The sequence below is a fragment of the Thunnus albacares genome, chromosome 1 (genome assembly GCF_914725855.1).
Source record: "Thunnus albacares chromosome 1, fThuAlb1.1, whole genome shotgun sequence".
In the NCBI taxonomy this organism is placed as follows: Eukaryota; Metazoa; Chordata; class Actinopteri; order Scombriformes; family Scombridae; genus Thunnus; species Thunnus albacares.
The window spans coordinates 1,927,912-2,216,269 of record NC_058106.1 but is presented as its reverse complement, the minus strand read 5'-3'; the positions used below and the strand labels follow the sequence as shown (position 1 = coordinate 2,216,269).

At 39.4% G+C, this 288,358-nt stretch overlaps 4 protein-coding genes across 7 annotated transcripts; 1 reads left to right on the top strand and 3 right to left on the bottom strand.

Annotated features, from left to right (window-relative positions):
- Window positions 1–9,262: 9,262 nt before the first annotated feature.
- abhd17c (abhydrolase domain containing 17C, depalmitoylase) lies at window positions 9,263–46,192 on the bottom strand. Its single transcript, XM_044347646.1, has 3 exons — window positions 45,307–46,192; window positions 23,323–23,502; window positions 9,263–12,192 (listed from the first exon to the last, which is right to left on the bottom strand). Exons 1-3 carry the CDS (start codon window positions 45,789–45,791, stop codon window positions 11,973–11,975), a joined length of 885 nt encoding a protein of 294 aa, XP_044203581.1. The 5' UTR covers window positions 45,792–46,192; the 3' UTR covers window positions 9,263–11,972.
- Window positions 46,193–93,845: 47,653 nt separating this feature from the next.
- arnt2 (aryl-hydrocarbon receptor nuclear translocator 2) lies at window positions 93,846–190,996 on the bottom strand. 2 transcript variants are annotated; one of them, XM_044347479.1, is made up of 20 exons: window positions 190,113–190,996; window positions 177,096–177,207; window positions 168,511–168,558; window positions 166,170–166,217; window positions 163,544–163,757; window positions 160,569–160,782; window positions 153,718–153,820; window positions 147,835–147,900; window positions 147,044–147,129; window positions 143,738–143,814; window positions 140,736–140,870; window positions 137,847–137,921; window positions 130,714–130,865; window positions 116,882–116,957; window positions 115,748–115,871; window positions 115,444–115,546; window positions 115,149–115,287; window positions 110,596–110,746; window positions 98,568–98,713; window positions 93,846–98,377 (listed from the first exon to the last, which is right to left on the bottom strand). In XM_044347479.1, the coding sequence occupies exons 1-20, from the start codon at window positions 190,141–190,143 to the stop codon at window positions 98,279–98,281; spliced, it is 2,199 nt and encodes a 732-aa protein (XP_044203414.1). In that variant the 5' UTR covers window positions 190,144–190,996; the 3' UTR covers window positions 93,846–98,278. The 2 variants fall into 2 exon arrangements, with proteins under 2 accessions (XP_044203414.1, XP_044203494.1); XM_044347559.1 differs by lacking the exon at window positions 166,170–166,217 and having other exon boundaries at window positions 190,113–190,994.
- Window positions 190,997–195,836: 4,840 nt separating this feature from the next.
- On the top strand, window positions 195,837–238,970 carry LOC122979582 (cortexin domain-containing 1-like). Of its 3 annotated transcripts, XM_044347185.1 has the most exons (8): window positions 195,837–196,157; window positions 200,740–200,791; window positions 200,913–200,946; window positions 207,436–207,508; window positions 207,753–207,823; window positions 208,072–208,223; window positions 212,355–212,444; window positions 235,082–238,970. In XM_044347185.1, the coding sequence occupies exon 8, from the start codon at window positions 235,157–235,159 to the stop codon at window positions 235,337–235,339; it is 183 nt and encodes a 60-aa protein (XP_044203120.1). In that variant the 5' UTR covers window positions 195,837–196,157; window positions 200,740–200,791; window positions 200,913–200,946; window positions 207,436–207,508; window positions 207,753–207,823; window positions 208,072–208,223; window positions 212,355–212,444; window positions 235,082–235,156; the 3' UTR covers window positions 235,340–238,970. The 3 variants fall into 3 exon arrangements, with proteins under 3 accessions (XP_044203120.1, XP_044203201.1, XP_044203292.1); XM_044347266.1 differs by lacking the exon at window positions 207,436–207,508; XM_044347357.1 differs by lacking the exons at window positions 200,740–200,791; window positions 200,913–200,946; window positions 207,436–207,508; ... (1 more) ...; window positions 208,072–208,223; window positions 212,355–212,444.
- A 24,867-nt stretch (window positions 238,971–263,837) lies between these two features.
- fah (fumarylacetoacetate hydrolase (fumarylacetoacetase)) lies at window positions 263,838–283,700 on the bottom strand. Its single transcript, XM_044347069.1, has 14 exons — window positions 283,532–283,700; window positions 282,916–283,026; window positions 280,600–280,721; window positions 279,542–279,591; window positions 278,344–278,434; window positions 275,854–275,951; window positions 275,505–275,557; window positions 275,202–275,301; window positions 270,394–270,524; window positions 268,862–268,937; window positions 268,235–268,281; window positions 266,559–266,660; window positions 264,756–264,873; window positions 263,838–264,515 (listed from the first exon to the last, which is right to left on the bottom strand). The coding sequence occupies exons 1-14, from the start codon at window positions 283,610–283,612 to the stop codon at window positions 264,439–264,441; spliced, it is 1,257 nt and encodes a 418-aa protein (XP_044203004.1). The 5' UTR covers window positions 283,613–283,700; the 3' UTR covers window positions 263,838–264,438.
- Between the last annotated feature and the right edge of the window lie 4,658 nt (window positions 283,701–288,358).

Below are 288,358 nucleotides of genomic sequence, written 5' to 3'. Positions count from 1 at the left end.
TATTTACTATTATCTGACCGATCTGCTGATACTGATTTCCAGATATTGTAATTTTAAAAAATGTGATAATGATAATTCTGATCCCAAACAGCTTGATGACAAGAATACACCACACTAGAGATAAGAGTCATACATTTAATCCAAATTCCTCTAATCTGTGTGTGAAGTGTGGCTAAAAAGTAAAAAGTATGGAGTGAAAGCCGAGAGTGGTTTCTATTACTTGTAAAACAAAAATGAAATTTTCAGCAGAGATGTGTATTTTTCAGAGATATCCTATGGGGTGACAGATAATGTTTTCCTCCCTTGTTTATAAGAAGCTCATTTTAAAACCAAAAAAGCTGAGGTGCATACAGACATGCAAAGAAATGATGAAATATGACCATATTTGACTAGAAAAATCAATGTCCAAAGATAACAATATCTATCAGCTCTTTCTGTAAATGTGTCCCGAGCTCCGCCTGCATAGAACGCATCCTGAACTCATACACAGATAACATGTATCATATTTTGTGCAGTTCTTTTATAATCATGAGATGCCATTTACTTTTTGTTGTACTGTTGTTTTTGTTGTGTGTTTCTTATATCATGAAATGTGGGGATTGGTTGGATCGTTTGAGTAGGACAGGAATGGATGTAAATACTGAGCAGGTCTCCAGTCTGAAACAGTGGTGGAGGTGGACTGTAGCTGATTATTGATGAATAGACATTTTATGTATTCTCAACAGTTGCCTGTCTCTGTGGTGAAGAATGTTCACTGAGGTTGTGTTTTAAATCACACTGACTATATTTGTACAAGTGCAAACTGTTGTTCTAGAGAAATCTGAGGAGGAGGACTGGTGTTAGTGTGTGTGATGTTCTGCAGTCTGGTAGAGTGCATTTGGGTTCAAATATCTACAGGTGGTTCTGCAGTCTCAGCACAAAGATCAGGGACCATATTGCTATATTGTTAAAACAGCTAGAAAAGCCGTTGACGGACAGCAGAGGCAGCAGTCTGATTTATAGAACAATGAGGAGTTAGGTTTAGGCTTTTGGGCAGACTGCTTCCCTCTGATGAACATTTTTAGCAGCAGCAGACAAAAGATCCTCAGTTAGAAATTTGTGATCCTTGTGACATCAGGTTATTTGAACAGACTCAGGTGAGCAGGTGTGTATATCAGTGGCAGCTGGTGACTCAAACCAAATTGGGGAGGACAGGAGGAAAACCAACATGGACTCTTAGAACAAACCGCATCATTGCCTCCCACCCAATGAAATCAGAGGGGTGGGGGGCAATTTTATATGCCAATAAAACAATTTGCTTTCAAAAACAAAAACCCCTGAGTGGTGAATAGGCTGCTTCTTTAAAGACATTTAGCATATAGGCTACGTATTGTTTCTAAACAAAGAAAGAGCTCATTTTAGCCATGGAGTGGATCAAATGTGTCATTTTATCAACAAAGTGAAATTCAAATTTATAGTATTGTTCTATTGTGACACCAGATTTATGTTCTCATCAAAAACAGACAACATATCACATGATTTACACGTGTTTCCTGTGTATTTTCTTAGTATACAGAAATATATAAAGTAGCACAAAGCTTATAATGTGATACAGGTACAGATCAGTGCTGAACACCAGAAAGACTGAACACTAAAAACATTCACAGATTTACAAGTATTAATGCATGTATCAAATACATGACTTACACACTCTTATCTATATGCACCACATATAAAATATAGTCTACAAAACTGACATGTTAACACTTGTTATTCTCATTACTTTAAGCTTATTACTCAATATAGATTCATCTTAAAAACCAACTGAAGACATTGTCACAACAAGCAGCCAGACCTCCTGCACACTCATTCACTAATCACACAACATCAACAGCTGACTGAACAACCACTCAATTAAAAACGGGATCAATTCCAAATCAATGAATCCAGACAGCTCACTGTAACTTCAACAAGCAAACTACCTACAACACATTATATGATCTCTGCTGCATTCTTGTTAAGGAGATAAATTCACACAGCAGCCACACAGAGAGACATTTAACCATCAGAGATGAAACTAGCGACCAAAGAGACAGAGAGAGAGAAGCTATATCTGACTCACGTTATCTGATGTCTTCTTCTTTCTTTCATGTAGATGAAGTATTCATGTCATAACATCCATTTGTGGCTGTTGGTCATCTTGTTTGTTAGTTAGCGGAACTTTGTGGCTGCTTGTTAACCAGTCTGATACATAGACTGAATATAAATATGGACGACGCGTCGCCACTTCCTACCGCTACGCAACAGTGAAGCCAAAATATCTCTTTACCGGGAGCTGCCATCTTGCTTCGTGTGACGTCATTTGGAGCCAGAGTGTGCGCAGTAGAGTCGGGCGGCGGGATGACGGCCCGTGGAACACGCCCCCTCAGCCGTCCCACTGCCTGACGGAGGTTTGAGAGCGGCTGTCACCGCTGTCAATCATGACGTCATCCCTCTTTCTATATCGTCAAATAACTAATTACAAACAAACTTACAAGAAAAATGAGCACTTGAACAAACATCGACATGATAAGAACTACCTGAAATGACAGAAACCATTTTTGAGAAAAATTTATTTGACGTGTACTTTGATTTTTTTAGTTGACTCCACTCCATCCACTAACATAGAGGGGGCGGGACTTATGACCTATACTGCAGCTAGCCACCAGGGGGCGATCGAGACGTTTTGGCTTCACTTTTGGGGAGCTGTCATGACGTCCATCTTTATATGCAGTCTATGGTCTGATATCATTAGCAACAATGACAAACAAGCTAACTCTCTTGGTTGTTTCTCCGGTTGCTTCTCTCTCCAGCCTCCCCGGTGGTGTCCTGCTGCTGCTGCACTCCTCCAGATCCTTCAGGGCTGCTACAAGAAGCCAACTGTTGCGTTGGCTAACGCTAGGAGCTATCTGCTGCTCGTTATCTAGGCCTACTGCTGCTACTCTGCCTTACAGTGGAGAGAATTGAAGATGAAATCTGGAAACTGTCATTAGACCAACGTGATGTTAATATTGCATTCTGGTTGTTGATTGGTTAGGGAGGACGTCCTCCTTGGAGCATCATTTCACGTGTCTTGGCCAATCATAGATTAGCATGAAAAAAATGAAGTACATTAAATTGATGTAAGAGATCCTGCCCTGCGGAGGACAGCAGGAGCCCCCCCCCCCCCCCCACCACCACCACCACCACTTCACACACACTGCTCTTTCTCCTCCTCCTTTCTCCTCACACTGCTCTGTTACTGTTGAAGCATTTTAACCAGAATTTCAATAATGGATTTTTTCAAAAGAAGAGAGAAAAATATATTTTATAAATAATACAGGGATTTGGTAATGGTTTGTTTCAACCAAATATTCTTTTTTATATTTTGATTTCCCTCTTGCCTCTCAAAAAATAGAGGAGGATCAACCTCCTCTGCCTCCATGGACCAGCCTCCACTGGTGTATATATAGTGTATGTTTTATGCTGTGCTGTTTTCATGCATGCCCTCTGATGTTATCTACTGTGTCTGAGGCAGAGGCGTTACAAGGTGTGTGTGAGTGGTGCAGACTCAGAGGGCTTCATCTTCCTCCTTCTAGAGGGAATACATCAGGACAGAAAGATGCTGCATTCAGTCTGGATCACACAGACCTGATTACTGAGTTTTATGGCACAAAAAGATTATGACAGCAACTTCCACACAGATTATTGCTGTGAGTTTATCTCATTTAGGATGCAATATTCCAGCCTTTTAGCTCTTTTCCACTACGAGAACCTTGGACCTGAAGCTTCCCATAATCTGAACCTCTGAGAACTTGTAGGGCAAAGGCGGTTGGTTCTGCCTTGCTTTTCCATTGTATTTTACAAACTGAGAAGAATCACATATATATAATATATCAGATATATTTGGACATACGTCATTAAAAAGGCTACAGCAGGACAGACATAGTCATTTCGTAAAGCTGAACCCAGGATCCAAGTCCACCTACGGATCGGTAAGTGTTCTAGGTTTTTTCTTTAAACATTAATATCAACAAGTGATGACAATACACATATTACTGTTGGGTGTGCAAATAGGTTTCAGCTCAGTATTCCTGGGAAATATTTCCAGAATGGACAATCCTGCAGCTCACAGTGCATCTTTGGCGATGCAGGCGGACAGTAACAGTGTGGAGGCTGGAGTGTGTGTGTGTGTTGTATGGAATGCATTCAGCTCTCATGATGAGTGGAGCTCACATCCTGTCATGGTACAACTATTAATGTTGGCTTTTTTTTAACCATTTGTAGTAGTTGTCATACAAGAATACTGTACAAATAAATATGTTGTTTTTAAGAAGTTCTTTATTTACTGATAACATTGTCAGTTAACACAATCTGGGGTTAAGCACACATTCACTTTTGATAGGATTGGTACAATGCAGCACAACAAGCACAGCATTGACACATATTACTTTATAAAGTTGTTACAGCTAATATTGTTAGCAAACAGTCGTTTATTTCCACATCCAGCAGTTATGGAACAACATTATCATTCATTTGGAGTCGTGTTTCTGTCCACCTGGTGAATGTAAGTCCAATATTCACTCTCTTTTAGCTCTGTTTTTGTTCTCCACCAACTCCTGAGGGAAATATCTGGCTCTTTAGCTGCTAAATTCTCCACTATGTTCACAGCTAGTCTACAGCTAACTGTGTCTGTTTTCTGTTTGGTGCTGAGCAGGTAGTGTACAGTGGGTTTATCAGAGCTTCTTCTCTGAACAGTTGAAGACAAAGCTGCTCAGAGTTTGAGAGTGAACCAAAACACTGAAGTTGTGGGCTGTAAAACCAAAACAGTGAGCCGTAAGAGGCTAAAAGTCTCTGTAGACCTGAGGAGAACTGCAGGTGATGATCATTCTCTGAGGCTTTGTCATCGTTAACATAAAAATATGAATTAGAGCAGCTTTAAGGTTTAAGTATAAAGTCCATTGTCTTAAATTCTATATGCACTTTTAGCTATAGCTAATGGTGAAACTAACTGTACTGACTCAAAACTGTTCAATTATTTTGAGATATTGGTGGAAGGGTCCCCACCACAATCACTTTCCTACAGTCCCTTATTTAAACAGACTCAGGTGATCATGCAGGTGTGTATGTAGGTATCATATTCATTGTGTTTTTATGCACTATGATGTTATCTGAGAGGAGATCAATGACACATTTTCACCCATGCAGGATTACAAAGAAGCACCAGCTTTGACCTCTATGATTCCAAGACTTTGGCCTGACTTCACATATTTGTCTCATGTTACTTGTGTGACTTAAACATTGATACCTTCCTTCTATTCTAAACCATAATGGCATGGGAGAGCATAGTACTTCTGCAGGTATATGACGACAGAAAATAGGCAATAATGCAAAAGATATTATTTCACTGAATGAAACAGTATGTTACTGTGGTGGAATGATATGAACAGAGAGCAGTGAGGTCAAGCTGAAACTGAGGCTGGAGCTGTCTCCATCTCACCCCATCAGTTTCTGTTTTCTCTCTCTCTCATTCTGTCCTATCCCTCTCTCTCAGTTCTTCATCCCTCAGTCTCTGTTCCTCTTTCTCTCATGTCCTCCTCTCTCCTCCCAGTCTCACCTTTCACTCTTCTGTCCTTTTCAATCCCTCTCCATATTTCTCCTGTTTAGTCAAGATGTGAAAAGATCGCTGAACTGCTTCAAATGTAACATGATGCTGTTTGTTTAACACTGCAACAGTGCACCTGCAGCTTTTTGATCTTAATTCAGAGACTCAGGGAAACTATGCAGGTTGTTCTAGATCAAATCTTGAGATGAACTTGAAGTTGCACTGCAAAAAATGTAAGGTATGAATGCTTCAGCTTCATCGTAGCAAGCATAATAATCATGTTCTGTTATGGAATCTAGTTTAACAGTTACATTCATTAGTGTAACTGCTGTCTAATCAAACCAACACCAGTGGAAACCCCTAGTGTTGGTTTCTAAATATTTCTCAATTTTCAAAGAATTCCCCTGTTCCAATCAAAACAGTGAGAACATCCAGGAGAAAAAGCACCGCAGGCTGCAAACAGAGTCCAGAACAGAGAATAGTGTGTTCACTCATCATGTCCTCATATTCTGAGGTGATAATGTCGCTGTACGCACTGCTGCTGTCCTAAAAAGCAAGAGACGTTCAACTGCTATCAGGTGTTTCTGTTCCTGTCCTCCCTACATTTACATTAATAAGGTTGGAGACAGTTATGCTCTGTTAGACTGTAGGCAGCAGACTAGAAGTCATTTTAGGCTCCTTCATGTGAGTGCAGTTTACATCACTTTCTGCCAGCAGCTGTTATGATCAAAGCCCATTTTAAAATATCTTCTTACACAGTTTAGTATTGGGCTTCTCTTCCTGATTAAAAAAAGGAAAACCTGAATATTTCCGAATATCTAATAAAGCCAAAGACATACATTTAAAGTACTGCTTTGTAATAATCCTGCAAATTATTTTATTGCAAAATATGTGGACATTGTGGTTCTTTTACTTCCTCATCTTTACTTTTCAAAGTAATGGACTCCTTGGCAAAAGCTTGCCATCATAGTTTTAGATCATTACTGAGGTACTGTCAATGACATTGCAGCTGTTTTTCTGACACAAGAATGATTGTTTTCAGTATATTGACATTATTTATATTTTGATAGCAAAATCTTACATTTATACCAATGTCTCTTACACTCTACAGCATGTAAAGAACCACACGTTTTCCTCTTGAAGACACACACAGAATAACACAGTCCCCTACACTCAAAAATGTGTTTTTCCTCTTGTTCCCTCAGTTGGATGTTTAAGCTTCACTGTGCAGAATGATGTATGTGCAGAGTTTCACACTAGAAGACTGTTTTCACATTCATCTGCTGAAAGTTGAAAGTTTCTCTGTGCTCACTGTAAATCAGATTTGAACAGGTGGGACTATGAGCAGGATTTGTGACATCGTCATCATCACTAGTTTAAAAGCCAATCCTGGTCCAGTGGGCAATTTACACAAGTGTGATGTGCACATACACTGAGAATGGACTTTACAATGAAGGAGAAATCTTGTGTGCAGCTGATAAACTTTTGAAATGAAAGATTTTTTATTGAGGGAGAAGGAGTAGATGCCATTTTAAGGTTTTTAAAGTCCAGATGGAACGGCATTTTCAAAAGTATCTAACTTCCATGTTGTGACGTATTTCTGAGTGAAATAGGACAGACGGGTGGGACATGACGTTGTAAAGAATTTGATTTGAAGGTTAACAAGTGGGCATGTCATAACAAACATAAGCCCTGTGCTGCTAAAAGTTGAAGATTGATTGATGGGTGGATGTCATGATATTATTGGTTGAAACTGGTTGGTTCAAGCCCACATAAGCACACATCATATTTTATTTTACAGGAAGAAAACATGTATTTCTTGTATTTTCTAGGCATATATTGTCATATTGGTGCACAATATGACCGGGGATGTGATCTAAAAGGGTTAAACAGGCATTTTTCATTTCATCTCGACTTGAAGGTGGTTATTTATTTTTTTGTGGAAAAACCATATTAGACAGATATTATTGTTCCAAGCAGAGAATTTATATTTCTATGTCTTAATACATGTCTGGAGGGGATCTTTAACATAGACATCATAACTGAGCAATAAGCAGATCTTCTGCTGGACACTGGGAAGGTAAGAGTGGGAAACTGCATCGCTGACCAGTGAACTGAAGCAGCTGAACATATGAACGTGACGTATTTGGCTGTTAACAAGCTCCAGAAACATTACACAGTACATGGTTAACCAGATAATATTACTTTACTCAGTATTAAAGCTGTTTTCTCTGCTACGGTATTTTCTAATTTATAGTTGAAGAAAAAATGTCTGAACTTCACCAGATGACAGCAACCAAGATTTGGGTGCACTGAATAGTGTATCATGAAGTAAAACCTTTACTGCAGGATATTTTGTGGTAATGGAACAGGTTTTGTTTGTCATGTTGCTGACTTACATAAACAAAGCTCAAGGCTGCAGTGTTTATTAAAACATGCACGTTTGCGACTTGATTTTTTGCTCCTACATATTTGCATATACTGTCATTGTCTTTGTATGAATATCCAAGTTTTGTCCTTCATACAGCTGGTTGTGGATAAGTTGTCCATTTCATTTGTGTAAGAGGATGTTTTCCACATAGAATAAGATAAGTCATAACCTCTACATCTAATTCAATACAACACTAATTCACACTCATCAATTTATCAAAGGTTACAATTAAACATCACATGCAATGCTCATAGTACACTAAGAATGAAGGTGAACATCATTAGGTGAGTGACTGTATTGAATCAGTGTATTGGTTTCTTTTGTATGTTCTTTAGTACCACCTAGTGGTGATTCCAAATAGCTGCATTGAAGAGGAAGTGAGCGAATAGTGAACAGGAAGTACCAGGTAGTATCAGGTAGTACCTCTTTCCCCAAGTTCATAGGTGAGCATCACAGTCCTCTTAATCCTGTGCCTGAAAGTCCATAAAAACAGCTTCATCCGCAAGTCATCTTCTACTTACAGTTCTATTAACATGTTTATGTTACTATTTCTTGGGTTTGACTGCAGTATTTTTGATGATGGTTACTTTGTCAGCTACATTTGTGCTTGGTGCTTTTGTAAATGATATTTACTGTTGTATTTTCATCCTTTATTACACATATAGACCTTTAAGCACCTGTTCACATGGGTTTGTCAATAATCTTTTCTCTACTGGTGTACTGGAGATATTATGTAGTACTTACAAAAGGTACTTACTTTTTACTTACAGGGTTTTGGGGGAATGAATAAAGGTCTAGCTCATCTCATTTTGTGTTGCTTTGGTAAACAGAGCGTTAGTATTGGATCAGACACAAACATTAAATGAGCATCATCGGCCAAAAAACACTTGGATCAGAATATTCTCAGCTACAACACTTCCCTGCTGATTCTGAAAGTCTAACATTTGGTTTTAGAGAAAGCAAGTGTTCAACTTTCATACCAATGACTGCATTAGCAAGTATTATTACCATTATATCATCAAGAGCAATAAGAAAACATTTGTGATATTGAGAAAGCAGAGTTTCAAACAGAGTCCCCAATAAGTTTCATACAAAATGCAGAGGAAGTGGTAACCCACTGGAAACATATTTGACATTAGTTGGTTCACCCAAATTACTTATTAATTATTCTTACTTCCCTAATGTGGTATGTAGCCATGCAGACAGAAACATTAAGGTAAGACACAAACTTTCATGCATCCTTTATTCCATTATAAGCATTAAAACATCCATTGTGTTGCCTTCTTGCAACAACAACCACATGAAGAACAATCTGTTTTATGGCATATTTAAGGCTTTTCTTCTGTTTTACACAATATTATTATCAAAATCTGATTCTACTAGCTTTATCTGCCTTTCATTTGCATATCATGATTCCAGTGTTAAAATAAAAGAGACTAGACTGCCCTGTGTAAGGGCTAATATGTATAGAGAAGATACTGAAGAATACCGTTACAGAGAATTATCGTACAAACCAGCTTCAGAGACAGTGTAAATCTATCAACATTTAGACTGGAAAATCGTAAAAATGTCAGTATCAAAACAATAAATCGGGACTAAAGCAAGGTCTTCATTTCCTTTAAAAAGAGGAGCTAGAGGAAATATACTAGAGAGATGGCCGAGGGCTCATCATCCAACAACATGGCCCATTAACATTAGCTATGATCAGAAAACACTAATACCCAACTGACAAACCACTTCACAGCAGTACACTTATCACAAGTCGCTATGCAAATAACCCTCCAACACAATCCTTCTCTCAAAACATCTTAAGCGTTATACTTCAATGTGATAGTGTTTTACCAATTTTATGTTATTATTTAGCTTCATTTTTTAGTGTTTTACTTTTTTTTTTTTTTCATTTGCTGGGGGTAAAGAAAAATGATTCAAATACAGTCAATACAAGTTGAAATGTCCACAATGATAAGATGTGATTTTGCATGCGGTGCTTAGTTCCACAGCATCCCATTCCCCTTCATGGTTCTTTCAAATGTCTTTGGAGTTTGAGCTGGAATAAAGAGCCGACTGTCACAGAGGGCTCAGCAGACAAAGCTGTTGGTAAAGGAGGGCGGTTGCCTCTCCTACTGCAAACAGGGACACACAGCTGACAGTATCGGGGTGGCGATGGTCAGGTTGAATTTGTTTTTAGTACCTTCCTGTCATTTCCGTATTCCCTAAACTGTCTGGCTTTCACAGTGATTGACTGATTGATTCCTCTGATGAATAGCAGCAGTTATCAGTCCTCCTGAAGACCACGAGAGCCCCGCTGTAGTCGACAGGAACGTTTGGGAGAAATGTCTACATACATAAGGCTTTATTTGAAATGACTGATAAAAGAACCCAGCGACAGCATGTTCACCTTGAATATCTCGGCATGGAGCAGAGTTTACAGTTGAGTGAGGGAACACCAGAGCGCTTGTCTTTCTGTCTGCGGGGATACCCAGCGACATGCTCTCTGGCTTCAGTTTACAGTACTGAGTCAAGAGTGTTTCTGTTTGAAACTGCTGTCAAGTCTTATCACACATGATCTCCAGTTAACAAAAGCACTGCCCTGATAGCTGCTGCTCTCTCTTCTACTGAGGTAAGCATACATATTACCCAACATTTGGGATGTTCATTGCTGCATTGCTTTATGGCAAATGTACACACTTGATGCACAAAATGACCCTCAAAGTTAGATTGAAGGGTTCTAACAGTATTGATGATTCAACAATGGCTTCACCGGGTGCTCAGATGTCTAGATTTGTTTGGATTCCCTGGTAGGTTCAGCATTAAATTCTGCAAGATGACCCACTAATCACAAAGTATGTCGATTAACATCTTTGGTTCACACTGTATACTAATGGTGAACCAGTTCTAAAGATTGAGATTTTATTGAACTGAATGTGCAGAAATTACCAGCAGCTGAAAATGATTCAAGGCCTTCAGTCATTTTCTCACAGAACTGCATTTGTGTTTGCCAATAAGCAAGAAAAATTGTAAATTGCAGGATTTCCTAATGAAGTTCTGCATTATCTTCTCCTTGTAGAAGAGAACAGCTTGCATCAGGGCTACAAAGGTCACCGCTACAAAGGCCAGATTTGCAGCAGTGCACTCTGATTTAACAGCTTTTAAACATACACACCAACTGAAAACACATTTTGTTCTACCTGCAATTAAGAAAAACATGGAATGCCGATAACAAAAAGAAAAACAACATGTACATATATGAACCCAGAAAAAAAAACATTACCTGAAAATACCTGCACATTAAAAGTGCATTTGTTTGATCAACCCTGAATGGTAACTTAAAAATACAGAAAAAGTAAAAAACTTCAATTGTATCTCAAGGTGCAAAATTGATACTTCTTCACCTGGTATAAAAGAATACAAAAATCAAGCTTGACCGTTGCAAAGACTCTCTGTTGAAAGGAAAGCAGGGATCATGGGAGAAACAGAGGATGTGACAGACTGAAGCTCACAGTGACAGACGCTGACACAGAACAGGTGGGGGGGGGGGGGGGGGGGGGGGGGAGTGAGCAGAGGAAGGGAAGGAGGGAGAGAGCGGGAGTGGGAAATGAATCCAGAGCGAGCAGCGAGTGCAAGCACTGTCCAGGCTCGAGCTGACTGGCGAACTGGGTCCACATGTAGGAACGCCAGCCAGGTTTTGGGGACACTACATGTTAAATCTAAGCTCCGTGCCTGGCCTGGCCTTACCCTCAAGCTGCACCTCAACAAACTAAAACCACCTCCTCTTCCAGTCCACTTGACATTCTCACTCTGAAATGGCTCCAAGGACAGGCGAGAATGTTGTAGTGAGTTTCCTCCCGCCCTGCCCCGTCTGCTGAGAGAGAGGAAGTCGGGAGATGATAAGGAGGAGGCTGTGTTGAGATGAACCCTGGCCTGAGTGCTGAGCTCCCCTCAGGAAGTGGGAAGCTCGAAGGAGATGAACTGCTTGAGTCTCTCCAGGTACTGGGCGTAGAGTTCAATGTCATTGTGGCCGGCTCCCTCCACCCACAGGGGCTCCACGGCGCGGGGGCAGCGCTCGTACATGGCCAGGCCGTGGGAGAAGTCGATCACCTCGTCCTCGGTACCGTGGATCACCAGCACTGGGGATGCCACCTTGGACACCTTGTCAATACTGTGGAGGGGAAAGAAAGAAATGTTAGAATGAAAGACAGACAACACTGAGCTGTGACAGGCGCTGATAAGAGGGTCAAAGGATATTGTGTTTGAAGGGTCTGTTGGATTGAAACTGTTTTGACTTGTTATGGTGGTAAAGGCACTGAAGTGGAAGTCCTTTCTTGATACAGAGTATTCTAAAAGGTCCAACTCGTGTCCAAACTCACGAGAATGTGAGGACGCAGTTAGGAAACGATTGGTAAAAACAGCAGCTCAACCAGACTTAGGTGATTACACTTCAACACATCTGTACACGTGTTATCCTCACTGTCATGTATACTTACAATAAAACCAAATCTAAAACCAAACTTTCCACATCAGATTTCTACTCTGAGACCAAAGTTTATCTTGGAAAGGGAATTATATTGTATGTTTAAAACTCTGGAGGCTAGCCTGCAGGTTGTTGGATGCTTTCTAAACAAAAACCGGATGATTGTTGGGATGTATGTTCTGAGTGTTGAACCAGCATGTCACAGTCAGAGTTAGAGCTCATCACGGTGGGGGCTGGAGATTCAACAATACTCTCCGAGGACAAATGGATGAGTGAAAATGGCGACAGTGATGCAGGTGGAAGAGTGCTCCGCTGTGTTATTAACATCATCAGCCTCTCTGCTGCACTGTTAACTCGGGGGGTTTGTGAGGTGAAACAGACTGAACACAGTGATTTTCTTGGCATGAGAGTTGGTTTAGGTTGTTTAATGCTGCAGTGTGTGTGTTGGTCAGCCGGTCTCGTTTATTATCGCTCGATTTCACTGCTCCGCTCTGCTAACGTTAGCCTCTGAGAACGTAGCTAATTATTTACTCATTAAAATCAAAACATGGTTGGAACTGCTGCCTTCTCTGAAGATGAACTCTAGCGTGTGTGTGCACTGTGCAGGTGCTGCTCTGCCCTTACAGTTGAGTTCTGCCTTTTTCATTCTGTCAACATCCAAGTTATTAAATAACATTTAGAAAATCAATTTTTGACATTTGCGAAATGAAACCTGCCCTAAAGGGTAGATACTTTTTTTTTCCTGATTTTATGGCCAAACTCTATTTCAATTCCCCCCCTCATACTACAGAGCTCTGCACCTGGTTGGGTGGAGTCCAGGGCCTTGAAGACTGTAATGGGAGACATTACAGTTATCAGATATTGTTTTATTTACATTTATTGAATTATTGAAGTTGTTTTTGATTTCAACACTGTAGGGTACCAGATGTTTTTGTTAAGGGAGCAGGACACTCTAAACTTGAACTTCTTATAGTTATAGAGCCTTGTTTCAATGAATCTTCTGTTTCATTGGTTGGCTATTCGTGTGCAATTTGTTCATTTAAAGCATGTGTGAAACAATTGATTTAATCTCTGTATTCAGTGGGCTGGGTCTATGTTAGCAGTGTACCTATTAAAGCAAATATGCACACAAGTCATATCATCATCACAATATTGAACAATGTTATTACATATCACAGATATTCCTCATATTGTGCAGTCCTACAAATAACTACATCCTGATACACACTGAGAACTGTAACTGCCAACATAACATTACTCACACTACAAGATCAGAAAAGACGGTGGTGGTAGTATGAAGTTGATCATGACGGTCACACACAGAAGCTAATTTTATGTCTGTAACAACACACACACACACACACACACACCTCTCTCTTCTACACATAACTATGCAGGCTTGCTCTCACTCGCTCTCTGAGTAGAAGCTCACTTCATCTCTTTTTTTTTTTGCACATGAAGTGGCACACACTGAGTATAATTACATTTTTCCTCAGCAGTTCAGGGCATATTTGTACGAACCTGTCCGTTTTAAAAAGTTCACAAAGCTGTGGGAAAAACACCTGCAGAGGCGTCCATGTATAACTCTGTGCTTCTGTCCAGCTTCTAGCACGTATCAAACAGAGACAGGCTTCTTTCCTACAGACCCCCCAGGGGCCATCTTTAACTAAGCATCATCAGTAAATGATTCACTGGCTTCCTCAATCCTTCTGAACCCTTCAGGGAAAAAGAATGAGCGCACAAACATGCAGTAAAATAAAAATGAGAAGAAGAAAAACTAGACTCCTTCAAGACCAAAGCACAACAGGCCTTATTTAAAATATGCAACGTTGAATCCTGTGGGTCAATGTGATTTCAAATTTTAAGACTGTTCATTATTAAAATGAAAAACTTGTTGTGGACTTGGATTTAAAAAGTCTAATTTAATGCTTTTTAAAGATTTCTTTGGGGATAGTAGATAACCAGTATCATCTCCAGCTGTGTGAAACCATCTTATTGTTCAGGCTACTCTGTCTTCTATCATTTAAAATCACCTTTTGGATGTTTTAGTCCAAAAATTCAAAATGCAGAGCAGGTGAGTGGAAGCAGTGTCCTGTTCCAGAGAAAATAACATTTGAATGTGTGTGTGAACAACACAGTCAGTTAGCTAAATGATGATCAGGCCTGTCTTGTGGCCTGGATGGAATTGTGCAAAGCTCCAGTTCCATGCCATGCATACTAATTCCTCACTAATCACCCTCACCCATAACTAGGTGTAGCAGCTCAGCCTCCGCTGTGCCCTGCTATTAAGATAGAGGTTAGTTGGAAGATTAACACTCTGCAGGCTAATGTCATTCCAGATGGAATAAAACTATTACCCTGTTCACTCCATAGCATGCGTGTAATCTCTCCCTACAGTTGTATGAATGTGAGTTTTTGCAGCTACACACATTAAAAACCGTCGCACGGGAAAACATTAGGTTTTTCGATACTGACTTAGAATATTACTACATGAGTTCAGCATCCAATCACAATCATTTCAAATCCCTTATAGATTCTAATGTTAGATGTTCTCTGATTCCAGCTTCTTAAAGTCCCGTCCACTCAAAAATGTGTTTTTCTTCTTGTTCCTTCAAGCTGGATGTTTGAGCTTCATTGTGCAGAGTGAATGTATGTACAGAGTTTTAACATTCATCTGCTGGAGGTGGAAAGTTTCTCTGTGCTCATTGAAAATCCAATTTTAAAAGGGGCGGGCCTACAAACATGCTTTATGACATCACAAATAGTTTGGATCCTGGTCCGATATTCACCTAAACCAGTGTGATGTGGAAACTTGAAGTCTCTAGAGCACAAACACTGAGAACAGACTTTACAGTGGGAGACACCTTGTGTGAAGTAGTCAACTTTTGAAATGAATTTGTGTATTCATAGACCTTGGAAATGTTAATGAGGAAGAGGGAGAAGATGTCATTTGAAGGGTTTTAACATGTTTATACTTTTTTTGTGGATAAAAACACATATCAGTATGAGTATGAGTCTTACTATATGTCTGGAGGGGATCTTCTGCTTTATTTAGTCTTCTACATAGTAAACTAATATCTTTGCGTTGTGGTTGGGACTCTCCTCTCTGACATACTCAAAAATCAAAACGTTAGCTTGTACAGATTTAGTGCAGGAGACTAAAATGTGCCATGTTCCAAATCCCTATTGACGCCCATATTAACTGCTCTTTATTCATGGCACTTTGTGTCATCCACTTTATGTGGACAGAATAGACCTGTTTCACCAGCTCCTTCTGATTCTAACAATGATATTATCTGGGCTCTAGGGCTTATAGTTACAGAGAAATGTGTAATCATGGTGACTGTATCTGTTAAAGCTGCATGACAGACCCTGTTGATCAACCGGTGCTAGTTTCACTCATGCTGACGATTGGTTTGCTAGGTGAGTGGGACACACAACTGACACATAATCACACACACACACAAAAAAAGGTGCTGATATCACATAGACCACATACAGCGCTGTTTAGCCACCCCGAATCACGGCAACAGCCTGCACCCATCTTCACCAACACTGGGTCACATGTGCACACTGAAGCTGTGACTGAGCCTATAAAATCTTATACAATTGAGCCACTTTGGCGCTTCAGTTTACATACCTTTTTTAAACTATTAACATTACAAGTCTTTCACCAACTCACACACATCTGACCAGAAAAGTATGCTTCTATTTTAATCAATACAGCTGTCTACATAGTGTTTCACACACGTGACCGTGGCACAAAGTGGATTTTTACACTCCAGGTTAGTTCCTCTGTTTTACATGTGACTACAGTCATTATGTGTTGGGTTGTGAGCACTAGCAAAACTTGGGTGACCTATAGTAAATACTGTGCCTGAATGCATCATGTGTACACACTGAGTGTGAGCACTGAAGCTGTGTCAGTGTTTCCCCTATATGCACCTAGCAGCAGCACTATATGACCACTGAATTTTATTTATTTTTTTAGGAGAGGATAGGACAGATGGAGATGAGAGGAGAGGAGAGGAGAGGAGAGGAGAGGAGAGGAGAGGAGAGGAGAGGAGAGGAGAGGAGAGGAGAGGAGATGAGAGGAGAGGAGAGGAGAGGAGAGGAGGAGAGAGGAGGAGAGGAGAGAGGAGGAGAGGAGGAGAGGGGTCTGTCTTCTATCTTTAGAAACTAACATTATTTTGAACTCTGGATGCTTTCTATTCAATTCACACACCTGTGAGTAAAGCATATAAATGAAAAACTTTGCGCTTACCTTATAATATCAGCACAACAATTATAACAACAAGCACCAGGTTGGTGTCAACATTGAAGCGAGCGATGCTGATTGGACTCAGGATTATCATTCTGCAACTTCACACAACTATCATACAATAACATTACAGCAAACACATTCATTTAATAGGAATATGCAAGGAAACATATCTGTGAAGATCCATCTTGATACAAAGATAGCAGATATTCCACATGCATTGATTGTTTTCTCCTTCCTGGAGGTGGCTCTTACTATGCATGAGGGCCACAGTGACGCGCAAAAGCTGTCAATCTCAAAGACAACTGACAGATTCCCTCACAGAGATATTAACATCACATGTTATTTGGATAGAATTTCCTTAAAGAAACATCCATCCATCTTCTTATCCGGGATCGCATTAGACTGAGTAACCCAGACATCCTTCACTCCAGCAACACTCTCCAGCTCCTCTCGGGGCATCCGAGGTGTTCTCAGACCAGATGACTGTGTTTATCCACACAGTCATTTATTGAGGATGGCCGCCAGCTTTTCTGAAGTGACCACCTGTACAAGCATGCTGCCATTGAACACCATCGAGACAGTGTGAAGGTACGTGCTGCACTGATTCAAGGTCAAATGAATGTGTCTTCATTTGAACCTGTTCAGAAAACTCTCTCAGGCTTATATTAAAACTGTTTGTCTTTGTTGTTATTTTACATTTGAACAGGGTTCTCAGTGCTGCTTGTCTTGGAATTCCACACATCCTGATTTGCAGTTTTTTAAGTAAATGGTAAGTAGTAAATGAACTGCATTTATACAGTGTTTTTCTACCTTAAAGGACAAAGTGCTTTACAATTTCACCTCTCATTCGTTCATCCATTCACACACACACACACACACACACACACACACACACACACACACACACACACACACACACACACACACACACATACACAGTGGTGGAGCTGCCGTGCTCCCACTGTTTAGCTAGTTGTGTCTTGCTCAAGGACACTTCAACATGTGGACCTATGGAGAGACCTGTGATTAGTGGATGAGCCACAGCTAACTGTCATTAACACTCAACAACAACCCAACTACAGCTGACATGATTCATCAAGAGAAAGACCCGACACGAGACAAAGCCCCTCTCTTTATTTCAGGCATCACAGACGTCATCTTTAGTTAACACCAGTATGTGGAGAATACTGATGAATTAGGTGCAACTGACTAAATATGCCAGTATTACAGTAATACAGCTGACATGTTCAAACTGCACTCTTGTACATGGTTATTCTGATACAAATATGATCCAATCTTCAGCCCTACTTCTTATCTCTTAATAAAAAACAGATTTTTTATTACTCCAGCTGAAGCCAGCCAAAATTCACACACTTTAAATCATATTCAGTACCGTGTCCAAACTTTTGACTGGTCCTGTCCAATAAAACAAGTAGACTTGTATCCAAGTTCAACTCAATCTTCAGTTGAATCCACTTGGAATCACAGAGTATTGGATCATACAACTCCAACTAAATATGAGAATCTGAATCTTTATTGATCAAGTATGTTTATGCATAGGAGGAATTTGACTCCGGTTTAAGTGGCTCTCAATGTACTTACACAAAATAATAACACAACAGAAATAGAACGGGAGTATTGAAGACCGTACTAATAAACAAACAAAATAAGAAATACTAGAGAGTGCATCATGGTGCTATCTTGGTTTGACATAGATTGAACTGTCCTGTACATAGAGGCAAGCTGACCTCACACAAGCCTGTCAGTGTCATGGCTGATCATCTGGAGCAATGTAAAAGAAAACTGAATCACAGGTTATCATTTGATGTATTTCTTCAATATATCATACATGTTTCAGACAGTGTTTAAGTTCAGTTTAGTGTTAGTTTGTGTTTCACACATGTTCTAAATTCTTCTGTGCTATGTCTATTCTAAACTTGGTTCTTTGCTGTGTAAGATGAGGCAGTTGTGTGTTTAACAGTTAAGTTTATTCTATTATACCCTTACCTGAGCCAGTGATAAGATAAACTATAGTTATGTAGATGTTTATGTGTAAAACTGATAAGCTTTAGAGGATAGTGTGGTTTGTCCTTAATTTAATATAGTAGTAATGTTATTTTGTGATGTTACTGTCATATATGGTCGTGAAGAAAGACTGTTCCTAGGTTAGCTGAACTTTTGACTTATGTTTCTATCTGAGGGTTGCTGACCTGTAAGGTTAGTAAACAGATGTCATAAATTCTGTACGAGTAGTATTTAAGGGACTGGTTAAGTGCCAACCTTTCAGACAAAGAAAAGATAGCTAGGTGGTATCTTTGTCTCCAGAACTATGATGCTTTATACTTCTGATTGTATTATTTGATTACACTATTTCATAACCTGACAATGCTCTCTTTGTGTGTTTATTGAGTGATCAGCAATTTCCCATTACAGCAACGACTGAAATGGCAATGAAATCAGCACTGGGAGGATGAAAATCATAAATATCAATAAAATGATGACTCTCAGCTCTCCTCTCACTGCTCTGTCAAAAGGTAGACTGCCTCACCCCGCTAACACACACATCTATAGATCCTAAACACAGATCTAGACAACGATGAACAAGCAGGTCTAAACATGGAACACTTCCCTGATATCTACATTTAATATTCCTAACCATTCTACACTGCAGACCACGAGTCTGTGGAGACACAGCAGACTCATTAAATTTTAACATCCTCTGACTGTTCATAATTTGGTCACACAAGCTGTGATCCCTTGTGTGACCAAATTATGAACCAACTGAGGTGGCATAATACAGTGATAACAACCTGGTATCATAATAACCTCTCCTCAGCTGTGGAGAAGTCGAAATATGACACAACTGTTGGATTAAAAAGAAAAACATGGTACATGAGGTGTTTTGTGCTCGTGTGGTTTAAACACAGTCAGCGCTTGTGAGGCTTGTGAGAGTGATCAGTGTTTGGTAGAGAAACACAAAGTGCACAAGCGCTCCCCCACTAATCACCTGATTATCAGTTTGACAGATACATGGTCAAGATGAAAAATAACACTGCTGCTACAGTATTTCCATATTCAATTACAGTTGAGGAGCTTTTTGTTCATTGATCCATAAAGAAATAGTGTCATTTGTTATTAGGGTGAATGTTTTTCAAACAACTTGAGGAGATGTCGTCTAAAATTCCAGGTCTGATGATTATATAGAGACTGATTATTGACAAGGCCTCCCACCCCCCCCTGAAAAACATCCTGTCAGTCATCATTATTAAAGATCAGAAGGATGATCAGTGATGAATCTATAGAGCTCATATTGAAACAGACTTTACAAAGTGTTTCATTGACAGGGAAGTAATGGCTTTAATAAAATTCATACATTTAATTACAGCATTTATGTGTTGACACTGTTTGGATGCTTTCAACAAACAAAATGAGAAAAGTAGATTATTGTCATTTTTTATCCAGACAAGTGCCTTTAGTGCCTGGACAAGTGAAAGTTAATGTCCTGAAATGGATCCAGACAAATAATATTCTGCTCCCAAACTCACTGATGTGACAAGATGTCATTCCCATGTGTGTAGGTTTGGGTCTGGACGGTAGGGACATGATGTCCCTAACAGTATCCACATGTTGCTGGATTGTCTCTACCAATATTTGACTGATCGCAAACAAACAATCTAGCTGCTTTAACTCCACGTAATGTTTTCTGCAAATAAGTGCGCTGTTATGATAGAGAGTGACAGAGCAGGATATGAGAGATACTTGACCTGATGATTGTACAACACTCAACTTCAAGCAGCAGCAGCAGCAGCAGCCGGGGGGGGGGGGGGGGGGGATGGTTTGAAATTGAATTTCAGGTGTCAGGTGTTGTTAGCTCAGACTTGCTGTCTAATTAAACAACTTCATTTCTGTTCCAAAAGCAAATGAAGACATCTGCTCTTTTTTTAAAGAAGAACTAAAGTGTCAGTAACAGTTCAGCTTAATTAATAACAATGATCCAAACATTCATCTTTGAAATAAGTGGGAGAAATATTTACTATTTAATACCATCTCTCCCCTTTTCTGTGAGTGTATCAAGAACATATGTGTCATTAAGACATGAACATTATTTATAAGCTCAATTCTCCACAGCTTGTCCTGCTGAACTATTTGTGACTGTCAGCATCATCTTGAGCAGCAGAGACACAGAGGTGAACTGCAGCCTTTCAGGTGAGCTCTGATGTCATAGTGAAAGATCCAAGTTCAGGAGTTGAATGAAAAATAATACTAAGAGAAGTTTTTGAGATGATTTAAAGGTAAAGGCATCAGTGTGGCTCTGTCATGGAGCTGTTGAATTGTCTCGCCCACGTCTACAAACTAAAAGGACAGAATCTCAGGTGAGGTTTGAATGACAACAATGTTTTTCACAGTGTCTTTAGCCGTATTATGCTGAGAGTCTCTACCACGTTATAGTCACGCTAGCTTCTCTTGTCTTCTGCTCTCTGCACACACACGGAGCAGAGGGGAGAGACAGACAGCGGTGGACACAGTGAACCAGGTGAAGATAACATGTTACTCCAGTTGATGACGTGTGGTGTATTTTCATTAAATGTCATTGGTGTGCTTAAAGACAATATTAAGCTATGCAGATTGATTTTATAAGTTTATAAGCAATAAGGGCTAGTGTGATACAATTTGTATTGGTGTAGTTATAATCTCATGAACCATATTTAATCACACTGTACGTATAGAGGCACGGTAGAAGAATCATAATCATACACTGGAGAAATTTGAGTGTGTTTGTATTACATGTCACTTTGCTTGGGTCTGCATTAAAGTCTTCACCTTTTAAAAAAAAAACCCTCTGGAAGAGATCAAGAAATAAGGGTGTAAAATGACTAGAATAACTTATAAAAATAAGAGGCCAGAAGACAACTGGGCAATAATGGTGTAAAATGATTCCCAATACTTATATATAAGAATTGGATATAATCAGGAAGAATTATGTATGCCAGTACATATCCTCAAACAGCTCAAAAAAATGGTCTGAAGAGTTTTGACCAACAACAAGTGACGAGATAAAAGTAACATAATAATTGGTCAAAAATTAGGGAGGGTGGATGATAAGGTGTGACCTAAGTTGACCCAAGGACATAAAAACAATGCCCCAAAGAAAAACCTTTGGAGCGATTTGGTTCTTTGTAAAAAGTGCTATTTTGCTCTCCTTTTATTCGCCAGCAATAAAAGAACACTTTGCTGTTTGGACCTCTGACTCCCTTTTTATTATTAAGAGAGAGTTTTTGCTCTGATACATTTTTCTGCAACAATTCGACACAACAGACGATGCTCGTTGCTGTATGTGCAATAAAAGCTTCCCGAGTAAAAAGCAAATTAAAATAACTGATCCATCCCGTGCTTTGTCTGCAGTCTCCTGGTATGTTTTACACAACCACAGCACGCTGGTCAGGCTAACAGCTGGAACTGTAATGAACAAGCTAAAACCAAAGCTGTCTGTATGTAGTCACACTGATTTAGTTTGTCATGTATAGGCAGTGTTTCCCCCATAATTGTACAGGCCAACAATAACCCCCACCAGGCCAAAATATATTGCAACCCTAGTCACATATATCAAAACTAGTCAAATTCTTGTAAAATCACCTACTGGCTGATACGGCAGCCCCTCCTCCCTCTACCAGCCGTACCTGCAGCAGTGAATCAGACCATGCTATAATTGAAACATGAGAAATGCTCCACAGCCAAAACTTAACTGCATTCATTAATGAATGTATTAATTCGTACGTCGTACAGTCTCCTGTCTGTATGAGAATAGTTCCACTGTGTAAGTATTAACGTCATGTCTCCAGCGGTGGAGAACAGCCTCTCTGAGCTGCATGCATCCCATCAACTTCAGCTACACTCAAAATGAAACTCTACAGATATTCTGCGTGGGAGGCGTTTAAGGAGCATTGGCAAATTGCAGCGTCTAACCGATAGCCTGCATGTGAGGTGTTTAGGGAACATGTGTAAATTATAGCGTCTACTGATAGTCTGTATGAGAGGCATTTAAGGGACGGGCGTTATTCTCTCTAGGTACTGAGAAATCAGCACCCGTTCCGAACAGGCACATTTTGAACGAGCGCTGCACTAGTCTCGTTCAAAATTCCACCGATTTTTGCGATAATGCAAATGACTAAAACCCTGGACCATAGCCCATGGCTCATATTTAAAATAATTCCATCCAAAGTCTGACTAAAACAAAGTAGCCTGTAAAAGTCTAATAAATCAGTTTCCACTGCTGAGCATTTGTTTATGAGGAAGAGCTTCACTCTGTCTGTCTCTCACTGCGCTGTCAGACTGCTCCCAACAAAATACTGAGTGAGAGATTGTGTTGAGTTAGAAAAGCTAGTTGAACAACAGCTCTCTATACTCCTTCCTGGTCAGAAAGACTGCACACTCACATAAGGACACAGTGTTTCCATATGTCTGCCAACAGTGGCAACTCCATTGTATAACAAGGTTACTAGTTGCCCAGGTAGCCATGGCTGTGGTGTGTGTGTGTGTGTGTGTGTGAGACTCACCTGGGGAAAGCATCAAAGCAGTAGGTCTTGCGTGTATCAGGGAAGGCCACTCGTAGTCCTGACATGAGTGGGGAGTGTAGGATGACCGCTGCACATTCATAGCGAGCAGCCAGGTCGATGGTGGGCACGGTGCCGATGCTCTGACCGTACAGGATGATGTTCTCAGGTGTTACACCGTACCTGTTCAACACAGAGACCAGCCACGTTCAATAAGATCTCACATAGGAATAACAGGACGGTGTATGTTCAGTGTTTTTAGAGCGTTTGTGTGTCGATGCGGTTACCTGGTCTCGCCAGTTTTATTACATTTTGTTGATTTTGAGAGTTAAACTAATATTATACTGTTGGCTTTTACCTATTAACACAATCTGTGAACTGGGACCAGGGCTTTCCACAAAGATATGTAGCAGCCAGCTGGAAGGAAAAGGTAGCCAGCTAGAATATTAATGAGCATTCCTGCCCGACTGTAAACATGTAGTGAATTATTGTAAATGAGAATTAAGCTTCTTGTGTGTTTTAGCACACACAGCCTGTAAATGTGTATATATATATATATATATATATATATATATATATATACCTGACTGATCAGAACTTTTGTAATTAAGAATCATTAGACCTTATTTATTATTGATTTAATGATACTTACTGTGAGGTTTATCAAGACATGTCACCATGATGGTTGATGTATTGTTTTACTACAAACATAAAGGCACTCTTATTCAACAAATATAAACAAGGATATTTTATGGGGGAACATGTTTTTATCTAGTCTATGTATTGGTTTTAAATCAAATTATTTATACAATAAACCAAGGCCAAAAAACATGTGAATCACTTGACTCAAATCATGTGAATCTACAACTTCACTTCTAGTCATCTTTGTCTTCATTTTTATCTTCACTATCATCCTGAGTGTGAGGCTGAGTCACAGTCTTTCTCACTTTCCTCACATGACACAGGCCTCTTACTTTGACAACACTGCCTGTTTTTGTGTGTTTGCAATGTGTCTTAGAGATGGCTCTGCTGTAAAAGTCACAATGTCAGTGAAGATCATTCATTCATTCATTAAGCCAATAAACGTCTATGTTTGTCTCTTTCGCTTGTGCTCTCTCTCTCTCTCTCTCTCTCTCTCTCTCTCTCTCTCCTTTTTTAAAATGAGTCGGGAAGCCGACAGCAGAGTCTATCTTTACTTTAAACATTACCAAACAAAGAGAAATGTCCTCCCCTCCTCCTTGTAATGTCTTTGTCCTCCCTCATGGTAGAGTTTACGACTCTGATCAGTCTGATCTCTGGGTGTGATTGGCCACCGCAGCCTTCAGCCGCAGTGACGTCAGGTTGCGTTTCTCTAAAAGTTGACTCTGGCTCAACTGTTCGGCCGTAGTCCAGTGCGGCGCCACAGCGGACAAAACAGCGGCAGCCAAAACGCACTACCCCCATTCAGATGAATGGAAGACATTTATTATATTATATTATATTCACCTGATTTGGTGTGAATACGGCCTTAACTAGAAATCCTATATGCGACACATCTGTTTCATGTTATTTTAACCTGTTACAATGTTGCTGTTTTATTGCATCATCCATGACAAACAAACTAATAAAATGTTTTTTCTTTTTTTGCATACATTTACAGGCGTTGTACATTAACAAACTCCACCCGGAGATTTAACCTGAGCAACTTGGTTAATGTCAACTTCAGACCTTTGCAATGAAAAGTTATCAAAATATCTTGCAGCTTTAATTAACATTAATTCTGTAACAGCTAAGGTGAAAAATGTGTGTTCTGTGATTAACATGCTCCTTGCAACTATATGTGATCTAGAGCTCAGACGATTAGTTGACTAATTGATTAGTTGATCAACAGAAAATTAATTTCATTCATCAAAATCATTTTAATAAATCCACATGAACTCCTGGTGCCAGATGGAAATATGAGCTTTTCTCTGAGTCTTTCATGATAGTAGACTGAATATCAGACAAAAGACATGTGAAGACTTCACTTTGCATTCTGGGAACTTATGATGAAGAATTTTTTGACGCTAAGATTTAACACTAGCAAGCAGTGTAACATGTGGGAAGGAAGGAATAGACTGGTATGAGAAACTGAAGACAGGTATCAGACAGTAAGATATGAGGGGAAGAAGCAGATATGAGATGAGCCGAGTATAAAAGGAGTGTTGCACTGCAGTGATGAGACTATTCCGCCATCAAAATGGAGATGATACTCCCTGATAACCGGCAGCTGTTGAAAGACAATGCTCTAAAACATCAGCACAATGAGCTGTCTGAGACAGAAAGGATGATTCTTCCTCTCAGGAACACAGCCTACACTATCAAATTCAACTTGATACATTAGACATCACAGGTATCACAACATCAGATCTCTTGGAAGATTTCTACCTGTGATAGGGATGGGAACTGAGAACCGCTTCCAAGACCCGGTGCTGACCCAGTACTGTGACCAGGCCAGGCGATAGGAAGAGCTGCTGTTCTGTCAGTCTGTTGCTGGAGCTAACAGAGCTAATGGAGCTAACTAACGGACAGAGGACCGTCAGCTGTTACCGACTGGGGCTGACGGGCTAGCTGATAGGCTACTGACTCACCATGCTGCAGTGCAGTAATACTGAGGGTGATCTGCAGCATGCTACTCCACTTCTACACCATGTTCAGAGATAATACAATAGTTGCATTGACGCTGAAAACCTGTATAGGCCTACTTTTTTTGCACACAGAAAAATGATGAGGAATCAATAAGGGAACTGATGAAGAATTGGACCTTTAAGCAGAATCCATAATGGCATACCAATAAAGTCTCAGAGTTTCCCCTATAATCATACTGGCGTGCTGCCAGGCCAAAAAAGATATTTTTTTAATGCCAAACGTCATGACGACGTGAGTCAACTATTGGTAGCATAGCTCCTTTTAAGGAAAAGGGTAGTGCGTAATGTGTGTGCATAGCGAGTGAGTGGTTAAGTGAGAGAGCCAGCGGCAGAAAAATGAAGGGGAAAGCCAGTGGAACAGAGAAAAAGGTTATCAGTGAGTTGTCAATCTGGCAGTAAATGTACAGTAGAGACTACAGTGTGTCAGTTAATAAATGCTGCAGCTTCTCAAGACCAAGAAAGTCTCGTCCGTTGTTTCCCCAACTGCTGGTAAAGTGAAGGGGCTTATCAGATTTGCTGAGATGGTTGGAGCTGACGTGGACGTGACTGTTCATGAAAATGGGATCCAGGATCAGCTGTTGTATATAACTTTACACATGACAACTGCACTCTCAGAGAGAATAGTTTGACTTTGAATCATCTATAATCAAGATCCACTTCCTTGGCTTTTCTGGAGCTTTCAACTGCAGCTTACAGCCTTTGGTGGACGGCTAATAAACTCCATAAAACCTGAGCAAACTCCACTGACTGATAAAGACTTTGAGATGAAAAATTCAATAAGTGAACCTTGAATAAAGATTATTTTGTCAAAAACAAGTGTAACATCTTTGGACACTTTTTTCTCACTATTTTTTTTTAGTCTATTTTAAACATATCTGACATTTTATTCACCAACAGTTGTTTAGATTTCTCTCAATCCATCTTTCCTTACAGGATTTCTTCAGAGTGCACTTGAACAATCTTGTAGCAGCCGGGGGGGGGGGGGGATATGTGTGGTGTCAGGAGTGCACTGGGTGGTGCACAGAGGCATGGGTTTTCCCCAGCTATTTTGCTGAAGTACTTGCAGGATGAGAGGCAGCACTGACAGAAACAGGCCTGTGTGTACAGTCTGTCAGGGAGAGAGCCGGGATGGAATGTTACCTTGCCAAAAGTCTCAATCTGGGGAGGAAGCTTTAAGCAAACCCTCCCATCTCAATGCAGGGGGAGGCATGCACACACACACACACACACACACACACACACACACACACACACACACACACACACACACACACACACACACACACACACACACACACACACAAGGATTAGACCCTTGTGTAACAGACAGCCATGACAAAGGATTGGGACAAGAGGGTTGTATGTGGCCTATGAAGTCATGCCATCATAACAGCTCTTCAGATAACAGCTAGGGTGTGACTAATCTGTTGGCTTGTACAAATCCTGCCTCCGATAAGCAGTGACTGAACTGAGCAGTTGTCCTGATAGCAGATTATGACCCCACATATGGATGGACGAAGCGCCCACAGGTTGCCAGCTGACTCACAAGACACTGGACTTTGGTGCGTCTGACAGCACGGTTTTGACAAGAGGCTTATTAGACGACTTGGTGATTACAACCATAGTTTTGCAATGGTGACAGTCAGTATCAGTTGTTCTGGTGAAGGGCCGGTTTAAGACTCCAAGTATCATGATCATACTGACACCATTATAATCATTTCTAACATGTTATTTATGGGGATACCAGCGCTCTTTTTTCCCCCCAAAATGTAAAATCTGATACAAGTTAATCTGTTAGATATGTGTAAACTAGCAACAGACTACTTACTCTAAGTGGAGACATACTTGCAGATGCCACTTCGGACCCAATAGATGCTAGTTTGGTCATTGCTCTTCAAAATCCTTGTTAGCGACACACTGTCTGTCCATGACTTGTACTTACAGCAGTTTATTTACTTTGTTTCCAGTGAGACATTAAATTTTGCAGTTAATCCGCGGTTCACATGTGTGCCGAAGCGTTGGGGGGGCGATCTGTACAGATAAACTACGTTCCGTTACACCGCTACTATTTTATGGTTGCAACACCATCCCACTAAATCAACATAAATACAGGTTGGTGATGGCAGCTGTACTGTATCATCAGCTTTATCCGCATTAAAAATGAGTGGTCTGAAAAAGTTAGAAACAACAGAAAGTTGTCCTCTCAACTTATACACTGAAATGTCAAGCCAGTGTGTTAAGATTTATACACTCTGGAGGCTGTTTTGGGCAAGAAAAAGACAGTTTTAGTCTGGACAGAGGACTGAAAAAGATGTGATTACACATTTACTTAGCAAAGACACACTCACAGTTCCCCTAAATTCTGAGCAGCTCTCTATTTAGACTGCAGATTTATTGTATGAAATTACTGCCATGTATCAAACCAAATGTTCCAAATTTTTCAATAAGCTGTATCAGGAAATGGCAAGTGTGTGTTACACCATGTGATCAACTGTGCACAGCAAGAGGGGGAAGATACAGTGAAAAAAAAAGCTTTGCAGGAGCAACAAAACAGTCAGAACCAAAGAATAATGGTGATAGTGAGATAGTTACCAACATGCCTGATAGGTAGGGCTCCAGACTAACTTTTTTCACCACCATCCCGGAACCATCCCGAAAAACTATTTTTAACCATCCAATGTATGTAAACCATCCCATAATCAAAATGTTGTTTCTTTACTTTGTAAAGCAAGGACCCCCAAATCACTAAATCCCACCCGTTGATGTACGAGTGTTTCATTTAAAGATTTACTTTAAAGATTAGGGATGCTGCTTTCAGTCATTGTAAACGTTTCCATGGTGAACTGGGCCTTTGCTATACAGTTTTATATTTATGTAGCCTACCCTGTACGCTGCCTGCAGCTGTGCTGCTTCTGCTTTCTGATAACCCACGCAGTCTGGACAGACTGTAGCGTACCAAGTGCACCAATTTCCCCAGCAGTCTCTCTTGTATAATAGTATAAACAGTTGTTATTAGTGTCTGTATATTTCTTAGTATCCTCCCTTGTTAGTTTGCTTAGTTGTGAGCAGGGATGGGAATTGAGAACCAGTTCCAGATCGTATTGTTGGAGCACTACTCCTCCTGCTCATTTTGTTATCCTCATACTGACAGGAGACTGTACAATGCTTTCAAATTAATTCATACATTAATTAACGCAGTCAATTTTTGGTTGTGGACCATTTATCTCAGGGTTCCACATTAACCATGGCCCGAACAAAAAGTTACTCTTTGGCCACCAAATATTCCAGGTAGGTGTTCCCCTGTGTCCACCAAGTTTTATCCCCATGCTGCCAGCCTTCGCCAACACAACTGGGAATCCACACAGGAAGCCAGACGTGAGCGATACGGTAACTGTTCAGTCCACACTTACTCCGACCTGAGTTCAGCATCTCTGACCACAGAAACAGTTGTCTGACCAGTGGCCAGTTAACCCGCCTTCACCAGGCTGACTGACAGCAGAAATGAACTAAACCAAAATAGTTTCATGTCGGTTCCATGGGAAGAACAGTGTTAGTATTTATTGATTCATTGATTTTATTTCCCCACCCACTGTAGCGAGTGAATATGTCTGTAGTGAAACAGGCAGCTCACAGACAGACTGCGAGCCTTAATCAATCAATGTAGATACCGTTAATACGCTCAAAACACATACGCAGCGGGATATTGCACACATAGTTTAAGTCAAGTTTAATCACCATTCTAAATTCATCCACTACCCAACCTGTAACCATAGCAACATTAAAAGAGCACTGCTGTGAAAGCTTACATGTTATGAAGTTCTGCAGAATGGGACGCAGCAGAGGAAAAAGAAATGGAGAAGAAAAGAAGGAAACCAAGCAAAGAACAGCACAAGGAAGTGACACCTGAAGAGCTTTAAATGATAAAGAAAGAGAAGAATGAGATGAATACAAAAAAGGCAAGAAAATGGGCAGTTAATATACTACCAAAAACAAAAGAACACTGATTTTACTATGTGGTTATGCTTAATGACACCTTACATGAATTCTATACCTTGGTTCAGGCTGGCAGTGAGTACAGTGTGGCAAGTTGTCATGACAACAGTAAACTCTTGTGTCATAACCTTTCGATTTTGAGTGTAAAACATTCACCAGACAGCTTGCAAGTCATCACCACCAACAACAACAAGGAGAACTTGCTGCACATAACGTGCCCCAGTGACAACACTCACACACATACCAGGACAATCCACACACACACACACACACACACTCCAAAATGTAGACTTGTCTAAGTACAATTAATATCGTATGTTCATATGTGTGTGTATATCATATGTGTGTTATGTGCTTTAGACTTTTATTCCACTGCCTTTAGGCCAAGAAATGTACCAAGAACAGAATTCCATTATCCTTGATAAAACTAACATCATGTTTAGTACCATTCTGCTTGTTTCACTCTGAAACTATCAAAAATGCAAAATTAGGAATCATGCAATTGTTGAGTTGTAAATACTTTGATCAAAAGAATAACCACATTCAGAAGTTGCACTGGCCTGTCCATGGACAGAAAGGATTGTGCTGGGACTGGCCAGGACGCACCTTTTGGGCGAGCAGACCGTAAATTTAAAAAAGTCTCTTATCTGAGACCCTTGGCTGGTTTTTCTTGCTGGTTTCTTCTTCTTCTTCTTTTGTCTTTGTCTTCTTGCTTTCTGCCATGCCAGTTGAAAGCTTTTAGTCTGAAGATGTGATTCAGAACAATAGGGGGTGAAACCTCAGAATCCAGAGTCATGAGTTAAGAATCAAGACTAGGAGAGCCTAGTCACTCAGATCCTTACGCTTACCCATTTTTCCTGCTTCCAACACATCAACTTCAAGAACTGACTGTTCATTTGCTGCCTAATATATCCCATCCCTAGACAGGTGCCATTTTAATGAGATAATCAATGTAATTCACTTCACCTTTCAGTGGTTTTAATATTTTGTGTAATTGGTGTGTATACACAGGAGGGTCCAAGGATGGGGTATACTGTATCGATCTCACCTTCTTGCAATGTATTATAGTCTAATCTACCCTCATCTCACTTAAGTTACTCTATAATATCACATGGGCAAGTACATATTCCTCAAATCTTAAACTGTTTATAGTTCATAAGAAAGGTATTAGATAAGCTTCCTCCTCTCAGTGTCATCAATCATCAGCTACACTGATGGTACCTCATTCATTCATATTCTAGACAGTCTGACCATATTTCTTTGTGTTTTCTTGAATTTGCATATTGCTTATTGTCCAACACTAATCATCTTTACTTGCTTTACTTGCAACAACTGGAATTAAAAATGATGGTATCCACCTATCCAGTCTTTGTACAAGCTTTGATCTTCCTACCTCTCCTGCCAAAGCCTTTCTTTACTTTCAACTCATATATATTATATTATATAAAAGTGTGTTTTTATACATTTATAATATGTGAATGTCTTTGTGTAAAAATCATATTATATAGGTATATAGGTATCTATTTTTAAACCCTCACCAACTTCAGTGTAATAGGACCAGAAGATAGAAAAAAGATATAAAAGAAAAAAAAATGAAGTTATTAAATGATCCCTAAGAAGCTCACCAATACCCCTATAATTACAATAACTGAAACTATTTAATGGATAAATCAGTTTAGTTTGTAATGAAATTATTGTAACACAATTACATATGACTTAATCCATTATTTCCCAGTGTGTGGTGATGGAGACAGTCTGTAAAACAAGACAGGCAGACAGCTTTGGGTATAATCATGTCCTCATAAATATGTGATGACAAACACAGTACCAAAGCCTCAAGGTCAATACAGTGGGGTCAATTAGACAAGTAATTCCCCAGCTGCTTTGTAGCTCTCTGAGAAAGACAGTTGTACACTGTACACAATGACTGCCAGAACTACTGGCTGCTGATGGGAAGAGAGCTTCCATGAAGAGACCTCAAAACAGAAGAAAGAGGAAAAACAGAGTGATGAAGCGAACAGCCTGTTTGACCACAGATCCAGCTGAAGTGATTTAGCTCCTTCATCTATTACCATTGGCCACACTGTACTAAAACAACATTATCCAAAACCAAGTGTCAGCCGTTTTTTTTCCAAAAGAGAGAAAGTCAGAGGGTTGGTAGTTAAAAAGTTTCCAGTGTTGACTCAAGCTCATTCAGAGCCAAATGTAATGTTCAGCTCATCTGTTTTTTCATACTGTTTTACAGTAGTCCTCTGCCTAATAAGAGTATCAATAAGTATCGGTATCAATAAGCAGTATCAGTATCCTTATATAAGGCTGCAGTCAACCAAAGCAAATCTTGGTCGACTGAAATTGTACATGCTCTTTCTCCATTCTCTATTTTTATTTCTCAGGAAAGAATGGATGAATCCTGGAGGACTATTGATGTAGCACTTTTCTCCTTAGGAAAGTAACAGTGATTATTCGACTAATGAGAATTGGTCAGACAAGAGCATATCAACCAACTAGACCAGGAGACTACAGCCCTATTGGTATGGATAAAATCCTAACGAGATCCCAGTGTACACGGTATCGACTCTGATCATGTCTTATGTCACAATCATTGCGGGTAAAACAGTGTGTTTTAAAGGAGAAGAATGTCAACTGTGAGGTGAAAAGAATCAATGTTAGGAACAAGTTAAAGGAAAAGGAGAACAAGGAGCTTTTTTTGATGTGTGTACACAGTATCAACTGTCAAATAGTCAACAAAAAGAAAGAAAAAAGTTCTGACGGGAATTGAAGCCGAAATTATTTCAAAAAATCTACAGGATTTTATATTAAATTATATTTAAATTTATTATTAATATATATTAAATAAAATACAGAGTAAATATGTTAAACATTTATTTTTTGTTACCCAGTTGGCTACAGAAGATTGGTGTGAAGTGAAGTGAAGTGAAGTGAAGTGAAGTGAAGTGAAGTGAAGTGAAGTTCCTATGTGTTAATAATAATTAAGGGCTGAGAGACCCCCTTAAATCCCCATATTTTGCTCACTGGTGTTTTCATTTCATGAAGGCATCAAAATGAACCTGACTGTTTGTCTTAAGGTTTCCACGTGTGTTTATTTGCATGAACCTTTTTCAACTCCCCACACAGTGTCACTGGCCATCTTTTGAGTGTCTGAGTAAGGATGGGCAGTACCACTATTTTTTTCAGGAATCAATTCGCAATTAATGATATGCTGTCATATCTCTAGCACTGGAACAGGCTGTAATAAGGCATCTTTGGTTCAGGGTCAACAGACTAGGGCTGTAGTCAACCAAAGAAAATCTTGGTCAACTGGAAGCATACATTATCATCAACTAATCGATTAGTCGGGGTGAGGGGGGGGGGGGTGGTGGGTCCATGAATCAGACTAACATACCTTGATTTTCACAAAAAAGGTGCTAATACCACAGAGATGGCATACTGCCCTGTTGAGCCACCCTGAATCACCGCAGGGAAAATGACCTCACCATGACAGCCCTAGTTGAATGAGAGAGGAAGACCCAATGAACATATGTGTAAAGGGCTACAACTTCAAATAAGAGGCTATAAGGAAATCCACCTCTTTTAATGCTTAAAGATCCCTCAAGACATATATTGAGACATTAAAAAATACTCGGTATTGTGAAATGTTTCTGAGAGTCTGAGTCTAAGAATATTCAAATATTGTTTCATTTAAGTTTAACTGCTGGACACAAGATGTGTCTAACTTCACCAAAGTCCATTCTCAGTGTATGTGCACTGGAGGTTTCCACATCACACTTGTGCAAGTTGAATACTGGACGAAGATTGGTTTCAAAAGTAGTTGTGATGTCACAAATCATACTTGTAGGCTCAACCCTTAAAATTGGATTTTCAATGAGCACAGAGAAACTTTCCACTTTCAGCCTTCTATAGTGTCAAACTCAAGGAACAAGAAGAAAAATATGTTTTTGAGTGGAGGGTGACTAACTCTTAAAACTCCCAGTTTAAGGAGTGGCATCATTTGGAATGAAGGGAAACAGAAACACTATGTTTAATGAAAACATTTCTCCAAGCACTTGAGACTGTGAATGGAATGCTGCTTCTAAAGAAATAAAGATGGAGGGATTAAAATCTCACAAAACCAATCATGTTTCAAAAAAGGAGACAAACAAGAGCTCAACATCTTTGAATGGTCTGGCAGGTCTTTCATCTCAGTAAACTATCATTTATTGATAATGATATAAAAAGCATCAGGTGTGGTTCAGCAGGACCGGAGCTCAAATGTCTCGATTATTATTTTTGGCAGGCCAGTCTCTCTGGAAGGACACAGGAAACACATTACAGAGTCCTTTCAGATGAGAATGAATTCAGCAGACATTATGTCACTTGTTTCCTGAACAGCACTGATAAAAATCAGAGCTGTGTTGTTTAGGTTGGATTGTGCTACTTCATTAAAGCCTTATGGGGAAACTGTATGAAAAAGGATTTAGTAGAAAAGTGGCAACCAGCATTACAAATCAGTTTTGACTACAATTAGTAAATAGTCCTAGCTGGTGGGCATGCCCTGACTGATGCCTGAGGCATTCAGGTGGATTGCCAGCGGCAATATTATGAAGGTTGAAAACAAAATCCATATTTTGAGATGTGAAGCACAGTGCAAATTGATTTCAAACCACCCTGTATGAAAATACAGTCATTAACAAAACACTTCCAACAGCTCATCATTGCTCACAAAGGGGAATGGAAGGAGAATGCAAACAACATCACACCAAAGACACTCTTTGGGAAGCTCTCCAAGAGCTAGAATTATTTGGATTCTGCTAAATTTACCACTGATGACAGTGTTTAAGTTGTCAACAAGGTAAATAATTGATGGAAACGTATGAACATAATTATGTAATTACATAATTTTTTATGAGCAAAATTATGTACGAGTAAGATGAATCAAGATTTTTGTAGTAGCAAACAAACCTTTGTGCCCCACTCTGTATCTGCTGCCGAACACACAAAGTTTAATGGTATTTGATTCTGTATGAAAGTTACAACTTTTTATGAGTTTGAGAGTTATAGCCTATGCTCCTTTATGAAAATCAGCGTCCACTGTCAAGACCTGTCCCACTTACTCAGAGAAAAGTTGAACTAATCTAGCACTGTTCTTTTTGCAAAGCTACAGCAGGATTTCTGTCAGTGTTTTGCAAGATGTTTTCTAAACTAAAAAGTGTTTTACAAGTAGCGTAGATCTTTTATGGACAGCAAAACATAAGTGGTGGTTTCCTGAGAGCTGAGAAACTATAAGAAGAAAGACTGCAAAGCATAAAATACTCAGCAATCTTCTTAAAGGTAACTTTCTTTGGTAAATGGACTGCATTTATAGAGCGCCTTTCTAGTCTTCCGACCGTTCAAAACGCTTTACACTGCATGCCAAAAATTCACCCATTCACACACAAATTGATTCTCTGATGGCAAGGGCTGCCATGCAATGTGCCAGCCTGCTCATCAGGAGGAATATTTAATGCATTCATACAGACTCACACACCGATGGCACAGCCTTCCGGAGCAATCTAGGGTTCAGTATCTTGTCCAAGGACACTTCAACATGCGGACTGGAGGAGGCGGGGATCAGACTGCCGATCTTCCGATTAGTAGACGACCCGCTCTGCTTTGCAGCTTCTCGCTAACAGCTATGTGTGTTTACAGCAGAGTGCAGGAGGGAGGACAGACACCTCACTCTGCTACTCTGTGCTGCCACTCTGCTGCTGCTGTGGACGGACACGGAGCAAACACTTTCAGTTTATAACTGTAGCGTCCGACTAAATATTGATAACATGCTTAGTATTGTACAAATTAGAGTTTTTTATTTGATGACGTGAAAATGACTCTCTAAACACAATCACTGAACAACTGTTCAGACATTTCTAGTTGATTATTTATTTTTAGTTTTTTGCTTGCCATGCCCAATATTTCCATAATTATTTGTCCAAATCCGTCAAATTTCTAACCTGCAAACATGTATTAAGCCGTTGAAGGTAATGCTGCAAGTAAGGGGCAGTCAATATATCGAATTCATTCTAAATTTTTGTTTTGCAGAATAGAGTCTGTGCAAATATGTGCTTTCTCTTTTGTCTGTCAAACAATACCAGTGCTACAAAGTGATATAAAAAGTGACAGAAATAGTGGTGTTATGAATGAAAAAGGAGAGCTAAAGAGACGTTCCTGACTCCTTTCTCACTGGAAACAGAAAGTTACAAAAATGGCCCTGCACAGCCCTGCCCAATCTGCTGTCAGAAAGATATGTACGCATGTGTGGTGGTGGTGGTGGTGGTGGTGGTGGGGGGGGGCTTTCCAAAGCCATTCCACCATCTGACAGGCACATCCGAAGGAGTATACTGACCCTCTACACATGGCATGACAATGACAGAGCCAGTGTCTCCCTGCTAGCAGAGAGATGCTAATGAAGAGGGTGAACCTCAGGATTGTCTTGGGGCATCTGAGCCACCGTGCAAGGCTGAGGCGGTGTCTGAGAAGAAGAAAACTCTAAGAGGTATCTTCAGGAACAAAGTGGCAGCAGCCTTCTTCTGCCGTCAACTTACTGGTCTCCTGACACAGACCCCACATCAAGGCTGGAAAATGCATTCAAAACAACTTCCCAAGATTGAGTAATTTGACAGGAAAATACATCAATCCCTGCAGCAAGTAACCCCCTCAGAGAGACTCTTTGTGTGGGTGGGAACATGTGCCGAGCCAGAGATAGGTAGATAGGTTTCTCAGCAGGAAGACAACTTGTGACAGAATACTGTGTGACAGCGCTTTTCTCATTTAGCTTCTTCTTCAAATCAGATACAGCCTCAGACATTTGTTCAAAAATGTGCACATAGCCGACAGCCCTGTGCTGTTATTCTGTTGTTCATGCACAAATAACTTTTTTTCCCCCCACCAGAGATATCCCAGCCAGGGTACTTCAAATGTTTTTATTTTCTCTCAAAAACTATTTTCTGTTATTGTTGCACAGCTACACTCTTCAACATTGCTATAAAACAGCCTACTAGAAACCTCTCCTACTCAACAAAAAGCAAGGTGCAAGTTGTGCTGTTCTTTTGTTACTGTAACACTGTCATTACTCATCTTTTCTCCAAACAAAGGTACTTACATTTATTTAGAATTCATATTTTAATTTAGCAAATACTGCACAGTAGCATCCTTGCAAGTGGTTATTTGGTCATTGTTGCACAGCTGCTCTTAATGTATAATGTTCACTTTATATGTTTAAACTATGTAAAAGGAAAATAACCTTCAAAGAAGTGCTTTGGTTTATTTTTTTTGGTCTTGTACATGTGGGACTAGTACAGTGGAAACCTGCATCATTTTAAAAAACAAAAAGGATGATCAGTGAGTAAGGATGCTGTATAGCAATACTGGATTTAACCTCTTCCACTCCCGCCCCCCTACCATAGACCCATTTTTGGGAGGAACAGGGGATGTTAGGGGGAGATAGCAGGTCAACAGTATATGCCACATAGAAATGGTTTACATCATCTGAAATCTGGGAGCCTGAAGATCAATTTGAAATGCAGTTCAGCACTTTTCTGGTAATGAATCTGTAATGAACATTGTGTTTTGGTTAGGCGCCTATTCAAATTTTTAGAGTTTAGAGTGTATAAAGGCTTGGAACATTATAATGGTAGTATATGATGGCCATTCCCATGCTCAATTATGTCTCATAAGTTGTTGCAGCAGTTTTTGAGTTGATACCATTTATTACACAGATTTGGTGCAAAACTGAACCATTTTTGAAGACTCAAGAATTGATAAAAATGATCAAAAATCATTTACAAAATACCACATTAAAAACAGAGATAAGTCCTTAAACACCATAGAAAAATTCATGCTGTGATTTGGTATCAAAATCTTTTGACATTTGGAGATTTCTGTAAGAATTGCATTTTTCAGCAGCATTATGGCTAACTGCATAGGGAACTACATCATTTATGTCTGAGGCTGTAGATAACTCAGTGTCCGTTCATGCTAAAGAAGTAATAACTTAGTAGATAAGTAAAATGGTTCGTGCCTGCAAGTTTCCAAGCTGTAAGGATAAAATGACAAGATACACACTGTGTAGTTTTCATGGACTTAAATATTGTAATTCCTCTCACAGTTACGTGTTGTAAATGTGTGGAGCTGCACATTTGATCCAGCTGGCCTCACTCTTTGCAATTCCGATTTTTTCAGTTTTTTACAAGTGGGTCCCCATCTTGTTTTTCTTGTGCCACATGCTCAAGGACGAGCTGCCAATGGCTTCACACTATTACACTGACCTTCAGCTGGCTGTAATGCTCCAGGAAATGCAGCGGCATGCCAAGAAAGGAATGTGTGTGTGTGAATGAAGGATTTAAAATAAAAGGATGTTAAAAAAATAGGCTTTGCAAATATTTTTTGAGCAAAGAAATGTATTCAGCATGTGTCTTAGACCTCACAGATACACACAATTAATTTTGGTAATTGGCGCTCTATGTAAAATTAACTTTTGTTTGTTTACAGGAAAACTCAACAAGGCATCTTTAAAGAACTCAGTAATGGCACTGCCCCAACATACTCTACTTTGGCACCATAGTTCCAAAGTAAGGTGTTTAATGCATTCAATGAAGCACATAATATATGGGAAAAATAGTGAAATACGCTGCAGCATGGGTACTTTATCACCGTAACTTGGTTTTGTCCTCTTCCCCCGACACTTTCTTCTCAAGTCAATCAATTCAGGGTCATGCTGCCTGTTCTTCCAACCCTCGCCACATCAGACACCGTGCAATGACAAGCATGGGCAGAATGAAGCCTGAAGCTCAAAAGGCAAAAAGATTTCCATGGTTCCATTTTTACATCTCAATAAAACCAGAGGGAGCTCAGCCCGGGCTGCTTTCAAAAACCAACAACAAAGCCCACATTCACAGCGATGTGATGAGGTTTCTGCAAGGCTAAAAAACGATGCTCATTTAAATTGGCTTATTGGAACGTGGTTAATGAAAATGGTGATACTTATTTCTTTTAGAACACACTCCCTAATTTGTTATTGCAATCTAAATCCCCAAATTTCTTTCCAGCTCACATTGATGTTCTGAAACAGTCTGTGTGAGTGAAGACATCATTGGCCAGTACAACAACATCAGGGAGTCTATCTTCAAAGCCTGGTGGAAGGACTGTCATTTCAAAAGAGGAAGAACAAGTGTAATAAACTCATTTAACGATTATCAAACAGTCAAGCCAACTGATCTTCGCAAACAAATATTTATCTTCAAAGTCTTTCTTGCTGCTCCGATTCAGCTGAGCCCTGAAGGCTGAGTAATACAACTATGAAGTCAAATTAATGTTTAAGGGCAAATTCTTAATGATTTTCCACAAAATGTAATTAAAAAGATATTGAATAAACATAAACTTCCTCCTCAGGTGCTTAGCACCCGTAAGGAGAGCCTAATGATTAACACTGGTTTATGCTTGGGCAGGTTACTCTCGGTCAGGGAACAATGAGAGGTTTGATTTTTATTGCTAGGAGGTGAAGAGACGCTCTTGGTTTCCTTTCAGTGGCATTTAGACTATGTGTCAGATGGAACATTAATCAGAGGCATGTATATTTTATATGGAGTAATAAGCAGCCTTTGGCTTGTATTATAATATCAGACCTGCCAACCCTGGATCAATTTTTTTGAGTACCACTTCGGCGACGTAGATGCGTCAGATGCAAATAACTGCTGTTTGCACAATGAATTTATTGTACATTATTTGCATATGCACACATACAGAGAACAGTACATCATTTGCACACATGCAGCAGTCAAACAGACTGTTTGACTGCCTGTCTAACCCTGGCTAGCTTGACTTTTAGCTCACCCTTCTTCATCAAGTTGTTTTTCAATGCTTTCAGTCACAGTAGCTCTCAATGGTATAACACACTCAGGCTAGAGGAACAGAGCTAGCTCTTTCAATCCCTCGCCCTTTACTACACTGCTTGGCAGCATATCGGTCTCAATCATTTGGCACACTGACTGGGTGATGGCCTCAGACCAGCACCCAGTCAGTGTGCCCCCCCCCCCCCCCCCAGCTAGCAGTGACGTGATGTTTGGCTGCAACTACGAGCCGTCCTCAGACATGGCAGTCGGTTGCTTGTCCTTAATGTGGTACAGCATAGTGCTGAATATAAGGTCACCCTGATAATATAAGACAAACAGTGAATGTTTACGAGGACAGTCATTCTGGCGCAACTGTTGTGGAACTTCGGCGTTTCGACCTACCATCACACTTGTGCCATCACTGCCCAGCCCAACGGCCCGAGCCATAGCTACACCACAGCCCAAACAATTCAACTCATTTTAAGATACTTCACTGAATGTTCGTTGAGAGCTTGTACCGTCTCCCGTACTGATAGAGTTTATTGCACTTATGGCAGTGAGCAGTCGTAGTCAACTCAAATAAAAAATGACTTAAAAGTCAGTTTATAGGTGTGTGTGTGTGTGACAGACAGCAGAGGAGAGAGAGAGACAGAGACAGAGAGGCAAAACTCCAACTCTCTCACCACAAGCTCCAGTCAGCTGCTCAAAGCGGGGGAAGTGTGGTTTGCGTTTGTTGTGATTATTGTGTACAATGTGAAATTTGCAGCGGTGGCACAAACACGGAGGACACGCAAGTGAGGGAAGCGAGGAAGCACATTAGCTGAATGAAAAGCACCTCATCAGTGCTGTAACACCAGCTGTGACTACAGCTTGGGTGCTTTTCATTTGGCTGACGTGTCTCCTCGCTTCCCTCACTTGTATCCCATCCCTGGATCCCGGCTCTTCCCAGTGAGGACGCGAGAGAAAGATGCCAATAAGAGAAAGTAATTCATCAAAGTGGACGTCCCCGTTCACTCCAGCGTCAGTTTGACAAGATGACAACTACTCATGACGCACAGCACCTCAACTGTCAAATATGAAGAAATCAGATATCAATATGTAGAAATTACTAAAAGGCCCCATGAGTTGAAAAATATATTTTCCCAGTTTGTTAATGGTTCATTTATCTCTTGTTATATGCCAAATATATCAAAAAAATCACTATCAGAGTATTTTTACATTAAAAATCTTTTCTTTTCCTGTAAAATGCTTTCAAATGTTTGATGACTCATCCTCAGGGGTGTTTACAACAGTTCATCCAATCACATGTGACTTTGGGCGACTAGCTAGCCACAGCCATCATATAAGACTGTACTGCACCTTTGGGTAGCTAGTAGCTAACAGACAGACAGAGATGTATATTTGGACATCACTGGGCAAAAACTTTGTTTTCATTTCCATGGGGCCTTTAAGGAACAATTTAAACTCTAAAGTTTAAACTTAAATTTCATGTACAATTAAATAAGACTTTAAACTGTTACATAGTGATAGCTGGAAGGAAAACACCTGATAACTGCTCCAGTTTTTTGAACATATGATTATCTATAGCAGCGTCTGGCTGTCACAGAATGAGACAAATAGACAGCTGTAGCCTGCAGAATATGTCTAAATAAAATAATGCTTATTTCATTTGTCAAAGTCTGACTTCCTTTTCAGGCTCAGGATGATTTTATAGGAGACGCACAACTGTGCGTCATCATATTTCCTGAAGGAGCTGAGACGTACTTGAAACGGAAAAGAAGACATGAGTGGCTTACAAAGAATGATGTGCTGTATTACAACAGCAGCCTGACTGTTAATTGTTCCGTCAGATCAGCTGACCATTCAAGAGAGACATTGGATCAAAGGGGTGTTGCTGTCCGGGAAAAAACATCTGCAGAGGATACAGCTGTGGTTCCTCGCTCTAAGGCTCCAGACTGCCACCATTTAGTCACAGTTTGCCAACATTTCTGGAGACAGTGCTGCTAAATTTTATAACTATTCAATGTGTATTTTTTAAAAATGTTTATAAATGTGTTGGCTAACATTAGTGAATCTGGCCGTTCTGGTCTTGGCCTCCCTTCAGATGAAAATGAAAGGCTTTTGTCACATGTGATAAAACACAATCTCACGTTCAATGTGCTGATGTTAACCTCCAACGTTACAATACCAGAAATGGCAGAAAGCAATGCAACCACAGAGATCAGCACTCCTGACATAAACCAATCAACAGACGAGTCTTTTCTTGATCTTAAGGAACTGACACCTTACTGCTACCCTTTTCCTCTGCTGCACTCACATCCATCCTCACTTTTATGCTGTTTGCTCAACCACACACTCCCTAAGCACACATCACACACTGTTCTAAGATGAGATGAGGTCACATGACGTGAGATAAAATGAGAAATAAGATAAAATGAGGTGAAAGCAGATGAGGGTAGATTATATCGATGAACTGAGTGCAGATGAGAGCAATAAAAGAGAGAGAGAAGATGTGGTTAGATTAGCGAAGTGAAATAGAAGAGGTGATAACAGAGGAGAAAAAGACAAAGGCTAGATAAGAGAGAGGGGATAATATGTGATAGATGAGAGGAAATAAGAGCAGAGCAAATGAGATAAAATGACAAATTGGAAGATAAGATGCACATGAGGTTAAATCAGATGAGGTATGAGGTAAGATGAGGGGAGATTATATAAGATGAAACGAGAAGAGGAACGAAGATGAGCTGCCATAAGAGGAGAGAAGAGAAGCTGGGATGAGATGAGACAGGAGAGTTGAAGAGAAATTAAAGGTGAGATGAAAAAAAAATGCTGACATCAAATATGATGATAGATGAGATGCGGGAGAATAGATTTGAGGAGATCAAATGAGATGAGAAATGAGATAAAATTAGATTAGATGAAATAACATAAGACAAATGAGTTGAGATGAAAGCGCTGACTTCCACATTGGACAACAGACTTGGCGTGCTCTCTGTCCCGCTCTCTACAAGGCCAGCGCCAGTGATGTCAATGTTGACAATGTTAATAATCCTCAAGATTCTCAGACAGGTGACGCTAACGTTATTAAGGTGAAGCAGCGGTCCAAAGACAAGTTTCAGGCTAACTGGCTCAAACTTAACGGTGAAATGAGCTGCTCAGTTTGTAAAATGTACGGTGCTGCACCTTTTGTGTTGTTACAAAACGTCAACTTTAAGTCAGCGCTCAGATGGCGTTTCTCATACAGCAGCCTTGAAGAGAACCCATGAAGAACGTGATGGCTAACGCAGCTGCAGTGTGAGGAGGAAACTAAGGGACTTCTCAAAACCGCCTACCTCATAGCTGAAAACAAACTGGCCAACTCAAAATTTGGTCATCTGGTTAAATTCATGAAAGACATGGAGTGTCCTTCTTTTAAAAAGCTGAAATGTCTGTCAGAAATGCACCAAGCTATTGCAAGTACACTTGTGGATGATGTTGACAAGGCTGTGCTAAGAAGTCCTGTGTTTTCCTTAGTACTGGATGAGTCCACACCCATAAGGAACAGTAAGCAACTCATTACACATGTCAGGCACATAGATGACAACAAGACTAAAACTAAACTGTTCAGGAACTCTGAAATCATAGATGGAAGAGCACCATTTTTGAGGATGTGAAGAAATTGCTGACAGAGAAGAATTTAGATGGGGGGGGGGGGGGGGGGGGGGACTTGCAGCAGTTTGTAGAGAGAGGAATTCAGTGGTGTGTAGATCAATGAAAGCCCTGAGAGATGTCCTAGACCACATGGCTGCCTCCAACACTCAGGACACTGACACTTCAACTGTGTGGCCCTCGGTCACATGATGAAGTCTATCTCTCAAAACATTTTTAAAGAGAAGATCTGGACTTCTCCACAGTCCAACCAATGGTTGAAGGTACCAAAGAGGCCCTGAGAGAAATAATAGTCCACCCTGGCTCTGCAGAGGAGGAGTTCTTTAGCTATCTTAATAGCAACAAGTTGAAATGTGACAAGCCTTTTGACTTTCAGACTCAAAAACCAGCCTTTGATGACATGAAAAGTGTCAGTTATTAAGTGAAAAGAGATGAAGCAGAGGAGACAAGTGTACAGAGAAAGTATAGATGATGAAGATGAAAGAAGAGGGATCCACCGAAACAAAGACTAAGGACACTGATGCAGCTCAAAGAGAGGAGAGAGAGAAAGAGACAACAAATCACAGCAATGTATATAGTTCAGAGACTCAGGAGAGCGACAGAATGCAATCTGAGGTAAGAATAGGACAAGACCTGTAGTTAAGCTCACAAGTAGCATCCCCCACAAAGTGTAGAAATCCCCCTATTGAAAGCATTTAAGGGGGGATTAGCTGTTATCTCCGGTTGCACCACTAGGTAGAGCTTCTTACTGTTTAATAAGATGGTAATTTTAAAACAAACGCACCTCCCTGCTATCTAAGGAGGAAAAGACACAGTGGCCTAACTCTGCTCACAGAGGCAGTCTTGTTGATGTACACTGCAGCATAAAGTTACTGTCTGGTGACTGTCCGCTTTAACTAGCTATCTGAGCTTTAGTTAATGCTAAACTATCATCTTCAACAGAAACAGCGAGCAGGTCGGGACAACCAGGACTGTAATTACACGTTTCCAACAAAATCAACACAAACGTGATGAACTGTATAAGTTACACTCCCCCTGCTTTGAGTATAAATGCATTTTAGTGGTGGCAATAGGTCTAAAAGCTTTCCTGGATTGATAAAATAGGACCTCTATAGCAGCTGGACCAGCACTCACTCCTTCATGTAGATCAGGTAAGAGTATTATTTCATATAAAATCAGGGAGATGAGGGTTACCTGTTTTACATTGATTTAATAACGTTGCAGGTTATTTACTGTTCAAGGCTGCAGAAATTTTGATTAAACGTTAATTGATTGAATTGTTGAATAGACAGTGACAGATGGGAGTGAGCACTCTGTAATTTTTAAATGAAATCATAATTTTATATTATTTATCATTCAGGTAAACTTAATGTTTACTTGACCTGTTCTTTGAACTCCTAATGTACTCTGAGTTTGCGTCAAACACACGTCACGTCAGTGGTTTCAATGGTTTTATAATGGAAAAAACTCACCACCGTACGCCATAAATTATTAATGATTAATCGATAATCAGTTGTTAATGCTGCGGCCTTGTGAGATAGCGGAAAATACTCACAGCAAAGGAGTATAACGTTACATAATATTTGACAGTACTAGTCCACAGAAACTATTTCTATCTGACACAGCGCTTTCTAAATCCGAGTTATTTATTCAGCTTCAAACTATTTTGGATTAGGCCACCAGTATGTGACAGCTTCCTGTGCAACTGTATATTATGATTGTATGAAAGGAGGAACATTTCCAAGCATATTTTAGGCTGAGCTTACATGCTTAACACCTGTCTGCTGATCCACAACACTGTCCTGGTTCATACTCACTTGTTCCTCAGGACCTGCCAGGCCGCCTCGATGTCCGCATACAGGTTCTTCTCAGACGGCTTGCCGGTGCTGACTCCGTAGCCGGAGTAATCATAGGAGAACACGTTGCAGTTGATCCTGGAGCCGAGGCCGATGTAAAAACTACACATCTGCCCCAGATCCACGGCGTTACCGTGTGAAAACAGCAGCGTGTACCGACTATTCGGGGCGCAGCGAACAAACATGCAGCCGACCCGGTTACCCCGGCTGCTTCTGGTGCTGAACATCTCCACCGCATCGAGCTCTCGCTGGGAGTACTGCCAGTCCGCCCGTTCCGTTAAATGCAAGCTAGTTACCCCGTTAGCATCGGTGTGCACCGAGTACGTGGGTTCCGGTGGGAGAAAAGCTAGCTTGGCCGCGATGCGACTGGGACAGGGCGGACAACAGAACAGCCAGCACAGTTCGCCGAGAGAAAACCCATTCATCCTGGGGCCTTGCTCGGGCATTTAGGCGCGGGATAACCCGGGCAATTAACGTCTACAGAGCCACAAAGACAGTTCTGTTCTGGTCTGAGGTCCTACTTGTTTCCCATCAGCAGGCTGCAGGTTATACTTTCGGGACGACAGGTGTCTCGGTCTCTCAGCTTTGTAGCTAACGCGCTAGCCGACTGGCAGGTAGCTAACAACAAAACTCAGACTTCATGTAGGTTACAGATGAACTAAAACGATGCATTTAAGTTCATACTATTTTACAGCAAAAATGAGTGCAGCGACTGGTCTCAGTTGAATTATTCCGCCCTTCTAACACATTACTTACTAAACGCCAAGGTTGTTGCTAACGTAGTGAAAGAAAGAGAACGGCCATTCCTCTGTTCTAGAGACAAGCCGGTCTTCCGGTACAACCGGATATCCTCTTCGACAATTATTTCGTTTGTTTGGGATTTTTTATGCCAATTTGTTTGTACTGGGTGGATTTTGGATATTCATTGTTTATTAAATCAAGTAGAGTTGCCAAGTGCTGCTTATATTTAAGCATACTATGCAAAATTGAACTAGAATAAGAAAATTAATAATACTTGTATTTATTGTTTCGCGCGCGCACACACACACACACATTGGGATTACAGGCTGTCACTATGCTGTCTTGGTTGAGAATATTTTGAGAATGACAGCCCACTTTGACATTATGGAATAGTTGCAAAGTGGGCTGAGCAGCAGGTTCTGGTGATATTTTTCCTACTGCTTTTCATTACAAACCAAATCTGGTGCACATGGTGTCATGTTTCTGCTGATGATGGATATCATGCAGTTTGATTGATGTGATTTATTTCACACTTCATCTACAGGATACCTATAGTGTATGGAGCCAGAACAGTGACAGTTACATTTTGGTAGCAAAAATAAAATTTGGTATTGAAAACAAAACCTGAACTGAAAAAGGAAACATTGGTATTGAAACACTTGTATTGGAAAAAGTTGTATTGGCACTGAAAAAAGTTCCACTGAAAACTAAAACATGGACATTAAAAAATTACAATCTACAATCTTATTATCTTATTTTATTTTGATATTTTACAATGTGTTTTTCAATTTCAATCTTCAGATTATTTCTTCATGTCTGTCTTTTTTCAGTGTAACTGTTTTTTTCAGTGTCAATGGTTTTCAGTTTCAACTGTCTCTTTTTCAGTTTTTAACTTTCTGCTACCGTTTTGGCGTAGAAAGGAGGTCCCTTGCTGGGCCTACATTACCCAGTATCACTTGCGGTGCCACGAAAAGTGGATATCCACAGGCGATGGCATCATGGCAGAGATTTTGAGCAAGACTGTTGTAATTTTCGCTCTAAGACTGTTAAACTTAAACATTAATTACTAAACTATGTGACCATTTACAAGATGAGAAAAACTACGTTAGAGTTATGGCTGAAATAGTGTCAGTCCGATCATGACTATTATGTCATCTAAAGCTGGAAATCCCTCCATTTCAAAACTCATTCCTGCGCTACCGTCCTCAACACACCTACCTGACTGAACTGTGACAAAATAATCTCAACTCAAAGCTCCACTAACACTTTTTTTCTCACAAAAAAGTAGTAGGGGGTAGTTTCTTCATAATAAAATGAGCATTATTTGTGGTAAATTGACCCACTTGACCTCTCTCTGGCCTTGTTTAGTACTCCAAAGCTGCAATAACCTTGCTCTACATAGGCAAACTCTACAACTCTACAGAGCTCTACAGATCCTTAGTAGCACCTGACAAATTTATAAAATTAGACAAATGACCGTTACGTACCTGTCAAGTTAACATAAGAGACTGATAGTGACTTCCTGGAAAGAGTATCTGCAATAGGAATGTCCTTGCCTGGTCTGTGGATGATGGTAAAATTGTACTTCTGTAGTTGAAATATCATCCTCTGTAGCCTTGGAGACGCTGCTGCAAGTGGTTTTCGCATAATGGACTCAAGTGGCTTGTGGTCACTTTCTACAATAACATGACAGCCATAGACATACTGGTGAAACATTTGCATCCATACAAAATGGCATACAAGTCATACCAATATATTCTATGTGAATACAAATAGGCATTTATTTGGATAAACAGACCATATATTGGAAATCAACATGGTTACTTTCTCACCTGAAAAAACATTTAATCTAAATAAAGTGACATATTAACAGTCTTAGAGCAAAAATGACAACAGTCTGGCTCAAAATCTCTGCTATGATGCCATCGCCCTTGGATACCCAATCTTTGTTGTACTGCAAGGCATAATGGGTAATGTAGGCCCAGCAAGGGCCCTCCTCTGTACACCAAAATGTCACTGAAAAAAAACATAATAAGATTGTAAGATTGTGATTTTTTAATGTCCATGTTTTAGTTTTCAGTGGAACTTTGTTCAGTGCCAATACTTGTTTCAGTGCCAATACAACTTTTTCCAATACAAGGGTCTCAATGCCAATGTTTCCTTTTTCAGTTCAGGTATCGTTTTCAATGCCAAATTTTATTTTTGAGGCCAAAATGTAACTGTCACTGTTCTGGCTCCATAAACACACAGATCTACCTTTTAGTTGGCTATAATTGCTACACTAGCTCATTGCTCATTTACATAAAGTTGAACTCTGCTCGGCTTTTGTCATGTCCCCAAATCGCTGAGAGCAATTGTGTGAGCACATGATCATACTGAATATTCCATTACCCTAAAAAGTACAAAACACTTTAAAATGATCCCCATGAAAATTTTAAGAGGAGGAAAACACACAGTCATTCAGGTTTTTGAGTTTTATATAAATTCTTTAGTTGAGTAATAGGACATTCTGGACATTCTGGACACAGAGAATTGAATCAAGGTTAAATGCCATGCCTCATATAATGTAAAAATGATTGCATTAAATGTAATCTGGGGTTTAGCAGTGTCATCCAATATCAACACTATGCACAGCAGTCCTAGGAGGTCAAGTGTTTGAGTACAAAGCACAGGACTCTTACACCAGAGACTGGTTTTTGCATTCTGTGTCGCACATGTTGTTAGGGACTTTTTAAATATTTAACCAAGGCCATCATCTATTCCTTTACATCAAAGGTAAGTCTGGTGATATACTACTTTTTTCTTAATGTCATCAAATACCCCATCCACATCCAAACCAACAATGAACTGATCCTTGAACATATTGTGTGTGTATATAATCCTGATATATCTTATTCCTCTGTGCCATAGATCTCCACTGTTCAATGAGCCGCACTGTTGCGCTGGGTGACATGTTCCTTACAATAAACACACACACACTGTAGTTTGTTTTGATTCTATCCCACACACACCATCCTGCTGCCTAAAATACTCAATAGAACACCAAATGTGGATTAAAGGCCCCCTTTACACTGTGCAATTTTGTGCTGTCTGAGATGAAAGTTGACAATCATGAGAGAAACGTGGTAAAAATCTTTCGTCAATCCAAAACGGTCATAGATCACACTGTGAGACATGGCCACTGACAGCCAATGTGGAGCTTTGGTGACCACAGCAACCTGAGGCAAAACCCTGATACTGTCAGAAATTTAAGACCAAATTCTCCCACTGTGAATGCCGCTACGACCCACATCTACAAACAAACAAATCAGAATACAACATTAAATGACACAGAACACTGGGCGGCATGACATTTTATAATTGAAGTTTTTTTAATAAAGTTCAGGGAGAAAACACACTTGTTCTCCTTAATATATTCATGGCACACGACTAAAACGATGGAAGTGAAACAAAAAAGAACTTTGAGTGACTTTGCTGCATTTTCAGTGGTGCAGATGGATGAATAGCTGATGATGTGCCTCTGCTTTCATATATTTTTTTCTATATATATTGTAGCATTAAAATTCACCACACATTCAGCGCACAATATGTTGTCTCACAATCTAAAGGTGCCTTAATATGCCACTGAAAATAATCCCAAACAAATGCCTCCTCCTATGTGTGTAAAGTTTGCTAAAAACTAGAGCAACCAGCTGTTTTAGGACATTTATGAGCTTGTGACAGTAGACAAAAACAGCTGACAAGCATATTGTCAGCTGTTTTTGTCTACTGTCTTCACTAGAAACCAATGGGCTTGGGGCTGAGTGCAACAAGCCCTCCAAATCAAATGAAAAGAATTTGTTGTCGGTCAATGCACTCCAGCACTCTGAGCACTAATCAGCAGGACCACATCATTTGTCTGTGCTTTCCAAAACTGTCACAAATCACTGTTAAAAAATAAATATGTGTCATGATGTGACAATGCTGTGGTTAAGGTCTGGTTAGGTTTGGGCACAAAAACCACTTGGTTAGGTTTAGAGAACGATCATGGTTTGGGTTCAAACTATTAAGGTAAGGGAAACATCGTGGTCATGTTTTTTTAAAAAACATGTTGACTTGCTGTTGGAAACAAACAGTGATCTCCCTTGTAATAGTATAGATATTTTGTTGACCAATCCATCCCCCCTGACTTCCTCCCCACACACAGTTTGTTGCTATATAATAACATCACCTTATTTCTAAACATATGTTGTTTTGGTGCACTCTCTTACTGGACTGATTCTGTCATTTCTCTTGAGAGGACAGTGTCACTGAGAGTCATACACACTTATCCTTCAACCAAGTGCTTTTAATTGCATATACTTGTACACTGACAGCAACATTTTTTTAGATATGGTCTGTGTAACAATTTATTTATGCTGATAGAAAAAATAATCCTGGCAGCATCATGTTACCTACAAAACATATTTGTGAATGCAAATTAGTTGTACATGAAGACTGTGTTTTCGTCACAACATTTAACACTCCTATCTGATAAACTCATACACCAACAAATATACGACAGGCAGTACACTCACAACGCAGAACATAAGATATCATTATTATAGTACATCACAACTGACGAGTGCAGTAAACCATAAGAGACACTTCAGATCCAGTGACAGCAGATACATGTGTCCTTAGATAGCTGAGGCACTTCAAACACACCTGAGACGGAGAGGAGAGGAGGATTGGCTACACGCACACTTTTCAGCACTGTCACTAATAACCATATGGAGACAGGAGCTGGCTGCATTTGTCATAGCCTGGAGGAGGAAAACCATTACTAGATAGTCTAATGTGTTAGAATCCAACAGACTGCAGAGATGGAGTCTGGCCCAAGCATCCAATACAAACACAGCAAAAATAAGTGCCATTTCCTCAACACCATGTCTAATTTTTGGAACAGATATGTAAAAGTAAATTTTTTTCCAAGCATAAGTAGAATATTTATGAGTCTGACACCTAACCTTAAATGTCTCACTCATACAAATGTATTCTATGGCAGAGTCTGGAACAAAGCCTCTGTACAGACACATTTCTGGGCCTGTTGGACACATTATTTATTTAGAAGAAAACAAGACAATATGGGATCATGAACCTGCCAACTTGAAACATCTCAAGTCCAATTAAATTCAACCCTTCACCTTATAATCTGATGATTAATTTAAATGTAGATATGAAGCGTTTGTTCTCTTTCTTGCCCCCATTGCGTCCATGCAAGTGTAGCTAAAAACAAAATGATTTGTAAGGATGACAAGTATTAAAAAGGTCACTCCTTCTTGCCTGACATAAACACAAGACAAAAGTGAACCCTGATTTTCAATGTATTTCAGCTTGTTGTTAGTTGATGACTGACACTTTTTTGAGTTTGAAAATTATATACAGCATCAATTTACTACTTCTTTATTGTACTATGAACTGACTCTGGTCTAAATCTTGAGTGTTAATTGCAACAGCAGTTCTTCGCCTTTCTTAAAGATAACTGAGTATTAGTGCACTTCAGACCATAAAAAAATAATAAAATGGTAATTGAATCCCCTAGAAGCTGGTTTGCCTGCTGGTTTGCCAATGGACAACTTTTAATGTGCTTTCCCTTTGTCACCAGCACAGACACACATGTTTAGCCAATTAGTTTAGAGGAAGACATGGCTGGGTTTGACAGAGGAGACCACTGCAGGTTGGCTGCATTTGGCTCTGCATCCAGGAAGGAGCTACTTTGCTGTGAGGACACAGTGGAAATGTGTATGTTCCCAGTTTGGCACGATTCAGCTCGATTAAAGCAGGCTAAACTGGGCCTGTGGAAAAACAGCATAGAAGCCCTGACAGCAGAAGCATTCTTACCTTTGTGGCTTAATCTTGACCTTAGAAGGAATAAAGAAGAAAGCATCAAGAATCCATTAAATGATAAGGCGGGTGTTTTTCTATATTTTCTAACTGTCAGTTAATCACATGTACAGAGCCAACAATGAACTGATCTACTAACAAGCACTGTGTGTGTATCCAAAGTCTGATATATCTTATTCCTCTGTGCCATATGGCTCCATTGTTGTCCAGAAACTATTAAAAACACATCAGTGAGCCATACTGTTGCACTGGGTGACATGTTCCTTCATTACCATGAACACACACACACACAATCCTGCTGCCAGAAATACTCAGTAGAGCTCCAAATGTGGATTCATTCACTGCTGAAAATCCACTATTTTCTCCTGTTTGAGTAACATTTACTAAAAACTACAGTTACCAGCTTTTCTAGGGAATTACTGAAATTTTTATCATTTTTGAGCAGTTTTAAAAGATTTATGTCTTCAGTGGAAACCAATGGTCTTGGGGCTGAGAGCCACAGGCTGAGATAGTAAAGAGAGACAGACAAAAACATTGTTGGTTTTGGTCTTTTCATGGGAAACTAAGACAACAATAGGGACAGTCTTATCCTTTACCCTTTGACAGCTGTATAACTAGGCACAAGGCCTTGAAGAGCTTTGAAAGTTATCAATAAAATTCAGGTTTGGGTGGGGAGTGCAGGCATGTATGATCTGCTGATGAACCCTGCTGAATCCTCCTATCTCCAGCAGGAAGGGTCATGACATGAACTTGGTTCCAGCACCCGAGGGTTGATATGATATCAGTCCACTGACAGATCTCAGGCCTGTTTGGGCTCATCCATTTCAGGGTGTTTCCCCTCAGGCTCTGACTGAGTGTCAGTCTGTAAATAAAACAGTATTTGAAGAGAATGTTTTTGGAGATTAGATCTGGCTAAGGACATTTCCCAGGCGGGACAGTGGGAGGCAGGATGCTGGGCTCCCTGCATACTGGTTTATCTAGAGGCAAGGACAACTGAAAGCTGGAGGCCAACAGCAAGCCAATGACTCCAGCTATGAGACACTACATGTGAAGCCTCCTGTGAGCCTCACATCTAAACTGGCCTTTAAATGGGACCATATCAGAGAGCAAGTTTGTGCTTAAATTATGATCATCTGCTGGAGGAGTGTGACTGTCTGCACTGAAACACATTCAGAGAAAGTCTATTCTGAAATGGCACAAATTCATAGAAATTCATCAGTTGTGTTTAAAAAAAAAACAAAAAAAACCCTCTGGACTTTCAACAACATATCTTTACAATACTGTATTATTAAACATGACAGGATAATAACAGATAAAATAACATGTCCATTCGCTTCTAATAACCAATTGAGTTTGATTGCTTTACACATTGCTAATTTCATGATGTCATAATGACAATGTAAAAGTGTTGAATTTCTGGTGAAGCAAGAATTTATGTAGTCATGTTTGTGTCCATCTTATAAATGTTAGTTCAATATTCACTCTCCTTTAAGCTCTGGTTTGTCCTCCACCGATTCCTGAGGGAAATATCTGGCTCATAAGCTGCTAAATGCTTCACCAGCTAGTCTCTAACTTTGCTGTTTGGTGCTGAGCAGGAAAAACTGCTGCCTACTGCTGCTGTAATCAAGACTGATGAAAACAAAGTTTGTGGGCTGAGAAGCAACAATCAGCAAGGCCCCATTTACACCTTGGATTAACATGTGATCTGTATCTGGATAATGACATCCAATCTATGAGCCTTTGCATTTACACTTGGTATTAATAAGAACTCTTGTTATTGTGAAGCTACCCACATAGTGATCTAAATATGCAAATTAGCTGGGTGGGCTGATGGACTTGACAACAAACATGGTGCAGCCCACGTCAGGGAAAGCAAAGCTGTGGATGGATGTCACTGATTTTCTGTGAGGAAAACATAGCCTCGCTCTCCTGTTTCTTACACTTGTAGATTCTCTCTTCCTTCAAACACTTTGCACACACATTGCACTTCTTCATGCTCTACAAGTCCTCCTTCCACTAATAATGTACAAATCTCTGAGCTAGAAGCTTAATTTTAGGCAAATCAATTTTTCCTTAACAAAATATCATTTTGTGCTGTGTGTTTCAGAGATCCTCCACTGGCTCTGTGGTTAAGCCCTGGTAATGGTCAGCTTTCCCTGTCATATAAGCAAGGTTTGATACCGGCTCATGGCAGTGCTCCTCATAACATTGCTCTTATGAACAAAGTTGTGACTACAGCTTCCCTTATCATTATAAGAATCTCAGAGCTACATATTTAGAGCTTTCTAAATATGAAAATCTGATCTTGCTTACTGTTAGCTGTGTGACATGTTATCTTAGTACATAGCATGCTGTCTTGCAAACATAGTCATAGATTCAATCTCACCTGCAGGCAACATTAGGCTTGGTAGATTTTTAATACTCTTCAGCCTCAAGCAATGCAATCTAAATCAGCTTTCAGCAATGACACACAATTTCTTCAGAAATTGCATTTTCTAGTTGCTCCTTATAATCAGAGTCTGTGACTCAACTGCTCTGTATGTTTCCTTTCTTATTCTTATGGATGTTTTTTGGCTGGACCGGCCGTGGACCAGCCCTATAACCATGGTTGTCCGTGAGTGAGTGCCTGAGTGAGTGGAGTGATGAAGGTACACCTGTGGTCGGCTGGCCCAGTGTTGGAGTTTCCTCATTGGCCGTTGCTCTTTCAAAATGAATCAGCACGAGATGATGGAAGCAGCATGACACAGGGAGACTGTGTTTCCTGCTCCAAGCCCTGACCCTCTCAGCTCTGGTGTTAAATGCTGCAAAGTCAGCTAAACGCATGCACAGTTAAAGTACCCCAAATAACAATCACTCTGACAAAACACTCAATGCAGAATGAAAAATGAGAGACATCTGCAGAGTGAAACAGATGAAAGAGCAGTGGGAGTTAATAGATAATTAGAATAGTTATGATTAGAATTAAAATATGTTCTCTTTAACATCCCAAGATATGAGTGGAAAGTATTGTTCTTGCAACTGTTTTGTTTTGGGTTTTTTTTGACTCAAACATAGCCTAACCATGTCATGTGATATCCTACTTCAGTACACTGTACTAGCAAATATTACCGGGACCACAACAGAAAATTATAGACACTACCACTGACTAACCCTGTAACAAATTGGCCACAATTTCACACACTGACCATACACAGTCCAGCCACATACTAGGTTTTGACCTAGTCTTTTTGTTTCCGGCTCTCTCTTGAACCAGAGATCATGAACTCAATGAGACTATCTGATGAAATAAAGGCTGAAATCAAAAGAAACATTCACCATATAAAATATCTGCCTGGACAGCCATTGACTCAATCCATTTAAGTAATATACATTTCCTTGCAAGTAACAAAAGTTTCCCCAAAAATTTAAATTCAGTTTCATCTAGGTCTAATGTCCTCTTATTAACATTAAGAAGAAGAAGGGATGGATGAGCATTTATATTCCGATGGAAGATTAAATTGAGTTCCACAGAGATACCATCCTAAAAAAATTTAATTATAGGTTGAGACCAAAAACAATGTATATAAGAGGCAATGTGGACATTTTATGCACAATGGAGAGACCTGGGAATTGAAGATGTAAAGTGGAGGCTATGAAAAACCTTAAACTTTGTTCTAGTAGCCTATTATAGATAAATACAGAATTAAATGAGTTTATGGCTTCATACCAATCATCTTCATTCAAATAAATTTCCAAGTCTCTTTTCCACGCTGATTTGTTTTTTTTTCAATAGTTTCTGTGGCAAGGGAACACAGCATTTTTCTCTCTTTTTGTTAACAGGAATTTCTCCATATTGTGTAAAGGAGGCATTTTACTTAAAGGTTCTATATATAAGAATAACTCCAGCCCATCCTGTCTCATAATATCACTTTGTACCTCAAGAGGCGATAGTGAGTCATTGTAGTGTCCAGTCTGCCCTCAGTCTAACATGAGAGGTTGAAGAAGCCTACTCTTTACAGTGAACCTGCGCTATGGCATCGTCAGGATATCAAAATGCCAAAATCTAATGCAGACATTAAAGCCAGCAGTAAATTACCAAAGAGCTGCACAGATCAGTTCATCAGATCATGTTCTCCCCAGTATGATGACATGTTGACAGGTCGATCATCTCAGGAGTCTAGCTGCTAGAGGCTAAGATTACTGGCTGGTCTCACCTGACCAGCGGCTCCTCACATCTCCAAAAACGTCAGAGCAAATTTGAAAACAGGCATTATTTCGATAAACTGACCACGTATTGGGAATCTAAATGGTTACTTTCTTGCTTGAAAAAATATTAAACTTAATAAAGTAACATCATAATGGACTTGATCAAAAACTAAAACAGCTTTGCTCAGGGCAGCGCTACTTCTTCATTCTCATGTTGGACTGAGGGTGGACTGGACACTACAGTGACTCACTATCATGTCTTGAGGTACAAAATGGTCTAAACTTGCCAAAGATGTCAGCCCACCAAACCAAAACAGAAGACATCTGGAGATATTGGGAAAGAGGTGGAATACCACATACACGCACTTAGTGCAGATATGCCCATTCACATGTGTGTGAATCTGAGTGGGCGTCACATAGCACAGAGACTCCCACTCAAATTTGATTCAAGATAAGTGAATTTGAGAAGCATCCCACCATTCTTCTATAGAATTTGGCATTGCCAAAGAGTCTAGCAAAACTGGATGAGACTTGTCACACAACATGAATACATACACACACATAGCCTGTCTTCAGTATAAAAAGCATGTCACGTTCTGTAATGTTGGAATTCTGTCTGTCTACGTTGTTGGCGAGCCGTTGTGAAATAAAAGAGATTCCCCATCTGACACCTGTGTCTCGACCATCTGATTCCTCTGTCGTCCACCTCTTTCTGCCACAACATAACTGCCATAACATAATTGGTGACCCTGACGTGATCGAGTTTGGATCCCGGGCTGAGAGGGAGGGGAGGATGTAAGATGCAGGCAGGAACAGCGTACATTGAATGCCATAACCAAGTGGCTGGCATAGTGTACAGGAACATCTGCACTGAGTATGGGCTGGAAGTCCCAAGGTCAGAATGGAAGACACCTCCTAAAGTGGTTGAGAATGACCAGGCCAAGATCCTGTGGAACTTCACCAGCTTGTCAGATCCAGACTGACAAGCTGGTGATGGCTAACCAACCGGACATCATGTTGATCGACAACAGAAGAAGGCAGTGGTGACAGACGTAGCAATCCCAAGCGACAGCAACATCAGGAAGAAGGAACACGGGAAGCTACCAAGGGCTGAAAGAGGAGCTAGAAAAGATGTGTGGAGTAAAGGCAACAGTGGTGCCAGTGGTAATCGGAGCACTGGGGGCTGTGATCCACAAACACTAATTTCACAAGCCCCAATGTACCCTCTCAATGAACCTGACAGTTCATTTCAACAAAGAAAGCGTGATTAGCATACCAGTAGCATCCCTGCAGTTAGCTACAGTGAAGCTATCCCTGCCGTTTATCCATGCTCTCCCTACAATGCCTTGTGTACATTAGGCAGCAGCCCCCAGCCGAACCATCACACAAAACTTGCTCCTCCTTTCTTTAGTACTTCCTCTCAATGATGCCTAGCAACCTCAGCACTATTTTTTCCTTCTTTAGTTATTTGCAAAAGTTATATTCTTTGCTTTCTTCCTTTTTAAATGTTACACTGTTAACTTTGACTTGACAGATGTTCCATATATAGTCTGAATCTGATGAAATGAGAAACTATTCTCTGTAATAAATCATTAATGATCATCCTTTATTGTACCACTGATTAAACATAGTGCCCTCCATACCTGGTAACAATTCAACATTTACTATTATAGGGATAAGGAGAGACACCTTGTTATATTTACCATGGTATTTTGTAATCATGCCAGGAACATATAGTACTACTTATTCACGGATGCAAACTCATCAGAAAAATGTGGATATAGGGAAAATGTAATGAGGGACTGCAGGACAAATTAACCCAGGGCTGAAGGCAGAACAGCAGGACTTGACCAGATGAAGGGCAGGAAACAGGGGCCGGAGGCAGAGCAGGTAAGACTGGAGGGGAGATGAGACAGGTCTGGAAACAGGCTGATCAAAAAAATGCAATTTGCAAAGACGCAAAGATGCTTGAAATGTAGCAGCACTAACTGGTAGCAGAGATTATGATCTGGCAGGATTGAAGTAGCAAGTCTTGATTATTGAGATGAGGTGCAGCTGGTGTGGCTCTGTTCTGACTCACCACACCTGCAGATAATCACACGATGATGATGATGATGATGATGATGTATCAGAAAAACTCACCTTAGAATTAATTTAATCTTACTGCTACAAAAGTAATGTAAGGGGGACATCAGTTCAGGGCAGACAGTCAGGAGAGTGCAAAGCCGGGCCTAAAATTGTATTAAAGTGCATCGGAGGAGGTAAGCCACTGCACAACAGTTATGGCATGATTAGAATGATGGAATTTTTGAGTCTTGTACACTGCAGACTGACAATTACATTTTTTTTTATTTGCAGAAGAGTGATTTTGACAAAGTTGCTCAGACCTTTCTTGAGGATTTTTCTGACTATCCAGAGGTGTGCAATTACTTCAAGAAGTACTGGGAACCAATCAGTCATACATGGGCTGATTTTGGACAATGCTATGACCATGGGGATTCATAGACCAACAACTTGCTGGAAAGGTAATTTCTTTATGTAAGAAAAAAGCATAATTCCAACCTATATAACATTCCCAACAAATAGAATAGAAATAAGAAATAAGACATTTTACTTCAAATGTACACTTGCATATTATAGCACTATTTTCCTGAAGGTTCAGATGGTTTATTTGTACTGTATGTTTTTAAAAGTTTAAATGCCTTATCTCCTATTAAACTTGTGTCAATAATGCTGTATCAATGTATTGATAGAGAGAGAGAGAGAGAGAGAGAGAGACATAGACATATTTTTTATAATCTTTAACACTGATCTCCTGTTTTTTAGGTTCTTTCATCGACTCAAATATCAGTTTTTATCTGAAGTAAGAAATCGTCATATGGATGACTTACTGACTGCTCCTCTCTGCAAAACAGAGACTTATTTTCAGATTATAAAAAACCCGCAATTGGCCGGAAGGACGGCTAACAGGGTCAAAAGAAGATCTGAAGAAACACTTAACAAAGCAGCTGGACTTTTGGCAAAGGGTTGGATCATTTTTCACTACAAGGAATCTATAAGAGTCACAGATGTTTGTGTGACTTACAATGGTAAACAAGTCAGTATTAAAGGATAAGTCTGATGTATTTTTTATTGTTTATATTTTTGTTATTGTCAGCATGGCCTCTCTTATGAATAAGTATGCTTTAACTATCTAGAAAAACTACAGTGTTCCTGTTCATTTTATTGATGAATTAGTCTGACCACAGTAAAATTAGGGCTCTTTTATTATCTTTACCCTTTATTGTTGGTGAACAATATTCTAGCTAACCCTGTAGTAGCTCACACAGCTACAGCTCCAGGTAGGTACTAGTCTGTAAAGATAAATATTAAATATTAAAGACATGCAGTTAAGGATTTTGTTCACTTTTCTGACTATTAATAAATTAATAAATTGATAGATTAGGAAAACTTAGCTTACCTCTGAAGAAAAGAAGCACAACTGTCTCTGGCTGTCTCTGGGGCCACAAAGAAATTTTGAGAGAAGCACAGAAGGAGCACAGTGATGATGTCAGAGGGCTGTGATTGGTTGATCGCAATGCTGATCCAGGACCGCAATGTGGATGTTCATCCAGGAACACGTCCTACTTGGCTAAATCACGTCATGTGTACATGAGTGTATTTATGTGTGTGTGTAGAATGCAGTAGCGTGGTGAGAAACTCTGTCCCAGTAATAATTTCCTCCCCTCACTGTCCACAACTACGGCCAATCATCCTTTAGCACTCCTCCTTTTGTAATTGTATTGTTGTATTGTAAAGTATTTTTACATTTTTCAACCATTTTAAACAAATTAGATTTAATAAATGTCCTGTTTGAATATCTTGTTAATTCTACTTAATACATTTTGTAATCTTGGGGGAATTCCTCATCTCTGTCCATCATTTATTGTCATATGTATCATTATAAAGGATCTGTGGGCTTTAAGCTGGTTTGCGTTCAGTATTAAGGGGTCAGTGTAACCTATATTTAAAACCAAATCTGGGCCTTGCCATGGCCCAGCCACATCAGGTTTGGTGAAGAAGACAGAGTGGTCCACCTTCTCCCAAACCTTGAGAAAACTTTTGTCTCCAGACCTCTGGTGCTGGAGGCTTTCCATCCGCCTCTGTGCCTTTCTGCAGAGGCTGAGAGGGTTCACAGTTTGTGCCCAGTGAGAGCCCTCAGGTGCTACGTCAACCGCACTAGGTCCTTACACTTCTCAGACAGGCTTTTTGTCTTAGGTTACTTAGAAATATTAGGTTACTTAAAATACTTGTCTTGGGTCTTTTAGGTTTGTCCTACATTAGGCAGGCCTTTGACGAAGCAGCAACATTCAAATCGTATGTGGCTGCATGATGTGTCCAACCACAGACACACAGACAATTATATCTTTATTACTTATAATAAGTTCTGATATCATTTTCATAAATGTAATGATTTGTTGTTAGGTCTGAGGAATTTAATTACCACTAAACCAGCTACAAACAGGCCACAACATACACTGAATGCCACTGAATGCGGTTGCCAATAAGGAAAGATTTCAGGACTTCCCGTTGCTGCCCTAATCATGGTGTGGTAGGGGGCTGGCCCAGTCCTGTCCTCTTCTCATCTTAACAACTGTGTGCTGAGATTGCTATTGGTTTCAGTTTAATCAGGACAACAAACACAGAGACGGCAACAAAATCAAAATATTTGTTGATCACAGTATCACCAAAAGTTGCTCACATCTCTACTCCCTCTCTCTCATCTGCCCTCTGACAGGGTCATATTTGGTAAAATCATTTATCAAATTATCAAATTATCATTATCAGTTTTAAATGACAACCTGTTACCATGGTGATACAATACCACAAGAAAAAGACAAGAATTGGCCTTTTCATTTCCTGAGGAGGACCATCACTGACTGTGAGCTCAGGCTGCTGGTAGAAAGGGCTTCATGATCCTCCTTCAAATGAAATGCAAACAGTGTCCATTTAAAGAAAATGTGTGGGCTGACTAGAAGAAGCCATTAACTGTGGTATTTGAAAAAAGGACAAGGCATTAGTATCACATCCTTACACATAGAAAGCTCCAGTAGCACTCAGGAAATACACTGACATGGCGATCCAGAGCTCTAAAAGTTAACATGACAACAAGATGAGCATTTTTACCTGTAATCAGCTTAATAGGAAGAGTAGGTTGTTTAGCAAATAGAATTACTTTTGGTACTGTAACAGGTAACTGAGTTCTAATTACACAGCATGTCCATTACTCCCATTAGACAGCATATACTTGACGTCTGTGGTCCAGACTGTGTGAGCATACAGTTTAAACATAAACATAATGGAATTCACCCATGAGCCATGAATAAGACAGATTGATACAGCCATTGTGTTATCAGAATAGGATGAGTCTTTGAGGAGGGAGGTGTGGGGGATATTGCCTTAAGCACCAGTCCACATGTGAGGACAGAGTGAGATCCACTCTGCCTCCAGCTGGTGCATCATCCACAGAGACTCATGAGCCGGAACCACAACCACTGGTCAGTTTCATCGGGTTGGGGGTGGGGGGTTCAAAACCTGAACAAGAAAAATATTCTTTTGACAGCCTCACCATTCCTGCTCCAGCAAGCCGTCAACAAAGAGCCACACTACAGTGAAGCTGATGACAGGAGTCAGGAACACTGAGTGTAATTGGAGTCCTGGGGAGTAGTCAGCTGAACAAAGAGTCCCAGAGCTTTAAAGTATGCGTCAGAGTAAAGTGAGCGCGGCAAGGCTTTGTTGCTTTTTCTTCTTAGAAACCATCAGTGCTCTGACAAGGTGGCTATTAATCACAACCAATTAGCTCTTAAAGCTCTGGGGACGAAGAGAGAAACAAGCAACCAGTGATGTTTTATGATGGTTTCAGTCTACATGTTCTCGACTGCTGCACTACATTAGCTGTACTTTGTAATAACATAATTGCAGTAGAGGCCTGTTGAACACTGCATGTGTCGTCAGAGGACTCCCAGGCTTTTCATTTTTTACCACAGTTTTCACTGGTGAATGATTGCTGCTGAAGGTAGAAAATAATGAGAACTGTTGACAGTAAGGTTTTTCATATGTATCTTTTTTTTTATTCTTTGAGCACCACAAACTAATTCCATATTAGGGTGGAGGTAGAAGTGTTAGCAGCAGAGATCATATAACCACAGTGATGAAGCCAAAACTAGACACCACTTGAGAGGAATATGTTCGTTATTTGGGTGACTGATCCTTTTATATATTATGTTAAATGGTTGTCTTGAGCTAGTGAAGGACCATCTGCTAGCCAATCAGAACCAAGAAATTTTGGGGAATAATCATGGTCCACTAGCTTTTTCTATCAAGTTTTTTCTTTTTCAGCAAATGGCAGTCATATATGTATGGAAGGCCAGACATGAGATAAGAAGATTACAAGACCCTGGACTGAGTGGACTCTAGAAACTAGGGCTGTGCAATATGATGATACATATTGTGTGACGATAGAAAAACATCTATCATTTCTCATTTGTGCTCTATTGTTTATTTCATTGTGTCGCAAATCATATTTTACAGCAATATTTTCATCATTTGGAGTGCGTCCATCTTGTGTGTCCACTCGAGTACTTCACGCGGTTCACTGTCTCTCCTCTGCTCTGATGTGTGTGCAGCACACACACACACAGAGGGCTCAGCTCCGCCCTCACTGAACCACAGAGAGCAGAGGAGAGTAGCACGGCCAGAAATGACAGCAAAATGCAGAAGAGACTATGTTTACTTATGTTATTTACCTAATTTATGTGCACTGTTTCATTTCAGCTCAGTGTGAGAGTCTCTACTGCGTTTTGCTGTCATTTATGGTGATGCTAGTCTCCTCTGCTCTCTGTGGTTCACCGCAGGCGGGGCTAAGGTCACACACACACACACACACACACACAGCAGAACAGAAGAGAGACAGTGAACCGGGTGAAGTACTCAACTACATTCGTTACGTTACTGTGAGTGCAAGAAAAGCTTTGTGAGTAAAAAGCCAAGAAGAGTAATTTATTAATGTAATCCGCACAAAAGATGGACAGATGACGGGGGAGGAGGGTTGGGTGGATGGTGCAGAGTTGATGATGATGCAGCAACAACATCAAATACTATTGCAACATGCAATATTATTGACAGAAAAGATGAGACTATAATACAGCTTAAAAATAAAAAACTTTAGAGGAAAACAGACTTCAGGTCACGTTTACATGTATATAGTGCGAGTGAGATGTGAGCCATTACATGGCCCATGTTGACAGTTGTATTGATTAAAATAGAAGTGTATGACATTATCTTTCCTTATCATGGTTGTTGTTATTCTAGCAAACCTTGCCTTGTTTAAACTTTATACTTTTTTTTTCTTTTCTTGTTAGTGTTCATGAATAAACTACCTTATGAAGGAGGTCCCCACACAGGGTCTTGAACTAGAGTTTCTCAGATCATAGACAACTGCTCTGACTACTGAGCTAAATCTTTATTCATTACCTCATTGCAGACAGACCTCTACTTATTTATACACCCAAAACACAGAGACAGCACACCGTGTAACATGTAGGGAAGAACTTCAAAGGCAATTCTTGCTTTGCACTTTTCATTTATCGCCTATTTTTTACAACCTAACTTTGTGGAAAGGAGAAGAAGAACAACAGGTTATGGAGAGTCCCTTGCGAGCACTTCACGTGTCAGTAGCTCAGCTTTATCTCTGGGGAACACCCCCAACTCCGAGAGTGATGTAAAAATTAGGAAATGTGCGTCATGCAGCAGGTGGATGTGACTCCCCTCGTTAAGACCTGCTGATAGACGTAACAGTGGATCAGAGGAGAGAGATTGAGATGCACACTGGTATTAGACATTGTTTTTTTCTTCTTCCCGGAAACAAATCATTTTAAAAAATATTTGTATGAAACAAATATCCATAAAAACCCACTATTTGTGCTTTGCCGAATAACATATTTGTATTCGGGCACACTCCTGTATACAGTATTCTTTTCAATTTTATTAGGCTAACTACCTTATTTCCATTGTTCAGAACAGAAAGGTTTGTCATGTACTTTGGGTAACCAAAAAACTGGCTTCAAAACATTTTGTTGTCTGTACAGCTCTCATTGTTCAATAATAGCTTGAAAGAGAGTATTGGGGCCCCCATTGTTGAATCATGTTGGTACAAAATAAATATACAATAAATCAGAACATGTTCCATGTCTGGATGTATTCCTTAAATTGATACCATCAGACCAGAGACTTTCTGCAAAGCTGCATTCTCATCATTCAACCTGTGTATTTTATCAGATAATAAAAAGATAAAATTTTATGTGAAATAAATTTGACTAAGATGACAAAAAATTATTGCTTTTGGAAAGACTAGATTGACTGAAATGTTCGATATGATCTGATGGCTGAAAAAGACTAAAACTATAATAAAATAGTTACAGTTTTCTTTGACTTAGATAAGAGTAAAATGTGCTGACTTTTAGTCAACAAAAACATGAATTAAAAAACAGGATGTGGTTGACTAAATATGATAAAAACCAACAAGGACATTTGACACTAAGACTAAGAGTAAATAAAAACATAGCTGACAAAATGAACACTAAAGCTAGTAAGCGGACCATTAACTTGAGGGATACTATGACATAAAGGACAAAACTCCTGCCAAAGTAAACCCTCTTAAATATTGTTATTGCTACTGTTATGTGTGTTGTTGAAGTCTGAGAGAGCAGTGCCTGTGGTGCTGGTAAGTTTTATAAAGCAACAAGAGGAGGAGGGGAGAAACAGAGAGTTTACAGATGTCTTTGCTGGCATTGTTGGTGGGATCAAAACTGAGTTTCTTGTCAACCTTTTCAACTGCTTTACTGTGGGTGGAGATGGAGGTGGTGGTGCGTGGGTGGTGGTCAGACCAGTGCCAATGACCAGTTCTTTTGTTTTGTTGACATCCAGCTGAAGGTAGTTACTGTATTTATACACTGTTGTGTGAGGAGAGAGATGGAGTGTTGATAGGCTGTAACAGTTATTTTCAATGAGTAGTATAACGCCCTTTTTGGTAACATTGCTGGCTTCATGAAGCTGTTAAAGTGATACTTTTTGTCTTTCAGATGTAGGTAACTTTTAGGTTAATGTTCCTTACAGCTTTATTCAGATGTGACAGGACATGTCTGGAAAGAGACGATGTTTGCATGATATTTGGCACATGGTGCACAAAGGGGAGCATAAAGAGGGAGGTGAGTTTAAAATGTTCTGATAGCAAAGAATTTTTTTTGTTTATTCACAGGCTGCACTGATGGAATTTAAAAGTGTTTTGCTGTTTAAGTCTTAAGTAATGATCATCGCAAGTGCAAGGGACATTAACCACTGCTTCTCTCAATGAGTCCACTGATAGATTTTCATTTTCATTTAATGTTATTGGAGAGAAAATTCTGCTGCTGTTACTCTTTGACCTGATTCAGATATTCAACTTATTATAGTGGTGTTGGAAGATGAGACAAGATGCGCATTTCTCTCTCTACATGTTTGACTGTACGCTGTTGTGTTTTTTTATGTTTATCTGACAGCATGTAGTTCAGACTTGTGTCGTGTTGACAGTGATACAGAAATGTTTACAGGTTACCTGGTAAAAGTGACTTGGGTGCTTATTCAGACATGATACCAACATGTTAAATTGCCAACAGATTAACATAAAGGGCTGCATGTCTGAAAAGGGCTTTTATATGGAAGTGTCATAATATGTGTATTAGTCAATGGTGTTAAAACATCTGGAACTATAATGTGTTTTAGTAGTTTTAATGCCTTATGAATGTGAGATTAGATGAACTCAATAATGAAAAAACTGTGTAACCAACTGTTGAAGAGGAAAAAAACAAAAACAGTGTTTGTGTGTTATGAGACATTTAGGGAAGAAGGACGGTGTGTAGTTGTCCTGGGGTCTATTTGTTGTTGACTTGTGGCACCACTTCATTCCTCGCAGCACCTGCATGATCACCAGAGGAAATGTGGTCAGACAGATTACACTCAGTTTTCATATCCAGTCCCATATGCACACTGCAAACACAGAGTGCTGCCCAAGCATGATGGGAATATGAAGGGAGGACAGGGCTGGGTGGAAAATAATAAAGTTGTGTTGGGCTGGAGTGTGTAGCCGTAGGTAAACAGGCAGCAATGTTGATGGGCACAGTGGGTTGTGTGTGTGTGTGTGTGTTTCTCTCTCTCTCCAAACACTCTGTTGTCAGAGTGTTTGGAGGAGATTCATGGCAGCATGATTTAAGATAGACCTGTCAGCATGGAGACACACTGACTGCAGACAAGCATGCAGCTATGCTCCGCCAACCACAATGCACGCACACATACATACACACACTGCATAACATCTCAGTGGCTTATGCAAATTGAACACTATCTTACACATACACACTCTGACACTTACAGCACAGCAGAGGTTCCAAGCGATGGTTTCGGGGGCCTGAGGCGAGGCGCTGTAAAGAGAGACCAGATGCCATTTGAACACTATTTACAACACTTGAGTTGGGACTTTTTCCAAATAAACACCATCTCTGCAGTTATCAGCTAATGACAATCAGGCAGGAGATGTGGAGTGTAGCCAGACGACAGCAGCATGTAGATGCAGAATGAAGACATCCTGAGAATGAAATGTTCCTCTCTTTCTCCTCCCTACCAGTCTATCACAAACGCTGCAGAGCTTAGCAGATGTCAGAGGGGAATTTAAGAGGCTAATCGGAGTGCATGTCATGTCAGGAAGGAATGTGGGAAACTATTTCTTTTCTAATCACCTTCCAGTTTGTTCAAGAGCCGATACTGAAGAAAGATGTTAAAGTGCCAAGTGGCAGTGATGCCAAGAGCTGCCAGTTTGTGTTTATGAGAAAACTGATCTGAGCTTTGGCATTCCACACATACTTGACAGGCTTTAGAAAACTTTTTCATGGCTTATGTGGAGCTGATACAGGCCGAGTGGGAAGATGAAATGCCACAGTACATTTTAAGTATACGAGCTGTGTTTTCACAACATCGGTGATGTTGTGCAGGTGTTGAGAAAATCAAAGTTCAAGAGCTAACATCTAGTATTTACTCACACATACACTTCACAGGTCTTCTCTTTATGTTACCAGTCATCTCTCAAGTCTCTCAGAACAACTTTCACTCTGTATGTTTTTCAGGTCTCTGGATGCTGACTATCAAAGCAGAACTGTATTACTAATATCACAATCTTTCTCTTACTCAACTGAAATGATGAATTCATAAACGCAAAAAGCACCATTTCTTAATTTGATTTACACTCTGGTGTTTTGCTGCTACAGTCTTACTTGGTCTGGTATGATCAGTAGCTTATGGAGGCTATAGTTAGCTAATGTTAGCAAACTTTGGATAGATATTGTTGTGACACTGCTGAGTCAATTCGCTGATATTACAGCCCCTTTCAGACATGCACTCCTTTATGTTAATCTGGTGGAAATTTAAAAGACTGCCAAGTGTTTAGGGTTTGTCCAAATACACTTTTGCTAGTTTAACAGCAGAAAAATGGTCGCAGCGCCAGGTGCATGATACAAAAGGAATGTCCTTAGTCTCTTAATTAATCATGGGTGTGTTTTGTGCGTAACATGCAATAAAACAATCAAGAGTGTCATCTTCCATTCCCTTTGAAAGCCAGGTGCGCTTGCACCTTGGCGGATTGCTATTATAGTGGCGCATTTGCCAAGTAGTGAGAGGGAGCGCTTCTCTGCAGAGGAAACAGATCTGCTTGTGCACAAAGTGAAAGCGCATGATGCATAACGAGCACACTGGCCCCTGCTGCTACTGGACCCCCCCCCCCCCTAATTAATTTTAATCATGTAAAAAATCATCATACACAGTTGTCAGGCGCTGATCAGCTGCTGGCAGCAGCTAGGAGCTGTGCAGATCTCTTTCTTTCTTTAGTTTAATCATTTTCACCTCATTTATTTCCTCATGTGTTCCTCATGTCCTCATGTACTGATGTAGCAGGAAAGTCGATCTGATCTGTTTAAATATCTACGTTTTGCGACGATTTGGTCAAATAATTAGAAAATTCCATCTGTCATTACTGCAATTAGCTAATTCTGATAAGTATTATGACTAACCATTATTATGTATTGTTTAAAATATGTTGATGTACACAATAATAATCCTTCACATTGTAATCCTTTTATTTGTAATTTTTTGCATGTTTGTGCGCTGCTGTGCGTCCATGTGTGTTCACACATTGTGCACCCACCTATGTAGACGTATATTACTATCTTGATAATGTGCCCTTAAAATAACAGTCAAACACTGCGCCACTGACTTCAGACCAGGTTTTTGTTGGTCAATTACGCAACCACTTTCTGCTGCCTCAAGATAGCAACGTGCCAACTATGTGCCTGACCACACCCCATTTTAAGACCAACCCTATTTAAACAACATAGGCGCTGGACGGGAAAATGACAGCTTCATCGGTCTTAAATTACCAAAGACACTTCCGTCACGCTTGGCACCGCTTTGTGCTGAGTGTAAGATAGGGCCCCCAGTGACAGAAGCAAGACGTTATTATAGAGTGACAAAATCAGTTGGCCCTATTTTAACTGCACAAATGCAACAACAAGTGAAGCATGGTAGGTCTTGTGCGCACAGACAGTGAGGGCGTCCCCATGCGCATCTGCTGTGTAGTTAACGTGCGCAGCATTGTAAAGTGCAAAAGGGCTGGATGAAGATGGATATAGATCAACAGATGTGGTGATTATTAAACACTCTCTCAGCCAGTCACATCACTGCCCTCATAGCTCTGAAACAGCTAAACCAAACACAGTTAAGCATGATGACAGCTCAACAAACGGAAAGCTTTTCTTCAGGGAATGTCAATCACAGCTGTCGATCAACGCACTACCCTGGAGTCAGGGAAAAGATAGCCAATTCACTCTCAAAATTTACTACAACAGCAAGATGGCTGAAGTCACTTGACATGACCGAGCACATGGCATGCAGACAATATGGCTGACAAAAAGACCTACACAGAGAAGGTGTAGGTCTCTAGACCATGTGGTTTCTTGAGACCACGTGTGCTGCCAGAGGCAAAGTGTGCAAAGCTAGGTTATAAATCTCTTCACTATGTGGTTCTCTGTTTAAGGTCAATTGGTGTAGGCTAAAGGTGCCAGGTTAGGAAGAGGTTGGTTGCATGCAAGGCCTAGTCACTGGATGTAATGTGTGTTAAGTATGCTAACGTTATCTTGGTAGTGTGACCGCTGTCTCCAAGTGCTTGTTCATGGGGGAATTGTTGGGTCTCTGTAAATTAAAGAGTACGGTCTTGACCTGCTCTATGTGAAAAGTGCCCTGAGATGACTTTTGTTGTGATTTGGTGCTATATAAATAGAAATTGATTGATTGATTGATTGATTGAATAGTTCACTGAATAATATTAGACAATCAATACATGTACAGTACAATGATTGAGTTAAACACTCTTGCTTAGCTGTGCTATGCTACACTATATTTTGCTAGGCTATGCCTAGTTGTTACAGAGTCCATGGAGAGAGAGAGATGCGCTGTGGTGTGCTGCTTTTTAGCTGGTGAATCCATGGATGAGTCAGACTGAGAAGAGTTTGGCTCCAAGGCTGAAGGATGCAAGCTTTGCTGGGGAGTCAGTGGTCCAGTCGTGCAGGTCAGAGGGCCCAGGTCACTCCTTTGTACAGTCCTTACAGAGCACCTTACCTGTGCTTGTTAAATCAGCCAGCAGACTAGTGTAGTAGCTGCTGGCACTGGATAACTTAGTTACTGAGTCTTAGGCAGGCTCTCACATCTTCTGCCGTAAAGAATAGAGTTCTGTGTGAGTTTGCTGTGGGCAGGCCACACAAGAGAGCAGAGAGCTGAGCAGCAGAGCTGTGAGGGGAAAGAGAGGGAGAGGAGGGGAATCTCTAGTTTTGTTAACCTGGGTCCATAGGTGGGGTTCACACTTAGGTGCAAACAACCACAGACTCTGGAGAGATTGAGTTTCTTGAGGACTCGCTTTGTTTCTTTGAGTCTTGAAACGTAGTTGTTCAGTGAGACCCAACAGAAGCATATTCATTTTTCAACAGTGATTTGTTTTGGTTTTCAAAGGCACAGACAAATGATGTTGTCCTGCTGATAGAGGTGCAGATCAGAAAAATATTTGTGTCTTTCTGGAGTTCATGGACCAATGACGTATTTTTGCCGTTTTAATTGGAGGACTTGTCGTGATTTAACATGTTCGTTCATGTCTGAAAAAGCATCTTTTTCACCACCCAGAGGGAGGGGGGTGGTACAAAACGGGGAGGCATATCAAATATTTTTCTAAGCACTGGGGAGAGACTTCTATTTTTTATTTTGACTTAGGAGAGGAATATACAACTTTAAATGGTTGCATTATATATTTATTTTAAATATGTTTTTTCTTTTCAAAATATGTGTTTTACCGCCGTATGGTGACAGGACTCAAAAAACATTTCTGAGGAAATAAACCATTCAAACCTGCCTATTCAGTTTGTATTGCAATGTGAAGTGTTAAATGAAAGAAGCCCCTTTTGTCAGGCTATCAGAATTTCGCCCCTCCACAGTTGCCGGGAACAAAATGCTGCTTTCAGCTCTGTGATTGGTGGTCCAGCTATAATTTTACAGAGGGTCAAGTAATTCAAATGACAGTAAAATTGACCAATCATAACCACATCTTCCCTCTAAATGGGCAGGCTTTGTTGTCGCTATTTCATGACAAGTTCAGCCTGCTGTGCGCTGTGAATGAGTACGCACCATTAACACACTGGTACACCTGTGATGCACTGAGTAGGCAGAATCTGCACACCATTGGACAGTTATCATAGCTGGCAGATAGGACTGATCCGCCACCAAAATTCAGCGTTGAGAGCAGTGTTGACGTCACCATGACTACATGGCCCATATAAATAAAAACAAGTCAAAGAAGACTGATAAGACAGAGAACTGATGAATGTCATTTAGGCTTAGAAAATCATATTGTGAACATTACTGTCCATGCTGGCAATTATTTATCAGCTAGGAAAGCTACCATGGCTTTTGCTCTGTAGGCTGACGTTTTGTCAGCTCACAATTGTGTGGTTGCTGCTGCTGGCTGACAGATTGCACTCCATTCAAACACATAGTTTACACAGTTTTCCTGGCCTTCACCGTTAGATGAAGCGGTGCACCGGTTTTACAAATCAACTAGTTTTCTTGTTAACTGGTTATCTTTGTTGGGCATTTCTCATGGTGACAGCAGATGTTCCAATCATGGAGAGGAAATGTAGCTGACCTTGCAAATGGCCTGATTATGATTTATATCACTCATAATTTCGTGGACTAGATTATCTTTCTTAGCTTATTGATGGTTTATAGAGTTTAGTGCAACTGAGGGATCAGAAATATTCTTTATCATAATATGACATTTTCTTCAAAGTAAAACTCCCCACCCTGATTTTAAGTCTAGAGGAAAATGTACAAAGAGCGTGCTACACCTTGTGCCCAAACACATAGCCTATTTTGAAGAGAACTATATATATTGTCTCTGGGGTCAAGTTATTAACTTGTGACCACTGTTATTACAGTGATAGCAACCACACAAGCCCAGTTTGTTGCACCTCTGAAGTTAAACATTTTCCAAAGATCAGAGGTTTTTATTTTCTCCCATACTACCTAACTTTGGTATGAATATAATAAAATATGGTTATTTATGGTGGAGGAAGGGTCATGCATTTTCCCCCAGTCACTCAGGGAGGCTCAAGGAAAAACATTGTAGCTCTGGGGAGGGTCAAGATAAAAAAAGAAAAACAAAGTCACCTCGCAGCCACCTCCTCCCTCTGATAAATAACAAACAGTCCCTTCCGTAAAAGTCACAACAGTTTTACAAGGTCAGACCTGAAACATTGTTGTATCACTTTCAACACAAATCTATCATAACTGAATGCTGTCAGATAAACATAAAGAACACAGCAGCACAAAGTTAAACATTCCACCTGCTAATATCACTGTAATACATCGTTTATCTCTATCTTCATCTCTTATGCACAAAGAAAATAAAATCAGAAGATCAGATGAAATTATATGAAAGACCCTGTTTTACATTGCTGAACAGACTCTCCCACAATAGTAATCTGACAGCACTCTCCCTATATATTTTCATTCATGCCAACCACATGGACTTATAAAATTGAATGAGGAAAATTATGTGAAAATGTATCAGTGGATTCACTGTGAGGAGCAGTGGAAAGTGTCACTTAATGCTCATGATGGTCATTACAGCTTTAACAGTAAAATAAGTTTTGAAATCCATCAGTGACGCAGCCTGTGAAGGAACGAAAAACAGTCTTTATTAATTGGATCTTTATTCATCTTAATTGGAAGATTTTTAACTCACTGCTGCTCTCTCTCTTTCTCTCTCTCTTGCACCAGGTGTAAGATATGGCACTTGCATGCAGCTATTTCCATCATCTCCTATCATGATGTTCATCACTCCACCCTAACTGCATGTGGCTTTTAGTAGTTAGACTGTTTTTGCGACAGGGTTTATGTGCATAGAAAGGGGCCAATTTTGCGCCAAATGTATGAATGTTACATACATACATGGCCCCTTCCTATGCACATAAACTGTTGCATAGACAGTCTAATTCACAAAGACACTAATTGCTAATTGCCACACACAATTAGGGTCAATCAGTCAGACATTTTGGAGGGGGACATTCAGCTACTTAAAAATAAAAATGTCCTGACAGCTCTGATCCATACAGTGAGGGGCTGCTTTATTACAAACAATTCCACCATATAAAGCTGAAATGTGTGTGTAACAGCTGACCTGTGTAGATGTGTAGCAGAACATTAATTATCGTCAGATCCTGACCGATCCGGTGTTAATGAACTTACCATTACTGGGCCAGGTGTGTAAATGTGCACAGCCTCTTTCTCAGTTTGGAGACACACTTATGGTTTCAGCTGCTGTGTGATGCTGCAGCCAGCTGTGACACACAGCCAGCTGTGGGCAACAAACAGAACATCAGCACTGATGTTTCTGTGAAATCCCGGATACATTTAGTGACACCTGAACAACATTATTGTTAGATTCAGACATTAATCTAACACGTTTAAGACCTGCCTGAATCACATTAATAACTGTAACCTATTTTGATGGACATTTCAGTAGATTATGTTATAGATGTGAAATATTACAGAAGTAAAAGAAACAAAATATATGAAAGTTTTTTGTGATTGTGGAGAACTGTGTGTGTGTGTGTGCATCTATGCTAATTAAAGACATGCAGTTTGTGTTGGCCAGTGTTATCTTCTTTGCTGTGGTGTCCTGAGGAGGTAGCATCGGGACATGTGCTGCCAACAAACTGGGCAAGATGGTGAGGAAGGCCAGCTTTGTGATGGGGATGGAACTGGACAGTGTGGAGGCAGTGACAGAGAAAAAGATGAGAGGGAGGCTGAAAGCTATCATGGACAACCCCTCTAATCCTCCTTATGCCGAGCTGAGGTGGCTCAGGAGCACGTTCAGCCACAGTGTGTGATACATTCAGGGCACGTAACATACGGACATTTCACATGTGATAGATTCAGGGTACATGCGGTTTTCAGACGTTTCACATGTGATGCATTCAGTGCACATGTAGTTTTCGGCCGTTTCACATGTGATGCATTCAGGGGCACATGTGGTTTTCCGACGTTTCACGTGTGAAGCATTCAAGGGCACGTGGTTTTCGGACATTTCACATGTGGTACATTCAGGGGCACACATTGACAAGTCCCTTATTTGATCTTTCCTCGCTCCTCAATCCTCACTTGAACCAGAAATTGTTCTGGTCTGCCATCTTGAAGGCCGTCTCAAGTCTCCTATCTCTCCTCTGAAATGCGAGGAGCGAGGAGGAGTTATAGGTGAGGAAACACAAGAGCAGCCTTCATGGAAGTCTTTTACCAGCCGATACACCCCCTTGTTAGATATCAGCTATTGACTGGACACTGCAGCCGGTTGGACTGATCTGATACATCACTGCAGTTTCATAACGGAGTGAAAACAGATAACAGAGTAAACTCAGATGTATCACTCCCAAGTTTTATATTTTATTTATCTAATGTTAATTGTCAGTCTGATCAACAAAAGAACCATAAACAACTTCATTCATTTATTAGAAAGATTTTTCTTGTCATGATCTGTTATTTCCCCCATTAACTGTTATTATAGATCAAATTAAAGTCAGGGAGAGTCTGTCTGTCAGCAAGAAAGTTTAAACACATTTATATTTGACATAATTTATCATCATTTCCATTCAGTCACATCTCAGGCTGAATACTCCTGAGCGTCTGGTTTGATATAAGTTACATAATTTCATTTTTCCCTGAAACATTTAGCCCAATAAACCATTTCCAGTGTTCGAAAGACACCCTGAGCATATTCTGGGTTATTAAATAATGAATTCACTATCAGGATACCAATAAACAATGAATAAACAATATAAACGCATTCTGCCAGTAAAAATGGTTCATGTGCCTCTGAGCAAGACACAGTACAGAGTATAAATACAGAAGCGTACAGAGTGTTTCCTCCGATGAGTTCAGTATTTAATCAAACCTCACTGTATGTTAGGGAATAACTCATGTTGATCTACAGCATCTCACATTATTTTGGAATGAAAGAAATCAATGACAAGTGGTACCAATGATGACACTGTGATGAAAGCATCTGTGGCAAGGTAACTATTGGTGAATTAAGCTTACGTCTGATTCTGGCTTTTAACCCTCAGGTCTTTAAGCCTCTGAGCCATGCAGGCCTTTATGTCTGCCTCTGCAGTGCCTGGAAAGTGTCCTTGCACTTGAGCTGTCAAAATAGAAAGACAAATATTGTAAGAAAGAAAATAAGATTCATATCACAAGAGGAAAGCACTGTAAATGGTTTCAGGATAATGATGATGCAGAGGTTTTGTATAAATACAAGGACAATTTCAATTCAAACCTCTACCTGAGACATGCCAGACTGGAGAAAAAAAAATCTAAATCTAAATCTAAATGGAATATAGATCAAAGTATGTGCTGGTGAATCATTGTCCTTTCAGCAAGTAACATTGCTTATATCAAAGCTCTGAAAAGGCCGAACTCTCAACAAATGGACAAAAAGCTTCTCAGTGAGATTATATTATTGTCAGAATGAACACACAGCCATAAGCAGACACTGTGAGATTAGTTATTTAGTTCAATGACAATAGAAAAAAAAAGAAAACAAAAATACTTTGTTAAAACCATTTATATGATTTTTATCAATCCTACCCTATTTCAATCATAATCCAACTGTATCTCACGTCGTAAATGATCACGTTTGCCATCATGCATTTAAAAACTACAACATGTAACACCACCACTGGACAGGAAACAGGAAACAATGGCATGCAGGATTGATGAGCCCCAGTAATACAGGTTAACGGGCAGGACAAGGCACAAAATTAGCACCAACCACCAGCCAAAAAACAATGATAATCTATTGAGTGGCTGGTGAACAAAAAAGGTAATTTTGCACCCTGTTAACAGGTTACAGGTAATATGAGTTAACCGACCAGTTTAATGTGTGTAAAAGTATGTGTGATTATTTTGTAGCAGTCTTGTGTTATTGAATATAATAATATAAAATTATATAGCTAAACACAGTGGATGTTCATGCATAATGTCACTGCACTCTGGCACAGTACTTCTCTCTGCTGGCTGCAGAGTACTTAGTTAACATTTTAAGTCAGTTGTTCTGAAACTAGATTTCGATGTTTTCTGCACTTTCTGTACAAGGGGTTGTTTAGAGACACTGAGACCAAAGACTTTTAGCAACTGAAGTTAAAACCACTAAGGATGAGCTACATTGTTTATCACTGCACATCACAGCAGCTCGGCGCTGTTTGGCAGGTCTGTATCTGTACGAAGCGGCAACCTCCGGGGCTGAAAAATGAAGCCAATGTGGAAGTGCCAAAAACTGCAGTTCCTTGAATGGCCACTTGAGGCTGGCTCCAAAAGTGAGTCATTCCCCGTAGACCCCCATGTTAAAATGCCCAACTTTACAGCAGAAATAAACATATTTACAGCCTGGTACAAAAAACAGTTTTGAAGCTAATTTCCCTTTTAAGACAACTGTATAACTTACCCATTGAAATTTTATTAAATTTTATTAAGCCATAAAGCCATGGCTTGTTTCAGCCATTTGGCCCGCCTCTTTGCCCATTTTGGATTGGCTGGCAGTTAGGCAGCGTCATGCACTGCCAAGATGGCGACAGACGGTTAAGCTCTCTTTGCGCATCCAAACCGCTCTTTAGAAACCAACGGGTGATGTCACGGTAACTCCGTCCATATTTTTCCAGTCTATGATCTGTACACAGCACCAGTAACACTACAGCAGGAACTACACAAACTACACAATAAATACTAATAAAGATTACCTTTTTGGGAGCCTCTTCCACGTTTTGGAGGAGCTCTCTGCTCCGGCCACCTCCTCTCCAAGGTTTTTATGTGAGCAGAGTCTTCTGTAATAAAAAGTGGATTCTTGGTTGACTGTTAAAGTGGCTTAATGAAAAGAGATGGCCTGGCCTATACTTTAACCTCAGTGTGGTGGGGCCTTATAAGATCTCTCCCTCCCTCTCTCCCAAAAGTAATCTGGCACTTTATTTCAACGTTAGTTTAATAGGGTGTATAAATTATATTAGTCACTAACACTGAATACAATTCCCATCCCAATTTATCTCTCAACCTAACTTGGTTAGTATTTCACTCTATGCGTTCTGTCCCAGCTTTATCTACTTCTGAACTGTGACTGTAACATGGACTCACTGTATTCCGGTCATCACAGTATTCCGGACACTTGACCTTTTCCCACATATTCTGTAAATAAATACTTCCAGGTCATGAGCCATATATATATTCATCTTCATCATCCAGAGGCAGTCATTTGAGAGAAATAACGCGAGTTTCCATTGTGCACGTATGAACGTTCAGAAAATTGCGAGAGGGTCTTCCAGCATGACTCGACAGGGCAGGGAGAAGTATATGTACGGAAAGTACCGGTTTTAAAACATGATCACCCGTCAGCAAAATGACAGAAACGTTCTTAAAATCTCATAGAATATTAAGGAGTTAGTTATTTTTAGTTTTTTGACTTTTTGAAGGGATAACTTACACACATTTACAGTCATTGTCCGACATGAATATGAGCACCAACGGCATCTCACTGCACCAAAACACACACTATTAAAATGGGTTATTTCAACACATCTGTAACATTATTAAAGTTAACTTTTCAAGCCATAACATTAACGTAACATTACTGTGTACGAACAACACATATTTAATAACTGTTAACACTAAGTGAACTTAACAATATAACGTTAACTTAACGTTAGTGTACCGTTAAAAACTGTTAAAATGTCAAATTCATATGTGGAGACCCGATAAAAAAGGAGTTTAAGTTAACTTTAAACTTAAAGGAACTCATTTAATTAAAACTAACAAACAACAGTTAAACAAACATGAACGTTAAAATTAAAATTACTAATACAAGTTAAAGTTAATTTAAATAAAACAATTTTAAAAATTAAGAAGACTGCTGGTCATGTGGCAGAGATAACAAAATTGAAATTCTGTTGCTCCCACCACACACAGCTCACATGCTTCAGCCACTGGACATAAGCATATTCAACCCCATGAAGGCTGTCTTCAGCACCCTGGCCAGTCGCATGGGCCTGGTGAGAGGAGACATGGTTACTGGAAAGAAGCATTTCTCCTCAGTGCTGAAGCACGCCCATGAGAGGGCTATCCAGTGCAGCTGCTGTACCCACCTCCTCTTCCTGCAGTGGTGCTCCAAGCACCTCCACTGCTCCAGAGGCCACTCTCTCCATGACTTACCGTTGCTGGGTATTTTCGCCATCCCCCCCTTGTTGGAGCCGTGCTCCACTAGCCTGATCATGTCAGGGTCATTCAGCATTTTCTTCTTTGATACACATTTTCCTTTAAATATACCAACTTGGTCGTCGTCTAACCGATAAATCACTGCATCCCGATCCATTTCTCTGTCTCCGTCTGTGGCGTTAATCTGCCTCCAACGGTCAAAGATGATGATTCATTCAAGTGCACCATCCAAGATTCGTTTTCATCAAGAGCTTGTCTCACATTTACTTACAGAGAATAATAGACATATTATGTAAAGTAATTTTTTGGTGCAGATTTTACTAACGTAATACGGATTAAATGAAATGAATTAATGAAATGAAAAAATAGGTCAGACATATAATTGATCAAATAATAACTACAGAATGTATGAACGGTATTACAAAAATAAACCTACCCTATTACTCCTTAGTAAACATCAGAAATGGGATATGTTATTTACAGCCTATAAATGCGACACCTCATATTATAGTAATATATGCATTTTTGAGATCGTTGTTGTTCACGTTTATGATCATTTATGTATTACACTCGATAATTGTAATATTTCCGTGAGGTCCCAAAGGCAGCATGGCGAACCCAGAGTGTATAGGCGGGAAGCGCGAGCTCCGTGGCTCAATACTTTTATTCATACATTCAATACACTTAGGTGGCGGTAGTAAAATGTCCAGGAAGAGAACATTTTACAAAGAGTACCTTTTCGATCCAAAAATCAAAATTCCTCTTGAAACTTGAAACATGTCTTTTATAACATGTTAAATCATGTCACATGTGAAATATCTCAGTTTATATGGAAGAAAAAGCTCGAGTTTACATGTGAAATCAATCTATGAGATGTGTCAGTTCACATAGGAAATGTTGATTTTCACATATAAAAGTTTGCATTCAAAACGTCTTTTATCACATGAAATCACAACATCACGTGAATATTTCATTTCACGTGTGACTTTATCCCTTTCACATGCTAAGTGAGCATTCACATGTAAAACTAAAAACTTTTTTTTTTCACATGTGAATTTAAGATACACACTTAGGTTCACATGTGAAACCACAACATCATGTGAAATGTTTCACTTCACATGTGACATTATCTTTTTCACAGGTAAAGTTTGCAATCACATGTAAAGCTGAAAACATATTGCCTTTTTCACATGTGAATTTTATATACATATATACATATGATTTTCCAAATGTGAAACTTAGGTTCACATTTGAAAATGTTTCACTTTACATGTGACACTATCCTTTTCACATGTAGAGCTAAAAACATGTCTTTTTTCACATGTGAATTTTAAGATGCACATGTGATTTCCAAATGTGAATTTTAAGTTAACATGTGAAATCACAACACCACATGTGAAATGTCTCATTTCACATGTGAAAGACTGAATTTCACGTGCTTCTTTCGTAATGCAATCCAATACAACAGCTCTGCCATAAATTCTACATTTACAAAGCTTACATTTTCAGTTTTTGTTGAAAATGTCAGAAAGGTGGTAATTCTACTTTATGTTTATTATTGAGGCTATACCATGCCAATATACATCGCATTCCAGAAAGCACACGGCCAGAGGAACGGCAGAGATAGGGTGACTGTGGCCGGACTCCTGACAGACCTTAAGATATGACTGTAAAAGTTACTGTTAGACCTGAGAATTTGTGCTACCTACCTGGACCCAGTGAACCTTTCTTTTCCCTCCATGTAGGCTCTCTTCTTTGTTTTTTTTCATGTTGAACTGGGTCCACATGGCCAAAGGACATAATGGGTGTAATGTTGCTGAAACTAAAGGGATATTTTAGACTAATTTGGGCTTGGAAAAGAAGATGTAGTCTATTCTAAATGAGTATGAATTTATTTCCCCACTGTCATTAGAGGTTTTGTACCCATTTATGAACTCTATGAACAACAAATGAAAGTGGGAAAAACTGTCTTTTCATATAAAATAATGTTCTTGTTTATGAACACACTTCGTAGATTTTAAAATGCCACAAATTAGGTTGCTACAATAATTATTATTATTATTATTATTTTTATTTTTATTATTTTTATTTATTTATTTTTTTCAGTTAAAGGGATACATTTATGGAACAGTTGCCGTGAGCAACTGAAAACGCAGGTTTAAAAATAACTTGTTGAACATTTAACGTAAGGTGGCATAAAACGTTTTACTTTTCTGCTCTCTTCTGTTCCCTTAGAGTTTCATGTTCTAATGTGGGGCTTAAAAATAATTTATTGAACATTTAAAATAATGTGGCATGTTTTCCGCCTTCTTCCCCCCCCCTTAGAATAATATTTAGGTTAAAGGGACCGTTGGGCCCCTGGCACTTTCGTGCTTGGGCCCTAATGAGTTAACGGTATTCGAGATCTATTTGACTGTATATACAAATTAGTCACAGATATACATAGTGGGAGCGACTCTATATACTCGCATGCTGTTCACCACACAAATATGGGCAACTTTTGGTCCCATAATTACAGCCACATCCACCATCTTGTGGCAGGGGTTACTTAGTGATAAGCCCTTTTTCCACATACTGCGATAATGTTGAATATCTTTTGTAACAGTATAGAGGTTGCAGTAATTGGAAGCTTACCGTTAGGTGCTTTGTTTACGTCTTATGCTTTTTCTTTTGCACACAAGATTTTATATATGTTTTTTTCTCTGTTTAAAGACCTCTTACAAATATAAGGAAAAAAAGCTTAAATAACCCAATAAAAAGGAAGTGGATACTCCAAAAACTTAGGAAAGAAAGAGGAAAAATATTTTTTCCTCAGGAAACACACTTGAGCAAAGTGAAACATGCAAAATTGGAGCTATTAGCCTCAGCCCAAGTGTTTTCCTCCTCTCACACAACAGCTAAAAGAGGAGTGGTAGTTCTCATTAAAAATAATATCATGGTCAGTAGAGGAAAATTTATCAGCGATGAGGAAGGAAGTTACATGTTTGTAACTGAGGAAATAGAGGAACAACACATAACTCTTATTAATGTATACAATCTGCCTGGAAAAGGAACAGATCTTATGAAACGAATCCTATCCTTGCTAATGACAGATGTGAAGGGAACAATCATAATGAGGGGATAGTTCAACCTGGTGATGAACCAGAAAGTAGACACTCATAGTAGAATAAAACATAAGTCAAAACAAGCAGCAGTGTAACTGGGAAAAGCTTAGAGTCGGGACTACTGTCATTGTCTACACCCCCCAGAGAAGGCCTTCACCTGTTACTCCAACGCACATAAGATGAGACTAGATTAATACTTCATGTTTAAAAACAAGATTTCAAAGGTTATAAAATGTGAAATTTTACCCATAACTCTAGCAAACCATACACCAGTCATAATGGTATTAAACTTGAAGAGGAGACAAAGGGAAACTGTATGGAGGTTAAACAACTCCTTAGTTGATGATCAGTGTTTCAAGGAGAAAATAAAACATAGCATGAAGTCTTATTTTGAAATGAATGATAATGGAAGAGAGATATCTACAATACCTTGGGAAGTGCAAAGGCTACAATAGGAGGACAAATAATAGCATGTTCATCTTGGAAAAAGAGGCAAAGAGAAAGAGAAAAGACAGTATTGGGAAATAAAGTAAAGACAAATACAGGACGAGCATAAAAAAAAAGGATGAACAAAGATATACAGATACAATTGAATGCAGTTTAAAAAAGCACTGGAAACAACAGAAGTACATGAAATTGAAAAGAATATCATGCTCTGTAGGCAAACCTATTATAACAGTCCAAAAGCACTGAAAACATTAGCAATTACATTAAAGAAACAGAGAGAAAAAACTGTGATAGCCACTATTATGGACAAAAACTCCACATGTAAGAGGGGGAAATCAAAAATAGCATCATGTTTTAGGGATTAATATCAAAACTTCTATACTCCAGAAGTAGTAGATGTAGACACACAAAAAATTAACGAGTACCTAGAATTTTTAAACTCCCCACAGTGACCGATAAACAAAATAACATCTTAATACAGCCAATAGTAGAAATGGAAATTCTAAAGTTTACCCAGAAATGTAAAACCAGATGGAGTCTTCATTACGAGTTACTGTACCCAAAGATTACGGCTCACCAAGGTTTAAAATGCTCAACACAAACCACAAGCACAGAAAGCCAAGCATCACGCTTTAAGATCACCCAGTGGAAAGCCAAAACAAAATTTAATTGCCTAAGATGAAATAAGACATGGTAAAATCTTATTTACCTCACTGAGAGATTTCACTATCAATTTGATAATAGCACAGCCAAGGTTTGTCTGTCTATATTACTTAATTTGCAGAAATAGTTGATATACTATCTGCCTCGCACGGGGCACCAATTATGTTGCGGTATTATTACTACATTTAGCATTAAATTTTGCACTCATAAGAAAACCGGGCACCACCCTTCAACTGAAGGGAAATACATAAACCAATTTAAGCAGTCTCATAACCAAAGTTGATCTATAGTCTCTGCTTTGAAGAAATATTCACAGACAAAAACTTGGCAATAAATCAAACATTTATTGATAGTTAAATCTCTATCAACAAATGAATAAATGAAGTAGTAATAATGAAACTAACAGAGAAAAAAAAAGAGTTAAGAGGAGCCTGAGTGAGCAATTACAGTTCCTCCAGGATACAGAGCGAGATTTGTTTAATTCCATTCATTGACTCAATGGAATGTGTATTCAGTCTCATATAAATAAACTCAAGTCTCTGAAAGTAATCCTTTTAGTTTATCTGTGTATTCAGACCTTTTCCTGTGGTTTGTAGTCAGATGAATCAAAGAAAGAGTCGTTAAGTGGTTCCAGTCCTGCTGTTAATCTTGTTATCCTGACAAGGCATAGCTCTCTCCCAGAGGCGGAGAGCCCCGGTGCTTAGCCTGGCAAGTGTCAGATTGACACTTTTTGCTATTGAGAGGTGAAAAGCCAGTTTAGATCAGGAGGAGTCTAAGCAAAACAAAGTGTATTCACCGCCCTGTGGAATTCCACAAAATGAAGAAAACAGTCCTCACTACTATACTGTTACAGTAGCAAACGTGTATAAACAGTACAGCGTAACAATTTGACTCATATAAATATAATGTATGTTTATCTTCATACCCACTTGTTTGTAGTCATATGTCTGGTTGTCTTTGCTTAGCTTAGTGAATATGAACATTAAAGCTTCTCTGTTTAATAGTGCTTTTCAATCACTGAAACCAACTCTCTCTTATAAAGAGTTTGCGGTGGTAAACTGTCAGCTGATCAGGTCTCAGTTCTAATCATGTCTGAAGGCAGTCAGGTCTAACAAAAGAAAATAAATGAAGTGCAATATTTGTACACCTCTGTTATTGATGGGCCTTTACTTTATACACTGATCAGTCACAACATTACAACCATCTGCCTGATAGTGTGTAGGTCCCCCTTGTTCCACCAAAACAGCTCCGACCCATCGATGCATGGACTCCACAAGACCTCTGAAGGTGTTCTCTGGTATCTGGCACCAAGATGTTGGCAGCCGTCCTTTAAGTCCTGTACATTGCGAGGTGGGACCTCCATGGATCGGACTTGTTTTTCCAGCACATCCCACAGATGCTCAATCAGATTGAGATCTGGGGAATTTGGATGCCAAGGCAACACCTTGAACTCTGTCATGTTCCTCAAGCCATTCCTGAACAATTTTTGCAGTGTAGCAGGGTGAATTATCCTGCTGAAAGAGGCTACTGTGAATGGCCTCTTTCAGAGAATACCGTTGCCATGAAGGGGTGTAATTGGTCTACAATAATGTTTAGGTAGGTGGTACATGTCAAAGTAAAATCTACATGAATGGCAGGACCCAAGGTTTCCCAGCCGAACATTGCTCAGAGCATCACACTGCCTCCACTTGCTTACGTTCTTCCCATGGTGCATCTTGGTGCCATCTCTTCCCCAGGTAAACGACACACACACACCCGACCATCCACATGATATAAAAGAAAACACGTTTCATTTAATGGACTACCCTTCTGAGGTACTTTGTAGAGCTCCTTGAGTGTTTGTGTATGAGGATAGTTGGGAAAATCTGATTGTCTTTTTGGTTTGTTTCTGTTGGAGGGATTATTTGTATGACGTTAATCATGTTTTCATTTTGTTGTGTTTGCAGTTAGTGAACCACTGCCTTGGTGTATCTTTTTTTTTTGCTTATTTTGATTTAATTATCTTTTTATTTTCAATTTCAATTTTCAATTTTATTTATATAGCACCAAATCATAACAAAAGTTATCTCAGAGTACTTTTCACATAGAGCAGGTCTAGACCGTATTCTTTAATTTACAGAGACCCAACAATTCCCCCATAAGCATGCACTTGGCAACAGCAGCAAGGAAAACTCCCATTTAACAGGAAGAGACCTCAAGCAGAACCCGGCTCTAGGTGGGCAGCCATCTGCCTTGACCGGTTGGGTTAAGCGAGAAAGAGGGAGGGAGAGGTAGAGGGGGGGGAGAGACACAGGGAAGCATATTAACAGCAATACTAACAATAACAACAACAATAATAATAGAGATCACTAGTAATAATAATAGCAATAATAGCCGGAGAAGGTGTCAAGGCCGGACCATGCTGTCATCACTCATGCTCTGGAGTTTCCTGTGAGACAAGAAAGCACAAAAACTCTGTGGAAGAAGCCAAGTTAGTAACATGCATTAATGATACATGAATGCATACAGATGGAGAGGAGGAGGAGACAGGAGCTCAGTACATCATGGGAAGTACCCCAATAGTCTAGGCCTGTAGCAGCATAACTAAGGACTGATCCAAGGCAAGCCTGGCCGGCCCTAACTATAAGCTTTATCAAATAGGAAAGTTTTAAGCCTACTCTTAAATGTAGAGAGGGTGTCTGCACCCCAAACTAAATCCGGTAGATGGTTCCACAGGAGAGGAGCCTGATAGTTGAAGGCTCTGCCTCCCATTCTACTTTTGGTGACTATAGGAACCACCAGTAAGCCTGCATTCTGGGAGCACAGTGTTCTAGTGGGACAATAGGGTACTATGAGCTCTTCAAGATATGATGATACCTGACCATTAAGAGCTTTGTAGGTGAGGAGAAGGATTTTATATTCTGGGGAGAGATTTTGGGAGAAATATGATCTCTTTTCCTAGTTTTAGTCAGTACACGTGCATCAGCATTCTGGACCAGCTGGAGAGTCTTTAGAGACTTGTTAGGGCAGCCTGATAATAAGGAATTGCAATAATCCAGCCTTCCTCTTTTTGAGACAGGATGTGCCTGATTTTTACAATATTATGTAAGTGAAAAAAGGCAGTCCTTTAAATTGTTTTATGTGGGAGTTAAAGGACATATCCTGATCAAAGATAACTCCCAGATTCCTTACAGTGGTGCTGGAGGCCAGGGTAATACTATCTAGAGTAGATATATCATTAGATAATGTGTTTCTAAGGTGTTTAGGGCCAAGCACAATAACCTCAGTTTTGTCTGAGTTTAGTAGCAGAAAATTGCAGGTCATCCAGGTCTTTATGTTCTTAAGACATGCTTGGAGTTTCTTAAACTGGGTTTAACTTGGTTTCATCTGGCTTCATTGATGAATATAATTGGGTATCGTCTGCATAACAGTCAAAATGTTTCCAAATAATATTACCTAAAGGAAGCATATATAAGACGAATACTATTCACCTTATATAGTATTAAGTATCTAACTTTTGTGTGCATGGAGGATTCATCATTAACATGTACAAACTGAAATAGATCTGATAAATAGGATTTAACCCAGTTTAATGCAGTTCCTGTTATGCCAATTAAATGTTCCAGCCTCTGTAATAGGATGTGATGGTGAATGGTGTCAAATGCAGCACTAAGATCTAACAAGTACAGATAAGTCCTTTGTCTTTTGCAGTCAGGAGATCATTTGTAACTTTCACCAGTGCTGTCTCTGTGCTATGATGCGCTCAAAATCCTGACTGAAAATCCTCAAATAAACTATTCTTATATAGAAAGTCACATCACTGATTGGTGACTGTTTTCTCAAGGATCTTAGAGAGAAAGGGAAGATTAGATATAGGTCTATAGTTGGCTAAAATGCCTGAATCAAGAGTAGGCTTCTTAAGAAGAGGTTTAATTACAGTTACTTTATACATAACCTGTTACTAAAGACAGATTGATGATATCTAGTAAAGAAGTGCTAACTAAGGGTAACACTTCCTTAAGCAGCCTAGTTGGGATGGGGTCTAAGAGACAGGTTGATGGTTTAGAAGAAATCGTTGAAGTTAGTTCAGGAAGGTCAATTGGAGAAAAACTGTCTAAATATATATCAGGTATTACAGCTGTTTCTAAGGTTCCTGTGTTTGGGGATAAATCGATGCCTGTTGAAGGCAGGAGGTGATGAATTTTGTCTCTAATAGTTAGAATTTTATCATTAAAGAAGCTATAGGAACACATGGCTAAATAGAGTTATGACTCTTTGTCAGCCTGGCCAAAGTGCTGAAAAGGAACATAGCGCTGTTTTTATTCTCCTCTATTAATGATGAGTAATAGGCAGCCAGACTAAGGGAGATTCTTCTGGTTTGGTGGTGTGGGCCTCATACTCCATGTACATGAGACAGGCAAGCCTGCATGCAGTCACAAAGCCTGATAACAAGGAAGGGCACCAAGTCAAACAAAGGGAGTCCAAAACAGACTACATCTCCCAGCATGCTCTCCTCAGTTCGCATCTTGGTGTGAACTCTGCAGGAAGTCCAAAACTCTCGTCTCTCATTGGCAGAGAGAGAGGAAGCTTTGCTTTTTCCATGAGCAAGTTTACTAAAGGAGTTAACCCCGGGCATATGTCCCCCTCACCAACTGAAAGATTCTCCCCTTGCTGGACGAGCTGAGACTTCAACCCGTGTTCACCCGAACACAATCACCGGATCTGAGAGCAGACCACTGCTGCAACCCAGTGCTCTCACTGCCTGCGGAAGGAAGAAAAGTATTTCCTCACAAAGATGCGGTTAACTTCTCTGCCCCACTCTTCTTCAACTGAGTCGACTCCGCTGTTTTCTCCACCACACCACCGAGGATCAGCTTGCCGTGAAACCTGGCGACAGAGCGTGAGGATGGCCCTGTCAGCATCCGAGCCGAGGAACCGAGCCGAAACCCAAAGATGGACTGAAACACACACCTACTCACTTTCTGAAGCCACCAAGTAAGAGGCTTAAGTCTGGGCAGAGATAAGTTATGAAGGTGTGTTATTTTCAGCTTCAGTGCTGTTTGCTGTGCGAATCGATAGACCACCAAGTCCCTTTTTTGTTTGTCCCACTCAGGACTGCTGTGTTTGTGCCATCATGAGTGAGAAAGTAAGTTGTGTATCAAAAATCAGACAACGTGCATTGCAGACTGTCGTCCATACACGTGCTCTCTGTGGACAAAGCAACCGCGTCCTGCACCCGCCTGCATGTGTTTTCACTGTACATACATGTATGTTTGCGTAGGTAGAATTTAGATAGGATAGTGATTTATTGATCAAAGCATTGGCTAACTTTGTTAATTTTGTTATATCTTTAAAGAGAAGTTCTTTTGTCATTATTGTGTTTATATATTGTGAAAAGTGGCTGATTGAGAGAGTCAGAGCTTGAACTCAAACCTTTGTTCACCTGTGAACGTTGATATCCCTCAGATATTAGCATTCTAGGGTGAACTCTTTTATGAGACTACCTTATTGTCAGGCTATTGGTTTCCGGGTGGTCCCCCATTATTATTATTTCATATTAATAATTTATTAATTTTAATAATTAATAATTATCTCAGATAATTATTAATTATTGCTAATAACCAGCTGTGCTCCTCCCAGATCCAACAGTGGAACGCCAAATCCTTTCAAATTTTCATGATGTTTGCTTTAATTTGCAAGTTTGGGAGTTATACCATGGAGCTAACCTCTTATGGTTTATTAACTTCCTTTTCAAAGGGGCGATGGAGTCGAGTGTTATAGTCCCCTCCTCCTCCTCTCCATCTGTATGCATTCATGTACCATTAATTTATGTTAGTAACTTGGCTTCTTCCCCAGAGTTTTTTGTGCTTTGTCATCCTGCAGGAAACCCCGGGATACTGTGAGCCTTCGCCATGAGGATGGTGGCACGGTCCTGATGGTGTCCTTCAGCAGCTATTGCTGTTATCTGTTATTGCTAGTCATATCTCTATATATTATTATTGTTGTTATTGTTATTGGTCTGATAAAATAAGATTTTGTGGAAAAACTATTAAATGTTCAATTCCGATACCGTAAGTCAGAACAAGATTGAGGGTGTAGTTAAGACAGTGAGTGGGTTTATTTACACTCAGAGAAGCCAATTGACTCTCATAATGAGATAAATGCAGTGCTAAGACTGTCATTATCGATGTCCACATGAATATTAAAAATCACCTACTATAATTACTTTATCTGTAATGAGGACTAAGTTTGATAAAAACTCAGAATTCAGATAAAAATTCAGAGTACAGGCCAGGAGGATGGAACACTATAACAAATAGAACTGGCTGTTTAGTTGGTGTGATAACCCTGTCGGCACTATAGAGCACACTGCCCAGTATAGATTGTGAGCTCCTCTTGTACTAGTTTATGTGCTGTTTTTCTCTGTGAATCTGATCCGGATGTTGTTAGATGGGGTGCATGTGACCCTTAATGTATTACTGCCAACCAACTTGCTGTTTGTGCTCAATGTAATTTTATGTAACCATATTTTAGAATAAAAAAGATTGGTATTTTTAATATAACATTGTTCCCTATTTGTCTTTGCCTTCACAGCATTTGAACCTGCTGTCTGTGGCTGGTGGGTACCACATTATTTATGTGTATTATTTATTAATGTGTCGTTTATGTACCAAATGAGAATAAAAATGTCCTGTTTTCAATACAGGATCCTTTGCTGAGTTCTATGAGTGGTTGGGTGAAATAAATTCAACTGTGAATTACCACCATTTTGGGAATACCGAGAAGACTATGTATATATGATCATTTGGGTGGGGAAGCAAACAGGGACAGGAAGTAAAATATTGGTATCAGGCAGAGAGGAGAGACATATTGCAGATATTGAAAATTTTGAAGGAAATATATGGGCAGCCCTCTTCCCTGACCAGGTTGCAAAAACAAGTTTTTGATAGGAAACAGCGTGGAGAAGAATCCATCTGCACATTTGCACACACTTATGGCCATTATTGATGATATCAACCATTGTGATGTCAAGCAGACCTGATGCAGTGATTTTGCTTTACATGATCAATTTGTGGAGAATGTTCGAGATTTCACTTCATGCAGGGAGTTAAAATGGGCTGTTTGGCAGAATTCTAAACTAACTCATTTATCTATGAAAGGAGGTGGTGATGTGGGAGGGTGTTGATGCCAGGGATGGTCAGAAACGACAGGTAGTAAGCTTGTATGAAATTGAGGTGAAAGATGTTGAATCCAATGCAGGCTGCTCCTCCTAAATCTAACCCAGTTATGGTGGAAATTTTGCAAATTTTAAAGCAGCAGCAGGGCCTAGCTGAAAGCACATTGAAGCAACAGCAGGCCCAAATCACTGATTTAGCACAGGAAGTGTCTGATTTATCAGACATAGGGGCAAGGCAAGCAGGAGATTGTGGGGAACAGCCAAGATTTGATGCTAATGGTCAGTCTATATGCTTTTAATGTCGGGTAGCTGGCCATATTGCATAACAAAAAGTAGCTTCTGCACTGCACACTGCAGTCTCTTGGGATAGGTCGGCCAATATAGCTGAGCAGCAGGAAAACTTTCTCCACCTGTGGTGATGAGCGCAGCTTCAGGTGAGGTTAAAGTGGACTCACACTTTTAGGTTTCAAATGTTGTTGAATATGAATGTTTAGTTGGCAAATGCCCAACTTTGGACGTTTTATTAGGTGATGTAAAGGTTAAATGCCTCCTGGATACTGGGTCAAATGTTTCAACTAATCCAGAGATATTTTCCGAGCAGCATTTCAATCCGACACTCACAAACTGAGTGGTTCTCCCTGTCTGCAGCCAATGGTTTTGGGCATTCCTTACCCAGTTGCTGAGTTGCTTTGAGAGGGCTAGTTTGCAGAATCACAAAAGGTAGAGGAGTTTTTGTTGTCCTGAATTGCACAGATGCCGGAGCATTACATCATAAAAGAGCTGTCCCTTGCATATTGGGCATGAATGTGATAAAGATATTTTATGAGATGGAGCAGTTAGTGTCAGGGTCTGAGCAGGATTCAAGCCCTTCGTCGGTCTTCTATGAAGCTTTGCCTATTCATTGGGAGGGGAGCCTTCCATGTGAGTTACTCGTCTCCAATGCATTAGTTCCAGTTAAGAACGGACATGTTGCTGTGCTGGTGGCAAATGTAGGTGGTGTAGATGTGCACCTTGAGCCTTAGACTCAGCTTGGCTCCTTGCATGTTGTGGATGTTGTGTCCTCTAATACTGCCCCTGTTGTGTTTGAGTGAGTAGGTCCTCAGGAAGAGCAGGTCTTGTTGTGTGGACAGGCTTGGGGTTGCCACCAGAGTTAGCTGCAAAGGAATTCCCAGGTCTTACTGTTGTCTAGAAAGTGAGGCAGTTTTTGAGTAAGCATTATGGAATTTTTTCAAAGTCAGATATGGATTTAGGATGTACCAGTATGATAGAGCATGAAATTCCAGTTCTAGATGAGGTGAATACCCCCAAGTCAGTATGAGGAAGTCAAGATACACATAGCACAGCTGTTGCTGAGATCAGAAAACATTCATGAATCATTTTTGCAACAGTTGTATGGGTCATTTTGGAAGCTGACAGGGAACCTATTTTATATTTAATTTAGGTATTAGGACATTATTATCTACCCACTACTCACTATTATCTACCCCACCCCCTTTCACATGAATGCACATTCTGGGTGCGGTCTATGTAAAACAAAAAATTAGTCACATACACACACACAGGGTGTGGTCTATGTAGGTGCGTAGTACATGCACAGGACGCAGAGAATGCAGCCTCCTCTGCTCCTTCGATGCAAAGGAAGGGGGACAAAAGCTCAAGAGCTCAAAAGCCATAGGGCTATAGGCTGTAGGGAAATATGCCACATTTGGGTGCAACATAACCTCGAAGCCATCCAAGCACAAGAGGGATGCACAGATAAACCATGAAGGTCAAAGTGGGAAGCAGTGCAGTTTTGTATGAAAGAAATTTCATATCTACAGACTCATTGGGCTCAAAGGGAGGCCCACAAAAGCACCAATGTTAAATCCCATGAGGGGACGCTGGATTTAACCACAGGTCTCAGATGGCAGACTTCCTTTAAGAAACGCAGAGTGAGACTTTTAGAGAGAGTTTTAACAAGGAAAATGAATGGGTTCCTCCCTGCTTGTTTAGGAAACAAGCAGTTTAGGAGTAGGAAACCACTGTTGTATTGTCTGTCCTGATCAGAACATACTGGCCTGTCAGAGCCAGACGAAAATACTTTAGAGCTAAGAAAGTCACCAATCGCTTCAGGTGGTTGATGTGGAACTTGCATTGTACCAACAACCAGTGCCCTCTCACTGCTGCACCATCACACAGAGCCCACCACCCCCTCAGGGAGGCATCTATGGACACCATATTGTGAAAAGACACCCTCCTTATAGGGGTGCCCTTGTGTAGTAAATGGGGTTCTCTAGGAACTCAACCAATAACTCATAGTGAACCGTTCTCTCTACTCACTTAGAGGCTGCGCACGCACACCATTGAGAGAAGTGAACTGCTAGCCAACTGACCTGCAGCACTGTAGGGGAGGGGCTGTCATCCTCTGGCATGCCGGGGGGTACAACATCACCAGTCTGCCCTGGTTTATTTGATTTGCAGTGTTTTGAGTACAAAATCTACATTTCATTGGATTCAACAATTGAACATTCATGATGCTGGTAGCCCAAACTTGTGACTGGCACTTCCCTCTTGAGGGGAGCCGGTGGTATCGCAGGCTTGCGAGCGCTGCCTGGCACTTGGGTTTCACATCACATCTGGGGAAGATGCTGTACAGAGCTCCTGCCCGCTTCTTCCTCAGCTCAAACTTCACCTGAATAGCTTGAGTGAGTGCCCAAACAAACCCTCAGCAGACATTGGCTCATCCAAATTAATGGCCCTATCCCTATCTGGACATCAAAGAGAATCAGCCACAGGTGTCTCTATGCCACTTCTGTAGATGCCATCCCTCTGCCAAGGGAGAGCACTGGACAATCCCACAGCGGGACACACGAAGGACATAATCCATGACAACTGTGACCTTGTTGAGAAGAGGTGCCAGTGGACTGTCAGGTGCATCTGTTGTCCAAGCTCACACATGGCTCATGGCTTAATATGTCTGAAGTATGGTGACGGAGCTCAGTGCACGAGTGGTGCCTGCCTGCACCTGGTAAATCTTCTCAAGCTGACATGCAGAGAACCTGCAGTGCTTAGATGAAAGGGCTGTGGTGCCCCCCACCATGGTTGAGGGATCCGGCAAGATAAGCTGCTAGGGATGGCTCCATAGGCAGAGGATTGAACAGACTACTTTTTCAGCTCCATCCAGATCCAAATACTGTCCATACCTGGGCACTGTGATGTGAGTAGACAGCGGTTTGTTCCATGTCAAGTCCAAGCCTGGAAACATGGGCAAGTGACCGTTGTCGACTCAGGGAGAAGGAAAAACCCTGTGAACGTGACGGTTTCTCAGCCGGAGGAGGAGAGGGCCACTCCACCTCCAGTTTCCTAGCTGCACATCGGTACAGTGAGAAGAAGAATGTATCATCCTGGCCAACCGATAGCAGCAGAGGTGTACTGGCCAGACGATAAAGCCTCCTGTTCATCCTCTGATAAACCATGCATGTCCAAGCCACTGTTCAGCACATCATCGTCATCATGGCAAACGGCTAACTAAAGCTGCAGCTGGCTAATGCTCTCGGAGGGCTCCGGCTCATACTTTGCCAACCCCTCAACATACTCCATGTGGTCAGCCCAGTTACCTCCTTGCTGTCAGACTCAGATGAAGCTGGGTCTCTCAACTCGGAGAGGTTACTGCCATTTGCCGTTTGGTAGTTTTTCCCAGCACTTTCTCCACGAATGTGACCTGCCTCTGCATGGTTGAGTGCCAGAGCTGCTGAAGAGACGCATCAGACTCAGGCTCAGTCAATGGTCTTCTGGTATGGACAATCCCCAGACAGACGGGACATGCCTTGTGCTCGTCTTTTTTGTTCAAAGTGAAGTTGCATCCCTGAGGACAGGGGCGGACAGAAGACTCCTTCTTTGCCTGTTTAGGCTTGGTGCTCATACCGAGACACAAAGTCCATAGATAAAACACACACAAAAGTAGTGCTCCGCAGGTAGCCAGCAGCTAACATCAACAAGGGGTATTAAGCTAACTTCGAGCTGGCAGTAGCCTACTACAGAAACAGAGCTAACTAGCTGTAGCTAGCTAGCCTGACTCAGCGGAGGTGTTCTTCGCAAGGTGAAGAGCGTAACAACTGAAGGATGGGCCTGAGGTGTCTTCAGTCAGGTCACACGGGGGCATGATATCCCATACTATATGAGTTGTACTGAGTGACTTGACTGAAAGAGAACCAAGTACAGTATTTGAATACATGTACTAAGTTATGTTTCACCACTAACAAACACACACATAAACACACATTATCTGCTTTTACATCTCATTAAAATATGGCGTATGACTGTGAAAACTGTTTCTTATCTACACTGATGCTTCTTTTGGTCAAAAATAAACACTCTTCAAAAATCTAAATGCAATCAAAATCAAAGTTCAAAATGTGAAGCATGGCCAAACAATGGAGGACTAAAACTTTGAATGGAAGCCACGTAACCAATAAGAATTTATTGTCACAAGCACAATTTGTTACACAAAAATAATGGGTCACATTTACACAATTTATACAGGTCTAGAACTCAATGTACAATTGACAGACTAACTAAGTACCAATAGTTAAATATGTACTCACATTGCACACAATATTATTAAAACCTACACAAAAAACATGTACTGTGTGAAAGTAACACAAGTCGACATAAAAATCACATTATTTACAAAAAACATCAATTTGAGATCTTTAGCAAAAGGACTCCAATGTCTGTTCAAGGTTCTCCCATCCGCCTGTCAGAGACATTATACAGTCTAGAAAGTATTATTCAGTCTCTTAATAGTTGAAAAGATTATAAAGTAATAAAGTCAAGCAGCAAGAGCTGAAGAACACCAAATACACTAGTAAATACTGCGCTTTGCTAGGACGGTATGGCGGTTTTTCCCTTTTAAAGCAGGCTGGTGAGATTAGCAGTTAGCTTTATGAAGTGCACTTTAAGCCTTAGCTTAGCAACTGTCTGCAATGAGGTTTTTTTTTCTAATTTTGTTTAATTTATACACAGAATCCTTCCATCCTCGCATCAGGTTTTTCTCTAGAGTTATGGACATCACTACATATAGGTGAACTTTACACAGTAAGGTTGATGAGGACAGTGAGGACAGCAGCTTCTCCTCTCTTGCTGCTGTTTGGCAGAGTCAGTGATGGTGTGCAAGGGGCTGCATGAGGCAGATGGGGGTGTACATATTCAATGCTCACAGAAGTCTCACTGTGTGTCTGTGGGAACAGATGGTAGGGCTGTGATATGACCAAAACCTCATATGCTGATATAGAGGTCATTTCATATCCAGTTAATGATACATCTCACAATATAGCAGATTCACTGTAAAGTCAATGAATAAATAGTTTCTGGTCTGTCAAGATGGTCAGTCAGACTTTTCATTCCCAAACTGACAGAAGTAGCCCCTCTTTTAGGTACAAGCTCCTTGATTTGTCTTTGTCCATCTTTTGCATGGATTATACTAATAAATTACTCTTACTGGCTTTTTACCCGTGAAGCTTTTATTGCACTTACAGTAACATAAAGAGTGTAGTCATCTTCAACTCATGTACTTCACCTGGTTCACTGTCTCTCCTCTGCTGCGCTGTGTGTGCAGCACACACGAAAGGCTCGGCCCCACCCTCCCTGAACCACAGAGAGCAGAGGAGAGTAGTGCGCCCATAAATGACAGAAAAACGCAGTAGAGACTCTCAGACTGAGCTGAAATAAAACAAGTGCCCATAAACTAGGTAAAGTAGTGCAGTGCCCGTTCAAAACATACCTGTTTGGAACAGGCTGATTGCTTATTATTTCTTGAGAACAACATATATATGTATCAATTAAAATGATGATAAATTCATAAATTAAATGGTTTTAATCCAGACAGAAACTTCACCAGTAAGACTAAACTGAGGTTGAACTGTAAAAACAATTTATGGCCTTCCATTGTTTGATTCTGTTGCCAGTCAAACATGTCTGTGCTCCTATTGGCTTGTTTTACTTCCTCTACCTGTTTTCTTCTCCTGTGTGCACTTGTTTGTCTCTCTTGGGTAGTTTAACTGAGCAGGGCATATGCCTTTGTCCCGCTCAGCAAGTCAGAGCCCAGAAGCCCCGTCCCGCTGTTATGTGATGGTGTTTATATCAAACAGCCCCTGCTGCACTCAGAAATGGAGCTGAGTGGCTCACTGTTTGCTTGTTCGTTCTAAGTTTATTAAATGTCTCACGTGTCCAAATAACTTCACACTCGACACTGCCCTTCCTTGTGTCCTCAGCAGCACACCCGCCAAGTGTGAAGTCCAGTCTGAGCCCAGAAGCCCTGGCTCACTGTGATGCGACGTTGTTTATATCAAACAGCCCTCGATGCACTCAGACGTGGAGGTAAGCAGCTCGCTGTTTGCTTGTTCATTCAATATTTATTAATATTAAATGTGTTGCGTGTCCAAATTGCACCAAAAGAGCATCTGTCTTCACAGTAAATCACCTGTTGAGTGTTTGATGGTTGTTGTGCTTTAGAACATAACTGCCGTGAAACAATCAGGAAATAACGATTCACAGGCTTTCTCTTTCTCAGAGAAAACTTTCTAGCACTGTCTCTCAGTTCGCCCGCCATCTCTCTCTCTTTTTCTCGTCTTTTTAAAAATAAGTTGGGAAACCTGCAAAAAACCCAAACTTTTAATGCTATTAAACGAAGAATGTCATGCCCTCCTCACTCTAATGGCAGGGTTGTACAGCTCAGATCATGAGATGCAGTAGCAAAGCCCAGAGGCCCTGCCCTGCTGCTGCAGAGTAGAGCGGCTGATGGCTTGTTTATTTAGAGTTTAAATTTATTAATATTTATCATGGCGTGTGTCCAAATTGCACCAAATTCGACATGGCACTCCCTTTGTTCCCCAGCCATACACCCTCCAAGTGTGGAGTCAATCGGATAAACAGTTCAAGAGATACGCAAAGGACATACAGACAGAGAGTCATTCCTTTAGTAGATAGATTACAAATAAATAAACATAGGCTCTACTGCGTTTTGCTGTCATTTATGGTCGCTACTCTGACAGTGAACCAGGTGAAGTACTCGAGTTGACAACTACACTTGTTACTTTAATGTCAGTGCAATAAAAGCTTTGCGAGTAAAAAGCCCAGAAGAGTAATTTATTAATGTAATCCATACAAAAGATGGACAGACTCCAAGTGACGAAAAATATTGCCGTAAAGAGTTTGATTTGCGACACTGAAATAAACAATATAGTATAATAACGACAGACGTTTTTCTATCATCACACAATATGTATATATATATATTGTCATATCGCACAGCCCTAACAGATAGTGTTGGGATTTCTTGGCATTTCCATCAGCATGATTCTCTTTCCAATCACTGCAGTTATTACCAGAGGAGATTGGTCATTTCTTACTGTACTGTGATATAAATGACGTCCTGTCTAGACTGACACCAAGGCCTGATGCATAAAGAAAGATACAAAAAATCTGTTTGCACACACAGCAGAACTATGCATACACAGCTTTATGATTCAGCTGAAGAGTGTGTGTCCACATTATTTTGTCTCAGTCATTGTGAAATAAATATACATCCTCTAATAACACTAGAGCAGTCACTGTGACATTATGTACTGACACATGTGAGCCACACCAGCCTTCTGACTGATGACACCAGCAGGTCAAACATGTGACCCAGCGTGGGTTATTGCCACATCACTGTACAAACTGGGTGACCATGTATGACAATACTACGATATAAAGTAATCATGCTTGGAGGTCGAGGACTGTCGGTGCGCACATCTAAACACCAACAGTTACTGTACGGAACTTCTGAGACTATAGTGAGACATACAGCAGGATGTGATGATGTGATGCTCACACTCAGTTCAGCTCATTCATTCTAGTCTCTGTAGGCCTCCAGTAAAATGTGCACATGTACATGAACTCTCTCAGGATCTTTTCATTTGAAAAATACCAGCAAGTTTCAATGTGCACAGGGCCAGCCAATGTTTTCTCCTCAGTGCTCCAATCACAGTTGAGCAAGATCTTTGACAACTTTGGGCAACTTCTCTGAAGTAGCTGAGGCCTAAATTCCTCAACAGTTAAGTAATGACTAATTGATGCAGTGTTACCGTCTCTTTATAGTTAAATGAAATGTGATACTGTGCAGAACTCCACGTCAGCTCTAAATCAGCACCATCACTGAGATTTAAATGTTAAATCATCTGAAAACATATTTCCTGTTCAGTCAACAGGAATATTTAGGTAAGATTTAGTGCAGTGTGTGTTCCAGAAACTGGAGTTAACTTAATCCAGTCAAATCTGAAAAGTAAAATCTATATAATACTGTATAACACTGGTACTAGTCCTTTACAATTACAGCTATGATGACATGACTGACCTCCTCTAGTCATACTGACACTGACTGTACAGAGCTTCACTCTGGATTCTTATCTCGACAATTTCAGTGACTTGAACATCACAGACTACACTTTTAACTTCGTCTGCGTTTGTTCAGAGCTTGAGACAATGTCCATCACTGTGAAGACAAACAGCTGATACATGTTGACTGATGTAGCTTCCATCTGACAGCAGGATTCCTCTTGCAGCAATGAGGTATGTGTATGTTCACAGATACATACTGCAGGCCTTGGAGCCTGAACATGAATGGATTGTGTGTGTGTGTGTGTGTGTTTGTATGTGTGCGTGAATGACAAGTGCACCCAGACATTCACAGTGCTGCACATCAGCTGTGTGTTGGTGATCCAGCAATATAGAAACATGAGACAGAACATAAGAGATGAAATGCAAATATCAGTCCAGTTCCTCCACTGTCTATGGTGGCCAGGGCAGACCAACAGGGTGGGGGGACGGAGAGGGGGAGGGGTTACTCAGAGAAGGGTGGGAACATGCCGAGGTCAGCGAAGTCCTCAATGTTGTAGTTGGCTGTTCCCTGTGTGGGATCTCCAGCCATGGGTAACATATCCTGCAGAGACACAAGGGGGGAGGGGGATGGAGGGGGGGGTCAGAGGTCTGGGGTGTGCTGAGGACACACACCTCTTATCACACATATCAAACACACTCTCTGTGTAGACTGGTTAGCAGCCAGCAGCTGGAAGACACTGACACACAGAGGAGTCCAAAAGCAGCACAGCCTTAGTGTGAGAGTGTGTTACCTGGAAGACTTCAGTCTGGCTGGGGTTGGGGTGTGTGTGCTGCTCCCCGGCCTGCTGGGAGTGATGCTGGTTCTGCCACTGGGACCAGACCTCACTGGGACGACCTTGGAACTGGGCTCCACTCTGACTGCTCTCCCCTGACACATCTTGAAACAAACAGAAGGTTACACGCATACTTCAACCAGATGCACAAAAAAAGGTCTACTTAGTGTCTTCAGTGGCAGCAATACAGTTAGGCTGATTAAATAGTTATTGTAGAATGACTGTTATTTTGCTTATGAACACAGAAAAAAATAGTGATTTCACTGATATTTCTCCATCCAAACCACATTAGACCAGGTCTAGATCAAAAAACACTTGTCAAATCTGGACTAGATTACCAAGGAGAATCCAGAGAGTCATTAAAACACAGTTTCAGATTTGTGAAACCTTTATTATATTTGTAAAAACACAAAAAAGGTAGATTTCACTGATCTTGCAGATAGAAATTCACAGCATGATTTAATGACACTCCATTTCATTGGTTATGGCCATGTAGAGCTTCTCTTTCTCACTTAAAAACAAAGGTAGAAAAGCCTTTTGAAATACAACCACACTATATGTTTAAAAGGTACATTTTTTAAAACTGTCTAATGTGGTCTGGATGGGGAAAAAGCAGTGACATTGTCAGGTTTCACAAATCTGAAACTGTGTTTTAATGAGTCTCTAGAGTCTCCTTGGTAATCTAGTCCAGATTTAACAGGTCTAAGTACAGTGGTTTTTAATCTAGACCTGGTCTAATGTGGTCTGGGTGGAGAAATAGCAGTGAAATCTCCCTTTCTTCTGTTTTCATAGGCAAAATAAAGGTTTCACAAATCTGACAGTGAGTTTAAACAGTGTTAAGGCTTTTGCTACGATGTCTAACACTTTTTCATAAGTGTAAGTGGTAAAAAAACAGGGAATCAGCTGCTAAATATCATTATTTATGTTCCCCTTTGTTCTCTCAAGCATCTGCCTGTCTTTGACTGTGCAAGTGATCAAACCAAACAGCCAATCAATGGTCATGGTCAGTATTCTAATCAATCAAAGAAGCAGTCTGTGTATTCCATCCCTGCCTCCAAAGTCTCAAAAGTTAATTTGACAAGTTAGCGAGTGTTGAGCAGTTGCGCTGGTCTTAGGCCTGTACTCACAGGACCACATTTGTGCATGTGGAGCAGAAATGCTCTTTTATGAAGATGCTTTTCTGCTTGTGGATACTGTTCTGTGCACTTGTATCATATGCACGTGCCTGTTTTTTATGTGCACTCTGGTTTTGAAATGGATGAAATGCCATATACTCTGTAATGCAGATATTTGGTTAAACTCGACAAAGCTCCTCTAGAGCTACAGAAGACGTTATACAACTGTTTTCACAGGCTGATTAGGACTTATGACAAGTAAACTGATCTTCATGTGTAAAACTGGGTGGAATACTCCTTTCAAATCAATGCTCTTGCTGAATTAATGAAAGAACACAATTAGTTGAATTATCACTAAGCCAGTTTACAGAAAATTAATCAGCAACAATCTTGATGATAAATTGGAAGAGGACTCCTCTGTGACAGGCATTTTCACTATTTCCTGACATTTTATAATGAACTAATAGACTACAAAGAATAAATGATTAACTGGGTATTTAAAATAATAACCAAATAAAAAATAATATGTATTTGCAGGCCTAGATAGCTGTAGTGGTGGTAATAAATGCAGTCAGGTGTTCCACTTTGCCTTTTCCCACTGAAGGATGTTGAACTACCATGAATGAAACTCTTGCTCTTTGAGTATTTTCACATTAAAAGTCTTGCAGTCCTCCCTTTATAGGTAGGCTTTTAATCTGGAAAAATATTAGGACATGTTGAGCTTTGTTGACGGCAGCTTAACATTGATAATAAATATGGCTAAGAAGTAATGACTGGAATAAACTGGAGTATGAAAATATTGTTTCTGTTCAAATGAAATAAAGTATATGATGTCTCTGTGTCACTGATGGAATTAGTGCTGTGGAAATGTACATTATACCAAATTTAACATGTGAGCTGTTGTAGTAGTAGGCTACAGGTAATTCCTGGCCTTTATTAGTAACTGCTTTTTATTCGTTTGTGTTGGCTACGCCCCCAGATATTATTTGACACTCGGCCTAAGTGACTAAATGAGAATTTAGGGTAGTTTGGAGTGTGGTCAAATATGGTCAAATCTTATAACAATACTTGGTTAAAATGTTCACAACTCCAACAAACTGTCATGTACACATAAACTGAGTAACTGATAGATATAGTCAAATATTCATTCTCTTTTTAAAATGCTTATGAAGCTGACAGATGGTGTTGAACTTCAGCAGACCAAAAGAGGGAGAGGAGGAGAGCATTAGCCAAGGTTAAGGAGGTTCTTCCTCCATGTTAGCAGATACACAAGCGGTTATTAGACTTTTTACACGCCTATTAGAAAAATCCCTTTCTGTGAAGGATGACATTTCTCTCTCATGCTCTGCCGGCTGTAGAGGGGCCAGAGTCTTCCCGTGCTCTTCATCTAATATTCTACTCTAGGTGCTGTTACTCTCACAATAAGAGAGCTTAACTTTGACCCAAAGTTCAAAACATTCCAACTTGCTACTAGTAGCTATTATTCTGGATCTTAGTGGGAAGTATGGTGTGCTGTTATCTTAATGCTTTTTGCACTGTGAGAAGAATACAACTTGTGAGGTAGTGAGAAAATTCTCAGATAAGATGGACTGTATCAAGTAATGACCAAGTTATTCAAATAACAGCTGGGGCTTTTCAGAACAATCCTTTTAAATTCCTGTAAAAGTAGCCAAGACATACCTGAAGTAAACTGAAAGCTGTTCTTGAACCATTAGGAGTACATGCATGGTTTTGGTGTCTTTTCAAAGGTAATACTCTGAAGTTTTTCCCCCAATAGTCAGAATAACTCTAAGTGCTAGTGGCATTGAGTAACAGAAGTATAAGTGTTTTATTTCCACCTGAATATTGAATACTAATTTGCAAACAGATGCCTGCAGATGACCTATAGCTGGGACTTAGGCCCTGTTTACACCTGGTATTAACATGCGTCTTGATCACAAGTGGACAGCTCTAAGTTCATCTGTTTACATCTGGCATTATACCATCTCCACATGCGTCGTGAGTGACCACTTGTGATCAGATGTCACTTCCCCGCTCTATATGCAAATAAAGACGGACATCATTTCTGTTTTCAAAGACCAAATCCGTTAGACCGGACTCAACTTGTTTGATAACAGGATAAATATTCAGGATATGTATAAATATTCATTCAATAATGAATCTAGTTTTACTTTGCAATTTTTTTTCATCAGTGTTAAGCTACTGTCAATAAAACTCAACACTTCCTGCAGGTGTTTTACATTAAAAGCTTACACAGAAGGGTGTAATTATATGCACATCACATAGATGCATGGCTGTTATAAGACAGCACCAATGGAAAAAGAATAATGAAATAGAGTAAAGAGTAATCTTCAGAAGATCTGACTTGGATAGAAAAATTGTGCATTTTAATTAAAATTAAAACTGTGGCTTTGGAGTGAGTGTGTTACTCTTTATTGTTACATTCAAACCAGGAAAGAGTGGGATTATGTCATTTGAGTTGTAATAGAGTGTTGTGTTTCATCAAAAGTAGCTTAACACTAATAGACAAAATGCTAATAGGCAAAGTATTTAGTATCTAGTGAGTGAGGACTGAATGTTTGGAGTTTGGATTATCAGCAATGGCAGCAAAAAGTTAACTAAAACAGGAGTTTCACAGGAACAGTGACAGTGTCTCAGGGGGTCCAGGTCCCTTCAGCAAAACAGGGTTGTACCCCTTCCATGGATTGTACACACACACACACACACATACACACACACACACACACACACACACACACACACACACACACACACGCATCAAAATGTCTAAAAACAACTAGACCTATGTTATATATTATCTTGTAGCACATACACCATTTCCTCCAACATGTGACTGAACTGACAGTGCTGAGCTCCAGCAACACACTTTCCTCTCTATACAAAATATGAATATACAGACAGGCACACACATCCCTGTGAGGCTGTTTTGAGAGTCTACTGAGTACATTAAACCAAAACAGATTGATAAGCTGTCTGCCTCCCCCTGCAGAGGAACATTCTTGCAGTTGCACAATAATAAACAGAATGTTCATCTAATCTCCATGCAGATACCAGGAAGAGGCTGATGGATGGAAGAGAGAGAGAGCACATGTAAAAAATACAAATGGAAAAGTAATTAACCAAACACATAGGAGGCTGCTTGTGTATAGAGTGGAAAGCACGACATAAGGAAAAACAAGGGCTTATCATAAATGAATACTGAAAAACACATGCAGCAACAGAGTAAATGAATGGGTAGTGCTGTAACTGACTTCATCCTTCAAATCTTCTGACAGGGAAATACAGAGATAGAAAGAAAGAAAGAGAAAGTGAGCAAAATGGATGGAGAGTAAAAATCCTAAGTGCCTATAATCAGCCTGAGAGAAAATAAAGGATAGATAGGAAGAGGCTGTAGAGAGAGATATTCCATTTGGCTAATGTGCGTGTCTATTAAAAGGCCATCAAGTAGCCGTTGCATGCTGGACATGTTTTTTTTCCTACAGCAATGTGGACAACAAACAGCAGAAGTCATTAGTAGCTGGTTGATGAGCCATCACTGACTGAACACACACTAATGCATGGCTTCAAATGGCTTCTCAGCCTTTTGTATTCTAGGATTCCTCTTTTAGCCACAGTGGTGTTGTGGCTCTGCGGATGGCAACGTGGGGTCAGTAGAAAGGTCCAGCACCGTGATTCAGAGTCAAATGGTCCGACAACTATTGGATGGATTCCTGTGAAACTTTGTACAGACATTCATGTTCCCCTCATAATGAATTAGGGCTGGGCAATAAATTGACTCATTGATATGAAATTTGTTTTCACGTAAAAAAAATGTGTGCAACAAAGTTTCCAGTCGAAAAGTACTGTAGATGATAGCTGGCTACATTAGTTGAGTCACTACATACCTGTAACATCAGTGGTTGCACTACAAACGCCCCTGTTGCAGTTTATGAGACTGTCATGACTCCAGGTGGCTAGCTGGCTCTGGCTACTGTACATCAAATCTAATGATCACATCTACTAGAGGGACAGACTGAACAAAGACTCTGAACACTTATCTGCACTATTAATTTGTGTTTCTTGACAAAACATCATCTGTGGTTACGAGGAGAAGCTGGGGCAGTTGACTGTACAGCATGAAGATCCTTTGTTCTGTCTATCCCTGCCACGTAGCTAGCAAGCTAACACTAGCTAGCAAGCTAGCACTCTTCAGATATTAAGCTGATGTATTGTCAGGAAGCGCATGCAGCAGGAGTAGATGCATTAGAGTGCGTTTTTGCCCTGTGTTGGAACTAATTGCTTAGTTACAAGTTAACAGAGGGCTAACTGGAAGTTAGCTGGCTAGGCCAGCAGAAGTCTCTGGGTGCACATTAAAATAGCCAGCGCGGGAATGTCCCTCCTGACATGAGATTTAAAAACTCTGTATACTGTGAAATACAGAGAGATTTATCTGGCGCTGATAGGCTTAATCAGCATGTGGTGAAGTCATCTGGGCTTGAATGTAAAGGAGATTAATTTATATGTAAAAGTTCTGCACTGCAGGTTTAAGATTGTAATTGTCTCCACACTTGAAGAAATTGCAATCCTATTTTCTTTGGCCATGTTGGCCACAAATGAATGAAGCATCCTAATATTAGCATTTAGATCAAAGTACCGCTGAGAAGGAGTTGTCTACAGGTTTCATCCGTCCATCGGTTGATTTAATTCTCTTAGGCCATATTCAGAGCAAATCAGGCAGTGCGCCGCAGGGTTGAGTGGTGTGGGGGTGTAGGCGTGTTTGTGCTCTAGAACGTAAACGCTGTGAAACAATCAGAAAAGAACGTTTATTGATCTGATTCACTGGCTTTCTCGCTACCAGCACTCCCTCTCTTCATTCACTCTCCAGCTCGCTCGACCACAGCTGCTCCCTCTTTCTCTAACTGGTGCTCTCACCTCTCTCTTTTTCTCGTCTTTTTTAAAATGAGTCGGGAAGCTGTCAGCAAAGTCTAACTTTACTTTTAACGTTATCAAACGAAGAGAAATGTCCTCTCCTCCTCCTAGTAACGACTTTGTACTCTCTCATGGCACGGTTTTACAGCTCTGATCAGTCTGATCTCCAGCTGTGATTGGCCACTGCAGCATTAAGCTGCAGTGACGTCAGGTTGTGTTTCTCTGGGTCAACTTTCCTCCTGCAGGCCGGTGCAGTGCTGCTACAGCCAAAAAGCCCAAAACTGAAATGCACTACCCCCATTCAAATGAATGGGAGGACTGGCGTTTTTTACTTGTCTCCTTATTTCTCTCATTTGTATCTTATTTCCTCCTTTTCATGGTGCAAAGAAGGAGAAATCTGCTGTCCAATGTTGGTTTTCTTTATAATGAGCATTACATCTTCACAGAGTGGCTGTGGACTCCTGTCTCTGATGTCTTAAGGCCCCAGCAATCTCTTCTGCATTATATTTTTAGTAGCATATTTCAATCAACTATTTAATTTGACTAAGCGTAACTGCTTTGAATATGAAGCAACACAGAGCTTGTATATGTATCTATATCCTCTACAAAAAAGATGTCAACTGTCAAATCAAACAGAATTTATTCAATTTTTTTCATTAGTAGGTGACATCATCAGTCAGAAATTAAATGCAAATTTAAGGAGGAAAAAAATAAGGCTATCTGAAGTAATATGGAGTAAGACACCAGACAGTGTGAGATGAAGTGTGTGTAGGAGGTGGTGTATGTTTAAATGAATGTGTCCTTTGGGCTGAAGCAGATATTGAGTTTCACAACATATATTTATATGTTTGTGTAAAAAGTTAATAGAAAGTAAAGACACATGAATACTTATTTTGTTTGTTAAATTTGAGTGAATAACAATTTCCATAAGGAACCTGGAGATTTTTCAATGTTTAATTGTAATTAGGGCTGCAAATAAAGATAATGTTAATGATAATGTAATCTATAGAAAATACTGAAAAATGGTCATCATATTTCCCCTATGTCCTTGGTGATGTCATCAAATGTATAATTTTGTCCGACCAACAGTCCAAACCCCATAAATATTCATTTTACAATAGAAATATATAAAACAGAGAAAGGCAGCTAATCCTCACACCGGAGAAGTTGGAACCAGAGAAATGTTGGCATTTATTTTTTGATTAAAAAAAGGCTTATTCAATTATAAAAATAGTTTCTGGTGATTGACTAACTGATTAATTATTGCAGCTCTGGAATTATATTTTCAAATTATTCAATTTCAATATGTATTTTTTTTATTTTGTGATTGCTTTAACTAAAAGATGGCTCTCTTAACTCAAAGGTGTGTAAGCAATGTGCTGTCTAAAATCCAGGTGGGTGCTATAAGTGTTGCACTTCCATAAAGGTAAGGGACAGGTCATTTCATCTGTGGTCAAGATGATCACAAAGCAGCAGATGCAAAGATACCCTGAGTTTTACTCCCTTTTATATGTCAAACTCCAAACTTTCTGAATTCTAAAATACACACGATGCAGCTTGATAGCATCTTTCAGTTAGATCAACCCTGCCTGGTAAACAACTTCATCCAACTCCACTGCCTCAGTTTGTGTCATAATTTTGTGGTCCCCCAAGCCCAAACAGAGATACCCAGGTGATGTCACTTGACTGTCAATATCCGTGTATTTATTGAATACTTTAAAAAGCTCAACAATTCATTATTTCTTCTGTGACATATACATACATATGTATGTATATGACTGAGGATTCATCTAGAAGTTACAAATATAGCTCGTATATACAATACTACGGACAGCCAACCCTAATATGAATCCATTTATTATGTATCCATTTTTAAAATGTTCTGTGAGGAAATTGATTGAATTGTTTGCCGAAACAGTTCATCCATGTGCAGTTGTAATAACTGGAAAAATAAATTCCCTACTTTGAAGTAGTATGAATGAATGAAGAAGTATTTGCATTGAAGTGCCATTCATCCAAAAGATGCCCAGCTCACACAGGCTTACAAGACACTAATTACATTATCTATAGGGACAAGAAGGAAAACAAGCTGATACATAGCTGGTATATACAGAATGTAGATATTGGATACAATGCTGACTTACAACTGACTTTAAAGTGTCATATGTTGGTGTCTCTCACCAGCACATGAACAACTCTCCCATCACTGTCTCCACAGCAGGGTGAACCACAACAACTACATTTTCGAGACACTGTCAACACAGATATTGTGTTTCTAAGTAGGTGGGGTTTTTATTTGGAATGTAATGACACTCAGTATTCTTCTACTTTGTGGCCATACACCAACATGCAGACAAGTCGGTGCAGGCAATCTGACACAACATCATTTGTGCAATTCTGTCAGAGGAAAAAGAGTTTTTCCTCAGTAGTGTTAGAAGCACTTATCAGATGCAGCCTTGCTGTGTTATTCATGGAACTCATAAAAAGGCTGGTGTGAATAAGCTGTTAATGCTGTGTGAGGTGAGAAAAACAGCTTTGAAGGCCACACTGAATGATGCGTATAAATGGTGGATGGAACAGTTAATGAGTGAATCTGGCTCAGTCTGTTTTACTTCCCCATACATGTAATAACCTCTACACCAGGACCAAAATAAGCCAGAAGGTTTGAAAGCAAGGAGATGGTTTTCCTAATTGAAGTGAATGCATAGAGACTGTAACCCTGTCTCAGTTTAACATCTTAAGATAGAATCTTTTGTTTTTGGCAGACTGGGATAATTATTCATTTTCATCAGATACATAGTATATGGAGATGGTCTGTGTATACAATAAGCATGTTAATAATATGAAGTATAAACAGCTAATGATAGCTGTACAGCAGCACACTGGGCTGTAGATGCAGAAGATTTCATTACTTGTGGTGGACATTTGGCACTGTGGTATAACTCTTACAATTTATGAGGCCAAATATAGTGCCGTGGAATCAGACACAACAGTGTGGAGGAGGAAGTGACCTCCGCCGGAGCTACGTTACAGACAGAGGCGCCTGCAGCCGGGGTAGCTTTACAGCATTGTCCCGGGCAGAGTGAGAGCATTTGCCGAGAAGCACTTCACCTAAAAGAACAGCGTGAGAGGCTTTTCCTTGAAGGGTGCTAGCCAAAATGAAGCTGCAAACTTCAGCAGAGAAGTGAGTAATATTAACACTGAACTCTATTGAAAAAAAAACACATAATGCTTGATGATGGATCGCTTGTTAACTTGGCATTTAAGTTACATTTCTACTGAAACAAGTCCACATTTACCTACAGAATGGGTGCCAAATTTAACTGTGGCTCCTAACATTACTTTGTTTTTAAAATATCATCCATGTTGCTTGTCCTATACATACAAACAATAACAATATTTTAAATTGTGCATTTCACCTGAGCAGCTGCATCCTGCTTTGCCAGTCCCATTACTGTCATTGATCCACATAACAAATTCCAGCATGTTGTTTGTGTAATAATCCTAACACACTGGTGCATTATCCAGACTTGATGATGAAAAAGGTTTTGTAAATGAAAATAAACCTCGGCAAAATACTTGTACTTTACTGCCCACTGCATTCCATAAACACAACATCAGTAACTGATTGGATGAGATGCATGCAATGCATTCTGGTTGTTGTAGGCACTGCCGGCACGGCTATGCAAGCATGAAAACTCAATATAGCACACACTGAGGAATTCAGTACTTCAATTTACTACATTTACCATCAACACTGATTGGACATCCACATAAAAAGTGGCAAAATTTCCCTTTAATGTAATTCCACTGTCAATAATTATAATATTCAGTTCAATTGAGCCAATGATGGTGTGTAACTGGGGCACAACATATAAATCAGATGGCAGATTAATCTATACACACTGACTGTATAGAGGACTGCAGATTCTGTGATCTTGTTGGAAAGTTGGAAAGTGACCAGCTGGCCTAACTAACAACAAACACACACAAGGCTTGTAAGAATATAAGTAATAATAAGTAATAACAAAATATGGGTCATATATCTGAGCTGCTGAATGATGTTATTATTTGCGAGTATATTACCCGTCTACAAGAATCGTTGCAACCTCTGCATCATATTTCATTACTTTAGTTCTTTCCACCATACAAAGACTTCAGCAACATTATTCACCCCGATCTTGAAAATATTTATCTTTCTACCCTTTGGCCTTTGCTGCCTGTTGTGGTTCCAACAACTTCAAATTTCTACTTACCTTTGTCCACTGGAAAAGGTGACAACATGGGTAAAGTTACACATTTCCTTCTCCTTCTTATATCAGGTTTCTTGTTTTTATTTAAACACTGACACTGTAGAGCCGACAAATGTTCTGCCCATGGACTGAAAATGTATTCATAGAGGCAATGCAAAACCTTATTATAGACCTGAGTAATAATTCAGTATAATCATTTCATGACTTTTAGTGGAACATACAGTGCTGCTTGAAAGTTTGTGAACCCTTTAGAATTTGCTCTATTTCTGCATAAATATGACCTAAACTTGTGATCTGATTTCCATTCAAGTCCTAAAACTAGATAAAGAGACATTGGTTAAACAAATGAGACAAAAACCTTACACTTATTCATTTATTTATTGAGGACAATGATCCAATCTTACATATTTGTGCATGGCAAAAGTATGTGAACCTCTAGGATTATCAAGTCATTTGAAAGAGAAATTACAGTCAGTTGTGTCAATCAATTGGATGACAATCAAGTGTGAGTCTGGGAGGCCGTAACTTATTTAATGAAGAGAAATCTGGGTTTTCACTATCAAAGTCTGAGCTTCACTACACAGGTTTGTGGAAGTGTGTCATGGCTCAAACAAAGGAGATTTCTGAGGAGCTTAGAAGAAGAGTTGCTGATACTCACCAGGCTGGAAAGGGTTACAAAACCATTTCTAAAGAGTTTGGACTCCACCAGTCGACTGTCAGGCAGATCATGTACAAATTGAAGACATTCAACACCATTGTTACCCTCCCCAGGAGTGGTCGAACAACAAAAATCACACCAAGAGTAGGCGTGCAATAGTCCTGGAGGCCCCAACGGACACCAGGGTAACGTCTAGGAAACTAAAGGCTTCTCTTGCAGTGGCTACAGTCGATGTTCATAAGTCCACAATCAGGAGAACATTGAACATCAATGGTGTACATGGCAGAGTTGCAAGGAGAAACCCACTACTCTCCAACCGACCTTAATCCTAAAGAAAGGCTAAAATTCCTCCAAGCAGATGTGCAGGGCTGATAAACAGTTACTGGAAACATTTGGTTGAAGTTATTGCTGCAAAAGGGGGTCACACCAGTTACTGAAAGCAAAGGTTCACATACTTTTGCCTCTCACAAATATGTAAGATTGGATCATTTTCCTCAATAAATAAATGAAAAAAATGATTTTTCTTTTGTCTCATTTGTTTAATTGGGTTCCCTTTATCTAGTTTTAGGACTTGTGTAAATATCTGATCACATTTTAGGTCATATTTACGCAGAAATACAGAAAATTTTAAGGGCTTCACAAACTTTCAAGCAGCACTGTATATTATGCTCTTGGTTTATATTCCTGGTCTAAATGAATTACTTCAAGTTCAGGAGTCTGTACATGCAAAGGTTTGCCTGATGTAATGCATCAAAATTGAATTAATTGAATGACTTTAAATGAAATTTTCCATATTGTGATATAGAGGAACAATATTCAATATTATTGTTGTGGTTTTTTGATCTCAATCTTATAGATTGCCTGTGCTGCTCAGATGTTCTTCCTCAGTTACCATGTTCCTAAGATTTTGTTTGCAGACACAAAGACAGGAACACAAAGACTACCACAAGACATCAATGTTCCACCAAACAGGTGAGACATATAGGATCACTCAACCATAAATGAGGATAGGAAACGAAGGGAAGGCTCACCAAAGGCTGTGCTGCGGTTCGTCAATCCTGAGTAGGCGTTGCCGCTGGGGGAGGAAGTAGCTGGGGATGACAGGGGACTGTAGGAAGCTGGGTCAGTCTGGTAGCTGTGGCCAGAACCAATACCAAAAGGACTGGACTGGGCTTTACTGGACTGGAGAGCAGAGATACTGGTTAGATGTACAAATATAACAGGTTTTAACTGTACATTCACATCAAGGTTCACTATAATACAAGATACAGTTGTTTCCTGAAAACAAACTGGAATTATTTATTCATGCCTTCATTAGACATGGAATGTGCAAAAACTGTATTTTCAAGTTTGAACAGTCCTTGTTTTCTTGTTTTTTGGAACATAGTAAATAAATGAATTCATAGTCATATATTGCATATTTTATACACATGAAAAATGATCTGACACTGTAAATTTATTAGAACATGAAATCAGTCTGCAGTATAACCCTTAAACAATCACAATCTAACATTCCAACATTTCACTGGAACCTTTGCTTTAGATAAATGTGCATTATCCCACTACTGTGCTTGTGTAACATTATTTTCAAACTGGTAGTCAGAAGCACATTCTGGGTTTACTGTCATTTAGAGACACTTATCCGTAAATTACATGTAAAATTGAAATTTACTCGGAAAGCTTTAGGAGACTCACACTGCTTGCTCCAATAGTAGTTAATAAAAGTTGTTTAGCTGGACTCTGTATTTCCTGAATCTATAATGAAGGTGGTGAGTGCAAAGTTAGAACGATCCACAGTGGCAAGTGTTCAGACAGAAAACATGTCTACAGTCACACAGCACAAGGGGCTGTGTTGGTGCGGGTGTAGTGTTTCACATGTTGTTGAGACAATGTCAACACCCTGCTCAGCAGTTTGCAATACTTTGTGGAAAGATTTTACAATTCTGGAAAGTTATCCCAGCAACAGTCGATTTATCTTTAGTCGCAAGAATTGAAGGTTAACAGTAGAAATACGGGAATGGCTACTGAACTCAAGATGAATCATATATTTATATATATATTTATTTATTTATGTGAAATAAATTACCAACAGAGCCGTACAGTATTTCAACACAGCGGGGCATGTTTTTGTGGCATAATCAAAATTCTGCCAAGACAAGTCATTGTTTTCAAGAATAGTTTGGGCAAATGTGCCATTTTTCGAGGGAGCAGATGTATAAAACTCAACTAAAACTGTTTGTATGTGCATAGCCTAATTTCCACTATAATTCCAATACAATTAGCCATAATTGGATGTAGGCACGTCATTAATCATGTATTTGTGAATCGATACTTGCAAAGTTTCCCCTGGATGTTTTTGAGACAAAGGTGGCAAAGGTTGGAGGATGTGAGTGGTGCGTGTACACAGTTTGTGTGAAAAAAATGATTTGACAGTCAAAAGTGTCTGTAGGGATTTAAATTTTATCCTACGGTGGAACAAAAAGATGAAATATAAAGGTTGTGACAAATGATTTGATACTATTACAATACTTGTGATATTCAAAACTGATTCTCGACTGAATGAATAGAAAAAGGGGCTCTATTTTCAGTCTCTCGCTCCGAGATACTGTGTGCAAAACCGTTCACTGGTGTCTTCATTCCATTGAAATACAATATGAAACAGACCTGGCTGATAAGATAAATGGTCCCCAGCCTTTTTATTTTAAAAAGTTTACTGCAATAATTAATGAATGAATTAATGTGAAGGCATCTTACAGTCTCTTGCCTGTATGAGATTAACATACTGAGGAGGAGGAGGAGGAGTGCTCCGCTGTCTTGTTATTAACGTCATGTCTCCAGCAGTGGAGAGCAGCCTCTCTGCTGCACCGTTAGCTCCGGGGAAACACACTGTTGTACACAACGCTGAGTGGGTGCAGGGTTTTTGAGGTGAGAGACTGAGCACAGAGTTACTTTCTTCATCTCAGAGTTGGTTTATGATGTTTAATGCTGCAGTGTGTCAGTCGGTCTCGTTTTGTTGCTGCTGATCGCTGCTCCGCTCCACTAACGTTAGTGTCTGAGTGACGCCGTAGAAAGTTCACAGTATACTTCACGTTCGTCTCGCAAAGGTAATTATTTAGTCATTAAAACAAATCATGCTTGCGACCGCTGCCTTCTATGAAGAGGAACTACAAGATAACTCTAGCGTGGGTATACTGTTGACTGTTTGGGTGCGGCACTGCCCTTGCAGTTGAGTTCCGCCTATTTTGTTCCATCGACATCACATGCCGGAATTTTCAACAAAGGCGGACGCCAGTAACACAAAGGCCTTTGAGTTATATAGGCAGGAAAAACCCTGACTTGTGCAATACTTCATTTGTGTAATACAATATGTGTCACAAAAACATGAAACAACAAAACAAAACATGTGATAAACAAAAAAACAAGGTCGACTCTAAGAGTGGCAGGTTATTTTGATTTTCCAGGACATATGGAAACCCTGTGTGATGTTAGCTCTCCTTAATGTCTGTTGTGTTTACAGGTGCTAACTTTTTTCCCCCTCATATCATCTGGGTCTAGTTACTGTGTGCTGTGACACATTTAGAGATCACTGGACAACAAAGAATTCAGTTTGGTGGAATGACCTAACAAGTGCAGCAGTGCACTGGACCAGAAGAAGGAAGACAGATGAGTTTGTTAAGAAACATATGCTCATCACATTCCCTTAGCAGGATTGTGAAACACACACACACCGAAAAGTCCATCTGTTAATAGGCACCAGAAGTGGGAGTCTGGGGTACAGCAAATGACAGAGAAAATTAGAGATTGCTGACTTCATTATTGATACGGAAGGTGTTGTTGGGCCTCATATGCCCTGTGCATGAGAAAAAGGCAGACCTGTAAACAGTCACAATGTCTGATAACAAAGAAAGGCACCAAGTCAAACAGAAGAACTCAAAACGTACTTCAACTCCCATCATGCTCTGCTCAACTGACACCTAGATGTAAAATCCGTCAGAACCAAACTCTTGGCTCCCGTTGGAAGGAACCCACCAGAAGGGCCCGAGGGTTCCCCCCTTTCCAGCTGTGACATCACCAAGAGTATAAACACCAGAAAAACTCACCGAGCTGCGCTTCCAGCTGCAGTTAATGCTTCCAGCTGTGTCCACAGCTACAAGGAAGTAACTCCTGTACGTACGTTAAACTGTAACCAGGCCGCACAATCTCATCCTTGCTGGTCAGGTAGAGATTTCCTCCGTATTCAACGAGCACCTTACCAGATCTGAAGAAGACCACTGTGTAACACAGCACTCTTCCACCTTTTCCTGCAGAAGAAGGTGAAGGATAACTTCTATGCCCTGCTCGCCTTTAAGTGAGTCTCCTCCACAACTCTGCTGAGGATCAGCTGCCATGAAGCCGGCCCCGTCAGTATCCAAGCCAGAGGAACTGAGCTGGATCTGAAAGACTGATACATATCCTACTTGTTTCCTTAAGCGACAAAAGTAAGAGGCTTAAGTCTGGGTAGAGACAGGTCACCAGAGTGTGTGTTATTTTCAGCTTTATTGCTGTTTGTTATTAAGTTAATGGACAATGAGTCTGGTTGTTTCTGCAGATGATACTGTGAAGTATTATTGTTGTTTGCCTCTTGTTTGGTTGCGTTTATCACGTTAAACTAGTTTGTGTTTGTCCAACCGCTTGGACCACTTTGTGTTAACTTGCCATTGTGTGTGAGACCGTGGGTTACATTTTACTTGTTGAAATCAGACCGCTGGTGAATAAGGATGTGAGTCTCTGTGAAAATAAAAACAAGCGCCACTTCTCCTCACGATTGCTGAGATCTTTTGTTCTTTGGTGTTTTCACCCTCCCCTCTCTACTAACCTCACTTGCATGTACACACATACACGAGCTTAGACGCTCATAAACGCTACTCTGCGGTCAGACGTGTGTTGCTAAGCAACACAGATGCTCAGTTTTGAACGACACCATTGTAGTGATCAGAGACATGTATTGAGTGGCGGTCACCATTAAATCACAGCGTCAGTTCAAAGCTCGCGGTCACATCCGCCATCTTGACTGGAACCCCACATGGTTCACGTCGGCCATCTTGTTCCTCCTTCTTCTTCTCTCACACCTCCCCTCAACACACACACACTCACACTCACTCATACACATCTCTGTCAGTGCTGTCTATTGTGTTGCTGTTTATAACCGCTGTTGTTTATTGTTGTTTTGTTTGATAGCTGTAGTCGTATGATGGATGTACATTAACTGAAGCATTATTGAATTATGATAGATATTGCTAAAGTTGGTAAACTGTGTTGTGCATTTAAAGAGAAGTTTCCTGTGATTGTGTGTACAGATGCTGGTGACAGTGGTTGAATTCAAGCCTTCACTGTTAATATCTCTCAGATGTTGACCTTCTTGGATGAACGCCCCTTTTTGAGACTGTTTTCACTGTTTAATCATTGGTCCCTGACTTCAGGGTGGTGCCCCGCTGTTATTAATTCGTATTAATAATTTTATCAATCTTTAATAATTAATAATTATATTTGATAATTATAACTCCTACTGAGTTCCAACAGTGTGTATGTGTGTGTGTTAATGTACCTGGCCAGAGAAGGGGGGTCGGTTGCCTGACCAAGCCACCTGGCCTGGGTTGAGCTGTCTGGAGATCTGAGCTAGATTCTGGTTGGATGAGCCTGATGGTTGGATGTCATTCACACCGGGAACATGGATCACAGAGGAACTGTGTGCACAAAGAGGGATACAAAAAGAAAAGAGAAACAAGAGGTCCAGTCAGGTTTCTCCATGGAGACACATCACGACAGAGGCTTAACCAGATTAGTAATGGGTGTAACCTGCTGAGCATCACATGCACCAAACACACATCAGTGAAATGTACCTGAAGCTTTTGCTAGAGTGTCCCTGCTGGAAGGGAGAGCTCTGGGAGTAGAGCTGCTGTCCTCCTGCTGTAGAGGAGGGAACCATCATCTTCTTATCTCCCGCTACACACACACACACACACAAAGATACACAAACACACACACACACACACCAAACTCAACATTAATAGAAATAACAGGGAGGACAGACAGCAGGTGACAAAAAAATATAATAATATACAATAAATGCTAAACAAGCAACTATCATAAGAGATGTATGTTGATGTTTCTGTGTGTGTGTGTGTGTGTGTGTGTGTGTCGTACAGCCAGAGATGCCGGTGTACATCTCAGCAAAGCGTGGGTCTCTGTCCTGGGAGAACAGGGCTTCTGTCTTGTCAATGTTCTTCCCTGCCTCATGGACTCCACTGCTGACGCTGGCAACAGGTACCTGAGTGTGGAGGTGAGGAGAGGGGAGAGAGGAGGAGGTCAGAGGGCATAAAGTCACAAAACATTAAACACAAGGGGACTTCAGTTCGCAGAGGATGGTGCATAGTTTTCTAGTTCCCACTAAAAACTTTTCACTCTCCATTTTAAACCCTACAGTACTAAAATAGTCTCTGAGTAGCTACCCCCCCCCCCCCCCCCCCCATTTTATTTATTTATTTTCTATCTTTATTTTTCCTTGATGTTTTCTTTTGTCACTGTCAATGTATTCAGTCACTGTATACATACTGTCAATAATTTAAATTATTAGATGGATATGTCGTGACATGGGTGAGTGTTTCCCTCTACATTGACTGTTCTCCTCACTATTGACAATCAGTCAAAAGGCTTTTGAGGAAGAAAATCATGACACAAACAATCCACACATCTACACAGATACATGTAGAAGGATTCCATCCAAATATTTTTCATGTGAATTAACAGCAAAAAGAAAAAAAAAAAACAAATAATGTTTTGTTGTATTCCTTCATTCCTGATTGTTCTGTCATCAAAGCTTGGCTATGTCAAAATGTACTGAACCTATTAAAGGTGAGTTTCAGTTTATTACAACCTTGGAGCATTGAGAAGTTTTTGCCAGTTTGGATTTATTTTCTAAGTGACACACTTGAGAAATACAGGCCTAGATGTAAGAAGCTTCATTATTCTTTATTTTTCATGCAACTTACTATATGAGTACATAGCACAACTTCTATAATATCTATGTGTTATGCATATCAACTATACAACTTCTGTTTATCTGTCCATTTATCCAGCTATGTGAACTGCTGTACATGAATGCATGGTGAGTTAACATAGAGCTAAAATCTTTTTTATGAATACTAGACACATTCCTGCACTCCACAACACCTTAAAATGAGTCGGTTATTTAGTAATTATGTCTCATTATTCCAACTAAAAGGTGCATTCCTGACCAGCAAAGTGGGGTTCTGACATGATTTCGAAGCAGAGGGTTACCTGAGAAAGATCGTAGGCAGTCAGTCCATCTCTCTGGTGAACCTCCAGCTCTGCCTGCTGCTGCTGCTGTAGCTGCCTGCAATATACAGCACACCATCAGCACCAAAGACTACGAACTGACACATATATTAAATGACACATATAATAATAACCTGTCAATGACAAGTTATTTCATGGAGCAGGGGGGCACTAAAACACCCACTGATACCCCAGTAAAAGCCAGAAGACTTCTGTGGAGGACGACTGGGAGAAAAGCATGTACATTTGTGTGGATGTTACATTCAAAATATGTAAATCTATATATATATAGTTATATCTCCATTAGCTCCGTTAGCTCATATTGTCATCTTCACATTTTTCCATTTGTAATAATACAATTATCAGTTATGATATTGTAATTATCCACAACATCATTTCGGTTGAAATTCTGTATTGGTGCATCTTTAATGGTAACCGAATGATCTTGAATAATTATATAGATCACTTATACAGTTTACTTCCCTGACAGTTCCTATGATAATAGCTGAGGTTCAAATTTCATTTATTAGTGTGGAAAAAGCAGTGGAGAAAACTATCTGACCACAGGGTCAATTGTACAAGCTGCATAGAGATTTGATAATGCTGCATGATTGTCATCAGTATACAGAGTTTGTAGATGCTCAAATTTGATTTTTTTCTGGGCACTTTTCAAACTTATTAAATGACTTAAAGAACTGGTGAAAATGGAACCAAGTTCCAGATCTTTTGAATGCATGCTAAAAATCACATATCTACTATATGACGCTGGATTGTCTGCTTTGCTTTCCCATTATAAACAGATGGCAGCAGAGTCTGTCTGGAGGTGGACTGAGACCCAGCTTTTCAAGTGGTCTCAGTGCTCAGTCACAAAAACCTGCTGGATTCTGTCTGTTCAAAAGTTTAAAAGTAACATTAAAATCTGGTCGGGTAATTTAAATTAAGAAGCTAGTCGCTCAGTCAAAATATGAGACTGCATCTTGTTAAAAGCTGAAGAAAAATCAGCAAATAAAAGTCTCACATGAGATTTAGGTTTTTCAAGGTGCTTATTCACTCTGTCTAAAATGAAAAGCTTTGCATCTTTCACATCTTTACTGACTTGATAAGCAAACTGCAGTGGATCTAGTTTGCCACCAATTAAGGAGACAACTTTATCTTTTAAAATGTAAAAGTTTTTCATCACAAAGGACATGAGTGCAATTGGTCTGAGCTCATTAACTTCTAAGTTTTTTTTTATTTTGGGGCAGGTATTTTAGTAGATGTTTTCCACATAGTTGGCATCTGGCCACACTCGGCACACATCTGGAAAAGTTCAGTGAAGAGCTCACTGAGCTGGTCAGCACAGTGACGCAACGTGTGTCTACAGATAGCGTCAGGGCCAGCAGCCTTTCTTATGTTCACCCTCTTAAATAGATTTGTGACACATTCCTGAGATATCACAATATCATTTTGAGGAACAAGACACTCCCTCAGCATAGAGTCATTACATAAGAAATCAGACCTTTCAAAACAAGAGAAAAAGGAATTTAAAACATTTGCCAAGTCTGCATAATCCACACTGTTTAAACTTATGAGTTGTCTAGTCTCACAGGTATACTGATTATGGATGTCGTTGATTTTATTCCTTGCCAGGCTGTTCCTGTTCTTCAATTTGGCCTTCCTTATTTCATTCCTTCCTTCTCTGGGGACAGCTTTTTTCTCCAGAGGATCACCACAGTAAAAAGTTCTTTTCTTCTTATTAATGACAGATTTGAGTTCTTTGGTTACCCAGGGCTTGTTGTTTGGATGAGTAACCACCTTTTTAGTTGGGATGACTAAATCCACACAGAATGAGATGTATGATGACACTGTGTCGGATAGTTTATTAATATCATCACAAGCATGATAAAAACACTGTCAGTATGTACAGTCAAAGCATGCCTGCAGGGAGGAGATGCTGCCCTCAGATCAAGTCATTACTGTTCTCTCCTCCCGCACCAGGCGCTTGAAGGAGGGTTTGTACATAGGCACAAGATATACAGTTATGATAAGAAGTGCCGAAAGAAGGCACAGACAAGGATTTGTAAGCCCCGCTTACTGACCATAGCATAGATCGACTGTAATGTTCTTTTGTGCAGTGGCACAAGTCACATACTGTTCATATGTCCTCAGAGTCTTGTTTAAATTACAATGATTAGGAGGTCACGTGATGGCAAGCTAGAGGACAGACGAAGAAATGACAGCTCTGTAAATATTGATTAAATAAATGATTTATATGCACTGATAGTCTAAAATAAAAGCGTAAACCGCTTACTAAATGCAACAGGGATTGATTTTCATCCTTACACATGTCTAAAGCTAAGGGCAAAGTAGGGAAAAAACAGCCTGGTGGTATGACTACAACTGCTAGCCCAGAGCCCAGGACAACCCACCATGACTAATGAACAAGACTGTGCAGAGCGGGAATACAGCTCAGTTGAAATAATGACAGCTATCAGTGAACGAAACTTGACAATAACCAGCAAGATTGAGGAATTAAATTCACTAAAGACTTTGCAACAGAAAAACACTTATTGAAAAGAAAGAAGAAGAAGACTTGGAAGGCGGTCTGAACAGGATTGATAGTGACATAAATAATTTGTCCAGGCATCTTGCTCAGGTGGAACACACAGGCGAAGATTTAAAAGCAAAGGTGGACGATATGGAAAATTGGAATTGGAAAATCGGAAGGAAGTAGCTCCACCAAATATGTAGAGAAACTACATATTTGGTGGAAAATCTCACCATGACAGACTAAATACAAAGACATTTGACGATTGCCAGTCTAATGTTTTCTTTTAATATCATGCACGGACTAAGCAATATGTGGGGGGCAATAAGAGGACATGGCCATTGACCCTGGCACTTGGATTGGACTCAAGGATGTGGAGTTAAGCAGCCGAGACTGCGCCATTGGTTTCATATATTGACCTATTCGTCTATTCATGTTGGTGAGATTATAAGCTGTAGACTTTTCTGAAAGTATTTGGACAATATTATGCTGATGAATGAAGCTCAGCTACTTTTGGACCACTGATGACCCTGATAAAAAGGGATAGGATCATAATCTTTTTTTTTTCTTTAAGATTGAAGGATAAAACAATGGACATGCTTATTATTCCTTTTTCTCCCTCTCTCTCTCTTCGTTTCCCTTCCAATGTATATATCAGTAGATTGGAATACACAATGTGGGTAAGTCATTCATACAGGTGACTTTACTTTGCTTTATTAGCTTTGATTTCTAAATGTTTAATTAGATGATTATGAATGAGTACACTGGATCAGAAAATCCCTGGGAATCCCAGAGAATAATGTTTTTTTCTTAGACTTCTCACAGCTGCATTCTGTTCCTACTTATCCTGTATGTTTTGAATATGTAACCAGTGCTTACAAAAATGGGGACTGCTGTTGCGTTACTATCTATCCATGCATTATTTGTACTAAGGAGGAGTGCAAATACGCGCTTGTGTTCTTTCAGGGTGTTTTTCAACTCCCACAGTTCAGGGAAGGGGGTTGGCTGGGGAGGGAATGTGAGGGCAGGAATAAAGAAAGAATTCTCTCTTTATGCATTTATACATCTATGTATGTTAGTTACAATTTTCTTAACTGTTTTATGAAAACCTCATGTCAGTGCAGTATAGTCAAACCTAAACTCAATGCTAGGAACGCTCTTTACCAAACCAATCCATGGCGATCTCACAACAAGTTCTCTGTGGAAGAAATACCTAAAATTTAAATACACTTAAAACCACTTTTGATGACTACCTGGACTATCCTGGAATATTAATGGCACACATAACCCAGTGAAGAGGAAACAAATATTCACTTATCTAAAGAGAAACAGGACAGACATGTTTTCTGCAAGAAACACATTAGAACACTAAAGAACATGAGAAATTAGGATATTCTTCAATTCCTTTAGCACGAGCTCCAGGGGTGTCTGCATCCTTATAAACAAACACTTTCCTTTTATATCAGAAAAAGTAGAACGTGACCCAGGTGGGAGATTTATATTGGTAATGGGTAAATTATTATCAGAAGTCATCACCCTTGTTAATGTCTACACCCCAAATTATGATGACTTAAACTTTTTCCAGTCTTTATTCTTAAAACTAAGTGAAGCAGAAGGGGAAATAATTATAGCAGGCGATCTTAACTTGACGCTAAACCCTAGGATGGATCGCTCGATAAAAACTAAGTGATAAAAAATTATTTCTAGAGACTAATTCTGAGGCTTGCGGATGAATGTACACTAATCTGAGACTGCCCCATCACCCTCTATCCTCTGGGAATCTCTGAAGGCTGAGGGGACGATAATATCCTTCTCTAGCCACATGAAAAAAGAATCTTGTAAAAATCTGGAACTACTAGAGGCAGAAATAACAAGCTTGGAAAAGGAACACTTTAAAACAAGATCAGAGGGTTTATACAAGACACTCTTAAGAAAACGTAACCAATACAATATATCAAACACTTACAAAACAGAGAAAGCACTCCCTAGCTCTAGATAGAGATATTATGAATTGGGGGACAGGGGGAATAAATTATTAACTTGGCAGCTGAAAAGATATCTAAAGTAAAAAAAAACAGATACGACTACCATGTGCAACCCAAAGATGTTTTCAAAAGTTTTACAAGAATTTATACTCATCAGAATGTGCGAACACTGCAGATAAATGTGAGATACTCCTATCTTCCTTGAATATACCAAAATTACCTGAACTAGATAAGGCTCTCCTGGGACAGCTGCTATTCAGAAATGAAATTTTAAAAGCTCTTATGTCTCTTGAGTCTGGAAAAGCCCCTGGGTTAGACTGATTTACACCTGAATTCTATAAAAAAATCCAGCATCATTTAATGAACCCTTTAATGGATATGTACCTTATTCAACTGACAACAAGACATTGCCCCCAACACCTCAAGAAGCCTTGATTACACTAATTTGCAAGCTGGACGAAAACCCCTAACTTATGGGTTTCTACCGCCCTGTTTCTCTGCTTTCAGTGGAAAGTAAATTCTTTGCCAATGCAATAGTGATGAGGCTAGAAAAATACCTTCCTTCACTCATTTGTAAGGATCAGACCAGCTTTATAAAAAATAGAGCTTCAATGAATAATCTGAGGCGCCTTTTCTACATAATATCAGAGGCTGGAAGTTCAAATGATACTCCTATAATTGGTTTGACCGTGTTGAGTGGTGTTATATGTTTAAAGTCCTGGAACATTTCAATTTCGGTAAATACTTTATTAACTGCATAGGGCTTTTATATAATAAACCTAGAGCTAGAGTGAGTACTAATGCAATCGTATCAAGCCCCTTCGCTATTGGACATAGTACAAAACAAGGGTGCCCCCTATCCCCCCTGATTTTTGCTCTCATCCTGGAACCACTAGCTCAACAAATTAGAGAGGAATCAAACATGATGGGAATCTTAATTGGAAGTACTACACACTTACTTAAAGCTACTACTTAAAACCTTAATGAACCTGATTGACAATTTTAATAGTTTCTCAGGTTACAAAATTAATTGGACTAAAAGTGAGCTCTTCCCAATAACTAAACCAGGGCTATCTACACTGATAACCTACCCACCCTTTCAGGTCAAACCCAAGATTAAATACTTAGGAATCATGACAGACAGTAACCTTAACAACTTGAATAAATTCAATTACCTACCCCTATCACAAAAAATTGAGAAAGACTTGTTAAGATGGACAACCCTTCCTTTAAGCCGTATAGGCAGAGTAAACGTCATCAAAAGTCTACTCCCTAGACTTTTGTACCTATTTCAATCACTACCAACTGATATTCCACAATCCTTCTTTCACAAATGCAATTAAGTAGTGGGGAAATTTATCTGGAGCAACGTCTCAAAGATCAACTCCGTGTTTACCAGTAGAGAGATGAGGACAAGGTCTCTCAGATATACAATTATATTACTGGGCTGCCCAATTAAGACCATTATTTTATTGGTTAATAAATGCTGCAGCTTGTCAAGACAAAGAAAAGTCACATCTGTTTTCCCAACCGCTGTAAAAAGCGAAGGGGGTTAGCTCCGAAGTTAGCAACAATGGGTTGCTAACTCCCCCCTGCCAGGCCAAACCGCTCAACCTGGGGGAAATACTGTACACTGCATGTGTTTCGTGAATTGTAGACTGTATGCTGTAACACAGGTTAAATGGAATGCACTACTTGGTTATGCCAAATATGATTTGGCATAACCAATTTTCAAGATGTGCTGTATAACTAAGTAGAACTCATTATTCTTATTTTAATTCTCATTTAATTTTAACTTCTTTTTTGTACACAATGTGAAATGCTCAATAAAAACAATGTTCAAATTTTTTTTACATTGATTAAAATCCCCAAGGACAAATTTGGGTGCATCCAGGAAGACTGAATCTAGTCTGTGTGTTATGTCAGCCATCAGCTGAGCAGCAGCTGTTGCATTGGTTCGCGGATGAATGTACACTAATCTGTAGAACAGCTGTTGAAATTCACGAGGCAGGTAAAAGGGGTGGGGTGAGATTGTCAACAGTTCAATATCTACAGAACATATCTTCTCTCTGACCACTACGGTATTACAGTACCTTTGGTTGACATAAAAACACACTCCTCCTCCTGGACTTTTCCTGGTAATCTCCGGTGACCGGTCCAGACAAATTGGACTTCCAAACTCACTTATAGTCAGGTCCTCGTCCCGGTCTGTTTTGCTGAGCCATGTCTCAGTGAAGGTAAGAAGACACTTAGCTTTTATTTCACTTTTAAATTTGGCCCAAGCCTCCAGCTCATCTATCTTGTTTCTGATGCACTGCATATTAAACAGCAGGATTGCTGGAAGTGGCGGAAGCCTGTGGCGGTTGTCTAGCCTGAGATTCTTGAGTCTCCAGCGTAGACCTCCTCTTCTTCCTCTTTTCCAATTATTTGTCTTTTTATCCGGTCTACACAGCTCAGCTGGGATACTCGCCGTCGAAGTCTGTAAGGACTCTCGCGGATATGACCTTCCACACCGTGGCAGGAAGAAGGGCCCAGAGGCAGCGTTGTCACACAAAAGAATGCAAAAAACTGTGCAAATGTTCCCACAGTCCACATCACTGAATCACTGCCAAGTTCTCTCACATACAAACGTTAAAAACTGGTTAAAAGAACTGCTAAAATCTGGTAAACATAAAATTAAAGGAATAGGTAGACTGCTAGGTTGCACACTGTGAAGCGCCCCACCAGCCAAATCCTTTCATAGTATGTGGGTCTGGATCCAGAGTCAGCTCCAAAATTTCCAATTCACCACAGTTCCACAGTGCAGTAAACACAGACACTCAGCATCACATGACCTTGAGGAAAAATATTCAGAGATTTTTTTTTCTTTCCATGTTTGCTACAACAGGTTTAAGGCTGACGAAAAAGCAACACTGTATTCATAAAGCTTCATATTTCACATCATATGGCTGTAGCACTGCTAGAATGGCAGTGGTGCATGTGTGTGTGTGTGCCTGAGTGTGTGAAGGTATGAGTTAATTTGCTTATGTGTGTACACTCTCAATTCTTCCAATATGTACATAGATGTGATTTGACAGAAAGCAGTGAAGGCAGAGAAGCTTGCTGCCACAGTAGGAAGTTACAGGCTCATTACTCAGGCTCCCCCTCATATTCACCACAGCAAACTGAGCTGGAAATTTGTTTCTGGAAAGGCTTACTTTATAGTTAGAGATGTCACAATAATTTTGCCAGTTGCTGCTGAAGAGTGCTGTGATCAGCTGCTGCACAGAGATAAAATGGACGAAGCATTGGACACATACGCAGCACCATTTATCACTGATTCCAAGCTTTCAAATCAACAGCTAGCCATTTGCCATTTAACTGATAAGATTGGCCAGGTGTATTAGAGGAAACTGTCCCATTTGGCAACTAGATTGTGCAATTACTGACAAAGACAAGAAATAAAATGGACTAGACATTTCCTCTGACTATACAACAACAGGCAGTTAAAGTGACAATTGTGCCAGCAACCTTAGTGCAGTGTGACCAATGGAAACGCATTTTAATGGATCACTGTTAGTTGATTGGCTTACATTTTACTGAAAGTGACTGCTGAGGCTGGTCTGGTCTTTTGTGGTGCCTGTTTTTTTCAGTTTCAAATGGGTTGGATTTGGTGGGCAGACTGCATGTAAGTAGAGGACACTTACACCACTGAGATGAGTATTTTCCTAACATGCACCACCATGGTTACATACAGATGGTCAATGTATGTGCACACTGAGCTGCTCATGCACACATTCAACATACAGTTCATCAATATGCACTGTAAGGCAAATGATTACTGTGCTCTCACTTGAATATCACTTATACACAGAGGAGAGACAACACTAGGGATGGGAATCGAGAACCGGTTCCAGTTGAGAACCGGTTCTAAATTATCCAATCCATTGGAATCGTATGCCTCCAAGTTTATCAGTTCCTTTTACAAATGCCCAGCCATGTGATGTTGATGGAAAGGAATAGGCGGAACTCAACTGTGAGGGCAGCTCAGCCTCCAGTCTGTCTACAGCACACATGCTAGAGTTATCTTTGGCTATCTTGTAATTCATCTTCAAAAAAGGCAGGGGTTGCAAACAATTTTTTGATTTAATGAGTAAATAATTACCTTTGCAAGATGAACGTGAAGTATACTGTGAAGTTTCTATGCCGTCACTTAGAGACTAATGTTAGCAGAGCAGAGCAGCGATCATCAGTAACAAATGAGACCACCGGCCAACACACACTGCTGCATTAAACAGCCTAAACTAACTCTGAGGTGAGAAAAAGAAAAGAGAACAGAAAATAAGAAGAAAATAACTCCGTGCTCAGTTTGTTTCACCTCAAAAACCCTGCACCCACTCAGCGCCTTGGACGATGATGGCTGTCCCTGGAGCTAACGGTGCAGCAGAGAGGCTGCTCTCCACTGCTGGAGACATGATGTTAATAACACAGTGGAGCATTCCGCCTCCCCTCATTTTGTTTTTTCTCATACACAGAAGACTGTAAGATTCTTTCAAATTCATGAATGTTTCATATATTCATCAGCATGCAAGGTTATTGATAAACAGTGGACATAATAATACAGTTGCGTTAACACTGAAACCCTGTGTAGGCCTACTTTTTTCCACACAGAAAACTCACCAGAAATCGATAAGGGAATCGATAAAGAATTGGACCGATAAGCAGAATTGATAATGGAATTGGTATCAATAAAATCTTAACAATTCCCATCCCTAGACAACACACAGGTATTCACCATGCTGTGAGGAGCTAAAAAAAGGCATCTGTTTCTGCTCTCTGTGGTATTCTGCTAAATGAGATCCTTTTTTTTCCAGAGCCCTCATAAATCAAACATATATTCTGTTAATACTTTGCCTCAGTCTGAGGGAGGTGATTCATGCATGTCACACACATGCATACACACGCAAGTGACTGATTGCTATTAGCTGTATGTTTACACAGGTAATTGGTTGACCTCACAGCGATATTAAACTCATGGTGATGGCTGCAAGGACAGCTGGGGAGGGATAGCACATGAAATGTTACCATGTGGAGACTGAGGGACACTGACAAAGACACTGACTACATGTACCTGATGAAAGCAGTCTGTTTGCTGTTCTTGGATAAGGCTGTGTCTGTCTACTCAAAGTATGAACTATTCCCTGCCTTAGCTGAAGCCCAATGAGAAAATCAACAGTGACACCACTGCCCCCTACTGTCTGACACCTCTGCATGCCACTGGGTATAGAATCTCATGTACTATCACCACATTGTAATTCATTGTAGGCATCTAAGAGATAAGGACAATCGGACAATCGTATGTTTGGGTTTAAAATCCCTGCCAACTGGAAGTGAAGAGGTACATGCACAGAAAAGTCACTGTATATTATTTCAATTGTATACAAAATATACTACATGCAGACATTTTGAGAAGTTTATTTCATACTATAGTCCATCTTTTGTGTATGTTTATTTCTATACATGTTTATGTAGATTTATTTATTACATTATTTTACATAGAACTACTAATGAGATCAAAGTGAATGTTTTTTTCCTATAAGGTCATCAAATCCACAATATCAAGTTTATTTTCCTTTTGGGGACAAATTAAGTAATTGATGGGACAAGTGTTTGTGGTTGTCACCCAGCCCTAGTCATAAAACAGTGACTAAAGTGTCTAAGACATTTATACAATGTGACTGAGGCAGTGACTTTGTCTGCTGCCTTTTGTTTATATGAAGTTTTATAACTAAGTTTCTTTATCCCTTTGTCTCAGTTTTCACATCCCTCCCTCCCAAAACCATTTCTAACCTTCTCTCTCCTTTGTTTGAACACAGGAACCACCGGGGCCAGTTGCTTGAAGAGATGGCTTCCCCACTCAAGAGTCTCGACCCCCAAGTTCCCTCCTCTCCCTTCTCACTGACAGCACCGGTGTATAGCCATATACCTCCGTTCATCTATCCTCAACCCTGACTCTCACCCTCATCCCTTCATTCCTCACCCTATATCCCTCATCCCTTCATCCCTCACCCCATATCCCTCATCCTTCCATCCCTCACCCTATATCCATCATCCCTCCACCCCTCATCCCTTCATCCCTCGACCCCCATTCCTTTGTTGGTGCAACTTGCATTTTGGAGCTGAGTTGTGGGGCCTGAGATTCCACATCCAACAAGGCACAGGACTCACCAAGATCAAACCAGACTGAGGACTGGGACTTTGATTTAACACCATGTTAACAATATGGAAATCAATGAAAGTAGGTAAATATTATCCCTATTGCCTTGAACATTCTTGGGACAGACACTGCTTCTTTTCAAAGGTCTGGACAGAGTCAGTATTATTCTTGACTAGCTAAAGCATCAGAGTGTTGATACTGAGAATAGAGGGAGGTGAGAAATGTGAGTTGCTGACATCACAGGTCAAATCACAGCATGAGGATATGAATTACGGCTACATCGCTACATCTGGCTGTTTCAGAAGCAGAGTGCTTTGTCTGTACCTTGCTGCAAGGCAGCCAGATTGACTTGCTGTTGATTTGGTCATTTTTGTGCTTCTAGCATTGGTAACTAGGCTATGTAGTTAAATGGTTCATCCCACAGAATAGCTTATTTTCTGCCAGGCAGTATGGTGGCTGAGAAAGGCTGTGAGGTCAACTGCAGGACCACAATACTAAAAGAATATGATGGCCTTTCCCTTCTGCTACCATCTTCTACCATAATCAGGAACTCTGAAAGCTTTAGCTCCTTTCATACTCAGAAACCACCAACCTATTCTTGTTTATTTTTTGTGCCATAAAATCACATAGTATATTAGCAGCACAAGACACAATAGAAAACATTCTGTGTAAAGACCATAGGAGTTTATTTTGTTGCTGTTATGCTGAGTCAAAACTACTACTGATTTATTGACTAAATGATAGATTCAGCACCCTTTAACAGCAGACATCAAAGAAAAGTCATCATCATGCGGTGTATATGATGGAGGTTCCATCTACCACTGGGCTGTTTTTCCTGGTAGGTCTAGTCTAGGCCCTTTAGTCCAATGAATGGATATCTTAATGCCACAGAATACAATTATATATTAGATAACAACGTGCTTCCAACTTTATGTTAAAAGTTTGTGTTTGTCCATTTCCTGTTTCAACATGACAATTCCCCTGTGCAAAAAGCCAGCTCCATAAAGAAATGCTGTAAAAGAACTTGACTGGCCTATACAGAGCCCTGACCTCAGCCTCATCCAACACCTGAATCGGAACACCTACTGGAAGCCAGGCCTTATCACCTAACATCAGCAACTGCCTTCACTCATGCAGCCGGATTCATTCTATCTAGATGAATTACTGTTCTGTAAATATGTTTAAAAGGCATAATCTGTTATCCAAATGTAAACTGAAGGCATCCCCACTAACTAAAAGTCAAAGAATAAGATTAAAACATGCTATAAAAGGAATTAATGCAGGTACTAACACAACACAACTATATTTAAGTAAGTTTTTATTTATGTAAAAGCAATAATAAATGTGTTCTGAGTTTGACACACCAGAGAAAATGTGTAATTAACCACCCAGCCAAATTTGAATGATTAAAAAAGTTTCCAAGTATGTAAAATTAAGTTTCAAAATCATGGAAAAATAAGCAGTATTCTCTGCTTTGAAATGCTGGGGGTGCTTCTGCTGAAGGTGCTGAAAGCACGGCCCAACTGAACAGCCTCTGAGTTAACAACGCTCATACCAAACTCCTGTATAGAAATACACAATTTAAAATAGGCCTTGTTTGTAGGTTTAGGCAAGCAACATGGATGATATTTTAAAAATAAATAATGTTAAGAGCCACTGTTCGTCGGTATGTTACATTTTCAGTTCGGTGGGGCGGTGTCATGCTAGTTGCCCCTCTACATCATGGATCCACCATTTCAGGCCCACATAAAAAATCCTGAACACAGAAATGGTGAAAAACAGCTTAACACTCTAACTCCACAATTCAGTACTACATAGTTCAGTCTTTTCACATGTTTTTAATAATTATTTTCTAACATGTATATTGTGTTTAGAAAGAAACAGACTTTAACATGTTTTTTGTTAAGCTGTTAAAAGGTTGTTGACCTCTGTAACTGTTGTAAACACAGCACTAAAATTGACAGATACACAAAATGCTGATTCATCATTCATCTGACTGATTTATTTGTAAGTCAAACTGTTGTCTTGGTTTAAAATTAATTGCCCATAAGTGAGTTTTGTTATTTTGTTATGTTACAAACATTGATCTATATGATGGACCATATAGACAGTGTGAGAATTGAGATTTGATTTTAAGATAGAGACTGACTGGTTCATCTATGATGCATAAAGCCTATGATTATTTATGTGTTGTAAATAAATATTGCTAATATTTGAATAAATAGTTAATATTCATTTACAAAAAAATAAATATTGTTCATATATATATATATATATTTTTTTTTTTAATATTTAAGTAAATATTGTTAATATTTATTTACCTAATTCATGTGCAATTGTTTCATTTCAGCTGTAGTGTAGAGAAATACACCCATGCGTCTATGACGACACTGTCAACACCACATATCCATGATGAATTAGTAGTTTCAGGGGGCCTACAACCCCCCTAGAAAAACACTGTCAATCATCATTATTAAACATCAGAAGGATGATCAATGATTAGAGCTCATATTGAAACAAACTTAACAAAGTGCCTCACAATTCAGGATCAAATGAAAAGATCATTAACAAGGATAGTAAAATTCATAAATTGAATCATTTATATGTTGACACTGTTTGGATGTTTTCAGCAGTTTTTTTCGTCTGAATTCTGCGTTCGCAAACAAAATGAAAAAAGTAAATTAAAGTAATTTTCACCCGGACAAGTGACTTTTGTGCCTGGACGAGTGAAAGGTAAATTTACTTGTTTGAAGGACAAATGCCTCAAAAAGTTAATGTCGAGCCTGGTGTGTGTGTGGTCCAGGTATTCCTCATGTTGTGGGGACGTAAATCTGTTTACACAGTCATGTTATGGGGGCTCACCTCCCTTATGGGGACAAAAAGTAAGTACCCTTAACATAAATCATTAACTTTAAGGTGAAGACTTGGTTTAAAGTTCAGGTAAGTTTAGGGTTATGTTAAAGTTAGGGTAAGGGTTAGGGTTAGACATGTGGTGGTTATAGTTAATGTTAGGATAAGTCTCCAAGAAATGAATATAAGGCAGTGTAATGTCCTCTGAAGTTATGGAAACACGACTGTGCGTGTGTGTGTGTGTTTGGGAACTTACTTGACGTTAGTGTTGGTGCAGATGATGTACTCTATCTCATCAGAGTAGGGGTTCTGGAAGGTGAAGCTGCTGGTTCGGATCAGCATCCACTCCCTGTTCTTCATACGGAAACGGTACATCACCGACAGAACCTGACCCTTCAACTTCACCACCTGCAGAAAGACGAAACCCACTGACTAATATTGTTGTTTTGAAGACCTCACAATAATCCACCTGGGTCTGAAGGTGAAAGGAGTACTGAAGAACTACAGAGGTAATAGCTTTAAATCATTTTCATCCCATTCCGATTTCCTTCAATTTTGTAGTTGTAATTTCCAGTTTGTTCAGTTGTTTTGCCAGGAGAGTGACACATTCAGACAGACACGTTATCGAGTCTACATTAAACCATTTTGAAAGGGCAGTCTTCTCTGAGCAAAGAACAAAGTGAGAACTCACCAACCACTGAGCCATTTATTGCAATTCAGTTTTACAACTTGTTGACAAACCAGTTTCATCTGGGTAGAGTGTAAGGAGTGTAATTTGCGGCTTTTTGAGGAGTCATTTCGGTTACACTGGTTTCTCAGTTTTGAGTTGAGCTGTCTTATAGTGGTGGTTTCTGGTGGATTTTGTGTTCTCTGTGGCGGGCTGCTGGTACCACTAATATACACTGGATCTTACTCCTCTGAGCGAATCACACTGCTTACTGTCAGTCTGAGTAATGAAAGCACTGCATTCAGCCCCAGTGTGAAACGGATCTAAAATGACTGTGAAATAAACTGCCAAGGAAGGCTGGGTCAGCTGATCACAGATATGGAGAACTTTTCAGTCCACACGGAGGGCAGAGAAGAGAACAGATGAAGAGGGGGGGGGGGGGGGGGGGGGGAGGAAGAGGAAATGAAAATGTTCCGCTAAAGTTCAGCTATGAACAATAAGGTTGGAATGATGCTGTTTTGACAATAAATAGGGCAGCTGCTGGGGTCTCTGACTACAAACAGATAATCAGGTCAAATTAACCAGATAATTACATTAAATAAACAAGATAACCATATTGAATTAACCAGATAACCAGACCAAATTAACAAGATAACCAGATCAAATTAACCAGATTAAACAAACTAGACAACCAGATCAAACTAACCACATAATCAGAACAAATTAACATTAAAGCTGCAAGCAGCGTTGGTCTGGACCTCGCACTCTAGCCTGTCAGGATCAGATCATTTTGCTTTTCAAAAATGAGGGATATTTCTTACAAGTGTGGTGTGCTTTTATTTTGAAAGTTTGATTGACATGTGTACTGTCAGGTGTGTAGAGACAATAACTAATTGCAGCTGGAGACAGAAAAATAGCCTGCTTCCACATAGTTTTAGATACAGACTTCATTTGAACTTTAAATGAGTCACGAGACTTTGACCTACAAATCTTGATTTTACATGTTTTTTCTATCTTTTATTGTTTTTGAGATATTAGAGTGTGAGTTTTAAAGTCTTTTCTTGCTTCTCCTGTGATTTTATAATGAGTGTGTATTGCGAAATGTTTCAGAGCACTGAGGGAGTGACATCACTAGGAGCAGTTGGAGAGGAGGATTTTAGAGTACGCTTCTTGTGAAATCTCCTCATAAATCCCATGACTTTGGCCAAATCTTAAATTAAAAATCATATTTTAATAGGAAATTTCATGGCGAATCCATTGATACAGGTTTAAAAGTGGTCAGACTTATAGTTTAGACGTCAGAAGCCTCTGTTTGACACAGAGTTCATGCTTCCCCATTGTTTCACATTGTAAGGGTGATGTGGCACTGCAACTTTGAGGGCTTATAAAATCCAAACCGTTCGAGTTATTAAAAAGATTTTAACAACTTTTTTTCAGCATAGTGTCATAAGTCACCTATATAAGTTTGAAGCCAATACCATTAACGCCCTCAGAGGAGATAGCGTTTGTTCGGGGGCCAAAATTGGGGCAAAGTCTTATTTTTTAAAGGCTAATTGCAGACTTCCTGTTGGATTCAGGTCAGGGCTTTCAGTGTATGATTTGTAGGTCTTGATGATACGAATAATTGAGTTTTAGGTTTGATCTCTCCATGACATTCCTACGGGCCGTGGCGGCCATTTTAGTTACATAGGTGGCGCTAGAGAGCACATTTTGGCACTTTGGGGGTTTATTTTTACATTTTATCAAATTTTGCACCAGGCCTGTTGTGCGTGCCAAATTTGGTTTTTGAGCATGTTTAGGGGGTCAAATTTAGGTCTGAAGTGGCGTAATAATAAAGAAAGAAAGAAAGAAAGAAACACATGAAAAACAACAGGGTCCTCGCCCTTAGGCCTTTTGGGCTCAGCCCCTAAAAATAACCAGATTAAATAGATAGGTAAAACTGTGTGTTCTATATGTGCTTCTTTGACAATTGTAAGGCATTCTAGTCAAACTGTGTCTAGTCAAACTAGGACTACACTGTCAGTCTTTAACAGGAGCACCCAGGGACATGAAGATAAAGAGACAAAACAGAAGAAGTACAGAAGTGTTTTAAGTCCTGTCCTTCACATATGGCTGTACAGTCAGTAAAAGTGTATGTGGCTCTGTGTTACTGAATGTTAATGTTGTATGTTAAATGGATTAAGCATGGAGGATTGAGACACAAATGTTCTTTAAAATACTTTTCTTTAAATACAAGTTGTGAGTCAAGAATTGCTGTTGACCTACTTATGATTAGAATCCACTCTACTGTTGATTGAAAAGGCTAAATATTTGCAGTCATATGCAAACGGCATAATCAGTGAACCCAGTCAGGTCAGTCATTCAGCCAGGCAGCTCTCCCGTCAGTCAAACCAAACTAAGACATGCTTGTCTACTAAGAGATAAGCCAAATGAGTAATATAAGTGTTGATGGATTATGTGTGCGTGTGCATGAGCTGGATGAGAGCCAGGGGTTTCCACGATGAGCAGCATGATATGTCAGAGAAGGAAAAACATTCCTGATGTTGTTGAGAATGACGAGAAGTTTTATTAAAGCCCACGAGGTGAATACCTGACCTCTCTTTTCCTGGATGGATCTATCTCTATTGCACTCATCAATCACTATAAACTTTCCTAATATACGTTAGGAAATGATATACGATATCATGGTCAGAGTAGTCTTGTTATAGCCTACATTTATTTGTAAACAGTGAAATGTTTCACACATCTCTATAGGTTGTTGGTAGCATTATCTGAAGTTTCTCACATATACCTTTCTCAGTGTTTCTGTGACTTCCAGTTCCTGAAGAGTGAAATGTTTCATCAAAGTCTTTTTCAATAGAGCCCCATGGTGTTTTGTATAAGGCAGCGTTCAGACTAACATTAGCTGTGTGAAAAAAGCACAGACTGTATATAAAGATGGATGTAGCGAGATGTGACATCACCCATTGGTTTGCATTGGAGCTGGTTTGTAGCCCAGAGTTGTAGCTCATGGTTGGCACCACTGAAAGAGGTTTTCCTCACTGTAATCATTCCTCCTGTTCATACTGGCTATCAAAAGATCCCCTTCAAATGTGCTTTCAATGGAAGTGATGGAGGCCAAAATCCTCAGTGTGTCCACACAGTCATTTAGTGCAAAAATGCATGTTCAAGTTTATCTGAAGCTTATATGAGGCTTCAGCAGTCTGAGTTAGTCATATCAAGTGGATATCTGACACATTTACAGTCTTTTTAAGCATCAAATTCCCTCTTTATGTTTCCTCAGACAGTGTTTCCCTGTTAAGCTGTGGTGGAAGTATAGTAACAAAAAGAGAGACTGGCACTAAAAAGACTGTAATGTTGAAAGATATCTACTTGATTTGACTCATTTGAAGCTTTACATTAGCTTCAGATACATTTTTGCACAGAAGGAGGACTGTGGATTTTGTCCCCCATCACTCACATTATAAGTGCATTATGTAGGGATCTTCTGATGGTCAGTATGAACAGGAGGAATGATTACAGCAAAAAAACCCCAAAAAAACGAATCTGTTTCAGTGTTCATTTTACGGACTATTGTTTTAAGACAGACTTGAAAAATTGTGAACTCGTCCTCTGAATCGTATTTCTTGGTCTCACTGGTAACTTAAACAACATGCCCCCACCAGCGCAGCCTTGCATTGTTTTGACACAGGGCTGATTTCGGTTGGAATGCAGCCTAATGGATCTGTGGAGAGACAAGTGTCAGAGTGGATCTGTGCTTACCAATGCTCTCTTTTACTGTGAATATCCAAGAGCCCTTTTTAGAAGGTTGTGTTCCCATAGCTGCTGTTCTGTTTTAAGCACTGGGGAGGGACATGTTTTTTATTTTGACTTAGGGGAGGGACATAAAACTTTAAATGGTTGCATTTCGTACGTTTTTTCTATTCAAAATACATGTTTCTGAGGAAATAAACCATTCAAACCTGCCTATTAAGTTTGTTGGAATGTGAAGGGTTAAATGTCAGCCTATCAGAATTTTTCCCTTCCACAGTTGCTGGGAAGAAAATGCTTCTTTCAACTCTGTGATTGGTGGTCCAGCTATAATTTTACAGAGGGTCAAGTAATGAGTATGCACCATTAACACACTGGTACACCTGTGATGCACTGAGTAGGCTGAATCTGCACACCATTAGGCCTGATCCGCCGCCAAATTGAATGTCATTTAGGCTTAGAAAATCATATTGTGAACATTACTGTCCATGCTGGCAATTATTTATCAGCTAGGAAAGCTACCATGGCTTTTGCTCTGTAGGCCGACATTGTTGTTTTGTCAGCTGACAATTACATGGTTGCTGCTGCTGGCTGACAGATTGCACTCCATTCAAACACATAGTTTACACAGTTTTCCTGGCCTTCACCGTTAGATGAAGCGGTGCACCGGCACACTGAAATGGAGCGGACACAATGACAAACTAGCAGGGGGAAAAAAAAACTATAAAAGCTAGGAGTAACCAAGGCTAGTGAGGATTATCCATGCCTTTTTCAAGCAAACTTTTAATGAAAAGTTGGAGTTAATCTGCAAAGGAAGACCTTCACCAGAGCTAATGTGATGCAGAAAACCAAGGCTTTCTTCAACTCCAGGATTTCATTTTCAAGTAACTTTCCTTAATGTGACCATCAAAGGGTAAAAAGAGTTTAAAATCTAATCACGGCCTAATGTTGGCTGTGAGTGCACTGTGATGTGTGTGTGTGATGTGTAGGCTTATTAAATGTTGTTGGTTTTGTGTGGTAGGTGGCTGTCATGCACCCATATTCATAGGTAACTTTTGCAGTACAAAAGGAGGGGACACAGTAAGTTGGGCTGGTAGTTTGCTTTTTTTTCCAGACGAGGGAAAGGGGGTCAGAGGGCCAAGGTTTAAGAGTCACGGTTCACTATTAAATGTAATGGTTTTGAAAAGGTCAGCCTTTGCTTTTTATTTTCTACAATTCTACCTACCTTTGGTATTAATATAATAAAATATGGTTATTTATGGTGGAGGGAGGGTCATGCATTTTCCCCCAGTCACTCAAGGAAAAATTATTTGTAGCTCTGCGGAGGGTCAAGATAAAAAAAGAAAAACAAAGTCACATCCCAGCCACTCCCCTCTCTCTGCTAAATAACGAACAGTCCCTAAGCAGGCTCCGCGGTGCCCCCAAATGCAGGGCCATTTTGGAACAGTTTCTTTTTTGTTCATGAAATTCAGTAGGTTCAATGCTCTCGACATCTTCGACATAATGCATGTTTTTAAAAAAAAAACTCTGTGAAACTTTGTATCCATGTTCAACTTGGGTTTGGCATTTCGGCTCCATAGCGCCCCCTAATTACTTTTAGCATTTTTGAGGTGCTAGGGGTGCTCGAAAATTCAGTAAACTTTGCACATTCATCAGAAGTAGCGTAACTTGATATCTGATATGGGTCTTGGGTTTGGGTGTGGCAAAATGGCTCAAGGGTGCCCCCATACCTTTAAATTTGACATAGATGAAATTTGGTAACATCTCCAGACTTGGAACCATACCTTACGTCCAACAGGAAGTAAGCCATTTTGAGTCAACTTTGCTTTTTTTTTCACAAAGTGAAGCCATTTACAGGTCTTGTATTTTAACAAACTCCCCCTAGAGATTTAACCCGAGCAACTTCAAATTCAATAGGTTACATCTAAAGACCTTTGTGATGTTAAATTGCGAAGCTTTTTAGTTTTCCTTGAAACATGTTTGGGGCATTAAAGAGGAAGTTGTTGTAATTCAGCTGTACATCGTCCAATCTGCCCCAAATTTCACATGCTTGATGAGAGTAAAGACCAGAACACATCTACATGTCAATATTTAGTCATAGTCATAGCGCCATCTACTGACAACAGGAAGTCAGCCTTATGTGACAATCATCATCCAATTTACATGAGACAGTTATCTCCTACATGCAATGTCCAATATTCATGAAAATGTCAGTTGCCTTCTGGTAAATGTATTACACTGCATTAACATTTCACTTATGTTGTATTATCTGCAAGCTACAAGAAATGATGCCTAAATGACACATATTTCATCAAATACACAATTTCCAATATGTCATCTCCAGAGCCACGTACAACACACAAGAAATAATATTTTACCCATTCAAACAGTGTCTGATAATCCTGACAATTCAGAGCCATGTCAACAGACCTCTAATAATGACAGATACCATGGCTGCCACTCCCTCCAACGAGTGTAAGGTGCCTGCTTGTTCTTTTTCTGTCCTCTCTATGAAGGTGTTATTGGAGAAAAACAACTGAGCACCTGTGACAGTGGAATTTGTAGTTGTAGAAAACAGTCATCAGTAAATTTGAAGTCACAGAGAAAAATGCTTTCTGAGTTGCAAACTTGTAGAAATTTTTCTCTCCCACAAACACAACAGTTACACCTTCTCAAATTCTTCATTGCAGATACACAAATCCTTTTCTACAAATCACAGATAAAGAAACTCATATGCTCACATTTTTGCACATCCTCAAATCAATTCATGCAATGAGAGTTGCATACCTGTAGAATATTTTCTCATAAATACATTTTTACAAATACAAATTTACTGATATCCATGTGTGACTATTTTCTACAACTACAAATTCCACTGTTACAGGTGCTCAGTTGTTTTGCCCCAATAAAACCTTCATACTCTTCTCAATTTTTAGCCAAAAAAATCTCTGGCTTAGGCCCAGCAGTCCTACCTGTTGGAAACTTTCTCTCAGGTGACTCTGGTCCTCTGGATGGCAAAACTCCAGAATGTCTTTCCCCAGCAGGTCCTATAGGACAGGATAACAGTCAGTTACATACTGTACAGTGAGAGGTAGGACTGCAATATGCACAGATTTGTTTTCTTCTAATAAATAATCTGGTCATCAACAACAGATATCACATCTAATGCTGCACTAAAAGAATGCTGGTATATCTACAGTTAACACAAAATGACTTCTGAATCAAGGATACATCTGGTGGCACAAACTAATATTGATAAAATATGATGTTGCATTGTTGCAATGACATTAGATCTGAATGTCATTTTGCGATAAATTAAGAGTTCCAAGTCAGTGTTTCTATAATTTCCTCTGATTTCAAAATAAAGTGAATCATTCATCAAGATGTGAAATGAAGGATAGCGGAGCTGAACGCTCAGGGCAAACCTTTTCCTTAAAGACGACAGGTAATTGAAAATGTTATAAATGCAGGCGATAATATAAATTACATGTCAGATATTTAATTTGAAAAGTAAGACATATATGGAGCAGCAAAAGACAGAAAGAATTGAAATCACATATGTCTTCCAAACAGCATGTATGTGATATGAATTATAATGTAACACTATATAACCATCTGATTTAGTGTTTTCTTGTTGAGTAACAAACATTCAACAAATGCAGAACGTGACTGGCCACAAGAATATGTGACTCATGTGCATAGCTGACAGTGCAAAGTACTGCTAAGTCATGGAATGTCTGCAGAACATGAAGGGTTCCTCTGAGAACATAGTGTGACTGGATTATTGCAACAGAGCCCTTGCTATAGAATTTTATACTGGAATAGACATATCGTTTTGAAATTATATATTTTTAAACCTGTCTTTAAGTTCAATTTTACATAAACACTCATAAAATAAATTTGGCTTAAGCTATTGTAACCAAACTTGGATAATAGGTCCGAGCTGCAATGCAGTCCTGCAATATTCTGCCACTAGGGGGTGCCATAAATGCGAAAAGTTTATATCTCATAATCGGCTGCATGGATTTGTATAAATTGGGTTTACACGATCTAGGGTGATGATTCAGTCGATGCATAAAATTTGGTAATGATCAATTAAAGTGGGCGTGGCTTATTACCACTAATCTAAATTTCTAGACATTTCACAAACTTCAAAAAAATCCAAAAAAATTTAGCACATCCACTAAATTGTGACAAAAGTTTGCCTTACTGTTTGCCTTTGGCAACCCATGGTCAATTCAGAAGTCTGTCACTCTATATTTTTCAAAATATGCAAAAATCAGTTAACATCTATATCTCCACAAGTCTTCATTTATACGCTACCAAACTTGACACAGACATTCTCTAGATGGTAGATATCAAGTGTTCAGATCCGTCAAACAGTGAGTCCGCAGTGATATTCTATATCTTCATATAATTTGTACTGTATGCAACAGCAATAACATTTTCTATTTCATCATATTTTAAAAAACAAATTCCACTAAAATATTTGACTATACACCCGAAACCAGCCGAATGATGTGTGATTTTTTTCAGAATTTTCTCACTAACATTTTGACTGTTATTAGCGTTTTAAGTTAAACAGACAAAAATACTTAATAGTTTTGCATGTGATGTCATTGCCTCAAGTTGTGAGAAGGGCTATGTTAAGTCATGCTTCCAGTGGCGCAGTCAGTAAGTCACCGTTTCTGGGGATACAAAGGTCCAAGGTTCGAATCCCCAGATGTCCAATTCAAACTTGCCGACCATGTGGCAGTTTATGCATGTGGCAGGTTTTCAAATTCATCTGAAGGTCATATTAAGTTGAAGACCGCCCTTTATGCTTGGAACCCATTCATTGCCGCTTGCAGCTATATTAATCATTTAGGTTTATATCAAACATCAACAAACCATCTTTCCTTATGCATAAGGAGTAATTTATATTGAGCATCATAAATATATCATGTAACCATGATATATTTTCATTTCGAAAAATAAAAAAATAAATAAATAATCATACAAAATATAGATTTCACCTCTTAAGTCCACATATGTTCATGCAAAATGTCCCAATTAAAAATCTTTCTAATGAGTCACTGTCAACAAAACAAAGAAAGATCATCTTACATTTATGTCTGACATCCCATAATCACCACTCTTGGCCAAAACCAGTTTAAATTGATGAACATCTAAAATTACACAAATAGTTCTGTAATAAACTGAATTACCATTTTCATGTTCAACTTGTTATGGTACTAAATCATGTCCAGGTACTTTCAGTGGAAGTCTGTGCTTCCTGTAGATGTTTTTCACATTAAAAGCTTACCAGGGAGGGAAGCCATTGTGCCCTTTGAGTAACTGGAAAAATTTTAATGTAAAAAATTGTTCAGTGAGTGTTGACTCTCATTGATGTTACCTAACGGTGGTCAAAAAAATGTAGAAATGAATGGAGTTAACTAGTGAATGAAAAGTGTATTTGTGTTGGAAGAGAAAGTGCGAGCAGCAGAGTGGTGAGTATGACATGACTCTGATATTGCACTGATGGAAATGTACATTAGACTGAATTTATCAAGAGAAAATGGGGGTATCTCACCAAAGTAATAAAAAAAACAGGAAACTAGGAACTAAAGCCTGTCTGTGATATAAACCTGTTGCAAATACAGGAAGTTACAGTAAATGTCTGGTACCACGTTAAACAAGAAATAAGGAAAAAGAACTTAATTAAAAGCTCATGAACGGTTGATGGTGTCATATGAATATGTTGCAAGGACAGGGCAAATTCCCTTTGTATAAAACTTACAAACAATTGATAACACTCCTATCCCCATGATGAATTTTCATGACATTCATAGTACAAAGTCTCTATAATCCTCTTAGCTAACCTGGGGCTGATAACCAATGACGTTGATGCAGCGCGGGTCGACAAAAGTGATGATGCCGTCAGAGTTGTGACGTGACAGGAACTCTGTTGGCACTGACAGGCCGTTCATATCCATAGAGACTGGAGAGCTGGTCACCTGAAGGGGGTAGGGGGGGGCACAGGCAGATTGAAGACATATCATTGAGGCATTTGGAAGCAGATGTTTAAGAAGAGGAATGGAGAGTTGGAGCATAAATACAACAACATCAGTTTTTCACACAAAAGGCTACTGTTAACTCTGTAAACCACTGGCATAACAATAAAGAACACTGGAATGATTCCCTCCGTTTGGCCTGTGCCTGTCAGTACAGGCAAAGTGCCAACTCACTGAAGCTGGAAGTTGTAAAAGAGTTTCAGTGGACTGGCAGACAATGAGATTAGCAACAAAACATTTATAATTAATTGTTGAAAACACAGCATCCATAATTATTTTTTGCTGCTGTGGCTCAGTTCATAAAGTGTTTAATCATTAAGTACGGGGGAGGGAAACCGTAAATGAACAAACACAAAAATCCATTGATAAAATAAATAAATTAATATACAACTGCATGCAGAAATTGACTGCAAAAGTGACATGTTTTCATCCATAGAAACACCTCAAACCACTCCTGCGGCAAATCCACTTCTCCACAGTTTGTGTGCTTAGACATTCTCTTCAAAATACAGACATATTCAAAGGGTGTCAAGCTCAGAGGCTCTGATGGAAGCAGCATATTTAGCCAGATGTTGTTGAAATGATGAGTATATGGAACATACTGAGCCTACAGAGGGACAGTACAGAAGTGAATTTTACATAATGTTTTACTTCTATTTTGTTTTTTTTATATTGTGTGTTTTCAGATCTGGAACCACCAGCAGTGATCGTAGTACAAATACAACATAACTGAGATGAAGTACAACATAACCAAGAAGAAAATAACTCTAGAAAACATGAGTATGGTTTGCCTCCAGGTCACCACAGAGCCTCCAACAAGGTTGTCGGCTGGTTAGCGGTCTGCTTTTGATCTGCGTTGTTTAAAACTGAGTCGGATTCTTCCAGCAGAACTCTCTCTGTGTGCCTGAGTTAGTGTTAGTACATTGTGTTCTGTGCACACATTTTGTACCATTCTTCCACTAATATTTCAATATTTAGCTCTGATTCCCATTTGTTTTTTTATGTATAGCATTGAGCTTCCTTTGCTTTCCCTTAAGAATGGCAAAATGCTGAAATGACCCAAGGTCTACCCTGGTTATACACATCCACAATTATCTTAATTACACCATTTCTACAGTATATGGAGGTCAGTCCTCACATCTTTCATAAAATAGTTCCGTAATTGTTAACACCTAAAGAAATATTTGATTTGTTATTGATTTTCTCCAGAAAGCTGATTTCTTAAATTTCATGTGAACGAGAAACCTGCTTTCTGATACTATGGGATCAGAGAAACCTGGTTTCCACAGGTAGATTTTACTCCCTGGAGAGCACTGATTTCTCTGCCACGTATATGCATAACCAGGTTTCTAATGAGCTTTTTACAAGTAATCATGTGCACTATAACAGACTGCAGACAGAGGAAAAAAGCGGCTCCGAGCAGGTGGATGAAAGGATAGATCATTACACAGCGCGAAGCATCCTCGTGTCTAAAATAACAGCATCCAAAGTCTGGCTGAAACTAAAACAAAGTAGCCTGTAGATGTCTCAATAAGTCAGTTTCCACCACTGAACATTTGACTGTTTGTTAAATTCAGACACATTCACGCTGTGAGGAAGAGCGATGCTCTGTCTTGTCTGTCTGTCTCTCACTGCCCTGTCCAGCTGCTCTGACACATGATGCGCTGGATTTATAACACTAGACAAAACCAGAGCATCACTGCGAAACGGAATGCGGCACAATAATCGTTTTATCTCGGTCTTCTTGTTTTCATAATCGTTGGAAGCCAAAATCGTAATTGAAAATAAAATTCGATTAATTTGAGCAGCCCTACTATGAAAACCACTAGAATCCACTGTAGCTGACAGTAGACTACAGAGACCACAGGCCAAACTGTCAACAGCAGTTCAAGCTGATAGATTTAAATAATCTATTCCCCTACCCAGTTATATCAAGATTAAGAAGATTAAGCCTCAAGTGCCCACTATAAAAGCATTTCCTGGAGAAAATGTCTGTCATGCTGATTAACTTGATTTTTGACATTTGAAAATATATAACTTTCATCAATGTCTTTATTTCTACAACGTGTTGTTACAAACAGGCTGTTAAGGTGATATCAGTGGCTGTTTGGATACTGCTTGTTGGTTCAAAGTGTTTTTGGTGACCTCATTTATCTCACTCAATCAAATGACTTTTCGCCCCTGCAACAGCAACAATTTGAATTCCCCATCAACAGTTGAATTGTTTCACAAAGTAAATACTCTGTTCCTTTCTGTAGAATTTGTATGCAGTTCCATCACATCCGATGAAAGATAAAGCAAATTCATAAAGATGACGGTTTTAAAAAACGACAGTGGCATTTGAGAGGCATTTTCCACAGCTGTTGTTTGTATTTACAGTTGCGTGACTGATGTCTGACTTAGATGTAATGAATGAGTAAGAGGGAGAAATGTAGTGAACAATGTGACCAATGTGCACGGTAAAGAATAGCCGATAATTTCATGGTGTTAACATGGTGGATCGTCTTCTATGGAGAGAAGTTTTTACTGGTTATTTACTTCTGCTTTGGAACATAACCAACGCAATTTTTTAAACTAGTTGGGAAGTCAACAACATAACTTAGTTTTCAAACATTAATACACAACAAGAGATGTCCACCCCTCATCCTTATAAAAATACTAGTTCCTGAACCATTAGAGAATAATACAGTTGCAGTGCCATGGTCGGTACAATAAACCCTGTTCATGAAAATGTTCCTGAACATTTCAGGGATAGTATGCATGTGTGAAAGGGGCTAAAGTGATTGAAATGACTGTGCCACTACACACACCTGCAGTCTTCCGATGGCCACTAGGCAGTATTTCCCAGTCTGAGCTGCCTCTGTGTCTTCTTCTGGTATTGTCATACCTGAGGAGAGAGAGAGAAACAGTGAGGGTGTTGAGTCTCATTTAATAGCCATTTCTGGTAAAGTGTAAACACTTATTTTTCCATTTGCTACTTGAACTTTGCGACAGCGAGAAGTAATGTACTACCAGACACAGCCACTGTTTTTCTGCAATGATTTATTAGTCATATTTACATCATTAAGCCTCCGCAATACAAGATTGATTTCAGCCACAATGCCAGACCATACTGACATATTTCATTCAAACTGTCTCTTCTCTGTGTGATACTGATCATTAAGAAGAAGAGAAGGGGGGAAATAAAATAGAATGATAAATCAGTTCCATTTTAATGGCACTTCTCCCATTGTGACTACTCAATTGTTTGCTTTGAAGTCAAATATAGTCTTGCTAAATCACATAGTGTATATCAGCAAGTTTAATCACAGTGGCATTGTACACTGTGATGGCTGACTTTCTCTTTATCTAAAACTACATGGTCGTGTTGTGGCATTTTCACAACTTAATCTGGGTGGGCGTAGATACTGACTGCCTTAGCTGTACATTAAATTGCATTTCTGACATATGTATACTTAAATGTGCCACAGATTGACAGGATGTCTAAAATCAGATTCACATCAAATTTCTAAAGATGTTCCTCTGTCAAACCTCAAATGTTTCTTTACAATTTTCTTTGCAACATGACACATGATATCCACACAGCTAAATGGCCATGAATGCTCACAACATACATCAACCTTCTCTGTTGTTGTTGTTGTCTCATCCAATAGATCAGGGAGGTGTACTATGAAGCGAGTTCAACATTCCCAGGCTTTGTGTGAGCTGGCTTGACAAACCCTAAACTCGCAGAGATAAGTGGTATCATGACATCGGTTATCAACTTTCCTGGGAACTGTTTGATATGAATCACAGAGCAAATCTTATTTGGCTGAAGTTTCTTACCAGTAATAGTACAAGTGGTAATGGTAATTTAGCATCAAGTTGAAAGAGATGGGCCTCCATCAGCTCTACAGTGATTTGGTCCTCAGTTGTGGCTACATTCGTCTCTTCTAACACCATTGAGTAAGCAGATGATCAGAGCAGCGGCTGCACGGGTGCACAATGTGCAACATACAATACGTGTTTGCATGGGTGCCTGGTTATGTTTTAAAATGGGGGGAGCAAACATTGATAGATATGAGTCACGTGGTCAATGCGTGAGAGTTGGCATCCTTGTCGATAGCCATGTTACACTTAAAAGAGCTGACTCTGATTCGGCTCCTTCAAGAACATTCCATCTTCACAGTCAGATCCCATCCGATGAGCGAGCTAACGTTAGGTGGGCGGGCTGGCAAAGTTAGCTAACGTTGACTTGCAAATTGGTTCGGCATTTCGGCGACAGTGCAATCCTACTTTTAGCTAATCAAACATGTGTCTGGAGTCAGTGGGCCAAGCAGGTTCATTCAACATATGCTAGCCTATCTATTCCTATGTTCTATTTTCAGTCAGTGATCATAGTTAAGCTAAATGGCATGTTTCTCACCTTTGTAAACAGTCAGACTCCTGTATGGATTGACAGCATGCTGTGGCAAGTTCAACTGAACTAACTCATAACTGGGTGGTCCAAAAATGTGTGTGTGTGTGTTTTTTTTTTATTAATTTTTCTTGTCAGTTGCTGAAAACAGTAAAATGATCACTGATATAGGCTGCTTAATTATAATCACCTGATTGTGGGGCCTGTATGATGATACGTTATTTTTAAAAAGACAAAAAGTGGAGTGGAAAAACCATAACTTTGCTTCTCCTAACTGAATAATGTGGATGTATTTGCTCCACTTGCTCCATTGCTCAGGCGCCTATGTCTGCAGCAGTGTTATCCATCTGCAGTTTATGAGTGTGTGTTCGTGTGTCTCGCCTGAGGACTGTTTGCCAGCAGCATTGTGTCCAGAACATTCCGAAAGACTATTTTTAGTGCAAGGAAGTGAAGCATGTGTCAATGATTTCAACACACATATAATGTGTGTATGTGTGTTTGCCTAGAGATATTCCAGCATAACCTCAAAGTCATAAGGCGGATTTGGTACTTGATGCTGTTCGGTTCCATCACCCCAGTTTACCACATCAGCCATCTAGACACGTGGTTTGAGACTGAGGGGGTGCATACCGATCCCTGACTCTCTAAACACTGCAGAGTGTGTGTGTGTGTGTGTGTGTGTGTCAAGGTTAGAGAGTGCATCTGAGGCTTCGTCTGTTTTCTATCTGATGTGCCTCACGTCACTGACATACTGGGGTTATACTAGTATCAGTCAGTGATCACAGTTAAGCTGTAAAACAGTCAGACTTCTATTAGCAGGTAGTCTACTGATATGAGAGAGTTACACCTATAATCTAAACACCTTTAAGACTAAATACAGAGAAACTGAAGAACAGATTTTGGAGAAATCGTGCAGAAAGGTTTCAGTTGAAAGATGGAACAAGTACAGTAGGACAAATCCTCCCCCCTTGTTCATCCTGTACACCCATGACTGCACCTCCCGACATGGAGAGATCACAGTGTAACACTATCAGTATTGCTTCCCACTCTCTGTTCCATGCTGGAAGAAAATCCACTCCAGTTTCACTCTGTTGTAAAATGTGGTGCATGCTCCCCAGCAGTTCCATTTCACAACATTAAGTGATATTCAGAGACAGCATGAATGCAAAAAGCTCAAGATGAAAATGTTTCAACTCATGCCTATGCTGAGTCGTGTGACTTCCTGAGACAGAAGCAGAGAGGAGAGAATCTGGACTTAGGTAAGAGGAACACCCAGAGTTCCTGGTAAGTTCCTGGTAGGGGAGACACACTCCACACACAGGCTTGTTGTTAAAGCAAACATCTGTGCTGTTGGATAGGGAATTCATCTGCCAAAAGACAGACTGTAAAAATACTCTGGTGGTCAAATTCATACAAAGGCAAAGAGATTAAATCTTTGCTTTACACTGTGTCAGAACACAGACTCATGGGATGAAGCACTGTCTTTGAAAAAAAAAACTGCTCTGACACACTCTGGGTGTGATACCAGAACCATGCAGACTATTGTGGATCTGTGGTTAAACCCTGATCCAGAGCTGTGTAGAGCACACAGCTGCTCTAAGTTAGACCAGGCCATACTTACTGTGGGTAGAGACTCATGCAGGGAGGTGAAGTTTGGGTTTAGCAGGAGTAGAGACTAGGGCATAGAGTTGAGGATATGTATAAGTGCATGTTTGTTTACCTGCAGGGGGCCATGCTTTGATGTAGCCAGTGCAGTGCACAACAGAGTACTGAGCCTCTCCTTCTTTTGACGGTCCAAGGCCATTCCTGTCCGTTGCGCACATGTGCACACACACACAAACACAAAAACACACAGACATAGAATCTGTAACATTGTTGGCTTCATCTATATCTGTTCCAAGTGCTGGATTTTGGGCTGAGAAGCACTTAAACATCCATGTTCCAGAATGGCTCTACTCAAACACGTCATTAAGGAAAGAGCTGTAATGTTTGCATGATATTTGACATCTGGTGCAGGAGAGGGAGATTTGGCACTGCGAGCTGTAAAATAATGACATTAAGTGATTTTACAACTTATTTTTTAAGTTGTATGTCATCATCTTTGTACAGCTTAATCACTGACAATTGTGAGTGGAAAGTATCTCCTATGGCTTCCATAATACATTTTCTTATCAATTTAATCATTTATTTAAATTGAATATTTTTATACATTCCGTCATTGCCCAAGCAGAGTTAAAAATGTTGTAACTCTGATTTAACTTCTGTTTCTTACTGTGAGACAACCTCAGAATGAGTGACCGTGTTAGCGTGGTTAGCTAACAAAGGCTTGACTCATCATTCATTTTATCTAAAAAAAAGATTCAGATATTTTTCTGTACTCCCCAGCAAGGCAGTTTTATACATTGCATAGATTGGTATTACATTGTTAAAGGTCAGAAATTAACTTTCTACTTGGATAATGATGGACATGCACATGGATCACAAACATGTTTAGAGGAAACGTTTCTGTACCTGTATCTCTTCCTCATGTTAGACAGACGGTTTAAGGAGATGTGATCCAGAGGAGCACTGCCACACCTGTACACACAGATACACACACACACAACAGAAGACATCTGTTACACTGCAGCACTAAATGATGTCAGCAGGCATCCATGTATCATACTAGCAGGCAGCACACATACTGTACAAATGCATGACAAACACAATTAGAAGTATGGTACTTATTAACACATATGTCACATGAGCTCCTCTTTATTTTTAATGCTTTCAATGTTTCCTAAGGTTTATTATGACCACGGTTCGTATAAACCATGTTGTATTGTGTAACTAAGCCAATGGTACTCCTTCAAGGACTTTGGTGAGGTTCTATTTGTGCTGGAGGGAAAGCAATACTGTCACAAACACTGTCCCCAAGGACAACTTCTGAGCACATGCCACTTCCAGCTGCCTTTGCTCTCTGTTAGAAGATAGATGAAGTTTAATGATCTTTTACTGAGGGTCTAATTTTACAGTTGTGGGGAAAATTAAATCAAATCAAATACATTACATAATCTAAAGAGATATGCAAAAAAATAAGAGATGACTTGTGAGATCCGTTTTGAATTGAAATGTTATAATAAAAACCATGTTCATCTAAAACCACTGGCTGACAGCAGTGTTGTGTTGGAGCTGTGCTGGGTTGGCATTTAAAATCTTACTGTTTGGAGTAAATAATAAAGGGTAAATGGACTGCATTTATATAGAGCCTTTCTAGTCTCCTAACCACTCAAAGCGCTTTGCACTACATGCCAACATTCACCCATTCACACACACATTCATATGTTGATGGCAGAGGTGCATTTCCCAGAATTACTACTCTTCAACAGAAATCAAGACAATTCTAGGATACTTTCAACAACCTAGAGACTAAAACATTTTGTGGTGGTCTCATTTGAAAACATAGGCTCAAGTTAAACACAAAGTCAAGATTAAAAACTAGGGCCCAACCGATACTGGATTTTTGGGGCTGATGCCAATACTGATATTAGGGAATAATCTTATATATACAGAATATATACATAAATGCACATTTTTTGCAATGATCCCTTAAATGTGGTTACCAAACACTTGTGATAAGATATTTAATGGAGACATGATATTTTATAGATTAACAATAACCTTTATTGTATAAAATGACATCAGTGCATGGAAACAGTAAACTTCACTGGGAATTTAATAATTATAAATTACAATAAATTAAAAAAACAAATAGAACAGAGTAGCTATATCGGCTGATATATCTGTCAGGCTCTATCCAAAAAAAATCTAGATTTCTCATTGTAAAGAACATTTCAATTTTTGAAAATCAGGTTCACGCAAACTCTGATGGCTTGAGTTTGTTGTTGATGACCTACAATATTAAAATCATTATCAGACACTTTAAAACTGACTCTTTTCTACTTCAACTTTACATCATCCCCAATCATCCCCAGTGCGAGTTCAAGAAGCCAGTTGCTGTTGCCTGTGACCCCTCATATGGCAACCTGATCATCACCATTGCACATTAAAAACATTGCCAATACATCTCAAGAATGGCATGATGGTCATTCTTCAGATTTTTTGAGACTGTATTTATGAACTTCAGCTTCAGTGTCCTCAATCAAATATTTTGCTTCTCAAATGTGAGCATTTGCTACTTTTATCTCTTTTATATCATTGTAAATTGAATATCTTTGGGTTTGGGTTGGACATAATATAAGAACATTACCTTGGGCTCTGAAAATCTGTGATGGGCAATTTCCACAATTTATCTGGTATTTTATAGACTAGAATCAATTATTCAAATAAAGAATAACCAGATGTCTTTCACCTCTCCACACTGTTCTACTTTACTATGACTTCAACGCGCCATTTATTTGTAAAACCAAATACCGTGATTTAAAAATACCCATTAACCGTGAATTCTACCCTCTGTTTAAAAACTGGATCAGCACAGTGAGGCTGGCTGAAATTCTGCCCCTCAGCTTTCCTGCCTGCACTCAGTGAGTGACCACGCACTGCATGGCAGCAGGTCCTTCTCATGTCTTGGCCAAAAAGAGGCCTGATTACACGTCATCCCTGCTAAATGTATAGAATGAACCCCAGGTCAAACAGGTGACAGACCAAAGTTTGAAGAGAGGAGGCAGGCTCTAGCTTAAGTTGAGTTTCCTGGTGGCCAGTCTTGTCGGTCCAAGTCTTGGACTCAAGTACTACAACACTGCCGAGTCCAACTCAAGCCTTGATTTTCAGGACTTGTGACTTGACTTGACTTGGAGACTTGGACTCGGACTTCTTAACTGATATAGAGGTAATATATATATGATTTTTTGCTGGTCAAATTTTCCACACATAGCCACACTATGGTTCACATCACGCACACAGCAGCAACTTGACCCTGATGACTCCGGAACTCGACTTGGACTCTTCTTTGGTGACTCAGACTTGGACTCGAATACTGGAGACTTGAAACTTGACTTGGACTCCAGATTTAGTGACTCAACTACAACACTGGCCAGCGGTATAGTCAGAAGGTGTTTTTCAGTGGAAAGGCCAGTCTTACATAACCCTGTCTGGATCTCATAATGGCTTCCCTGAAATACTGGTCTGCAGATCACGCTGTGCTCTTCTCAGCCATGTTTATGTATGTGTCACAGAAGTGGTTGCGTTTCACTCTTCGCAGTCCCTTTCAGACAGTCCCGCCAGCATGTTGTTTGAATTATGCACAACTTGGAATAGCAACAGAACAGAAGAACATGCCGGTCCAACAGATTCCTAACAATGTAACACACTGTGGCTCTCGTGCAACTCACAGGCCTTTGTGAGAGATCCAGACAAAACAAAGCAATAGCAGCCCCTGATGGTTTTAAACTCTCTGGCTCTAACCAAACCACAGCATGTCAGAGAAAACTTGGAAAAGGTGTGTTATTTTGCTAAACTAAATGCAAGCTCTTCCAAGCTTGAGGCAGTCAAAGCTGCTTTGATGCAGTTTGTAGCCAGTGGGTAATTAGGGCTATGGGTCAAACTGTGTGACATCCTGACATGGAACAGAAAGAGACTAATTTAGCTGGGTTTAACAGGGTATAGTAGGGGTCAGCAGCTATGGAGTGGAAATGGAGTATTGTCCAACAGACAGCAATAATTATTAGAATATAGAATGCAAGCCTGTCACTTTTAATTATCTATGAAGTGTGGGGGTATCAGTCATCTGACCAACAACCCCTGGAGAGTAAAAATATTAATGCCATTACATCAGGATAAAAAAGGCACATGGCTCCAGATTCATGTGGTGTGAAATAGGTTATGGGTCCATGAACATCTCAATGTAAAAAGCAGGTATGAGTCATATGTTGTACTATTGCTGTGTGGTATTAAGGTGCCTGGTGTGTGCAGAATGTCACAGCTGTTTATATTCAAGGCTAGTGTTACCGTACAACAATTCTGCTGTCGAGCACATTTGCACTAAATCAATTCCAGTACATGTCATACATATGACAAAATACAGATAACTTAAAAAACTGCACTGAGACAAATTAAAGGAAAGAAGTGCAGCCATCTGTGCTGGTTGACCAATCATTACATGTGATCATGTTATCATGGACAGCAAAAATATGAATCTCAATCTAACAACTCATGCTGTGCAACAAAGCTTTGTTCAAACTGACAATTTTATTTAGTGTGGATCCCAAAGCTTCCAAATATGTCAGGTTGAAATGAAAAATACATGTTCTGAATTTGTCACACCACAGAAAAATGTGTTATTAATCACCTAGTCGAATTTGAATGATTAAAAAAAATCACCAAGTATATCAAGTTAGGTTTCAAAATCGTGGAAAAATAAGCAGTATTCTCTGCTCTGAAATGCTGGGGGCGTGTCTGCTGAAGGCGCTGAAAACATGGCCCAACTGAACTTGAAATTTAAAATAGGCCTTGTTTGTAGATTAAAGGCAAGCAACATGGATGATATTTTAAAAATAAAGTAACATTAGGAGCCACTGTTTAATTCGGTACATATTTGTATGGAAATGTGGACTTCTTTCAGTAAAAATGTAACTTAAAGGACTACTTAACAAGCGAACTATCGCCAATCATCAGTACGTTAAATTGTCCTTTTTCCCCCAATGGCGTGTGGTGCACTTAACGTTACGTGTAAAATGTGTCTCTGTTCTAAATCAAATTCTAGTATCAGTGTGATTAGTGTCAGGAAAGTGTTGCCACATAGGAAATCAAAGAGTCAAATCAAACCTCGGTCCTAAACCAGCAGTGAGAGAGTGGTCAGTCCACAGACAGCTAGACTCACTATTGACAGCTCAGCTGGACTTTCAGTTGTATTGTGTTAATATAATCATATAGCTATTTTCCACTGAAGGACAGTAATGAAACATAACATTCTAGCAATTGTGGCTGGTCCTGCTTTTGTTCCCACTGTTTTTCCACTTTGGGGATACCCAATTCAAGTTCCAGGTACTTTCAGGGGTTGGCAGGAGTAGTGCTGTTGGTCAAACAATATCTGCTTCCCAGTAGAAATGGGGATACAACACAGCCAAACACTGCAGAAACAAATTAAAGATGAAACAATGTGCGCAGTGGTATAAACAGTAAAACTATACAGTAGTTCCACATGGCAGATGTGGATTTGTGCCACCAACCAGCTTGTGAAAGATTCATCCTTGGCATTATATATTTGTATCTCTCATTCATGTTATTATTTTCACATACCTATAAAACATGATGTGTATCTGAAACTTCCCAGGTTGTGAAATACAGTGGAAACAAAGAGGAACCTCGTACCAAAGCCTTCAAGTTCAGATTACAGGTTAGTAAGGTCCTGAAGTGGAAAAGAGCTTATGTGTCATCATTTTACATGTGTGAGGGGTTTTGTCTGATGTAATGCAGAACAGTGGGTAAACTCAATGCACTGAATATTAAAATTATTGTTCTGGGTTTTATTATCATTCATATATGGATATCAGAAAAATATTCTTATTAATATTGTGATTTTGGATTCAAAAATATTGTTCAGCCCTACTTTACTAACTCTACTAATATCTTCCATCTAGTTTCCTCCTCTGTTTTTCTCACGCTGATAGTTCTACACAAACCTGCATGTTATGATTATTTGTGGGAATAATAGCACGATCCATCACATATGAAACACTATTATAAGAGTGTCTGCAGGGCTGATTAGAAACTGCTCAGCAGGACTTTTGAGCAGCAGCAGAAAGTGCCATTCATGTCTTTGTAAATGTCTAATGGCTGTCACTCTGTGAGACGCATACTGCTGACTGCCTGTCCCATTACATGAATCCCTGCTGTGCAACTTCACAGCAGGCTTGCATGTCAATGGATTCCTACGCACTGCTACGGAGCAAAGATGACTTCATATCAGTGGCTCTGTTTCATTTCAGTAAGGCACATCTAATTTGATGTTCCTGAATCAATATCTAAATCTATTACTGACACAAAGATTCATAATCAACACTGCTGAAATATCACATCTCTACTGTGTACTCAAAAGCTCTGCAGACTCTACCAAGATACAAGAAGGAGTTAAATTTAAAGGAATTTCAGTGCTTACAAAGACAAATCAATCCAATGTGACATGTGAATGAAAAGGAAAAATGCAAATGAAAACTAGTCTATAACTATCAGACATATTTGTGTGTCTGGACTAATTCCTGACCTAAAAATTGCTTGATTTCTTGTGTAAAAAAAACAAAAAAAAGTTTAAGGCTAAAATGTAAGAAAAAATATAAGACAGTGTGACACTTGTTCATAACTGGAAATGGCCTCGTAGTGGATGGACTGCTCAACGAATGAAAACCAAATCAATGATAAAACACACACACACACAAACAGTCAGATAAAAACACACACCTCATGCGGCAGATGAAAGAGCGTCGGGAGCCCATGCACATTCTCATGGAGGACTGCTGACCCTCCTTCTTCACTGTTCCTGTCTTCAGGTCCAGAATCCGTCCTGTTAACAAACAAACAGCACAGCCAAGTTTTAAATGTCACACTTGGAGATCTCCATCACACATATGTTATTTCATTGTCATCAACTTTATTTATGGTTTGAGTTTCCAAAACATTCTTCTCCGTGCCCATGCCTCTTCTGATATAATTAAAATATCCAATTCAATTCAATTCAGGGTAAGGTATACCAGTATTATCCTACAGCACTTTATTAAACTGCATCATATCTATCATGTCAGGAGGCCTGTTCTGTTGAGCTTACAATAAAAGGCTCATCTTGGCCCCATTTATCAGACTGTGACTAACATCTGAGTGCCATTTGCATGATCTAAAAGCAAGTTCATTTCCACAACAAATTCTATTTACTGGCATTGCGATTAAGATGAAAAGAGAGAAATTCCTTTGAAATCCCAAAGAGACAGCTGGAGCTGCCAGAGCAAAGCTGGTCCAAGGCCCTCAACAACACACGCAGTTCACACTGACCCTCAAAGCCTTCAATTGGTGTTGACATGTTAGAAGAACTGTCTACACTTTTGTAAGGAGATGGTGACAATAGAACCTATTATAGTATCAGTTTATCAGTTGGTGAATTCAATTAGAGTCAAACTATTCCTTACTTTGCCAAGAGACCCAGTAGAGGTTCTTTGAAGACCCCTGAAACCACCTCAAAGGTCTCTGTTTTCCTTGACCACATGGTTTAGGTGGTTTGGTGTAGGACTGGGGCTGAGGTTGAGTTTGTGCAGGGTGGAAGAAATAAAAGGTGGTACCCCACAGCTTTATTTTGTTACTATAACCTGCAGAATCAGGCTCCATCACCATCAGAACAGGACTGATCCCTTCCAGATGGAAAAGGAATTCACAGCATTTCACAAATATGAAGTTCACTTGAACTTGACACATGACCATGATGGTGTTCTTCCACACAGGAAAATAAGCTGATGACCACAGTAAATACATAACAGACAAGATTACATCATCAACTATTTAACCAAAGAACACAAAACAAGCTCAACCACGCATGCTGGGTCATTATTGTTTTTCTCACTTGCTTCAATTGTTGAATGAAAATGTTTGAATAATGATTCTGAAAACACTGAGTTGATTTTCTTTATTAACATTATTATGGATTATAGTGCTTTTCTAATGGTTTGTTTTACTCTCAAGCACATTTATTAACATGCTCACTGTGTAAATCCTAATATGGGACTATCTAGTAAAAAAAAATTAAAAATCATTTAGGCAGTGTGGGAAGTGTAGGATTAAGTGCTTTTGGAGCTTGACTCATACTGGGAACAAAAAGTCAAAAAGTCAGGATATCTCTGCTGCCTCTGCTGTACAGATTTTTACCAGTCTTAATTAAATCCAGCTCATGTCAGTCCTCCAACATCAGAGTGTCTGGACAGGTAAAGGTCTATATACTGTACATAATATATACCTGAATATGTCTACCTGAATGTTGTCTGTTTTGTTAATTGGTAACTTCAGTGAAAGAAGGACAAAATAAAGTTTGTTTAGTTTCACTCTGTTGTGCTCTGGATGCAGAAAACTGATTGTATCTTCTACCCTGTATACTTGCTTTTTACTTCTCTCAGTGTGCGTACAGTTTTGTGGTCAAGGTGTAAATTATGGCAAGTGTGACATGAAACATCTATCATATAAATAAAGTTATTATTATTACTGGCAGTAATGTTGTCTGAACATGGGAATTAATGAACCCATCAGCAACAATGGCATTTATTACTGTTGTAATGATGTTTCCACCACAAATAATATGAGATTATGAAGAGAGTGTGCTACATATTCAACAGGACTGGAGATGTTGCTGAGTTTGGAATTTCAGAGAGATATGAAAATATGTTCTCTACTGTGATTTGACAATAACCGGCCTAGAACAGGGGCCATATCACTCAACCACATGATCTATCAACAATCTCAACACTTATATTCTTTCCTCCTAGTCCCACCAACATGTCACCATGTACCTGTTCATCCATTGTCAAGAACAAAATGTCAATGGTTTTCCATCTGATCGTCTCTCTTGGTATTTACTGGTCTCTGACAGCTAAGTTTAGGTTGTAACTCTCCCCACAACAATCATATTTCCACCAACAGGCTGACACTGAGGGAGAATCTACCTCTGTAAGGTATGAGACGCAGTGTATTCTCACTGTATCCGCAGCTTTAAAGCATTTCTTCATCCATTATGGATAGACAGACACTGTTTACTCTGTGCTGGAACGTCTTGGTGAACAACAGCTTGGTGCAGTGTCTGTGTGCAGCTTCCTCACGTCTTGTTGTCACGGTGAGGTTGCCGCTTCTGGTACCATCGTGCCTGTGCAGAGACACTATAGCACGCACTATAGCTGGAGCCACTGCATATAAGCACCAGGCTCATGGATACATTATTGTTCATCAAGAAATAGTTCCAGCATGTGATTCCTCCTAAATCCATTATTTCTCTTGTGTACAGGTTACATGAGCTAGATACAAAGTGTTAATTACTGAGTTTTAGAGGTGTAGAGCTTTGGACAGAGCCAAGCTAGCTGTTTACCCCTTCTTTCAATCTTCATGCTAAGTTAAGCTAATCATACTTAACGCACAAACATGAGATTGATATTCATCTCCTCATATCATTCCCGGAAAGAAAACCATTAAGTGTACTGTTGATTTTTTGACAGTCTGGTCTGACGAACCAGCTTTAAACCCTAACCCTAACCCTAACCATGACCCTGACCCTAACCCTAACCCTGACTTGTTGAAGGAAGTGCAAATCCACCAAAAGAATCTCAGGCTGAATCCAAACCTCCAGCCTCTAGACTTGGACCCCATACATACTGTGACATGTTTACTGTCATATTCATAAGTTCTTGACCCTCTAACCATCCTCCAACTCAAGTAATTCTCTAAACTATTTATAACAGCACTGACAGTTATGCAAGATACTGTATTTATAACAGAGAGAGAGTCTGAAAGAGAAATAAAAGTATATAAAGGTTTATCCCTTTCCTGTGACTATCCAAGCACTTCTAATATTACAATCACATCAGCTAAGGATCCTCATATTGTAGAGGATCTTTTTGGTTTGCTGGATAAAATCATTCGGTCTAGGTATATTCTTTGTGTGTGAAACATCAAGACCTCACCGCATCAATAAACTTCAAAATCAAACATGAAAAAAGTGTTGTCTTTGAAAATAAATGTAGGACAGTTGAGAGCTAGAGCCTTTCAACTGCAAATGTGCGTTAGTCCAGACGTTTGGGTTCAGCCATCGGTTTTTGTGTCTCACAGCGGTCTTTAATGTACTTCACAGACTTGCCTCTGAGCTAAGGTCAGGGCCCATATTTAGAAGCCTCAGTAGGAAACTGTAGGTTCTTTACAGCCAAAACCTTCAAGAATGATGACCATGACCACAAGATCAACACAACAGTCTTAATGTCTCTAAGGTAAAATGAAAAATATTCCAAAACACTCAGTGGATCACTCACATACTATTCCCGCCACAATAAACTACAGACAGCAACAACTGGTGTGCAGGAAACAATCACTTGTTCCACATTTAGCTGCTTAATGTTGTTCAGACCTTCCACGTCAGCGAGCTGTAAAAACATGCAGTCCTGCTACAGGCAAAACAACAAAGTTCAAACAGTGAACAGCAAAAGAAGGAGACAGAGCCTCTAAAACATACTGCTTTAGTTCCACTGACTTCACTGAATGAAATTTAACTCTGAGAACTGGGACTTCAAAGACTGTGTGTGTGCTTGTGAATGTGTGCATGCTTGTGTGTGTATTTTCATCTGTCACAGCTCTTGATGGAGATTACTGAGTTATATGGATTACATGGCCCTGCTGGGTATTCAGCATGGTTAAAAAGGCCCTCTGGGGTCAGATGGACACATTGATGAACACAAATACAAACTGAGATGCTCTGAATCCCCAGAGAACCATGGAGGGAAAGAGATTTAACAAGACAATGTTGCCCTCTAGTGAGCACTCTCAGTGATCACTAGAGGGACACTCAGTGCCTTATAACATAACGTCTTTTTGCATCTGAAACGAGATAAAGATACTGACAATAAGTAGAAAAAGAGATCACACTTCTCCCATTTTAGCTTTGCTGCACTGGCTTTCTGTAAAATCTAGAATAGAGTTTAAAATCCTTCTCCTCACTTACAAAGCTCTTAATGGTCAGGTACCATCGTTTCTTAAAGAGCTCATAGTACCGTATTACCCCACTAGAACACTGCGCTCCCAGAATGCAGGCTTGCAGGCTTGTTATGATTTGGTGCTATATAAATAAAATTGACTTGAATTGATAAATGATATGAAGAAGTAAACACAGAGGAAAAATCACTTGACAGGAAAGCAGACTTTATAATCTCTGCCTTAAAGTGATATTGCCTGAGCCTGAGTTTAGAGAGTTTAGACTATTTCATCTAAAGGGTTCTCCAACAATTAATTATTGCACTTCCATAAAATGATGGGACTCACAAGAGACACATTTTAAAAGCAAAGAAAAAGGAAGTAGACTGACTTTAGTTCCACCCGCCCACAAAGAATTCTGACTTTTCCCCATCTCAACTTTGGTTTTTGGACTTTTTATAGCAATGCTGCAAAGTCAGAGGATAAGAAATATTTTCTCATTTAAAATTACAACACACTTCTTGCACACCATAGAGTCTATATGGACTGTATCTGACTGTGAAGGAAAAAGTGACTCAACATAAACACATTTACTAGCACCCACACCAGTCTGATTTATGACAGTGAACCTGGTCAAAATGTTGCTTTCTAAACCTCAAAGACGTCAACATAGAGCACACAGGTCAAGTGTGGCATAACACAGTATACTGAGTCAAGTCAATTAGATTAACTTTGCACTGGTTCCTGGTGTTTTTCACTTAAGAGTGGCGTCAAAAGATTGTCTGGAGAGTCAACGTCAAGAATTGTTATGAATTTAGAATTTTGTACATTGCAATAGTTCTTTCTAATGGCACGACATCTAGTAGACACATCTAGTCTGCAGATCTATCATAACAGAAATAGTACAACTGCACCCACAGGTAACACATTTTCTCAGGAGTACTTCTCTGAAATTGTCACAAAATCTGATCAAGTATGAGCCCCAGATGTAAAGGTGTAATTTTGATGCTTCGTTTTCGTACATACAATCACTGCCTTACATCAAAATTCGTGTGCAAATGCAATAGATCCCAAACTACTGTCATGTCAAATTTCCTACTGACATATTTAGTAAATTAGCTGAGTTCATTTTAATAAAATATGGGTCATGTAGGACAATCAGGCCTGGACTGTGAAGAACCAGAGTGAGTCACAGTGGCTCTGAGCTGGTGATGTACACAGTTTATCACTGAATGATTGTCATTCACATCCACATTAATCAAGATTAACAATCTAACTATTCGATCAGTTCTACCAGGGTTATTCAATGTTGTTTCTTCTACAGAAAGGTCCTGATTCTCTCAGGTGTATCCAGCTACCAGCAGACCCAGCTGAAAGGCACCACACTGCAGTGAGGTTGACCACATTCAGGGCTGAATACATTTCTAATAAATCCTTTAAGTAAATGCAAATCCTGATTTGTCTTTTCAGAACAGCCAGAAAGAAATGACATTCTAATCCTAATAGCCATGCTGACTATAAATGTGTAATAGCCATTTAAAGAGGTAGCATTCTGTGTTCTGACACACTGGTAGATATTTTTAATGTAACTTGTATGTAACCTTTTCGTGTAAATGACAACCCATTCTTAAAACTTGGAGTCTGGACTGACCCTGACTCTCTATTTGATTAATGAAAAGAAATGATCTATACTCATAGTCTCAACTCTGAAGGTGACATATGGTCTGTGTAGAAAAAAAACAGCCGTTGTGTCATCCATGCCTATTTTAGCCACTATGATCAGTCACCTCCTCTCATGACTCACAGCATAGAAGCTGAGTGCTGTAAAGCCCACTGACAAACTTGATTTAGCATTTATTTCTGAAATAGGCTGCATTCAAACCGACATCAGCATGAAAAAAACGCTGCTCTCTTTTTCATTTGACACAGCGCATTGACACAGCGAGAGCTCCGACACAGAGAACTCTGGCGAAACACAGCAGAGTCCGGCAAAAAAGTTGAACCAGGCTCAACTTTTGCTGCAACGCAACGTCATCTGGCGAGGCGCTGCATTGGCCGATCACATACATTACATACAAGCACACAAGAATCTACAATAGCTTGTTCACATAGCTTCTGGAGCTGCCAGAAGTCTGTGGAGGGGCAGCTTCCAGGAGCTAACCAACTGCTAAAGTAGATTACAATAGCAGCACTGTAATACTGTATATTACTGGCAGGCAGAGCTTCAGTGAAACACTGTGAGCCTCACATTCAACAGCAGAACACTGTGATCATTTTTACAGTGATTAACTGTTTAACTGTTAGAATAACAGTATAATGTTGGTGACCACAGCCGCCAGTAGTTTACCCTAATTTCACTGGGAATTATGTCACAGTGTTGTAAACAGTAACTTCATTTGTATAGAAGAAAACACAGAGCCCCGTTAAAAGTCCAGTATGGGTCGGACTCTACTGTATTTGTTAGAAAAAATACCTTTAGCTCATTTTGTGCGTGACAGCTGGATTTACAGTTGGACTCCATAGTAACAACAGCAGCTGCTCCTGTCAGTTCTCTAGCTGACAAAATGATTAAAAGCAGAACAAAGGAAAAAAAAATAATGGCCTTCTACCTGTCATGGAGTTTTCTGAAGTGCTGAGCTGTTCCCTCAGCTTGTCCACATCATCAGGGTGGACCTGTTCGTACAGAGTGCTGCCGAACCACTCGGACTGGGGGTGATTCAGCACTGGCGTCACAGAGTCCGACACGTATATCACCCGACCTGTCTCTGCCGCCACCACAAACAGGAAGCCGTCCGCCGCCTCCAGGATCAGATGCTTCAGTTCCTACAGCCAGCAGAGAAACACATTAGCCCATGAGCATACACACAAATACAGAGTTATGTACAGGTAAGATCAAAGACAGAGTTCAAAGTGTAGGAGGTAGCCCATTTATTACTATCTGTGTACTGTATTACATTCAGTAATGAGCCATAATTACACACAAGTGTAAGGTTTCACCACTTTCAAACAAGGTTTTTATATGTAATAGAAGTTATTCTAATTAGGCAGGCTACATGCATCCTGGTTATGAGTTTGTATATGTAAACATCATACTGGTTTCAGAAAAGTGGATAGGCCTTTATCCATGTTTTCAGAGTTTTCCCTGGATTTTTGCGTTTGTGTGCGCATCTTTACAGTGTTGTGTACTTAAATTAAAAAGAATCATGATTGACAGTCAAAAGTGTCCAAAGGGATTTAAATTGTATCCCAAGATGGAACAAAAAGATGAAAAATAAAGCGTTGACAAATGACAGTGTTGATTTTGTAGGCCTGGGACAATATGCTTATATCCCGATTCAATGCTATCACGATACTTGGGTGCCGATTCGATTGAGAATCAATTCTCAATTCAAAACTGTTTCTTGATTGAATGAATAGAATAGGGGGCTCTATTTTCAGTCTCTTGCTCCAGTACACTGTGTGCCAAACCTTCTGTCCTTAGTCCACTGAAATATAATGAGCCTCGTACACAAACAGTGCATACACACTAATCTATGCTTCAACCATGTGTATGAACATTTGAAGCACAAATCTAGGATTCATCAATATGTTCTTATCTGAATTTGTTCTTACTCTGTGAAGACATTTAGAACTCCTTTAGACCATGCATACCCACAAATCATAAACATCCCACATCTTCAAAAATGATGTTGTCAATATTTATTCAATGTAAACAGAATATTAGAACCACATTTATTTTAAAAATGATTGGGCATAAATATACATCATTTAAAAGTGTGAAATTGCTAATAATACACTATTTACTAATTATTAAATGAATAGCTAAAATGTTGTAATCCATAAATCATCATCATAAATGTAATGAAATTATTAATATATTAAAATTGTCCTATTCCAACTTTTAGATGACAGTAGCTTATATATTGGAATTTTCCATATTGGAATGTGACAGCCAGTAATTTCCCCCATCACGTTTGGCCTTCTTCGGAAACTATTGTTTGCATTTCACTAGCAGTAAACTTTTTCTACTTTTTTACCATCTTTACTGCAGCACTGCTCCAACAGAGCTTTCCTTATATAGAGAGAAGGGGTTGTGGTAGTGTGCTAATTACCCATGGCGGGCACAAGCCTGTCAACTTAGAATGATTTTGATTGACCAACATAAGCACAGTGGTAAGAACAAAATTGGCTGATGCGCAACAGTAATTTTGTGTGCAAATTAAGAACATTGCACAAATTAGTGAATGAGGCCCAATATGAAACAGAACTGGCAGATAAATGGTCCGCAGCCTTTTTGTTTAAAGTACTTATCTGCATTAATTAATTCATTAATTAACGTGAAGGCATCTTACAGTGTCTTGCCTGTATGAGATTAACAAACTGAGGGGGAGGAGGAGGAGGAGGAGTGCTCCACTGTGTTGTTATTAACGTCATGTCTCCAGCAGTGGAGAGCAGCCTCTCTGCTGCACCGTTAGCTCTGGTTTAAGTTGTTTAATGCTGCAGTGTGTGTTGGTCAGCCGGTGGTCTCGTTTGTTACTGCTGGAGTTCACCGCTCTGCTCCACTAACCTCAGTCTCTCAGTGACGGCGTAGAAAGTTCACAACATACTTCACCGTCATCTTGCAAAGGTAATTATTGACTCATTAACTCAAAAAATGCTTGCAACCGCTGCATTTTTTTGAAGATGAACTACAAGATAACTCTAGCATGTGTGCACTGTAGACTGTCAGAGTGCTACACAGTTGAGTTCCACATTCTTTGATCCATCATCATCACATACTGGAATTTTCAACAAAGGCAGCAGCCAGTAATACAAAGGCAGCCTGCCTTTGAGTTAGATAGGCAGGCCAAATCCTGGTTTTAAAAAGTTATGGCACCTACAGACTGCACCAACTTGGTAGCAATCATCTTGTCAGAGTGTACCATATCAGTGTTGAGGCATGTCATATGGTGTGATTGAAAGCCTGAAGAATCGTAGCACTACAATGTAAATACAAAAATATATATACAAGCAGAAATGTCATCAACTCACATCATCTCCCATTCTTTGAAAAAAAAAATCTCAAAATAGGAGGATTAGAGTACAGCTGCAGTGATTGGTCGATACATTTCATCAGTGAAATTCTTTGACAGAACTATTTTGATAATCAATTATTAATTTGAATCATTTATCAAGCAAAACTGCTACTAATGTGCCTGTTTCAGCTTTTCAAATGTGATGGTTTGCTGACTAGATCACTGTAAACTGAACATCTTGGATTGGACACGGAGCTATATGGATAGGTCACCTTAGGCTGCAGGGAATTTTAACAGCCATTTTCCACTATTTTCAAATATGACAGACGAAACGATGAATCTATTCATTAAGAAAATAATAGTTATAATAGTCAATAATGTAAATAGCAGCCCTAACGCATGATGTCAATAGAAGAATATAGAGGCCTGAGAGACTACAGCCAGTCAAAAAAGTTTGTCACATGTTGTCTGTTTCCACCACTTCAATGTGATAAAAAAGCACAAAGGGAAGCTTATATGTTTTATAGGCAGTGTATGTGTACTATGATAGCTGGGAATCAGTACAGCACCTGCTCAGTGAGAAAGGAGGGCTTATAGGCCCCATCAGTGGATGTGTTGCCAGTGCCCCTCATGGATTTCATATGGGAGACAGCCATGCGCAAGATGGTCAGCTTGTCAGGTTTCCGGGCCAGGGCGCTGCAGGTAGGGACCATGTCTGACAGCTCAGTGATGTACTGGGTCATTTTGTTGCGTCGGCGTCGCTCGATTTCACTGTGGTTCTCTCTGAAACAGAGAGAAAAGTTTAGACACTTTGCTTGAACAAATGAAAGCAGATCAACGGCTAGGATGCATCTGTTCATACCTCTCCAATGTTCTGACTATGCTTTACCACTGATTTTCTCAATGTCCTTACACTGCAACCTGTGATCTGTTTCTGTTATCTGTTTTCCTCTGAGGCAATATAAATAAGTCAGCCAGCAGGGAGGACACACAAGGATGTGCCAAAGAAGGCTGTTACAGGCCTCAAGGAATCATGTACACTGTATCTGGTAAAGATGGAAACTGTTTGTCTCAAGGACAAAATCCCCTGCAGATCTTGAGCCTTAACTTTGTTAATATGCTGACACTTTCACTGAGGACTTAAGCTGTCAATAAATCATTTGTTCCAACATTCATGCAAAAAATAAATAAAGTTAAAGTCCCAAAAAATATGTTTCCCCTCAAATTATATTCTCTTCAGAGTGGGAAATGCTTTAATACCACATGTAAAACAGACACAAAACATGAAAATAGTTCAACAAAAAATCTGTATAAACACACAATGTGAGATGTTTGCAGCTTATATCCTGGGTTAATTATGTTCAGTTTGATTCCCTCATTTTCTAACTTGGAGCATTTCAGCTCCATGTGTTGTACCATAACAAAATAGGATGTCTAGGATACAGTGCTAAAAACGCAGCAGTAATCTTTTCTGTGGTGTTTCTCTAAGTGCCTCACTATTTGTTCCAGGGGACGTGTCTAATTACTGCTGTTTGACACTGAGTGTTTTTACGATGGTGAAGCTACAGATGAAAATCTAAGTTTACGGTATATCCCATCATCATTGACTCAGATTTCATCATTCTTTCTTTTAGGACTGCCTCATCCATTTTGTGGCCGAACAGGGCTAAAACAACTAGACCCATGTTATATATGTTGTTGAGTTGTGTACTTACATTATCCCAAATGTTTCCAACAATTTTCAAACCCAGAGAAATCAGTCATTTTAATCAAGGTAACGGTCCATTTGGTCGCCTGTCAATGGCGTCATACCCCTCTACTAAAGAGTATGCATGCACAAGATGCATGCATTGGTGTTGTGTTTGTCCACTACAATGGCGTCTACCAAAGAGTATGCGCATACAATATAGTGCGTCGGCATTGTCGTTGTTCGACAGAAACTATTATAAATGGACTTTTATTCAGTTTTAAGCCACATTTTAATATTTTTTTTTTTAGATCTTGGTTGTTTTTAACTATATCATTTAACAGGATGAAGGATTTTAGTCATCGGACATCTGTATCTTAAGTTATCAGAGAGACAAGCTTGACAAATGTTAGCGGTAGCTCGGCTAGCAGCTCCTACCGGAAGTCTGGTGCCAGCCGAACAGCGTCAGAAAAACACAGATTTGTTTTTACCTGTTTTAATCACAGAGTCTGTTTGTTCTGGAGAAGACCTCTGCAGATAATTCGGCTCTTGGTAAAACCTGCTGAACGTTTGGATCTCATGTTATCCGAGAAACAAGCTGAGCAAACATTAGCAGCAGCTCTGCTAGCAGCCCCTACTGGACATCCTGTGCCCGCTGAACAGTGTCAGAGAAACACTAATTTTTTTATAAGAAACTGCTTTATTCAGTGTTTTTATCTGTTTTAATCATCAGCTCTGTTTATTTTGGAGAGGAGGAGACCTCTATGGATAATTCAGCTCCCAGTAAGAACATCCTGAACGATGAACACTGGAGTAATCCTAACCCGAAGAAGCTTGTTGTCTAACAATGAAGACAACAACTCCCATGATCCTATGTTTCTTCACAACGTCATCACACTCCGTCTTTTATTACTGTTGTGATTGAGAGACCCCTAGCGTATGAAATTACATATTGTACGTTTGTATTGTGCGCCAAAGTAGCACTATACCCATGTCTTACCTTACCTCATTTATCCACAGCAGCTCTTTACATTTTATGTTGTTGGAACCGGTGAGCTGTCACTTTCTGTGCGACAAATAACTATAAAACATCATCTGGTGAACTTGGCTAACTCAACCAACCCCACTATACCTGTTTTGGGGGATGTTCCTAAAAGACTGCCATATGATTGGTTAGAAATAGCTTAGGTCATTGTTAATACATTGTCAAGCAATGTACCTATTAATGTTTATATTGTTTCTATCGCCCGGCCCTACTGATACCTGCAAACCTGTTGAGTGAACTACTCACACCCCAGAGTGGAATAGTTTCTATGGCCAGATATAATACAAAAAAACACTTAAAACACACCAATAATGACCTAATATATTGGTATATGAACCCTCTTGATTTTTTGGCAGCAATTATTAATATTTCACTTTGTTGTGATCAGAACAGGTATAAGCTGTGCAGGGTGTACAGTCTGTTGAATGGAAAATCCTCTGTGGCCCCAGCTGGCTAGGCCTACCTGGCATATCTCTCCTTATCCCCACCAGGAATCTGATCATCATCATACCTACAGACAAGAGAGGAGACAGCATGTAACACAATGTATGTGTCTACAGAGGAAATGCATCAATATTCCTGTCTGTAATGACTGTCACATATTAACACTAGAGCCCGACCGATATATATCAGTCAGCCGATATTAATCAGCCGATATCGGTATCATATATCGGTAGCATATGTTGTCCAATATGTGCCAATATTTGTCTTTATTTTTTAAAGTTGTATAGGCAGCATTTTATGTATATTTGATCATTTTTCTTAATTCAAGTTTAATATATATGTACATTTGGTTTTTTTTGGTTCTATTTTTTTTTTATTTATAATAATTTATAATTATTAAATTCCCAGTCAAGTTTACTGTTTCAGAGCACTGCTGTTATTTTATACAATAAAGCTTATTGTTAATCTGTAAAATATCATGCCTCCATTACATAGCTGTGTCACACGTGTTTGATAACCACTTTTAAGGGATCATTGCAGAAAATGAGAGTTTATGTATATATTGTGCATATATTAGATTATCAGCCGATATATCGATATCAGGATTTTTTTTACTCCCTAATATCAGTATTGGCATCCCCAAAAATCCAGGATCAGTCGGGCCCTAATTAATACATGAGAGTAGATGGTTCAAAGTGTGATGGTGACAACATGGATACAACTTAGAGCTGGAAAAAACAGCTGCCAATGGCTGGTGTGATGGGCGCAGTAACAAAAGTGTTCTGTTCTACTCTGAATAAGGACAAGGTACAAAACTAAATCTACTGGACACTATTGTAAAGTAAGTTCAGATCCAGAGAATCTATGATATCCTGTTGGTGCACAGCCTGGAGCTTTGATACTGCCAGTGTGTGGAAGAGTCATACCATGTGTGATTGCCTAAAATCTGCATCACGACCTCATCACCCAAAACACTGTGCGTTACTGGCACATCACACACTGAGCGGGAGAGTGAACCAGAGCTCCTGGCTATAAGACACATCAGTGAATTAGCTAATTTGAGGGAATGTACAAAGTGTGGCAAACCCTTTCACAGTATGAACACCAAGCATTCCTATATTCCAGTAAATCATACATGTAATGCTACTGTCCATTATTAAGGGTGCAGTTCCTCCTGTGTTCAGCAGAGAGCAGCTCCTCCTCTCCACTGCCACCACTCAACTTAACAGAAATAAATCCACTCTGGTGTTGTCAGCTCAGGAATAAAGCACTTACATCCTACAGATTTACACACTACACAATATGAGAAGGAAGAAAAAGAAAAAACAAGTTGAGATAAATTAAATGTGAGATGACGGCTGACATGCAGTGACAGAGAAACTCTTACTCTTATAAAAAATGAAAACATTTGAGAGGAATACGAAACAGTGCACTGTATTTTTGATGGAGGAAAATAACAGTGAGTCATGAAGTATCCACAGATCAGTCATTATTACAAACACAGGGTATCTGCAGGTTTCTCAAAGATACATGTAGACTTTTTAATGCTACCTGAAATGAATCTATGACCAATTTGAAACCAAAAGTCAAAAAATTAAAAGAAATTTAAAAACTTCAACTCTAACACTATACATGAAAACTGAAAGCACGTGCATACTGTACTAAGAGCCACTTTTTAAATCAAAGAGAACAGTGAAAAACAGATCCTATTGTTGTATCTGACATTTTAATATCGTATTTCCTCAAACAAAAGATGGTAATCAATTAAAAGCCTGGTCTCTGATAATGGCCGGGGGCGTGGTCGACACAAACAAATAAGAGCCGACCCCAAAAACGTTGGAGAAAAAACAAGATGGATGGATGGATAAACTCCTCGTGTCTGTTATATAATGTGCATGCCAGTTAAGCAACATTTCCACCGCTTTAATTTAATAAATTCAACATTATCATGCTATTTTCACTCAAAGCCGACCGTCTCAGAGAGGGGAGGCCAAGAAAATCCTCATCTATCGAAGGAGGTTAGCCCTGAAGTTAGCAACTATGTGTTAGCCTAACCTTACCAGGCTCACTTTAAGTGGACTGCCTTTAAGGTGGACCAGCAGTTATAACTTTAGTGTCAATCTCAGCCGCTCTTTAACAGAGAACAGAGAAATTTGTGGCTGATGAGTGTCTTGAGTTTTTGATAACTGGTACCCTCTGCAGTTGAGGCAACAAAGGCCCCGGCCACTATTAGAGGAAATACGGTATGTGCATTTCAACATTGTAGTGTAGCCAATCATGCCTGCGGATACCCTCAAAAAGGAACTGTGTAATCTTTGTGAACTACTTTAAAAACAGCTGTCTGCTTTTGGTTTTCTCACCTTGAAAATTTGCTAGGCCCCTCTCCATCTTCATCATCAAAGTCCATTCTGAGAAACAACCACAGAAAACATAGTTACTACTTCTAATCAGACCATGAGCTGACATTGCTATCTTCAGGCTGAGTTCCTACTGTTTCTAGTAAAAATAAAAAGTTCTTTCTCATTTTGTTCTGCTGTTGCAAAGGGACAAAGTTGTGTCTGCTGACAAATAAAACCAACAGATCAATCTGTTAAAACAAATTAAATTAAATTAAAGAGTAAAGTTGTAACCTATGTACTGCATAGAAGTGGTACTTTGTCAAATTGAATATCATTTGACACAGTATCATTATTTATTTACTTGTGGACAAGCCACTCGTGGAAGTGTCACATAAAACACTATGATTTAGTAGAATTTTCAATTGTTATTGTAGCAATGTCAGATTCATGGAGAAACAGTTTTACAGTATATTTACCAGGTATCAATAGGCGTTATAGCATTTCAACCAAATCCACCGGTGGATACAGACATCACAGCACATCACTCGCAGTCTAATAGCATTTATTTGTAATAACTAATTAATAACATTAACAACAAATGAGGTGTGGAAACAGTAGACACATTGTAGAACACAGTGTAACATAAAGATAACACCAATGCAGGAACACAATAAAAGTAGTATTTATGTACAGAAGTATGTTGCTCCAGTGCATGCTGGGAACATGCCTGCTCCCAGGACACTTCAGTGTTTTAACCTGACTGACAGTGATGTTTTTCCTCTGTATCTATCTCATGTGCTACTTTTGTCAACAACAAGTAACTGCACATTAAGGCTACTGGGACTTTCACAGGGAAGTGTTGACCATATTTGGCATTCTGGAGTGTTTCTGTATGTAAATGAGCAGACAGTATGTACCAGCAGACAGATGTAGGACAGGTGAGATTTATGATTGCTCATTGCTTCAATAAATGTGAGCACATGTTTGATAAATGCCACTTTTGTTTTCCTTTATACATATTTAGAACTTGTTCTGCAAATGTTTTGATATGCTTTGCTCAATCAGGCCCCTGATCTGTGTGGAAATCTGATGTTTTCACATCACAAATAATAATCATATCAGGCACCAGTAAAGGCATTTAAATGTGAGTGTTACAGGTAAAATATGAGACTCTACATATGGGTTCTTACAGGAGTTTAGTGTGGTGCGACTGTTCTGCAGGTGTGCTGTGCAACTGGGCAGAGGCCATGAATAATATAGTACTGCTTTTTTTTTTTTTTTTAAATAAAAATATCTATTTATATAACCACTCAACCCCCAGTGTCCATCAAACATGTCTCTGTCATGTTCTGGCTTTGCTGTGGCTGCTGGAGACGAACTATTGACGTTCCAACCATAGTGCCAATGTCCACCTGACACGGGACCAGAGTGTCTCATGCAGAGCTCTTTTCTCTACTCCACTACCTTTCATACACCAGGTCTGTATGAAGGTATTATTGGAGCAAAACAATTGAGCACCTGTGACAGTGAAATTTATAGTTATAGAAAATAGTCACACATGGGTATCAGTAAATTTGATGTCAGAGAAAAATGCTTTGGGAGTTCCAAACAGTTACACCTTCTCAAATACTTCCTGGCGGGTGCACAAATCCTATTCTACCAACCATAAGTTAAGAAACTCACATTTTCGCTACAGTTGCTGCAGTGTATATGGTGCAAAACACATTCACACACCCGTATCAAATAATGTGAAGTCATGGACAAAATTTGCACATCCGCAAATAAGTATGTGAATTCATGCAATGAGAGTTGCACACCTGTAGAATATTTTCTCACAAATACATTTTTTTTTTCTTGGATATTTTTTTCAGAACAAACACAAGTCAATAACTTCAACTGCTTGAACGTTATGAGTCTCAAATGCTGTTTTTTTCGCTCACAAATGACAAGTTCCACATGCTCTCACTTTTACACCACATATCTCGGTGAAATGTGGAGCAAAAGTGATTTGTGCACCTGTAGAACCAGGGGCAGGTCCTGTTCAGAGGTCACAGAACCCTTTTGGACAATCAAAGGAGCTCGTTTGTGAAAGGTCCAGCAGCCAGACATTAAATTGAATTATCCAAGCATTCCGACTCAGCAGAGGAACTGGTACCTAACGTTTAAGGTATGTTTTCTGATATCACTCACCATTATACTTTTGTTTATATAATAGTTTAAATATGTGTGCTGGTCAGCTACATTGGTGATCTGCATTTCTTAGATTAGCTCCTCTTGCTAGATAATCTTTGTTGCTTTATTTAGCAATCAGCTATCAGTTTGCTATTAGTAACTGCTATACATTCTCTGTACTTATGTGTTGAAGGTGACATATAGAACTTATGAGTACTGTTTTGTGTAAACATGATAGCAGAGAACCTGAACATAAATGACTTGCAACAGTGAAAACTGTCTAATGCTGTTTGTGTTACCATGAGTCCACATCAACCAAAACTGTAATAATAATCCATGATGACAAGTCTACTGGCCTTGTATTACATTGGCTTTAATGTTGTTACTGTACATTACCTTCAAACAATTAGATGTGTAATATGGGATTCACTTTAATCGCATTCACATTAATATTGAGAAACAGAATAATCACAGCCTGGTCTGCTCAGGTAACAAGTACATTAGTAAAATATAAATATTTATGATTGCTGTGAATGTTCAAACTTTTGCCCATCTCTACATTTCTTTCAAAGACTGACAAAGTGGACATGAACAGTAGAGGGTCTGCTGTCCGGGCTGGAGGTGTCTTCATCTCGTGCACTGTACTGTGACACAGACTGCTTCTGTAAATGCAATCACATGTATAAATGAATTGTATATAGAACAGTTTGAGCTCAATGTAAGTATATGTGACCACTGAAATACAAAAGATACCGAACTTTCTTCCTTTGTTCAGTATGATTATTATTGTCACCTCACAATAAACTTAGCTAAAGTTCAGATAATTATTGTTCTTCCAGCTGAAGAGACACTTCATCCCTGTCTGTTCTTTGACTGTCTAGTAAGTGTTTGTATTTTGTTGTTTTTTTGATGTTACCCTGCTCCACTACACCTGATTCAAATGAATGGGTCCTTATCAGGCTTCTGCAGAACCTGGTGACGAGACGATCATTTGAATCAGGTTTGTTGGGAGAGGGAAAAATCTATGAAATGAAGGACATGTCATAAAACACTGCAATAAACAGTTCGCATGAATAGCATCGCAACACTCATATGGCTAGGAAAACAAAGCCAGCATTAGTAAACAAGCACTGATACATTTAAGCCCACGGCCCTCTGATTTAATACTTTATCTATTTTACATAGAATAAACCTGAAATTAAAATAAAATACTGGATTTCAGTCACAGCACAGCTCCAATAAATATGACCTATCGCTCACTCACTTAGAAAACACCGTTAATCTCATGTTAAGTCCATACTCATGATATGATATTCACCTGCAAAGACCCACCCTGATCTGTCATTTTTCTAGAAGGCAAAACAGTGTATCTTCCACCAACTAATTAGCGTAAACTAACGTAACGTAAAGTGTAATTTGTTAGCTAGCTTAGCGTACCTTTCGGGAAGCGTGAGTAGCTAACCTAACTAAGAAACGTTGATTACCAACATAGCTGACCAGCACACATATTTAAACTACTGTATAAATAAAAGTATAATGGTGTGTGATATCCAAAAACATACCTTAAACATCAGGTGCCAGCTCCTCTGCTGAGTCAGAATGGTCAGGTAATGTTAGAAGCTGGAGATTTGATTTTGTTTTGTTTTTTTCTGTTTGGGCGTCAAGGGACAGGACAGGCCCAAACGAACCAATAAGGTCCAGCTGCTGGACCCTTCTCAAATGAGCTCCTTTGGTTGGCCAAAAGGGTTCTCTGATCTCTGAAAAGGGCCCCTTCTTGGCTCTACAGGTGCATAAATCACACTGCTCCACATTTCACTGAGATATGTGGTGCAGAAGTGAGAGCGTGCTGTCACGTTTGCTATTACAGCGCTTCCAGTGTGGGCTGGGCAGGTGCCAGCCGGGTCTTACCTTCAACATCGTGGATGTAAGCTTCAAACCAGTTGCTGTATCCTTTTTATAAAATCCTGTTAGGATAGTTGACGTGAAGTTTGCAATTAACATTAATGTCAATGTTAGTGCTTCTAAAGCTGTCAGATGACAAATCAATCCTTGGCTAGTGCAAATGTTAAAAAGTAACTAACGTTATATGGTTTCATGATCAAATTGCATCAATGATACAGTAATATGACAGCAGAGCAGCTTGTTGTGTGCAGAATGTTGAGATTTAATATTGCTGTCCTTTTCTGCTGTCCCTTCTTGCTGCTCCCATAAAACATGATAAAACTTGACAGTTTGACTCTTCATATCAGTGTAAGTGACAGTTTAACAACTGTATTAGGGATGTCAACGGTCAACCTTTAATCGGTTAACCGCTGAGAATATTTTTGACCAGTTACACATGTCACTGGATGTTACACATGCAAATCAACTTACACGGTGTATAAGTTGATTTGCACACTCCACCAACGGCTAGACAATTACGTGTTCACAGCATCACATATTCTTTTTGAATGGATAAAGAAGCGGTGCAAAACCGACCAACTTGCATTATGGGTTGTTTGTAGCCTTAAAGAGGACCTATTATGCTCATTTCAGTTGTATTTTTTTATTTTTGGACTCCACTAGAGTAACTTGGGATGATTCACAGTTCAAAAAACTCCTTATTTATCTCATACTGGCCCTTTATGCAGCCCCTAAATATACACAGTTTCTCTTACACTCTATTTTAGCTCCTGTCTCTTCAAGGCCCTCCTCCCAATGAGCCCACTCTGTTCTGATTGGACAGCTTTACATATCAGAGTTGTGTAACTTCACCGTCAATGCAAACCAAACATTTCCTGCCTTACTGCTTCAAATTAAAAGAACCGGTCAAAACAACAACATATGGAGCTATTTGTTCAGCGGATCAGTTGGAAATAACGCAGGGAGGAAGAGTACGAGCAGAAACAGCCACAGTGAGATGTTTTATGAAGAGCTGCAGACAACCAGCACACCTCCAACAGGTAAACTACTTATTTTACTTTACTGTGCCGTGTAACGGCGTTGTGGCTTGGTGTAACTACTCGCAGAGCAGAGCAGCAAACTTACGCGCTGTGCACGTAGCAGTTGTCCATATAAAGAAATCCGTCACAAACTGACGTCAGCTCGGGCCGAATGAAAATAAGGAAAAGCATAATACGTCCCCTTTAATGTTGCTAGGCTAGCAAGTGTCTAGTTTATAGTGAGTGTGTTAGAGTCAGTCAGCCCTGAAGGTGTTTTGTTATCCAGTTTAACCTGCAGGAGTTTCTGAAGGCTCGTGCCACAGATGAAATAAATTCATGAGTGAAAACAAGTCTAAAGCCTCTTCCAACATCTGTACAGAAATGGAATATGTCAAGCTGCCAGATATCACTGTCACAGATGATAAGGAGCTCAAAAAGACAAACAGGCAGTCTTATAAATGCTAACTGCTGGAGAAAATAATTTTTTTGAATTGTTTCCAAGAGCCTGTTAGTAGAGTGTGTGAGTATATAGCTATACTATGATTTAAGTTATATACAAAAAATAACCTTATGCGGGGATCGTCTTATAATCAGGGTCACCTTATATTCGGGCCAGTACATTACTAGCACTATACTGTACCACAGTAAGAACAAGCACCCAGCTGCCATGTCGGAGGACGGCTCGCAGTTGCAGCCAAAGATCACGTCATTGCTAATGGGGGAGAAAGCTACATCACAGCTTTTCTTAAAAATTAACCGCTTAGTTGCTGGTTAATGGGTGTCGGTCTATTGAAAGCAAAATTAACCGAAACTGGCATCCCTAGTCTGTTATATATGACCTACCTGACAGCTTTATACTAGGGAGCACAGGAGAGGGTCATTGTGTGTGTGTGTTGTTGTCTTGGAGCCCCGCTAATCCACACACACATGCACACACTAAGGGTGTAACGGTACACAAAATTCACGGATCAGTACGTTTTCGATGCACCAGGGGGAAAAAAATTAATTATTTGGGTCACGGAGCGGCTGACTGATCGGGAGTGACAGATGCTTTGCTGAAACAAAGTGTAAAATACAGTGTTAGAGATCTTTTATACAGTCTAACACCATGAGCATGCAACAGGATGTTGACTGCAGTTCATTTAACGGCCACAGGTGTCACTAATGAGAAGGAATTTCTGATTTTTACCTATAGAACCTTTAAATGCAGGTAGTTACAGAAAAGCTTTGTCGAGTTTGTCTGAAAAACTTGTGATGATCCTACTGTGTTCAGGGATTAAAGCAAAAAAAATCTTTTGACTGAAATTTTTTTCAAGCCGCTGCCAGGTCATATTACCCAACTGTTATTTTTAAAACATGTTACAGGTTACATTACTTGATGCCTGCTAAACAAATAACACAATATGTAAAATTATGAGATTTCAGCACCACTCCACACATACAGTGCTGCTTGAAAGTTTGTGAACCCTTTAGAATTTTCTGCATTTTTGCATAAATATGACCGAAAACATGATCCGATTATTGAGGAAAATGATCCAATCTTACTTATTTGTGGGAGGCAAAAGTATGTGAACCCTTGCTTTCAGTAACTGGTGTGACCCCCTTTTACAGCAATAACTTCAACCAAACGTTTCCGGTAACTGTTTATCAGCCCTGCATATCATCTTGGAGGAATTTTAGCCCAATTCTCCTTACAGAACAGTCTCAACTCAGGGATGTTGGTAGGCTTCTTTGCATGAACTACATGCTTCAGGTCCTTCCACAGCATTTCTATAGGATTAAGGTCGGGACTTTGACTCAGCCATTCCAAAACATTAACTTTCTTCTGCTCTAACCATTCTTTAATAGAGTGACTTGTGTGTTTAGGCTCATTGGTCATTGTTACCGCATGACCCACTTTCTGTTGAGCTTCAGTTCACAGACGGATACCTTTTCCTATAGAATGTGCTGGTACAACTCAGAACTCATAGCTCCTTCAATGATTGCAAGCTGTCCTGGTTCAGAGGCAGCAAAGCAGGCCTGAACCATGATACTACCACCACCATGTTTCACAGATGGGTTGAGGTTCTTATGCTGGAATGCAGTGTTTGCTCATCGCCAAACAAAACGCTTCTCATTCAAACCAAAAATTTCAATTTTGGTCTCATCCATCCACAGAACATTTTTCCAATCACCTTCTGGCTTATCCACGTGGTCTTGAGCGAACCGTAGACGGCAGCAATGTTCTTTTTGGAGAGCAGTTTCTCCTTGCGACTCTGCCATGCACACCGTTGATGTTCAATATTCTCCTGATACTTGACTGCTCTTCTGCTACTGGGCTGCCTTTGTTACTTAACTTTTCAATAATTCATTTTTGGATAACTTTTGTATGGCATTGCACCTTTACTTGATAACTGACAGAAGACCACAAAAAGAAACATTAGGAGCAAAAAAGGTGGTTAATCTGTCACAAAGGTCTTTTGATTCAGATGAGAGACACTGCAGTAACAGGGTATACATCACATGTAAATGACCTTTCTGATAATAGTGCCAGGCCTGAGAAAAAATGAAACACTGTTACCAAGGGCTGGGCGATATTTCATATTGATCAACATCTATAATTATAACAATATACATTTAATACCACTTAAAAGTACCCAAATGGAGTTTTGTACCACAAGTAGCCCTACGGCACAATGCTTTTATGAGTTGTTCCTGGATTTGTTTGTAATACACATGCACACAGGACATGACACACATTCCTGCTGTCACACTATTCTGCTGATCAGCAGTTGGTGACAGATACATACCAAGAAATGTAGCAACTCCATTGCAAATGCAGTGACACAGCTGTACACAGCTCTACAAGAACATTCTGCGGGGCAATTTGAAGTTCAAGAGATTTTTTTTTTTTTTTCAGATTTTTCAGATTGAATCCTTAATAAATCATAAGGTCTGTAAAGGTTATAGAGAGGGGACTTTAGCACAATCAGGTTTTGACAGCCATATTGCTTTTTTTCCAAATTCTGTGCAGAATTTGTGTCAGATCTGTGGTTGTTTATCCATGCAGCCAAATCTCTGACTCTTGTATCGCTTTTCTGATACGTATCAGTTAACCTTTACACCTCTACAGTATATTCATTTTAAGAACATTTCTGCCATTTCCAAGTCATTCGCAGCTACGAGCAAAAGTAATTAATTTATCTTGATTGAGGTGCCACTTTCTCCTCTGTGAGCAAGTCCAAAAGGAACAATGAGGCTCTGTAGCTGCTTCACACACATTGTGAAATGACTGACATGTTGTTCTCCTGTCCTTTAACAAGACTGTAAAGGAGACTGTATATAACCTAGGCATCGGAATACCACTGTTTAAAATGCTACTAGCTAATGTGACAGGTGATCCAAACTAAACTTTTATCAGCATCTGTGGACTGTTGGGTGTTATTCTCAGCCCCTCCTGAGAAATTGTTTGGAAGCTCTTCAGTAAAAGGATGTATTTGTAATGGTTAACTCGGCAGTAGTGAAGATACTCACCCTCCCGATCTCCTCTTGCCCCCGCGGCCCGGCACAGCTCCTCCCATCCTCACTTGGCCGGCCCCGACTGCCCCCGCCATTGCTACTGTCCCTGGCAACTCACTGCCCATCTCTGGAAGACAAAACACAAACAGCAGAGTGGCAGAAAGTGAGAGGGAGTTGCTACATACACCATTAAACCTGCAGTGTTTCCTGTTTGTAGAATTTATCCGGACAGCTGTTGGGCAGTTTTCTATACTTGTGCAGAGGGCTGTCAGTCTGTAACTGTTGTGGTAAAAAGGACCCAGACAGGCTCTCTTTGACCCAGCATAAACTAAATGCTGTTCAAGTTCAAATGTAGCTTTAAACAATCTGCATTTTTTGAAGCATACTATATCTTACAATTATTGAAATAGACATAAAACAGCTGTAATGATAAAAAAAAAAACTGTTCTGTCAGACACACACACATTAAACAGATGACTGAAAAACACCTCCTGTATAGACAAGCCATCATGAAATCCAAAGAAAATAAAACTGAAAAATTCTCCCTTTTGGTTTCTGATTTTTTTTTCCCCCCAGATATGTATGCTGTAGCAAAAAAAACACATACAATTCAATTTTGAGTAGGACTTTTTCATCAGAATAGAAACCCTTCAACAACATTTCAAATGATACTCAGTCCTAATTATAGCATTCTGTTCTGGGATTCCATTTTTACTGATAAAAACACAGTATCTCTGTCTCAAACACCAAAGATTCATATGAGACATCGTACATCACCAAAAGGCAAATGTACATTTAGTTAAACCACAGCACTGACTAAACTAACATCTAAGTCTATTTCAGTCTGTTTCCACACCATCTTCCACAAGAGGACTGGGATTCGTAGAACAATCGATATAAACAGGCCCACATACCACAACCTGAGGCTCCAGTTAACAGCAGCCTGGACACCTAATTCTATCTGATGATGTTTTAGAATGACACACTTCAGGAAGCTTTTATTCAGTGATGAAGGATGTGCTGACAGTTCCTTTCAATATGAAGGCGCTGTGCGGTGGGACAGTCACTATGACTAGAGAGGAAATACACTGCATTTCAATTCAGCCTCCATCTTCCTCTCATATTTACCTCTTTCTCTCTCTCTCTCTCACTGTCCCTCCGTTATTGTCTCCTTCACTCATCCACAAATCCATTCCGGTCGCCTTGTTGTTTTCCCCTCCATCTCTCCGCTCTATTCACTCACTCACTCATTCAGCCAGATGCAATGGATAGGCCAAACAAACCCTCCGGTATGCCCCAGTGCACCAAGTAACATAGTTAATATTTGATACAGTGTGCATTCCCCCCCCCTACATCTTTGCTTCCAGAGAAACACACACACTTACACAAACACGCTGCAATGCGGGGCCTTCCGAGACGCAGTCTTCCATCATTCATTCATGAAGTGGGTATGAGTAACACACAGCTCTCAACTAGCATTATCTGATGAAGAGACAGATTCGTCTGACAATCGGTGTGGTCGTTCAGCCTGGCGGGAACAGCACACACACACACTGCTGCCTTTCTTCTTGCAGTAAACAGCCACTCTTACTACATGACTACGACCCTGATGATGTGCAGCCCTTCAAAATATTACACTTCAACTTTAAAGACATACATTGCTTTTTTTAAGCAGTCTGATTTGATTGGTGGGGTGTCCTGTAGGATTGGGCGATATGTCAAAATTTTCCTACTGGCCACCGTCAGCCCAACAACTGGTGATTGCTAATATATTTGCCAGGTATGTGGTGCGCAGAGGGACTCGAGAGAGACTAAGCAGCCGGACGTTTCTCTATTCTCTGTTTAGGAGTGGCTGAGATTGTCACTACGATGAGAATAGCTGGTCCAGCTTAAAGGTCAGTTCACCTTAAGTGAGCCTGGTGAGGTTAGGCTAACCCATTGTTACTACCTTCAGGGCTAATCGCCTTCACTTAAATCAGGCGGCCTCAACGTCACACACCCACTCCCTCTCTCTCTCTCTCTCTCTCGCTCTCTCTCTCTCTCTCTCAACCGCACACTTGCTACGCGTTAGGGCTGTAGTCTCCTGGTTGACCGGTTGGTCAATATGCTCTCGTCCGACTAAATTCTCATTGATCGAATAATCGCCATGTTGCTTTCATAAGGAGAGAAGTGCGACATCAACAGCTTTCCGGGATTAATCCATTATTTTCTGCAACGGGAGGGACAGACTAACAAACTACCTGTGAAAACAGGGGTGTATTCAAAACACCCCCGTTGTTTACACAACTTTAAACTCACCCGACCTAATGGAGACCGCTGGGTCTAAGTCATATTCAGACCAAATCAGTGGAGTGGAGGTGTGGGTGTGTCTTGTGCTTTAAAACGTAATCGCTGTGAAACAATCAGAAAAGAATGCAGAAAATTTGCTGGACTTTAAGTGCTGCAAATGTTTTGTGTGGGTACCGCTCTGGAGACACCATACTCACGATCGCACAAAATCAATGAAAGAGTTGATAAAATCCACCATCCACATATTCTGGAAGTGAAGTAACTTAAGCGATATCTCACGACTGGCCGTGGTATATTGTGATTATATCACAGCTGCCCGTGGTTGCTATGCAACGTCTGTCCTATGTGTGTAGCAGTGAAGTCGGCCTAAGGACTCTTTCAGAGCAGCCTGGAACGGCGTGACTCCTTCTTACCGGTGTTCAACACCCCCATGCACAAGGACATGCCACACATGTCCACAGTGTGAGCCAGGCTCTTTCATGATGCTACACCAAACAACACTGGACCTGCGGAGATGACGCCTCTACCACGACAAAACACCTCAACACTAAAGGCATAACATGGCTTTGTGATCAAGGATTGATTTCCAATAATGTTAAAATGAAGAAACAATTTCTTTAGAGAAGTTGAATTAGCTTTCCCTTAGCATTCCCCCATTGCAATACATTAAGCCTCATGTCACACACTTCCAGCCATTCTTGCTGAATAACTTTCTTTATTATTTTTATTACCATTTATAGACCTTATTTATTTATTTGACTTCCTGTATATTATCTTATACTTTATCATGTATCTTCAAGACGTTTAGCTGTTAATAAATGTCTTCATTTATCCTGAAAGTGGTTGGTTGTTTCTTTGAGCTGCAGTAAACAGACGTCACTGTTTGAGACTAGAATTTACAATATCGACTTATTCATTGATTAAATTGAACAAGGGTTAGTGCTTCCTCCTGGCACTAACGAATCTTAACCAAAAAGGAGGTGGTGCTCACAATAACGAGGTCATTTAATTAATTAAGTATTAATACATGGATACATTGAACGTCTCTGTATCTCTCTATACAAAGCAAGGAATCTCTGTCTGTCTGTCTGTCTGCATGTATGTTTGTTTGTTTGTTTGTCCCTCAAGGAAATGCAATGTCGATGTGTAAAGTTGTTTGGTGGTTCTCAAGAAATATATAAAAAATACCTCTAAACTGTTTTGTTGTTGATTTGTTTCTTCTTCTGCCCCTGGAGTCAATGAGCAGAAATACAGACAATGACTTTCTGCCATTGCAGTCCACACTGTGGTCAGAGATGGGATTACATCAGCAGTGATAAGAACTATCATAGAGAGTGAACTGAAAAAGTTCCAACTGTATTCCTGTTCCTCATGTGCAGGAACTTTGTATGTATGTTCAAGACATAGTGCAGTGAAGCAGGGCCTGTTTGATATAAACACTGTCACATCACAGCGGGGCGGGGCTTTTGGGCTCTGACTTGCTCAGCAGGACAAAGGCGTGCGCCCCGCTCAGTTAAACTGCCCGACGAAGAGAAGAACAACAGAGATAGATCGGCAGCAAAATCAACCAATGGAAGGCTGTGAACTGCCTCTATGGTTCAACCTCGGTTTATTGTCACTGGTTTAATTTGTTAAATCCTTATTGTTTTAATTGATATGTTTGTCAGTTGATACATCAATATGTGGTTCTCCAGAAATAATAAGTAATCGGCCTGCCCTGCTTTAAAATGCATGTTAAGTGTTCCAGGTTTTCCTTGGTGCAGCATCTTAAAGCAACACGTCTATTGCAGATCACATATACATCTTCAGACAGCCAAAAGCTAAAAAGCCCCGAGGTCAAACACATTAATGAGTCTATTGGGAGACCAGGGGGAATGCTGCACATGTTCTCCTTTTCAATCAGTGCTCTACAAGGTTGTTTCGTCTCTCTCTCTCTCTCTCTCTCTCTCTCTCTCTCTCTCCTGCCATCCTTTCTTTCTTCCCTAAAGACAACTTTTTCCCCACTGCCATCAAAAGGCCTTGGGACATTTACCATTCAAAAAGAACAATTAAACCTCTGAAAGAGATGCACAAACAAAGTCATATTCAAGCTGATTGTTTTATTTGGTTATGTTTCTGGTGTCGTAAAGTGCTCTTGAATGCAAACTGACATAAGTGGGGGCAGATTTACTAGAACAGTGGTTCATGTCCAGGACACCTGAACTGACACAAATTAGTCCACATACCCCCATTTGATATGATGTTGTCACAGGGTCCCCCATCTAATAAGATTTTTGCTAGTAGATGTTTTATTACAGAAAGTGTATGAAACCCATGACCAAAATAGTCATACATTCAGTCATTGGACCATATTTTAATGATCTAAGTGCATGGTGTGAAACACATAACCATGCTTAGGGTGTGTCCACATCCACTTTTGCTAGTTTAACTGTGGAAAAAATAATCACAGCCAGCTTGCACCTTGGTGGATCGCTATTATAATGGTGCATTTTCCAAGTAGTAAGAAGGAACGCCTCCCTGCAGAGGAAACAGATCTGCACATGCACAAAGTGAAAGCGCACAATCCATTACGAGCACACTGGCCCCCCCGCTGCTACTGGTCCCCCCCCCCCCTTCCTGAATAACTGGTAAAATCAGCAAGGTTTTAATGGCTGAAAGTATGGAAACCTGATCACTGTAATCTCAAAGTTGTTAAAGAATATTTGTTAAATATTGTTCAAAAATGAAATCATTCATATCAATCATGTAAAAATGTAGTTTAGCTGTCCAAGGTGCTGATCCTGCTGCTGACAGCAGCTAGGTACTGTCCACAGTTCTTTCTTTTCTTTAATCATTATCTCATTTATTTCCCCATGTGTTCCTCATGTCCACATGTATTGATGTAGCAGGAAAGTCGATCCGCATCTGATCCATTGTTGATATCCGTTTTCTTGACAGACACCCTCCAGCCTGACAGGTCTGTTTAAATACCTACGTGTATTGTGACAATTTGGTCAAATAATTACACAATTTATTTTGTCATCACTCAGTCGTTACTGTAATTAGATAATTCTGTTAAATATTATGACTAACCACTACGACATGTATTTTTAAAAATATGTTGATATACACGATAATAATAATTCACGTTGTAATCCTTTCATTTGTAATCTTTTGCACGTTTGATAATGCGCCCTTAAAATTGTTAGCAATGCCAACAATGTGCCTGACCACACCCCATTTTAAGACCACGGGTGCTCAGATGAGTGCAAGTGCATTTGCTATTTAAACAATGTGGGCGCTGGATGGGAAAATGACAACTGCATCGGTCTTAAACTAGCAAAGATATTTGCGTTGTGCTTGGCGCCGCTTTGCACCGGGTGTAAGATCATTTCTTTTTAATTGTGCTGCGGACTATCTCGGCCAAGTTCCCTTGAAAAAGACATTGTTCATCCTGCCTGGACTTTAGTGTTTGACACGTTCAGTGCTGAAACAATTAGTTGATTGAAAATTCTAATAAAATTGATTATTAATTGTTTCTCAAATAAAAATCCCAGACATTAGCTGGTTCAAGGCAGTTTTCTCCTGCTGTATATAATTGATTACCTGGGTTGGGTTTTAGAAATAAAACATTTCAAGACATCACTTTGGGCTCAGGTAACTTAAATGCACAATATGTAATTTCTGCCACTAGGGTTCTCTTAATCAAAACAGCATGTGATGACGGTGTGAAGTAGCGTGGGATCATGGGAGTTGGTGTCTTCATTGTTAAACAACCAGCTTCTCCAGGATAGGATTACTTCAGTGTTCGTCGTTCAGGATGTTGTTAACCTCTGTGTCGTTACTTAGGAAACTATAACCTATATATAATAACCTATAATAATAACCTATATAACTCTGTTAAGGAATACGGCATTGCGTAGTATGTTTGCGTAGCGAGTGGGAAAGAGCAAGTGGCAGAGAAGTGACGGCGGATGCGAGCAGAGCAGAGGAAAAGGTTAGTAGTAAGTTGTCAGTCTGACAGTAAATGTACAGCACAGACTATAGTGTGTCAGTTAATAAATGCTAAAAAGTCACATCTGTTGTTTCCCCAAATGCTGGAAAAGTGAAAGGGGGTTAGCTCCAAAGTTGGCAACAATAGGTTAGCCTAACCTGAAGAGGTAAAACAGAGAAATGTGAGTTCACTGTGTGGCTGCTGAGTTCACTGTGTACTCTGTCCCCTTACATTCATAGAGTATGGTTATGTTATGAGTAGTCTATTATGATATCTAGTAAAAGTCTTCAACATGCAGCCCTGTCAGCAGAGAGGAAGCCCATATTGAATGACATATTGAATAGGGGTGTAACAGTTCTGAAACCAAGACTGAAACCGCCACACAAACCCTCCTCCTCCCTCCTCCCCCCGCTGCCACCACTGCAGGTGCAGCCTGTCATTATGTTACTAATGTTGCTAATGTAATTAAACCAGAAAATGAATTTGATCCATTCATCCCAGTAACATTTGGAAAGTCTAGGAGAGCTGAATGATTGAATTAATATCCCCGTTCAAGTTAGCAGAGAGCTAACCAGAAGTTAGCCATCTCAGCCAGTGGAAGTCTCTGGTGCGGATTACCGTAATTACCAGTAATGCAGTAACAAAAAACAGTGTGAATGCAAACAGATCAGGAAAACTAAGAAGCTACATACTAAAATATGAGCAAATATACTTATCAAACAGACGGAAGTAGAAATAAAGGCCTCTCTCTAATATAAGCCTGCTTCCAATACTTCCCCTCTGCAGTTGAGGTAAATAAATAAAGCTGTAGTCATCCAAAGAAAATGTTGGTTGACTAAAGTCGTATATAATCTTCAACTAATCGATTAGTCGTTTGGAGGGGGGGGGGGGGGGGGGGGGGGGGGGGGGCAAGGCAATGGGACAGAGTGCACGGTAGTATTTCTCTGTTTTGTGTCTTCAGGTTAGGCTAACCTATTGTTGCTAACTTTGAAACAACAGATGTGACTTTTTAGCATTTATTAACTGACACACTATAGTCTGTACTGTACATTTACTGTCAGACTGACAACTTACTACTAACCTTTTCCTCTGCTCCGCCCGCATCCACCGTCACTTCTCTGCTCCTCGCTCTTTCCCACTTGCTACGCAAACACACTCCTTAACAGAGCCACGCTACCAGTGGTTTCCCAGGCAACGACAGAGGTTGATTCGCGTACCAGAACAACGCTGCACAGAGACTCCCAAACGCTGTCGAATATTAACAAATATCATTTTTTTGGCCTGGCGGGGGTTCTCGTTGTGTCATTATGGAGAAACACAGATTCAGTAAACGTTCAGTACGTTCAGTAAACGTTGAGTAAACGTTGAGTACAGTCAGACCCTGCGGTCTCCATTAGGTTGGGCGAGTTCAAAGTTGTGAAAACAAGGGGGGTGTTTTGAATACACCCCCGTTTTCACAGGTAATTTGTTAGTCTGTCCCTCCCGCCGCAGGAAATAATGGATTAATCCTGGAAAGCTGTTGATGTCGCACTTTTCTCCTTATGAAAATAACACAGAGATTATTCAACCAATGAGAATTTAGTCGGAAGGAGAGCATATCGACCAACTAATCGACCAGTCGACCAGCAGACTACAGCCCTATAAATAAAGGCCCCCGCCACTATTAGAGGAAATATGGTGATTTTGTTTACTTAGTTAATATGTAAACTGGTCTTAAGAGAAGCGTTCCATTATTTATTAATTATTTATTTTTGTCTACATAATTAATTTATGTGAACTTCGTTTATAAAGGCCATCTACCTTCACAGTGTTCTTTAGTGTTCTTGATATTCCAAATTGGATATTAAGAGATATTCAGTAGTACTTACAAAGGTACTTACTTGTTAGGGCCGGAGCACCTAGCTGTGTGAACAGCCTATTTTAACTCAAGGAATTATTAGTATTATTAGGGCCTGAGCACTGAACCTTTTGAACGTTTATTATTATTATTATCATCATCATTATTATTATTGTCATTATTATTATCATTATTATTATTATTATTATTATTATTATGGCCCGAACGCCAAATGGTGAAAATTTCAAAGCCAAAGCCCCCACCTTTAAATGTGATGTAGATGAACAAAATTTGGTAGGTCTATGTATGGTGTCCAGATGCACAAAGAAGCCTCTTGGAGCCATACCCTAAGTCCAAAAGGAAGTCAGCCATTTTAAATTTACGTTGCAATTTTAGTGCTGTTTTTGCAATTTACAGGTGTTGTATTTTAACAAAACTCCTCCTGGAGATTTAACTCAACCATCTTCAAATTTGTTCAGTGCCATTTAAAGACCTTTACGACGAAAGGTTACTGACAACAGGGAGTCAGCCTTATATGACAAAGATCATCCAATTTCAATGATATAATTAGTGTGTGTCCTCTAGCTGTCAGAATCAGGGTCCTCACGGATCCTTCAGAAGTCTTAAACATCTTAAAATATATATATTTTTTGTAGTTCAAGGTCCAAAGATGTCTTAAAAGTTTTAAGAGGGGTGGCGTTGAACTTTGGTATGTACAAAAACTTTGAGAACTTTGAGAATAAATATTGTAACATTTCAACAGGACAAGACCACAAAAAATAAAAACAACTAAGTCCAGCCGTCTTGCAGAGCAACCACAGCTTACATAAACAGATAAACGCACTGTCAAGCTTTCCTAAAATGAGGTGTAGCACTCCATGCTTTCATAGAAATGTGATTGACTAAACAGATGTTCTAATCATAAATGCAAGCTTTCCCATACATTCATTGACTTGTGGCGGCCCGCCACAATATGAACATTAACATATTGATTTTTTTTTGTTTTAGTATTTAAAAATGGGTAAAATCTTATTTCATAGTAGAGCTGTGTACAGAGCATTGATTTTACAAACACATTGGCATGATCATGCACGAGAGGAAGGATTGATGTGTTATCAATATTTAGTCAGACGACTGATGATGTAGTTGTAAACTAAAGTGTTTAAAGTGTGGGGGGGGTCAACTTGCAATACACTGGCAGGAACCCTGTTATCACTGATAAGTTAGTCTATGTTCTTATACAACACTGGGTTATCATGGTTAGCAGTACATAGCAGTAAGCTATTTGCAGTGAAGCACCTTATATACGGTATTATTGAATAATTCATTTAAGAAAGCAAAGCAGTCTATGACCTTATAACTTACAAACATGAACACACGTCTTGTCTTGCACCTCAGTTTGTTGAACGAGCCACCAAACAAACATTCATCGCTAACGTCATTTTGCAGCTAGAAGGCTAATTAGCTGGTCATCTGCAGCACATTAAACATCATGTGAATAATGTTATACCTGCAGATGTCACTTCGGACCCGTTAAATGCTGGTTTGGTCGATGCTCTTCTAAATTCCTGCTAGCGACACGCTGTCTGTCCATGACTTGTACTTACAGCAGTTTGTTTACTTTGTCTTAAATGAGACATTACATTTTGCAATTAATCCGCAGTTCACATGCGTGCTGAACTGTGGGGGGGGAGGGGGGGGGCGATCCGTACGGATCACGGATCAACTACGATCCGTTGCACCCCTAGTTGTAACTGTTTGCGCCCTTCCACTGTTCTAGCAGCTATGTTCATATCTGCCTCAGTCATATCTGCCTTTTGTTATTCATCAAACCATTTAATGTAATCTCAAACATATAGTGAGAACAGTCGTATTACCCCCAGACCCAACAGATGTTATCTTGGCAATGGTTAGGCTTTTATAGTGTCAAGGGCAAGGCCCACATTGGCATCATCTTTTCATAATAGCTGAACATATTTTGGAGATAAGTTCAAATCCACCATCACTCCTATTTGTTGTTTAAATGTTTAAATCTAAAGTTGGATTGTGGAGTTGTAAACTATGTAAGCACTAGTGGTAGCTACATCACTTGGAGGTTATGTAGCCTAATTGAAATTGTGCTCTTTGAAATGTTTAGGCAGATTAAAGAGAAACTGACAAACACGGATATCAACAACCAATTACTGGTATTGGAAGACTGACATGCACACGTGTGCTAAAACTATGAGGTACCACCTCTGCCTTATTTTGGGGCCAGGAGAAATCCTGCTCTGAATCGATTATTTTTCAGGTTAATCGACATTTGAAGACGTTACCTTGGGCTCTGGGAAATTGCGATGGGCATTTTTGACATCTGTCTTGTTTTGTCTGACCAACAGTCCAACACCCAAAAATAATCAGTTCAAGATAAGAGAGAAAAGCAGCAAAATCTCACGTTGGAGAAGCTAGAATCAGAGAATATTACACATTTTGCTTGATAAATTACTTGTCACCAATCAAAATGGTTGTGGATTAATTTCCTGTTGATCTGATGACTACTTGATTAATTAAGTGTTTAGGCATTAAACAAAGCTATTATTTAAATCAGCATTTCCTTCTAGCTTTCAATACTTGATAGTATTCTATACCTCCTGTATATTTTACAACCCTGAAATCATCTTTGTCCCCTGTAGACACGCAACCCTCATTAGATCATTTCACTTGTCATGTCTCACATGCTCTTACACCAATTGGATCTGGGTGACAGCCAGTTGGAGATAATCTTACAGTGACACAGCGTTCCCACTTCCCCAGTGATCTGGTCTGAGATCATCGCACCTGATGGTACTGGCATGCCAGGAGAAACGGTAATGCTGGTCTTGGATCAGTAGGCTAACTTTGTCCTCCTCTGGCTACAGCAGCAACAGCAGCAGCAGCATTAGGCCTGACTTAATTCTAACTGGGTGTCATCACTGGATAGAGGAGCTGCACGTAGCTCTCACTGCACATTTCCACCCAACATCTGAGTGGGTCTTTACATTACAACAAGCATAACATGCAGAGGGATCATAATCAAAGCAATAGGTTTGTTACAGGCCTGTAGCTGTTTGGCTACAGTATGACCCTCATCTCAACTGACAAGACAGCAAGTTCTTTACATGAGAAAAGGAGGCAGGGTTTTGGTTTGTCTTCTCACAGTGGCCCTTTATTATCTGACAGGGTTATTTTCTCCTCTGTTCATTGTTCATTCCAACCAACACCTAATCTCAACACTCTGTATGCAGCCAAGGTGCCAATAACCAGCCAGTTCTTTATTTATATTCCCTTTTCATTTACATTGCCAATGAAGTGACACAGAGCGTGAGGTAGAGTATGGTTGACCTGTTTTCATATGGAGGTCTCAGAAGCTCTGAGACTGTGTCCTCTACACAAGAATAATTACTTTTCCTGTCCCTCTCAATTTGGACAGATCCTTTTCGTGTTTTTTTTCTTTCACCCACATATTCCTCAAGTCCTACTTGGAGAGGCTGTAAGCAAAGGACGCCACGCGGTATCATTTATACCATGATTTTTCTATAATAATGCCTTATAATAACAATTTTAAGCAATGTCCACAGTGACATGCAACTGCATTGGTACATTGCTTCAGTACATTTTGTACAATTAATTAATTAATTCAATTGTAATCCATTTCTGGTATTGTTATGGCAGTGAGCGTATTAAAGTAATTAACTGGATTGTTTGAAAACTGCTTTATTATGAACCTCATATTGGAGTCATTAAAAATGAAATAAAGTAATGATCGCAAGACTGTTACAGTATATTTGTTTAATTTATTTACTAAAGTTACATTGACTTCTCTGGAGGTAAGAAAGGCCAACTGTGATTCTATTAATGTACATATATTCAAATTCAACTGAACATAAATTCACATGAGCAAAGCCACTCAGAGAAAACTGAGAGATCACGCCAGACTCCGTTTATGAATCTAAGAATTTACTGTTTCTTAGCTTACCAGGAAATATACATAGCACGTAGAGTTTCATGCAAAACTTATTACATCTTAACACTGAAATACATTAAATCGGCAAACATGTGAACCACCAAACACCAATCATTCCAACTAAATCTGAATTTTAATTACTGATCTACGCAACTCTGTAGTGCCCTCACTTGTTAGTACGGGAGGGTGAGAAATGAGTGAAAAGCATGGATTCTGAAAGTTAAGACATTATTCAAATACAGGTCATTTGGTAACCTTGTGGCTGTATGCCGGATTACAAAACTATATTGAAAGGTTGGTGAAATGTTTCAGTCGTGTTCTCTTCACTATGTGCCTCTAGCTTCAAGTAAAAATCTGCTAAATTGCCTCATTTTTAAATACGGTTTGGCATTCCGTGGTCCATGAGCGCGGTGTACCAGGACGAACATCTCTCAAGCGTTTCTATACAATATGGAATCAACAGGCGAGGAACAGAGAAATACAAATCTAGCGGACACTGTCATCCCCGCTTCATTTTTACTCCAGATGTTAAAAAGCCTCCGAAGTAACATATAACAAGGGCAGTGCTGCAGAGCAATGATATGCAAAATAACCTTTGTATCACTGAGAGTGAGGAAAGCGGAGGGTCGGCGAGATGAACGCATTAAGCTAGCTTTACCGAGAAGAACATCGCCAAAATATACGATACCAAAGGGGCGTGAATGCAAATAATTACACAACAACCAAGTCGTTTTAACATTCGGCCATGTAAGTTTGCCGTAAATCTGTAAAGAATAGCAGTGTTGTGAATGGCAGTTTAGTGGGGGAAGGGGGATGGATGCTGGAGCCAGGCTTCGGCGGCCTGGCGGCGGCTTCGACCCTCTTCTGCAAGTCTGAACAAAACGCAGCTTCTTTTTCTCTACTGTAATATAACATTAGTAAACACCAATAACAGACTGGGTGCTGACTTACCGGACGGGTTGACCGCGGCGGGAGTTGCCATGTTTCCTCAACGGAGAAAAATAACAAAACGGCAGCAATGGAGATGACGCACAATACGGCTGGAGAGAGCCCCGTGAGAGACCGTATAAACTCCGCGGGATTGGCACGCGAGGCTCGGTCCAACCGCCTCACATCCGTTAACGCGGAGGAAAAAATAATTTGGATGCAACAGACTGATGAAAGCCTGTCTTTTGTACGGAAATTATATTTAGTGTATATTTTAGGAAAATTCCCTCCAAGAACGGACTTATTAAAATGCAAGATGTCTGAATGGTAGCACCGCGAGATTTTAGGGCTGCTTGAATAAATTAATGTTATAGTCTACAGTGTAACTGGTGCAGTGATGAATGTACTGTCAAGATGTATGACATTTGAAATATAATGCTGTACTGTATTAAGTTTGGTTGGTATGTTTGTTAAGATATTCTACTTGATCTGTCTTCTGCCACTGAAAGCAGCCCGTTGTCGATCACTACTCCTGGAACAGTGTGGGTTAAGCTCCTCATTTAGGGGCTCAGCAGCAGCAACCCTCTCAGAGGCAAAAACCTGAGTTCATCTAACAGGACCTCTTTTTCATATAACCATACTAGTTTGCTCAGATGAAGTTTAAAATGACAAGCTCCACCTGCCACTGAAAACGTTACAATATGAGTACATTCAGTAAAATTGTAAATCATTTTGGTACCACTTTCTGATAAAGGTTTATATATTGTAAGTAATGGGTTTATTGCATGTGGAGGATGTATTCAGATAATTAACTTACATAAACACAACATGATAACAATACTCCATTACAAGTAGCTAAAAGTCCTGCATTAAAAATTCTACTTAGCAAAAGAAGCAACAGAGTATCAGCAAAATGCACTTGAAGTATCAAACATTTTATTAATATATTTACATGTAGTGCTTTAATGTTGTAGCAGGTAAAAGTGAAAGTTTTTTTCTATTTTATTTTACTGCTGTATGTTTTAAAGTTGTTTGACCTGTAACAATGATAATAAATCATTTAATAATGCTTTTCAAGCCATTGCTAAGAAACAAAAATGGGTTACCAAGTTGTGAATGTTTTAAGCCATTCATTGATTATTGTGGGTTTTACACTTTCTAATGAGCTACTGAGTCTGCAGTGATAAATGTTAATAAGTTGTTGTTAAATGGATTTTGGTCCTGAGTCTACACAGGTTTTCTCCAGTAGTCAAATTCCTCATATTACTGGCTTCAAAACTCTATACAGCAGTGTTGACTTAAAAAGTGGTAGTCTACCATAATATAACCTATACCAACCAGACCAAAATCCTTTATATGCAGTATATAGTGATATTTTCACCTGTATATAGATATACAGTCAGTTGCCAGTTTATTAGGTACACCGAACTAAAACTAACGCAGTCTAATACAATAAAAACTAAACATTATAACCTTGAAGATTGTAGGATTTATGGCAGGGTTGCATTAGTTTTAGCTTATGTTTGCTTATCTCTGTTTAGCTTTTTTAAAGATAATGCTTAGCTGTATTTGCATGTTCTATACATTTACCTCTACTCTGTGTAAAGATAGCTACTTGACAACTGAAGTCATATTATCAACCTCCCAATTCCATTCCCTCAAGTGCAATTTTTGTTTAAGACAGAATTCAATAATAGTGAACCTATCCTTTAATTTGAGATCATTTTTGTCTCAAAACATTTTACATATACTACTTATGTTTAAGTGTAAAATATTTCGCACCTTTTTGTATTAAATTTTTTTCAGTTCCTTATCTATACTTTGCATCTTTTTTGTACTTCTGGTGCTATGACACCACAACTTCTCTGTGGGATCAATAAAGTTTATCTGACTTTACTCTTATTTACAGATGTGGCTGAAATTATTGGTACCCTTGCATTTTATTAAAGTAATGCACCATTTGCCCTTGGGGATGCTTTTCTGCCATAGGCATTGGGTGCCTTGAATCTGTGCAGGGCACAATGAAATCAGAAGACTATCAAGGCATTTTGGAGCCTTGTCAGAAAGCTGTATCTTAGTCACAGGCCATGGATCTTCCAGCAGGATAATGACCCCAAACATACATCACGAAGCACCCAAGAGTGGATGAGAAGAAAACGTTGGACCATTCTGAAGTGGCCTGCTGTGAGTCCTGATCTGAATCCCATTGAACATCTGTGGAAAGAGCTGAAACTTGCAGGTGGGAGACGACACCCCTCAAATCTGAGACAACTGGAGCAGTTTGTTCTAGAAGAGTGGGCCTAACTATCAATGGAAAAGTGTAGAGGCCTTAGTCAGAGTTACAGCAAGTGCTTGACTGCAGTTATTGCCTCCAAAGGCTTTGCTACAAAATATTAAGTTAAGGGTACCAAAATTTTTGGCCATGCCATTTTCATTTGTTTTATTGTATTAAATAATATGTTAAGTTGTAAATCAAAAGCAAAGTTTCTGTTATATTCACTGTGAAATAAAGAATGATAGATACTATATACTTCTGTCAGTTTCGACTTAATACAGAGAAAATCTAGTTTTTGTTTTTGTTGTTTGTTTTTTTTTAAAAGGTGGAAGGGTACCAATATTTTTTGCCACATCTGTATTCTATGTGTTGACAAATAAAGTAATTCTGATCTTGAATAATAAAAATCTCTTCATGCTGAATTTGATCAATATTAGGATAGTATAGTATTGATGGCCAGTTCTTTATAAAGCATATATTAGTTATCCAGTCCCCAACCCTCATGACCCTGTTCCAGCATGCACTGGGAGGGCTAAGTGGTGGATATCCCATTTTTTAATTAATTTGATTTTCCAATTTAATAAGGCTAAAACTGGCCAATAGAAGCAATTTGTCCTTACCAATCTACAACCAAGACTTCAGTTATTTGACAGGGGCAACAGAATAAAAAGCAGACATCCACCCTGATCATTATGTGTTTACCTAGCTCCCTGGTTTGGATGCTTGGCTACTTCACCAGCCACTTTGTCAGTCTACAGTGGGTTTATCAGGGCATTTACACCAGAACAGCTGCCTGCTGTGACTGAAAGATGTGCCAATGAGAGCGGAGAGGCTGAATCATAAAGTTAATGTGCCTAAAAACTCAAACTATGACCTAAATTCACTGACACAAGCAACCCCTTTCACATGACACAGAATCACTTGATTCGCTGCTGATATCAAAAACATTGATTAATGGATAAGGTTAGTGCTGTTCTATTTTTTCCCATGAAAAGATCCAAACCAACAATGTGTTTGTCCATCTCTCAGTACTTTCTGACTTCCCTACCCTGTCTGTGGCTCTCAGCCCCCAAGCTCATTGTTTCCTACCGAATAAGTAAATCTTGAAAAACAGCTCACAAATATATAGTTTCAGTAGTTTCCTGAAACAGCTGGTCACTGCAGTTTTTAACAAGTGTTACTCAAACAAGAGAAAATAGTTGCTTTTGTTGAGGACTATCTTCAGCTGCGGAACAAAACACATTTGGTGCTGTATTTCCAGCAGCAGAAAAATGTGTGTGGGATTGAATCAAAATGAACTACAGTGTGTGTGATCATAGTTTTGTAATTTCCCTTTGGTATTAATAAAGTACTCTACCTGTCTAGAGAAGGAACATGTCACCCAGTGCAACAGTGTGACTCGGTTGTGTTTTTAAACTACACTTAGCACAAAAAGTAAGGAAATTTGTGTTTGATAGATTCTTTCTTTGTTGTAACAATGCTTCTTGGCAAGAAATTTTATACCATTGGAAAGCCTGTTTATTTTCCTTTTAAATGGTGCCACATTTGTAAGGAACATGCATTTGTGGGATGAGCAGCAAAGTTGAGTATGTGGGTTGCGCCCATGAAAAATTTGCCAAATCTTCTCTGCCAATGTCAAACAGCTTATTCTGCCATTGAGTCTTGTTTGGTGTTTGGCTGATTGGATGATTGAACTTTAAAGAAACAAGACATATTGACAATTTAACAATTTATTCATTTAACAAACAGGAGCCTCAGTAGCGTGTAGAAGAACCATACACAGCCACAACAGCCTGGCACCTCCTCCTCATGCTCGTCACCAGCCTGGTCACACACTGCTGTGGGATGGCATCCCATTCTTCAACCAGCATTTGTTGCAAGTCAGTCAACGAGGTTGTGTTGGTCACTCTGGCATGAACAGCATCCCCAAGCTGTGTTCAGTGGAGTTGAGGTCCGGACTGCCAGCAGGCCATTCCATCCTCTCCACTCCCAAATTCTGGAGGTAGTCTCTGATAAACCCCGCTCTGTGGGGGCAAGCGTTGTCATCTTGGAGGATAGAATTTGGTCCCAGACTGTGGAGATATGGGATTGCCACTGGTTGCAGAATCTCATCTCAATATCTCTCTGCATTGAGATTGCCTCCAATGATGACAAGCCTTGTTTTTCCAGTGAGGGAGATGCCACCCCACACCATCACACTGCCGCCACCAAAAGATGTTACTCTATCAGTGCAGCAATCAGCATAGTGTTCTTCGCGTCTTCTCCACACTTTGACCGTATGATCCAACTGCCATAAGCAGAATCTGGACTCATCGTTCCTCCACATGTTCAGGTTCCAGTGCACGTGTTGCCGACACCAGCGCAAACGGGCCTGATGCTGAAGGGCAGTCATGGCAGGCCTCCTGGCAGCCCTATGAGACCGGAGATTGGCTGCGTGCAGTCTGCTCTGGATTCTGGGCACAGAGCCGTTGGCCATATCGTCCTGCAAACCTTGACTGCAAATCTGTAGAACACAGCCTACGATACCTAAGTGCTGACAGGGTGAGGAAACGGTCTTCTTGGGGTGTCGTCTTCTGGGGGCGCCCACTTCGCGGCCTTTCTCTGACATCCCCCATTATATGGAACTTGGCCTTCACTTTGGAGATGGTACTAGGGCTCACTCCAAATAATGCTGCAACTTGGTTTTGCGGAACACCAGCTTGAAGTTGCCCTATCGCACGGGCCCTATCCAGATCAGTCAAACGTGGCATGCTGATTCTTGGAGCAGACACCTACTGACCACTGCAGCAGGGCCCATGCTCACAGGTGCTGCCAATCAGGCACCTGATTGGCAGCACCTGGGGGTACCAGAAGCTCAAAACAAGAGTCGATAGCAACAGTAAAATAAGCTGTTTGGCATTGGCAGAGAAGATTTGGCAAATTTTTCATGGACACAACCCACATACTCAGCTTTGCTGCTCATCCCACAAATGCATGTTCCTTACAAATGTGGCACCATTTAAAAGGGAAATAAACAGGCTTTCCAATGATATAAGATTTATTGCCATGAAGCATTGTTACAACAAAGAAATAATCTATCTTGGACAACAATGGAGGTCCATGGCACAGAGGAATAAAAAACATTAAGCTTTGGATACACACACAATACTAGTAAATAGATCAATTCATTGTTGGTTTGGATCTATCCATGAGATTTGATGACAAAAAAATAATAAAAATATCATCAGACTCATCCTTTAACACAGGTTTAAACTTTACACATCTAAACCTATTTTTAATCCTAAACTGTAAATCCAACTCAGAATGCTGTACCTCCTTGTAAAAGTGATGATGCAAAACATTAAATTTATTTATCTCTATATTCTATAAAGACATTTGGTTTTGGAAAGTACATGTACAAGAACACACACACATGCATACATGTCTCTCACTGAATTGTGTATCTCTCACCCCCAGTTGGCAGTAATCAGATATGGTGCTGTACACACTTGCTGCATCCTTCTTGCGAACACACGCAGGCAGTACGAGTGGAGCAGGGATGTGTGGCGCTCCGCTCTGCTCTGTTCGTGGAGCTCAGTATGCAGAGAGGGGATGCAGCAGCCACCAGTGACTCTTTTCCCCCGCTCTCCATCCATTTGCCCCCTTCCTCCCATCTGCCCTCCCCCTAGCCTTTCCATTTAACTTCCCACCCTTCCTCCACTCCTCACTTACCGCCCACTCTTCTGCAGCGGTTCCTCAGTACAGACTGGGAGCTGTCCTACCTACAGCAGCTGTGCAGGATGTGAGGGAAGCAGGTAAGAAGCTCTCAAATTCCTCTGTCTGGCTCTCTTTCTTTCCTTCTTTTTTCTTTCTTTCTGTCTTTCTTTCTCTGCACTACACAGGCAACAGTTCTCCATTTGTTAGTGCAGTGATACAGGCTTCCCTGGATAATAACAGTCAGTGATGTTATGAAGTGTCCATGTGCTATTGGATATGTACAGTTGAATGTAGAATGAACATATATAACTACTGAATGTCCCATTTGCACTTGCTTGCTTGCTTGAGTTTAGTTGTTAATCTTAGATTTGGTAAACCAAATGTTCCAACCAAATGTTCCCTGCTGGAGAACAGGGGGAGGTGCTTGCTTCAGAGTGGTATCTTCAGGCAACTTTCTCCTGATTGCTCAGCGCCATTGGGACATCAGGAACACATCATATACTAAAATTGGGATGATTGGTTTGCTTAGTAATGATAAGGGATTTCATACATTCAGCTAGAGCTGCAACTAATGATTTTTTTCTTTATCAGTTTATCTTTCAATTATTTTTATGATTAATCATTTTATGTTACTGTATAAAGTGTTAGAAAATTATGAAAAAAGCCCTTCACACCTATTCACAGTCCAAGGTGATGTCCTCAAATATCTTGTTTTATCTGAACAATAGTATCAAAACCAAAAGTTTACAATGATATAAGACAGAAAAAAAGCAGCAAGTCCTCACATTGAAGAAGACAGAAATGACAAGCGTTTGGTGTTTTTCAGTGATAAATGACGTCACTGATTATCAAAGTTATTAGTGAGTGGTTGTGTGTGTGGCAAAACAACCTTAGCTCAAGGTTGGCTTTTTCTTGAGGTTCCAACCACATCACATGATCTTCATCAGGAGATGCAGTTCATGATGAAATGCAGATTTATGATCATTTTATGCTTTCAAAATGATTAGGTAAAGGTAAATGATGAGGTAAATACTGACCTCAAACAAGGCATGCAATGCACTGTGTTTCCTCTTGTTTGTATTTGGTCCAGAGATAAAATACAAACCAATAATGAGTCATTATTCAGATCTGCTTGGATGCTTGGAAACATCCTGCACAGTTCAATGCATGGTTGTATTTAATTGTGATTAATTGCATGACTGTTCATAGTTAATTGCAAATTAATCACACATTTTTTATCTGTTCAAAATTTACTATAAAGGGACATTTTTCATGTGTTAATACTCTTATCAACATGGGAGTGGGTAAGATATGCTTGCTTGATGCAAATGTATGCATTTATGGTTGTAAATCAATTAACAACACAAAACAATGCCGAAGATTGTCAGAAACAAGTTAACAATTTAGCTTTTCATAAATACACTGAAAAAAGGAGACTGGCCATTTGTTGGATTTATCTAAGTATGTTTTGTGCATTTTACACATTTTTTTCATGTTCTGAGGCAAAATGTAATAGCATTGTGTAGAATCTACATTGTATGCAGAGAGAGTACATGAACTTGTTTAGGAAATGTTGGGATAAAGTGAGTTGTTGTATTGTATTTATTGGGACCATGTACAGTGTTAAATGTAAATGTTAACATTTGATGTACTGCGCCAGAGTTAGGTTATAGCTAATTTTCATCTGCAGTCCCTTACAATTAAATCATATAATAGCACAATAACAAACAGTACAAAGCAAAAAATACACACAGGACACATTATACAAAATACAAAACTACACAATCAAGTATCAATACTAATTTTTCTCGGTGCCTGGTGCAATCACACATGGCACACAATGAATTTGAAGAAGACAGACCTATTTGCTGCTTTGTCATGTCTATGGTCATGCCATTATTCAGCTCAACTTGGTAAGTATGGATGGCTGGAATAAATTTGAATACTGGCTAATGTGTAACCATGTAGTATAATGCCTTCAGAGTCACCACCGTAAGTTAATGAACTGCCATGAGGTTATTTGCTCTCGCACTGTTTAATCACTATGTCTGTCTCAGTGAAAATTTCCAAGCAGATACCATTACTGTTAAGTTAGCATTTGTAAATAATAATAGTTAGCGTATCATTGGGATTAGCCTTGGTCAATGAGGAGTGCGAATGCTTTGCTGTGGTCATTTGACAGTTGGAGGATTACTCTATTGGGCTTGTGCTGTTAAAGGTAGGCTACTGAGTTATATATCTTGTGTTGAAGGTTAAGGACATTGTTGGGTAGTACGTAACGTTAAGGTGGCTAACAGTAGGCTTATAGTTTGTGAGGCCTGCCAAGTTAGCAGGCTCAGTAAGAAACGCCAGCTGAAGTTGTGACCGGTTGGACTTAAGCCACAGATCTGCTCCCGAGAAGATGTGTACATGGACAGCTGCGGACACGACAGATGTGTCGTAGCTCTGTTTATACTACTCTCTGGAGTTCGCTTGGAGGACATATTCCTCACATGGAGAGTAGATCAACGTCTACAGGAAGACGGCGTTGTGACCTTGTGGGCTTGTCTGTGCAAGGCACAATGAATTGGAGGTACGTGGATGTCCGCACAGAGCCTATACATACACCCTCTACTGAAAAATTTACGTCATGCGTACCCTGGTACCATATAAGCCCACTTGCAAATTCTGAGTCAAATTTAAAAAAAACACATTATAATTTTTTGCTGTTTGATGTTTCTTCCAATGAAGCTGCTTGTTAAATAAATGACACTTTTTATTGTAAGTCAATCAGATTTGTTAATAATGAATTATCGAAGCATATGTGTGACATGTACCTGCTGCACATGAAGTTGCAAAAAAACTTTGGTGGTTTTGGTATCCTCAGAGAATACTATTTTTTGCATATTTCTACTCCTATTTTTGGTAAATACTCAATTGTTATGTTTGAATTAGAAATATGTTAGAATATTACTTGAATCAAAAATACTGTTTCTTTTGAAATCAAAATATCAGTTTTAGCATGCGAGCAAACAGACCACATGCTGCATCAATACAGTAGCTGCATGGTATGGTTTATTGCAATGACATAAAGCATGATAAGTATGTATAGTTTACATTTTTGTATGCAGTTTATATTATTATACTGTTGAATAGATAATAAATGTGTATGTTTATCTTTATTTATTTTTGGATTAACATTTTTATCTGGTGGGCTTAAAGGGGACGCTACCAAAAAAATCACACTGTTTGGGGTGGATATAAATGAGTACAGCTAATTATTTCTCTACATGATCAATTAATACTCTTCATGTTATGTTAGCACACCATGTAAAGATTTATTTCATATAGTTGTTTTTTTAATGTCATGTGTGTAGAATAAAATATTCTCTTTTAACCATAAATTCACTGAGGTTCCCTTTAAGCCCACCTGCTCCCACTAAGCCTACTTGATTGTGTTTCAATGGGGATTTTGTCCCTTTTGACTTTTGAACCATTTTCTTCCCTAATTTTAACCTCACCTCATGAATCAGCTCAATAAATCAGATAATTAATACCCATATTTAAATATCACTGATATTAAATGGGTCAATTCATTCTGGACAGGCCTATATATTATCCTAACATAAGCAATATTTTTCTAATTTTTACTTTTCAGAGAAGTTTTAGTTTAAGATGAGATAATGAGCTTCAAGATGTTATGACTCTGTATGTTTTAATGTTACTCCACAATGGTTTTAAAATGTGTTCCTACAATGTTTTCAAACTACTAGCCTAAATGTGATTAACATTTGAAAATCAATTACATTTATTGTTTAATTGTAAATCCTGAAATTGACTAATTTACCATCCTTGGAAGATTAGTATTGAACCTGCAAACTGTTTTTCTTTCAGTCAGTTGGTCCTTCATAAAAACATCTGCACTTTCAACCAACTGGCTGGACCAGAAATTTTGGCCAATTTCAAATGCCAACAGCACACCATAGGATAGAGATACAGACAAAATAACACATATTGAAAGATGAAGTATCTGAGAATAATTTCCAGTATAGTTTGATTTTGTTCATAAATAGTTTTTTGGCTACATTCCAAAGAAGACATGTTGTAAGTTAAGCTTTTTCTGCGTTGACAACACAGTAAAATGGCTGGCCATGCCCATTTCAAATGCCATTTACAGGCCATAGGATTGAAGTGGAGACAAAATGAAAATAGCTATTGAGAGCTAAGAGATTACAGATTTGAATAGAACAAGTTTGTATTCTTAAAGGGTACGTTAGGTACCCATTAAGCCCACTTAAATTGGAGCATTATATATTAAAAATGTCTGAAAAGCGGATTTGGTGGGCTTAATAGGGATGTTTACATTTCGGGCCGGTGTTAGATTGCTTGTGTTTTTGCTAGAAATGGGCAGAATGAAACTTTACATGCCTGTGCAAAATAGGAGGTACTTAAGGCTCTGGTGTTACTACCAAACCCTGTAAAAAACAAGGGATTTTATAATAGTTGCATAAACTATGTAATAATAGTTGCATAAACTATGTAATATTTAACAATTTTGTGACTATTTGAAAACACCCATCCATAGTTTATGCAGTGTTCTTTATGATATATCACTTTTGTTTTGTGAGTTATAGTTTTGAATTGTAGAAGTGGGCTTTTTTGTTTGTTTTTTTAATGTCGTTGCCCTTGTTGCTGCTGCAGATGGCTGTCAGACGTGCATAGTGTGTCTGCTGTGGCTCAAGTTCTGTGGTGGGTATGTATCTTTTCTCAAAATAACAGGATTAGAAGTGTCTCCACCTAAAGTTATATTTAGACTATACTAATGCTAATACTAATGCAGCGATTTGTGTGTGTGTGTGTGTTTGGTACTGCAGCTCACCGCCAGCCTCACACTCTGAAGTTTTTGTGGTGAGTATAACTGTTATATAAATGTACAGTGTTTCTCCTATATTCATTCTGCAGTGGTGCCTCTGCAGAATTATGAGTTTGAGATTGTCAATCTTGCAGTAAATGTACAGTATAGGCTACAGTTTGTCAGTAAATAAATGCTGCAGCTCTCATCTGTTTGTTCACCAACCGCTGGAGGCAGGTTAGCCCTGAAGTTAGCAACAATGAGTTAGCTTGACCTGACCAGGCTTACTTAAGGTGAACTGACCTTTCTGCACCGCAACCCCACCCAAAAGGGACCTGGATGCAGACAAAATGGCAGACATGGAGGCAGAAATCTTGGACCTCCGCCTCCATAGTTGAAAAGAAATCATATGACCTTGGCAGCGGAAGTTGGTCTTCCTCGCGTTGTTTTTGCGTGAAAATCTGCATTGCGCATGTGCGTAGTACGCTTGTTGTCTGTAACAGCCTGTGGACTGATTTCTATGTGAAGAACCCAGGCCGGATGTTCAGCGAAAATCCAAGGGAGGTGACGTTTTTGCACACTCCCGAGTGCCTTGACGCTCTCCTCTAACGTCAATAAATGACCAGCATGACAACAAAACAACACAACAAAAGCGGTGCTATCCAATTAGAAACACCCTGCAGATATTAGCTCTCCGGCTAATGAGATGGCTAGCTGCCTCCATCAACCACTACAACCACTTGTTGCTGCCCAGACACAGCCTGTTGCTCCCCAGCGGCAGCGTATTGCTCCCCGACAACAGCTCGTTGCTGCCCAGACACAACCTGTTGCTTCCTGGCCACAGCTCACTGAGCCTACTGGTGTTTAGTAAAGATGGTACTAACACTACCTAAGCAAAAAACAACAGCTATACACGATTAAACATGCATCCAGGCGAATGTGTGTGTGTGTGTGTATATGTGTGTATGTGTGTGTGTGTGAGTGACAAGATGGCGGACATGATCTAGGATGATGACATCCCACGAGAGTCAAGATGGTGGATGTGACAACAGGAGGAAATCATGTCATGCAAGAATCAAATAGTGGATGTGACTGCGGTGTTTTGGTTAGAGACAAAGGTAGATGGTGCTGGCCAGAGGTCAGCAACTCCGCAATCACCCATTTCAGCATGTGTGCTATCAAATACACTCATCTGGTGATAAGATGGCGAGGGGCAGAACACCGCTGTGTCCCACATTATCTGCCCACCAGATGTGCAAAGGGGTGCAGGTGTTTATGTGTATGTGTGCATGTAAACAGGGTTAGCAACAACAGAGAGAAAGGTGAAAGAAATGCTGGCTCATGGTAGAATCCCTTGACCATGGGGAAAGAGCAGTAGTTGCTTTGTCACACAGAAAAGCGCACGTATGGACGGTAGTCTGTAATGCATGTTGTCTGGACTGTTGACTGACAAACCAACCTGCTTTCTTGCTCACTATGGCACAATAAACAGCAGTCCTGAGCGGGACAACAAAAATTACAACTTAACAAGCAGCAAGCATCAGTGCTCCTCGGAGCTTAGCAGAACAAAAGGACTCAGCAGTCCATCAATTCACAACACAGTAGCAATAAAGCTTAACAAGCAGTAAAGCTAACACAATACAACACTGTCTCTGCCCAGACTTAAACAGCTTACTTGGGTCGGTTCAGAAAGTGACCCAAGTAAGAGAGCAACTCATTTCCTCGAGGGTTAGCAGCAGCTGGTTTCTCAGTGGGCAGCGAGGAAACACAGGAGACGTGACTCAGTCGGAAAGCAGCGGGGTATAGAAGTTCTCCGTGTCTTCGTGAAGAAATCCTTTTCAAGAGAACGCTGGGTTGCAGCAGCAGTGGATCTTCTTTGGATCTGGTAATTATGCTTGGTTGAACACAGGGAGAAGTCTCATCTTGTCCAGCAAGGGGAGGATCTTCAAACTCGGCGAGGAGAAATACAATGGAAAGCTGGTTACCTCCTTTAGTAAAATGGCTCACAGGGAAAGCAGAACTTCCTGTGGCATGGTTACAATGGAAAGGCAATGGGTGTATCTGTGTAGCTGGTACTTATAGCTGAGGTGATGTCATGGCTGTATCGCTGGAACTTCCTGTGGTGTTAGGACGTCTCTGCCAATGAGAGAGTTTGGGGCTCTCCCAGATCTTGCTCCAAGGTGCGAACTGCAGGGCAGGCTGGGAGTTGTAGTCTGTGTGAGCAGCCTTTTGGCGCTCTTCCATTGTTTCAGGGATTAAAGGACAAAGGCGGCCTCATGGTCAGGCTTCAGAGTTTACAAGTAGGCATGCCTTTGTCTGAACACATGGTTGAGACCCAACATAAATTACACACTGCTAGAATAACCTCTTCCAAAGTAATAGGAAGAGTTTTTTTTTATCTCCCTTGTTGATGTTAGGGATGTTCAGACTATCAAAAACAAAATTGTTTACATTCCTGATTAATTTCTAACTGATCTTTTGTTATACAGCCAGAACCTCAGCAAATTTCAGTTATTAATCTTGATGTCTCAAATACTCCTATCTGATGAGCCAAATATTTTCCTATTTTGTCCCCATATTCATAATATTTGTGTCTGGAATTATTTATTAATTTAGTAATCTCTTTTGTGGAGAGACGAATAAATTCAGTTTGCATAGATATCCTCTTTGCAAGTAATTCAGGAGTAGGAGATTTTGCATGCTGACTGCATGCTGCTGATCTAGTTCTGAAATTGGTTCAATTAATTTTTGTCTTTTCTCTTTTTGTGTTCTGGTCAGTTGTGCACAGTGGGAGATGATTTGGCCACGAATATAAGCCTTCAGTGCTTTCAATAACATATGAGATGTGAGATGCACCGTAACAGCTGGGATTTCGGTAGTTTGCATATAGAAAAAAGTATTTGATATCTTTTGATTCAGTATGTGTTTCATGGGATAGTAAACTGTTGTCCATTTGCCAGGTTCTGCATAGTTGCAGTTTTAGTGGGGCATGATCAGATAAAACAATGGCCTCATAATCAGTATGTTTTACTGCTGAAAGTAATTTAGAATCTATGAAAAAATAATCAATTCTGGAAAAGGAATTGTGTGGCTGAGAGAAAAAAGACTATTTTTGTTGAGTTGGTTGTATGTATCTCCAAAGGTCTATTTTATTAGCTGTGTTCACAAAGTTCTGAATCAGTTTGGCTGACTTAGACAAAGATTGCTGTTTGTTTGATGATCTGTCCAATACTGGATCCATCACAAAGTTAAAGTTCCCAGCTAGAATGAGGTTGTGGATGTGAAGGTTTGCTTAAGGAAGATAGCACTGAATACATAAACTTCTCATCATCATGGTTGGGGGCATAGATTAAATCAAATCTCAACTGCTTCAGACTCATCAGAAAGTATCTGCCTTTCAGCACAGCCCAGCTCTACATGCATGCTATTATATTCTCACACCTGTCATGTTGCATCACTACCTGGTCACAAGCCTCACAATCAACTATAAAACCTATAATATCACTATATAATAACACAATAAAAATAGTGGATAAATAAACCAATGAGGTGACACCATTGTCAAAAAAAAAAAAGTCTCCTGTGGACAGGTGTTGTAATTTAGCGTTTCGCTATAATCACTAAACACATTGCTTCTGATGTCTGTGCATAATTATATGTTGAAGTTCCAAAGCTATTATGCTGTCATTGTCAAATAAATAAAAGTAAAGTAGATGTTTGCCAGCGTAACTGGGGTATTATAGATTTTCTCAGTTACTATATCTACCATTTGAGTACGAAATTATATCAGATGGAATAAAAGGAATATATCTATTAATTATAATAGCAGTTCCATGTGACTTGAAATTAAAATTGGAATGAAACATGTGCCCAACCCAATTTTTATGTAGTTGTTTATGAGCTTGATTTTCTGGCCCCATCTTCTTTAGATGAGCCAGTATATTATCTGGTTTCATAGCTCCGTTCAAGCATTTACAGTTCCAGGTGACAAACTGCACCACACTTTCCTCACCAGTCTTAAAGGACCCCTTCATACTTCTGTCTATGATCTGGTTTTGTAAAGGATAAGATGTGTTTCATAAGCTCCTCCTTAACATATAACTGTGTAAAACTCCTGAACCTCAGTTTCTTACTGAATTTAACTATTACAGTAAAGCAGGAGCAAGTAACAGCAAGGAAAATGAATGAATAAATATTTAGTCTCTCTTCTTTATCTATTTATCACAAGTCCAGAGTATCTGTCAACTGTGCATTCCTCTGAGCCTGTTTACTCTGACTGTGTTAATGAAACAGAAAGACAAAACCTTTGTCAATGGATCAGCTTACTGGTGTATCTAACTACTGTATGGTAACATCATATATTATCATTCTTTCTACCATGGTCTGGATGAATACTCTTTTCTGATTGGCCAGCAAGTGTGTGTTAAAACCGTTAAATGCACATGTTCGGCTCAAGTTTAATCACCGTTCTAAATTCATCCACTACCAAACCTGTAGCCATAGCAACATCAAAGCCCACAGCTGTCAAAGCTTACTCGTCATGAAGTTCTGAAGAATGGGACACAGCAGAGGAAAAAGAAATGGAGAAGAAAAGAAAGAAACCAAGTGAAAAACGGCACAAGGAACTGACACCTTAAGAGCTTCAAATGATAGAGAAAGAGAAGAATGAGATTAATACAAAAAAAAGCAACAAAACGGGCAGTTAATATATTCAGAAACTTTCTCTACCAAAAACAAAAGAACACTGATTTGGAGACATACTCTGCGGTTATGCTTAATGACAACTTACATGAATGCCTCAGTTCAGGCTGGCAGTGAGTACAGTGTGGCAAGTTGTCATGACAGCAGTAAGCTCTTACTTCATAACCTTTCGATTTTGAGTGCAAAACTTTCACCAAAAATTTGAGAATGCTTTTATTTTATATTGTTGGCAAATGACCATGGTATAGGTGGGATAATCAACTTGTAGCTGTGCGTTAAACGGTTTTAAGGCACTTCACAGAGGGTGGTTCTTTGGCCCCTCATCATGTCTTAAAACCATTTAATGCACACCTACTTGTTGATTATCCCTTATGGATGACATTATTTTCAGTGGATCATTATACTAGCTATGATGTTTAGGTTGTCTGCAGCCTTCTGACAGAAATTGTATAAAGTCTAAATTAACTAGAAAATGAATCATTTAGCTTGGCTGTCTTGGTTTAATCTCTGATACGTTTGTTATAGTGCGCTGTATCACCCAATAACTATTATCAGCCCCTATCAAGTTGTTCATAAGAGTTTATGTCAAACCACTTCCATTGACATTACTTGCATGAAAGTCAGTCCACTTTAGCAATCCTCTGATTAAAGAAATCCTCAGCTGCTTGTGGGGAGTCAAAGGAGTGTCTACTCCCATCCACTGTGATGGTGAGTCAGGCTGGATAGAATAGGCTGTTGGTAATGTTGGCATCTCAGGGTTTTTCTTTTTACTGAGTTGAACATGGCACCCAATTTGTTGACCTCCAGTCTCATGTCTGGAAAGATGAGTACCTTGTATGTGAGTCGGCCTTTCGTTTTGGTGAGATCCAGTATCTTCAGTTTATCTGTGTAGTAATGCAGGAGGACAAGTATTGCATGGGGCCTCTCCTCTCCGGTTGGCTTTGGGGCTAGTGTGCGATGTGCTCTGTTTATCATCACAGGAGAATCGAAGCTAGCAGTACCCAGCACTGCGGGGAAAAATTCAGTAAGGAATTTGATCATGTTACTTTCTTTGGCTCCTTCTTTAATGGCCACTAACTGAGGGTTTTGTCTTGTGTTCTCTAGGTCCAGGCGTTTGTCCTGTAGTTTCTTACATTCCTTAGTGATTGCTTGTTGTGTCTGAGCCAGGACTGTTTCTCTGGATGTTTTTAGCTCTTCTCTTAACATTTGTAGAGAAAACGAGGTCTTAGATGTGGTCTCCATTGTGTTGTCTGCCATCTTTGGACTGCTGACTGCGAGGGGAGTTACAGTTTCTACACAGTCTATACTAAGCCAAAAATCCAAAAGCCAGTACACAGTCTAGGTGAAAGCCAGAGAAACAAAACAATCCAGGCAAATGTACCAAAACATGGTTAAGCTTAACCATGTCATGTGATATGCTACTTCAGTACACTTTCCCAGAATATATTATGGGGACCAATACAAACAATTGCAGATTAACATTTAATATCCAGGAATTCACATTATAGACACTACCACTGACTATCCCTGTAACAAAATGACAATTTCACAATTTCACATATTGATCATACACAGTCCAGCCATATACTAGGTTTTGACCTAGTCTTATTCATAGTGGAGGCTGGCTTGACCGCAGTTGTACATTGAAGAGAGCAATGATGTCATTCACATTTTGAGATGCAGAAATATACTGTATATTGGCCATTTGCTGCTCTGCTATAAAAAGATTGGCATCAGCTATCAAAAAACATACTCTGTTGACCTCTAGTATATACTATATGTGTTTGGAGAAATACAGTTTTACATTGTAGAAGGGTTTTTTCTGTTGCTCTTTGTTGCTGCAGATTAACAAGCAAACTCACAGTCTGTGCATGTCTCCTGGAGTCAGCGCATTTACTGTGGGCTCAAGCTTTTGTGGTAAGAATATGACTTTTTATTCACTCTGTTAATGGCATGGCAGGGCTCTGCAGATGGCTATTTCAGTTGATCAGTTAAGTAGTCCTGGGCTTTGGCATCAGTTTTTAATCCAAAACATTGGTCCTAGCCAGAGTTGTAAAGTAACAAAGTGAAAATAATCTCTAACTGTACTTAAGTATTTTTTCTGGGTTTTCATACTTGAGTATTTATCTTTCTGACAACTTTTACTTTGCTATATTTTCAGAATATATTCGTGATGGTCCCATGATCAGTGATGTACAAGAGAGATGGCCAGCTCTCTTTGATGTAATGGATGTAAGTAAAAATAATCTGTCAATAATGGTGTGATTTCTTGTGCTGTAGATGGTATATGCAACTGTTAGACTAATGCTTGGCTCCATTAGGATGTGGTTTGGAATATTCCATAGCAGAAATCAAATGATGACTAAACATACAAAGTGCATGCGGTGATGTGGTTGGCAGGTGTAGTTTTGGTGTAACAAATGTCTGGTGTATATGTCAGTGGTCCGTGTTGTTAACAATTGGTTTCATGTTGTTTTCAGATAAACATAGAGCTCAAGCTTATCACAACTATGCCTCTACAGTCAAGGTTTCTGTCACAGCTTGACCTATATCCACAAATCTGCTAAGGGTGTTCCCAAAGCGATCAGGGCAGCAGGGCAAAAAGCTTGAAGACATGGCTGCCATGATGATAGTAAGAACTTTTTAACTATTTAACTATAAATTGCAATAAATTTTGAAAAGATGTCTAGATGATGTTTTGGTATGATAAGTATGACTGAGTGGCAGTTTTGTCACAGCAGTCATTTCATGAATATAAGCAATAAACATGATTGTATGAACACAGGAATTTCCTTCAAAAAAATGGCTTATTATGGCTTATTTGTTTTTCTACCAGCCCAGATACAGAGGTTGCTTGAGCTCTTCATATTGTCAATAACACAGGAACATCAGACACAAATTTCAAAAACTGGCATACTTACTAGCCTGAAAGGACTCAGAAAATTTATAATGCACCCACACTGTTCCACTGTAAGAAATTTATGTGAATTTTTTTTTTATCACATCCACTAGTGCAGGATGAGGTCGCTATTAAAAATGCACTGTTATCCAAAAAGTAAATATTAATGGAAATAATTTTGGACTTAAACTAAGGACATGAAATATGTCAAACAGGGATGCACCTGCACCTAAAATAGGGTGGAATCAGGTAGAATTACCAGGACCATCAAAAAAGGTTACTCACTGAAGTTATCACGGATCTCTGCAATATTTCTGTTTTGAAATGATGTTGTAAAGTATACTTGTTTAGAAACTACAGACCTTCAAACACACCAAGACCCCTTCTCTCATGTTGTTGGCATGTTCAAGTAAAATGGGACAACTGGTAAGGTAAACTGGGACATTCATTTTCAGTTCAAATTTTTTTTTTTATTTGAACATATAGTATATAGAACAATTGAACATAGAAGGGTTGAACAGAGTAAAATAGGGAATCAGGTGTTGTATGAATACAAAAATAATTAACAAATGATTTAACCTTAAACCTTAACATAACCTCTTAAATGTTTCATATTTCATATTTCACTTTTCACCATATTTCATCCTACTATGTTAGTTGGGTTTTAGTTTTAATTGTTAAAACTTAAAAGGGCTGAACTGCCCAGTGAAACAAGCCAGAATACTGGTTATGAAACCATTCATAGGCCTACTGCGTGTAGCCTACTGCTCCTGTGAAATTATACGCAGTCTTTGTAGACAAACCCCTTGTCTTCCATTATGCCATGGTCATCCCCACAGCTCTTGTGGAACCAGCAATGGCATTGTTGACAGCTAATCCACTCCTCTGTCACCTTGGGATCACTTTTGTCCCCATACATTCTCCTACAGAGCTTACAGGGGTAGCTGCTGCAGGTTTAGCTTTCTGTTTGGCTGGCAGAGGAAGGAAGGAGATATCATCAAGCGGAGACATGATAATTTTGTCTGCACCCAGATCTTCCATGCTGAAAGTCGTCTCAGCATGTGAGGGTGGTATGGCATCTCGGGGTGGCATGGCAGGTGAGGGTGGTAGGGTGGGTGAGGATGGCATAGTACATAAGAGTTGCACAGCAAGTGAGGGTGGCATGGCATGTGAGGGCGGCATGGTACGTGAGGGTGGCACGGCAGGTGAAGTTGGCATGGCATGTGAGGGTGGCACAGCACAAGAGGGTGGCATGGCGCGTGAGGGTGGCACGGCACATTAGGGTGGCATGGCAGGTGCTACAGTGGGTGGCAGTGGCACGGCCCTCTCCATGGTGGTACTTGGAGCATAGACCTCAGCAGGGACAATGTTTTTGTTCAGGAGAAACATTCCCATTCCCCTGAAGCCAGCCTAAGCATTCCTAACTGTGGCAGTCTTCTGCCATGCCTTGTTGAAAAGGGAGAAGAACTCTGTTTTTGGCAGCTTGAGTCCTGCTGTCTACCTTCTCCACTTTCTCCCTTCCTCATACCAATTGTGCTTAAGGCTCTTCAAAAGAGCCTTGTCGGCTGGCTGCAGGACATGTGTCATGTGTGATGGATAGCACATGAGGTCTCATTGTTGTCTTTCATCAGCTGGATTAAAGGCATGTTATATGAATGGCTGCTGTGGCGGTTGAGTAGGACGGCATGAGATCTGAGGTCGTCCTTCAGCAGCTGTGCCACAAACAGCTTACCCCACTCAACGAAGTGCTCGCCGTTCTCTGAGACACTGGCAATCACATGATTTGGGCACCCATACAGCCATTCCATCCTCAGCCATTTTCCTTTGAAAATGACAAGTGTGCGGCTGTACTGGCCCACAGCATTGAATGCTGCCAGCACTGTTGTGGTTTCTCCCTTCTCCCCAGCTGTTATGTCAACACACTGTTTCCCCACTTCCCCAACCACCTGTGTGGAGCAGAACTCGTCTTGTAGTCCTGATTTGTCACATTTCCACAGATGTGAAGGAACTAGGGGCGCATGATTCAGGAGATCTCATGATTTGTTTCAACTTGAATTCTTGGGATCACGATTCAATTCACAATCGATTCGCAATTCAAAACAATCTGTGATTCAAAATCGATTCGATCCTTGATTCATAATGAATTCTCAATTCAATACATTTGTAGATTTGATTCTAGATTGATGTTTTGAGGTACTCTTTCCATTTGACTGCAGTAGACACTTTTATAGGTCTCAAAGAAAAAATATCACACTGAATCAAATGTAAACATTTACTACTCAATGTCAACCCTGAGAAAGATTTATTTTCCTTTAGTCCACTCAGTCAATAAGAAACCAAGGCAGCCCTGAGACAAAGGGTAAAATGAATACTTAATATAAAAATAAAAATGATAAAGATGTCTTATTCACAAAAAACAATGTGTATTCAGCAAATATGTCTATTAAAATTAAAATATTTCATAAAACACTTCATTATAATACAGTTCTGCAAATTTTTAAATAGCCTGTTTTTGGTTTAGCACCCTTATTATGCAAAAGTAAAATTCGATATGTTGCAGCACTTACCAAGCAGTTTGCCTGACCTGATGTCCTGGAAGGTTTTACCACACACTTCCTGGTAACTATAGACCAATCAAAATGATTGTTTTATTTTCAGTAGTGTTGTAGCAACAACTCAAGACCTTTTAAGTGATTTGCTGCTAATATTTGAAGAGCACAGTGCCTCAAAGCTTATATGTCCCATTCTACATGATGTCCTAAATTACATCACCCTACAACTTGCTCCTTATTGTAGAGGGTAATTAAAATCATAAGCTGATAACTATTATGCTGGGATCCCACTGGGCACATGTGCGCCACATTCCAGCTCTGACACGGCAGACGGAGCTGATCATGGTCACTCTAGTCAACACTTGTGATCCTACCGGGTGCACCGCAGTGCGTTCCAGAAGTGTCCCAGAAGCAGCTCTCCCCTCTGCTGTGCTAAAGATACATGCCCTGTCTATTTCTACAGAGCAGATCGAGCTGGGCAGGAAGTCAGACACAGAAACAGCGTTGAGCATCTGGTCAATTTTCAAGATAAAACAACCTGTGCAGACTTCCGATTGTATATCAACAATAAACACAATTAAAACAGACGAATAAAGAAACCATATAATTATGTAGCCTACTTAATCATAGTAGGAGTACAAAAATCAAGGAAAATTATCAAATCAACGAAAGCTGAGCAAGTTAACAAAATCAGGGAGTTTAGTTGCTCTGCTACTGCAGTAATTATGCCTAAAGGCACTTTATCAGCTTTGACTAGGCTGCCGTAATTACTGTAGTAGGAATGCTACTGAATTTAAAAGGTGGATGGCTTCCCTGCAGCCAAGATGCTACGCTTCTGAAACACTCACAGTGGGATAGGACGCTGTGCAGAGGATGGAGCAAACCATGTCAGAGCTGGAACGCAGCGCACAGGCCCCCGGTGGGATCCTGGCATTAGAAAGCTGCCACTCAGCAACAGTTATCAAGTCAAGTCAAGTATAACTTCATTCGTCCTCAGAGGAGCAATTGGTTTTACAGCAGATTGAAACACACACAAGATACAAACCACATAAAGCAACAACAGGTAGTGTCCACTTTAAGTTTTATTTTAAGCAAAAGTGCTTTAATTATTCAATGATCATTTCCCATGGGTGAATAGAGAGGAGCCTCGGCATTTGTTTTGGTTTTCAGATTGTTTGTGCAGATGGCAGCATCACAAGTCACAAGAAGAGTTTTCAATTTTTTTTGTCTTTGCCCACCTTCATCCCTACCGCTGACAATTAGAGTTAAAATGTCACGTCATGTTGTCATGTTCTTTGTCTTGATCCTTGAGGATGACATCAATGCTGGCGGGGAGTGCGCCATAAAAGGACTCTGCATCTATGTCAACAAGGATCCTGAGGATCTGGTGCAAGAGTACATGGTGAGTGTGTGCAAAAGTAGGAGGTGCCTTTGCCATATTCTAAGAAATAAATACATTTGTTTAAACATGTTTTTTTTAAAAGTAGACTAAGTTATAAGAACTTCATTTTATCAGACATACCTGTGTGATGTCTCATTATTCTGACAAAGCCATATGGTAATTCCAATTTGCCAGCAAAAAAAATGTTTATCCAGGTATCTTAATGAATTTTATCTTAAGTGCTGAAATTCATGACTGTACATTTGATTATAATTGTTTTTGTTATAATTAACATGGTCTATCAACAATGAAAATGCATTTTTCTGATTGCAGAGATGCAATAAAATTATAATACAATAGTCTTAAGTACAGCTATGTCTCCCTCTGGCTCCAGTAGTAGGACCTGATGCTTTGCTCATTAGTCTACAGCATGTGGTGTCATTGCATTTCACCTTTTTCCTTCATTCTCTCCAACTCTTTTGAAAAGTCCGTGATACTACTGCCTCACCTCCAAAGTTGAAAATAGCCTTTGTTGTGACTTTAAAAATTGTCTGAGTGTAAGTTTGGAACTCCTCTAGTATAACTGAAGAAACAAATTTAATGAAATATTGTGAGTTGCTTTGGTGCAAAAGAATGTGTGATGAACATTCTGAGTGTTGGTTCACCACAGTGTTTATTTACTCGATTTAATCTAAAATGGCCTATAATCTGTTAGCCAGGCTGGTGAAAACCATAGGTGAAAACAAACTCAGGTGTTCTACTCTGCCAGCAACTTTCTGGCTGCACTGGGCTGATTACAGTATAGTGCCACCGCGGAGTGTGCCAGTATTGCAGTCAAATTAGTCAATTCAGCTAAACAGTGCAAATTGTGTTAAACCAAGCCAGGATGGGGAGGCACAAAATTTGATAGTGGTGCTCATCTTTGGATTCTCTATGGAGAGGAAGCCCTGGTATAGATAATGATCCCATTTATGACTATATTGTGAGCATCTTGATTTCAAGTAGCAGATTATTTTTTAAGGTATAAATGACTGTGTTTATATAGACACTAATAATCATGATAACATAATAATCATAATGATCAATACGACGACAATTAAGGTGTTTACATGGATTGTGTGAGCTGCGAAGCACAATAAGGTTCGTTGGCAATCCGTTGTTCACACATTTTCACTCCATTGATCACACATTGTTCCTCTCACTCTTTTTTCACAATAAAAGTCAATGGGAGGAACTGTCCAACTGAGTTGGAACCTTTATCACTTTGAGACTCAATTGCTTGGACATAACTTGTCCTACAGACCCCATTCCAACTTTAAAAAGTTCACAAAACTTTGAATTTTCAAAGTTATCAGATTGTATTGTGATATCTTTTGTACTTTTTGGACAATGTATGTCCAAAGTGAGGGTTTTTACAGCTTTTTACAGATCTCATCAGTGTGTCATGTGATCAGGCTGAGTGGAAAGCACAGATATTTCTAGAACAGAAAAAAAATTCTAAACAGTACTCACTCCCAGTTTTAACTCCTCAAGCTACAGAAATTGCATTTTCCAGTTGTTGTTTCTTATGTACCATCATTGAATGCGACTTGACTGCTCTTTAACATTATTACTTAAAATTTAGATTGAAAAGCATGTTAAAGGTATCTTTTGTTGTCATGTAAACTGTGTCTGAGTAAACCAGTGGTTTAAGATCATGATCATCAGAGCTCCTTTTAGATCCAAAGATTTTGAGTTTGAACCCTGCTTACGGCAGAACTCAGAAGAGTTGAAGGTGGAAAAAATGCAGAAACACACAGGTGCTGTCAATCTGCTGATTTAGACTGCAAAACACAGTCCTTGTGATGAAACCTCTCTCTTTCTCTGTTTAAACTGTTAATCACTGGAAACCTACAGGTTTCATTTACAATTTAAAATTGTCCTCATCTCAGAAACACACAAAAACAACCACAATTAGATACTGGCATGCACATAGATATGCACATAATAGTCAAGAAAACTTTCTGTCTGAAAAATTACAACCCATATATATTTCATGCAAATGAAAGTCTAAACACAAAAATCTGACTTCGTATTTCTGTGTGACATATTAGCTTGGTGCATGACAGCTTTCACCAATCACACACAATTTCTACAGAAATTGCATTTTCTAGTTTATTTTGCCGTTTTTTGGCATCTAACTAGTCCTATGCAATTTGTCATATTAACTTTGTTTCAATGTCAAAATTCACATCTCCATAAGGAGATGTATGTTTTACTTTTCTCATTTCTAGCATATTCCAGTGATTTTATATAATTTTTTAAAGTATTAAAATGTATAACAGAAAGTCTATGGGAGCTATGTTTGAAAGTGCATATCTCAAAAATTAAAAATGCTGAAGCGTTCAAACCTCATGGAAAGGTGTCCCATGTGTTAATGCTTAACATATTATAACATGGGACCAACAGCGCCACCATGCGGTCAGTTATTACATGTTTTACATTTTGGCTAATAACTCATGAACTGTGAGGCCTATTCAAACAATATTTGTACATTGTGTTCCTTAGATGATACCAAGTAGACTGATATAGCCCACGCCCATTTGCGCCTGAAAATTTTTTCTGCCATTTTGGATTTTTTGGTACATATTTTGCTTCTGTTGGCACATATTTCAGCCAAACAAAGCTTATGTGTTCATTTTTGGTAACACTTACCATTTGTCTGTAATAGATTACCAAACTTTTGAAGGCCTGGCCTGATGCACCATAACTGTTCAACGCTGAATTGGATTGACACCAAATTTGGGAATGTTGTACATAATGCCACAGTGCACAAGAGTATAGCATTTGATACAATTCTACCCACAGGGGCTGCTACTGTAATATTATAACTTGATATTTCTACAATTCTGGTATCTTTAATGAAATGAAACTTGCTATACAAGTTTATCCATGTCAATGTGCATGATATATTGAAACATGGCACCAATAGCCCCACCGTGTGGCCATTAGTGAAAAACCACCATACTACTTATTAAGTTCCAGATCTCTTAAATAGGATATTCCATGGTCACTAAATTCAGCCAAATTCAAGTCTGTAGCACTTGATACAATTTCACTTGTGGGTGGCACTACAAGATTTGGAAAACAATTCCTCCTGCAGCAGCTTGCAGTGGCAGTAGCAGTAGCAGCAGCTAGCAGTTTGCAGCTCTCACATGTAATTTCTTTAGAAATTGAAGAATTTTCTAGTTATTATTGTAATTTCGCCGTTTTTTGGCATCTAACTAGTCCTATACAATTTGTTGCATTAACTTTGTTTCAATGTCAAAACTTACATCTCCATAAGGAGATGTACACTATTACTTTTCTTTTTTGTAACATGTTTCAATGATTTTATATAATTTTAGACATAAGTAAACATAACTAAATACATTTAAATAAGTATTTAAAGTTATAATGGAAAGTCTATGGGAGCAATGTTTGAAAGTTCATATCTCAAAAACTAAAGTGCTAAAATGTTCACGCTTGATTGACGGGTGTCCCATGAGGAAATTTTATCTTAAAAAATGGGACCAACAGCGCCACCATGTGGTCATTTATTATGTGTTTTACATTTTGGCTGATAACTTATGAACCGTTAGGCCTATCCAAGCAATATTTATTCCTTAGTTAATTTTAGTGTATTCCTTGGATGATGCCAAGTAGACTGTAGGCCATGCCCATTTGTGCCTAAAAATATTTCTGCAATTTTGGATTTTTTTAGTAAACACATTTTTTACTTCTGTTGCCACAAATTTCATCCAATCTTAATCAAACTTGGTACATACCATATTTAGATGGCCCTGAACAAAGCTTATGTGTTCGTTTTTTGGTATCACTTATTGTTTGTCTGTAATTGGTTCCCAAACTTTTGAAGGCATGGCCTGTTGCATTTAACGGGCCATACCTCTTCAATACTGAATTGGATTGCAACCAAATTTGGCACTGTTGTACATGTAGACACACTGCACAAGTGTAACATTTCATACAATTCTGTAATGCCAGTGAGCAAAAACCACTGGCTTCAGACTGCTCTGAACGCTCAGTTTCCAACATTTTTTTCTACTTTAAGCCCGAGATGACAATGACTCATGACAGATTTCTTTATATGGTCATCTGCTCCACGCACAGCATGCAAGTCTGTTGCTGCACTCCACTAACATTATGGTGTTTTTCCATTGTTTTAAGGGTAGTCATGCCGAGCCATGACTCCTTTACACAGTACTGCAAAGTAAAATAAGTTGTTTACCTGTTGGAGGTGTGCTGGTCGTCTGCAGCTCTTCATCAAAGATCATCATCACTGTGGCTGTTTCTGCTTGTACCATTTCTCCCTGCATTATTTGTAACTGATCCAAATATATCTTGTTATTTCGACTGGTTTTTAGTGCCACTAACAAAGCTCTGTTAATTCAGTTTCATTTCCTGTAAATTCTTCACAATAAAAGTCTCCCGTTATTTAGTCATTTAAAAGCGTTTAATGTAAAGCAGTAAAGCAAGAAATGTTGGGTTCACATCAGCTGTAACATAATATAACTCTGATACGGCTGCCCCAAAGCTCTCGGAAAGCTGGCCAATCAGAACAGAGTGGGCTCATCGTGAAGGGGACCTTAAAGAGACCGGAGCTAAAACTGCCTGTTAGAGACAAAGGCTGAACTGAGGGGCTGCATAAAGGGCCAGTATAAGATAAATAAAGAGTTTTTTGAACTGCAAAGCTACTCTTGTGGAGTCCAGAACTAAAAATATAGAGCTGGAATTGAGCATAACCCTTTAACTGCCTCCAATGACAAATCCTGAAAAATTGGCTCATGGTTCAAAATTCAAGATTTTTATTATTATAATTTATTATTATCATTTTAAAACACAAGGTTGTATAATTAAATGTACTTTGTAGTCCCTTTATGCTACTCACAAAAAAGAAATTATATAAATGGATTAATAAATAATAAGTAATAACAATAAATCTATTTTTTTATATTGGAATGTGGAGGATGAATTGAGAAAGACGCTGCTCTGTCATCTGGTGGTATGACAGCCAATACTTCTGTATCTCTTGCCAGATGGTAGCAGGGTGAACAGGCTGTGGCTGGGGTGGGTATTGTTTTTTTAATATCCTTGGAGCTCTGTGCAGGCGCCTCACCTTACCGATATCACTTATGCTTGGTAGATGGGTACCAGTGATGTTCTGGGTGGTTTTCATCACCTACTGCAGAGCCTTCCTGTCTTGAGCCGTGCACATCTCATGCCAATTTTTGATGTTTCCAGTCAGGATGCTTTCTATTACTTCCCAAAAGTTTCCCAAAAATGTTTCTGTGCATCATTGTTGATTTCCTCCTGATATGAATTTAATTCAAGTCAATTCAATTCAATTTTTCAATTCAATTTTATTTATATAGTGCCAAATCATAACAAAAGTTATCTCAGGGCACTTTTCACATAGAGCAGGCCTCAACCATACATTTAGAGAGACCAATTAATTCCCCCATTGGCAAACACTTGGCAATAGCGGCAAAGGAAAACTCCCCTTTAACAGGAAGAAGGCTCAAGCAGAACCGGGCTCTAGGTGGGCAGACACCTGCCTTGACCCATTGGGTTAAGAGAGAAAGAGGGAGGGAGAGGGAGATCGGGGAGAGCAGGCCCGGACTGGCACACTGAGACTTTTCCCCATGGTCTGGCCTGCTAAATGGTCATGGATTTATTTATTTATTTTTTTGTGACCCTGAACACAACATTGCCATGCGCACTGTGACAGCCAGGCGGTAGAAGTAGAGAGCGAGTTGAGAGAGAGAGAGAAACAGAGAGAGAGAGAGAGAGAGAGAGAGAGAGAGAGAGAGAGAGAGAGAGAGAGAGAGAGAGAGAGAGTAGTTGGCAGTTACATGTTATGTCTGGCAGCAAGTGCATTTAGAGCGGGTAAATGACTTAGCAGCAAGATGGACGGTGGAAAAAGAGGAAGGGTGGAGCAGAGACGGAAAGAGAGAAAAAAAGAAAGGTAAATAAACGTGCTAGCTAGCTAACTTTTGCTACATAGCTAACGTTATCGACGTGTCGTCATCGTCCCCTGTCAATGTCAAAGCAGCCAAGAAACTGGACAATCAATAATAAAAGTGGTAGTTCCCTTTCTAATTTCCTCAAAAACACTGATGGTATAATTGGCCTATCTAGTCTAGTTTATGTGGTCAGTATCAAAATTCATCCGTTGGTGAAAAGTCAGTGAGTTCACAGTTTGAGTTCATAGTTTAAAATTATTTAGACAACACAATGTCTTCTGTCACATTATTCAGGCTACTGTAATTTGTTGTCTATTTTAATGTTTGTGTTGGTTAAAGGGCTATTTTAACCATTGATGGGTAGTATATATCAGTAAACTGAGTAGGGTATTGTGCTCTTGTTCTGTTCTGTGAATAGGTGGAGAGAGTGGTTAACTGTATTATATTGGAACATTAAAAGATATGGTGTGTTGTATTATTGTTTTTTTCTTTTTGAAGGTGGAGAGAGTAGCATTGGTGCCACAGTAGTACAGAAGCCCACTACTTCAGAGCAACCTGCAGGTACAAGACATGTAATGTAATCAAATGTATACAGTTTATGGTTATTCTATAGAAAAAAGGGTGTCTGCCCCCCAGACCGAATCTGGAAAATGGTTCCACAGGAGAGGAGCCTGATAGCTGAAGACTCTGCCTTCCATTCTACTTTTGGTGACTGCAGGAACCACCAGTAAGCCTGCATTCTGGGAGCACAGTGTTCTAGTGGGACAATAGGGTACTATGAGCTCTTTAAGATATGATGGTTCCTGACCATTAAGGGCTTTGTAGGTGAGGAGAAGGATTTTAAATTCAATTCTGGATTTTACAGGAAGCCAGTGCAGCGAAGCTAAAATGGGAGAAATATGATCTCTTTTTCTAGTTTTTGTCAGTACACGTGCATCAGCATTCTGGACCAGCAGGAGAGTCTTTAGAGACTTGTTAGGGCAGCCTGATAATAAGGAATTGCAGTAATCCAGCCTAGAAGTAAAAAATGCATGGACTAGTTTTCCGCATCTTTTTTATGTAAATGAAAAAGGCAGTCCTTTAAATTTGTTTTATGTAGGAGTTAAAGGACATATCCTGATCAAAGATAACTCCCAGATTCCTTATCGTGGTGCTGGAGGCCAGGGTAATGCCATCTAGAGTAGATATATCATTAGATAATGTGTTTCTAAGGTGTTTAGGGCCAAGCACAATACCTTCAGTTTTGTCTGAGTTTAGTAGCAGAAAATTGCAGGTCATACAGGTCTTTATATCCTTAAGGCATGCTTGGAGTTAATAAATATAATTGGGTATAATCTGCATATTCTGAATAATATTGCATAAAGGAAGCATATATAAGGTGAATCGTATTGAACCAAGCACAGAACCTTGTGGAACTCCATGTCCAACTTTTGTGTGCATGAAGGATTCATTGTTTACAAACTGAAATTGATCTGATAAATAGGATTTAAACCAGCTTGATGTAGTTCCTTTTATGCCAATTAAATGTTCCAGTCTCTGTAATAGGATGTGATGAACAATGGTGTCAAATATGGCACTAAGATCTAACAAGACAAGTACAGAGAGAAATCTTTTGTCCGATGCAGTCAGGAGATCATTTGTAACTTTCACCAGTGCTGTCTCTGTGCTATGATGCGCTCAAAATCCTGACTGAAAATCCTCAAATAAACTATTCTTATATAGAAAGTCACATAACTGATTGGTGACTGCTTTCTCAAAGATCTTAGAGAGAAAGGGAAGATTGGATATAGGTCTATAGTTGTCTAAAATGCCTGAATCAAGAGTAGGCTTTTTAAGAAGAGGTTTAATTACAGCTACTTTATACATAACCTGTTGCTAAAGACAGATTGATGATATCTAGTAAAGAAGTGCTAACTAAGGGTAACACTTCCTTAAGCAGCCTAGTTGGGATGGGGTCTAAGAGACAGGTTGATGGTTTAGATTAAGAAATCGTTGAAGTTAGTTCAGGAAGGTCAAATGGAGAAAAACAGAGAAAGAGGGAGGGAGAGGGAGATCGGGGAGAGCAGGCCCGGACTGGCACACTGAGACTTTTCCCCATGGTCTGGCCTGCCTCTAAATATATATCAGGTATTACAGCTGTTTCTAAGGTTCCTGTGTTTGGGGATAAATCGATGCCTGTTGAAGGCAGGAGGTGATGAATTTTGTCTCTAATAGTTAGAATTTTATCATTAAAGAAGCTATAGGAACACATGGCTCAATAGAGTTATGACTCTTTGTCAGCCTGGCCAAAGTGCTGAAAAGGAACATAGCGCTGTTTTTATTCTCCTCTATTAATGATGAGTAATAGGCAGCTCTGGCATTACAGAGGGCCTTCCTCTTGCCAGATTAAGTGAGACTCTGCTAGTTTGGTGGAACGCAAAATACTTTCAAGTTTTTGTGATGTTTGCTTTAATTTGCGGCTTTGGGAGTTATGCCATGGAGCTAACCTCTTATGTTTTATTATTTTCCTTTTTAAAGGGACAATGGAATTGAGTGTTATTCGCTTTCTTAAATTTAGCTACAGCACTATCAGATAGACATCTATTGCAGATATTTTTGTCTAATGGTGTGTAATCCAGTAACAAGAATTCAAAAGTTATTAAGTAGTGGTCTGATAAAATAGAATTTTGTGGAAAAACTATTAAATGTTCAATTTCAATGCCGTAAGTCAGAACAAGGTCTAGGGTGTGGTTAAGACAGTGAGTGGGTTTATTTACACACTGAGAGAAGCCAATTGAGTCTCATAATGAGATAAATGCAGTGCTGAGACTATCATTATCAACGTCCACATGGATATTAAAGTCACCTACTATAATTACTTCATCTGCACTAAGGACTAAGTTTGATAAAAACACTGAGAATTCAGATAAAAATTCAGTGTTGAGCACTAGAGTGGAGGAGGTGTGACTATCAATCTGAACTGTCTGTGGTCTGTTTGTGATGAATCCCTCCCGTTTGAATAACTTTTGCTAAAAACTACAGTGAAAAGACAGCTAAAAAAGACAGTGACCGACTGCTTTAGGAAATTACTAAGTTAAAAAAAGAAACTATATATTTATTAGCCGTTTTTTAAGATTTACATCTTCATTAGGATCCAGTGGGTCAGTAGGATCCAAAGTTGAGAGCCACAGTGGGGTAGGGATGACAGAAAGTATTGAGAGATGGACTAACATAGTGTTTGTTTTGGTCTTTTGATGGGTTGGTTAACATTATAGAATGCACACACTCATACACTCTCTGTCTTGTCTCCATTTGTCTGTGCTGGTCTGCTCAGACAGCCTCCATGTCAATTAAAGGCTCATGGCACTCACCACAGCTCAAATCCAACATGAGATAAGAAAAGAGTGAGGGAGAGTGAAAGCCCAATTCCTGTAGTGCAGAGAAAACAAGGACCCTGGAAGGGTGGGGGATGGGGGGCAATGACACCAGAACTGCTTAAGGTTTTTCTCTCCTCCCATCTGGCTCTACTCAACACATTGAAGACACAATGAATGTGGCAGTTACAGCAGATGTGTGCTCTGTCTCTCACCATATGCCCTCCACTTTCTTGTTCACCTTCAAACTGATCCATTATACTAACTAAACTTATCATTTACACAGGGTATGTAGTTGTAAAGTAAATCTTTACTTACCTTTTTAAAAAACTTAATAAATAAAATTATCTGAAGAATATTGAGTAACACATATTAGTCTATATATCATAATACACTTTAATAATAATAATAAACTTTATTTAATACAGTATAATTCATGCATAAAATGCAGCAAAAAAGTGCTTAACATAAAAGCAGATAGCAACAATAATATCACAGAGAGGTTCAGACTGACATTAGCCCTCTCATTCATTTGAATAGGGGCAGTGTGTTGATGCAGCAGAGATGCTAACGCAATAACCCAAGAAAGAGGCTGATTTCAATATTTTTAGACTCAGTATATTAAAATTTGTTTACTCTTAATTAAGAAAAGTCATAAATAAATAATAATGAATGATTTCACATTTTTACACCAGGGATTTGTGAGAATGAGAATGCTTTGAAATCGCATTTAGAGCTTTATGTCTTGAAGTTTGGGGAAATTTAGTTGGTTGAGTTTATAAGCAGCTGCTTTTAGAGGAAATTCCTTAAAAGAGCAGTTCCATTCAAATTAATAAACGTGCAGAAAATATGATGTAACTTCTAACTCAATCAGTAAAACATGAAAAATCTAAATGATTTGGATTTGAAATGGAAATTTTTAAGCAACTTTCTTCTTGGTGACTCTGGATTTGCTGGGTGGACTCATGAATCCTGCCTACAGCTCTGTCCAGTCCCTGAGCAATAGTCACAAACCTCCCTGCGGCTAGTAGTTTTTTTATTGATTTTTATATGGGGCAAACAATTTTTTTCTAAAAAGAGAGAAAAATGAGCAAGTTGTTGTTTACTGCTTGAGTTTCACAACACCAACAGTGAAATGGAGGGACATTTGAGGCATTAATGGGCACTGTAAGCAAACCAGGGATTGCATTGTGTATGGAAATAAAAGTTTAAGGATAAGGCTGGCATTATTCTGTATTTTTCTTATTATCAACAAATCCCATGAAAAGACCAAAACCAAAGATCTTGAGTTGCACAGCAGACCAACTAGCACTCTTGTGTGAACTGTGTGATTTAGCTCCAGTGAGTATTTTTGACAGCAGGACTGTGTGTGTGGGATTGAGTTAAAATAAACTACAGTGTGTGTGTGTTCATGGTAATGGAGGAACATGTCACCCAGTGCAACAGTGTGGCTCTATGATATGTTTTTGGACAACAACGGAGGTCTATGGCACATATCAGACTGTTGGTTTAGATCCAAACATGAGATTTGTTGACAATAAGACAAATTATGAATAACACCAACCTTATCCTTTACATTATTAATTTTATGTACAGAGTTTGGTTAAGTTTTGTGTTTTAATCTACTTTATTATCACAAGTCAGGGTTAGAAATATAGCATCTTTCTTATTTACCATGATCTGATAATAATAATAATAAGTGCCATCAGTAAAACATCCATAACAAATCTATCCTCTTCATCAAACACCCTGCACTCTTGGATAAAAATATGTTCTATTGTGCATGTTAATTAATTTTTTTTTATTAGATTTAGTCTTGTGTGTTTATATTGAGTTTTTATTATTATTATTATTATTATATTGATTTTATTGATACTACCTACTGATAAACCCAGGGCCCACAAAGATCAGTTCCTATCAGTCTTACTCTCCTCTTGTCAACCTTTTCTCTTTTCTCTTCAGTATTCCGAGCCAGAGAGGACATATTTACATATTTCCCTCTCTGCTTTTCACTAAGCCCCTCTTTCCTGTGTCTCTCCCCTTACTCCCTGACCCCCCCCCCTTTATTTTTTTTTCTTTCCTTGGGCTGGCAGATGGGCTGTGATGAATGGGTACGCTAGCCACAAACTTTCACCTCTATCACAAGAGAACAAGAGGAGAGGAACACCCAAAGGAACCTGACTGTGGTGGACTTTAAACCACATTTTCGTACCAGTAAAAAACAGTTTTTGCATTTCTCCAAACAAATTCTAAAACACTATTCAAAACACTATGTACAACTTCCTGTATTATACTGTTGGCTTGCAGTAGTGGAAAGTAAGTACATTTACTCTAGTGTTGTTCCTACATGCTTCTCTGATGAGATTTCAACTCCACTACATTTATCTTCGTTTCAACTCACCCATCTACAACATATCACATGTGTACATTATATGAAAACATAGTACTCTTAGTTACTCTGATTACATTTTGCTGAGAAGGACATAGCTATTGAGAACACAGAGGTCATCCTACAAGTTGCACATAGTAGTTCTAGTTCTGATATTCTTTAGTGTCAGTATCTTTAAATGTGACCAATTCTTTAACAGTTTAAAATCTGCATTGTTTGCATTAATGTTTGCTGGATTGTGGTCTTCTTCCCTGCTCTTTGCTGGTGCATTGTTGCATTTTTCTGGCATGTAACCACCCCCTCTAGATCAGTGGAAAGTGTTGTGTGGCAGTAATGTGTATTGTGTCGCCCACATGCGGGTGTATTTTCATGCACAAGAGTAAAGTATATAGGGACCCACTCATAAAAACATAACTCCATAGTGCTAATAGCTGTCAAAAACTCCACATGGCACCTGTTGGTAACATTCTGAATGTAGGACTTATAATGGAGTATTTTTTACATTGTAGTATTGACAGTTTAAGTGCAATTGAGTGAGTACTTTAGCTCCACAATCCCAGCTCTGCATTCCCAAAGTTAGCCTTTATTTCCAGCTCTGTCTCTCTGTCTAACTGACACACTCTCCATCCTCCACTGCCAGGACTTAGCATATGTGTGTATGTGTGTGTGTGTGTGTGTGTGTGTGTGTGTGTACCAGATGTTTCTTATGTTGAGGTGTCATAATGTTTACAATCATGTTGGATGGACTCGCCTTCCTTATGGGGACAAAAAACAAGTCCCCTTAACATAAATCATTAATTTTAGGGTGAAGACTTGGTTTAAAGTTAAGGCAAGTTTAGGGTTATGTTATGGTTAGGGTAAGGGTGTGTGTGTGTGTATATATATATGTACTCAGTGTGATTGCAGCTTGTTAATCACTCTAGTCAATTATAGGAGGGCTGTTGGTTGGGTGTCACAGTAAATTACAGCGTAAGTGATAAGACTGACACACAGCATTTATCTCAGTCCACAGCACTCAACTTCACCGGTTCATTCTCTCCCTCTCTTCTCCAGATTGTACCACCAAATTGACTTTCTATTTCACAGTCTCACCTCAGCTTTGGTTCATGCTTCGGAAAATGTTCAAGGTTGACAATCAAATGCTCACAATAAATCACAGGGAGAAAAAACAGCATCATCTTATTTTGTTCTAATTGTAGCCTCCTGGCTGGGGTGCCTAATTTCAAATATTAAATCAAGGCTAGATGCAAGTGAAACTCTACACCTGCAAATCTACTTCAAAGTTATTACAGTAGAATTTTGTGTTTACAGTTAACATTTTGAAGCACGGCAAAATTCATTCACAGACAAAAAATATTTAAAAAGCCTTGATCATAGGAAATACATTAAGCATTAAAAATGATCCAAGCGGAGCAGTTCAGCATGCTTTACTGCTCTTAATGAGATGAATTCCGATAAACATGTTTACACAATGATAGTTTGGGAAATATACTCATTTGTCATCTTACCCAGAGTCAGATGAGATGATCGATATGACAGTTTCAATGAAGGACTGCCTGGGGATACCAACTAAAGGCCAATTCATGGTTTCCTTGTCCATATGACATATTTTGCTCCTTTGTCTGCACACTGCTCAAAATTTGTAAACGTGCAGACTGTACGCAGCACAGACTATTCTCATTAAAGGATATGGCTGGCAATTTTCTATATTTTTCTTATTGTCAACAAATCAAACCAACAATGAACTGATCTACTAGCAAGTATTGTGTGTATCTAAAGTCTGATATATTTTATTCCTCTGTTCCATAGACCTCTATTGTAGTCCAAAACTATTAAAAACATGTCAGTGAGTCACACAGCTACACTGGGTGACATGTTACTTTGTCCCTGAAGAGTTTGGGCTCGTTTGTTTGAAGAAAGACTAATAACAGTCTCAGGAGAGTAGTTCAGGTCACTCTTCCTCTTGCAGTTGTGAGGTCGTCACCTTGTTTTTTGGTGTGCATGTGTGGAACACTTCTGTGTACGGACTGATTGTAGTATGTAAAGAAAGTGCATGAACATCTGGATGTCTGTGTGCGAGCCTGCAGCTTTGGAAGGCCTCTAATACCTGTAGATATGATATGATGTAAGATATCATAAATATAAAATATTCCTAATTGTTTTTGTTTTCAGTTCTGGATGAAGTATTCATGTCTTTTACTGAAGAAGTAGCAATACAACTATGTAAAACTACCCCTACTAAAAGAAAAGGGCTTGCATTCAAAATATAAAAGAAAAGAATTGTTATTGGCAAGATGTCTTTAAGGTTAACTCATTACAGCAGCATGGCTCCTATCACTGTTATATATTGCATTAATTAATTGTGTATAGTCATGTTCCGCAACTGCCTAGTCAAACTGAAATTCAGTACATTTCTGTAATAATTTAATAAATAATAAAGTTATCATCATCGCTGCCCACTCCCTGCTGCACTGAGCTTGGTGTTTTGTCATGCGGAATGATGAAGTTAACATTGATGCTGTACATATCTTACATTCCTATAATAATCTATTCCACATGAGATGGTAAATTGAACTGAATGTTTGTATCCCTGCCACATCAAAACACTTGCTGCTACTAGAAGCTACTAGAAGCCAGGTTGATAAGAACACTGAGACTGAACCAAAACAGTAAAGCTGTGGGCCATGAAAACCAAAAGAATGAGCTGAAAGACACTAAAAAGCTCTGTAGAGCTGAGGAGAACTACAGAGTTGGAAATGATTCATCACAAGTGATACCCTTGATCCATTGTTAGGATGGTTGGCAACACAGAGTCAGTGAGGGTTTGTTCAGTGAAGCTGGGTGGAGCTGGCACTCAGAGTAAGAACAGAAATGGTCCAGGAAAGAGAATAATCATTTTCTTACCCAGCCAAACCTATAAGTCACTGGACATCTCTCATGCGTCCCTGCCTAGTGATTTGCAGAATCACTGCATCATGAAGCCCATTCATCAGTTTAATTAGAAGTCTATAGAAGAGCCATTACCATTGATCACCACATGACACAAGAGCAGCTCCATCACTCTTCTGACTTTTCTTTTTCTTGTGCATACCATAGATTCCTACTTCTGTCTTCTGTAGACAATGCCAAAAACTTTTCTCAATAATAAATAAATCAATATCAGTATTACCCATGGGCTATCAGTGAATTGCATTCACTGCACAGACCTTTTTCTCTGACAGTGAACAGTCTGATGCTGAGGGAAAACTCATAGACATGTAGAGTAATATATATTTGTGAGTCTTTACTGGCAGTGGTGATAGTGGCAGCCTACCCTGTGGTGTATCCTAATCCTGGTCCCAGACAGCTGACAGCCAGCTGGCTCTGTCAACTCTGGATTTTCCAATCCAGTGATGAGGATGTTCAAGAGGAAGAGGCACAGTTTATATCAAACAGCCAATCAGAGGACACATTAAAAGCTTACATCTAGCTTATATTATATGTGAAATTACTGATTCTTGTGGGAAAATTAGGTTGTTGCAGTGGCAAAAATAATATTCAGCAGTCGAGCAAGCTATAAAATATAACACAACTAGAATATCTACAAAAGCAATAGATTAAATTGTGGAATAATTACATAGATCATATATATATACACTGGCACTTGTGATGGCCCCAGAGCCTGTTGCCTCTGTTGCCTTTGGTGCTGTGGTTTGTCTGTATGTTGCAGGTCCTTGGATGGGTGGAGCTGCTGTGTCATTCAAGTACTAACTGGGAACACCTGGCCAGTGCCCCAGAATATATTTAAGCCCGCCTGCCCTGATTCCAGTCTCTCTCTGATCCCTTCCCCACTCACCACGCTGTGGTTGTTTTTTTTGCGTTTCCTTTTCAGTTTTGTTCTGCACTGACAACACGCACTCTACATTAGACAACACATTCATACACTTTCAAACACTACTGATACTGACTTCCACACCCCAATGCAATTATTGTTATTTACTTTGATAAATTTCGGTTTATTATTGCTGAGTTTGGGCATGTGTCTCCCTCCTTTGTTGCGGCCTGTGAGCTGGTCATAACAGCACTGCTAATGTTTCTTATGATTCTTATGATGACACACAGCATAGGATGTGAAAAAGAGCCAGTTTTGTGAGTAAAGCCCCAAATTAGCTGAATCCAGGGCCCTCCAGCCCCTGAATATGTTCAAGAGAAAATAATTATTAGTTGTAGACTATTCAAACAAATTTGTAGTGAGCCAGTCCAGCTTGGTTTTGGGTTCAGCAGTGGGGAAACATACAGGTCATTCAGAATGTGAGCTTTCACAGATCAGTTCACAACAATGAACACAATGTGTTTATCCACCACTCAGTCTTAGTTTGCATACCCAGATGGGTTTAGAAAAGGTGTGGTTGTACATGCTGCCTGGGATCAAAACAAGGGCGTTTCACACACAGACTGGTAGAGTTGGTGGTATTTTTCCACCAAATATCTCATGGAGGAACTTCAGTTACAGGTGCCAGGATTGGGTTTTACCAGCTATCCAAAAATCCATCACTAAGCTTGTGTTTAAAGTCCCTGAAGGAGTCAGGGGTGTACAGGTTGTTATGTTGTTACAGATGGGAAGTTACCATATAATTAGGTTTTCATGTGACTATGATGTTGTGCTGAATTAGAAAATTAAATAAAAATGGAATTTAAATTCAATTTCTGCAGTGTTATTACAAACTTTTCATTCTTCGTCTATTGTCAGTTTAAAAACAATGATATACACTTGTTTTTCTCTTGCTGTCTGAATTAATAATTTAATGATTTGTACTCCTAATGTATTTGCTTGTATTCTGACTTCTATTCAGGATTTTACATTACCTTTAATACATTCTTCAAATATCAATGAATAAATTACTTGCCTAATTCCTTTCTTCAAGATGTCTAGCTACCAGCAGCTCCCAAATGTTCAAACTGCTGGTGCTTCAATGTATCCATTGTAACAGTATTGTCACTAGTTGCTATATTAGAACATTGCCACATCATTTTTTTGGTTTTGGTCCCCAGATGAAGCGTTAATTTGCGCTGCCCAAACAAATTTGCATCTTTGTATTGACTTTGTATGCAATCACTTCAATGGTTGAAGTATTATTCAGATCCTTTACTGCAGGAAAAGTACCAGTACAGCAATGTAAAAATATTCCATTACAAGTAAAAGTCCTGCATGAAAAATCATAAGTAAAAGTACATAAGTATTATGAGCTTGATGTAGTTAAAGTATTGCAGTAAAAGTACATAAGTATTATGAGCTCGATGTAGTTAAAGTATTGCAGTAAAAGTACATAAGTATTATGAGCTTGATGTAGTTAAAGTATTGCAGTAAAAGTACATAAGTATTATGAGCTTGATGTAGTTAAAGTATTGCAGTAAAAGTAGTGGTTTGGTCCCTCTGACTGATATATTATTATATATGACATCATTAGATTATTAATAGTGAAGCATCAGTGTTAGAGCAGAATGTTACTGTTGTAGCTGCTGGAGGTGGAGCTAGTTTACACTACTTTATATACAGTTAGCTAGTTTAGTCCAGTGGTTCCCAACCTAGGGGTCGGGCCCCTCCAAAGGGTCACCAGATAAATCAGAGGGGTCGTGAGATGATTAATGGGAGAGGAAAGAAGAAAAAACAAAGTTCTGATACACAAATCTCTTTTCAGTTTTTGGACTTTTTCTCTAATCTTTGATTTTTGTGAAATATTGGATCATTTGAACATTTATTGAAATGAAAGCATGTGAGAAGTTTAGAGGGAAAAATCACTATTTGGTGGAGCTGTTAACAACTCATAGACATGTGAAATGTGACCCCGACTACACACTGCTTTTTGTAAGACGTCAAGACACAAAAAGGTTGGAAACCACTGGTTTCATCTTTAACAATGTGTTATATTTTAAAAACTTGTTATATTATCCATTGTGTCAAATCTTCATCTGAAAAGTAACTAAAGATGTCAAATAAATGTAGTGGAGGGGAAGTATAAAGTAGCATCAAATGGAAGTCTAAGTATCTCAAAACTGTACTTAAGTACAGTACTTCAGTAAATGTACTTAGTTATGTTCCACCACTGAATTATGTCATATCTAAAATTTGCTTCGTTAACACACAGTAACAACTATAGATAGATTCTTTATTGTCATTCTATGTCAATACACAATGAAACACAGTTTGACAGCAATCTTATGTTTAGCAGCTTAGATTAAACCGAATAAATAGAAAAATAAAATAAGATAGTTAAATATGATAGAATATAATACAACCTCTTCCCCATTGATGCATATTCCAGTGTGGTGCATTTTCTTGCACCACACATTTTCTTCACCATACAGACAGTATCCTCCTCCCTGTAGGCACTTTCCTCATTATTTGTAATCAGACCCACTATGGTTGTGTCGTCTGCAAATTTGATTATGGTGTTAGAACTGTGGGTGGGAGTGCAGTCATAGGTAAAGGGGGAGTAGAGAAGTGGACTGAGGACACAGCCTTGGGGGGCACCGGTGTTTAAGATGATAGTAGAGGAGGTGTGATTGCCTAGTCTGACATGCTGGGGTCTGTTGGTTAGAAAGTCCTTGATCCACAGACAGAGCGGGGTGTTTAGACCAAGTGTCTGCAGTTTGTTGACCAGTTTTTGTGGGTTGATGGAATTGAAAGCTGAACTGAAGTCAACAAAAAGCATCCTAAGGTAGGTGTTGGGGTTTTCCAGGTGAGTGAGAGCAGTGTGAAGTGCTAGTGAGATGGCGTCATCAGTGGATCTATTAGCCTTGTAGGCAAACAGGTGTTGGTCGAGATTAGGGGGGATGCAGGCTTTGTTGTTGGGCAGAACCAGTCTCTCAAAGCATTTCATGATTACTGGCATGAGGGCAACAGGCTGGTAATCATTTTGGCTTGTGACTGCTGAGGTCTTAGGGACAGGGATGATGGTGGCGGTTTTCAGACAGGTAGGAACTGTGGCTTGTTGTAGTGACTGGTTAAAAATGTCTGTGAAAACTGCAGCAAGGGTTTAAGCACCTTTAATGCCTCTCCTCAAATCTGCCCTAGATCCTCACTGTCTCCTGATTTGAGTGCTGCAAGCAGCAACCACACACTGCTGTTAAACCAGGGTTTTTGGTTAGGGAACACCTCAATTTGCTTTTTTACAGTAACATTGTCAATGCAGAAGTTGATGTATGTGGAGGTGTCGTGCTCAATGTCTGACTGATCAAAGAGCTCTCACATTGTTTCCTCAAAACAGTCTTGCAGTAATGACTTTGCTTCTTCAGTCCAGATCTGTATCGTCTTGGTCTGAGGTTTGGATCTACTGATGAGGAGTTTGTATGCTGGAGTCAGAAAAAGGTGGACGTGACTCCCCTGGTTGAGATCTGTTGACACATGTAACAGTGGAGCAAAGGAGAGAGAATAAGATAGTGATGTAACTGACCTGCATGTTGGTATTTAACATGTTTTTTTCGTCACAAAAACAAATAATTTTTAAAATATTTGTATGAAAAAAATGTTCATAAAAACCCACTATTTGTGCTTTGCCGAATAATATATTTGTGTTCGGGCACACCCCTACAAAATAGCTCCTGGTCTTGAGTTCAAAGTCATGATATGATACCTGAAGTGCCATAATTTCTTGTAAATACCAATCCGCAAAAGCCATATCTGTATATGTTACCTAAGATACACAAAAATCCTTTGAATCCCCTAGGAGGACCAGTAATCTCAGTTGTGGATTGTCTCACAAAATTTTAATGGCTCAGTAAAAACAGAATTGGACCCAAAAGCCTGACTCACAGGTGAACCAGCTAAGATAAAATGTTGAGATTTAATAGTAATCATAAACCAGACAAACAACAGGCAAACTAACTGAAAAGGAACATGTAGAGTAGCATAAGTCCAAAGGGCAGGCAATGAAACAGACTGGCAGGATGAGATGGCTGGAGCACTAATGGCAAAGGCACAAGAATGAAAAGAACGGCACAGAATGAATGAGAATGGACCACTACAAAAACTGCTTGGCTGATTGGGGAAGTGGAATAAGGTGTGCAGGGGGGCAGGGGAAGGTCAGGTGATGGGGAATGGTGAGAACAGGGGTAACTGCACAACAGATGGGTGTGGCAGTATCTGAAATGACAGGAGAGTAGTATATGGCAGGGAAGAGGAACAGGCAAGGATGAATATTTAACTTGGGATGAAAATACTTTGTGACACAGAAAAGACATGCTCAAAACTGTGGAGATGACAGTGGACTTCAGGAGGGCATCAGTGATGACATACAGACTGAACTCTTTGTCCCTGCTCTTCTTTGAAAGAGAACTGATTGTATAACTTAAGTTACTTTCAGGGACACATGCCTGTGTGTGTGCATGTGTGTGGTTTATGTGGCAGCCATGACAGGCTATGTTCAGGTGTCATTTTTAACATTACTGAGCATGTTGGTGCTGGTGTACCTCTATCCATATGCTGCACTGTTGCTTCTGTCAGCTGTGTGTGTGTGAATATGTGGCCGTCGTGCCAGGCTACGCCTAAGTGTCATGTCGGTGTCAGTGTACCTCTATCCACACTCTTGATTAATGATGCTAATGAATATGTGGCTGCCGTGCCAGGCTATGCAATGCTGTTAATGTTCATCTTGGTGCCTGTAATATTATGTCTGATGATGTATAAAGCTTGTATGATTAAACTGTGGTGCATTCAGGCAAGTGTAGTTGCAATGACCTATTTTGGTTAACATATGTGTTTCAGAACCTATAAAGTATGATTGGTCTTGGATGAGCTAAGACCACCTGATTTTCTCTGTGCTGACCTGCACTGTGATTTCTGCCCATGCTTCTGCTCCATTCAATATTTATTTCAGCACTCCTTGCACTCTTCACACCATTGCACTTTTGTATCCTGTTTACAGTTTACAGAAACGCTTCCACCTGTACATTCACTGGCCACATTATTAGGTGCACCTGTTCAACTGCTCATTAATGCAAATATCTAATCATGTGGCAGCATCTATGCATTTAGGCATGTAGACATGGTCAAGACAATCTGCTTCAGTTCAAACCAAGCATCAGAATGGGGTAGAAAGTGTTTTAGTGACTTCAAACATGGCATGTTTGTTGGTGCCAGACAGACTGGTTTGAGTATTTAAGAAACTGAGATTTTCATGCACAACTATCTCTGGGGTTTACAGAGAATTGTCCAAAAAAGAGAAAATATCCAGTTAGCTGTGGTTCTCTGGGCAAAAATGCCTTGTTGATGGCAGCATTTAGAGGAGAATGGCCAGACTGCTTTGAGCTGATAGAAAGGCAACAGTAACTTAAATAACCACTCGTTACAACTGAGGTATGCAGAAGATCATGACAAGGGGTGTGTGGTAAACTAGGGCTAGAGCCAAACGCATAACTCAAACAAACAGTTCCAAAAAACAAAGAAGCGGGAAACACACAAGGGCAGGAAGTGGATCTGCAACGAGAGGAGAGTTAGAAACCAAAATAAAACAGGAAATGCAGAACTAAATGGGAAAGAAAAAACAAAACAAAACATAACCTAAAGACAGGATGAGTCATGACAGATCATTTCTGAATGCACAACACATCAAACCTTCAAGTAGATGGGCTACAGCAGTAGGAGACCACACTGGGTTTCTACTCCTGTCAGTTAAGAACAGAAAACTGAGGCTACAATTTATATAGGCTCACCAAAATTGGACAACAGAAGACTGGAAAAACATTACCTTGTCGGACGAGTCTTGATTTCTGCTGCAACATTCAGATGGTAGGGTCAGAATTTGGAGTAAGCAACATGAGAACATGGAACTATCCTGCCTTGTATAAATGGTTCAGGATGGTGGTGGTGGTGGTGTAATGGTGTGGGGGATATTTTCTTGGCACACTTTGGGCCCCTTAGTACGAAATGAGCATCGTTTAAACGCCACAGCCCACCAGAGTATTGTTGCTGACCATGTCCATCCCTTCATAACCACAGTGTACCCATCTTCTAATGAGTACTTCCAGCAGGTTAATGCACTATATCACAAAGCTCAAATGATCTTGAACTGGTTTCTTGAACATGACAATGATTTCACTTCTTGATTGATACCAGAAACTGGGCGCTCTCTTTTACATAAGATTTTTGAAGAATTTGGGGGACAAACTCCTTTATATGATGGTCAACAAAACTTGAAATTCTTTCTCAGAATCAGAATCAGCTTTATTGGCCAAGTATGTTTACACTTACAAGGAATGTGACTCTGGTTTCTAGTGGCTCTCAATGTACTTTCACACAACAATCTTCAGAAAAATACATAAGGACAATAAGCCAAACAAGGATAGTTGTGTGAAAGTACATTGACACAATAAATTACCTGGACATCAAAGTTGTTAAAGATGGTAACAAACTAATGCACGAAATCTAAAGATTGTGATACACTCCTGCATGCAAAAAGTAAAATGTTTCCATCCTCTGTCTTTTAAAAAAAAGTCTATTTGTCAGTCACAATCAAGACTACCCTTTTTTAGAGGAGTCTTGAAGACAGGAGGGTTAGCACTATTGATTATTTGCAGCAATTTTTAAAAATCTGCTCAATCTATAATGCAGCATTCACAACATTTTCTTTAGAAAAACCTGGAGCAGGTTTTTTCTCTGTGTGTTGGAAACTGCAAATAGAAAAACCAGAGCAGTGGAAGCAGAATGATTACAGAGGGCTGCTACTCCACTTCTCTCACCGATGTGATTAGAAACCAACAGTCACCAACAGTGAGGGTTTGTGATCAGATTCACAAAGGAACACCTCAGGTACTTCTGACATTTTGTAATGGCTTTTCTGATGATGTCATGGCTTTGAACCCAGTCTGCTCCGATCCCTCTGTCCCCTATATGTGATGCAACATATCCATCTTCCTCCCTTCTCTGTGTATCTCCAGTTGGGTTTTCAGGATGATAGCAGGGTGTGTGGGCGTGGCTGAGGACAGCAGCAGCAGCAGCAGACAGAAGCAGTCATGGAGGTGGAGGGCACTGCGGAGCCAGCCTTTGTGGACGTGGACCAGGGTTTGACTCTGGCCTGCATCGCCTTCCTCTGCCTGCTGCTGGTGGCCATGATCATCCGCTGTGCCAAGGTCATCATGGACCCCTACAGCGCTATCCCCACCTCCACATGGGAGGAGCAGCACCTGGATGACTGATGGTGTATGGGTGTTCCTCCACGCAGCCATGCATGACAAAACCCCCACCTGGAGAATAGAGGGTTCTTCAAAGGTTCTTTGAGGAGGCACGGCTCCTGCATGACTCGACAATCATTACATTAGTTTAAAAAAATTAGCAAGCAAAAAATCTAGTAAATCTGAGTACATATTAAAAGGTTGTTTTGACAGTGCCAGTTTGGATCCTTTCAGTTGTTCAAAATTAATGAAGTATTACTGAAAAATACACATCTTTTTTGGTACAGAACCTCTTTTGTTTAGAATGCATTTTCTAAACTGCTATAGCACTGCTATAGTACAAGCCCTAAGAACCATGTCCTGATACTTTCTGGAACAGTTTTTAAGTTTATCCATTGTGAAAAGGTTCTTCATAGTACTGTAGAGCATTCTTTTGTATTAAAGGGAGAAACCTCCTTTCTGGCACTATATAGAATATTTTTGTTCAGAGAAGAGAAATACATACAAACCAGACATGACCAAGCAACCTACACATCTAGTAGAATGTATACTGGGAGGATCAAATATAATGATTGCTTTACCTACACATGGAGCGAGGAGGAGAAGGAAAGCAGGAAGTTTCTGCGATTCTGGCTGCTGACAAAGCCATTGATGGGGTGATACTATTACCACTAAAGAAAAAAGCACATAAACTTGGCCTTTTTGTATCTACCTAGAGCTGTCTTCAGGAGCACACACAGTCAGTAATGGCTGACTGTCAAGTGGACACAAACAGACTGCACTTTCCCTTTACATCTGTACATATTGGAATGACAAATTAACTGAGGATGAAGATGAAGAAAAAAAAATACAAGACTTGTAAAGTTCTGGGGCAATATAAACAGGCTGTGTTTTTACAGCTTGTACAAGATTGGAAAATAGAACAAAAAACACCAGTGTGTTTGATATGGAAACAACTTATCATGAAAAAAATAGTCAAACAATCCACAGTCTGTAATTTTTGACAAGCCATTAGCCTGACTTAAAGGATCATTCCTGTTTATTACAACTTAGGTCTTATATTTTGGTCTAGCTGCTGAGATCTGGGAACATGCGGACATTGCTACGACATAGTCCGATGGGTCAACAAGCACAAGCAGTCAGATGATCAGGCAGGTTGGAAACAAGCCCCCAGGTTAGCCAAATTTACTGTATTTGGAAGACAAAATGTTTGCAAACTGTTTGTTTTAAACATCCATCGTAGTCTCCAGACAGACTCTCTCCTTCATATATGAACTACCATATTCCCCATAGTGGTTTAGATACTCTGACTGAACTGTTAGCTTGTTCATAACCTGACTGCTCATGTTCCCATATCCCAGCAGCTGTTGCCATAATAGAAACAAAGGCTAAAACTACAAAAACAATAGCCAAATTGTAGTAAACCAGGAGTACATACAAGCTTTGAAGAGATAGTTTGTTATGTGATGAAAATATAGACATTAGCATTTCTGTGTGAGATGTGATGCTGAGGCCATGTAGGTCAGGGTTAGTGCTTTTGCTCAATTTAGTGTATTCTAAAGTGTTAGCATGGAGCCTATCATGCTAAGATATTCCACCATTTTGGAGGATTGGAGGCAAAAATCTAAATTTAATGTTGTCATTACTTAACAGTTAAATTGGCAAAGAATAGTCTACCAAAACTTGATTACCGTAAGACAGGATAAGTTTAATGTGACACTCCACTGATTTTCCATGTCAAAGTCAGTTTATTTGCCATGGGAAGTACCAGTAAGCTTTTGAAAAGTCCAGTGTCTCATTGGGGTGAGCAGCAGTTCCAGTAGGTTCTGTAACTCAATGCAATCTCTGACTAAGTATTAGATTTATTGGTTTTTCAGAAAAATTTTCTTGGGGTTCAACATCCATATTTTAAGATAAATGAGTATCTATTACAGCACTTGCTATAGAAAGTTGAAACCTTTATGATTCCCTGCAACAAAAAAGTACAGCTCCAGTGAACGACAGTGCAACACACAGACTTATTATAACTTGGTTTCTTCCTGATTTATCCACCAAACCTTTTTTTTAAATGTAACTTTTTAAGGTGAAATCGCCCTTTTTTCTGTTTTCATAAGCAAAGTAAAGCTTTCACAAATCTGAAAGTGGGTTTAAACAGCATTAAGGCTTTTGCTACCATGCCTAACACTTTTTCATAAGTGTAAGTGGTAAAAAAATAGCCGCTAAATATCATTATTTATGTTTATCTTTGTACTCTCAGGCTACTGTCTTCAACTGTGTCAGTGATCAAACCAAACAACCAATCAAAGGAGCAGACCATCTATTCCATCACTGCTCCAAAGTCTACAAAGTCAACTTGATGAGTGAGCGAGTGTTGAGCAGTTGCGAGTGTGTAGGGAGGGTTGAGCTTGCGTTCGTCACAGCCCTGTACTTGTGGGACCGCATTTGTGCACAAGGAGCAGAAATACTCCCTTGCAAGGATGTTTTCTGCTCGCGGATACTGTTCTGTACACTTGCAGAGCAGAAATGCTCCCTGGCGAGGATGGTTTTCAGCTGGTGGATACTGTTCTGTGTGCTTGTATCACATACGTGCACCAGGTTTCTATGTGTGCGGCTTTTAAGACTAATTAAACACCATAAAAAATGATGACTTTCTCATAGAACTTGATTGACTTGTATTTGCTTGAGATTCAGTGTCTGAGTATAGAGTATCTATTGAGCATTAACGCTCAGACAATCTGTGGCCATTTAGCCTTTACGGTAGCAGTCGTGTTTGATTATGTGTCACTGCCACATCATGTAATCTCCTGTTACTGAATAAAATGTGCACACACATACACACAGAGCTGCAAAACAGACATCTCATACTGTGTGATACATCATGGCTCATGGCAGTATGAACTATTGCACCCACACTGTTGCTTCTACTTATAAATTGGCCTTGTTTGCCTTCCCTGTCTCAGCCTTTAGTTTAGAACAAGCTGAGGTGTTCTTGTTGTTGTTATGTGAATCTGTCTCTGACTTATATATCTGCACAGAAAGCATTCATCATGTATGAAATGATTGCCAGTTTGCATGTTATGAAGTGCCTAAGCTTTCAGTTAACTACAGAAGGGCCATTTAGCACGATGCTGAGTTCCATATCAGCCCCCGGGGCACTTTACCTTCCCTTCCTTGGAAAAATGAACTTATTGCGGATGGGAAAATGGCACATTATGCTTCTCTTAAGGCAGCAGATTTAAATAGTCTTTTTTTTTTTTCTTAAAAAAAAGGTAGTGGGAGTCGGCAGTTGACTTGCTTAACTTAAAAATTGAGTGGAGTTATGAAAAACTCATGTTTAATATGCTGCATAACAATGAGATTAAGCATCATCTAAACTGAATTAGAAATGTGACTGCTGAAGAAAAACACTTCCAGTGGACACTGAAACAATGATGGGTCCGTGAACGTGACACAGCTGGATCCTGAGGACATACAGTAAGGTGTAAAGGATCCTATATGCAGTCTTGCATTTCAAGACTTTGTTAGATGTCCTGATCTCTAAGCTAGCTAGCACATGGATGAATGAATGTATGAATGAATGTGTGATTGAGTGTGTAGTATTTTGAATCTATGAGGTGCTTTGTATCTAAAAAAAATGATGAATACAGTGTGTTGACAATAAAGATGATTGTAAATTACCGAACTGCTGTAAGTACCTGTCTTTTGTGTGCTTTATAATTGAACATAAATGAAATAAGAAGCTAATCTCACATTATTTTGGACATGTAATTGGGTCACACCAAAAGCTTGATGAAATTTCATTCAGTGCTTATCCAGGTGGAACCGTCTGCCAGCCCTTTTTCATCAACTTCTGTCTCACATAATGGACTAAATAGTACAAAGATGAAAATCTCCAGTGGCGCTTATAGTCAAGGGCATATTCTGCACATTCAAGCATCGACAGGGCTTTGAAGGTCAAGTTGAAGGTACATACATTATATTATGATTATGAGACTAGCTCTACATTGTGAGAATGTAAAACAGTGATTTAATTTGCCTTGACAGTTAAATTGTCCTGTTTCTCTCTTTCCTTTAACCTTGGCTCTTAGCTGGCAGCCTCCTGTCTGCCTCAGCCCCGTTTCTATGAAAAGGTTGGGCTGACTCCCATGTTGAGCATGCTTATGGGGGCACAGGGCACCATTTACAGCATTCAATATGCAGCTGTGTGTGTGCGCCTCCTGCTAACATCTCTTTGGCATTTACATCTTGCTGCAAATTCTGCATATTTCACACCTAGTCCTGTGTGTGTGTGTGTGTGTGTGTGTGTGTGTGTGTGTGTGTGTGCCAGCTTTCCTTTTAGCCTGTTTAAAACTTTATTTAAGCATATGCCTGGTTGAAATAAACCAGAATTTTCCTTTAAAGTTTCATGGTAAACACAAGAAGCAGGGGATTAATGATTTATGATTTTTGTAATTATGTTCTTTCTGACACATTAATTCCAAAAAGTTAAAGCACACTCATATGTTATCTGGTCACACACTTCCACATTCTCGTCTGGAAAGCAATGGTGTATTGGCCTGTCAGATGTCTGGCTGTCTACAGCTGCACCACCAAGGCTGAGGAAACCTCTCCCTGTGATGTGACAAAACCACAGAGCCTTGCTCGTCTTATCTGAAGGATATCTGTCACATGGTTCCCTCTCAGGTGTGAAATTGTCTTCTAAATCTTCCACAGAGATGCACAGGTTTCTCGGTGACAGCTGGAGTACAGGAGGGAGGGAGGAGGGGAGGAAGGGAGAGGTTAAGTCTTAAATCCCTGTGGCTCTTGGAGTGCAGAAAGTGCCTGACTAATTATTCTGAGGTGGGTGCTCTGAAGCTCTATAGCAGCCACGAACGTGACTCTCAGCCAGCATGGGGTTGTTGGGAGGGGGGGATGGAATGGGTGATGTGGTTAGAGGGTATTCAGGCCAAAAGAGGACCAAAATATCCCACTCATGTTGAGTATATACTGTTGTTTTGCTGACATTGACATACTTGACTAGAGGCTGATGGGGTAAAAACTCATGGACATTTTGGAAAATATACATTTTAACCAATTTTGATATGAAGACCAATATCATTTTCATCTCTGTGTGTCCAGTAACAAGATATTGTAGGATAATATATTTAACCTAGCATAACATAAACAGGAGCAAAGAGTCTACAGCCATACTAGCAGCTCTATGGGGTTACTTAGACACAGCACTGCTTTGCGCTAATGCTAATGTAATGCTAACATGCTTATAATGACAATGTGACATTTTTAGCAGGTACAATGTTAACCATGTTCACCATCTAAGTTTAGTGTGTTAGCCAGCTAAAACTAGCTAATTAGCACAAAGTACAGCTGTGGCCACTGCAAAAAAAGTGCTTCACAGCCCACCACTGTTAGCTAGCAAGCTAGTCATCAATTCACCCAAAAATCAGCTGTGTTTTGTTCATGGCCTCCTCATCCTGTCACAGAATGTGTTGATCACATGACTGAGGACGTTTGTCCTGTCTCTTGAGCACTTAAGCTCTTTTTGTAACATATGTTTGTAACTTATGTAAGTAAAAAAGTCTATCTTTGTGAACTATGTCTCTTGGATACATGTAAGATGGCGTAAAATTAAAGGGAAAACCTGAATAAATCAGTGTGAAAAATACTGAATCCAGATGCTTGCATGCAGAGGATTCACTGAATGGTTTGATAAAGATGAAAATTATGTGAATCATATATTATGGCTTTTGCAGTCACCAGATCTCAACCCATCTGAACACTTGAGAGTTATGGCAGCGCTCTCGACCACCATCATCAACACATCCGAGGGAAAACCTTCTAGAATAATGCTGTTAATCCAGTTCCACACACTTGGAGAACCTATAACACTGTAGGTGTTCTATAGGCTCATGGTGGAACAACACCTTAGGAAGGCGGTATTCAGACCGAAATTAGCTCTGCATGAAAAGCGCAGCCCTCTCATTTGTTTGAATGGGGGCAGTGAGTTGATGCAGTGGGGAAAAGTTGAACCGGGCTCAACTTCTACTGTTTACCTTGTAATCATCATGTCATAAGATAAAACAGTTGCTGCCATGATAACTTTGCAGAGCTGTAAAATCCTGTCTGTGAGTTTTACAAATGGCTAGATATTTAATTAGATCCTCAGTTAGGTGCTGCTTTGGTCATTGCTCTTCAAAATCCCTGTTAGCGACACCCATGGACTGTATATAAAGATCAACGTAGCAAGTGAGCCAACTGTCAGTCACAGCTATAATCAACGCCCACACTGCAGGCATCCAAGCTGCTATAAGTCTTCAAATCTTATGAACTGAACAATAATTTCCAAAATGATGACAAGCTCACTTATTAGAGGTCCTGAATTTGGAGATTGAAAGCATCTCTTTAAATTGTGATGTATCAACCTTCCAATAATACTGTTTCTGGGCCCAATCCTCTACTGCATTGAGTGAGGCTCTAGTCTTTTCAACAGGCTGCAGTGCTTTGTCCATTGTTGTTTAAATACATCTGAGTAAAAAAAAACCCCAAAACGATCCAATTGTCATTCTACTGCTTTTCTTGCAATGAGAAAGAGAAGAGGAAATGGCTACAGTTGATGAGTTAAGTTACAATTCTTAAACTAATGAAGAAAAACAAAGTTTGGCAAAAGCCAAACCAACCCTTTGTGGATACCACTGATAAAGGCTAAGGGTTATGTAGGGTGTTTCTTGTTATGAACACACATCCTCTTCATCATTTTCTGTGCTGCCCAGCTAGGGCTTCGTCAGCCCTTCTCTGACCAACAAGCCTGACAACCGAAACATGAAAATGTGGATAAGAAAAACCTTATAAAACCAGGGTTGCCAACTCTCACACTTCTGGTGTGTGACACACGAAACAAACCCAAACATCAAATGAACCCTCCATGCTGAAGCTAGCAGGCAGACTGGAGCCGCTTTCATGAGACAGATAGGTGAATCAGAGTTCAGAGGATCATATATGACACTAACTGACATGTGCAGCATCAAATAATAACGTCAGACAAAGGACCACAAAGTAAGTAGCTAGAAAAACTCTTCAGCAAAAAGTGGAGCTTAAGTTTCTTAAATTGACATTCTTTTAACCGTCCAGTTTATCTTGTGTTGCTGCTTTAGCCTACTTTACAGTAATGTTAATGTAACGTTAGCTTGATAGTTTGGATAGCTTGACTGCTGATGCATCTCTACTGTGTGTTTTGTCGAACAATTTCTGTAATTAACACCATACAAGTTAAAGTTCTGCTTTATGTGCACAACCTGTCTACATTGCAGTTTATCATTACTGTAAACCTGCTACCACAATATTATATTCTTACCACTGTATTATTTTCTATTTTATTACTATATTTTCACTTCTACACTATTTTATGTGTTATATTCTTATTTTTAATTTTACTTGCGTATTTCTCTTTTCTATAGTTATCTCGTTTGAGCATTGTAGGAGGGAGCTCAAGATTTAAGATTTTCATTGCCAATGACTGCTTCACTGTAATTGTTGTGCATAAATAATGATGATCAATTTCTTTCTTTCTTTTTTTTCAGATGTGAAAACGTCACCCCAAACTGCAACTCTAGGGTGTGCAGTTGGCATTTCCCAAATGGCAAAGCTGCAGGACCACCTCAGCCATACCTCTAAACAAAAGAAACAAATGGTCCCTACCAATGGTGAGAATGAAAGAGCAGATCAACTACATGATGCTGACATTGCAGCTGCACAGACCCTTGTACTTCAAAAACTCAAACAAGTTAATAATTAGAATCAGTTGTGTTTATATTAGCCTAACGATACTTCTATTGCTAGCCATGGGCTGGCAGATCATTATATGTCTACTTGCCTCACTTCACTAACCCTCAAAAACCTGTCTGGTTTATATTTAGTTTTTCATCTTCGTTTACGTCCAAAGTTATAGCAGTCCTGTACATTTTTTTTGTTTTTTGATTTGTTTTTTAGAAGTACGTCAGCCAGAACATGGCGTATCACCTTTAGATGTCAACTAGCTAGCTAGCTTGCTACTAACTTCTAACTCTAAATTCTCTTTTTCATGGATGCCTGGATACCCTTGATTGTACCACCTGGGAGAACAGCTACACTAATAACTCTATCGGAGTTGAAAGAATTTAGACCCTTTTAAACCCTAAATGGTGTTTCACAAAAGAAAGAAATTATTGTGAAAAGGTTCACAGGTTCCCCCTTTGTGGTTTGTTTTTGGGATCTGAAGGAGCATTTGGACCCGGAAATGGTTATTACGTCATGCGTGGCATCAGACTTAACAACTGGATAATGACTTGGAAAAAATGATTGACTTAGTATTTGCAGAGAGAAGTTGAGACTTTTTGAATGGGAGTCAGTTGGAGCATCTAGCAGCTGCCGGTGGCACTTTAAGGTACTGCAGTGACTTGGTAGTTGCCGTGGTAGTTGCTGATTGGCGACACACCTCACCCTAACCCATTACTACAACAATTTGTTTATTTTGTTTCTCATTGTCCTGCCAGAGCTCAGTCAGCCAGCTGCTGTCAATACAATGCGGACATGCCCCTCCAGCTGGCTGAGACAAAAAGGAGCATTTCTGATATTTCCCCAAAGACCTTTTTTCTTCATTTTAATGAATGCAAAAAGGGGTGAGTAAATGTGATATCGGGACTTGAATGTTACTCGATGTCAATCAATGACTTTAAGATGACTAATCTATCCGTTAGCCTTGCCTGAACATTTTTCATAAGGATCTCTTAAGATAGATATCTACTGAGCAGGATATTATGCATTTAAAAAATAACATTTATCATCAAAAACATATCTAACAGCAACAGTAAACTTCACCAGAATTATTATTATTATTATTGCTATTATAATTGACTAGTAAGCAAGGGTTTATATAAGTTTTGATTAAGTTACTGTGATTACAATAGCCTGTTACCAAAGACTGTTTAATTTTCATATATTCGGATAAATATCCAGAACTCTTTTTTTTTTTCTTTCTATACAACCCAAGTAACAGACAAGCATTTTCCAGTCACTATTAATTTGAGCATTTTCAAAGTGCAGTTTAAAAACTTGCCATCTTTAATGTAGCAGTTAACTGATACAGTGACTGAGAGTAAACACTGCTGCAGAAACAAGACCAGCAACAACTGAATCCAGCTTTCACTGTCACTTGTCTCAATGTGCACACATTTAATTCTATTTTTTTTCCACCTAATAATCCCTCTACTATTACAGTTTTACTCTGTTCTGCTCTGTGATGATCAGACATTTGCTGAGGGGATTAGTATCTCTGAAAAGGCACTGTGCCTTAAACTTTGGACAAACTGCCGGTTTCATTTCTCTGGTGAAAACCAGACATGTGTTTCCAAAGCACTGACTCACTAATTGTACCAACACGTACTGAAATGTGAGTCACGGATGTATTTACCATGACGTCAGTTTGGCAGAATGAGTATAATACAAAATGTTAACTCATTAGCTTCACTCTGCTGCCATGACACTACCTAGCTTTGTGGCTAACTAGATAACTAATTTAACAACAGATAAACTCTGAGCATGTCTTTTATAGTGCCTGTGTTATACGGTCAAGAGAGAAAATTATACTTCCTACTGTGACATGTCAAAATGTCTCCTGTGAAAAAGGCCTATTAGCTTAAATCGCGCTCTCATATCTGTTTAACTTTTAGTGACATTTTGTGTATGTGCTTTCTTTCTACTTTTGAAGATCCTCATTCAGACCATTGCAATAAATGGCAACACTAAACAGAGAACATAAGTGATGAAGCATGATTTAACTTTAATATCACTAGAATCTACATTGCAACCATTAAAACAATGAATATGAGTAACAGCATGCTTCCATTGCTTGCAAAAACAACACAGACTTTGATCATAGAGAAAGAAGAGAAATTTGCTCTTCAAGTTTCAATATAAACTTGTTGAAATCCGATCCATTAAACACAACACATGGGAAAGTTCTCAGTGCCATCCAAATTAGAAACTAAGGCTGCATCCAGTGAAAGTCTCATTTTCACAGCCTATCAGCCTGGTTAGAGAATTGCCTCTTTCCACTGGTTAATAACTTGCCAACAGTTTTCCAGGGAGTGGTTCATTTTCCATCACACAGCCTCGATTAATCATGCAGAGCACAGCACAACCTTCCATTCCCACTGTCGTTGATTTCTCTGCAGCAGTCTGACAGTTTCTTGGCTGACTGTAAACCACATGTTGCTTTGGTCAAGCTGGTATGGTAGTTTGTTTGGACTGTAAATATCATTCAGAACATTATGTTATAAAAAAAAATCAATTTCTCCATTACTCATTTCCTCCCAATAAAAATAGTATGCACTCTGGACTAAACACACAAACATTTAATTCAAAGTAAAGGTCAGCTTCAGGCTAATTTCGTACTCCATGCTTCATTTTCCTTTAAGTAACCAAGAGGCCACAATAAACAGTCTAGACTGACATCTACCAGGGGGGACACAAAAAATTCCTAGAGGCATCAATAGCACAGTAGGGTGCAGTTATCATAATTGCTGCTAGGTAGCATATGCATACCAGGGATGTTTTGTATTACAAAACTTGTATTTGTATTTGTATCTATATTCACCCCTAATGCATACAGCTTGCTGAAACTAAAACTGGGATTGAAAGGAGAAGATTCAGAACTGTGAAAAAAATCCAGGAAGAGGCTCTGGACAGGGTGGCTAAAGATGACTACAGGAAATGTTTCCAGGACTGGGAGAATTGCTGAGACAAGTGTATTGCATCTCATGGAGAGTACAAAGTGATTTAGAAAGGTACTACAGAAAAATTTATGACAATTTTTTTTAACTATATTGAAAATTTTGCCACCCCTTGTTGAGTTTGTGTACCCCACACCTCGCTGCCATATAATGCAATGGGTTTGATGACTGAGTTCTAATTCGTAGTTCAGTGTTTATTGATCTTTTGATGGCATAGAGAGCCTTTTTTGCTTTGTCTTTTAGTTTATTCACAGCCAAGCTAAAATTTACTTTGTCATGTTCAGTCCTAAATATGTGTAATAATTTACACTTCTCTGTCTCTCTCTCTCTCTCTCTCTCTCTCTCTCTCTCTCTTTCTCTCATCTTTTTTAAAATGAGTCCAGAAGCCGACAGCAAAATCTAACTTTACTTTCAATGTTATCGAACTAAGAGTAACTAGTAATGTCTTTGTGCTCCCTCATGGCAGAGTTTACAGCTCTGATAAGTCTGATCTCTGGCTGTGATTGGCCACCGCAGCCTTAAGCCACAGTGGCACCGGGTTGCGTTTCTCCAAAAGTTGACTCTTTCCGGCCACAGTCCGATGCAGCGCTGCGGTGGCCAAAACACCTGCAGCCGATGCACTACCCCCATTCAAATGAATGAGAGGCCTGGCGTTTTCGCTGCACCGCCTGATTTGGTCTAAAAAGCTTCAAATTCTGGATTTCAAATTCATCCCAGGGGGCTCTAAAATCTACGTTTTTTATTGAGAGTCACGCAATATGACAAGACTTTTTTTTTTTTTGCCAACTTTCACATTTCAGTGCATTTAATGCAAAGACCCTTTATCATGGTGAGAATTACTACATTTTTTCCCCACATACAGTCTGTGAAAAACATATGGGAAAAATTATTCTTCAAGTGAGACAGCCAAACATAGCATGAATCTACAGTGGCAGTAAGCTTTGAGCACAATTAAATATTCTTTTAATAGCAACAATCATTTTAATGTGGATGAACTGCATACTGTACATTCATACTCCAATTGTCTTGGTAGTACACAGTTAAATTTAAAACCACATTCAAATACAAAGTTGAACATCTACAGAACTTAAACACACAAACCTTTTATGAATAACAGCCACTTACTCTGCAATAATGTCATATTGTTATGTTTCTTGTAATTTGTATTAGGGAGGGACATGCCTGAAGGACACTGCTGTGCCTACCATTTTCTCTTTCTCCAGGGGCAAAGAAGAACAGACAGAATGACAACACTTGTTTCACAAGACATTGAGATTTTGCCAAATTATGACACATGAGGGAGGACAAAAACGTTACTAGGAGAAGGGGAGGACATTTCTCTTCGTTTGATAGTGTTAAAAGTAAAGTTAAACTTTGCTGTCAGCTTCCTGACTCATTTTAAAAAAAGACGAGAGAAAAAAGAGAGAGAGAGTGAGAGCTGAGAGCAGCTTTGGTCGAGTGAGCTAGAGAGTGAATGAAGTGAGGGAGCACTGGTAGTGAGAATGCCGATGAATCTGATCAATAAACGTTATTTTCTGATTTGATTTGCTGTTTCACAGCGGTTGTGTTCTAGAGCACAAATAAACACACTCACACCCCCATGCACCTCAACCGTGCGGCGGTGGGCTCAACCGCCTGATTTGGTCTGAATATGGCCTAATTACTGTTACAACTGTTACATATCTTTTCATTTATTTCATGTGTACTTAAGTCATACAAAACAACGTATAACTTTGTGACCTTTAATATGGGTGTGTTCATAATTTGTTACACTGTTGCTTGTGTAGTGGTTATTATTTTTGTTATATAAAATGGATCAGACTAAATATATTTAGAGTAAAAGCACATTCTTAAAAGCTGTCATTCATCAATTAACATCAATGTTAATTGCAAATATGTTGGTGATTTCAACTTTTAACAAAATATAATAGTTAATAGTTCTAAATGAAAATATTAAAAAGGTATTTATATGTTAACATTTACCAAATTTTGCATAGATTTTAGCAGAAAGTAAAAAATGAAAAGCTGATGTTATGTACTGTACTGCTGTGGCTCAGGAGGAGGAGCAGGTTGTCCATTAATCGGAAGATCAGCGGTTTGATTCCCGGCTCCTCCAGTCTGCATGTTGAAGTGTCCTTTGGCAAGATACTGAACCCCAAATTGCTCCTGATGGCTGTGCCATCTAATTATGTTTCTATTTGCATCACTATATAAACCTCACAATACCTGAGCATGGGTATATGCCTGAGGAACACCTTCTCAGAGTTTGCAATGTTGCAAATAAATTGGGCTTCTAGGGGGCTTCAAAACTATACAGTATGCCGGTAAGTCTTTGTTTTTGCACTTTGAGCCCTTTTATCCAGCACCTGACCCGCTGGTTGGTTTGGATGTGTCACATTCTTCTGTGTTTAAACTAGATTTCTATCAGAGCAGCAAACTAAAGGCACTCTCCAAACCCTTGTCAGGCTCTGCTGCTGGGTTTAAGGCTCCTTAGTTATCTTCACGTAGAAAGTGAAAATACTCCTGCACACACAGAAATAAACTCTGCAAAATTATTTGTCAACATCTCAGTTCTCAGGTACTTCTGACCTTTCTCAAGACCTTTCAAGACAATTTCTTGAGAAAGGTCAGAAGTCTGAAATGTTGTGTGGGAGTATTTTCACTTTTATCTGTATGGTATGATTGCTTGTCCTTTCAATTGACAGTCAGATTTGAATGTGAAATCTAACATTTTCAGTCAATATTACAGACAAAAGGAATGCAAATATAAATAGATTTTATTGAAACACTGACTAGAAGTTATCATAGATTAACTGTAAAATACATTTTTAAATAAAAGGAAATGAAACAGGAAAAGGTGGACAATGTTTAAAACTAACACATAAACTCAACATTAGCGATGACAGTCATGGCTATGTTTAGGCCTAACAAAATGTGTCCTAAAGGCCAAATTCAAAAGCAGTGACACTGCCAACTGTAAGCAGTTCAATCTGGCATAATACAGACTTTCAAATCAAAACTAAACCACTAGCATTCAGTTCATGTAAAATATTAGAAATTACCCATCTGGAACCTTTACTTGATGGAGGCTCACTGATACATTATGAAACTCTTAAACAGAGATATGATATCGGTGGTAACAGCTTCTTGCAATACTTACAAGTGAAACATTGTCTAACAGAAATACTCAGCCTTTCAAACAACACTCTGCAACAACCTCAATAGTCAATCAATTTAAAATTATGACCTTATGGACCTTATGTCCACCTTATGACTCACAAAAAACAATTCAAAAATCTACAGACTTCCATACATTACAGATCTCCCATTACCAGGCCATGATTGGGAGAAAGCTGTTTGTTTGAAAATCTGTCCCATAATACCAAATGACAACTTTTTCAATGCAAAATTCTAGTTCACCTCACCCAAAATAAACTACACAAAATGGAACTCACAGATAACAACACCTGCACACTACTCGTGACTATTTACATGCCACCTAGCTCTGCCCACTGTTGGGACTACATGTGGACCACAGTTTACCACATGTTTCAAGACTCCAAGAAACCTGAGCCCTGGGGGTTCGCACCCAAAGTGTGAAGCTCCACCCATGGATCCAGGTTATCAAAACTAGAGATTCCCCTCTTATCTTGCTCTTTTCTCCACGAGTTGCAGCAGGAGCAGCTCCTTGCTCTCTTTCTCCTTCAGCTGCAGGAGCAGATGCTTGCTCTTTCACACCTCCAGCAGCTGCTGGAGCAGCTCTCTGATTTCTTGTGTGGCCTGCTCACAGCAGACACACACAGTCTTCTTTACGGCAGAAGACGCAAGAGCCTGCCTAAGACTCAGAAACTAAGTTTCCTTGTGCCAGCAGCTAAAACACAAGTCTGCTGGCCAGTTTAACAAGTACATGAGCCGCGAAATGGAGTTAGCTTGCCGCTAACTCTACACAAAGGAGTGACCTGGGCCCTCTGCACGACTGGAGTGCTGTCTCCCCAGCAACGCCTGCATCTTTCAGCTTCAGAGCCAAAGCCTTCTCAGCCTGACTCACCCACGGATTCACCGGCTACAAAGCAGGACACCACAAAATATCTCTTCCTTCATGGACTGGTAACAACTGGGCATAGCCTAGCAACACAGTGAAGCATAGTATGGCTAAGCAAGAATGTTTAGCTCAAACAATGTACTGTACGTGTATTGATTTGGTTAAGGTGTTGCCTATAGTCAGGTTACTGCATAGCCACACCGCTAGGTTAATGTTAGCATGCTTAACACATGTTACATCCAGTAACTAGGCCTTGCATGCAACTAACCTCATTTTAACCTGGCACCTTTAGCATACACCAGTTGGCCTTGAATAGAGAACCACACAGTTAAGAGGTTAAAACCTAGTTTGGCGAACTTTGGTTCAGGCAGCACATGTGGTTCCACATGGTCTGGCCTTTTATCTCTGTAGTTCCCTTTATCAGCCAAATTGTCAGCATGCCATGTGCTCAGTCACCAGGTGACTGCAGCCATCTTGCTATTGTCTTCCCTACACACACACACACACACACACACACACACACACACACACACACACTCACACTTGTATATAGGTACACTTAGCTAGATTAGTATTGTGTGTTGCTTTTACCCTTTTGTTAAATAAATGCTTTTGGATATACCTGTTGTCTGTTTTAATGTTGCACAAGAATGAGTTTTGCCAACCTCTGCTCTGTGAAGAACTCCAAATCCTTCAGCCTTAACTAGCTATTGATATGGTGATTTTGTTTATAGTTATTAAATTAATTATTAATCAAAGTCAAATTGATAGATTAGTACACTTTGAGACTGAATTGGCTATCTTTTTCCCTGAGTCCAGGCTGGTGCCCCGTTATTATTAATTCTTATTAATAATTTTATTTATTTTAATAATTAACGATTATCTTTGATAATCGTTAATTATTGCTGATAGCCAAACTTGTAGCCACGGCCCAACACCACTCATTCACACATTATGGATGAACATTACAGGTAAACTATCCTGGAGTAGGTTGCAACATTCTAATCTCACCATCTGTGTGTCTGCTAGGAGAACTTTCCCTTGTTGAATTGCGACTGAAATATGAACTTCCCATATTGATTGCCTTAACAATAACTTAGAAAAAATCTTACTCAGTTGGAAGAATAGAAATAAACCTTCAACATCCCAATGGCATCTTCTATTATCTTACTATAATTCAATTAAAAGACAAATAGCATTAAAAAAAACAACCACATTTACTCATTTAACAGCTTTTGGCTGATTTTGCCAAGTGGTTGTTGGTAGATTTTGTATGATAGCCCTAGGTCAACAACTGCCTCAGCCGAAATAGTAAAAAGGGGGTAAAAACAGCTGTGCAAAGATACATAAATTACAAGATGCTACATCCAACATGAAAGTTTTAAAATTTACTTGTCAGATTATACCAGTCTGCTACTAGAGTTTTATTACTATGATGGTATTAAAGTATATCTGCTTTTGCCATATTGCCCAAAAAATTGAGTATCCCTAACCTAAGGATAGCAATAAACAAAGCAATATTATGGACAATTTCTAATATCCAACAGTACCCTAGGAGTTGCCTCAGCATATTTGACCCTAGCTCCCACTGTTGCTTGTTGCCTGCAGCAATGCCCATAAAACTGCAGAATATATCACTACCCTAAGCTCAACCAACATCAATTACAGAGGAAGGTTTATGCTTTCTTAGCTAAAGCTAGATATTTTGCTTGTGCCCTTTAAATATTAAATCAAATGTCTTTGATTTATTTTAAATAAATACTACTACTAATTTGTGAGGTAGGTCACATAGCAAGGCTTATGTAATTAAAACAAGTGTATAGATTACATTTTATTAACTATGCATTACGAGTCTATGTCGACTGCATTTTCTAAGTTGGTTTTATGTTTAGGCCTGTCCAAAGCTCTATAACATGCTAACAATATGCTAGATGGATAGTAGCTAGCTAGCTAGATACATACTTAGCCATCTCTATATTAATATTTGGTACAAACTGGAAATCAGCCTTGTGGTGTGTTCAAATCTTTAGGAAATTCATTCACATATTCTTTATTCACCACCCCTAGGAACAGGAAAGAAATGACAAATGTAAGAACTGCCCAGTCTTTTAATGATATTTGCCAATTCTATGACAATCCTATGCTCTCCCTACCAGCAATATCCAAGCTATGCTTACATGCCTTAAAGAAAATGATGTGGACACAGTCTTCCCAAAGCTGACAAAACTCCTCAAAATAAATGCTACATAGCCAGCGACAACTGTATCAGTCAAGTGATCATTCTCCAAACTGAAGGGGATCAAGGCCCAGCTTGGAAAGAGACACCCTCAGATTCTCTGCTGTTGTACATTGAGAGGCACATCCCAATTGACCATAATGAGGTCATTAACATTTACAAACTCATGACCGCTCCCCTGACAAGACCGCTCAAAACAGCTAATTCTCAAAATGTTAATAGTTCCATGTTTTTACTACAGATGTGTTTGAGAAATAAACATTTTAAAGTTACCCATTGGCTGTATCCCTTCCTTATATTCTGAGTCACACTATAACATGTTAATCTTAATTGGTGCCTATCAGGTGCCCTTTATATTTTTTCACCCCTACCCCTCAGACAGCCTGAGTCAGCCACTGATCAGTCCTGAAAGAGGGATCCCACCTGTTGCCTTTGCTGAGGTTTCTTTCTTGCTTTCTGTGTGTATTTTTTCCTTGTCTAAATTGAGGGTCATGTGTTATGCAGATTGTAAAGCCCTTTGAGGCAAGCTTGTGTGCTTTGGTTGAATGTTAAGTACCCCTCAGTTTTATGCTGCTTTTCTTTTCTATGCTTCATCTTAATTGACTTAGATGACAGCATCAGATGTGGATGCTGGGAGATGTGTTTGTGTTATCTGCTATGCATCAAGAAGAAATGGATGTTCTTCTCCATCTTTAGTCGGATGAGGTAAACCGAAGGCCGGCAGACAGAGTTAGCAGGCTGATCTTAGAGGATTCCTCAACTCTTGACATTTTACCAGTTCACTCAGTTTTGTTCCTGCTTTCATCTCTGACTCTGCCTTACACTCTCCTCTGCCCCTGTCAACCTTCACAGCCTGCAGGGAGTCAGCTTCACAGTGGGAAATCCACCTGCTTCACTGATATTAACACACACACACACACACACACACACACACTTGATATCTAAAACATCTTTTTTTTAAAATTTAATCAGGACATACTATATTTCCACTCATTGATGCTGTTGCAGCAATTTAGTTAATTCTGCATTGTTTTAAACTCTTAAATTCTGAAGCACAAGACACAAGAAAAGGCAGCAGAAACAAGTGAAATGGGACTTAAATAAATATTTATTTATTTCAGGAATTTGTGCCTTCCAAGTACATATTTAATGTGTGACGGATTACTGTAAACCAGGATGTTTGCTGTAACCAGATAGACTTACAAGTGCTGCTGTCTCAACTTCATTTGAAATGCAATATTCAATTCAATTCACTTTTATTTATATAGCGCCAAAATTACGACAAAAGTCATCTCAGGGCACTTTTCACATAGAGCAGGTCTAGACCGTACTCTTTAATTTACAGAGACCCAACAATTCTCCCATGAGCAGCACTTGATGACAGCAGTGAGGAAAAACTCCCCTTTAACGGGAAGAAACCTCAAGCAGAACCCGGCTCTTGGTGGGCGGCCATCTGCTTTGACCGGTTGGATTAAATAAACAAATCTGGTATTCACAGTCTGATCATTTTCAATTATCACTCTGAGTCTTCATTAATCTATTGATTGTTTTCTAATTAATCAATTAATGATTTAGTTCATATACTGTCAGAAAATATTTTAAAAAGTACTAGCACAAGTTATTGTCAAGTAAATCTTCACATTGGAGAAGCTGCAGCAGAGAAGGATTGCATTAGTTGTTTGATACTGTAAATGACTCAACAATGAAAATAGCTGCCAATAACTTTATCATTTGACAACAGATTACTTCACTGATTATTTTGGCTCTATTTGCTTGTTTTGACAGTTTGTCAAAGTATTATCATAGTGTCCAACAGAGTAGTACAGTATTATATCTTTGAACTAAACAGTAATAATTTATTCTTTACTGCAGAAATAATATTTTTTCAAATGTATCAACTGAGGGCACAAACTGTGGTGGATGCATTAAAGTTTTAGCAATATATCCATGAGTTTGAAGGCTTATCATCAGACATCTGTCTATCTATCTATCTATCTATCTATCTATCTATCTATCTATCTATCTATCTATCTATCTATCTATCTATCTATCTATCTGTCTGTCTGTCTGTCTGTCTGTCTGTCTGTCTGTCTGTCTATCTATCTATCTATCTATCTATCTATCTATCTATCTATCTATCTATCATTTCCTCACTTATTTACTGTAAGTCATAGTCTAGGAAGCATGATCCCCTTGGTTGCTAGTGAAAACTCAACTCAAAATTGGTTGCAGGTGGGCCCCAAGGGTTTGCAGCTGCTTATGTGGAACAATTTTACATGTCAAACAACACTCTATGACCACCCTCAATGGTCAATCACTTCAAACTTGCAAACAGTCATAATTGGGGAAAAGATCTTGCTGTTACCATGCTGTTTGCAAATCACTCACACAAAAAGGTACAAACTGTGGTGGATACATTACAGTTACAGGAAAATATCCTCAGTCCAGCAGTCACAAAGTAAACAATAGAACTACACTGTTAATGTTACAAAGTTAACTACCAGGAATGCATGCTCACATGCATTCCTGGTAGTTAACTGACCGACACAGTGCATTGCCAGAAGACATGTGACAAAAGTTGATACAGATTCAATTTATTTGCTGGTTGATCCTGCATTGTTTCATGGTGGAAACATGAAAAAACTGCAGTAGCATGTCTGTAGTGGAATGTTATCAAATGTTGCCCTCCACATTACTAGGAGCTGTTTTAATGCCATTAGATTTCAGGAACTATTGAATGCATGAGTGTTAACATCCACATTAGGCAGCATACTGACATCAAAGCAGCCTGCTGTGCTGTGAAACAGGATTGCTACAGAAGAGAATGTGAGAAAACACTCATTCAGGAAGAAAGCAGTGAAAATGAGAAGCTGACACGATGGGAAAACAGCAGTTTATCTCATGCAAACATGCAAGTCATCTGTCAGAGTAAATAAAAGAGATGAACTCTGCAACAATAGCAGTTAATACTGAGGGTGCCATTTACACATTATTTTTCTGCCGTTTTTTTCAGTAACACCTATAAAAAATGTCAATTTCCATGCTGAAGGAAAAGTTCTAAATGTGAAAAGAATTCATAGTTTATCAAGGTATAAAAGACATCTGAAACACCATTCCTCATGCAGAGAGTTCCCCTGGAACATGGAATAGATTATATTACAGTAATATAATGAATTAGTGGATGATGGAATCAATGATTGGGCTTCTTATTTTTACATCATACCACTGAAATGGTCCATCCAACACAGGATTACATGGCACATGACAATACAACATATGATTTAAGAACTATGGCAGACACTCATGTTCCAGAGAAAGGAAGACACACCACTGCTGTAGACCACATATTGTACATGCCTCTAAACCAAAGACATTCAGTCAGGGAGTTGACCATTTATAGCAAATGGTTAGATTTGGCAGCTCTGAGGGAGCTCTCAAAGAATCTGAGCAGCGACAAGGCATCTGATGAGAAAGTGAATCCCCCCAAATTAAATTAATTATATCTCAGATGGCAAGATACTATACTGCAAATGAATACACAGTTCAGCGCAAACTGAGCAGCCAGAAGCACATCACCTGCAAGCTTGTGGAAGCCATAAATGCCAATAATTCATCATCTTTCTTGAATCATGATATAAAGGACAATCTGAAATAGACATGCATTTTATTTTCTGTTAAGTTTAACTCAACTAACTAACTGACAAAGCCAATCAAGTTCATCAATACCAACATAATGTTACGTTTCCAGATGTATTGGTAATATAGATTCCTTTCGGGCACATCACATTTCACATCGTTTTCCATATTAAACTCAGTTTCGGTTGATTCTGGAATACACCCTGAGATGCACTGGAACACATCATCAGTGATGTAACCCCGGTCATTGGGGTTCAGATACCCTCATGCAGATGACCAAGCAAGGATTAATCAGACCCTGACATGTGTCCCATGTGGTCTTGTGTTTAGCTCTGTTGAGTGAGAAGTAAAATGGCTACCTTCCACTTCTACAGGTATGCAGCAAACGCTACATCCCTACCTCTCAGTGGCAGTTCTAGCTCATTTAAAGCACAGGGGCCAGGCTGGGGCCAGCTGTTATTTCAGAGAGGTCAGTTAAATTAACTTCAATTGAATTAATGTATTTTCTCAGTATACAGAAATACAGTACCACAAAGCTTATACTCTCATAGAGATCAGTAGCTTACTGTATACTGAAAAAACTGAACACTAAACATTCAAAGTAGAGCTGCAATGATTAATCAATTAGTCGACTGATCACAAATTTTTTTGATAATTGATTTACGTTTTGAGTCATTTTTTTAAGAAAAAATGGCAAAATTCTCATGTTCCAGCTTCTTAAATATGAATATTTTCTGGTTTCTTTATAGAACAGATAACTAATCAGTTAATCAAGAAAATAATTGACAGATTCATTGATACTAAAAATAAGTTAGGTGCAGCCCTAATTCATAGATCGAAATGTTCAAAAGTATTAGTGCATGTATTATGGGGCCAGAACAGTGACATTTACATTTTGGCAGCGAAAATAAAATTTAGCATTGAAATCAAATCTGCACTGAAAAAAGAAACATGTATTGGCACTGAAACAAGTATAGGCATTGAAAAAAGTTCCACTGAAAAATAAAACACAGGCATTTTAAGAAATTACAATCTTTCATTCTTATTATCTTATTTTATTTTGATATTTTTTGCATGATGATGTGTTTTTCAATGTCAATCTTAAGATTTTTTCTTCATGTCTGTCTTTCTTCAGTGACAGATTTACGTTATCAGTATTTTTTCAGTGTCACTGGTTTTCAGTTTCAACTTTCTCTTTTTCAGTTTCAAATTTCTGTCACCGTTTTGGCGTAGGAGGAGGAGGGCCCTTGCTGGGCCTACATTACCCAGTGTGCCTTGAGATGCGACGTAGATTGGATATTCCAGAGCGAGGTGTCATGGCAGAAGCTTTGGACAGAATCATTCCTATACAAAGTTTATGCTGTTAAAATAATTCACCTATAGAAATCAAGTAGTCCACTTACAGTGTTCATTTTGGGTCTTTTCACATGAGAACATATGGAAAAACATTTTAAAACTATGGTAAATCTATTTTTTTAACTATACTCCCATGATAAGCGGCTGTGGCACCATTACCGCCTACTTGAGGCTGTTGCTGCATGCACACTGAAACCATGATGGGGGAAAAGAAAGTCATTTTCTCTCAGTGAAAAATGTAGTCTCCTCAAAGTTTTTGACAATAAAAGAGGGGAAAGAAGGAATGGATCACTGCTCTCTTCGTCTGTTCTGCTGCCGGGGAAAAGAAGGAACTTGTCATCGGCAAAATTCAGAACCCACTGCTTCAAAACTCTGCACACACTTGTTTGAAACAGTTGTGCTGTATTTTGAAAAAGTCAATAAAATTCAGAAAATTTGGAAGCTATCCATTTCATTTCTTTATATTCATGTAGACTATAAATAAATAAATAAATTGGCTATATAAATGTCAATTAGATGGTATTCTGCATGAGAAAAAAAAAACAGTTATAATAATCATCTGCTTATAGTGATATTTGACCCGGACAGACATGATCACTATAAGCGGTTTCCACTGTACTTATATCCCCCTCCCGTCTCTTCACCTCCAACTGCAACTTGTTAATTTTTCACTGATGCTTGTAAACGCTGTGAAAGAGAAAATGTGTCTAAGAGTAGATGATAATGTTGGTAATGGTAAGTTGGTTCTCTTAAGTTATTAATAATTTTAAACATACATCTGATATCATCTAGCCTCCTTATAATATAGACACAGTCAGTGATCTGAGGGCTCATTTATTAACAAATAAAGATAAAACCATAAATAAGGACAAGCGCTGCTCTTCATTTTCCCCACCCAGATTCTTCCTGCTGGTCAGGGGGATCAAACTGTCAACCGTCTAGTTACAAGCTCGCTCCTCTACCTTTTAAGCCATCACTGGCTGCCTGCATGAAATCATATAATTTATGCTTTTGATCTGTCAGCAATTTTCTGCCAGCCATCTCCCTCACCTTGTTAATTGTGGCAATATTGCCCTTTTTGGTGAACAGTCCTTTATATTCTTCATATAGTTTCATCAGCAGGTTTGTTCTGCTGCTGAGAAGAACATCGTTCTAGTTTTCACCTCTTTTTGCAACATAGTATTATGGTCTTTTCGACCATTGACTGTTCTGGGCTGCTTATGTACTCTGTGCATGTGTACACTGCAAGCTTATTCCAGCCTGGCTAGAGTTAGCATTGACTAGACAGGGCTAAGCTGTGTTAGTAGAACAGCATGAGCCTCAAGTGAACGTTAATTCTAGCCAGGCTTTTTCAAGTAAGCTCAGCTTTCTTTAGCTGCGTTGATGGATCACCCCTCTGGACTGTTCTATATATATTTGCAAAACTATTTACAATACTTGACAATTTACAATGATATGTTGGCTGGCTGGATGACTGGTTGGAGGTGGAGAGAGGAAAGCCTGCAGGAGTTAGGGCAAATCAGCCTTTACACCTCGAGCTCTGAGGCTGGAAATAATCCCTGGAACAATTTCCTCACACACACAATCACAATCATTCACTCAGCCAATCAAAGAGGCTCACCTGCAGCCCATTACACGTAGAGCTACCACAGCAGGTTCACCAGCGAGAGAGAGAACCACAAGGACATTCAGTGGGTTAAAGCAAACAAATACACAAAAAAATACACAGTTCACTATATGACCTCTGAGTTGTAACATGTCATGTTTGACAGGGGCATATGCAAATTTCCAGGTTTATATTTATATTCTGGGAAGATACACTGGAATATCTTTGCATGATTTATAGTTCAAGGAACTCCTTATTTATCTTATACTGGCCCTTTATGCAGCCCCTCAGTTCAGCCTCTGCCTGAAATAGGCCATTTTAGCTTCTGTCTCTTTAAGGCTCCCCTACCGATGAGCCCACTCTGTTCTGATTGGCCAGCTTCTAGGAAACCATTATACAAACTATAGTGACAGGATTTCACTACTTTTGTGTCAACTTCTCAAATCCATCGGTACATGTTTGAGATGTATGAGAGTGGACAATGCAAACAACACACCGAAAAACCTTAGCAACAACCTTAGCAACCAAGGCTATGGAAAGGAATGCCATTTATGGCATTTAGGGCATGTGTGATGAGCCGATGTCAGCTCGTCAGCAAGGTAGAAAAAAACGTTGCAATCGAAACGTTCACTGCAGGTTGAAGCCGTGACTTTTGACTTGCAGGCAGCATTTCTTCATACGTTCACCTCAAGTTTTGGAACCTAGACCATGTTTAACAGTATATAAATAACAGAAAACAACAAAAAGTACATTGTGTCCTCTTTAATGTCCCACTGTATGTGTTGCTGTGTTGGCTAACCATCACTGCTGGCTAACCAGTCTTGCAAAACAACAGAGCTGATATCATTAGCAGCACTGACAAAGAAGCTAGCTAAGTTTCATTTAAATTATGCTGTTAACTTTGTATTGTTGTGAGGCCAGAGTATGACTGGCTTCATGGTTCACTTGAGAGTTTCTTTTAAGCGATTTGTTCATTCACCGTTTCACAGTGACATGACAGTACCTGCCTCTGAATATTTTATACTAATGTAGCCTGGTCATAAATGATGGGACTGGACACAGAGCAAACTTCTTTTTGTGGGGTCTTTAATTCCCCGACTACACTCAATAAAGAGCGGTGTTAATTCTGTAATTTTGAGGGTTTAAGATAATCACAGTGATAACAAAATAATTGTTTTTTCCTTGTTTTGTACTCACTCAACAAACCAATAAGGAAGCAGATATTTCTCCTATGAACAACTTTCCTGAAGCACCTTCCCTAAGAAAACTTGAAATTGGCTTTTAGCCCCTAACTATCTACTATAGTGCTAATAACAATGGTGCAGGTTGACCACCCAGAATATCAGGGTACATTAACACTTACAATAGACAATCTCCAGCTCAATATTTCCTACAGAAAGCTAAATCTAATGAACTCTAGACATGAAGTATCTATAGACAACAGTTGTGGCTTGTTTCCTAAATAAAAAATAGAAATACAACACAAATAAATACATTTGTTCAGCCTGGGGTACACACACCTAGAACCCAACACGGCACTCTATCTCTCCTCTAAATTCAGCAGAAGCATACAAAAAGGGCACAGTTTAGTGAAATAGTCAGCATACTCCCCTATGATGCTATGATTCTATCCATCAGTTTACTTTATCACCACTTACACTGCTCCGCTGTTCAGTGTTTGACCTTTTACCTTTTACCAATCTACAAAAATTGGTAAGAATACAGAATCATCATTCATCAAACTTAGTCTGTTAGCTTAACTATACTCTCATCTACTGATGCTGCTAACCATTTTTGTGTTTGAATAACATTTATCAGGATATTTTTCCTAAAAAAAAGCGAAAAATACACACCTCAGCAGTCACTAGTTTCGCGGTACAGCAGCTTCCTAGTGCGTAACATCTCATTAGAGCTCTGCACTCTTGCAAGATCTACCCTTAAGCTGTTCTTACAGTGACAGTGCTACCTCAACAGATAGAAACATCAAATAGCCCCAAATACACTCTCTACCGCTTGTTCACATGGCAACACTAAGGTAAACTACTTTTAATGGAAGATTGGCAACCTCACCTGTCTTCCGTTTGGTAGACATTAGTTAGTCTGATGTATCATGTTTGACCACACACTATCTTACAATTAAAAGTGGTTGCAACCCAGCCCGCTGTTTCACCCATTTGAGGAAACGAATTAATTTTGGAGCCAATCCAGTGGCATGGCAGAGGTGCCAACCCGTAGGGCTCCACAGTAGCGGTCATTGCTGTTTTGGTGGCTTGGGTGAACTTTCATTCAGAGCAGGCAGAACAATGCAAGGTTGTCGTGAGGTCATCCGGGATGGTGCAGCATTGGCCAGTCACATACATGCAAGTGCACATTCCTGGTGGATTACTATGAATGCTGTATTTCTACTGCTTACCTTGTGATTGGAAAGATGAAAAATAAAACAGTTGCTGTTGTTTTAACACAGGACTGATTTCAGGCTGAATACTAGCTAACTGGTTGGTTTGGCAATTGTATGTCTGGGTAACCTCCCTGCCTCTGACAAAGTGCAATGCAGTTTCTTCCTGAAGCTTTTCAATAGGAAACATCTGGTTCTGTCTCACTTTAAAATGGAAGAGGCTGTGGCTCAGGAGCTAGCTGGAAGATCGGCAGTTTGATTCCTGGCTCCTCCAGTCCGCATGTCAAAATGTCCTTGGGCAAGATACTGAACCCCAAAGTGCTCTTATGTGAATGTGTGTGAATGATTGGATTCCCTCTGATGGGCCGGTTGGGACCTTGCCACCATATGAATGTGTGTGAATGGGTGAATGTGACGCGTGGTGTAAAAAGTGCTTTGAGTGGTCGGAAGACTATAAAAGTACAGTCCATTTACCATTTCCAAACAGAGCAACCCCACACCCTATTGTCTAACACATAAACCACTACTGTACATGTCCCACATGAAGGTTTTCTTACACACACTGGCGACTGATCATTAAGATTATAGTTCATTTTTAATTGTTCCCTGCCTCGCTGCTTCAGATTGAGTTTTCCTGATTCATGTCCGCAGTGGGCCTGCGGTGGCGGCGTGAATGTGGGGATAGCCCAGGCTAAAGCGTCATGTCATATTTCACAGTTGATTGGCTATCTGTCAGACAGAGATCCGCACAGATGCGGAAGCAATGCAAAAGCTGTTGAACCTTTTTGGCTTCATGCGCCACTGAGCAACTTTCATAGGAATGAACGGGGCCCCGCCTCCGACGCTGTATCCAGTTCTCTTTATACATCCATGAGTTCATCTCTGCTGCGTCTAGTTTCATCCTTCGGACCACGAACTGTTTCTCCATGTCTGATGCTGAACTGTGAGCGGGATTTTCTGTCTTTGCTTTGCTGAGGATAAGTCGGCTGCCCCGCACCTGAGTAACACACAGGCCTGCAACTTTTTTTATTTTGTGTGTGTGTGGGCCCACTGTGGTGTTGAGAGTCCAGTGAAGTATTTGATCTGAGTCTGCTATAGGGAATAGTAGACAAAGGGGCAAGAATTGTGGGATTGTGCCAAAGTAAACTGAGGAGATTTAAGTTTTGGATTGTAACGTTTTGGTATAAGCCAATTTATTTTGTGTCTTTGTTTCAAGTGATTTATTGAGTTGCTAATCTAAGCTTTCATCCCAAACAGGTAAACCTTTGTGGTAGCTACCTTAGGAAACCGGACCCAAGCAGACCATCATTACAGTCTAAAATTAGTGATAGCAACCTAGGCATAATGTAGAGTTGGGGTTACACATATAGAGTTCCATATAAAGTACATCTATGGTCTGAGAATGGAGTTGTGGGTTTGAATCCCAGCTGTTCTAGCAATTTTGATGCTCAGTGAAAGGATGTTCTCTGTGTTCCAGATGTTTCTGGACTTCCTGGAGCAGCTGCAGACCAAGGACACAGACAGGGAGCAGTGTAAACATGCAAACAAGTTCCACATGCACTCAGAAATGCATGCAAACATGGCTGCACAAACGGATTAGAACACACACACAGCTGTATTCTCACTGAGTTAATGCAGCAATAAAATTCACATTTACAGTGCTGATGACTTTTAGTAAGTTCCACCAGGTCTATCAGGGCACTACAGCACATTAATGCAGACAGTCCAGAGAACCAGAAACAAAGTGTGAAAGATCCAAAATGCCTCAGCTGCCATGATAAGAACAGTTTGATCTGTTATTACTGGCAGCAGAGATGGTTTTTGTTCTCACTGATTATTTATTCATCACCTCTTGCCTTTCTAGAAGAAAATCAGTCTGCTGATATGTATCTGCATAATTACAACAGTCTGTCACCATTAAAGGTACATTCATTACAGTTTCCTCATAGTTAGATATGAGGAAGACAAAACCAACAATGTGTTAGTCCATCTCTCAATACTTTATGATTTCCCAACTCTGTCTGTGTCTCTCAGCCCCAAGCCCATTGGTTGTCTGTTAATTTATTGGTCAACTTATACAAATAACAGAACACAAGCACTGTGTCACTTAGCATCTAACTAGCTTAGCTGCAGTTTAGATCAGGTTTAGCTAAGATTTAAATAGCTGAGCAATAAGAATCAATTTTCACTTCAGCTGAACCTGTTCTAAACTGCAGTTAAGATAGTGACTTGCTGATTGACACAGCATCTTTTTTGCATGCTGTATAAACACAGTGATGGGACCACGTCTGTTTTTCTATTTTCAACAGTAGAGGAATCCAATTGGGTGTTCTTGTGAGTGTTTCTGGCAGCAGGACAGTGCGTGTGGGACTGAATCAAAATAAACTACAATGTTAGTCAGTGGAACAGTGTGGCTCAGCGATGTGTTTCTAATAGTTCTTGGACAACAATGGAGGTGTACAGCACAGAAGAATAAGATATATCAGGCTTTGCTACAAACACAACATTTATTAGTAGAATTCATAGAAGGTTTGGTCATTTCATGGGATTTGATGGCAATAAGAAAAATATAGAATATCCTAACCTGTAAAGTAATCAGTAACATGTCTCTCTAAACAAAGTAATAAAAGATGTGATTAAAGACTGCAGGAATCTAATGGACACAGTGAGGCAACAGGAAAACAAAAGACATAAACACAATGAGATTATAAATGGATGATTGTATTATAAATCATGGGCAAACACACACAGAACATCAATAATACTGATCCTGGTACAGCAGTAACACTGACATGATGTGGGAGAATCCCTCTGCTGTATGAATATTGCAGTGGATTTCAGTAACAAGATCATTGTACAACTCTACAGAGCTCTGGGAAATGCATATCAATGATTAACTAAAGCTGCTATCATGTCATTTTCACAGAGGAATGTGTGTTAACGTGTGTGTGTGTGTAGGGAGAGAGAGGAATAATACGTGAGCAGTCTGTCATTCATGGACAGTGAGGGTGAAAATAGGGAGAAATATTGGATTCTTTCAGCTTTATGCTCCACAATAAAATGCCCACATAAATAACAGTGTAAGTGGTTCAGTGTTGCAGGGAGGGGAGGATGGTTCCCATGCAAGGCCCGAAGCCCACCCTGTGTCCATCTCTTTCACAGTAACCTAGACAGAGGAAGAAACATTTTATTTTCTCATTATAAACATACATTATGATCATGTAGCCAGGTTCTAGACCTTTGAATCGCACACACAATCACTCTGTTGTTGTGCAACTAAAAGCAACTACTGTCCAATCAGATCTTAGTGGGTGACATTCATGCCTATTAGTGACGGAAAAATGGTGACACTATACGTTTCTAGTGAATGACCCCGTGAGCCACTGCTGTGCTGGTTCAGTCTAACCTGTGATGGTGACTTCATCTCCATCCTTCAAGAAAGTTCTGGTTTCTCCTCCTCCCACATCAATGCACTTGGATCCCCTCCATGATAGCTCCAACATGGAGCCAAAAGTCTCTGGATCCTGTTGAGATACAGCGTATATAATATACTACAAATGTACTGTACATATAAAACACAAGAGAGACAGGTAGACAAACTCTGTAGTTGGCTCCTTATGCATTATCCAGCATGGAACTGCCTGAATTGTCACATAGATGTTCAAAGCCCAGGGGCCAGATGCATAAAACTCTGTGTGTACTCACTAAGCCAGAAATATGCATACATATTCTTTTCATCAGATTTATAAAGTCATGTGTGCACATGGTTCTGTTTTATAAATCTCAGTCATCGAGGAACTGGATGCATGTGCATGAGCCTCATTTCCACTCCGACAATTAACCATAAATGGATGAAGACGGCCTGAACCAGCTGTTTTCATATCAATTCACCGCCTGCTCCACCAGTCTGTTCAGCTGTCAATGAAACAACCGGAAAAGAAGTGCAGTTTCACAGATTGTGTTGCACCAGTGAGGTTCTCCAACAGCAGAACAGCCGTCATTACACGCAACCATTCTGTGTGGCTCGTTATATGGTCTATATCATTAATTCATCATATGGACCTGTAAACCATCGTCAGCAGTGATCTCAGAAATGTAATCAATGGGTTTGTAGCTCCTATCTAAAGCAACTTTACAAGATGTGACACTACTAAGGATAAAATAAAAAGAATAAGAACAGCAAAATAAAATGTTGACTCCTTTGTAAATTGAAAGAATGATGAAATCAAACACAAAAGTAACTAATCAATGTTAACTTAATAAATGCACCTTTGATTGGCATTTTACAAATACCTGTGTAAACTCCAAACCCCCCCCCCCAAAAAAATTACACAATCAGTGCAGCTGGTTTTCAACCTAAACAAACAATGTTTTAATAAAAGATTCCGTCTCTCACCTTATATTTCATCTCCACCTCATCACATCACCCTCAGATTACTTTAGAAAAACGTGTACGCCTGGTCTGAGGTATGCGTGAGGTGCGCACATTCTGTGTTTATAAATACTTGTTCATGTGCAGGAAATGGCGTATGCATGGTTTTTGTGCGTACGTATCGTTTATGCATCTGGCCCCCCTGGTGTGTATACATCTTATTGGATTACAGCATCTTTTGAATTATTGTGATGGCATAAGTTTTTGTAAAAAGCTGAAAATCAGTCGAGTGAACTTTAGAACAGAAGGTTATTGGAGAAAGAAAAGGAAAGAGGGGTTTAAATATAATGTATGACATATAAAAACAAGGGGATAAAGTGTGAAAACCCTACAATTTGTAAAAGAAAAGGCAAATTAGGGATCATTAAAATCCAAACTTTTCAAATTTCACACATTTGAGCTTTAATTCAACATTTTCAAGATCAGCATTCAATTCAACATTGTAAGCATGAAATGTCTGACCTGACTTTACCATAATGGCTTTCTGTCTGTGTTTGTCAGATTGTGTCTCTTCTGATTTTACCTCTGTCTTGTGTAATGTTATGTAATTATGTACTTGCACGATTTGCGAACATTGTCTTCTATTAATTGCTTTGCATGTCTTTAAACTTTTTGTTCTCTGTTCACCTGCTTAATGTTTTTGCCTGTTCTGATTTTACATGTTGTTTGTTTTATTGTTATATTAATAGTTAATCTGACATCTAAAACAGTTGAGCAGCACACACACACACACACACACACACACACACACACAGAGTTGCACATGCAGACACTAACCGGTCCACTGATGGTACCAGAAGCCAGCAGGTCTCCTGGTCTGACGTTGCAGCCGTTGACTGTGTGATGGGCAAGCTGCTGCTTCATGGTCCAGTACATGTGCTACAGATAGACAGACAGATGGAGGGAAAGAGGAAGCAAATGAGGAGAGACAGACTGTAGGATATCATACTGGATCAATACATACATTTGGATCAATGCAGGTCAGACCTATCTCTGCAGGCTGTTGATGACTGAGATCAGGGAGGGAGTTTGTACTAAGGGGCTGTGTCCACCAAAGTGTTTTTTCCTGAGGCCAGTATTTTTTGAATTGTTTGCAATGATAGTGCTGCATATTTACACTATGCTACAAATGCCAGCAACATGACAAGGTGCTGAGCGTCTATTCTGCGCTGAGCACTGCATGTTTGGTGTTTTTTTCTGGTCGAACAATGTTCAACTTTGGGTAAATCGCTGCACTTGTCACTGTCACTTTTTACCCAGCCATCCAATCCCAGTGGAGGAGAGGCAGGACAAATACGACAAAGACCAAGCGTCACATCCTACATGCACAAGTCCTGAACAACAACAATAATGGACGTTACCCAAGTTACCAGGCTCCATCCAACTTCAGCTCTTAAACCAAATGATGGTATTCACAGAGATGTTTCCTCCACAAAATCTCATCAACCCACCTAGACTGGTGAGTCTGTCCTCTCTCCTTACATGCATCAGCCTTCCCTTCATCCAGAGCAAGGGCCTGAGCAAGTACTCTACCTTGTGCTGACACTTATACATTCAGTATTTGTTGATAACACAAACAATTAGCGAAATTAGGTACTTGCGACACATAAATTAACCATACTTCTGCGGATATTCTTTATCATAACAACCAAAGCGTCTCAGCTGAAAAAATGCTCTGCCTCCAAAGTGCTCTCAAGCGTTCCCAGCTGGTCATTTTCAGAAGAGCACCTGGCGCTACCCAAACCTCACAAAATAGTTCAGGACTGTAGGAAAAGAAGGAAATATCACATTTTTCACGGGACCCATATGAGTGGCCATTTGAACAGTGAGAGGCCAGGCTCAGAGAGGAGGGCAGATGTTATAGTAAATAAGCCTAAAACCCCACAGTATAGTTAATTTAACTACATGTGTAATATCACTTGATAGAAATAAGTTTATTTGTATAGAATATTTCTATAATTGTTTATTATTTGCAGTACTTTATGGGTCACAGAATGTGGTGCACATTCTTAGTTCTTAGTGCACCACATTCCTAATGCCATTGGTGTCATCTAGCACAGAAACTAATTGCTGATTAATCAATTAGTTGTTTAATCAATGATATAACAAGAAAAAAATTCAAAATGTATTTTACATCATTGTGATGTGACATAAAATTGAACATCTCTGGGTTTCTGACTCTGTTGAACACTACCTTGTGCTTTTAGAAAAGTTGATGGACAGTTTTTGGAAAATAATTTTATTGAACAAATCCTTAATCCCTTATTGAAAAAGTAATCAACAGATTATTTGATAATGACAATAATTGTTAATTGCAACCCTACTATTATCTTTCAGTAACACTTACTAAACTCTTTGCCCAGGGCCTCAAAATCTCTGTACATGCTGTATTATTTACTATAATGTAGCAATGAGTGTTATAGTGTACATGACTCAATACATCAGATTCTTACCTTGAAGTTAGACTTGCAGATGGTTGCAGGCTCTGCCATGCCCTGTCCTAGAAGAGTAAACAGACAATGTTTTCATAACATACTTCTCTCTTCCTTTTTCCTTTTTCCTCGCCTCCTTCCCTCGTACGACCCTGAGGGGGTCCGTCCCTGCCCAGGTGCTGCAGCAGATTCCCCGTGAAGCTTCCCCACACTGCATACAACAGGCAAGCCAGTGGAATTCATTCACCACTTTTGCACGTGCCTTGTTGATGGTGTGGTCCTTGCTAGTGAAACAGTCATATTGTGGGGACTCCCCTCTCTTATGGGGACAAAAACCAAGTCCCCTTAACATAAATCATTAATTTTAGGGTGAAGCCTTGGTTTAAAGTTAAGGTAAGTTTAGGGTTATGTTAAGGTTAGGGTAAGGGTTAGGGTTAGGCATGTGGTGGTTTTGGTTAAGATTAGGGTAAGTCTCCAGGAAATGAATGTAAGTCAATGTAATGTCCTCTGTAATGGAAACATGACTGTGTGTGTGTGTGTGTGTGTGTGTGTGTGTGTGTGTGTGTATGTGTGTGTAACTACAAAAGTACACAATGCACAATGAAACCATTGTGGTTTATTTGATGATAGTCACTTGGTGTGCAGTACCTTTTAGTGACACAAACAGGTTGATGTTGAAAGTGTAAGCATCTTGGTGCTGCAAGTAGGGGAGAGGCTCTGGATCCTGCAGGAAAAGGAGAAACAGGAGCTAGATGAGACAGGTCTACAAAGCTAAATGGAGAAAAGCAAAACAGTTTCTCTATGGTCTATTGTAGTGAAGATCTCACCACTAGTGAGACAAAAAAAATGTTGAATTTGTCCTAATGCCTAAATTCCACTGGGCGTGTGTGCACCACGTTCCAGCTCCGACATGGCCACTGGAGCTGATGCTTGTGATCCCACCGGGTGCACTGCGGCACATTTCAGAGGCATCAGAGAAGCGGCTCTCCGGTCTGCTGCTCCCGGTGGAATAGGGCACCGTGCAGAGGACGGAGCAAAAGCCGGAACGCGGCGCACATGCGTCTGGTGGAATCCCGGCATAAGGGTAGCGCCACAGGGAGTCATGTGCTGCTAAATTGAAAGGGTTAATCATCTGTACATATCTGTACATCTTACACCTTGAATAAAACCATGGAAAAAACATGTCAGCAGCACAACAGTACCAGCTGCAATCTGCCATCAGTGTCAATCACTGGATCTGTACAGCCACTGCACTGCTGCTGCTCATGACTCAATACACAATCAATGTAAAGAACGTAAAGAACTTAATAAAAAAAAGCCTACAAAGAAACTTTGTGTCCAAGTTCTATGCAAAGTGCAATTGTGTATAACAATGTTAACTGATGTTAGCAACAGAAAGATTTTTGACGATGTGAAGCATCTTCATAAAGTGTAGGCCCTTATGAAGATGGGAGCAATTGTAGGAGCAACTGTCTGAAGAACAGAATGGTAGAATTGCAGCAATATTTGAAGAACGGCATCTATGGTGTATGGTGACGTCAGAATTATGAATGAAGGGATTTTTGACAGCATGGTAAAGTGGATGTGACAGAGACAAATAGAACAGGAGGAAAAAGACATTCACCCGTAGTGGAATAAAGGCAAAACACGAGGGAAGAGATCTTCCTTCTTGAAATTTTGCTTCATTAACAATAAATATATATAAATGTGTTTATTTATATATATATTATTTTTTCTCAATACTTTCTCAATACTTATTAATACATAATGCAGTAAATTTTCATACCTGAGTAAAAAAAGCTCCTCAAAGTACTCACTACATGCTCACAGTAATAATTGAAGACTACTCTGATGAGCATATCAACATTTTCAATCTGCTCCGATCTTCTCTCACCTGGACTATGGTGGCAGAACAGTGAGTACACTGTTCACAAAGATTTTAGTAAGAAACTTCACCTCAAACAAATAAAATCAAACTAACAGACTTTCATAAGTATAACTTGCAGGAATGCATTTTTGTCCCATGATGGTCTAAATGCTTTTCAAGATATTTTTCTGCCTTGAGAGGAATAATATTTAGGTGGTTAACTCTGAATCCTAATACTTAGTTTTTGTCGTGGAAATAACAGTAACAGCTCTCCAAACTGTATACTGGTGGAAGTTGTAACCCTGGTACTAACCTGGATAGGGTTGGACTCTGCAAAGGGTAACAGTGCCTCCATGGGGACAACCCATGGTGAGATGGTCGTCCCGAAGTTCTTCCCCAGGAAAGGACCCAGAGGAACATACTCCCACGACTGGATGTCCCGGGCTGAAGATAAACACACAAATTTGTGTTTAAGTAGGCAGATAATGGTGCTGTATTGCTTATTAGCCAGGAAATAACAAGATGTAGACCTGAAACTTGAACTGCTCTGTTAAGCCAGGAAACAAATAATTCATATGATGCTCCTGTAATAATTATCCAAAAACCACTAAAGGTTGCTGTCACTTGAACCTAAATATATGTAGTTGTGGTGCACTTGCTGAATCAACTGATTCTGGTGTTGTTTTTTCAAAAACGATCTCCGTCCACACAAATGTTTCAGTACTGTTTTAGAATTAATCTCTGTCCATACCAACACGCCTGAAAACGCATATCACATCACCATTCACGTACACTGGGCATGCGCGAACCGGGGTAAACAGGAAACAGTTTTTATTGTCCCTCTTGTATTGTACTGTTTACTCCGCGGTTGATTGCTTAGTTTCAGAAAATACTACAGGAAGAACAGCAATGGCAAAAAGTAACAGCTGCTAGCATAGACAACAAGGTCAGCAACACCTGTTATTCGTTATCCATGTTGAATTAACACTGGTAGTCAAGGCTGATGTTGTTTGTTTTCTTCTGGAAAAAGATCACGTGATAGGGGCATGTCAAATCAGGGAGAGATACATCGTAACTAATAAGAACCAATCAGGAAGTGAACATGGGTGTCTGCGTCATTGTTTTCAAAGGTCTCTGTTTTAGGGGTTTGAAAACTCCGGAGTAGTGTGAATCCTGGTTTGAATGTATTAAAAGTTATGCATTTACAATGAAAACATATCAGTCTGGATGTAGCCTTAGAAGGACAGTCTCCATTTACAGTTCCTTGAAATGTCTTGCATATGTGGCACAAGTGGTTTGCTCACAGGTGGCTGGGCCCTCAACAATATTGTATATTGTATTGTATTACCTTGTTTTAACATTCCTTAACTTAAGCAATTGAAGGCATGGCTGGAGTTCAGTACTTAAGTGCTTTAACCCACCCATGGGGATAACATGAAACTTTTCAGTTTCTGTAGTGTAGTGATTATCAAATTTGCCTAACATGTGAATGGTCCCTGGTTAGAAACTGGACGGGAACACTTTGTTCATGTTTACTCCTAGTAATTAATAAATTCAAGCAATGCTGACTCAGATCATCAACACACTGGGCACAATGTAACACTATGTAATACTCTAGAAAACAAATAACAAATTAATCCATACACATGATGAATCACTGTCTATTTATTCTTTTTGGGTTAGCTTTCTGTTTAGCCCATTTATTGATTTCTGTATGTGAATGAGGGCAGTTCATATCCTGACTGTAATGCTCTGTTGGACAGCAGGAACCTGCATGATGTTGATGTGTTACTTTTGTCTGGCTAGGTGAATAATAAAGCAGCTGGTAGAAAACTCAACACTCCCCATTGGGGAAAAAGAGGTAGTGGTGTGCTCGAGGACTGTCTTGAATCATATAAAACTCAAGAAAAAATGCAGGTGCTCTTCCCCATTGGGTAACTGAACCCCAGTCTTCCACTTGAAAGGTGGAGATACTGACCCCTATAATAACGAGGACTGTTGCATCACTATTTCTGGCACATCAATTGGCTCCATTGTGCTTAGTGAAAGTTCCAGATTTACATTTGGACTCTTTCAAGGCCAGTAAAGAGGTCTCCTATGTTAAAATCAGATGTTTTGTCATTGTTGACTCAACCATCCACTCCAACTTCCTCCCTAAGGTGACTTTGTTGCTCTATAGCAAATACAAAGAATTACATGATGTTACAAACAGCGCTGTGGCTAGCACTGAGAACACAGGGGTCATGTCTTTAGCATTTTTTATGAAAATTTTCCAGTTTTAGCAATATTTAAGTAGAGATTAGCATATCAGAAGAACTGTATTTCCCCAATAGAATTTTATCCCTGGCAGTGTAGCCAGTCATGTTAAATGGATAAACAAAATATGACAAATCCAAAACTAAAGCATTTTAGTAGAATTTATTCCTGGTGTTCTCTGAGTAGTGGGGTATGTGTTGGGAGACTTAGAGTCAGGGTCTTAGGATATCTGAAATCTTGGTTCCTGTCATGGCTGGAGGAGTAAATTAACTGGAAGAACAGGTTCAGTTCAAAATATAGTGTTTGGGGTGAGATGGTGACGAGCAGTCACTGATGCTCCTCTCTCTCCAAACCTCAATGTTGCATCTATGCTGCCACAAACTGGTGGGCATGATTAGCTTACTCCTTTGAGGACACAAGTAAAAATAACAGTTTAATTTACGTATCCAATGATAAGTCAATCCATGTTGTCTAGTCACTGCATTGATCAACACAAAAAAGGATTCAACCCACAAAATTAGTTATTTACTCAAAACTGCTCATATTGTTCCCACTTGACTCCAAGAATCAGATGTGTAATGCTTTTCACACCAAATACATACACATTCCCACATATATATCATTAAAAACAAATATAAATAAATCAATAAATAAGAATAATCATAGGAAAGTGTTATGTTAAAAGTGAGTTTTCAGAAGGGGCTTAAAAGAAAATATTGAATCCCATTTTATCACACAGTAAACTGTACACAGGTCAGCCAACCATCACAATCTGACTCAGATTAAAGCCTCTCTCTCACAGACTGCAGTCTCAGCTACTGGGCTGAATTAGACAACTTTAAAACTTGCTTTATTAAATGTGAGACCTTTAACAGGACAGGCTGTACTGGTTAGTGACCTAATTACAGATCATAAGCTGGATGTATTATTTTTAACTGAAATTTGGCTGGATTCAAGTGGTAGTTTACAGAGGCATCAACGCGAGATTTTAACTTTTCAAATGTTTTTAGGTCCGATAGGAGAGCTAGAGGTGTAGCAGCACTCTTCTCTGATATGATTTTTATGTAGGCGACTGGCTTTTGGTGAGTACACCTCATTTGAATATCTTGCACTGATACTGAAATAAACAACTCATGTCTTATTTATTATAGCATATCGAACTCAGCTGACATCTTTGCTACCAAATTCTGTAATGTTGTAACATCTAATATGTCATCCTCTGGTGACATGGCACTTACCTTTAATCAAGGTACTCAACTGGTTTTAGATGATATTGTTCCTGTTAAAATCAAAGTGTTTTCTGATAAAAGTAAAAGTCTGTGGCTAACGGATGAATTGATAAGGAGGAAGAAATAGACTGCAGAAGGGCTGAGCATAAATGGCTTAAAACCCAGCTTATGGAGCATCTTGATACTTACAAAAATCTATTAATTAGTCATAACTCAGAAATTAGAAAAGTGAGGCAATCATATTTTAATATATAATAAACAATAATACACACAATTCAAGGGCTCTCTTTTCCACTATAGATAAACTTTTAAATAACTTCAATTCCAGGTGAGGCGTGAGGTTTTTGCAGCCTCCTTTCACAATAAAATAATGACCATTAGGGAAAATTTTCCGATAATCACTCTTGCTCCTCCCACCCTGCCTACTTAATTTGCTACTATATTGGCAAATTTTGCACCAGTTCTCTTGATCCCCTTCCCACTTTTTTTTCCAAAAGCGTATTTAACTGTTTATCTAAGGATATTTTAACTTTGTAAACAACTCCTTACAATCTGTAATCTGTTAGCAAACAGCTGCTTATTTCCATATCTAGCAGTTACGGAGCAACATTATCATTCATTTGGAGTCGTGTTTGTGTCCACCTGGTGAATGTAAGTCCGATATTCATTCTCTTTTAGCTCTGCTTTTGTTCTTTAGCTGCTAAATGCTCCATTATACTCACCAGCTAGTCGCTATCTATGTCTGTTTGTTTGTGTCTGTGTCTGGTGCTGAGCAGGTAGTGTATAGTGGGTTTTTAAAGCTTTTTCTTTGAAAACAGCTGCCTGCTGCAGCCCAAAAAGTTGCAGCCAGACAGCTAAACAATGAGCTGAAATAGCCCTATAAAGCTCCGTGAAAACAAGCACAACTGATAATTCTCTGAAGGCTCATCACTACAAGTGATACCTCTCACATTACACATTGTCATTTCATACATTGTTATTATAAAAATATTGCTTATATCTGCTTTAAAGTGAGACTATGAAGCTAGTGATCAAGAACAAAAAAAAGAACTACTGAATGTAATTTTATGATGCTTGTCAGAGGGGTATGTATCACAAAGCAAGATTAGTGAGTTAGCCAGCTATCTTTTGGCTTGACTCAGTTTTCTGGGATCACAAAGCTGGATCACTTTTGCTGATACCGTAGAGTCTGTATTGTGTGTTTGTGAGGACCTTAAAGAGAGTATGTCATCTTTACCCCGTACATGACCACAGCAGAAATTTCATTTGCTTGCTTTTGTGAGGAATGTAAGAAACTGTGGAAGCGCCCCGCTGGCTTAATGGTTAAGACACATACCATATAACAGTGGCATCCACAGACCTTTGTTGCATGTTATTTTCTTCTCTATCCATTCTCTGTATCTATTTACTTTCAGCTGTGAAATAAAGGCCCCCTAAAAAGCCAAAAAACAACCTTAAACAACAACTTGACGCTTATGACAGTTCAGATAATAACATTATTTCCCTCCACATTTAAAAACCTGTTTTTCAGGACATTTTATCACATAATCCCAGGCTTTCCATGATGTGTAGGAACCGTAAATCATTTTCAAGCACATACAACAAGAACGTTCGTGTGTTGTACGGAGGCTCTTACCACTCCAGTCATTCATGAGTACCATGCCAAAGATGTGTTCATGAGCAGTCTCGATGGGAATTGGCTCTCCGAGCCGGTTCCCTCCACCAACAAAGAAGGCCTAATCAGAGGGAAAAAAGCACTTTTAAATATAACAGCAATAATGTATGATGTTGTGTAATACTGAATAACACACAGATTGAGAAAGTTAACAGAGAGAGGGCAACTCAGGCCCTTCTCTCAGATAGCTCACATGTTGAAATTTCAAGAGCTATTCAAACATTACAAACACAACCGATTAGACAAATTAAACACTGTAATCACCATCTCCAGTTCAATGTCCAACTGCTTTGATGGTCCAAACACTGGGGGTTTCGCTGAGAGAAAGGAAAGAGCAAACGTGGTTATCACTTACTGGTCTCTGTATACTTGTACTGTTGTGTTTAAAGTGTTTTATAAGCCTATCAGGTTGAAGAATTTTCTCTAAATCCAAATCTATATCTTATAATCACCCAACACATACAATGTTTTAAACAGCCAAATGCATATTGGTTGCATATGCTTTTTTTCATCCAATGGTGAGTGCAAGCTTAGCTGTATTGAGTAGGTATATTATTGATTTTGAATTGAGTAACAATAAATGAATAATATAAATGTTCCATCAGGATCTTACTCTGATCAGGTCTCATCTGGCCTGAGGGACGGCGAATGGGGGTCCCAGAAACAACCACTGATGATGCTCTACCATGGTATCCCACTGGAAGCCTCAACCTGCACAGAACAATAATCCAGTTAACAACGCAAAGCTTTTTAATTTACATTTGCTTCACATCACCCACATCAATGTTGGTCTTTTAGCTGTGTATAAACAAGACTAAGAATACAAAATATTGGACAAATTAGTGCAAGGGGAAAAGTCACCAAAGTCAGGATTCATCCTAAGTGGCAACTATCATGGCTTGAGGCTGAAGCCAATGCAGAGCACCATAAAGCTTCACCAATGACTGCTAGATGCTCCAGCTGTCTCCCATTCAAAAAGTCTCAAGTTATCTCTCTCTCTCTAAGTCAATCTTTTTTTTTTTTTCAAAGAGTCATTATGGTCTCAATCTCTGAATTCAGGCCTCTAATAAGTGTGCTGGTGGTCATTTTGGAAATTATTGCCCTGTTAATAAGATTTGAAGACTTTTAGTAGCTTTGATGTCTGCCGTGTTGGCAGTGATTGACAGCTGTGATTGACAGTTGGCTCACCTACTCCTCTCTCAGGCTCCGCAATACGCACTGAGTTGGACTATTGTTCCAATATTTCACTAAGTTTAATGTTACTTGATCATGATACCTGCCCTGTTAGCACAGTTTAGCTAAAGGAGCTAACATGCGCCCAGTGTGCAGCACTTGGTGTTCCCAGTAAGCTAGCATTAGCTTTGGTCTGAGGTAGCAGGGCATGTTTCCAGAGCAGGAAAGGCAACACCAAGCACTCCTTATTTGGAAGGTCCTGGCTCCAAACGGAAAAGATGGCACTGATCATATAGCTTCAAACCAGCTCCAATGATATCAACGGGTGATGTCACATCTCGCTATATGTCCATCTTTATATAGGCTATGATTCATCCTCTGGGGACCAGGAATATCTGTACCAATCTATATGGGCAAAAAACTTAAGCGCAGTAATAACCAGCATGCATAAACAAAGAAAAGGCTACTTAAGGGAGACTCTCAAGGGACTACTGCAGCGTGCAAAGCAAGGGTCACATGACAACCAAGACACAAAGCCACTTAGTGGTAGCCTCAGCATCTTGAAAACAAAGGAATTAAAACTAAACCAGTGGACATCACTAATCTTTGCTGATCATTTTGAAACAAAGACTTGAGGTCTAATATGAATGATCACCCTAATCCTAACGGTCCATACCCTAACAGAATGGACTGTTGTTGTTTATAGTTATACAAATGATCTTTCTCTAGCTTTAGTTCACTCACATGCATGTATGTTTGCAAATGACAGAACAGCAATAGCATACAGGAATATCTAACAAATTACAGCAAAGAGAAAAATGAAGCAATTGTATTCTAATATTGTAGCAAGTTGTGGTTTTGCAGTGAAAAGAACTCAAGTGGAGAAATAGTCTCAGGTTTTGAAGCAGTCCCTGTGTCCCATAGACCACACAGCTACAGGAAAATGCTGTTTATTAGTAACAGAACCATCAACACCGTGCACGCTCCATCGCACTCATACTGGAGGGAGGTAATTAAATGCACACATAACTTCACTCATGGTGTAAAATGCCTTCTTCCATAACAGCAAACTGTAAACTACTAGAAACATCGTAGAGTTAGTGTGAAGAACAGTAACACTAATCACTGTGTACCAGATAACATCTGTGGTGATATAGAACCTATAAACCTATGTCCGTAAACACATTGTCTCAGATCATGCTGGGAACTCTGCTCACTTACCCCAACGCTCTACAGTATGTTCAAATTGAAGAGGTCACCGAAGACAAATTATTGGAAATCAAAATACAAAACAATCTGACGTGGACAGCTCATATTGCTGACCTTTCAAAAAGGTGATGAAAGCAGGGATGGTTGGAGGAATTGCAAGCTTCTTAACTAAAGATATTTGTGAAGTTATATCTCACAATCTAATATATAGCCATATCAGTTACTGCTGTACAGCTCAGAGAGATATAAACAGATTACAGATTGCACTAAACATGGCAGCAAGGTTGATCCTATGACATTGCCTGACTTGACATGGTGGGAAGCTCTGGCAAACAGGAAGAATCATCTGCTTAACAAAGTATAGCGTGTCCAACTCTGACAGAGCTGCTCAGGCAGCCTTGGCATTCCTCCCATCAGGGTCTGAGATGAAATTAAGTCTGTCTGTGTTGTGTGACTGAGATGTGCTGCAGGGATGCCCTGAAAGTCCTGCTGCTGTGTTCAAATGCACACTGATGTTCTGAGGCCCAAATCAATTAGAGAAACCTTTTGGTGTCCCTCTACATATCACTGTTTGCCGAGAGCCTAGAACAAGTGTTTCAGGATGTCTCTCAATATCTGCCCCCAACACTGGGACTGCATTTAGGCCTCTTGGCAAGCCTTTTTATTCACTCCATCAACCATTTGTCAACAGCTGTTAGTATAGTGTTTATTGACAGTGTACCAGTTTGGCATCAGAGCATTTTCCTTTCCCCGGAACATGATGCCAACGTTGGTGGCATGATCCTTGGAGGAGTAGAAGTCGGTGTAATCACCTGTGAAGAGAGGGGAGTTCATGAGAGGAGCAGGCTGGAATATACCATCCTATTAGTGAAGTCTATCAGCACAAACTTGACTGAATGAGCCAAGTCATGTCCAATAATAGAAAAGTAACATATCATTAAACAGTGCCCCCTGGTGCTGATGTACCTTAAATCCATTTAACTATGTGAATGTTGTTTCCTGCATTTATTTATTGTCATTGGGCCTTCTATAATGATGGTAATCTAACAAAAGAAATTCTTTTTTTTAATTACAATTGTAAAATTACAGTTGAATTCTCCAATAGCAACCTGACAATGATATAATGTACACAACATAACCAAAAGTATATGGACACTCCTGCCTACAGACTTCAATGTACTTCTGATTTGGGTTCACTTTTCCCTGGTTTTTATATTTCATTTCAATGAAGGGAAATATTAATGCCACAGAACACTGATAGAGTTTGTGTTTGTCCCTGCTCTGATCTCATGAATGAGGTTCCAAAGTCTGGCCTTCCCAAAAGAGTGGAGGTTGTTACAGCAGCAGATTACAGACATGTTCAAGTATCACATATGGGTATAATGTTAGAATGCCACACGAGTGTTAGTGTCCACCTACATTTGCCATATAATGTACTCGCATTTTTATCTGAAAAATCAATTCTTGTATAGAGAGGACTGTCACTGAATAAGCTCTGACTGAATTACAGTTTTAGCGTCTTTTTACAATTCTAGCACCTTTTAATTACACTTCTTCACCTTTAAATAGAGATAATTTCCCTCAAAAACATTGCAGAGGAGGGCATGGTATTGTTCTCAACCCTGTGGAGTGTTTGCAGGACCTCCTGTCAGGCTTTTACAGTCCCACAAAGCTCCACTAATCAGCGGGTTAGGGAAGCCTAAGAGACAAAAGCCAGGACAGGAAAGGTGGTAACTTTTCTCTGTAATCACATAATAACAGTTAAAGGCCACCTTCATGATTATATCTGTATTTTTATTTATGTACTTTAGAGAGTCACTCAAACTGTGACTATAAAACTAGTTACCAGTGGACTCTTGGCTCCTGTTGGCATGGGGGTTAACAACAGTTTTAACACAAAGAACACAGGAGAGGCTCACCAATGTCTGCAGGAAGATGCATGGTGGCTGCACTCTGATGGATGAATGCTCTGTGGAGACAAAGACAGAAAGACAGTGAAAGGACATTTCCAATGACCTTATGAAAACATTTATTTTGTGTGCATCAGAGGCATTCAGAGGCTTGATAAGCAGGAACAACCTCTACTTTACTATTTTAAAGTGTATTTCTTATAATGCAACACAATTTGTTTATAATGAGACAAAAGGACACAAATGTTAAATATGAATTTATTTTCAGTACATGCTACAGACCAAATTTAATTAGGAATGAATGAATGAATGAATGAATTAACTTTGTTTTATTAAAGTGTCCTGCCACTGCATGGCCCATCCCTAATGAGAAACATTTTCAAGAATCCATGTTTAACTTCCAGTTGTGCTGATCACAAATGAATCTAAAGGAATATCACAAAAAACAAAAGAACAAACGCACAACCTAATAAAGAAAATAAGAATAATAACAAAAAATAACAACAACAAGAGTAAGCAACATCCATTTATAGTAATCCCAACACAATTTCAGCTGGTTTTAACATTTTGAGTATTCTTCTTATTCTGATATGCAGCTGGCGTGTGATTGTATTCTATATCATTATCCTCAGTGAATATTACTTCCAATAACCTAATTTCCCTAAAGTATAAACAGTTTCATCCTATGTCATGTTAGCTGATCTGTTGATGTTGCATGATATGATTGGCTTGTAAGAACTGCACAGCACATCTCTCATGTGAGAGACTGGAAACTTGAATAATAATGAACCTCGCCCCCTCATTTCACCTTTTTTTTATAAACTAAATAATCCTGACAGCAGTCATGCCTGGTTTTGCTGTTTTTTGCTCCTCTCATGACTCACAGCACAGCAGTTGAGTGGCGTAAAGCTGTTGCAGTTGCTGTTATGTTTTTGACAGTAAAAACAAGTTTATTTTTCAACCTTCTGTGACATCATTGATTGGGGTGTGACCAGAACTACACAAAGCATTAGCCCGGTGAAAACAATGAAAGCCTACTGTGTGGACTCTTGCATGAACAGACTGACCTGCTCCGAAGACTGACGTCATCTCTCAGTGTGGTCTCATTGGCTGACAGCAAGAACTGCAAGGTACTCCTGGTCTCCCTCCAGGCCTCATAACCCAGAGCCATGAAAGCATTTAGTGTGGGCTGGTAGGGAGGTAAAGACAAGGAATATGGCATATTAATATATATCACAGCACTGTGCTCGATTTTACACCTATGCCTACTTGAACAAGTGCTATGTAAAGCTGAGTGATGCCAGGATCAGACTACACAATTATATCTGTCCTCTGGGATTCTCACTGCATAGGCATAGATTTGGGTATGAACAGTAGGGTCAAGGTGCTTGTGAATTGTCAATATTTTTATAGATGTCAAACGATCTCATCATTTTAATTGTGGCTAAGTCTATGCAGGACTGCCAGGTTTGTGTGTTTTCTGTAAGTAGACTAAAGGGTGGAGGAGTGAGATATTTATACCTGACCTAATGATCGGGCAACCCACAGGCTGAATGCACACTGTAGGCTTACCTTACTGTGTCTGTGAGGTGATTGAACTTGCTGTGAAGTTGAAGTGGTATATGGCCTTTTAATTGATTCAAACGTCACAGAACTAAAAATTATTTGTTTGCTGGATATAAATAACAACAGTCAGTTGATATTACTTTTTATTTGAATTTCAGCCCTAAGGTGTTTCATTGCTCGAACATCATTTAACATTAATCAACATTATTGTTATTTTTTATTGTAACTCTTAATGAGAGTGCCCCCAAATGCAAAAGATGGAGGAAATATAGCTCATTGTTAAGAAGAGCCTAAGTGTAGGCAAAATCTTATCAATCTGTAATCAATCCAAACATACTCTTAAACATCAGTAACTTGTGTAGCATTAATGTTTATTAAATGCCATCCCTGCCCCTTTTCATGAGGTGATTATGAGTTGAGCTATGATTTTATGGATCAATATACATTGGACTTTATTTATAAGGTCAATTAGCTGCACCTTGTCCAAGTGATTGGTTTGTCATTCATCATTTTATCAGGAAAATCCTGGTTGGAGCAACGTGACCATCACAGAGACACACAGACAAGTGTTTACTTTACTTGAGTAAAAGTAGCAATACCACAATATATGAATACTCTGTTACAAGTATAAGTCCTGCATTTGAAATCTTACTTATGTAAAAGTACATAAATACTATCAGCAAATTGTAGTTTAAGTATCAAAAGTAAAAGTAATCGTGCCACAGAATTGCCCATTTCAGTGTTATGATGTTATATATATATATTATAGCATTGGATTATTATTACAGATGCGTTCATGTTTAAGTAGTATTCTCATGTTGGTCAATCTGATCAAGCTGATAGAGGTGAGGCTAATATTCAGTTTTACTTATTTATATAGCACCAAATCACAACAGAAGTTATCTCAGGGCACTTTTCACATAGAGCAGGTCTAGACTGTACTCTTTAATTAACAGAGACACAAATTCCAAGATTCAAGATTCCGAGATTCCGACTTCCTGTTAGACTTAGGGTATGGCTCCAAGAGGCTTTTTTGTGCATCTGGACATGATACAAGTGCCTCCCAAATTTCATTCATCTAAGTCTAGGGGGCGCCATTGAGCCGTTTTGGAACACCTAAGCCAAAAACCCATATCCGATATCAAGTTTCGCCACTTCTGATGAATGTGGAACATTTTGTGAGTTTTCGAGCATTCCTCGCACCATGCCCCAGCCAATTTGTGATATCAACTCAAAATACTTACTAATTCAGCGTGCAAAGTTTTGTGAGTTTTTGCACATCCTAAAGACCTCAAAAATGTGTTTGTAAAATGAAAATTGAAACACAAAATCAATATGGCCAACTTCCTGTTGGATGAAAAAATTTCAGAAATTTTTTTTCAAGGTATAATGATGAGACCAATGACCCAACCAAATTTCATGAAGATCAAAGAAACTTGCCCGCTGGCCACACCCAAGCCCAATCATTATAAAAGATAATAGATTTCTGCAGTTGAAACACGGTATAGAACTTTTGTGGAGGTGGGATTTAGTTTAAAGGCTCCTGACATTGAAGTCCACCAACATTTAACTGAGCTAGCTTGTCTCACTCCAGTTATGCATACAGTGGCAGGGCCAAAGGGCAGATTTTGACTGTTAATCACAAATTAATTAACGTCATAAATGGTAGTTAAAATAGCAAGAAAGTAAAACCACCAAAGATGGACATAGTAAACTCACCATCAGTTTGCTATCATATATTGCCCGGTATTAGTGATTGATGCCAGATTAAAGATGACATGAGCACTACATGTGATTAACATTATAAATCAACATACCTGGTCAAAGACATCCTGATGTTTGGACATAACAGGTCCTCGAAACAAGGACAATATCACACTGAGGTCCAGTATCTGGTCTCCAATGGCAACCCCAATGCGACGTTTGGGCTGAAGAGATAAAGCACACCACAACAGAACTTCAGATGATCCATGCTTCGACTGCACTGAATCTATCAAGTGGATCTCTTCTTTCAAGTTTGCAGTATTTTTACTCAGTGACCTCATTATGTGCCAATTTGAGTATTATATTAGTTTTTAGTACACATCCTGTCTTTAATATACCTACTTCAATTTTAGTGCATTACTGTAGTTTCATTTATGGTGTAAGATCAGTCTTGACATTAGTATTTTGGGGTAGCATGATAACAATAGAAAGGATCAGGATCACTGGTATACTCATACCTGCCATGGTGCACTTCACCACACTATGACTAGCAAGTATAAAAAGTATCTTTTCCCCAGTAGACATCATCTTTCCTCAATGCACCACTTTTTTTCTAAAAGTTTTATTTTGAAAATTGTGAGCAGAAGTCCTTAGTATTGTATTCTGACTGACTGGCTTCACAACACATCACTGCTTGTATCCTGTAGAAAAGAAGCAAGCTGCACTTACGTTATCGGATGTGGAGAATATTCCATAAGGAAGGTTGTGAAAGGAGAAATCAGACGTTGCTTCTACTTTTATGAAGGACATCTTCTCTTTGGCTGTGGTATTCTACTCAACTTGACTGAGTTACTGAGTTACTGAGTGACTGAGCGGCAGCAGTAAGCACCTCCAGATGTTTAACAGCCAGGGCCTTTGGACAGGCCCGCCTCCCACTGCACAGCCAATCACATGCTGCCTGTAGTATCCACCCTAATGCAGACCTCTGGATGTTAATGTAAACCAGCCTGCTAAATGACTAAGCACAATTCTACTGATCAGTCTTATCTGTTTTTAGGAAAAGGAAGATTCTAAAATGCTTAATGTGAAAGCAGTTTAATGAGAAAAAATATTTTAAAAGTTTCAACATAAGCAGACAGCAACAGATATTTAGGAAACTGTATTCGACATGATTTTGGATTATTCCTGAATAAAAGTTGTAAATAATTACAGTAAGTACAGAAAGTAAAAATTGAAAATAATTTATCTTTGATTAATTAAAAAACTTGTCATTACTGTATTTAAAAAAATGGGGAAATGAAGTACTAAAGAAGTGAACTTCAAAACAAGAGCTGACTGTAGTATAAGAAAAAAATGATACAGGCAGCATAAAAGAGAACAAATACCTTTAATGTGGACAGGCATTGACTGTTAGTCAAGTTAGGCAAGTATGCCCTTTTAATATATTTTGTCATTTCCCCAAATATTTTTTTGCTTCTTTAAGCTATTTTCAAATTTTCAAATCTCCTGCGAAGGTCTTTATCCTGCCTCGCTGTCATAAGGATCTCCTGTTTACAGTATATCTATGTATGCCTTATACCAAATCTTTTAATCATCGTTTAGTGCTTCTGAACCCTTTCGGAATGAAAATTATTAGTCATGATAATGGGCAGCACATAAGCTCTTGCATTGTTGCATCCCAGTGCTGTGAAGTCATACAGGTTCCAGGTATGAGTCTGCAGGGCTGTTGGCTGGGGTCGTTCTGTTTGGATTTCTCCCACAGTCAGAGAAATGCAGGTAAGGTGAATTAAAAAGTTTAAACTGAGGGGTCAAAATGTTTGGACCTGTGAAGACCTCTAGTGAAAGACAAACACTCCTTCCTTTTTCTTTCTTTTTTTGACTTTTCAGTCACACAAATTCTAAAGTTACTGGAGATGTAATATCAACAACGTGATAGCTAACAAAAGAGGAACTGGTAAAACCTTGTCATAAATGATGTCATGCTTAATGCATGAGTACTGCATCAATGATCATGATCAGATGCACAAAAAGAGTATCAATTTTGTTGAAGATTCTGGATTATGACTTTGTATGGAGCCTCCAAAGTCCCAAAATGTGTCATCTATATATGTATATCTGTCAGGTTATATATGTTTCAAATGCTTGGTTTACACACACATGCTATCAAATGTTGTCTTCACCCAGCTGATACTTCTGCACCATATGTGATCAAAACTTCCTCCAAGGTTTTACATTTGTCCTCCAACAAAATATTGATGACGCTATTAAATATGAATTCCTCATATGTCCATGAGGCAAAGAGATCCATTGTCATTAGATTGTGGTAACATGGGAATCTGTGATATGTGCATGTGGAGTATAATGATAGTAAAATAATACAATAAATTAATATTACACAGATTTTTTTTCACTTACATTTTACTGTACTTTGACTCAATTGTGATAGTATTGTTCATTGCATTAGGAGTCAAAAGTCATAGGGACTAGCTTTTTAATTTTTTTTTGTTTTCAAATAATAAGTAGCAAACAAATGGCACAAGGCTAAAATGATATATATATGTGTATATACGTTTGCAATGCAAACACGTTTTTATCGTTGTAGTGCAAACTTTGCATACAGGTATGTTTGCATAGTGGTATAACAGTGGTATAAGTGGTATATACAGCCATGCAACCTTCATATGATTTAATAATGAGTCTGATAATGATGACTAACAATAAATAATAATGAGTAATTAGATTATTGATGGGATTAACAAGTATTTAACACTATCCTGTATTATTATTTCCAAGCAGCAACCTCCAGGACTGAAAAATGAAGCCAATGCGGAAGTGCCAAAAACCGCAGTTCCTTGAATGGCCACTTGAGGCTGACTCCAAAAGCGAGTCAATCCCCGTAGACCCCCATGTTAAAATGCCCAACTTTACAGCAGAAATAAACATGTTTACAGCCTGGTACAAAAAACGGTTTTGGTCTCTATAGCTAATTTCACCTAATTTCACCTCTCATGACAACTGAGGGGGAGTGAATTTTTTTTATAACTCATCCATTTAAATTTCATTAAGCTGTAAAGTTATGCATAATTAAGGACCTGGCTGCTTTGAGTGACAGGTTCGCTAGCCGCTAGGTGGCTTGTTTCAGCAACCAGGCTTCGTTCAGCCCACCTCAACTACACCTCTTTGCCCATTTTGGATTAGGCGGAGTCAGGCATTGCTAAGATGGTGACAGCTGGACCTGCCCCCTGTGGGCTTCACAACTGCTCTTCAGTACCCAATGGGTGACATCACGGTGGCTACATCCATATTTTTTACAGTCTGTGATTATTTCACATCGGCTTACTGAGCAGGGAGCAGGAATTGTTGAGAGAAGCAGAACAGGAAAGGAGCCCATAAAAGAATCAGATCAAGCAAGTGAGGGAAAAGTAATGATTGATTTAAAGAAGCCAGTCACTTTCACAGCAGGGGTTGTAAATGCTATAATGCAAGTTATTATATATATATATATCATATATATATATATATATATATATATATATATATATATATATATATATATATATATATATATATATATATATATAAAAATTATTATTATATAGATTATTATTTATTATATAGATAAAAATTGATAAAATAGACTTGAATGAAGATATAGAGGAGATTGATAAAACCTTGAAAATAACATTACCAGAAGCTGCTAAACAGTCCATTTCTAAAAGTAAAGGAAGAATGAAGAGAAGGGTGGTTCCCTGGTAGTGAAAGAGAAATTAAGCTCTCAGTTTATTAAGAAGAACTCATAATTTGCAGAATTTAATTAAATATAAGCAAGCACAAGCAAAACTGGCAGACCATTTGCAGTAAAACTGGAAGATTAACACCTGTGGGAGAGGTTCGGGGCATGATTAGGAGCATGAGAGGAATCAGAAGGGAATGGCAGTATCCAGTACTGAAGATGGGGGAGGAAGCAGCAGTGTCTGATGAAGAGAAGGCAGAGATGATAGCGAAGGCATTTACTCAAATCCATAGTCCTGATAATTTGACTGAGAAGGGTAAGAGAGGAAGGGAAATGACAAGATCAGCTCATCCTGGAAGTCTTGAGAGAAGGGAAAATACTAACAGTGCAATGGATGCTCCATTTATATTGGAAGAAATGAAGAGGGCAATAATAAAGTCTGGACTAACATCTCCTGGGAAGGATGAAATCTGCTATGTTATGTTAAAACATTTAGGAGTTTCAGCATGTATGAAACTGCTAGCTCTCTATAATAAATTATGGGAAGTGGGAAAATTACCAACTAGTTGGAGAGAGGCAATGATTATTCCTATCAGGAAACCAGGGAAGGACGCATCAAATCCAATGAACTATAGGCCAATAGCACTTATATCACATGTAGGTAAGATGATGGAAAGAATGTTTACAGAAGGATTAGGATTTTGTACGGAAATCAGAGGAATTCTTTCATCTCATCAGAGTGGATTTAGGAGGGGTAGAGGAACTATGTCTGGAAACAGAGATTAAGAAAGCACAAGTGTAAAGGTAATGAAAGACCAAACAATTGGCTTATCTTTTTAATATACAAATGTGAAGTGAGATCATTACATTTTCTCTGTGACTCTGTGTTTGCCTTTGGACAGATATGTTCTTTTGTTATTGTCTTTTCCATTATGATAAATTACGTTTTTTCTCAAGTTCAGGACAATATTGGACAGTCGTTGTTTGCTGATGATGGAGCTTTGTGGAAAAGAGGGAAGAATATCAATCATATTATAACTAAAATACAAGAGGAAGCTAACATTGTTGAAAAAATGGTCATATTCATGGGGATTCCAGTTTTCAGTTGAAAAAACCAAAATATTAATGTTCACTAGAAAGAGAGGTGTTGACACATAGATAAAGATATATGAGCAAAGGATAGAAGAAGTGAACGTTTTTAGATTTAGACAGAGTTAACATGGAATGAACATATTCATAAGATAAGCTCCAAGTGTAAAAAGATATTAAATGTGATGAGATGTTTAACAGGATCAGAATGGGGAGCAAGCAGATCTGCAATTAAAAAGATTATGTAGCGCTGATTAGATCAGTGGTAAATTATGGATGTATTACCTATGGTTCAGCAGAAAAAAAACTCATTAAAAAGTTGGAGGTGACGCAAGCTCAAACTTTGAAATTTTGTTGTGGTGCTTTCAAAATGACCCCTGTGTCCACTCTTCAGGTTGAGTGTCAGTTGATTTCTATATTCTGGAAAAAGTGCAGGTACATAAAGGTTTTGGAAATGTAGTTTTGATTGAAGATACATACAGTCATACAGTCCCTGCAATCAGGGGATTATATTTAAGTAGCCTATATCAATGATCATTTTACTATTTTCAGCGACTGACAAAAACAAGTAATAAAAAATCACACATTTTTGGACCACCCTTTGAGTTGGTTCAGTCCAACCCGTCGCTAATTGGTCGGAGTAGCCAGACAGCGCAGTGAAAGAGAAGCCTCTTATTGGTGGAGCAACTCTGCCCCCCCTCTCCATGTCCGTAGGTCTGTACCTTGAGGCAGAT

Bases quoted from the DNA above. Each gene is read 5' to 3' on its own strand.
- fah (XM_044347069.1), bottom strand. From the start codon at position 283,612: ATGTCCTTCATAAAAGTAGAAGCAACGTCTGATTTCTCCTTTCACAAC. The intron at 283,027-283,531 runs GTAAGTGCAGCT...TTATCTCTTCAG, and splicing joins TATTCTCCACATCCGATAAC to CCCAAACGTCGCATTGGGGT. The intron at 278,435-279,541 runs GTGAGCCTCTCC...CTCTCTTCACAG, and splicing joins GCATCTTCCTGCAGACATTG to GTGATTACACCGACTTCTAC.
- abhd17c (XM_044347646.1), bottom strand. From the start codon at position 45,791: ATGCCCGAGCAAGGCCCCAGGATGAATGGGTTTTCTCTCGGCGAACTG. The intron at 23,503-45,306 runs GTGAGTATGAAC...TGTGTTGAACAG, and splicing joins TGGCAGGTCCTGAGGAACAA to GTACGGTGTAACACCTGAGA. The intron at 12,193-23,322 runs GTGAGTCTCACA...TCCCCTCCACAG, and splicing joins TGCTTTGATGCTTTCCCCAG to TATTGACAAGGTGTCCAAGG.
- arnt2 (XM_044347479.1), bottom strand. From the start codon at position 190,143: ATGGCAACTCCCGCCGCGGTCAACCCGTCCG. The intron at 168,559-177,095 runs GTGAGTATCTTC...GTTGTTTCTCAG, and splicing joins GGCAAGAGGAGATCGGGAGG to AATGGACTTTGATGATGAAG. The intron at 116,958-130,713 runs GTAAGTTCCCAA...TGTATATTGCAG, and splicing joins TGCACCAACACTAACGTCAA to GCAGCTACAGCAGCAGCAGC.
- LOC122979582 (XM_044347357.1), top strand. From the start codon at position 235,157: ATGGAGGTGGAGGGCACTGCGGAGCCAGCCTTTGTGGACGTGGACCAG.